The sequence below is a fragment of the Struthio camelus genome, chromosome Z (assembly GCF_040807025.1).
Source record: "Struthio camelus isolate bStrCam1 chromosome Z, bStrCam1.hap1, whole genome shotgun sequence".
NCBI classification, from domain to species: domain Eukaryota; kingdom Metazoa; phylum Chordata; class Aves; order Struthioniformes; family Struthionidae; genus Struthio; species Struthio camelus.
Genome location: NC_090982.1, coordinates 67,864,847 through 68,153,204, shown reverse-complemented (window position 1 = coordinate 68,153,204; position 288,358 = coordinate 67,864,847). Strand labels below are relative to the sequence as shown.

At 39.5% G+C, this 288,358-nt stretch overlaps 2 protein-coding genes across 2 annotated transcripts; one reads left to right on the top strand and one right to left on the bottom strand.

The window, feature by feature from the left end:
- Window positions 1–91,802: 91,802 nt before the first annotated feature.
- LOC138064705 (serine/threonine-protein kinase PLK2) lies at window positions 91,803–97,974 on the bottom strand. Its single transcript, XM_068928506.1, has 14 exons — window positions 97,688–97,974; window positions 97,117–97,224; window positions 96,849–96,965; window positions 96,526–96,655; window positions 96,152–96,239; window positions 95,647–95,742; window positions 95,205–95,403; window positions 94,963–95,110; window positions 94,434–94,531; window positions 93,685–93,808; window positions 93,164–93,404; window positions 92,934–93,063; window positions 92,728–92,838; window positions 91,803–92,582 (listed from the first exon to the last, which is right to left on the bottom strand). The coding sequence occupies exons 1-14, from the start codon at window positions 97,937–97,939 to the stop codon at window positions 92,391–92,393; spliced, it is 2,034 nt and encodes a 677-aa protein (XP_068784607.1). The 5' UTR covers window positions 97,940–97,974; the 3' UTR covers window positions 91,803–92,390.
- Window positions 97,975–149,407: 51,433 nt separating this feature from the next.
- On the top strand, window positions 149,408–286,697 carry LOC138064659 (ras-related protein Rab-3C). Its single transcript, XM_068928269.1, has 5 exons — window positions 149,408–149,517; window positions 158,494–158,721; window positions 214,589–214,707; window positions 265,375–265,499; window positions 278,257–286,697. The coding sequence occupies exons 1-5, from the start codon at window positions 149,494–149,496 to the stop codon at window positions 278,442–278,444; spliced, it is 684 nt and encodes a 227-aa protein (XP_068784370.1). The 5' UTR covers window positions 149,408–149,493; the 3' UTR covers window positions 278,445–286,697.
- Window positions 286,698–288,358: the final 1,661 nt, after the last annotated feature.

The window sequence follows — 288,358 nt, the reverse complement described above, 5'->3', positions numbered from 1 at the left end:
ACTTTATATGAAAATTTTCTCTGTTTCTGATTGTTTCTGATTAACCAGTTCATCTCCAGATGCTTACAAGATAAATATCAAGTATCTGAGATAAACAGGTCACATTACCAAACTGCTTTCTTTCTTCCACAAGCAGACTGCTGAGTCATTTATACTCCTCTCAGAAAAAGAATAATGGAGCTGATAGAGCCTTCTGGATATTTATGTTTTTGCAGTGGCACTTTTTATTACATAGCTCATAGAGGAAAATTATTTTTTTCCCACATTTATTTGCCTACAACTGAAAAACATTACACGCATTTTAATTTAAGCTGTAGCAACTATCATGTTCATTAAAAGAATCCTGCTTAACTCAACTGTGCTGTGATTTTGTGTGTGCTTTTGTCCCAATTAATGACCCTTGTTGACATGAATTATAGGCATTTCATTGGATGGGACACAAACACATACCATTCATGATCTAGGGCTGTATCCATCCTTCTGCTCCGCATTTACATAGAACATATATCAACTTGGATGGCAGTCTGTGACCAAAGCAAAACTCTATTTATTATTGTAATAAAGGATAAGCACAGCTCAGCAGTCTAAGTGCCAGAAATGCAAGGGAAATTTCTCAGTATCTTTGAGTGTGAACCCAGCTTTTTTCACAACAATAAAAATAATTTAGGGAATAGTTTTTAACTGTTGGTCATTCAGGCATGCGTTTGAAATTGTGTGCCTGGTTACCCCAGTTATACAGGCAATAGGAGACAGAGCAGCACAGTGATAACATAACCATTTTAGGAAGCTAAGAATGCCTCATAACATTTGATGTTGCCAGACATCCTTCAGTGCTTGGTCAGGTTACAGATTATTAAACTGTCCTGAGAATTTCCCTGACCTGAGTTAACTATGGCTAAAGTTTATCTCTCATTTCCTGTTCTATTCTCTTCACAAACTCCAGCTCCTGGTTATACTGTCCAGAACTGAAGTCAAGCCTGAATGTGTTGCAGCTTCACAATTCTAGCACAGCCTTCCCCCGATCCTTCAGGCTGGCAGTTTCTTAATTCTTCCTCCTTCATGCCTTGCATGAATTGAGTGAATCTAAACCAAAGGCACACTTGGACATTTGTCATCAAATAGCATGAGCCTAGAGACAGCTTCGCTGCAGAAGACCAGGTCCCTTTTAGTGAGGCAAGAAACAGTAAAGGATTCCAAAACTACCCTAAGCGAACTATTTCAGTTGTGTTCTGTTTTCTTCACCAGAAAATGTGCCCATTACTTCATCTGCTCCTTATTTCTCTTTTGTGAAAGTATAGGTTAAAGTATTCATTAAGTTTTCTATTAACATCTATTGTCTGTCAACCGCCTCTGAGAATATATTACCCTTTTCAGCAGGGCTGCTTTAAGCTCTTTGGCACCCATTTTAAAGTGTCACCCCCGTACTGAACTGTGTTGCAATCAGCTAAGGGCAGGCTGTCAGTTCATAAACATTTCTGTTTCAAAGCAGCAAAATTTATATTCTTTTTACGAATCGAACTTGAACCCCTTAATCTGTGACTAAATTGGAACACATCACAGGGTGCACGCTCCGTCGGAAGGGAAGACAGCTGACTGTCAGCACAGAGAATTTAGCGCTGCCTCCCTCAGTCGGGCATAGTCTTTTCCCATAAACTCAGTTCTGCTGCTTTCTCACACTAAGTTTGGCATCCTTAGAAAGCAGAATCCAACTCAATAGGCTCCTTTGTTCCTAGATCATCTCCCAAGCAACTTTCAGTGAAAGGTGTTTAGTATGCACGCCAAGCCAACACATTTAGCACAGGTAGACTGCATCGTGTCCCACAACCCCATTGACTAAGTGCAGGCCCAACCACACGGGTTTCAGTATACAGAATCAAGGCCCCTGTGGAGACTACAGAGACAGGGGGTAGTGGAGGGCAGAAAAGGAGATGTAGATGGTAAAATAAAGAGGTTTCAGATTCATTAAATTAGATCTGTAAGTAGTTTAGGCTGGGATTTTACAAAGATGCTAAAGAGATCTAATTAAAATTCAATGCAACCAGAAATTCAACTCACATAGGCTATTTTAAAGATTCCAGTATACACAGGCTTGTTTGTATCAACAGTAGCTTCCTCCATATTATTTTTGACTGGTATTTGAATAATCACATTCTTAGATTCCTCTTCTTCTCTGGTGTAAGCAGGCTGCCCCATAACCTAAAATATAAGTTGGATTGCCTTATGCAGAGAAAGGAATTCTGTATTTGGCTTCATTACTACAGATCTTATCTGTCCAACATTACAGAAGAAGGGAGTTTTGCTGGGTGAAGGAGGAACCCAGAAGCTAAGTTAGAGACCATAATGAAACCTGGAGCTTTCACAGCAGTGGCACTGTCTTGATTATACCCATTCCAGTCTGCCTATATGACAGGTAGATCTTTAGATGCAAAGGCAAACTGTTCTCCTCTGCCAGGGAAAAAGAAATTCCCTTTCCCTGTTTTCAGTAGAAAAAAAAAAAACATAGAGAAAACAAACAAAATCAGTGGTCAGGGAACAACACACCAGCATCTCTCTCAGAGAACTCAAAGGAGGAGGAAGAAGATACACCAATTTGAACCTTATATTTTATCCTTTTTTAGCTTTCAGGATTTTGATGGGTTTAGGTACAGACTCATTTAGTTCCCCTTATTTCAGCCTCCCCAAGTTGTTTGTTAAAGGAGAAAAAACTAAAAGGTACTCGTTATTACCGCATAGTGTTTACACTTCCTAACTCTGAGAGTTTCCCTCTCATTTCCTAATCCTGGCTTCAGCCAGTCACAGAATATTCCTGCTTTTGGTTTATTCTCCTAGGTCTAAATTTAGACCAATGGTTTGAATCTGTCAGCTCCTGTTCTAATATCCTCTGTTTGGGTTACTTCACAAAAAGCATTTACTTTATGTCCAAAGCACTACATAAACATAGATTAATCCTCACAGCTTTCCTTTAAGCTAAGTGCTTTGTGCATCTATCTTGTGCAGTTTAGTAACCTGAGGCAGATCTACGGTAGAAACAGTTCATCTGGTATAGCCACCTTGATTAAACTATAACACACTATGCTCTACAGAAAGCAAAGCTTTATCCACCATTTCCTATATTTGGTTACTTTCTAATTTCTCAGTGAATTTATCAGAAAAGTGCCCCCAGCAAATTCTGCTCACTGCCTCTGCTGGTGTCTCTCCCAGGGCCCGTGTCATCCAGCTTAGCAGCACGCAACACAAACTGCCTTCCAGGTATTTCTCAAAGCCTTCCTCACTTGAAAGTTTTCCTTCACCTCTAGGCCACACAGGTCATGGCATATGCTTGTAAGAACTTCTGCGGCTTTTTTGCAGGCATCTGCTGATGTAGAAATCACTTATGTGTAAACACAACATGCAGCTAACTCCTTGTAGCCTGCTAATGTTTATATTGCTTCAAATATAATGGCCATTAAACTCATTTCCAGCTTCTTGTGTCACTGTTACTAAAGGTGTACTTGTTTCCAACCTGTTTTTTGCTCTTTGAATTACATCATCTTCATTCTCTAAATTATTGATCTCCTTTGTTTCTTCACATCTTTTTAGGCCAGGTTTTCTTAGGCTTCCCCTGCACCCACTCTCATCACATTCTCCTTTTCTGACCTTGGTAATATGTGGCCAAACCCAGGTATGATCAGCTTCATAGATTGCTAGCTTCATTCCAGACGTACTGGTGTCCCACTGCAATGCCAATGATTGCTTTTAGTCCTTGCTTTGTGTGACTACCTATCAGTAGGGCCAGAGAGGCCTCAGGCTTTTTGGCTGCTTTCTCACAGCACACGGCCTTAATGCCTTGTTTGACATCTCATCTGTGGTTCCTCCACTCAGCTCCAGCAATACTATCCCTCATAGCACGCACAAATTTCTGTTCCCTAATCCATCATTCCTTCTTTGTTCCCTTCTAACCTCTGTGTGAGTTTATCAAAGAATCTATTACCATAAGATAAGGAACCTTCCCTGTCACCTCTCCCTTGGCTATCCTTACTCAGCCTGCTCATTGCTTTGTTTCCGATCATGGTCTTATCTGGCACTGAGGCATTTGAATACTCCCCAAGCATAGCCCATTGTTCAAATGTAGCGGATATCCTGGCACATTGAGAGACCAGTCAATGCATCCTCGGTCACATCATGATAATGCTATGAAACCTATATAATCTCTGACCAGCATTCTTAAACACTTGTAGATGGGGAGATTCCCCAAGTATTCTATCTTGCATTGTCATTATCACACTTTTCCTAATATTTAAATCAAATCTTCCATCCAAGAGCATTATTTCTGAATACAAGTGTTTGAAAAACTGCTGAGAAGTAGGATGTATAGGCTTGAGCACAGTCCTATGCTAATACAGCTATTTAACCTCCAGACAAAATCTATGTGTTTCTGCTCCATCTGTAGAGTGTGGACATTAATTATCTTGTCTATTTAGCTGAGTTCTTCAGGGCAGTTTTTTTCTCCTCAGTATATTCACACAGTTCAGCCAAAAATGGAAACCTGGATAAGAAGTATATAAACTTTTCACTTCTGTATGTACCGACATCGAAAGATTAGTTGAAAATAGAGTTTATCAAATGAAAATTTCCAGTATGTTCTTGATCCTTTTTCTTCTCCTCTAACTATGGTTACTCTTTCATCACAACATTAGCATATCAGTAGCCAGAGAACAAGAGATCACCTTTTAAATCTCCTCCTAACTGCTCTATCCGACAGTAAAATCTGAACTTGCAAAATTATTCAGAGAAACTATTATTGTACTCTGAACGGTATTCTTAAATTGCTTAGCTGTAAGTGAAGTTCTGCTGCTATTTACAAAAGGTATCCCTATTTTCAGGTGTTATAAGCACATTAGACTGAAATTTGATACGCTCAATATTAATCTCAAGGACAGTTTTTAAATCAGAAGTGTGGGACTCCAAATACTTGCTTTACCAGTGCAACACTTGAAGTGAACTTTATGATGAAAGATATATATATTTGAATTTTATTGTTATAACTAGATTTTTCAGTGTAACTAGCAAACTTGGAAGTGTGCCTACTGACTTCCATCAGATTAGATTTTCACCATTTTAAAATATAAATCAAACCCATTAAGTTACTTTCATTATCAACAGGAAAGCTGCATAGCTGTAGAAAGCACCATATTATTTTGTTTGAGATGCAGATGATGGGATTAGAACATTTGCTGCTACTGCTTTTCAAGGGTAACCCTCCAGCTGGGTCCACCTCAAGCTCCTTATAGAGAGAGCACCATCTGTCTGGTTTGGCCAGACAAATCATGGCCCTGCCTACGGATTCTGTTTGCGCACCTCAAATACCTGAAGCAGCTCTCATCCAAGAGCCACAGTATAACAAGTACAACTTTATAGACCAGCTAGAAAACCAGACTGAAATATCACTTGACCGTAGCTACCTCTGGGACAGAGATATTAGCAAATGAATTTGGTTGCAACAGGGCTACGTGAGAAATAAGGATGTACAAAGATAAGGAGACTGTCTAAAAATTTCACCTTGGAGTTGATTAAAACTATTTTAAAATATGAGTTATTTTTCTTACAAAATTTTCCAGTTTGTTCACCTGTAAATAATAACTGGAAAAGCATTTAGGCTCATTTTCTCAGGAAGACATTCCTGCTCCTTTGCAATCCCAAGAGCATGGTAGCCTACTCAATTAATGCACAGCTTTAGAACTGTTTTTTTTGGTGGGGGATTTTAAAAACATTTGTCCCCAAATAGAGATATATTCAGAGTGATTCATCTGTGAGTATTTCCACAGTGAGTATTGAATTTATACGCAAATTTGGAGGCTTGTGTAAATAGTTAAGGAGCTTAGCATAGGGGGTAGATTGTATATTTGCGTTAGACTGAACACTGTGCATCTCAAATGTTGTCCTAACCACACAGTCAGTGGGAGCTGGGTCAGTAGTACTGATAACACGCATCTGTCTAAGCGTACAAACACCTTACTGCATCTCCACAATGTAGAACTTACATAACTATAATTACATAGCAGGCAAGATACGGTGCTTGTTCCAGCAATGTGTCTTTCATCCTGACTTTTAAAACAGGCTTGAAAACAACTTTCAGAATAGATAGTTTTGCATTCTATACTATATATTGCAATAATTTTAACTTGCACAGTATTTACTTTTAATGTATTTGTATAACATGTTTTGGTTGTAACTCTGCTGCTAAGCAATTAGTTGTATCCAAAAAAAAGCTAGTGATTTCCTTTCCAGGCACGCAGAAGAAAACTAGTTAGCTCTGACTATTCGCCTTGAACAGGACCAGGCTACAAAATACCTGGGCATGGGTGTGCAAATACCATATATTTTGGAGCCAGTCCTGGACATGGGACACATCAACACCGTGTGGGGAACTCCTATCACATGTTCTGTTTCTCATTGCTCAAAAAAGTGGTACCACAGCTTAGCCAAGACGAGGTGCTTAACACAGAGCACAGAAAAGGGCTTCCACCTCCCATTCTCCTGAGATAAACTTCCTATACCAGGAGCACACGTGTTCACTGAATAAAGGGGCCACCTTTATGTCGCAGGTCACACTTAGTGATACCCATGAATGCAAGATGTACATCTCACACTCACTGTATAGCCCTGGACAAATGGTATGCATTCTCTGGGCCTCTGAGAAGCAGTCTAGGCTGTAGATGAATTTAGCAGCCTTGAGGATCTCATTGGCGCACACTGAAAAAACTGAGTGGCCTTTACCTCCTGTCTCCTCAGCATGCTCACCCAGCTGTGTTCAATCCTCAGTAACAAAAGTGTAGGAGGTTAAAGAAGTGAAGTGAGAAAAGAAACAGCTAGAAGAACAAGCTGGTTTTGCAAGCTTCAGATATCATAGAGTTTGTTTGTGTGGGAAGGGATCGGTTAAGAAGCAACAAGTTGTTTTTACTTAATTTCTAGTTTTGATTTTTGTAGTGAATTAATTTGCTGAAGGAAAAGAAGAGGTAGCCTGAAGACACAACACAGCTAAAACCTGACAAACTTTAAAAAGACAGTTCAGTCTTCTGCTTCTCGATTCCAGAACTGGAGAAAATAGGCCTTGTTTTCTTGTGAGACTTGTGGTAAAGATATAGAAAAATTTAGGTAATGATGTGAGTCTTGTGGAGGGAAAAAAAAAAGAACAGGACTAAATGGTAAACAAGACCTCTTTACAGATAGCAAAGGCTAACATGGGATGCTAATATACTGAATATTAAATCAAAGCCAAACTATCTTCCTCCCATGCATATAGCTCTCCATTGCTCAGCTGCACCTGCCATCAGTTCCCTTTTGCCCTCTAGCCTTGTTACGAATGCAGGCTGCTGTTCAGATGGGTTAGAATCAGGAACTCAACTCTGCATCAACTGCTGCCACTTTTTGGGAAGATTCTGTAACAGAAATCATATTTCACTTGCACCTTTCTACAGCATTACATCTGCACACTGTTTTCAAACTGCTAAATCCATGGAGTTGGACAATCTAGTCATGAATACCATCACTGATAATTGTGTGCAAAATTGCAGACTGAGCCCACAGGAGATCTCATGTTAGTTTATGTTCAGGCCTTGCTTTGATTGCTAGCATTCCATGTCACAAGGAAGTAAGTCTGTGGACCAGACCTGAATATAACACAACTTTATAAACATAGAGCATATGACTCCTCCAGGTGAATCCTTGAACTGGAACCAGTTCCTCAGCTTTATCGTTACTGCCTGCATTCCTGACTGAAGAAAAAAAAAAAAAGGAAGAAGAGAAAAAACAGTAGAAAATTGAAAGAGGAAATAAAGAGTCTGTAATAGTTCAGTGAGTAAGAGAGAACACACTATCTCTTTAGGAGAGAACAAAACCGGATAAATAGGATTCCTCCGTCATATACGGGTGTAAGGATGTAAAGTATTGATGTGGTATATTGCTGACATGATCTCAGGGCAAGAATTGCAAGAAGATTTGATGGTCAGCAAATGCTGCCCCTATGATTTTTCAAGTGAAAGATTAAAGACCTTCCAGTCACTCTTTTCTCTGTGAAAGACAGTGCCACGCACCCTTTCAGGGATTCTTCTTGCAAAGAGATGAACTCAGGTGGAATAGTGAGTCCTGTGGGACTCTGCCTGCATAAGAGTTTCACAGGTATTTCATTTTCATGACTGGAACTACAGAGGCCTGCAATAATACCATTTCAATTACTGGGATGTTCTGTCTCCAAGGCACATGTCAGTTAAGGCACATGCCTACCCTCTCAGTTTTAAACAGTGCTCAGAATGGAATAACATAGCCTACAGTGAAATATGGCAACTGATATAATCCACTTGTCAGTGACTGCAGGACCTCTTCTGTGCTGGCAATGTCTCAAATCTGTGCTTGAAAAGCTGATTTACATCTTTAAGAATCATTCTTTTTTACTGCATAAGTTCCCAGTTTGGTCACCTGCGTGAGAAAAAGTGGTTTCCACAGCACAGAGTGGTACCTGCCAACTCCATTTCTGGCAGGTATAGCTTTAGCAGTCTAAGATGTTAGCAGATGTTAACTTCAGCAGCTTGATTCAGTCGTGCAGCAATCACAGAGCAGGCAGTGTATACAGGCCTCAGCTATCACGTGGTACAGTCTCACACACAACTTAGATGATCATTAACTTCATTTTACAGTAATATACCAGAATGAACTAAAACTGAGAAGATCAGTCATCAGTACATAGTTCCACGGTACTATGAAGACAATAACATCTGTAAGAAATGTAAGTTGGACAGCTGCACTGATTGCTTAAGTTTCCCCAGCATGCATCCCTAGACATCATAAATCTGATATTACCTAGGATGAAAAGGGAGAATGCCTTAACACAAAGATGATCAAAGGTTTAAAGCCAGGATGACTTTATGAAGGCATTTTGGAGTAATAGTCATACAACAGACAAAAATGATACACCTAAAACGTTAAAACTAGCTTCTGATTCAACAAGAACATGCATGTTTCTTGAGCAGAAGATTTTATCCACTTAATATTCTGAACAAGATCTTCATAAAATACTGATTAGGCATCGTTAACTTTCGCTTTGAGCATGTGAACAGCTTCAGTGATGTTTACAATTATTTGATTTCCCTTCATGAACTTAGAGCAGAAACTCATAATAAAATGTGTTTGTGTACCAAACAACTTGAACATATGTATTGTTATATTGTGAAAAACTTGCTTAATAAACAAAACAATCCAAAAAATCAAAAAGTGATATACAGGATGAATGAAGTGTTATGTTACTAAATCTTAGATGTGCATTCACATGTGTCGGTAAATACATAAGTAAAATTTGATTTGCCACAGGATCATCAGTGGAAGCAGTGCATGAGACTTTGCTCTGTGTTACAGTAAAGCAAGTTTTAAGTAGCCTCAGTGAAACAGATGCCAATCTTAACTATACACACCAATGCACATGAATCAATTTCAAAACATATAACTTGATACTCAGGGTCATTACGTAAGCAATCTGAAACTTAAGAATCCCCTACAGGATGGACCCTATACTCCTTTTTCAAAAGGTGATTTTTCTCTGATGTATTTGTTCACTAATAATGCAAAAAGTAAGACACAAACCTGGGATACAAAGCTTTGCACAAACACAGCAAGTAAGCTATCTGTACTAGCTCATATTAACCCACAATTTTACAGGAGTAATTTTTGTCCCTTCAGAACAAAATTGGAAAAAGCAAAAAAATTTGTAGTTTGTTTTGGCTTTAATATATTTTAACATTTGCCCTTGTGTTAGTAGGATACCATGCAACATCAATCCCATCTAGAACCACCACCCCCCCAAAAAAAACCCACAACAAATCATACAAATTCATAGTCATTTCTTATCCTAATAAACTTGCACCTTCTCTTTTGATAGCAAACTACTTTCGGTAACACTAAAGAAAGTGAGTCAACCATTACTGACTGACCTTCAGATAATTCAGATGCTTTTCACTCCGGTAAGATTGGCGTACTTTATTTTCATACCTCCACAGATAAACTTCACGAAGGAAGGGCTTTTAATCTATGGAGATTGCTGTATCAGGGAATTTTTATAATGACTTAAGTTTATCAATTAAATAAACACTTTGAAGTCCTGACTAACTTTCATTCACATGACTTCAAGAGCATGACAGCTAGAATTTTTTTAAGAAGTTTTATCTCTAATTCAACTGTGAGTCACTCTGACAATACGTTCTTCCTCAGGAATAAGAGAAATGGACCCTGGAGAATTTGTAAAGCACTGGGGTTTTTTTAGGAATAAAAGGTGAGAAGTAATACTGGGCATAATGGAAGGAGTTTTAAAGATGATCTGATTTAAAGATGAACTCTGGGAAAAACGATGTGGCAGCCTACCTACAATTTGGAATGAAGTGCACAGAATTGCAGGTAAAAAAATAGATTAAGGTGGTATGAGGAACTGAATCTGCACATGACTTGAATGCCAGCTACAACTTTAGAACTTCTTAATTAAAAGCAATTTACTTTTAAAAATTCATCATTCTCTGTGTTGAACCTGATAGATTATACATAGAACATAAAATCAAGGAAAATTAACTTGAAAGGAAAAGGAAGAAGACAATCTACAGCTACAATTTATGAAGAGAGAACATAGAAGCAAACAGAGAAATAAAGCTTGGTGAGAATCACACCTAAGGAGATCACACTGCATAAGGTCTTGTGTCACTTGGCTGGATTGACTTCTAGAAAGTTGGAGCTCTGAGTACAGCTCTGTCTGTGGTTTAGTTATTCAGAATAGCTTTCCATCAGGGGCATCCTCTGATATCTAGCAAAGGCTGAAGCCTCTCCCTTTCCAAAAAGTGGGTAGACAAGGGATGGAAGGGTCAGTGAAAGTGTATCCAGCTTCATCTCAACTGCCTATTAAGGCAGATTCTCTGCATTTTGTGTCTTTCATACCTTAACCTCTGGCTGAAATTTGTCAACATGTTTGAAAGTTAATAGATGTCTTTAATAGATGTGATGTAGAGAGGAGAGGATTTTAAGGCCTGCTTTCTCGTTCAATAAGCAAGGGCATGAAAATATTAATTATTAAATTTCCTTTCAATTTTCCCTCTCCTCCTGTCTGCATCTGATGCTGTGATTCCATTCATGAAGGTACTTCCTCTTTTCTATCTCTGGTTATTCTTTTGGTGCCAGGCCATCATGCTGTTATACTAAGGCAGTCAAAACATTTTTTTCTAATCTGAATGCTAATTCTCCCCTCTGGGTAGTTTAAAAACCCGGAAAAGATTAGATAAACATACAAGGAAAATCTAAACCATGAAACACTAACAACAGTGCATCATCACCAATCCAGTCAAATCCAGAGGTACTGCTCACCCATTTCTACTTGCACAGTTTCAATACTCAGCAATTCAAAAGCAAATACTAGAGGTAAACAAGCTGCAGTAGCCAGTCAAACACATTTTGTGCTCCCTTTGGCCAGTAGAAGCTTCCATTATGCATCTGCGACAGCACCACTGAGAAAATAATCTTCTTACTAGCTTTATTTAAAATTAAATCCCACTAGGCTAAATAGCCTGATGTGTCTTAGCAATACAGATCCGAAACTTTATTTTGCAATATATTTCCTGGTCATTCTCTATTTAATATAGGAAGAAACAATTCTGAGCTTGTATGGGCATTTCATCCCTGGAACTGCAGAATATTTCTTAAAAGTTTTAGAATCTTGCCTAAGATGAGACTTAATTTACTCATCTTTCTGAAGTTTCCTATTTATGTTTCATTACAGAAATGAAGCTTTCAAAACCCTAATATGCCTTAAGTCAATCTTTAGTAAGATATATTTTTCTCTCCTGATAACTTAGCTCTCTGAGACAAGACTACAGTAGTATGTATTGTATATGTTGGTATGACATATATGCACACATACAAAGACCTGAAACAATTATTTGCCAGAAGCTGGGAAACCACATCTTGTACAGTCAGCCTAGTTCTTAATGCTTTGCCTTTCATGCTTCTACAAGCTGGCTACAAAAGGTAACTATGCTCCACTCACTTTTTTTCTATATATGGGCCAATTTCATAGTTTTCTTTGTGTGAATTTATAGCTGTTTTTAAACAGTCTTGCTTATTTCAACACATTTCCAGATCAGGTGAAATCAACACAATCTAACTGTGAAAAAGAACACCCAGGCAGAAGTCTGCTTGAGCTTATCTGAATCTATTCTGAAACTACTCTTAGTTAAACAAGGACAAATAGTGTGTAGACCAGTCTTTACTCTGGTTGCTGCCTTTTTATTTATGTCACGTAGTCTATGACCTTCAGGAAAAAATAGTCTTAAAAACAGTTAGCAACTAGAATTTGAAACACCGTTTAGTATTTAACACAGTGTTACGCCCTCAAACATCACCTTAGTCTTAACATTTACTCTGTTACATGAAGGAACGCTTCCAATGCATGACAATAAAACCAGCAGTCTTTAGTGGATATTGTAGTTCTCATAGAGAACTTAAAAAATGAATCTATCCCCGATCAGCTGGGCAACACACTATGTGAGCTCAGGACAAAGCTAATCCTATAGTTGTTGCTAGACAGGGAAAATCAGTTTGAATTCATACTCTAAAACCATGACAAAAAGATTACATCCATGAACTATTTATATCTAAATAATGTTAAGCACATTCCTGTTCAGGAAATGATCCTAATACAAAGGAATAGTGGAAGACTTCCAGGTATAGCCTTTTTTTTTTCTAGAATCTTTGCAGGTTTTTTTCCCCTAATTGCATTTACATTTACAAATGCATGAATACACTTACACACCTCTGTCCCTTCAAGTCCCCTTTCAAGTCTCTGTGGACTTGAAATCACTCCTATTCACAATATTCCTGATTCTTAGCTCAATACTAACATTTTGCAGCGCTTTGCTATTCCGTACTTTAGGATTAGGCAGTTCTGTGAGGATTACTACTGTTGCAAAGGCAACAGGTCAACTGACACTGCTGGTCCTATTTGGTCCAAGCTGCTGAGGCTCTTGCACAAGGCCAAGCATTTCACAGGATTCGGAGCTCCAGCTAATGTTGCGAACGCTCTCTTTGCTTGGTTTCAGAACCTATCATATGACTGTTTTAGGGATATCTCAGATTCTTTGTTCAAAAGTTATATGTTAATGTCCTTGAGCTAAGTCTTCTTGGGTCTAAAACAAGAACTTTAGTTTCTAAACCAGAAGCCTTCTGTTGGGTTTTACACCTTCTCTATTATAAAGTGTTTGTACCTCTAAATGTCTGCAAAATGGTATATGAAGAACTCTTCTCTGATACCCCCAAACTTCTCAAGGTATATGTTGTCAGTAGGAGTCTTGGATCTCCATAAGCATTCTCAAAATTCTGAAATATTTTTTCATCCATTCCACTCATAGAGCATAAGAGCTTCATTTTAATTGCCAATAACTATGAAACCCACATTGCCTCAGACATCAAGCTAAAAATACCTTGCTGTGCGGGAGATTTAGGCCCACTCTATGAAGGCTTCACTGGCATTATCTGTGTATGTATTTGTTGCTGATGCTAGAATAGCAAATCAAATTTGAAAAAAACAATTCCCAACATAGGACTGAAGTCACACATGCACACACCTAATCAACATACAACATCACCACTAAGATTATCAAGACAAGCAGTGAAATTGGGAAATGCTAGAATTCACTATGTTTTACAGTTATATCAGAAATTAAGGTCTTACGAAGAATACTGTTAGGTAACCTTAACTACAAAGGCCTGGGCAGTTAGGCTTTTAATACAAGGCTAGGAAAAGACCACTTAAGTACTGAAAATAAAGTAATTTACTCAGTATTTTATGATATAAAAGAACATCTCCATGTTTTATTTAGAAATCCATATGTATATTGCTGTCTTTTTACTGTTTTCTGTGTTATGCACCTTGCATAAAATAAGGAGCAGGTGGAATAAATACATTCACCCCGGATTAGAACCAGCAGTTAAAGACTAGTAGTCTCTGAATAAAAGAAAGGTACAAAGAAAGGTACAAATCTGTCAATCTTCAGTAAGACCCATTTTCTGTAACTTTTCTGATGAGTGAGGGAAGATGCAGAGTGAGCTGTAGTTTGATAGAGCAGAATTTTCCTCAGAAACTATAGATCAGATGCTTGCATTGGAACGTAAACCCCACAAGAAGCAATGGACTTCAAGTGACATTGCAGAAATAGCAGGTGGTGAACAGCCACAAAGGAATACGACAGAAGAATGTTTTTAATGAAGGGACTAATCAAGGAAGGCAAAACCCAACTGAAGGAGGTAGAGGCTGAAGGTTCAGAGGGCATTCTGAATTCCTTAAAAGGTTTGGATATAACCCCTAAAACATTATTCAATGTAAGGAAGATATATTTAGGTGTTTTATTATTTACTTTAAAATAGAGTGAATAGATTTCAGAATGAGCAGAAAAATCTCAACTTGTTCCATTATGACAGGGGAGGTCACTGTGCTTATCTAGTGTGACTCGTCATGTGACACAAATGTCCCCTGAGCAGACTGTGTATCAGTCAGAGGGCATGCTGCAGAGAAATGCATTTCAAGCTGACTGAGAAGTTTCCAAAGGCTTCCCCACAGAGCTGGGGGAGCTGCTCCGTTCATTCCTCTTTAACTTTCATTTGCTACTGAGGCTGTGAAATCAGCCAGAGCAGCACTTCATAATGCTAGGCTTCTGCACAAAGGTATGCTTTGCAAGCATGGTGCCCCCAGCCCAGGGGGCTGGCAGCTAGATCACGTTGCTGAATTGTCACATATTATTCACGTCGCATACGTCTATCATGCAGGACCCAAACAGGTAGCCTAATGGCAGTAACATTACCTATCCAGAGCCAAACCCTATGCTCTTTGGTCAGACATCCCATTGTCAGAAACAGCTGTAATGGGAAGTAGATACTCAGCAGCTGCGGGCTTTTCCTTTAAAAAATTATGATGAGATTAACTAGCATATTACAGATCCACATTTGATCTAGTGTTTTAGATAAATCAGAGAAAGGAGAAGAAAGATTTTGTTAGGAACCTCTAGTTAGTTTCATTCTGAGTGTTTCAAAGACTCTGACATTAGATGCAATGTTAAAACTAAAGTAAAAAAATTCCTCTTCTCCTGAGCTCTCAGGATGAGCTGTTGTCGACATGGATAAAGCAGGATTTATCAGAGCACCCACTCCTTTAGAAGGAAGAATATCCCCTTACCTCTTTCTCTGCTTTCACAGAGGAATTTGAACAAGGAATGCCCAGAGCCATAGCTCTGCTCCTACTCTGGTACGTAAAGCACATATCTTAAATTTAACAGTCGGCTTTTTTGAGACCTCCTGTTTTGAGATCAGGCTGCTTCTCAGTGGTAGCACAGCACATACACATCAGATATACAAATGGATGCAAACAATCTTGCACACAAGGCTTGTATAACATTTTAAATTTGTTATGAAGTGTTTGGGAGGTAGGCGGGTTGAGACTAGTCAGCAATTCAAGTGTGAAGTTCATCTTTCTGGACAAAGTGTCTATTTCATGGTTAACTGCAATTCCAGGAATACACTTCCAGGCCTATGCCTTATGGCCAAAGAGCCAACTGCGGCATTATCATAACCACTCATGTTTTGTGGTCCGTAGGGCTGCCTGGGAAGTAGACAAGGGCAGAATTTTATTGGAATCACCAAATGGATGTTCACCTTATCATAATACTAGTAAAATGTTTTATTGCTACTATCTTACTCTAACATCAATCTACTTTGCAGGGTAGATCAGGCAGTGGTAATAAGATAAAGGAGAAACATTAATTTCAAAGACTCAGGCTCAGGAGAACCAGTCTTTGCTACTCTGAGTTTACTGATATGAGATACCTATATAAATAACTTCACAAATCCTGTGAGATTTCAGTATGCGGATAAATGAAATGCTCTGATGTCAAACAGTCATTATTCCTGATTATCAAGACTTGTGTACTCCCTAAAATAAACAGAAAACCAGCTTATTATAATGCCATAAAATGGGATAGATTACACTACACTTTCATTTGGAAAACTTCAGTAAGCCAAACCCTAAGGCAGTTCAAGTACTTAAATGCTACACATTCTATTTGCTAGAGGAAGGAAAAAGAATGAATCATCCAAGCAGTTCCTATTTTCCACCATAGACAAGTTTATACTTCAGTGTTAGCAGGTCTCTAAATGAAAGTGGTCTAAGAAAACATTTTCTGTTATAATCTAATGTTAAATTATAACTACAGCTAATCCACCTAATGTATCCTAGGCAAAAATGAGATGTTCGAAGCAAAGCATTTTTCTATGTTTAGGCTGATACGTTGCATCATACTTCACGAAAGTAGAACTCAGTACAGAAATTTACATTTAATTAGTAGTACTAATAGAGCTTACATGAAAAGGTTTTATAGAGTTAAGCCATAAACTGGTAACTGTTAAATGAAAGCAGATTAGAAAGTACAAAACAGAGGAACCTAACTGTCTGTAAATACAGTAGTAAGTCATATTAGATGCGTAGCAGTCAAGGAAGCTATTTATCCCTTATTATTTAGCTCACACCTGCTAGGATGCAGTAGGCCCTGTCTACATTAGAAGGTGTGACATTGCACATTTATGAGTGCAGCTGAACTAGTTTTGAATATAAATGTAAAAGTAGATAGGATCAAAGTGTTTACCACGAGTTCACAGATACTGTGCTGTTCTGTGTGTACATCTCCACTATAATTTCTGAACAATGATTGCAAAGCGGAGCATCAGTTGACTCTGTCTACACTTGCATTAAAAACATTTAACTATTCTTCTGTTTCACCTGTTGATAATAACCAGGAGGAAACCAAGTAGATATTTTATTTTAAAAAGTCCACATGTATCAATTCTACAAATCACACTTTCATTATCAGACTCCATAACCCAAGATAGCCAACAGGTTTGCTTTGAATTATTTGTCCCCTGTTCATCTCTTTCCCCTGTGTAATAAGAAGGCAGGGTATCCCTGTTCTCCTCGAAATACTGCATGCTTCTCAGACATTCTATTTGGGAACAGAAATCTTGAAACTAAGTACAAAATAAGATGGACACTTCTTCCCCACATAATTTCCCTGTGGTTGGAGTTCTTAGTTCCTCCCTCACCTCTGAGAGAGGTAATACAAGCAAAGAGGAACCATGGGTACCAGGAAAGCAAATTTATCTTGTATAAACAAGCATTCATCTTATCATCTCCATGTGTAGTATATCTTGCTTTACTAGTTTTCAGTCACATGTAATGTTAATACCTACTTTTTTTTTTTTCTTCATTCCTTTAAGGGCATGTAGAGAAGAAAGACAGGCTGGTTTCAGTATTTATTTCTGTGCTGACGGGACAGTCAGCTAGACTCTGCTTATTTGTGCCTAGTCACTTGGGAAGTTACAAGATAGAAACATGAATCTTCTACTTTATTGTACTTGGGGTTTAATGCAGTCCTGATCACCAGCAGTAAAAAGGCACAAAGACCTGAGCTGGACTGCTGGGATTGCAGAAGCCTCAACTGGTACAATCTAATCAGATTATTTTTATTATGAGATGAGTCTAATTCTCCATGATCCAGTTAACAACTTCCTTCCAAATGTAAACTTCTGGAAACTACTGAGAGTCTTTTTGCCCCAAATATTTTTTGTTAAGATCACCCTGCCCTCAGATTGATCAGGGTTGCTGCTGTTATTCTTACTGCCACTTCCCTTGAGCTCTCTCTCACACCTGGGGGGAGAACGGCAAATAATGGGCTTGGGTGGATGCGTAAATGTCTATGCAAGTATTTTTCATGTGTTTTTTTCTTCCAGGGTAGTGCACATTACTAAATAACTTTATTGTAATGTCAGATCTCAGGTACATGCATAGATGTAACAAGCACACATTATTGTCTAAGTTGCTAGAAATAAGCAAAAACTAAAAGTATTTAGCTAAAAGTAGCTGATGATAAATAATAAGAACCAAAATACAAGAGCAACAGAGGACATGTCAATGATAAAGACAATGCCAGGCAAAGCACAATCATTGGGCAATTTATTTTTTACTACGTTACACTCATATTAGCTTAACAAGTGTAGATTTTAAAAGGTTGGTATATCTAATACACGTGGAGAAAATGTTAGCTATTCCAAACCAAGCCTGCCAATGCGTTGTCAGGTTACAATGGTCAGACATATGGCTTGCAAACACTGATTAAGAGAAAATTGTCAGGTAATTAATATTTTTCATTCTTTTAGTTTTCCCTAGGGACACACTACCTACTCAAGAAGCATTTTTCCTTGCCAAGTTGAATTTAGTTGAAATTAATATAAGATCTAGTTCAGCAACAGCTTCCACTTGTATCTGTATAATGATATTTAATGAGAGGTTTCTGCTCTCATGTAAAAATGTCAGTACACACAGTCTGATATTAGAAAGTTCCTAATCCAGGACAGTGTCAACTATCCACTTCATTCAGCTCTTAAAGGTAGAAACCTAATATGCTGTCTTCCAAAAAAAGTAATTTTCACTGGAGAAAAGAGGAATGACTGAAGCAATCCACATGGGTTAAAAGCAACCCTAGGGATCTTGCTGTTATCTCAGATATTTCCCCCAATGCGTTAAGCATTTGAGATCTTCCAATCTTCTACAGTAATGCTTTGATTTTAACATATCATTGCCATCTGTAATACTGCAACATAATAACTTTGATTTTCATTAAACCACAAGTAATCATTCTAACTGACGTTTCCATGCAGGAGAGGTTTTTTTTGGCTGCTATCCCACAGTAATCCCTGAACACAGCAATACTGGGAAAAGAAACGCAACGTCCAGGCACATTTCCTGCGCAAACAGCCAAAGAGGAAGACTGCATACTCCTCTGACTAAACGGCCACATACGCTGCTTAACAGATTATACTCAAGATGGGCAGATTTAAAATCCAAGTCTTACTACTCATCCTACCACTAAAACAATAGTGTTTTACTAAACAAACAAAGGGCGCATTCTTTTTTCCTGTTAAGTATAGTGAAACCAATACTTTATTCTATATGGAATAAAGTAAGGCAGCTCTTCACTTCTGGTGACAACAAGCGCGCGGTCTCTTGAAACAAGAGCGTCGAGTTCAGCTTGCGACCCTGGGGCTGGTCCCTCGGCCTCCCTCCGCACGGGCACAGGGAAATCCCGGGACTGAGGTTTCACTTCCCTTCGCTCCTAGTAGAGGAACAAACTCAAACCAAAACTGCTGTGCTCTGTGAGCTGCCCCTGCTCACCGCCGAGGGCTGCACCTCGCCTGGGCAGCACGGGGGCGAGACCGTCTTCCCCTCTGCTCAAGCAGCGGCCAGCGCCTCGCGAAGCCTGGGGGCAGCTGCTCTGCCCCCTCAGCGCCCTGCAGCCCGCGACGGGGGCCGCGGCGAGGGCTCTGCGGGCGCAGAGACGCCCCGGGCAGGCCACGAGTGCCTCCGCGCACACAGCTTGTTGGGCCCAATTCCTTCAGGGTCCCAGGCAAGGTCGCTGCCTCGCAGCCAGGCCCAAAGCCAGTAAATAGGTGCAGAGTCTTTTTCTTACCACTTCCTTCCCCAAGCAGCACTGGTATCAGCAAGGTCACTTGGAAAGCCGGCCTGGTGAATCAAACAGCAGCAGCAGCAGCATGGCCCCCAAACCTCATTCCCCCCCCGCCCCCAAGGCAGGCACTAACGGAGGGCCCAGGGCACCTCCCCCTCCCCCCGGGTGCACAGAGGGAGCTAATTGGGCCCCTGCGCTCGCTAACGACCCTGCTGCGGGGCCTGCGGCCGGCCTGCAGCCTGGGCAGCACCGGGGGCCGCAACAGGCCCACCGCCCGCGGCAACAAACCCCATGGCTAAATTTCCTGAGGGGTGTGATGAGGGCCCGGCATCTCCCAAGGGGAATGGTTCGGCTGCCTCCTGCGCCTTCCTGCACCATGACTTCCCGTTCAGCTTGCTGCCCCTCGTTATTCCGCTGTGCTTTTCAGGATTACTGATTTTCAGGCTCTTCTATCCTCTTAAACAGCTCTGGGCTACATTAATCGCCCAAATGTAGTTCCCACCACCTTTCCACAAGATCAATCTTGGGCTTCACCTTTATTTCTTATCTCTTTTATCTCTTTTATACATACATACATACATACATACATACATATATATATATGTGTGTGTGTGTGTGTGTGTGTGTGTGTGTATATTTTATAGTATATATAAAGGTGTTCTGTGTTGTTTCTTGCTTGTTTATAGGTACAGTCCTGCCCACCTTCGTGCAATCTGGAAATGGATAATATTGACTTCAATTTCTGCATTACTAATTAAAATATCAGTTGAAGCCCCAAACACAAAACATTTACAGACATGTTTCATTTTGACTTCAGAGAGACTCCTCTTGAGTCAAATATTTAAGCTTATGCAAAATAAAGAGATGGAGGGAGCTACTCTACCATCAGGTAATCCTTTGGCAGATCAGAAATTTGTTTTCCAAGCTGCTGAGTGCGGCAGACACAGGAAACATCCCAGAGCGTATCCCACCCAGCAGACTATTCAGTATCACAGAAAAGCCATCTTAATCTGTTGGCATTGCTGCACTTCAGATAATAATTAAGTATTCATTGGGCCAGAAAGAAGGACAAGGACTTTCGGGCTCAGTGGTTAGGGCACTGAGGTGGGAACAAGAGATTCCAGTCTCTGCTCCACTGAATATTTAATTATTTATAAAATAGAACAGCTCCAAAGATAAGGTTGAGAAAAGCCCTCTCAAGAACAGAACAAACCCTGCATATTAGTGCGTACAGAAACCTAGATTCAAGCCCCCATTTCTTATCGGACAGGGTACAGATTTAAATCTCAGCCTTTTATATCCATTAGAGTACTGCAGTCACTGGGCTGCCGAGTAAAAGAAACATGAAAGCATGCATGCCCCCAAAATTTCAGTTTTCTTACGCTTGCCTGGCTCATGTGAAAGCCCCGTGCTCTGGGAGTGCTGAGCTGGCTGGACTCAAAGCTACACAAGATAGTGACAGCCTTAGCATTTCACTGGAGCTTTGGTATGGGCTAGTAGCCCCAGCTAGCAAACTGATATGAGCTCTGGGGAGTTATATATCTGCTTTTCAGCAGGAACTTATGTGTTAAACAATTAGTATGCAGAACCAAGGGTGGACAGCCCTGCCCAGACTTCACCCCTGCTGAGTTAGTGAGGTGCAGAGCATAATGCCGCAAGAAGAAAATGCATTTTAATATCGTTATTATTTTTGTTATCGGGTATCATTGCAAGTAAATAAGAGGATTTATTTAATTTTTTACATAAAGAAAAGGCTTGCGTAAGCCGTTAATCTTACATAACTTCATTTGCAGGTTGGTTTGATAAATATTTAAGGGGGTTTACTTTGTTATTATTACTTAACATAAATATTTTTAATTATTTAAAGTGGCTGTTTTTACCTAGCTACTTTTTCTTCTTATTCCTCCCTACAAGAAATATGAAAAAAGGAAAGCATTTAATTTTTTTTAATGAAGAATATCCCTAGGTTTAGAAAGTTTTAAAGCAGCTATATTACATTTGAATCAGCTAGTCGTCGGGGGCCCACAAAAGGTGAAATGATAATTAGCAATTTCATGCAAGGGAGTTGAAAGCACTAATAGAATATATCTGTCTGTCTTTCTTCCTCCTTCTCTTATAAAAGACAAATTTTACCCATTTTCTTCAAAAAGCACCACAGATAGATCAAAACAAGACTCTCATCCTGTCATTAGAAACAAAATGAATATTATTTCCTCTGAAGCCAATTCCAGTGACATGGCTAAGGCAAGAACTGGCTTAGCAATCCAAACTTTCTTTTCAATCCTTGCTCTGTTGGATATAGACACTGAAAGGGCCCAGGGGTTCCTTACTCGCACTGGGCGCACACTGCACTGATGAGTGCTAGAAAGGAGGATTATGGCTGCAGCCCTGGGAGTTAGAGGTTCTGGGTTTCTGGCAAGGCCACAGATTTCCTGCCTGTGCTTGACTAAATCATCAGGACTCAGTGAACCAATTATTTTTTTTTTTAAGTATTTCGGCACTTCATCCTGTAGATTGGCACCTTATACCTTCAAATAACTCACACATGTTCCTTCATTTCCTGTACTGCTAAGTGGGGATAATGCTGTCTTCTCCCAAAGGACTGGTGTGAGGCTCAAGTCATTAACATATGTAAAATACTCTCACAATATCATGTTGAAACCTGTGGAGACCAATAAAATACTAATATTCTTGTTTACCATTTCCTCGGGCACAATAGTCTTTCTGGAATATAAATATTTGAAGAAAGACTAAGTTCTATTCCAAATGTTTGACCAAAACTAACTATAAGAAATGTCCCTTCATGCTATATGTCACACTAGCACAGTACCTTAAAAAGGCATCTAGTTTCTCTATCCCATATAAAGGAAATATGCATATTGATTCACTAAGGAAAAAGAAAGTCTGCTCAAGCCATGCTGAAAGAAACAGAAAAAGTTATCTACTGCTACTGAGGTAAAAAGCAATACACATTTTTCAGAATATATATATTTATATGCAGTAAAAATCTACACAATATTTTCAAATATTTGGTTATTCTATGAAACAATGAGACTTTCATGGCCTATCGTGAAAATAGATTTATGTTCACCCTCATTTTGCCTATTTTTCCTATTTTGCCTATACCAAACTAATGTAAATGTAATTTCAGAAGGGGGGGGGGGGGTGATACCGGTCTTAGATAGTCAGTATATTTCAGTTTATAGCATCTCATATGTTAAATACTTTCATTATTATAATAAGGACACTATGAATTAAAAAATGTTACTATTTTTGGCTAGAAGAAAATGATCTTATTTTGTGTATCGTTAACTGACTGAATAAATGAATAGGTTTAGAGTATTGTTAACATTGTTCCTTGTCAACTTTACCTTAAGTTTATCTCTAGTGATGTATTGATTTTCAGTGTAATATAGCATTCTTTAAAAGATATGTTGCCTGGAACTCTGTGAACCTAACACAGAATCTAATTCCTGAACTGTAACAAGAATTAAATGCATCATCTCTGTGTTATGGTTTCAATATTTAAGGGCTTTAAATAGTTAATTTATTAATTGTTGTTAAAAGAAAGTTAAGGATATTAGTATTCTATTGCATATTCACAGTCACACTAAAGCCTTTAGAGGTGGTCAAAAAGCACGACTCTAAATAAACTCATGTCTGCTGACTCCACACCCATCTAATTTATTAAAGCATATAATCAAATACTAACCTTCTATAAACATAGTTTTAATCACACTCATGGAATTTTTCACTTGCATCTTAAGGACATCATATGATCAGTCTTTTTCTTTTATCTGGACATGCAGCATACGGATGTACATCTCTAACTGTGTGGTAGATTCACCCAAGTTTAAAAATATACCTGCTATGAACCTCCAACCCAGGAAGGTCCTTTGAGTAGAGGCCATTTCTAGGCAGAAATCTGAGCCCAGGCTGGATCCCCTGGCATTTCTTCAAGATGCAGATCCAGAGAAATTCACCCTCTGAGCTCTACCTCTCAAATCCGTGCTCTGCCAGTGGTGATCTCTTCACAGGAAGCTCTTGCTGCTTGTTTGCTTTGCTCAGGTCCCTCCTTCCAGGCGCAGTACCTGGAATAGGTGCCTCTGCCTGGGTCATAGACAGTCTGTCTTTACAGATATTTCAGCCCTCTGTGTTTATACATTTTGTTCTCTTTTATTATTGTTAAAATATACTAAAATAGTTAGCATCACCTGGTCATCTGCCATATACTTTTTCCTCTGCGGTACATGCACTTCTGACCTGTACCGACTGTCTTAATATCACTGTCCTTTGGAGGAAACAGAAGTCAACACAATAGTATGTTCGCATGTATCAGCTGGAGAAGGGAATCAACATGAAGAAGATTTATGATGGATTCCTGAAGCTATAAGACTTTGGGAAAGCATTTTAAACTTTGTGACCCTGCATGAAAATTGAAAGCCCAATAAGCCAATTTTATGCAGAAGTTTAGAGGATCTCATTAGAATATTTTTCTATTTCTGTCTCATTTTTCTCCTACAACCGAAACGCATGGGAAGACAGATTTGGGAAGTCATATTCTGGTATTCATTTACATTGACCTCAAGAGACCTCAGGAGAAAACCAGTTGCTTCTCAGCAGAGGAGTCCAGATACTGTCCATCCCAATCAGTGAGTAATGATGCACTTCCTACCCAAGTCCTTTTCTCACTGGACTCAAGAACTATTTGCTGACCCTTGCATGTAGCAAAGAGCAGCAAACCACAACAATGAGGGTGGTTGAATCAGATATCCCTAAAGCTGGGAGCTACAGCCATGATTTTCCCCAAAAGGGGAAACAAAGGGTGGAGCAGCTTGGAGGTTCCCTGGTGAGGGATAAAGAAACCTTCCTGCTGTTTGGCCTGCCATTCAGGGAAATATTTTGCCTCTTAGAGCCAAAATCTGAGAGAGCAAGAAGCATTTCCCAAAGTCCATCCATCTCTCTAAGTACTACCTATGCTTTCTGTGTGAGCCCTAACCATATGCCAGAGGTGAAGTAATAAAGGTAGAAATACACAGGAAAGGCCAGGAAGAGTAAAGGCAAGTTCTAGGGAAAAGAGAAAGCAGTAATAAAGCCATATGGGAGATAGGAGTAAGAATAATGCAATCACCATTTGATATCTCTTCAGATGTCAGGAGTATAGGAAATAAAGAGAAACAGTGAGAAACTTGGGATACAGCCAAAGCCATGACAGAATTGGCATCAAGGAAGTGAGGAAGAGCAAACTGTGGGATGAGTATTGGTATAAAAGAGTACAAATTATTCACAAAAAGTAGAAGGGGAAATTCAAGAATATGCTCTTTCAGTACATAAACTTATTCGGAACAGGTGAAAGGGTAAAGATAAAAGGGTGAAGAAAGAAGAGCAATGTCATGGTAGGGATCTAACTCTAGTTAACTCTGGAAGAGATGTAGTAAGTCTAAGACTACCTCATTCTGAGTTGCAATCGTTTACGTACCCTTTTACACAACCTACCAAGAGGGAGTTTCATAAAACAAAGCAAAAGTATCAAATATACTGTTGCAGAAAATCAGGGACATTCTTCAAGCTAGAAACACTTATAATTTACCCGAAAGAGAGACTGGAAAAATAAAACAGCATAAAAATAGATTAACGCTTAATACATTAACAGAAAGTAGGCAAAAAGTCTGTTAAGAATTCTGTTTCCCTTTCCTAGTCGAACTCTTTGGTACTTTCCTGTCAATTAGCTACAGAAAACAGATAGGTGGCCACCTATGTCACAAGTCAGTGTTGTTCCGTTGGAATGAAAACTACTTTAGCTTTTCAATTCACTGGAAGGCTTTTGCAGCATGCACACAGATTTGAAGGGTTATAAGGACAAGTTTTGCATACATGTCCCTCTATAATTAATTTACTTGCAAGAACTTTTCTTTGGGCAGTATTATATACAAGTAAATTGGATTCACCCTTAGCTATTTTTACCACCAATGGAATCTAGCCTCCCCCATGCCTCCTCTAAGTAAACTGGACGTTCAGGAGTTTTAGGCTTCTCACCTGTCAAAGCTTGATTTTCCAGATCTCAAGATGTTAATTTCAATAAAGTCAATACTTAAAAAAGAATTAATCTTACTAGTAGACTTATAGATACTTTTGGACATTCCTCTAGAGAACCATCAACAACTCAAAGCAAAACAAAATCTTATCCATGACAAAGAAGTAGATGAGGCTCTTTGAGTGTAACTATTTTTGAGAGTAAAAAAAACTCCAAAGGACAAAATTTGTTTGTAAATGGGAGAACTCTTCACATATGTAGAAGGAAAACAATATAACAAGATGCAGAAAGGCTATCAAATTCTTGGCATGTACTGAGAACTTTTTGTTTCAGCAGCTGAGGAAGCTATTCAGGGAACTGGTGCTCAGGATTTGGTTCTGACTAATAGGGAAGAATTGAGTAAGCATCTAAAGGTGGAAGGTAATTTACACAAGTGTGATGAGAAATTATGCACTATTCTAAGAAATGGAAACATGAAAACTAAGATAATGTCCTACAGAAAAGCAGAGCTCAGCAAACTCTGGAAACTGATAGGTAGTATTTATTGAAAGATAGCCTGAGGATTAAGGGAGCACCAGCTATAGTTTAAGAAATGGTGTTCAAAGCAGGCCCATAGCTGAAGGTGGCCATCACAGCCCAAGCATATCATGTAAAAATAAAAAATACTACAGGAATCTAAATTTCAACTGGAAGGAGATCAAAAAATAACAAGAAGTAGTTCCACCAAGTTGACAGAAATGAAAGCATGCAATGGGAATTAGAAGAGACTGAAACATATAATTACAAATGGAATATTTTCTGCTCTAGTCGTCATACATGAGGTTGCTCTAGGTGCATTTATTATGTCAAATAAAAGGTGGATAGGTGATCTCTGGCTTCACAGTGGAATGGTACAAACTGGCTCATGTCTTCATTGCTCACGCTTGCCTCCTCTAGAGTAGGTTGGATTTACCCACCCTGTGGAGCACTGGGCCATCAGCCTGTTCTGGGATCTAGGTGGTGCCTCTGTGGCCCTAATATGTAGTTATCATTTTTGTGGTTTTTTCAGTTGGAAATGTCTGACATAGGATGTTCACAGACCGCTGAAGTGGTATTCTTCTGGTAGAAAACAGAAGACATGTTTTGCATGCTCTAGTGTCACATGGGATCATATTGCAGTGTTTGAGATAGCAAGGCTACCTGGGATAGTGTTGGTGCAAGGTGGAACAGAAGATGTCGGTGAGATAGATCTTTTGATTTTATCAAGGCCTGCTACAATTCATCCTACTTTGCTTAAGGAACCAGCCAGTGTGATTTCTGAATCATTATCTTTGAGAATTCATGAAGATTAGGGAATATTTCAGAGGACAAAATCTCCCTTTAAAAATGGCAAAAAAGGATCGAAGACACGCTAAGCTAACTTAATAAAAATTGTTAAACAGTCTATAAGCACAATCTATAAGCACTTAGTATATAACATGACAGAAAAAAACACAACATAAATTTATCACGAACAAATGCTGACAAATCACTTATATTTCTACTTTAGGTAACCTCTGTGTGGCTAAGGGAAAATTCAAAATGGCTAACCAGTTGGTGGAAAAATGATACTCAAAGATGACCAAAGACCCTTGGTCAAACTAAGACCCCAAACTGTGAGCTAGGCCCGTAAGGACTGCACTAGGCTCAGGTCTATTCAACATTTCCATTACTAACTAGGGCAATGGAAACAGGCAGTGCACTCGTAACATGTGCCAGGGACACCAAGCCCCAGGAGGGAGAAAGGAAAAGCAGTCAGTAGTTATATTCTTTCCACGTTCAGACTTGCCAGTTGCTTTTCAAGGAATACAGGAATTATTCCTGAAGGCCAGACTGAGAAGTATAAAATTTGTTTAACCAATGTTTCAGAGATTTACAAACAGATAAATACATTATACATACAAATATATATGTATGTGTGTGTGCATGTTTATACACATATATAGTGGGCCATTTTTAGCAGAATGTTCTGGGAAGAGAATATAAACAGAGAGTGCTTGCTTGACTGGCAGGGAGCTATAATCACAAAAAGACAGCTGATATTAGTGAAAATCTCCTTGGAAGTATTGTATTTATGAACAAACATTTTCTATTATGAAATTACAAAAATTGTAATAAGCCTCATATAAAAGATTTTGAACGGTATTCCTTATTGTATATGGCCCCTAGTACGTTAAAGCTAGATGTCCAAACATGAGATCCAGAAAAGTAACACTAACCTTTCAGTACACATTGATTTTCCTCCTTTCTCTCAAACCGTAATTTTTCCTATGGTTTTCACTGGTTTTAAAACAGATATAGTCACAGAACCACAGAATCACAGACTCGTTTAGGTTGGAAGGGACCTCTGGAGATCATCTAGTCCAACCTCCCTGCTCAAGCAGGGACCTCTAGAGCATATTTCCCAGGATCACATCCAGACAGGTTTTGAATATCTCCAGGGGAAGGAGACTCCACTACCTCTCTGGGCAACCTGTTCCAATGCTCAGTCACCCTCACAGTGAAGAAGTTTTTTCTCAGGTTCAGGTGGAACTTCCTGTGGTTAAGTTTCTGCCCGTTGCCTCTTGTCCTGTTGCTGGGCACCACGGAGAAGAGGCTGGCCTCATCTTCTTGACACCCCCCCCTTCAGATACAACCCCCTTCAGATACACCCCCCTCTATAAAAACATTAAATATGCCTCTTTATTACTAGCTAACACTGTAGATGCTCATTAGGACCAGGAAAACTGCCTTTACCAACATCATCAGTACCATAAAACTTGTGTTACAATGCTTCTGTTTGGATTCAGCAAGAGAATATGGATGGGATTCGGGAAGACTTCTGACATTTTGCAGGAAAGGACCACAACTAAAAATTATTAGAATGCTTTACAACAAATTGCAAAGATAACCTGAAAACACTGAAATAACAGCAGTGTCATATTTGAAGCACATTTGTTTAATGTATTTTTCTGTAATATAATACATGGTTTTCTAGAAATGTGCATTCCCTTCCTGACAGAACTCCTCAGGGAAAGAACAGTAAAGGACAGACGTGTCAAAAGAAACAAATTAGTTCCCCTAAAAACATATGAAGTCATTTGGTATTCATTGTATTGATAACCATCAGGATGGATTGGTTGAAAATACATCTACTAAACTGAAAAAATATTCATTATTTACATGTGTTCGACTTAATCCGTTGTTTTCAATATCACGCTCCCTCACTCCGTGCTCCACTCATGCTCCTACACAGTAACAGCCAGCTGTTCTGAAGAGTACCCTTTGCTAATCTCTGATTAGGACATTTCTCATTTGTTTAATATCCTTCCAGTATTAACAGACTGAGTTACTACCATGGCAAACACAAAGGATGAGTCTGACCCTCTGACTTCTCTTTGGCATTAAAAATTGTAATCTACTCTACATTAACTAGCAGGAGACAAAGTCGTTTTAATAGAAATGAAGCGAGGATTTGATTGGGGGGTGCTCTACTGATTGGAGAAAGCTGTTCTTTTTTTTATTTTCTTTTTTTTTTTTTTAGGTGATGGATCCCTACAGACTACTATTATGTTGAAAAGCAATCACCTACCTAAGAATTATGTTCATATGTCATCAGCCTCCAACCTAAAGTGGGTTGGGAATTGGTTGATATATAAATATATATTTTTTTGTCCAAAGATGTCTATTCATCATTCTGATTCACTATGTGTCAGGAAAGCTTCTCATGGTCAATGAATTTCCTGAAAAAAATGAATCTCTAGGAGAGAAAGAAAAGAAGAGAGAAAGAAATTGAATGACACTGGAATAGGAAATAGCTAACTCATGATAGGAAAGTCTGTTGTTGGTTTTCTGTAAAAATGTTCATGATACAATTCTTTTCCCATTCCACATCAGGATAAAACCAAGATATCTGAAAATGATACGAAAGATGCATATGCAGATATTTAATGAAAAAAATTAATAAGAGATACAGAGTAATTCAGAGCAGCCTAATGATTAGGGATCTGATTTGGGATGCAAAAGACCCAGTTTTCAGCCCTTGATATGCATTATTTAGAGGAAGGACTCTCTGGTCCCTTATTTCCCCAGTGACTGCTCTAACTTCTAAGCTGATCTGACAGGTTCTGACTGAAGTTATCTTGTGAAGTTCTTCTGATTATATAAATAATGGAGTAGTTTGGGAGCAGAGATTTGAACTTCTTTCTTCCCAAATGAATACTCTAACTGCTAGGTGGTATAGTTCTTCCTCTCACTATTTTTCTCTGGTCCAATGAGTATTTAATATTTTATATAAAGTGGAACTGCTCCAAGAAGAGCAATTGAAGAGGAGAACAAACTGTATTTTCTTTTAGCTTAGCTTTTTACAGTGACTGTTGCTATGCTTTCATGTTTTTCTGTTAAAAACATATCTCGCTTAGCACCACGCAGTCTGTCAAATTCCCTTCAGCCTCTTTAAGAACAGTATTTTGAAGGACCTTGTCTTCCTGTTGATCCTGTTGTTGCATCCCATCATATTATTCAGTCAATAATGCAACACCCCTAATTTCTGCAAAGTGTAATGAACACAAAGCCTAGTACCTTCCTCTTTTGGTATTATGTAGCATAGCATAACTGTTAGAAAGATGCTGAAAATAATATTCAAAATAGCAGGTTGAAATGTATCCTTACTTATTATTTAAAAAGCCAAAAGTTATGAAAGGTAATATTAAGAAGAGATTTTAAAGGAAAAATAGTTCTTCTAGAAGAAGAAAACCACAAAGAAAGCTCTAAACTTTCTGATTTTATAATAGAGGGTCATTCTGAGGTGAAAGTAAATTCATCAAGACAGCAGTGAAATAGAGACAATACTCGAGAAATGGAAGGGAAATTGTCATTATGTCCTATGGCTAAAGCATTTTTCATACTGATTTATAATTCTCTTATGCTCTTCCTTAACTGAAGTCCCTAAAGGAAAACTCTAACTGAATGTTGCCTTTGACATTATGAAATGTATAGAGAAGAGACTGATTAGACGGCCTTTTTGCTTCTCTGTATAACCATCTAGAAAATATCTCAATTGCAGTTAAAACTCAGAAAACTCTGAGTTATCATCTTTGGGATGAAACAACATACACTTTTCCAGTTCACAAATAAAACAAGGGTCGTGTTATTTTTATGTTTACTTCAGATGATTCCCAGCTGCTATAGAACGTGTTGGAGAAACCTTGTGCACTCGAGCAATTCATTTCAGTCCAACAGTCAGTCCATCTCTGTTGACAGTTGTGTGAAACATGCAAAACCTTCCAAATTTCAGTGTATGGACACATCATACTATGTAAACTCTGGCAGTCAGTATTTCTCAGAGCTGGATATGCTGTCCCACTGAGATTTCAAAAAAGACATATTTTGAGGCATTTCTTTCAACCTATTGTAGCTGCAGCCTTTGCACCCATAGTTTTCAGGTTTTCCCAATTTATTTCGTCAGTCTATAGTGTTTTGAACTGCCTAGGCTTATTAACCCCAGCAGTAGGAACCCAGACCATTATTTCCTCAATGTTCCCATATTCCAATGCAACTCTGAGTCAATCTCCTACAGTACACAGTTGGAATAAGTACTAGATGGGATAAAATGCTAATTTCCATGCTGCTAAATGACTTCAGTCTTTCATATTCAGCACGTTATAAACCCAAGACATATGGTATTTGAGCAGTGTTTTCTAAATGACTAGCCCTCTGGAAGGAGAGCTCACCAGCAGTTATTCTCCAGTGCAGGTGAAAGGAGCAAATTGTGGAGTCTATACTGTTTTCTTGAAATGGTCATAGAATAAGGTGCACCTGGAAATAACAAGGCAATAAGACAGTCTTTTCTAAATCCTAGCTACTCCCAACTGGCACATTCTTCTTTTCTGGTTTTCTTACTATGTTGTTTCCCAATGTACTCAGCACAGAAACCCAGCAGATGTAGACAGAGACAGTTGTGTCTTTGGTCAGTGAGTTGGCCCAGCCTGTCACAGTCCTCTCCTTCACTGCTTTCTGGGATAGTGACTTCCAGAAAATTAAAGTTCTAAATTTGGTCTTAAGACTGGAAGGCAAGCTGAAAGGCACCACAAAATATTATCACAGGCTCTTGTTGACTATTTTCTTATGTCTGAAGTGAAGTCTTAATTATGATATCACAGGGCATCCTGCCAAGAATCCCATTTTGTCTGAGCAATCCCATTATCCAACTTCTGCCATTTGTGATTCAGCTAGATTGTATTTTCTGAATTGAATTTCCATTTCCACTTTCAGCACTGATGTAATTCTACTTGTACTCTTTCCCATTGCTATTTCTTGGTAAATGGATTAGTCGAATATTGTTTTGTGTTTATTTTCCAGAGTTAGCGAAAGAAATGTTCTAGTAGATGAAGCCTTTTTAAGTAAAACCCACTTTCCTTTGAAATGTTATACACCAATTCATAAAGAGCTTGCACTAATTTTTCAGCTACTTGGGAGGCTATAATGAACCTAGAATGGATATTCAAGATGTGGAGGTGCAAGGAATAATTAGAAGTCTCTTACCCTAAGCAACCTGTGCCTAAACTCTGTCTAGCAGTTAGTAGAATTTGTTATTATCGTGCAACTTTTTGGTGCCATTTGTATAGTTTAAAGCTGAATTATACCGTTTTGCTGGAGATCCAGGGCTAAAGCATACAGACCTGAAAGGCAGAAAAACAAGTGCAGAACTATATAATGCTGAGAAACACTAAGTGTCTGTCAGTTTAGTTACTGAGATTGACAAGCCTATAGATGTATATCATATATTCACTTCATCTGATTATATGGCTTCCTCTCCTCTCCTTCAACTGTTTAACTGTACCTCTGGAGGAAGAGCTAGAATAAAACAGCTCTCCCTTTAGGGGTAGCATAGATACAGCATAAAACATACCCAGACAAACCTCTCTGATTTGCCCTTCTAGGGCAGGTCTCCCTTACATAAATGAGGCCTTCTCAGAAGGTAGGAGGAGGAGCTGATCCTCTGCCACAGCTGGCCAGTTTGAGGGAGTGAGAACAGCCTCATGGATACAGCAAAGTGCACATACCTCTACTGAGAACTGGACTATCGTTGCAGTGATCCCGTCAATAGGTACAGAAAGAGAACTCCTTTTGGTATCTATTGACTTCTACGAAAAATGTTTATAACTATAGCAATATTCTCACTTAAAATTTCAAAGTAAAAATTATTTCATTTGGGGTTATTTTTCTAATAGGATGAAAAAGTTCATTTTTCCTGAAGCTATTTTATTTATTTTTCATCTCACTTTACCTATAAAAAACTACACAGCATGTGCTGGCTTATCCTCTATTTCAGTGCAAACAGAGATCAGAAAGATTCTAATCTCCTTTTTACTATTTGATGTGTTTCATCTTTTTCTTTACTTAAAGTAGTAGGGGCTATACCAAAAAAGATTCTTCCTGTAAATAAATATATATACACACACACATATATATATTTATATGTATATGTGCATATATATATGTGTATATTTCCAGATAGCAAAGGCTGAGATGTGGCATGGCATTTTTGAATGACATGTAACATGGCAGGGATGCAGACTATCTGTAATTGCTATGATATCACAGACAAACTATTTGGTTAGTGCAAATGCTACTTCCTTTCTCAATTAAGTCTGCTGCTGCTTAACACCACAGGCTACATTCTGAGGACAGGAACTGTTAAGCTTTCAGGAGGAGACAATAATTTATTCCTCTAAACTGTTAATTAAAACACAAACACAATGGCTTTTGAATCACATTTAGCCTGCATTATTGGTTCTGGGTTTTGAAATGGAGATTGTTGTTGGCAGCTGCAGGCTGCACACAAAAAGTTAAGACATAAAAGACTAGCTTCTATCTTATCACATGGAAGTGCAAATTATCCCTTTCTTTATGATGAGCCAAACTGACTGCTCAAGCTCTAGAATATAACTGCAGAGTTAAGCTAACCCACTGGGATAATTTCAGTGCTGGAGGATCAGCAGTAAATTTGGCTTTCCAGTAAGGGCAAAGCAATGAATAAAAATATAAGAAAAGCTAGTAATATGTGAGGCTTTTCTCCCAAAATATTCAAAGGTTAGGGCTTAGACAGCTTTATATTTTTTCTTATACCTGGGTTACTCCAGCAAACAGTTGTGGATTTTTTTTCATAGAAGGATCAGGCTGTTTCCCTCTTGCTATTGGGATTACCCTTATGGCATTTAAAGACCTGACTTTTCCTTACTTTACCAGCATTCTGAGAACAATACTTTTAAGCAAATATGTCATGGCCCCGTTATTTGTATAGCTTGTTGAGGAGACGAGTAAATAGCACAAGCAAGAAAAAAACAGAAAACCCTGCAAATATTCATCACAGCAATTGAATGAAATCACTGGCATTCCTTTTGCATCCCTGTTGCACTTACTTTTCAATAGTCATGGAGGAAATGAGTTTCCTGTCATGAATATTCACTAGAAGAGTAATTTAAGTGAGAATATATTCACAAAAATCACATTTCAAATTAGTATTTACCATACACAATGAAGATAAAGTTGTAGAATCAGTCACAACAGCCTGAATTTGGAATATAAAACATTCAAAAACAACTTTGAAATAAGTTTTATACCTTTAACGGAGCAAAATTTCAAACAAGCTCATGGTCATGGCCAGTACACAAACAAACTAGGCTAAATTATTTATCTCCAAACCAAATAAAAAAGAATTTCTACAATTTTTAAGTTACTATCTGCTATGGAATTCTAAGCAATCTTCTTTACAAGTAAATCTGTCATCTTTTTCTTTATTCTAATAAGCGCAGATGTTAGAAAAGAAAAAGTCCTGCGTGATCATCTGTCCCACTACTATAAAGCCATTATTGCCTTCTGCTGAATCTCTAGGGCTGCATCACATGTGTATAAGTGAGCATAGCACATTTTAGATGCCCTATGGTACGCTGCCTAGCCTTCATTTGCTACTCAGGGAGATCACTAGTCTCCCAATAGCCCTGTGTCATATCTGCCAGCCCTGTGCAGATGTTTAAGGTACCCTTAGACATCAAAGATGTCTCTAGACTCCTATGTGTAGACTGCCACAGTAGAAGTCTGAATAATCTAATGTTAAAAAATTCCAGAGCTAGGGCTTATACCACTACTTTAACAAAGTCTTCCACAGTGAGCAAGGCCAAGTTTTAAAAGCATTCCCTTACATGTTCTCTCAACAACGTTTTTCCTAACAAGAATATCTTTACCACACAAGGCCCGGTGCTGGAGATGCTTCTTGTACATTAGCACCAACAGTATTTACTGCACTGAAGAATTCTTGCAACACAGTACAAGAATTCTGCAGAGCTAAGACCTTACAAGGACTATACAATATAGCACAGTGAAGTCCCTTTGTGGAGTGAGTGTTTTACAAAGCTGGCACAGACTAAACATTTCCATTTTTTGTCTGAACTTGCCTTAGAAGGAATAATTTCCAAGTCACGCAGCAATTAGTTAAGGCATGTGGGTGCAGATGCGTTTCTGCAACTCTGAATGCTGCATGTTGTTGCGAGCTTTTCTGTATTTCCGTTCACTATCACCCTAACCTGAACTTTTTCTGTTCAGTTGTAAGAAGGCTGAAAAGAATTATTTTCTTAAGCAGCATTTAAAGGTCACTATAACAGAACATCTTAATTGTACATTTTAATATGGAAATCTAAAGGCTGAAGACAACAAGGAATTTGGCCTTTAGTTCTTTAAGTAGTTCTTTAGAGTAGTTTGTTTAAAAATTAACTTATTAAAATAAATCTGTGCATATAAAGTCTCTTTTGCTATTGAAGGAAATCTAATGCACAGGGGCATCTGTAATATCCTATTGAAGTAAGGAAAAGAAAAAAAAAGGCAAAAAAAAAAGGCAAGAGAAGAAAGCATGCATTAAGGTTCAGCCATCAATCGGACATGGAGTATAGATAATTCCTGGCTATTTAACAAAGGGCCATACATGGCAGCCTTTCTTCTGAGAGTCCTACTCACAACATTAAGTGTATTTCTTGAACTAGCACAGGTCTGTACACATCAGCCTCAACCAGAGTGACAAGCTAATGACATAAGGTAAAGACTGTGTAAGCAGAAAGGCATGGATCCTGTAAGCAACATAAACTATGCTGGTTTGCAAGTGGTATGTTGCTGCCACGGGCTGCTTTCCTCTCTTACAAATTTGCACATGAAATGGTTCAGCTAACCATGGTTGAACTAACCAGAAAGACAGAGGAAAGGGGAAGAGAAAACAGATGTAACTGGGCAAGAGTAGAACATAACTGGTAAGCAAAGTGAGGTCAACCAGCGAGGTGAATGTCAGTGAGGCTGAAGCTGAGGGGAGTGGAGCAAGCAGCCAAGCAGCAAAGAGAAGCAAATGCCTAGGGACAGAACTTTATAAGAAACACTGATAACTTCTACTCCAGGAGAAGAAACCTACTGCTAAATCTAGTCCTTCCTGGCATGAGGAAGAAGATACTACTTCAATGCAACCATAGAAGTCAAAAATTCAAGGAAAAAATTTAGGCTGGCGGGGGCCTCTGGAGATCAGCTACTCCTAACTCCCACTCCAAATAGAACTAATTTCAGGGTCCGTCCAGGTTGCTCAGGGCTTTGCCCACTCAAGAGTTCAGCATCTCTAAGGCTAGAGCCCCCATCAGCCTCGCCGGGCAGCCTGTTCCAGTGCTTTACCACCCTCACAGGGAAGAATTTTTTCCCTTATGTCCAAGAAGAAATGCCCTGGTTGTAAGTTGTGAGTGTTGCCTCTTGTCCTTTTGCTGTGCAACTCTGACAAGAGCCTGACATTGCCTTCCTTCTAACCTCCCTTGAGGTTGTGGAAGGCTGCTGTTAGAGGCCTCTTCTCTTCTCCAGGCTAAACAACTCTCATGCCTTCAGGCTCCTCCTGAATCCTCCTGCTGCAGCCTCCTAACCATCGTGCTGGCTGGCCCTCTGATGGACTCCCTTCAGTTTGTTTGAGTGTGCTCTGTTGGGGAGGCCTAGTATTCCAGATACAGACTTACGAGCACTGAGTTGCAACCCACTGGCTGCTCTCTTCCTCATGCAACCAAGTACATGGTTAGCTTTCTCTGCTGATCAACGTTCAGCTTGTGCACCAGGGACCCCAGGTCTCCTCCACAGAGCTGCTACCCAGCCAGGTAGTCCCTGGCTGGTACTGTTGCATACAGTTATTCCACCCAGATGCAAGACTTTGCATTTGTTTCTGTTGAACTTTCTGAGGTTCCTGTCAGCCCATTGCTACAGCTTGTCTATGTCCCTCTAAATAGCAGCCCTGCCTTCCCATATATCAATTGCTCCCCCCACTTTCGTGTCACCTATGAACTTGTGGAGGGTTCATTCTGTCCCATTATCCAGCTCACTGGTGAAGATATTAATTGGTATCGGCCCCAGTATCACCTCCTGAGGAACAGCACTTGTAATTGGTTTGCAATTAGAAGGAAGAGAGTGGGGAAAAACCTTTTATAATCACAATACTGGAATCTTATCCTGTCTGAATTTTATCTTTTTCCATCACTTTCCAAAGACTTGATATTTGCTATGCATCTTTCTTCAGTATTCCTGCTTCTTCAGGGCTTTGTTTTAGTTTCCACATTCTATTGGATATCTAAAAGACCTTCTTCACCTGACAAGAGGAGCTCCCATTCATTGACTTTAGTGGTAGCTGTCAGAGGGACTCGCACTCTGTTACCCAACACAGGAGGAATGAATTGCAGTAATATTACCTGGCTATTCTAAATTAAAGGCATTACATTGGAAACCAGCCTAGAGCTAAAACAATGCTTTCTACAGTACTGATGAGGTAGGAAAGTTTTCATATAAGAAAGCATTGATGTTAGAAGCTCTAATTTTCTTCCAAAAATGGAAAAAAAGGTATTCTTCAGCATTATGCCCACTGAGATAAGTTTGCTTCAAGGGAGTTATGTACAGGGGGACCACAAATAGCAGGGAAATATGTGGTTACAAGTTTTGATTCAGCTGACAACTTCCTGCATCTATTGCAATAATTGTGGTTAAAAACAACACAAGGTGAGGTAATGTACTGATGGGACAGGAACTTTCAGAATTTCCAAGTTTAGCGTGCCATAGAAAGAGGGATGGTGTTGGGAGGAGAAGGAAGTTGTTATTCCATTCCCTAAACCAAATTAGCTGCCATAAAATGAAATTCATTCTTAACTGCCTTTTCCTGAGACCTGATCCTTTTTGTTCTTTCACATTTTAGGTTTTCACTGTGAGCATATCCAGAGAAGAGAGTTAAAGACCTGCCACAAAAGCATAATACTAATCCTCTCTTTAAGTTTCATGCCAGAGGCAAGAAATATATATTAAAAGCAAATTTGAAGGCAGCGGAAAGTCAAGGAAACCTGGATCTCTAAGAAATCTCATGAACATATACTGACAAAGAACTCTTGGAAAGCGCATGTTTGTCAGTGCAAAAAACCGATATCCTGGAAATGTTCTCCTAACAAAGATTACTGGAAGTCTCAGCCCAGATGTAAGAAATCTTCCTAATATAAGTAGCCAATTCCACGTACATATGTTACAAAGAGAAAATGGAACATAAGGAACAGTACAGAGATTAAAAAGATGCATCTCCAAAGGAGTAACTGTAAATTATTTTAGTTGCAATTGTAATAACATAGTACCGTTACATATCTCCACTGGAGGCACAGATAGAAACAGCACAGGTCTCACCCTCCATAATTTATCACAAGCAATGTGCAGTAAATAAAGACAAGCATTCCTCAAGAAGTCTGGTCCAAAATTCAATGAAATAGACCCTAGCCTATATTCAAACACTTTGCTGAGGGATGCGAATGGTATTTTGGAGCAAACTTGAATCAGGAATTTATCTTTGTCAAAACCTGAATTGAAAACTTAGTTCTCCTCCACTAAACCAAACCTTGTTGATTTTAAATTTCATTGTTTTCCACAGCTTATGAAAATGAAAATGAAGCCACTACTAAAATGAGACAGAAGAAAAATATGGAGAAAAATAAAAACAACTCTAACATCTAGCTAGACCAGAACACCAAGTAACATTTTCTCCCAGCAATAATTACCTCTGAAACTAAGGTTAAAACCCTTACAACAATCCAATCACTTTATTAAAATATTTTAGGAAACCTCTTTTGGCAGGCAAGAACCAAAATGATGCAGGGGCCTCAATTCTCCATGAAGCAGAGAAAGCAGATCTAGCAGGAATGATAAACTGAGTAGTTTTATGGCCAAAGCAAATGACTGTGATTCTCTCCTGTGGCTCATTTAAGTTTTGATTACATTGCCACCAGTCCCATATGTTGTTGCCATTAGTGACTCAGCAAAAAGGACTGTCTTCATGACCCATGAACAGGCCAGACTCTGTCTGCCTCTTACGTGAGTATATCTGGAGCATCCTTCGTGCATTACAAAACTGTCCTGAGCGCTAGGCACAAAAATAGCCCTCATATTCTAGAGCAAGAAAGCAGACAAGGGAGAAGATGGGAAGGAAGAGACAAGGCCATGATTTACATCCCATCAACCTGACCAGCTGTGCCTGAGGAAGAATAAGCTGCAACCCATAAAATGTAGCAGGCAGCACTAAAATAAATCACAGAATCACAGAATGGCCAAGGTTGGAAAGGACTTCTGGAGATCTTCTAGTCCAACCAACCTCCCTCCTCAAGCAGGGTCCTCTAGAGCGTATTTCCCAGGATCACGTCCAGACGGGTATTGAATATTTCCAGTGAAGGAGACTCCAGAACCTTTCTGGGCAACCTGTTCCAGTGCTTAGTCACCCTCACAGTCAAGAAGTTTTTTCTCAGGTTCAGATGGAACTGCCTGTGTTTCAACGTGTGCCCATTGCCTCTTGTCCTGTCACTGGGCACCACGGAGAAGAGTCTGGCCCCATCCTCTTGACACCCTCCCTTCAGATACTTGTACACATTGATCAGATTGCCTCGTCTTCTCTTCTCCAGGCTAAACAGGCCTAGCTCTCTTAGCCTTTCTTCAGAGGAGAGATGCTCCAGTTCCTTAATCATCTTTGTAGCCCTCCGCTGGACTCTCTCCAGTAGCGCCATGTCTCTCTTGTACTGGGAACCCAGAACTGGACACGCTACTCCAAACATGGCCTCACCAGGGTGGAGCAGAGGGGGAGGATCACCTCCCTCGATGATACCATTGGCCCTCCTGGCCACAGGGGCACATTGCTGGCTCATGGTTAACTTGTTGTCCACCAGGACTCCCAGGTCCTTCTATCCACACCTGTAGCCTAAACCCATTAGGCAGTTAGGAATAGGAAACACAGTTCACTCTCCTTGCCCCAACAATGAAAGTCAAAACTTTTAGAGGATATTTCAGCTGTAGAACTCATCTCCTTAAAAACTGCATATCACAAGCTGTATTTTACAGATGGTAACTGAGTTACCAAAAACTGCAGAAACTTTCAAAGGCTGGCCACTCAGTTGACAAATGAAAATTTCAAACAAGAAAGTATTAAAGTTGAGGTACAAGGTACAAGGTAGCAAGTGCATGTAAAATGTGGATATGATTCTTTTTAGGCTTAACAGATACTCGTAAGATCTACCACAAGCACAGAGTCCGTGATGAAAGAAAGTAAGTCCAGCAGAGTTCAGAGATGTAAAATATTTCTGAAATAATTCTATTAATTAACAAATTACATTTTTAGTTTTGTAAGCCAGCTATGACATAACAAATCTGCAGTATTACGTGAGCTCTGTATGTACTGCAGTACATAACCAAGAAGAGAAATCTTTTCCAGCAACAGCCTTAAGATCACTATGGTAATGAGCTATCTCCATAGAGCTTAATAAATATTTATTCCCCTTGAGAATGGAGAGAACTCAAAAAATGTTGAATTATCTATAGCATGAAAGAAAATTAGCAACATTGGCATATAAGCCTAAAGTGTTACACAAGATCAGTCAAATTATGCAGACCAGGGATAGGAGATACAGCTACCAAAAAAAAAGCTAGTCTTCAGAACTGGAAAGCATGACATACAGCTCAAGCTCCAGTCCCAATACTAGTTCACCTGCTCAAGGAGCTTGAAGAGGATGCAGTTAAGCCCAGGAAGGAAGAAAGAGAGAAGGAGGGAGGGAGAGAAGGAATTAGTTTAGTGGATGCTACATTTTCTTGAACTGGAGAAGATATACTGTGGGAGGTCTGAGGTGTGGGGCTGGGGGCCCAGGACGCAGCCTCCCACCCTGATGTGGGGAGGCACTGCCTGATGTGCTCTCCAGATTATGTAACAGGGGAGAGGCAGCAGTACCTTGAACTACCACCTTCCCCCAAACACAAACCTTCCCATTTTAGCACTGTGCTGCTTCCAAGTCTTTGAATTATGCCAAATAGTAAATCTCTACAGAGAGGCATACCATCAGTTCAGGGGGTTATATGATGTAGATATTAACCAGCTTCTTCTGTGTATGCTTGGGAGTTTTCATTTCCAACTGAAGTTCTGTAGGAGTTAGACAGGAACTGTGATTATTCAACAAGGGTGCCAACGGCTTCAGAAGTGAAAGATGATGTTAAGTGTTGAAGAGCAGTGCCATTTCTCTTTCTTGATGTTACTGGTGAAGAAAGGGAAAACATCCTTATTAAAAAATCCTTTAAACATTTCTTCATGTCTGCCCTCTCGTTAAACAGCCTTCTTCTTAGCCACTTGTATATGTTTGTATTTAGGGGTCCCCTAGAACCTGCTGCAAAGTCTGACGCCTTCTCTGAGCTGCATGCAGTATCTTATGGACAGTGAGGAAGAGAGAGCCACCAGACACATTCTCAGTACCTGCTCTCTGCCTGCCGCTGAAGTTTTAGCAGTAAAAAGCAGTTTTGGCTGCTCTAGACATAACCTTTTACATAAAGGATGTTCCTGAAGACGATTTTATTTATTTTAATACTCACAGAGCAGAGCAGAAAAGCCATTTCACAGTCCTCTTCTCACACATCAGTGTGCGAAAGCCAGCTCTTTACCTAACCATTCCATCTAACACATGAGGATACACACCCCTATATAATATACATATATAATGTTAATGAACTGTTTAATTTAAAATACATTGAGTCTTGTCCTTGTTTAGCCCCCAGGACTAACATATGACAAACCTGGCCTGACCTTTTTTCCAGACCTGGTTTCTTGTTTGCTAAGCCAAGAGGAAAAGGTTTATGTTACTCTGGAAGAACTACATAATTACATGAAGAACAGCTCAGACAGCATCCTGTCCCTTATTTGGTCACCCCTTTTTGGCTACCCCTTTTAGAAACGTGTAGCAGGAATAATTTCCCCAACTATAAATGCCTACAGTGTAACCACCTACATCAGAGCTAGTCATCTGGACTGCCTGCACAGTGGGTGGAAAGAAAGAGGCACTTGCAAAATGCAATAAATCTTGCTTGTTTTAGACATCTCCCTTCATATGAGATGAATCACTCTCAGCATGCATGTATTTTTCTTCATTTGCTAGAAAAGCTTAGAGATCTCAAAGACATCTATGCTGTAGACTTCTGAAGATGAGCTGCATACCACCTATCCGTTATTATGACATGGTCCTTTCTAAATAGAATGTTTGCTGTCATCATTTTTATTCATTACTGGTGTCAAGTTTACTAGTGCTTCTGAAGTTTATTAATTTGTGAATGTCTTTTGACAAGGAGTTTAAACATGGATAGCATACTGAAATCTTGTGCAAACTGTGTGAGGATACCATTGTACTCTTGTCTACTTACAAGAGTTGTACTCCTTCAGCTAGGCAAGTATGGCTAAAGCAATATAACCTGTTCAGTATATATGCACTGTCTCAAAATAAACAATTCATTTCTTTTATTCCAGACCAAGAAGGGAAACAACAATCATATATTGAAATAAGGCATTTTTATACTAGGGAAACTGCAGTTATCCTATGGACCTTACTAGTATAGCTATGTATATTAAAAACACCAAATACTGATGTTTTTAAATGTTTGCGTATCTCTGGCTTTAGGAGAAACACATTTTCACAGTGCCCTCTGAGCTTGTCTTACGCATGCTGCCTTACTGCTAAATCTGCAGGCAAGGGCAGTGCAGTCACCTCCCCTAACTTTTGGTGTCTACAATGCAGATGCCTATCTCCAAACTAGCATACTTCCTTTATAGTCCATGGAGTGGAATGCCTTCTGGTGTTTCAAGGGTACAATTCATCTGACCTGTTTTAGACACCTACTTGAAGAGCTGAATGATGCAGTAGAAGTGTCTATTTCTCTCCACAGACTGCAGTCTCCCAAAGACTAGCACAAATGTAGCTTTCTCTCTCATAGACGTCTGCTTTTGAGCAAAGGAATCCCACCTCACTGTTTCGCTAAGTTTTTATCTCTTTGGCTGTGTCACCATTGGTGAAACAAGGCCAGGACAAAGGTGGAAGTACTGACATATGAGAACATATTATGTTATGTCAGCTGCACAGTTCCTGGCATGATTTTGGCTCACACCAAACAGCAGTCTCCCAAAGAATGTCAAGGCATGATTCAGGGGTTACCATGGACCAAGGGCTATTCTTGAAAGGAAGTTTAAATGCAGCAACCTTATTTTGCAGCATAAAAGACTTTAGACATATGGATGTGAGCCATGTTGTGCCCTGCAGCCTTGAGATGTGAGAACTCACCCTTTGGGTACTTGCACAACATCATTACTACAGTATCCCATCACAGATTAGAGAGCTGATTCTAATCAAGTGCAATAGCTAATCTCTACCCCAGCAAAGATGAAAGTTAGTATATGCCAGTGTGCTCACTGTGCTCTGGAACTTTTACAGTGTGGAGAGCATATCTTGTGACAGGCTTTTAGTTTATGGCATTCATAAGTGCCTTTTATGAAGCATGAAGGAATCCATTATCAGATTTTAAGTGAGCGTGTTTCAAAAATGTCATTATGTCTGCAATTAACCAAAAACCTATGATGAGTCCTTTTATTGCAGACATTTCTAAAGGAAAATGGAAATGTCCTGTGTAGTAACCACTTAGGTGGCTCTGTAATTGTGGTTTGAGAAGACCTGTGCAAACATGTATTGGTTGTCATCCATTCTTACAAGGCATAAAAGCTCAGTCAATCTTCTGGTCCCGTTTGTCACATGTAGGGTTGTAGAGGGCTCAACACTGAGAAAACCTTGCCCCACACCTGAAGACTGCGTGTCTTGACATCCAGTCCCCCACCTACAGACTTCCTGACAAATAGCATCAATGTATCTGTCTATCTTTGCTGGTGCAGATGCTGGGATCTCCAGTTGACAGCTGATTTTTCAAATGTGAGGATTCAGATCTTAAATATAAATATAAATTACATGTGTTGAGGTGAAATCTCAAATATTAGAAAATAGGTGATTGTCCACTTATTCGGGAAGCCAGAACAAAGTAGATCTGTCTACAGTCTCTAGTTTTGATACAGAAACTTTATTTTGGGATTGATAACTCCTCCACCCTTAGTGGTCAGCACAGGCATTTGACAGTTTTGGCAAAAGTGAGAACACATTACGGAAAACAAGTTAGCAGGACAAAGTCTGCTCACTCAATATTGGTGTAATTCCTGAGTATATCTGCCTTGGTATTAACTTTGAATGGAAGTTAAAAATGAAATATAGCTTAGTGCCACAGAATTTGCTCTTTAATTTGACTCTTTTTCCCATAGCTGTTAGTGACATTACTGTAAACTCTCCACACAGACATTAAGTTTCTGGGATAGAAAGCTCTTTTACTATGTAGGATGCCTACCTCAATGGGACTCAGGCCTCCATCCTTAAGGCCATAACAATATACAGGAATTTGAAAAAAAAAAAGTCTAAAGCTGTCAAAAAGCACACAAAAGTCATTTAATTTACTTATTGATCCTATCTATGCTCCAAATTCTGTAACAGCTCCAGAGACACTACTTTTATCTCCCTGATTAATAACATTTTTTTTCCTTATTCCTGTTGGGAAGCAGAACCCATTTTCTGAGTTCACACTTTAGAGCAATTCTCCATTAGAAGTTGCAGGGTAAGAACCTTAAACAATTTCAAGATTAAGATCCATTGTTAGGTGAAAATAAAGAAAAGGACTCAATATCCAATACGTGCCTTTTGGTCAAATGTTCTCTTATACCTAGATGTCCTCGTTTTGAGAAGGTTAAATTAGACCCACGCACCCAGCTCTGAAGTGCTGTTATTTTGATAGCAGTTATCATATATTATGTCATGATAAAAGGAAGCTACACTTAACAGCTTAGTCTGAATCAGTCACAGCAAGATCCTGGTAGGCTGTTTTGTGGCTTAACCATCAGCTTGTGATACATGAACAAAGTGAAAATGGACAGGGAAGTTCAGAGACAAATACTCTTCTGTCACTGTGCCAGGTCTACTATATCACTCAGTGGATTATGTCAGAGAGGGGGGAAAGTGCTGTGCCTCACTGAAATCAAAAGCAATGCTTTCAATTAATACAATAAAAGCAGGAGCAACATTTTCATGAGATTTCTCAGTATTAGGTTAGGTTTTCTTAGGTTTTATTATTTGCTTTGTTGCTTTTTCCATCTAGGTATTTTAAGGCAGAACTGAAAACTCAGATCTCAGTTAAGGTGAAATATATATGCTCAAGTCTCTATTTAAAAATATTTTTTGTTAAGAAGCAATGTGATTCAGTGCATTAGCACACTGACCTAAAGATCAAAGGAGACAAGTTTTACTACTTGTTCTGCCACTGAATTGCCTTGAGGTCCAAAGGCCATTGTACCCTGTTTTTTGTACCCTGAAGGCCATTGTCCCCTCTGTTTTAACAGGCTGTAGCCTCCAATCTCAATGCACTCAAGTGATACTAATAGATAAGCTTTAAAGAGCAACCTACAAACAAGTAGGTTTAAGAAACATCCACTTTCTGAGAGTCCTTCTTCTCTTCACTGGCTGTACTTTTCATACAGGAAATGAAAGCAAATTGACATTACAGGTCTTTTGGGCCTGGCTGTAAAACATAAAAACTTTCTTATAGATTTAAGACCACAAGACAGGACACACGGAATGTGTCCTAGGCTGACTGTACTAACTGAACACACCTTGTCCCTACCTCCTCAGCTATACAAATTGCAAAATACAAAGTGATCTTGGGAAATAAGGGAGATTTTCAAATCTATCTTTGCAAAGCAATCTAAGGGTTTTTTTTCATTTTAGAAAGTTAAAATGGATCATATATGCATCTTTAAACAGAGATTTTTCACAAGAGCATCAGAAAATGTTGACAGCAAAAAGCTGAACCTGTCTAATATTTTTACAGGGAAAAGGCTGTCAACTTACATTAAGAAATTGGAGGGGAAACAAAGCACATCTGACTTTAGAAACTGCTTTAACGTGCGATGCAGCTTTAGGTGTGAGGTATTATAAACATCTGCTACTGAAATGAACCTCTCTTCTTTCCTATGCAAAGTTGCCCCCATCATGCAGTTGTTCTAGTGATCTCTCCTGGTCTACACAAGTCTACTGGCAGAAGAATCCACTCCGTGGTAGAAATTACTCTATTTTCTTGAATGAAAAGCTTTGATGGCAAAAGGACATTGTCTTTAACGATTATACATGTGCCTGTATGAGGGTTTCTGCTGTGTCAGTTGGAGTATCAGATTTAAATGCAGGCCAGGCCAAAGATTGTGCCAGCTTTTCCATTAAAAAAATTATCTCCAATTACACATTGCTTCCTGAAATTATTTGGCTATAATTGTCCTGAGCCATATTTTGCCCAGAGCTGTCATTCTGCTTCAGGATTTCAGCAAAGAGACTCTCTCTAAATGCCCTTTGAATCAGAGGTAGCTGAAGAAGAAAACAACTTTACATATGAGAATACTTTTCCTGTGCTTCTCAAGGAACTTTGAGTAAGAGCTATATTCTGGCAAAGAAATAGGAAAAATGCCTTGAAAAATGTTTTTGGAAAAACTGATGGTGATGTTACAGAGTTACGTAGAGTTCAAAATTATATTTTGGGAATTATTCTGATTTCATCATTCTCTACCAACTTTCCTATCCAAGTCGGACTGTGTTTGCACGTGCAGTTAAATTAGCTGATGGGAACATCTCCAAGGAATGCATTAAATGGAATCGTAATTAGGAAGAAAGAAGTCAGTGTTGCTGCCCATATTCTTTGCTCTTAAAAAGTGTTCAGGGTAGAAATTGCATTAACTTGTATTCTGAAGGTTGTTAATTAGTAGAGAGTGAAATTATGGTGTAATTCTCATGAACATATCTTAACAGCATTTCTTTTTTGCCGGATGCTGTACTGCACATGTATTATTACAAGGTAGCTCTTAACATACATTAATAAGACATATCACTGTTGAGGCTCTCATTCAACACACCTGCATCTTTGATGAATTCATGAGCTTTCTATTTGAAAGTATATCAGATGTCTGTCACCAAAAAGACCTAGTATAGTTGGAGGGAGGGCAAACGTTTAAGTCGGAGAATCTAAGTCAGAATTGCATGACCTGTATACAATGTCTTGCTGTAAATGTTTCTTCAGTTCCCCTCTGCAAATGTCACTGACTCAGCTGTTCCTCAGAGATCAGAGCTTCACATAAGCTTTAAAGGAAACAATGAATGGGATGAGACACTTAACCACTCCAAAATTAAATCTGGAACAGAAGAATAAGCCTCCACAGGCAGGAATGTTATCTTGAAGCTATAATAACAGTGCAAATCCTATTGCCCTCAAAGGAATAAAGTCAGAAAACAAGATCCTACAGGTTCAACATGCATAAACCTGCCTACAGCCCTGCATACATTTATGTTCTATGGGAAAATCTTTCCTAGGGTGGACAGGTGACTGTGTGTCCTGGAATACCAGACACAGGCCTGGAAGTTTAATTTCTAATCCAACATCCTCCCCTCCCCACTCCCTCAATTAGAAATGATTGTTCCACATGCCTTTTTTTCTGGAGCTCAGCATGTTCTCTGCCCCATGTCATAACCCAAAATCCTGGAAACATTCCCATTTTCAGAGCCCCAGGAGAAAATAGAAGATGGAGGCTCTCTGTATGGATACATCATAGTCATTTAACCCAAAATAGGGAATGTGATCTGGATACATGACTTTGGCACCTTGCAGTGTGGGTGTGTCCTCATCTCATATGGAGGTTATTGCCTTGCTTTCAATTCTGTTTTTTGATTTCGTCACTCCTCATTAATTCTTGAACTAGGGGTTACTGTCCCTTTCAAAAGGGATCACAGGGTCTAACAGAAATGCAATCACAGAGCATTTGACTTGCAGATGGAATCAGACCTGTGAAATTCAGGGTGCAGCCTGAAAGAGTCAGCAGAAAATATGTGGGAACTGCTGCCTGAGATAGTGATGGTCCAAAAGAATAAGCTGACATTTTACAGACTTGCTTAGTAATGAAGACAGTTGCTTATCTTTGTTGATGAGAAAAGCAGGGCAGTCACTTGCACATCTAAATTATTGGCAAAATGTTTAGTGATTTCCCATCAGGCAAGCCTTTATGGGCAAAACTGACTGCTGGGAGAACTCTCTCGTTTTGTCTTTCTCTCCTTCTCCTTCTTCCAGCACACTAAATAATATTGACTACCACATCATGTTGCACCATCTTTGTAATAGTATGCTACTTCGTATCAGTAAAGCCTGTTTTATAGCGCTCTCAAGATTTTCTTTGTATTTGATGTAAAGGTCTGAGTGAACAGGGAAAGAAGAAATAGTCAGTGAAGAGTGAATGGCAGCCATCAGCCTCCAATGCTAAGAGGTGTCCTTTCTCTAGCAGTTAGTGATTTACATGTTCACGTTTTAATAAATCTGGAGCTTTTATCAAGGTTGCGAACTGCTAATTCCTTATTTCTTACTCTCTTTGATTTTAATTTAATTCAGTCTCTCCAAGTTAGGAAATTGAGAGCTGAGCAGTTAGGTACACTGTCCAGCACTTTTCACACGTTTTACTTCATAAATAGGTGCTCTCTGGCCTTAGAACATGAGCTGATCAGGAGGGTACCCTGCCTCCATGCCAGGCTGCTCCCTTTCCCCATTGATGGGCACTATCCCAAATAAAAAAGTGCCGGGAACTACCCGGCACTATTCAGTATGCCAGTTTCAATCTTCAGGCTTCACAAACAGAGGAACATCACAGAATAACTAACTGTCCAGGCTGTGAATATTTTTCAGATTTCAGTGTTTAGAGATTCTTGGTGCAGGAAGATCCATTTTTAAAGTTACCTCACCCTAGTTCCAGTCACTGCTGTTTTAACTGTGGAGTACACTGAGCTAGCTTTTAAGATATTTATGGATTCCTACATAAAACCAGTGCCACAAGTTTGCTAAAGAAATTTTTCATTTCTTTGCTTTTAATACACCCAATATGTTAGAAGCAGCTAGTCCAGCTACCGTTTGGGATCACTTCAAATAGACATGCAGAAATTCTATGCTATGAATCTCCATGTAAATGAAGGTATTTTAGCATTAATTGAAAAATGTTAGGCTTGTCCCATAGAATCTAAACTATAAAGAGAATTTGGGCAGATTAATCCTTTGTCTCATAACACACCCAGAGTATACACAGATGCCTCAGGCTTGCACACTCTGGCCTGGTTTATTGCTGTAATTAAGCAATAGATCTGTCTAGATTTTTTTTTTTTTAAAACTGTAGTGGTTAAACAACAAGCACTATCATACTTTGCTTTGCAGTCTTAGCCTTCCCTAGTCTCAAATGCAATACCACAATGCCATCCATGCAGGTGAGGGTAAAAGAAAAGCTCAGGCAGTTTCCTGAGGCTTTTTCAGAATTGAAAAGACAGAGAGTATGAAATAAAGTTAAGTGTCCATGTACATAACTGACCTAATCACTATTTTTCTGTCTGGAAAACAGCTGCAGTAGAATTTACAAATGGAAATAAAGATAATTAAATTCCCTAGGCACTCTAAGGCAGATCTAACTGATTTCTCAGGGATTATTCCTGACTCTATCAAAATGTATGGAACAGCTACAAATGCAACGCAATAGTTTTCTAAATGAATTGTGTGCCCACATAAGCTTACAATAATAAGCTTACAGTCAAACTCCTACCAATTATTATTTAGAAATACTTAGTATTGAATGGATAGATCAAAAATTGTTTTTCTTTAGAGCTGAGGCCACAGCTGGGGCCCAGTGTTGATGAAAAGGAACAGCTGAATTGTAATATTTGGGTGGCAATCCAGGTTCCCAACCATGTATTTGTATGATAGGAACATCATTATTCTGGATTTTTTCCCTCTTGTGCTGGCTTGTTTACTACACCTGCTCTCTCTGATCATAGCCTAAGCTCCCCTGCTGCCCTAGGCAGGCAGCCGCTGAGGGAGGCTGAAACAGGAGAGCTCTCCCACCCACCAAGGCCACTGGCAGCTCAGCACACCCTGGCCAAGCGACACAGGAGAGGAGTACGTCCTCCTGTGAAGTCTACAGAAGAGGGAAAACTGAACTCCGCAGGGCGTGGAGCATTGCTATATGGACACATACCTCATAACTCCAGGGAGACACTGCTTGGCAGGGGGTCTGTATGCATGACTGCAAAGTACAAAAAGGCCTTACATAAGGATATACATTTGAACTGAGCATTCAATATTCAGGATGATACAGATGACTTTAATTAAGTCTGTAACATAAGAACAGCTGTGCTGGGTGAGACAAATGTCTATCTAGACAAGTATTTTGTTTCCTGCAGTGACCCAGAGTGGATGCCTTACAAAAACAGTAAGGACATGGCAAACATACTGTGATGCTTCACGTAGTATATCCTCCAGTCCCAAGTTAGGGACCAGGTGATTCAGAGGTGTTTGTCTTTGCAGTTTATAGCTCCTGATGAACTTTTTTTCTGTTTTGTCTAATTGGCTTCTGAAAGCATGCCATTCTTTACCATTCATGGCATCTTGCAGCAAGGAGTTCCACAGATTAAATGTATTATGTGGACAAGTATCTGCCTTTTTTATTTTGAAAACATCATCTGACAATGTCTTGTGATGCCTCCTAATTCTTAAGACTCTTTCCTGTTTGCCTTCTCCATGTCCATCATGATTTTATAACCATCCGTAGATCTTCCCTTAAATGTCCTCTTCCTAGGTAGAACTGTGCTAAATAATATATGTGTATAACTCATTACTTACTCTTCTTGCTATTCTCTACATTCTTTTTAATTCTATCTTTTCCTTTGTGTGTGGAGGGGGGGTAAGTGGAAATACATGCAGTATTCAAGGTATGAGTATATTACGGATTTTTACAGGACATAATGATATTTTTTGTGTTGCTCATTATTCCTTTTACAATAATTAAAATATCATATTTAGGTTTTTTTGTTTGTTTTTGATTGCCACCTACACAGAGTGGAAGTTCTCAGAGAACTGTCCACAGTGGCCTCAAAGTCATTTTTCCAAGTGATATTAATTAACTCAGAGACTATTGTTATATGGAGACAGTTAAGACAATTTTCCTCTGTGCATTACATTCCATTTCTCAGCATTTAATTTCACCTGCCATTTTATAGTGCAGTCATTCCTTTTGGGACCTTCCTGCAACTCTCTGGATCACTAAACACTGTCATGTTCACCCTGCTCTCGAATTATTCATGACTATGTTAAACAGCAGAGGGTTCACCATAGATTTTTGTGGATTCTACTGAGAAGCTTCTTCCATTCTGAAAACTCGTAGTTTATTTCTACCTTTTAATTCCTGACCTGAATCTGTCATAGGCCCACAAAAAGATACCATTCCATAACAGTGTAGTTTCCTTAAAAACTTTTGGAGAGGAACTTTGCTAAAAGCATTTTGGAAATCCAAATAAGTGTTACCATTTTTGTCAGCTAATCCACATCATTAATGATTTTTTCAAGGACCTCTGACAGAACTGTGTAAAAAACGAGTGTTATTTTTTCACTGTCGTATGTTAACTGATTTCATTCTTCATGATTTCTATAAGTTTAGCCAGTATAGTCTGCAGTTTCTTGGATTACACCTGAAATCATTTTAAAATTGGTGACATGTTAGCCATCTTCCAATCCTCTGGTGCCATGGCATTCAGTGTAGAGGTTATATTTCACAGTATGTAGTTCAGCAACTTCGTATTTGAGTTCTTTTAGAACTCCAAAGAGAATACCATCTGCTTTTAGCAATTACTCAGTGTTTATTATATTGATTTATTTTAGAACCTCTTCTACAGCCACTTTAATTTGAGACAGTTCCTCAGTGTGATCTGGAATGCTAATCAGCTGATTCATTAAAATATATTTTAATACAGCTGAAAGTAAAATCCCTCACAGCTCTTAAGAACAATAAATGCACACCACATGCACAGAATGAGTGACTGTATCTTGGAAAGTTATTCATGAAGAAGACGTAGGGATACCAGAAAAGCAGTTCAATCTGAGCTTGAAGGGCAATGTAACGGCAAATGAGCTACTACATTCACTCCTTTGACATAAAAAAGGAAGAAAGTAGGAACCAAGTTGAAGGAAATTATTTTGCATTTGTGTAGAGCACTGGAAAAACACTCCTAGAGCACTGTGTCAGCATGGTTGGCTGTATTTTATAAAACTGAAATATTAGAAAAGATATAGAAAATATTCAGAAAAAAAATCATTTGGAGACAGGAAAAGACACCATGTTCTTACAAAACAAGCAATTAGTTATCGGAATATAGGTCCAAGGAGAGACAGGTATTCACTTCTGTTTCAAGTCTTCAGAACAAGTTTGAATGTTTTTTTGGTGTGTATGCTTTGTCAAACTTGCCAAAGTAACTAATCCCTCCCTCCTCAAATTTCTATCTGTAAGTGGCCAAATCTTTGATATGGGACTTCTGAATGTAGTTGCTTCGGCATGTCTGAAAATGATACCTTTTCTCTCAGGCCCCCAGCCTGAAAACAAATGGAAGCAATATGGATGCATCTGGATGTCAGAAATACTGCAAGTCTGTAAATAAATACCTAAATAAATAACTCAGCTGATAGTGTGAGGAAAACAACTCAACAAAACCAACCCTGAACTGCTACCGATAACATGACAATATTAGATTGCATCCCTTTCTTTGGTAGAGATGCAATTCTTTTAAGATCGTTTGTCTTTCATGTACTATTGAACACAAGATGCGTCTCAGTGATTGACTGAATGATTTGAAACAAAAACAGAAAAAACAGCCATTAAACTTTTAAGCCCTTTTTATGGGTCATCTTTGAGGAAGCAATCCTGAGTAGGCCAGGCTGCCATTGAAGGTAAAAAATCTGTCATCATGTATCAGTTGAGTCAAAGTCTTATTTTGACTGTTTGAATTATTTAACTGAAAAACAGTTTTTTTTTTCCTCAGAAAGACCAGAAGGAACCAAAATCAATTAAATAGATAGGGGTCTTCAGGTTTGATTGTACAGGTATAGAAGCCATTCACTCCACAATAAGAAAAGAAAGCTCACTCAGCATGTACTGTGCAAGAAGTCCTGTGGACAACTCTTGTGTAGGTCATAACTCTTGCCTCAGCAAAAAAAGCTATTTTTTGCTTGCACAAAGTCTTACGAAGAGAATTAATTACTTAGAATTTTACAGAAAAATGCAGTACTCATAAACTGTTGTGACCTACATCTCACCCAACATTAGCAGAAAATCATAAGAGTATAATGGCTAATCTGTGTGAATTTTCCAAATTGTAGCTGTAAACTGCAAGCTGACCAAAAACAAAAGAGAGGTTCAGTCCCAGTCATGTGGATTTGAAAGCTAAAATTTCCCGAAGGTTAGGGCATCCGGATACAAACATAAAAGGCAGGTCTGTGATGAAGGTTTGCTCTCAAATTGTTAAGTGGAAACCAGAATCTATTCAGTCCTAGTCATTTTGCTAAATCAGAACCTGCCCTCACTTGTGCAACTTTAGATGCTGTGTTCCCCAGCCCATTCTTTGTCGAAGTTCACAGTGATCTCTTCCCCCAAACAACAAGACTGTGTGACAGCAATTGATCTGCTGGCAAGATACCAGTGCAACACATCACTAATCCATCTTTCTACTTCATTCATTGATGAAACACAGCAGGGAGTTGAACATCAGCCAGCAAAACAGTCCCAGCTGTACTCCCTGCCTCCCACATGATTGACACAGAGAGACTTCAGTGATGAATGGGCAGACAGCAGAGGGACAGGTTAACAGGTTGAGGACATGCTCTCCTACAGCACTGCTGGGATAGACAGCAAGTTAACAAAGCAGAGAAGTGCCACACAGATTGGGAGAGAAAACTCCACCAAAGCCAAAGCCTCACTTAAACCTTTGACTAAATTCACTTGGAAAATGGACAAAGTCCACTCACCTTTCACACAGACCATCAAACAATATCAGACAGTCCTAAGGGCCTGCAGCCTGCAACTAACTTCATTAGCAGAGAGACACCATTGACAGGCATGGATTCTACAAGCGTCCTCAACGAAGTATGATGCCTTGTGCAGTGAACTGCTGCAAGCAGCTCTCTGTCCATTCACATCTAGGCTGCGTACAAACCCCGGCACGGAGATGCTACAAAGGGAGAGGATAGGCGACCCAAACCTGTTTTAGATCCCAGAACCAATATAATCCCTGGACCTGCCTCCCTCCCTATGCCTTTTTGATTCATCCCACGTGTGATCAGCCAACCCTTTCACCATTCCTCTGTTAGAAGTTTCCCTCGGCCTCCGTGGTTAGAGTTTTACTAATTTGTTAACAAGGCCCCTGAGTCTTACTATTCTTAAACAGCAGCAGAACCTGCCACTCCACATTGTACTTACGGCATTACTTGTACGTGCCATGCTATGGCCACCTTCTTACCGTATTTTTGAATTCTATGATATCTGAGAAATTGTATGTCACCAACATTAGTGCTTCCAGTCAGCTCTGTCAAAGTAACGTGCTCCGACAGGACAGGACCTGTGAGATGTACCTGCGTCAGAGCATGATCAGTGCCAGATTCATGCATGCAGAGTTTCATTTGTGCTTCTTGCAAACTAGGTTAAGCACTGTAAGTTTAAACTCAGATATTTACAAGTTTATGAGAGAAAAACTTTCCAGAAGACACTTCACCATTTAAAACACAGCAGCAAGATAGTTTAGCTGTCAGTTTTGATATGTCCTACATATTGAATTTTTGTCATAGAGGATTTTGGGTCTCGGGTTTTTTTCCTCAGTAGAATTAATTGAATCTGGCATGAAACTCTCTTATTAAAACTCAGTAAACCAGTAGCACTGGGCACAAATGGGAGACCCACAAACTGAACAAAAGGCCAACTGCCACAAAAATGTGGGGTGGGAAGAAACTCTCCAAATCAGTATTTATGCTAGTGGAAACAGAGCTTCACTTTAGAGTGAAATAAGGGAGACATACATTAGAGAAATCTAGTGACTTTGTGAAACTCACTTTTGGAAGTTAAGGGCCTTATAATTTCCCTGGGGTTGTTCGTAAGGTCACAGCAGCTCACAGTGCCGTTATAGCTCACTGATCACTTTGTCTCGCAGAACTCCCAGGAAGTCTGGGGTTTCCAGGTCCCCTGGAACTGAAGAGTCTGTCCGAGTTTGAGACATGTCCGCACTCTTCAAACAGCTTTTCAACAACAGCTTATTCCTATATAATTACTCATGTTAACCACAAGCATACATAGACTTCTATTCATAATACTTAGAGGAATCTTAAAAATCTGAATGATCAGCTGATACAAAATCTGTTTCCTCAAAAATACCCTAATTTTTTTGTGGTGGAAAACTAAGTTTGAGGCACATGATAAACATATTTATTTTTTACAACAATCACTTTGATCTAGTGATCTCATTTTTATACAGTTGTTTGTATGACATTTTATAGTTAGTTAGGATACTGCGGTACTCAGTAAGATTATTAACTAACCCAAACATTTATCAGCAAAGGACACCTACAGCTATCATATGCCAGCAGCGCCAAACAATAAGCCAGTGGGAGAACCATAACCTCCAACAAGCATGCCAGTCAAATGTTCAGTTCCTCAAGAAAGTCATTAAAATAAAAAGAAAAAAAATTGTAACGATCTGATAAAATGGTTTCTTCACATAAGCATGTTTTAAGGGTGTCAGTTTACATTATTTCAGAAAACTGGTAAATTTCTTATCTAACAGAAAACAAACACAATTAAACAGGCTTGCATTTCAGATATAATCAATAAGTTTTGGAGCGTTTTAGTACTGCTTAGACACATACACTGTACAGAATGATGTTGGAGGTGGGATGATTCCAAGATCAAATTAAGAAATATTTTAGATCCCAGGGTATCTTAGGGTACTAAGTTTCCATTTAAACTTTTCATCGAAAAACAGGGTTTGAGTTGCCTTTTCCTTCCCTCCTGGGTTTCTCAAGGGTAATCTCAAGGGTAATGGCTTAAAATTATGGTTATTTTACCTCTACTTTCAGGAAGGCCCAAAAGACTTTGCAGAATCAGGTTGATTGTTCCTTAACCAGGAATAAAGATTAAATTCGCAAGTATAGAAGAGGCTCTTAGCACAGCAAGTACTGTTTCTTACATGTAAATATTTAACTGATACGTACATTGCTGTATTAGCATACTGCTTCTTCTAGTATGATAGGGGAACTAGACGGAACATTCATTTTCAAAGCCAAAGAAATGAAACCTTGGTTATTAAGCCTTGTAGCAATGAAGGCTAACCATGTACTTGGTTGCATGAGGAAGAGCGCAGCCAGCAGAACAAGGGAAGTGATTATTTCCCCTTATTCTTAAATTCCAAGATTGTATTTTGAGTGTTGCGCCCAGCTTTGGACCCCCCCAGTACAGCAGACAGACAAACTGAAGGGAGCCCATCAGAGGGCCAGCCAGCACGATGGTTAGGAGGCTGCAGCTTACAAGCCTGAAGGCACAGGGATTGTTTAGCCTGGAGAAGAGAAGAGGCCTCTAACAGCAGCCTTCCACAACCTCAAGGGAGGTTAGAAGGAAGGCAATGTCAGGCTCTTGTCAGAGTTGCACAGCAAAAGGACAAAAGGCAACACTCACAACTTACAACCAGGGCATTTCTTCTTGGACATAAGGGAAAAAATTCTTCCCTGTGAGGGTGGTAAAGCACTGGAACAGGCTGCCCGGCGAGGCTGATGGGGGCTCTAGCCTTAGAGATGCTGAACTCTTGAGTGGGCAAAGCCCTGAGCAACCTGGACGGACCCTGAAATTAGTTCTATTTGGAGTGGGAGTTAGGAGTAGCTGATCTCCAGAGGCCCCCGCCAGCCTAAATTTTTTCACTGATTCTATGATTATATGTGTCACTGCATCCACCTACCAAAATTCTATCAGCTTTTTCACATGGAAAATTGTGTGCATTATATTTAAGTGGGAAAACACACACTTGATATGACTCCTCACCTTCCCATATCCTAGCTCCCACAATTCCCTCAGAAATCTTGCTATGCACTCTATAGTAAGGCAATTATTTCCTTGTCAGTCTTTTTGCAACCTGGCAATGACTGACAGTTTGAGAAGAGCTATAAGATGTGAGACTTTCATTGAAGTAAACATGGAAATGATTAACAAAATCAGAGCAGTGATTTCTTTTTTTACTTCTTCTTACTGATCCTAGATTTTTCACTCAGCTGTGCATGCCATCTGATGTTGGATAGTGCCAGAGTCTATGCCATGCAGCATATCATACTGAGTACAAACTGACATCAAGAAGGATAGAAGTCTTAGATGGGGGGACAAGGTCACTGCCTAAGCATTTACACAATGAGCAGCTCTTCCTAAGTTCACTGCTATAAATATATGCAATGTATTTTGAGAATAAATAGATCTCACTCCAACAAACTTTTAGCTATTCTGGGAGAAAAGGGTACTCCCCACTCTGGTCAAAATTCTGACTCTGCACAAAGATTAAAGATTCATTTGGAGAGAGAAAGAGCCAATTCCCTCATGCAGGAGGAGGCTGTAGCTCTCCCTGGCAGAGGTGAGCTGTGTCTTCCTTGTGTTCCAAAGAACATCAAAGAACTGCATTATACCCAGTGACTGTTTAACATAAAATACACAGTGTCCTTAGGACAGGCCTGGGACCCATGACTTTCGCTCTCTGCCCTACCTACACACTGGAACATGGCACCGCATTTTTGAAACAATAGACTTAGATGAACCTTGCTCCAGCTTATTAGGTTCTGAAACCTTGGTGGGTGGAGAAATGCCAAATAGCACTGACTGAAGTCGAAAAGTCTCGGTGATGCATGGGCTTTAAGGCACACTTTTGTTCACTGTTTCACACTGGAGTAATGCAAGGGCATTGTACAGTGCTGCCCTAAGCAGAATTTCATCCTAAGGAATTTAGCCTTCCACGTTCACTGTATTGAGAATACAGGAAAGGATCTTGATTCCTCTGTGGGGTCCGGCATGAAAAGTTAAATGTTGCAATACTGAAAGCTGCAGTAGCTTCAGTCTCTGTTAATCAAGGCCTCTGTCCTCACCATAGAGCAGTAGGTTCATATAGAGATGATGGTGCCTTGATGGACAAAAATACCTCTAGAACAGTGAAGGTGTAACTGTGCTTATCTTTACTTCCATGAGCTATAGAAAATTTGTGAAAGGCTTGAATTCTGATATCCAGATCTGCAAAATGGTAGGTTCTTCTGGAAATAACACAGCAGAATATCATGGATTTAGTTTAGTTAAAAGCAGGAGAAATCTAAAGTTGTCACCACTAGGAAGAAATGAGACAGAAAAACTTTGCAGCTGCAATGCTTCAGTGAACTTCTGACACAGTATTAGCTACTACACCTTTCTAACCCAGGGAACAGTTTGGAATAAGAGTGCTTTTGCTAAGAGAAAACAAGAGTCTCAGGGCAACAGGACCTCTTCTTGTTTGGTTCTTTATCCATTTGGTAGACAGTCAGCTCTATATAGGTCAATCAATGCCTGTTAAGCATTGGAATATTTATGCTCTGAAAAGGAATATTCATATTAGAAAGGGAAACTGCTTTATTTAAATAAGGTCGGAAATACTTATGTGAAGTCAGTGATAAAGAAAGAATAAAGTTCAGAGCAGGAAATCATGACAATGATAGGTTATGCTTGCACAGTGAAAGCTTTGACACAAAGCTTGTGTCACACTGAGCTCAATGGAAGGTTAGTCACTGTGTATTAGTAACCACTTGACTATATGATTTCCTAACAGAAGGTGCAGGACATGTCTGAACACTTTTTAAAATAGCGAGAATTCCTTTTTCACATTGCAGAGCCCTGGCTCTTCCTGGAGGCGGGAGGGAACATGCAGTGCAAAGCTTTTCTGGTACTTTACAGAAATATGTATCAAAAAGGATATATTTGAAATCTGTAACCACTCTCTAGTTCTGCTTTCATTAACAGTCTGTCAAGCTTCTCCAATAAATCTCTATTTTCACTGCTCAGTCATAAAAATTCACCGCAGTCTAACATTTAGCAGAAAGTTTCAGCCTCAGCACAGCTGTCACCTTCATACTTAAACCAAAAATTAAAACAACACTTTAAAAAGGAGAACTCGAAGACCACAAATATATTAAAGTGCTGCACAGAATTCAGAAAGGGAAACCCAGGATCATTAAGAACCCAGGATTCACAAGGGGCTAATTTAGGTATCGAATGCCACATCTAGCACTCCGGTATTGAAATAATTTCCTACAGAGAAGCATCTTCCTGTATAAACAGTGTCTCATTGTGTACACATACATCACGGCTGAAACAGGCACAGGGGTTGGGTTCTGCTTCTCCATTTGCACCTGTGAAAGTCTCGCTGATCTTTGCAGTTCAGTTTCCTTACCAGTTAAAGCAGTTAACCTGTTAAATGTAGGTAGATGCCAAACTGCTCATTTTACTAGACCTAGCAGTAAACTAGATCTGGTAGCAGATCATTGTAATAAATAGATCTACTCTCAAGTTCACTGATATGTTATAGTTTTTCCCAGACCTGGGAAAGTATAGGGGAGAAATGGCTGTAACAGGCATTTCTCCATTAATATTGCCTCAGAATACTCTGTCATGAAGTGGCATTTCCATGTACTTCTCTGGTCCATCCTTGAGGTGGAATCTGTAGGGAAAGGAAGAGGTGGTGGCTGTGCCAGCACAGCATCCATGGACTCCACCACCCACACCTTCCCAACTGGATAGGATCTGTTTCTTTTGCAGTGTCTGGCTGGTAGGAGGGGATGGGACAAGACAGACTTCCTTCATCTTCTTGTTTATTCTAATTTATATTGCAAACACACACTCCAGGGTGCCTTCATGCTACAGGTGGGAAGAGCACTCTGGCAGTCCTGAGGGTAGTTATGTCTAAGTGGCAATCTCATCTTCAGTTTCCTCTCATCTCTAAAGCAATCCCTCACCTCAGCATCCTTACGAATCTCCTAATGACACATCACTGATTAAACAGGGACATCATGGCAAAAGCCCATGAACAAATGACAACATGACAACCAGGCTGGTCATACTGTCATTGTGAGAGGACGGAGAGGAAAAATAAAGGGCTGAGAGTAGAGGTTTTGGGGATTAGTAATTTACTGCCATATGCAACCCTGTAGGCCTTGCACCTCAGCTTTCCTGAAGGACGTGTTTACAATATATTTCACTCCATCCTATCAATGACTTTTCAAATAAGGCCTCCGTACTTGTGCACTGTTACCCATGGGGTGGAACTGAGCCTACAGAGAGACTAAAACTACAACTGGTACTCAAATGAATGTCTGGGAGGAGGCAGGGAGGATTTGTTACTTAATTTACACAATGGCTTACATTATATGTTTTTAAATAAAGTAAATCTTTCATATAGAGCTCATTAATTGTAATTAAAATTTTCCTAGTGAAGTGAGTTTTTTTAAAAAATGTCCCTAGAGCTATCCAAGCAATCTTTCATATTACAACCAAAGATTTGTACATGTACCTCAAGCAAAATGAGATGATACTGACACTCAATAATTTCTTGGAGGAACTGCTACTTTTCCTGCAAATAGGGAGTGATTATATAACAAAATTTTACATTTAAATAGATAATACACGTGCAACTGCACCAGCAGTGCATCAGGGGTGATAGCAGTTAGCCACTATTATCATTTTTCTTTAGTGTGATTATCTTCAATATCAGTCCATGAAGCATAACAAGGGGCATCAGAAGTCTTTCTCCATCATCAGTGTATTATAAGGAATGAAAGCATAACTGTTATTTTCATTGGCTGAAATTATCATCAAGTCATCCAAATGAGGAAATGACAGTTGCTTTCAGAGAATGTATCACTGCTTACTCATGCGAAAGAGCTACCTGGAATAATTAAATCTCAGTAACCATTTAAGAATAGGCTTTCCTTGTGATGTGCAAATGCAACACAGATGTGCATTAGTGAGTATTATTCTTGTGGTATGAAAAAAAAAACCTGCCAAAGAAACTACCCCACTATATTGTTGTGTAATAATAAATAAAACATTTAAAGGGAGCCTGCTACCCTAAGAAAATCATTGGATATGACTTATTTGTACAATTTGAAAAAATTGCTTCCCTTTCTTTTTTCAGGCTTTATTAACACAGAAAATACATCTGCCTGCTTATGTCCTATTTTTGCTTGTAACTCAAATTTCTGCCATGTTCAGGTACTTTTATCAGTATGTCGCTGTGGCTGAATGGTACAGATGCATACTTTTTCCTGTATGACTTAGGAGACACAGGACAGAAAGTTTAGCACAAGATGGCTTGAGAAAAAAACTAGGGTGAAGCATCTGTACCCACCTGCTCATCATTAGGGCATTATAACTGCTAACTGCATCTCATGGGTGACTTCCTAGAGATCTTACAGGCTGCTTTTCAATGAAAATATGACCTCAGTCTAAAACGTTTCAGCCATATCACTCTAATTGTGGGTGCTATGAGGAGGGACAACATAAAAGGCTTATGTCAAGTCTAGACTCTAGCTTACACAAGAAATCCCTGAGGCTTCATTAGATTCTCTGCATGCCACCATGGAGGTAGAGAGAGCCACGGTGGATGGAAAAGTAATTTTTCTCAAAAGCTTTTTGTTTTAAAGGCAAGTCACAACAGACATCCCAGGTCCTACATCCAAATTACAAGTAGCGTATCCTAGGTAAGCTAACCACAGTGGAATTTCTGCGGTGGCAATTGCATTCATAGCACATAACCAAGATGTGAGATTGATACTGCAAAAAGTTCTGCTGAACCTGACTGTTGATTGTCTTTATTTGCTAAGCATATTTTATATTTTTATTCTCCTCTGTGCTCCCTCTGCAACTAGAGGATGAAATGCCTCTAGAAGGATGCAAAAAATGTTGCTCTTGCCTTATTTCTGATTCAGATTTAACTCACACAAAAAAGTCTTCAGATTCTGTTCCAAAGAACTAGATCCAGTTATAAGTTACTGTGTTTTCAGGAAGTTCTCAGGAACCTGAACACTTGAGAGCCTGGCACTTATCTGAAGCCCATCCATTATGAGTGTTTTCACCATTTGGAGTGAAAGTCAGGCAAGCAGAGGTGCCTTCATGCAAAGCCCACTGAGAATGCCACAACTGAGAATGGAGGTGACTGAAGGAGTATCCAAAGAGGTTAAATTTATCTTTGACCCTGAACACAGAAAAATGTTGCTGAGCTAAAACACATCTGGTAGTATTTCTATGGAATATGAATTCTATCTCCCTGTAGTGCCTCATCCGATAGAGAATTATTCCAGGTTTAGGCTTTTGTTGTGGAAAGAGGAAAGGGGGTGGGGAAAGGAGAATTTATATCAGCCTTCATAATTAATTGTTCATAACAAGTGTTACATTTCTAACTCTACATCAGTGTCAAGTGATGGGATTTAAAGATGTCAAATCAAATAAGTCTAAAAGTGGTATTGAAAATGAAGCTTTATTCCAAAAGGCATGAAGTAGAGGGAAAAAAAAAAAAAAGAAAAGAAAAGTAGTTTGGCAATTGCTTGAAAAAAATTCCACATTTCTTTCCCGCCACATTATGTTCTGTCTGGCAACATAATGTAGCATACTTACCAACGTGCAGGCGATGCAATGGCAGGCCACAAAGTACCATTCAGTTATGTGTATTTACTTAAATATATATACGTATAAAGAGAGAGATAAATATTTTAAAAGAGTCATTTGTTTAGCATTTCCCCTTCAAATGAAAGCAGGATAAACAACGCTCTTCTCACCCATTAGAGATGATTTGCAATCTAACAGCTGCCACAGAGAAGGGTCCAGTACCAGCTTTCTTACTAAAACCTACTAATGAGGCAGGTGCTGACTGGGTTGCTGACACTGCATGACAATTGGCGAGTAAGAGTATCTCCCTTTGTTTCGCTACCTTTGTTTTATTTTGCTTTATACCACTATCCCATAATCGCTACTTCTAATCTTCAAAACTGACAAATGTCACTCAAGAATTTATTCAACAGACAAGTCTGTGACACTCCTGTGCCAGGCAGCTGTTCCTGTGTCTGGGGTTTAGTGTTGTGGCCACACAACAGTTTTAAAGTGCTGGCAGAGCACCAGTTTCACATTTCAGCCTTTGCTGTTACGTGCTTAGGTATATGCGGTGTAGGAGAGAAAGATGTGTTGAAAAAAGCATAAGAGAGAACATCTTTGTCAATGTTACATCCAAGGAGAGAGAACTTCTGCTTCAGGCCTTTCTCCTCCCACTCAAAATGGGTCATTTTATGTGGTTGCTTTTCTAGATTTTAATCTCTCAGGCTGCAACCCTGCAAACACTCAGGCATGTGATTAACTCTGACTACCCACATGCATGAAGTGCTTGCATGATGGGGGCTTTAATTTGTTGTGACAATGTCATGGAGAAGGGAGCTAAGTGGTAATATGTGAGGAAAGTTGTATAACTGATGCCATCAAGAGCAGGCTGTGTTAACCTTTCACTGGGCAAAACTTTGCTAACAATTGTCCCAGCTGCTCGGACAAGTAGTTCATGTTATCATCTGATTTGTTTTTGAGATGCCAGAATCACTAACAAGTAGCTCAAAGTAACAAGGATGCCCATCATTATGCAAACATTTGTTTTAAAGAACTTTCTTCCCAATGCTTGATGTTACCAGCTAGCTTGTGAATTACCCTTGGGAGTGTAACGGCTTCCCTTACGTGTCCAGGATAGCACAATGGAGACACACCAAGTGTCTTGCATTACTGAGAATTGTCATGCACGTAGCTATAAGGGTACCTCCTGCATTTGTGCAGCACAGTGCCATGGCCTCTTTCTCCCTCTATGATCCCCTGTGCCAGACACAGCTGGTCAGCAAATATTGGTGATTCCCTGATTGCTTGCTTCTAGGACAAGGAGCAGGAGAGAAGCCACAGTGCCAGGTTGTGTCCAGTGCTCAGAGGAGTGCTGCTTTGGGGCATCTGCCTAGCTGCAGTTCAGTGCCAAAACATCATTTAACTGGCCACAGGACTTGCCCCTACCATGTGACAAAAGGTACCACATATAAAAAGCAGCAGGTATACACAAAGCCTTAGAGGGGAAAGGTGGCCATGCCATCTCATGTGCTGGAAAAGATGAGACCTGGTAATTGGCTACCTTGTTCATTGACCCCTTCCTTTCCTGAGGTTCTACAGACCTTTTCTTTTTTTTTTTTCTATGAGATCACGTTATTACTGTTTGGTAAAGGTTATGCTTATTGGACTCCCACACTGCTGTCCATCCCTTTTGTCTCAAGCTACAGTTACGAATTGCTCTCATTATTTTAATCAGTGCAGGACAGAATAATTTTTCATTTTAATCACATTGTAGTAAACCTTGGCAGACACAAGGATAAGGAGAACCTCTACGGAAAAATTGAAATGTCAATAGGAAAGAGAGAGGGGGTGAGCCACAAACATTTCTTCCCAGTTTGCACTAACACAAGTGACTGTAATAAGATCTGTAATTTAATCAGAGCAATTTAATAAGAGCAAAGAATATAACTTTTAGAAAAATGAGTAAGGCTAATTTAACTAATAGAAATCGGACAACATACGCAAACACTTATCTTAGAATTTTAGCAAGTGGCTGGGTGTCTCTCTTATATAACTCTCTGCTTCACTAGACTGTGAATGCCTCAGGATGTTCTGTCATCATAATGCGTTATCAAGCACTTTATCTTCAGTCTTCAGTTCTGTGAACAGTACTTCAACAGCCAGAAATCAAAACTTCCTATGAAATGATTGTTTCACTCCAGAGACATTGATCACAAAGCTATAAGTAAAGTCATAAGGGATTGCTAAGTGTCATAATATAAACACTTGATTATCAGGTGATTACATTTTTGCATTCATAACTCTGTACCTAAGATATACAGTTTTATAAAGGAAGTTCTGTAAGCAGTGGCATGGATGAAAAGCGTTTTCCCATGACTTCCTGCTATGTAGTTAGATCTTCCCAAGTAAATGCAACCTCTAACTGATGCTTCTCCTGCATTCAAAATGTCTATCTGCCATGTAGATGCTCTTACGTCTAAAATGGCATATGATTACACTGCAGCACTTCTGCCAGTGGGAGCACAGAAGCATCTCTCACCAAATACTTGAGCCTCCATTTCATGACAGAAGGGGGAAACAAGCCCTCAATCCCACTGTAACACACCAATCAAATTGGCCAAGACAATCAAACGGTAGGAGCACACAGAGTCTGGTTACATAAACTCCATTTCTTTAGGAATTCAGGCTAGAAAACTACACACCATTAAAAGCTTTGTCATTTTTCTCCGTGGCCAGCCAAGTTGAACCTACCTCCTTTGACCAGAAATCAAATTTGAGGAAGAAGAAAAACTTTCCAAGAAATATTTAAAAATCAAAATAATTGGTGACTTCATCTGTCAACGATGCTGCAAGAACCACCAAAGACCTAAAACCCTGCAATCTAAACTGCCGTACAAGGCCATTTGTACATAAAATTATGCCTACGTATGGGACTCCCCAGTGTGCCAGCGCATATTTTGATAAAAAATCAATAATATAGTTTGGCTTAGAGGGCGTCCCAGCACATCTTATTGTGAAGAATAGAGAATGTTAACCTCCATCTAGAGTTTTCCTGTCTTAAATGATTAAAAGTGTTTAAAATAGCCACAGTCCTTTGAAAGCTTTTTTTTTTTTTTTTCTCACTGCCATTAGACATGCAAAAGCTGCCATCATCCAGCTAGGTTAGTGAGGATTTCCTTAATCTCTGCTTTGGTCTATTGGAGAAGGGTCTGTTTATTCACAATAAACAAAAGAGGCTTTCTTCTGAGCACATTCAGTGCAATTTGACCAGATGAAGAACTGTTGCTCTATTGCAGATTGGGAGTGAATAAAATGAGGCAATGTCTGTACTGGAAACATACTTTGGCATACTCATACACAAATGTAGAGTCTGTGATGCAAACATATTTTGTGAATACATTTTGGGTTATTTTGACTTACAAAAAAGAAAAAGACCAAAATACTGTTCTGTTTCCATTGCAAAAGATTTCTGCCTCTAAAGTCTTCTACATTTTCTTTGGAAAACTTTGCAAAACTAGGCTACTTTTCCAAAGATAGGGAGATTCCTACAGACATAGCACATCTTGCAGTCTAGGACCAGGTTACAAGTTTTAAAAAAGATGGACTGTCTACCTGATCTGACACAGCTCCGTTACCATGTGGCCCAGAAAAAGCAGAGCTTCAGTAGTATGGCGCTACCTGAGCTAATTTGCCTAACTCCTCCGTGTCAACTAATTAGGGTGTAGCACTGTGCTGATATAGCAATTCTGCATCCAGTTCTGGAGTTAGCTCAGATATCTCTGTTTGTCCCTGAACTGCAGGTTATACACCCTGTAAAATTATTTCTGGAGAATTTGATAGTGTTCTGCATTATGCTACTCTTACAGTCTAATCCAGCAAAGTCGTTAGCACATGCTTAAATTCTGATAGGAGTCGATCTCACCCTCTCCTCATTTAGGGTTTTTTTTTAAGGGTTTTTTGTCCCTCAAGTATACTGCTGTGGAAAAGACATAGGTAGATGGAATAAACTATCACAAACCAGATTCATACCCTCCCTCATGGTGTTGGCACAAGTGGCTTGGATATCCAACAATCCTCTTCTAATATGAGGGTAAAAGAAGGTGAAAGAAAGCTGTCATTCACTTCTTCTTGGAGTTTACAGGGTATTTCTGTGGCCTTTTCACACAGCGTCCTTCCAAAAGGAAGCCCAGTGAATGTTTACACCATCTCTAATCAGTTCACTGCCAGTCTCCCAAAGGGCAACATTGCTACCGTGCAAAATAAAAAGCCAAGAAAATAAGCCCTGTTTACCTGCCACATTTAATTCCTGGAATAGCTCTTGATTCCTAGTATTAGCTTGGAGGTTTCCTCAAGACGTTGTTACCTATTTCTTAATTCTGTCGCACAACTGAATATATTTTTCTTTTTGTTTAGAATGGGATTCATCTAACAGGAAAAACAGCTTGTAGTTTGCTGGGGGGAGGGGGGGCATCCTGTTAAATACAGCCTATCTCATTTTGAAATAAGTACATTTAGTTTGCTGACTTTACACAGTTACAATTGCTGAGACTTGCAGTCCTCCTTTTTCGCATTCCTTCATTCTGAGAGGACCATTTGTTCTAGGCACCTTGAAGGGCAGTCCAGTGGCTCAGAGAGTAAAACCCTTTACAGGAGGTTGGGACATGTAGCCTGAGAGAAAGCGTGCTATGAGTACTTTTAAAAGAGAAGGAAAACTAGTATTATTTATTAAAATGAAGAATATGGCATTATTGAGATTGGAACATTTCTCTCTAAACTACAGAACTAAAGCTGTTTGATGCAGATGTCCATCATGAGGGCAGACATATAAATGTGAGTTTTACATGGACGTTCAATAGAAGTGACAAAATCTTTAGCAGACTTCATGGAAACACTGGTATGCATCCACAGTTTTCTTGGGTTAGTTTTCCGGTGGATTTTGTGAAACAGAGGTTTGCATCCCGAGTGTCACAAATGAAGACTTCTTCCTGAAGACAGTCAGAATCTAAAGTTGACCACTTCCTTATGGAATACGTCTTCATAATCTTGTCTCCAAGACTTTTTTTTTCTTCAGACCTCTCTCAGCATAGTCAGTTTAGCTCATAAGTTTATCTCCCCTGCAGCTGCAGCAATGATTGCAGCATAACACAGGTACGTAGACTCAAGTCAGCATTAAACATGCTAACCCATGAGCAAATAAGGTTGCCTCTATACTATACAGCTCTATACACTTGAGGTCGTTGCTAAAGCTAAGACACTGGCAGAAATTAGCTCATTTGTAGACTCTTAGACTCCCCTGCTGACCCAAACAGGATGATCATATCCCAACTGACTCTTGGGAATGCTCCTCAAACCTTGCTAATTCCCTTGCCATGTCCAGGAATTGTCCGACCCAGAGGTAGCTGGCTCAGGTTAAAGGTGTGCCCGAGTTTAATGATCCAATAATATAAACAAATGAGTTTCAGTGCCCAGGAATGCTCTCTAGCACTTTTCAGTTTAACTGTGTAATGCAGTCCAGCAATTTACCAGTGAGAACACAGATCTCTGGACAGGTATATTTACCCTGATGTCTAACAGCGTTGAGCAGTCTGAATTGAGCTCTGTGATTCAGCCACGAAACTGCTAATCAAACTGCTCTTTAAAAGCATCATGAATTTCTGCTGTGGAGGTACCCCTGTGCCTGGTCTCAAACACTGTGCGCTATTTGAAAGGGAACTGCAAAAACACTGTGGAATGACTGGGCCCATGACATACTGCACATCATTTCTCTACCCACAGCCTTCTCTAAATGTGGAGTACCAACTGCTATGCTCTATTTTTCCTAACAGGAGAGAGAGAAAAGGTCCTTTTGTAGTAGTTTACGTTAAGTGTCTTGGATTCCAGATGAGAGCAGACTCTCTGCAGAGGCTTGCCCATTTATGTGTTCTGCAACCATACTGGAGTGGCATAGTGACACAGCAGTCTTGTGGAGACTGTTAAACCTTTCTGATAGCTGTACTTTATTACCCAGCAGGATGCAGTTAACAGCATGGGCATCTAGCTGAACTATCCAGGAGGCTTTTTGCCAGAGTGTCATCCAACAATGTTTGTATAAATACTTCACAGATCATCCCAGAACTCTTACTGGCCTAAATGCTTGTAGAAAAGTTGAACTGAGTTATGTGCTTGTGTGCCCCATCTTTGACAATGGCCAACACTAGATGTTGCAGGAAAGAGGTACAAGAAACACTGCTAAAGACAACAGAAGAATAACTTCTCCTACGAGAAGTTTCACTCTACTCTCAGGCAATTATTGATGGACTTGCATTCTAAAGCAACAATCTTTGTATCTCCTCTGAAAAACTTACCATCTTTTATGTTATTGTGGGTGATTTTGTTTGTACAAGTAGTGGCTTTTGAACCCCTTTCAAGTCTTGGCCTCACTGGCAAATAAGTTTCCCAGGCTGAGCTCCTTTTCCCTTTTTAATTTATGCTGCAATTTCAATATCACTGGATTCTTTTCTCATACTATGTTATTTGATTAGGAAATAGGACCACACAGTTTACTTTCACTCAGCTATTCCTCTCTCTACCATCTCCTCCTCATTATTTTCTTGCTTAAGTGTTGCTATCTTTTTACAAACTCCACAAGGAAACAATTTCAGTAACACAGACTTGACAGGATATGTCACATACTCCCTGCGGCTCTGCATCAAGAAGGTTTGAAAATAATCACCATCTGTGTGGATGTCTCTATATTTGAAATAATTTACAAAATGCTCAGAATGTATGTCAAGAGGTTTGGGGGTTTTTTTTAATACCCTGGGAAATTTGGAGTTAAAAGAGATCTCTCTTTGAGAAGAATCATGTTCATATCGTCTGCTAACAATAACTGGAAGAAATAATAATAATAATAATAATGAACAGTCAACTATAATTAAAAGAGAAACTAGCAAAGATCACTCATGAGACAACAGAATATGTTACCTCTGTCTACATGACTACTTAACGCAGTGACTATCTTCATGCTCTGTATCTCAATGTGAAGTGGAAAGGAAACAGAATCTTTTTCAAACAAATTACAATGATATGTTTTGCTTCAGAACAAAAACAACCCAGGATGCTAGTCCTAATTATTTTCCTTTTCTTTATAGGCTTGGTTACAAGAAGAGAGAGGGTTGCAAACCCTGCTTGGATATTATAGGGTTTGCTGACACAGATGTAATCTCAAACAGCTCCTCCACACAAGAGCTATTTTGTGCTGTTCTGTTCTTACTTTATAATAAAAGTGCCTCTTTGAATAGCTGTTTCAGACTATCTCTCCAGGTAGAGAAGCTCCTAAATGCCAGTTTATTTCTTTTCATCTTCTACTCACCTTAAGAGTATAACAGCATGACAATCTGCAAAATGCAGTCACAAATATCTGCTGTCCAGAGAGTACTCAAGCAGGGAATTTAGCATAATATGCTAAGTTTTATCTTATGGACCTAAGGCTGGTCCCTGAGGAATCAGCTTTAGATTCCTTTCATTGCATAGTACAGCACCTTTCTTTACAATGAAGTATCAAGTGACTATTTCTTGGAATAAGGCATTTGTGAGCATGAAAAGGAGGATCAGAATCTAGTCTTCAGTGAATAATGTTTACAAACAGCTAGGAAAATCTAGGGTCCTAAGACAGCGAGCAATAACAAAAGAGAGGAGGCCTCAGGCAGACACAGACTCTCAAGAACATCTTGTGGCGGTATCACTCCTATTTAGGCCCTGTGACTGTGAGCAAGAATCTACACCTTTGTAGCTGTCTGAAGAGGCAGACCTTACAGTGAAAAAAGTATGCCTCAAATATATGCTAGGAGACAATCCCACTTATTCAGCACAAAATAGGAGCAGTAATGACATGATAAAGATTAAAGAACTGCCCTAATGTTGCTGACGAGGGGGAGCAAACATCCCTTTAAATTCTAACAAAATGAGGCTTGTGCAAAAGCTCACATCAGCATCAGTGAACATAGCCATTTAGAGCACTTGAAGATTTAATATACAAAACAGCTTATATTCTGCCACAAGAAACAAATTCACATTTAAAGGATCTAGAGCACTCCTTACCAGGGGTCTCGTCATCTTTTTGTTTCAGAGACATATATTTACAGATTTCAAACTTTCCACAGTTAAGAAAATTTTCTGTCATGTTTTGTTTGTCTTTTTGTAGGCAGGAGGTACAGAAAACTCCAAACCACCACTGAAAGTTTAATGGTGACAAGTACATCAAAATGGAAGGGATAAGATGATTTCACAGGAGAAAATTGCAATTTTCTATATTTAAAAGGGTTTGGGTGTTTTTTATTGTTTAAGCTGAGATGAGCTGTTGATTTGAAATGTAAAGTAGTGGGAGGTTTAATGATACAGAGATGAAGAATGTTTGGAGATTATATGATTCATCACACCAGCCTGGTTGTTTTAAAATAGATATTCATGCATCTAGATTGATGGCTACAGTTTTTCATCTGTTTCACCTATTTCCCCATGCAATGGTTTGGCATAGAGGATATGCATGGTTATGAGGCCAATTAAAATCAACATACTACATATGCACAGGGACCAGTGTGCTTTCATTCCAGTTTACTTCATATATCATGCAATTTCTCCGGGCTTCATAGTAATACAAAAGTCACAATGCCCTTTGTCCTCCTCCATGTTGTTCATTAGGTCATTATAAGCACAAAGCTAGTGTTATCTTCCTTACAGGCTTCACACACATGCTCCTCCGGAAAAGGCATAGAACTCATTAACTTAAGTCCTTAACTCCAGGAGTTAAGAGATTCATGAGGGTCTTATTTCATCCTTTATAGATAAGTACTTTAAACAGATCTCATTAGACATGCATTCTAGGGTGAAACTGAGGGATATTCTGGATATTCTTAGGCTACAAGCACTGCTATGACTGCTGCTGTAATAGGCACCCTTATCCTGATTAGGTACTGCCAGCAGTAAGGAGCTCCAGCTGACTAATCACTGAAGAATTTACCTAACACTCAACTGGGTTTTGCAGCACATGCTGGGCTTTGTGTTACTGATATCCAAGCCAGACAGTGTACATTAGTTTGGGTACATCTGCAAGAGAGGCTACAACAGTAACAGCCGTACAGACTAATTCCTGAATTGCTGTTATTATCAATGATCACAATTTTAAGTAGGCTATTAGGTACCATTATTATCAAAATTCATGTGGAGAATAGAAGTCCTGTGAGACACAGCCATCACTGATGGAAACACAGTCTTTGACTTTATTGACATTATGGGTGGATGGGAGGGGTAGAGGGATTGCACAGATGTGGTAACCTGCATGCTGCACCAAGAAGCGCTGTTGATGGAGCTATGACCTTGTCAGCCAAAGGGTAAACTTGCATCTGGATCATTGAAAACAAATTGACCGTGGTAGTAACTTGCAGTATTCCTATAAAAATGACTACGTTCATGTTTCCTTTCAATCATGTTTCCCCGTCTTTGTCAAAAATTTATTTTAGATAGCTATGCAGGGAAGTGTTTATCAAATAGGTAGCTAACTGTAAAGGGTAAAATATACAAATAGAAGCATCTCTGGCCTACAGATATCACTACCAATTAGTGATAGTTTCTGGGTTATCGGTGTATTGGCCGTTAATCCTAGCAAGAGGGAAAAATGGGTCATCCTTTTCACATTGTTCTGCAGAAAATAAAATTCGGTGAAATAACATGAGCTTGTTAGTTTCAGTTGACAATTTATGCCCTTTTCACAAACTGTCAAATCAGCTGGCTGAGAAATATGGTGCTAAGAGTATAGGAGAATAATGTAACAGGGGAAAAAATACTGAAGGATATTTTTAGACAGTTCAATACAATGAAAAAAAAAAGTCATGGAGTACTGTTGAACAGAAGTTAAAGAAAATACGTCCATTCTCATATTGTGCTTGAAACATGTAGCTGAGAAACCATGTGTGTATTACGAGTAAATCACACAGGGATTTAAGTGTTTCTTACAAAAGGATTTTTTAAGAGCTAATTGTCAAGTGTCAGTTTAAAAATATATACAACTTAATTGACCAGTTCCTCATGTAGTGCAGCAATTTATACTTCAGGCATATGAGACAAAGAAATGTATTTATAGGACTGCAGATTTGTTGCACTGTTTTAACAACAGAGAAAAAATCTGAAAAATAGACTAGGCACTGCTAATCCTGAGAAAAGGATTTAGTAACCAGGTGAAAGGATCTTTCAGTCTTGGTAATAGACAAGGCACTTGGACTTCCCTTCCTCTTTAGAACCATTCATACCATTCTGAAATTATCCAAAAGTAGAGGCCTCTGCTATTCCAGAACTGAAGGAAAAAAAAAAACCAGAAAACTGAGAGATCAACTCATGAAAATGCTTTGGTGCTTCCTGTATTCTGGGAACTGATTTAAAGCTTGGTTGATTGGCAGTGTCATGCAGAGCAGCTCCAAGGCTGCTTTTTGTGGTCTTTTCCCACAGCAGCCCACAAACTGGGAGTAGCAGTGCACAAATGGAGCGTAGCAGCCCCCAGCCTAGACTAGAGCCTGTTTTGGCTACCTGCAGGATGCTTTCTCTACTAGCAGCTGGTAGATGAGCTGGTTTAGAGTTGTCCCAGCTGTTCTATGGCTTTAACACAGTAATCTCATTGGAGTTATTTCACAGAGGCTTTGCCTCCCGTTTTATGCTACAAAGGGACTGCCATCACAGTGTAGCCAGCCAGGAACTGTGCCCAACGTAGGACTAGGAAGATCAAGGATCTGACGGGTGCCAGGCCTGGTTTCATTCCAAATAGGCTGTGTCCAGGCTGTGGTGTTTAAATAAAAGAGTGCATGAAATCCTACATTAGATATTCACATTGTGTTAGTCTGGAGCACAGCAATAAGATGTTCAATTACTTTTGGAGAGAACAAAAAGTGTATTAGCATATTTATCATTATACTTTAAAATAAGATTGAATACTCATTAACCACGAATGAAAGAACGTACAGGAAATGAAATCCTCACAGGCAATTTTCAAACACAGGACCTTGCCACTTCAACCAAAACCTTTTTTTCATGGTGCTCTGTTGAAATTAAATGTACATGTAAATTAGTGTTTTCTCAGTGCCTCTCCAGAAAAGTAATTACATTTTCAAAGTAGTTAGTATTTACTTCTCCTTTGCCCCCGCTACCAACAATGCCCAACAAATGAGAAGATGCAAGTAGGCTACATTCCATTTCTAGTCCAGTTATGTGTTGCCTTTGCTAATAGCTCCCTTCCAATACCAATTCCTGAAAATATTAGATATTCACTACAATCAATGGCCTTTTTTCCTCAGCCATTTATAATCTATTCACAATAGCACAGTTTTACTTAAAAAATCATATTGCTCTGTGTGTACATGTGTGTGTATTTGTGTATGAGTTCCTACATTAAGGGAAACAAAGCAATTACGCTATTTAAAATTATTTTTGGAAGCAAAATCTGTCCTGAGACTGACATCATGTATCTGCAAAGTGAAACAGAATGTTAGTCTTACTTTTCAAATCTCTATTGTTATACAATTGAGATTACACTTTTATGTGTATGGCATCACTGATAAATAGGATGCTTTAAAACAAAATATGGATGAATTTGGTTTTCTCTTGATCTCAGCCGTCACAACAGTCTCAAAATCTCAGGTAACAATTTAAAGAAAATTAGATTGCACCAGGCACAGATTCAACTTCCAGCCTTCTCAAAAGAAGGAATCTTTCTTACTAAATCTCCTTTACTATGTCAAATTCACATTGAAACTCTGACCATTAGTTAGTAAATGCAATATACTCTTTGTAGTTGCAGTGTACTTCACTAGGAGTTTGGATGAAGAAAGATTGGCTGAAAACAGAGAAAGATTTCACAATTTTTTACTAGTGTCACTAGAGAATACTTGTAGGCCATGCCTATTAGATGCAGCAATTTAATATTAAAGTAATCCTCACCTTTCCATTGCCCATTCTTTAAATGTTTTCCCCTTTTCTATGGCTTGAGCATTGAAATCATTGCAATATCAAGTATGACAGATAGAAATGGATGTTCCTTTCACTGTACTTGCAGCATTTATGTCAGAACTAGGGTGGTTCAGCCTCTATAAAGTAGGAAATCATAAATGGCTTTCCATTTGATGACATATAGCATTAATTTAGATTGCAATTATGGCTATAGAAAGATGCAGGAGAAAACAGTGGTAAATGGGTCAGGGAAGGTGGAAAAGTACAGTGTTGGTTTTGCTGCTGGAGAGGATTACTTTAGTGTGACACTCTTCATTATTCATGCTGGTGTCACTTTGGCACAGGGGAACTGTCAAACATATAATCTGCTCTAAAAACCTGAGGTAAAACAGGAGATGGCTTACATCTTCCTAATGAATAGCTGTATTTCAGTATAAACACAAAAAAATAAGTTTTTAGAAAGAAAACAATCAAAGTGTTCACAGCATTACAGTTTGAGAATGTTAATTTACACAGCATGATAATTCCAAAAGATCCAAGCTGTTAAATAGCAGATGTATTTACTGGACAGGACTTCAAAAGCAACTGTATTTTCACATAAAATGTTACAGTTAATTTGACCATGGAAATAAAGCAACATCCTTGGTTTGTATATACAGTGATTTTTATAAAACTCACAACAATGCTTACTAAAAGGCACTGAAATTCCTAATTTTATTATTCCTAACTACCCCCTAAAATAAAAATAAAGTCTTTCTCTAGCAAGAGGTTTAAAAGTCAGTAGCCATGAGACAGATGAAGTTAATATTATGATCACAGAACAAATGGGACTGTTTATCTCAAGCTTGTCCCACTAAAACTGCAAAAATGAAATGCAATATTTCAAACGCATGAAAAAAGTCCAATCAGCAAAAAACATCCAGAGGAGAAGTCTGAAAGTGAGAACTATGGAACAAATTTAAGTGTTAAAATACTGAGCACTGAGGTGTTTAACTCTTAGTTGTCTGCCACAAATGGAATCCACAGTCCTGGGGTGAGCGTGAACACAACGCATCTACAAAGGGCACTGCCAAAGCCAGCAGGGGAGGTCACTATACTCCTTAACAAGAAAGGGAGGAGGACAAGTGTTAAACTTTGCACTTCTGAAGGACTTGGACAACTTAGAGCAATCTGTAAAGAAGTAGTGCCATTTTTTTAAAGGTTAAGTGGTCTGAACCGTCACTTGAAGGTAGGTGCCTGCAGCAGCTCTTCTCCCGAAACGCTGCCAGCAACTTCCCTCCCCCACGCCAGTCACTCAAGGACCCAAGAAAGACTAGTCTCTGTGTTAAACACCAGATACGTAACAAACAATCTATCTGAAGTTTCTCTTCTGACTATGTCAGCTAATTCTGTACCCACTAAAGGGAGCTTTCCTTCTCCTAAGAGTTATTTTATTCTTCGCTGGCAGAAAGGACTGTCACTAATAGTGTGGGTGGCATAAGCTGTTATGCCTATAAACTAGCTAAATGACTTCATAATCATACTGTAGCTCTGAGGAGTGGGGTCCACCAGCAGGGCCTATGTATAATCATCCACATCCAAGAATCAAGGCAGGATCTTTGAGCAGTCTGTAGCTAGGCAAGGCCAAGGAGGCATGCCAGAGAATGAGGATTTTATTTTCTGTCCGTTAGAGGAAGAGCATGCGTGCTGGATTACTTGGCTGGCAGAAAGGGGAGAAAAACATGCCTGCCAATGACCAGAAACCCCTTTGTAGGTCTCTCAGTAGATGCCTTTACAATGCAGTGTGGGATAATGACCTTTTTTAACGTACTGGGAATAGCCAGCATGGATTTACCAAGAACAAATCACACTTGACCAACCTGACTGAAGAAATGACTGGCCCTGTGAATGAGGAGAGAGCAGTGGATGTTGCTTACCTTGATTTGGGAAGGCTTCTGATGTGATCTTCCACAGCATACTTGCAGTGAAACTGAGGAAATGAGTTTTGGATAAGTGGACCGCAAGGCGGGTGAAGAACTGCCTGGACAGCATGGTTGAAGATCAGCAATTTACCATTGAAAGTTTAACTGACAGTCAGTTACAAGTGGCATTCCTCAGGGTTTGACACTGGGGCCAATACTGTTTAATATCTGCATCAAGGACTGGAACAATGGGATGAACCGCATCCTCAGCAAGTTCATGGATGACACCAGGTCGGGGGAGAGCCCAGAACACAGGAGGAAAGGGCTGCTGACCTCAATATGCTGGCCAACAGAAAGCTCGTGAAGTTCAACAAAGATAAATGCAAATACAGATGCACCTGGAATAGAATAATCCCAGGCGCCGGAACAGGCTGGATACTGACTGGCTGCGGAGCAGCCCTGCAGAAAAGGTCTTGGGCAGTCCCGGTGGACAAGCTGAATATTAGTTAGCAGGGCTCCCTTGCAGTGATGAAGGCTAATTGACCTGCAATTAGCAAGGGCATGCTAGCCAGTCAAAGGAAGTGATTATTCCCATCTATGTGGCACTCGTGGCCACATCTGGAGTGCTGTGTCACAGTTTTGACCTTGCAGCAAAAAAGAAAAAGAGATTAACAAATGGGACAGAGTCCACAGGAGGGTCCATAAGATGGTTTAGGGGCTGGAGCATAAGATACACGAGGAGAGGCTAAGAGAGCATGGTTTGTGCAGCCTGGAGCTAAAAACAGCTAAAGTGGAATTTAACCGCAGTCTTCTACTCCTTGAAGTGGTTATAGAGAAGACAGAGCCAGATCCTTCTTAGACGTGCACAGCAAAATGACAAGGGGCAACAATCACAAGCTGCAACAAGTGAAATCCTAGTTGTATGTAAGCAAAAAAATTCTCCACAATGAGGGTGATTACACACTGGAAGAGGTTGCTCAGAGAAGCTGTTGTATCTCCAGCCTTAAAGAGTTTGGAAATTGGAGTGAACAAGCTGCTAAGCAAACTGGTCTGCCTGTTAAGTTAGCCCTGCTTGGAGCAGGAGGTTGGACTAGGTAGTCTCCAGAGGTCTCGTCACCCTAAATTTTTCTATGAGTCTATTCGTTTATGCTTCAGACCTATGTGAATGACAAGGGCTTGTGGGCAAGCACACCTGAAGCTTTTTGCTGAACTAGGATGATATTTCCCAGAATAAAATTCACTTATTACAAGCTTACTTTACAAAAAAGAAGAAAAAGGAATTTTCACTTTGCAAACTGCAGGTAGCTCTCAAAGAATCTGTGACCCTTCTACAATAAAAAAGACTAATCTCAGACAGAACGAGAATCCAAATACTTGAATTCACATAGATAGAAAAATATTCGTTTGTGGGTGGTTAACAGGAGAGAGATATCTCGAGATTAGCCGCATAAACGTAAATTTTATCTATGAAAATAAATACATAAAAATTACATTATTCTCACACCTAGTCTTCACTGAAGTATTTATACAGACTAGAATAGCACCTGGTAGTTCATGACATTGTTTTGATAGTGGAATCTGGTAAGGTGCGAAAAGTTTTACTTTTCCACCCATGAATAAAAGACAGATTTGCACTTACACAGCAAAAAGATAGCACTAATTTATGTTCTTAGTGTGAAAGTACTTCAAGAAGCCCTGCAAAAGCTCATTTTAAGGAGCTTGTTCACCAATGTGTCTTAAAGAAAGGCCATTTGATAGTGTCATGTGAACCAACTTGTAATAGTAGGCCAGTGTCCTACAAGGACATTGCAGAGCAGTCAATAATTGTAACGCGTCTAATATGGCCAATGTGTTTGTGTGTGAATTTAAAGGATACTGCTGAAGACCTTTAATGTGAAAAAGTGTCAGATAAAGAACAGCTTATGGGTGATCTAAAGGTAAAGTCCCATAAGACTGTTGAGATGTGAACTGGTGATGTTTACTGAATACCTGCTGAAATTCCCTTAGTATTTTTAAACCAGTAGGAGAATAAATTTTGCATTAGAACTTTCTTTTCCAGATAAAGACACTTAATCAAACTTCAAGCCTAACAACGTTTCTTTACACTGCTAATATCATATGTTTGCCTATGCTGGGAAAGAATTTGGAGTGCTCCTATAATTACTTTCCTATCTGAACAACAACAACAAAAATACCCTATCGTTGCTTTTATGCCCAATGAGAATATTTAAGAATCTATTCCCAGTGGGATAAGCCCTCTCCAGTTAGTCAAGTGTGAGTTAATAAAATGTACCTACAAATGTTCAGCAGCAAATTCTTCCCATGTCCTCAGAGCACCTGCACAGCAGGGCAAAGATCTCAAAGAATTACCACAAAGATACTGGGAAGCAAAGCTGTAAGACACGGCTGTGCAAGGAAACACCCTCAAGGTTTACCTCCCTAGCTTCACAGGAGGAATCTGTAAATGCTATGTTCCTTTAAAGCCTATTCCTGAAATCTACTCAATATGTTCCACAGTCTTATTAATTACCTTTAAAATGCCCTACCAGTCATCTTCATCATTAGACTACTACGGTTTTGTACCTCATGCAAAGTGGCTCCATTGCTGAGGAGGAGACTCTACACTTCAACTTACACTTTGTGTGCATAGAAGGCTTTTGCTGATCTACAAAGTGCTCACCCAGGTTTTCTTTGGAAGATGCTATATTAAAATAAACCGTTTGAAAAAAAGGGAGGGCATTGTATTCCCACAGGAGACTGTTCTGTTCAAGGTAATTAATTTATTCTGGAGGAGATCTTCCAGCTATTCCTCTAAATGAGGTCCTCAGAATTACCTGTAAGGAGTACAAAATGGTCGCAGAAACCATTCCAACCTCCATCATACAGGAACTGGCCATGCATTCCTAATCAAAATTGACCTACTTCAAGCAGAGAAAGATGGCAGAATTTAATGCTTCAGTTTTACTAGGCCATAGAGTATCAGGGAATTATTTGTTGTTTTTCAGATATAATCTGTTTTTGTAGATTCACACAAATAGAAGAGGGATAGAACGTTTAAGATTTTCTGTGTAGCATTAATTCTTCTTGCACTTTCATGGGGTAAATAAAAAAATAAATTACCCTACATTTTGTGAGACAGAATAAAAACGGAGATAGAGAAATTGGTTAAGTGGATTTTAGCATAGTCAATTTCAATGCAAAATTAATTTAGAAAATAGAGTAGAAGTGTAAACCACAAAAAGCAAATGGGAAATATTTAACGTCTAAAAGCTAATGAGTCTTCTAGCTGAGTAGCTGCAGATAAGCTGAACAACATGTGGTAAGAAGTGTTAAATTATCTCATAGCATAATAACAACAGGCTTAGATTTTCAGAAGAGAATAATGAATTTGGGTGTCTCAATTTTGTTTGTTTAATGAGGTTTGTAAAGGGAACCAGAGCTGTGTATCCACTCTCCGGAAAACCTGTATTCCTTTTAACCTGGATAAAACATGAACTTCTTTCTTTCAAAAGCACTAAAATTCAGCTCTGGTTTGAGTGGGATCACTTTTTCCTGTAATAAATGAGATTCTAGATGTCTTATTATAACTTTGTATTTTGCCACACATAGTGGCATATAAACAACACTGTGTAACTTGTAATCTGCATCAGCACTGATACAGTTCCACTTATCATACCAGCAAACCAGAAAATAATAAGACTGTGTGGTAGGCAAACAAACCCAGTGTTTTCTAAGGAGCTCCAGCAAGGTCAGACGAAGAGGAAACCAAAGGCATCAGAACTACTGCATGCAACTTTTTTTGTTAGCAAATTACAAAGACGAAAGAATAAACCACCAAAGCAAAAGTCAGTTCAGATGGCAAGAAAAACAGAGCTGACAAAGAAGCACAGAAAGGTGGGATGCCAGTCATGCTGGCAAGGTTGTCCTGTACAGTTACAGGATGTCTTCCATTACATGATTAGGTCCCACTTCATATATTAAAAAAAACCCATGAGAGAGCACTTTTATCACATTTTTGTAGTAACTAGCTACTTTTTCCAGTGTTTGGTATCCCACATTTCCCTGAAAAATGTAGAGCAGGATGATGCAGAGTAACTATATTTCCCATGCAATGACTCCAAAGAATCAGACTTGCTCTGTGTGTACAATGTAGTATGTTGTGTTTATACTGACTCACACCTCAACACTTTTAAATGTTCAGCTCTCTGATACACACACACACAAAAGTTAACCTACCAATCTCTTTAAATCAGGTTTCTCAGCTTCCCTAAATAAGATAGTGTTCCTTCCTCGGAAAAAGGAAATGGAGCCGTGTTCAGATAGACTAACTTCCATCTAATTTGTGCCTTGACATTGGAAAGAGCAAAATATCCCAGAAGGCTTTGAAGAGAGAGCCAGAAGATCTAGCACAGGAACCAGCACAGACTGGCCTTAAGGAGATGAGGACTTGGGCAGGTTTGAACCTTCTCAGTATGAACTTGCATTACCAGACGAAACTTCTTACTAGACATTTTGAGCAAGTGTGGTCTATGTGAGTTTGAAAGTCCTCCATATCAGCTTTTCATTCTGAAAAAAAAGAGTTAAATATTAGGAGATTAGTAAAAGCCAGGAATATTCATGAGAAGCATCAGATACAAGCAGCTGCCAGTACTTTCTGTAGTTCAGGAAAAGGCAAGTCTCAGGCTCCACAGGAGATGGTAGGTTTTGCAGCAGTTCTCCTGAGAGACACAATTCCAACCACAAGCAACATGTTCAAAAACTAGCATTTCTCATGCAAGCCTGGAGCTCATCCACTGCATATTCAAGCCATGCTCAGCGGGGAAATTCTTTGACGCGTGCTCCCAGGTGGAATGTGTGATGGAAATCCACACTTAAGAGGATATATTTAGAATTATCTGCAATTTGCTGCAAACTTAAACACTGCCTGAAAATACTCTAGATCTAGAACTGAAGATTTCAGAATTAGAGATACATTCAGGGTATGTTTATGCAGATAGGCATCATAAATGTGATCACTTCTGCCCATTCCAAGAAGCCTGGATGTAAGCCTGCAAGTCATGTAGCTATTTCATACCCAAGCTGTCCTTTTCTAGCCATATCAGGGATAATAAGACCAGAGCTAGGGACAGTGAGCTCTGCTCAGGCCACTCTGCTTCTGCTGGTGCAGACATTTTCTCACAAATCATGTCTCTGGGCTTGATCATGCTTTTATTTAAGCTAATGGCTCACTGATCTTAGTGATGCTAGATCAAGCCATATGTCCATTTTGCTGTTTTCTGTCACCTAGGTGTGTGACCCAACAGTCTGTGTCTCCCGTTCTGCCAGTGCCAGCAATATCTGTATCCTGGTCTAAGAACAATCTCTGTGTTTTCTCTATATCATGCGCTCTGCACAGAATGCCTGGCCTGGACTGTTCTGCAGGTTCATTGTCCCGAATTCCCCTTGGTCCATCCCTCCATCCCCCAGATACACTGCTTTCACAATACCTTAATAACATTAGCCAAATACAACATCTACTCTAATTAGAATAAAAAACCAAACAACTCCCCTTAACTGCATTGTACCATGCACCATCCCTTGCTGAGTGACCACATAATCTTGTTGTTGTTTCTTCTGTCATTTCTCACTGTCCTATTACGTAACAATTATTCTATGTCTATAATTAGTCCCCAGAGCTGCAACAGGAGATATTAACTCAGTCCCCTGGGCCTGTTTGAAGATTTCTTGAAATCAGAAGGGTTTTGCAGAGGACAGCAGCTAGCAGCGGCAACTGCAATGTACAGAGGGAGTTGGCAACCCCTCAGAAGAGAGGATTTTGTGTTCTTTCTTTTCAGAAAGACACTTAGCCACCCCCAGGAATCATTAGCACTAATCACATTTCAAAAGATCTGTTATCGCAGGCCCTTACCTAATGAAAGCACTAGGGACAAATACAGTCCTCCCTTTCTCATTTCAGACGTTCCCCTGATATCAGTGGAATTGCTAGTGTGAGCAAGGTGAGCATGATTTATCTATAAGTATTTAAGGCTATGAGGATTGTCTATTCCATCTAAATTATGTAGTGACTTCACATGCCTTCATTTCTCAGAAGCATTCATCACAGGCAAGGAAAGAGATTCCTTCTTAAAATGGGGCCAGTAAGTCAAATTCAGCCAAAATTAAAAACAATTTTTTTTCCACCCTTAAGAAAAGAATAAGAAATCAAATCTGTGCTGCAATTTGGTGTGTAGTACCTGAACGATTACAAAGGTTTATTCTAAAATTGACTCATATCCAAGCTCTGGATTTACTAACAGCTAGAAAATATTAGGTAGATTTATCCTGCTTGTTCACTGTGCCCACTATAATCTTCCTTTATAAGCATTCTTGAAACCATGAGATTTAAAGGACTTTAGTGTTTTTTACATCTGTTCAGTACTAGAAAACATTGAATAACTGATCCCCTCTCTCTAACAAGCTCACAAAGTTTTTGTAAGTGCTCTTGACATTATAAATATGAAAATGCTCTTTTTTAGGTTTTCAAAGAGAGGATGAATTTACTGAAATTTCTAAAAGTCTTTTAAATGGCAGACAAGACACTGGTTACATTTTCCTCCATTTTCTAGTTTAGCAGAGTCCAAACTGGTTAAAGAACAGCATGCATAAACTCTGCTACTGAACATAATTTCGTTTGCAATGCCAAATACTCAAACCTTGGGAAATGTCAGAACATAAGTTACTTGTACAACATTAATTGGTCACTTAACTATGGGATCACCATTTGATTTTCCTGGACCCTGGTTTCAATAAGTTCACAGCATAAATCCATTGTTTGAGGAATGAATCAGAGCTCTGAACATCTGAAGAATCCTGGAGAGAGGGCTCTCAAATTGATCACTGGATCCCCCCCCCACACACACACACACTTTTGTAAAATGGGTGTACTAACACTCCTTATCTGATAGCATTGTTTTATATAGCAGTGCATTAGCATTCAGGAAAAAGTTATGGAGAACCCTGTAGAAGAGCCACCAAATATTAAACACAATTCCAAGGGCACCTTCAGTACTCCAGGTATGAGGAGGGTACAGATAATGCTTGGGGAGCCGAACCAGGCTGTGAGTCTCTGAGGCAATGATGCTACAAACTCACACTTTGGGCAATGCTACTGTTTCATGCTGCTGAGCTGTTGCACTTGTTAGGTAACTGTATTTCCAGGTTTGAATAGAGTCCACATACATCCCCACAATCTGCTTGCCTCAGATAACGTCCTTCTGCTTGTCCATTCCAAAAGTTGCAGGTTATCTGAGCTCCGTATGGCAAATACGGTATCTAGACACACAGGAAACAAGGTTCCTGCTGCACACTGCATTTGCTGTTGCTATTACTTGGTTTAGCTAATATCTTTTTTGCCCTATTTGTCCAGTCACAGGGATGTTGCATGATGCAAAGTCAGCCAGTGACTAGAAAAAGCAGAGGACAGGAGGTTTACTATTTTCTTCCTCTACACCTCCTACTTTCCTCATAAAACCATGGGGCATTACAATGATTTTCTATCACTCTTCTACACCAAAAAAGGGGCAACGTGAGAGAGAAGAAGTAGCAATCTATTAAGATACTAATTTCACTTATTATAGGTCAGTTAGAAAATAGAAGTCATTCACTTTGTCATTTGTGCAAATGATACACCTTCAAATGAAAGCAACAAAGAAAAAAAAGTCAGAAAACAAAATATTTGGAGATTGGTAGCTCTTTCCACAGTATGCATCAGTACTGAACAGGCACAACACACAAAACTACAAGGCCCCCATTACCCTGAAAGCTGAAGCCCAGAAAATCAACGGTCAGTCCTAAAAAGGCCACCCATGTCTGACACGTCTCAGACAACAACTGAGACACCCCACATAGAGTCTGACCAGTCAGGGGCTGAGCTTCGTGGTAACAGGGTATTTTAGTTGCTATGCCTGTTGTTTAGTCATTAGTCTTCCCTCTGAAGATTTCCAGCAAGGATACCAATTAGTGCACAGGGCCTGTAATTAGCAGTGATGATTTTTGTAACGTGTATACCTGGTCAGTGTGAACAGGAATGAGCCACCAGCTCATTTCACATAGTCCATAGGCAGCCAGCAGGAGGTAAAGTCTTGGAGTTAATAAAGGCCCATGCAAGGATGAAACCAGTGACTCAGAGGGGTAATTCATTGTCTTGCAACACTGGTCCCCAAAGCCAGCACCTTTAATCTAACTGGATCATTGTTAATTCTCGTGTTTTACTGAAAATGTAAGAGTTTTCTAAGCACTCACTTTAATTCCCTCAGAGATGCATATTGCATGCAACAAATGCTCCGGGGCTCTGACATGGCACCCTCGCTCCTGTGTAGGTGGGAGTTCACCCTCAGCGTGTGCCCTCCTGGTTTCCCGCCGTCTCCTGCTCTCCTCTGCCAGCAGATTGCCTGCATCTACCGTCTTCGTTTTCCCACTGCTAATCCTCTGTTTGACCTACTTTAGTACTGCGCTGTAAGCTCTCCTGGCACCAGATGTGTAAAGGCTACTAATAAGTAAGTTGAAGTGGCTTCCCTCTGTTCCCACCTCCATTTAATGTGTTTAGGCTCTAACTTTTCTGGGATTTTGAGCTTCGGCACTTGGCTCATTCCCTTCTTGTTTTCTTGACCCTTTCACTGTCTTTTCTTCCATCACTTCACTTTCTTCCCTCAGTATTTCACCCCTGGTTTGTGCCTGCTTTTATCAGCAACACAGTGCTCCTGCTGCCTTTTCTATCATCTCCTCGCCACCATGAGGGTCCCCCTGGGGCTGCCGCGAGGGTCCCTCCAGGCCTGCCACGAGGGCTGCCCCAGCCACCTGGCCGAGCACCTCCTCCCTTCCCCGCACTGGCCGCCTCCTTCCTCCCAGCCTCCTCAGCTCTCTGCTTCCTCCACAACATGTTTACCCTGGCAGAGGGTTCCCCATGCGTGCCTGTGCCCCGCAGGCTCGCCTGGCTGCCCTCCCGCCTGTGCTGCGGCTGCTCGCCCCAGCCCTTCCTCTGCTCCCTCCCTGGCTCACGGCTCTTCAGCACCTTCCCTTGTTCCCCAGAGTTTCCAGCTCTTGCACCTCTTCCAGGACCCCTCTGAAAACCAGCATGTTCCCTCATACCCTCTTCTGCCATGACGCGCTCTCCCACGCTAACCTTCTAATTATTTATAATTAATAATAACAAGAAGGGACTGGCACGACATGGAGATGATCAGATGTGAGGATGAGAAGCTCACTGTAAATGCTTAGAGAGACAGACACAGCATCATACACTACCGAATAATCCTATAATCACTTTGTGTACATTCCCCTTTCCATAACCTCTGCATGACACGCCCTATATCCTATTAGGAGATATCTAACCTAGATTGTAAGCAGGGACCATTTGCTTCGTTTTCATAGGTGCTTAGCACTTATAGGGGTCACTCTTCATGAAAATCAGGCTAGCTTTTTTCTTTTCCTATGTAAAACATCACACACAACTGTTGCAGCCTTTGCCAATATATGATAAAAGGCATTTAAATTAGTGTGAGCTTGTCTCAACTGTCTCAGCTTCCCTGTACTAAAAAGTCCAGCCTTTCCAGTTCTATCCATGTATTGCACCTCTCATGCCGTCTTCACTGTGGCTGTGCACGCATAGCCTTCGTGTGACGGCAGCTATGAGAAGCTGGCCTTGAAGATGGTAAGAATTTTTTTTTCCTTAAAAGATGAAACTTGCTTTGATAGCATAACCTTGCTTCCTTTCTTCTGTTCTCATTGACTATCCTCCTTTGCCACAGACATACTTTATCAAGCACTATATTTCCCCCTTTCCCTCCCCTCAGAAAGAGTAGTCTGCATCCATTAGAGCCAGAAGGGCTTATGTCTAGCTCCACACATTGCATTTTTGCTTCTGTTACAGTTCTAACCATATGTTATGTACACTGCAATAAAAGGTGACCTATAAAGGAGCAGGGCAGGAGGGGGGAGCATGCACATGCATATACACACACACATATATATTTGTGTGTGTATTTTGTGTCTAGTTTTTCTTCTTTATCATATGTCAAGATAGAAATGCCTGAGAGAATTCGGGGGTTTGAAAGGTTTATTTTCTACTTCAGTTTTTATCTTTGGAATAGCAGCAATGTCAAGTCTCAGCAACTCTGGTTCTGCAGGTACTTTCCTGAGAGACAAGGACTAGTGATTTTCTTACTCCCCAGTTAAAGGCCACTGTGTTTACGTGTGTAGGGGGGTGCGTGAGGAGGAATTTGCAGAAACTACTTTTCTTCCCAAGATCTGTTGACAGTTTGCACTGCAGAAGTGTCAACAGAAGGAAAAGAGAAAAATGCACAGTTTAAGTGGTCTTTCTCAAATCTATTCCTCTTTAAGTAGTCAGCTCTCAATGATGTCATAATTACACAAATCTTCTACTTTTCCAGAGATAGGAAAAAGAAGTTCCAGACCTGCCAATACCACTATACAAGCCCTGCCTCCTTCTCTGCTACGTAAATGCCAATCCAAACCCATAAACCTCTTTATTTGTAATAAATAAGAAAAAAGGACCATTTATGACCATAAGTCATAAATTAAAGAGGCTGCTTTTAAGACCAGAAAAATCCATATGTGCAGAATTTTACTGTATTGTCAATGTTTAAAATAGTCAGAGTTTACCTGTGAATTTGATTCTAATGCTTGGACTGTAAAATAAGTGTTTGCAACATGGGTTATAGCAGGTACAGTAAAACTGAAAAAGTAACCTCAAAGTTCCTTTTATTCATCTTGTTAACAGTGTTGACCTTGAGTTGGTCATTTGGACTGAAATGCTGTGATCTGAGTCCTTCAAAAGAATGGTCCACAGGAACAATGTCTAAAATATCCGGGCTCTAAATAGGGTTATTTGAATTACTGTATGACTTTGTAATCTATAGCACCCAACTGTGCTATAGGTTATCAGCCCCAAAGTTCCTAAATCTAGGTAAATAATTAAATGACCCTAATGTTTATTCTCCAGGGTGAGAAAAGAGAACAAAAAATCAGAGAGATGTTAGAAATGAGATATACAGGAAGGGAAAAAGGATTAGCTGAGATCTCTAGCAATAATAGGAGTGAGGCACAAAGTATGCTGTGAGCAAGGCTATAACTTTTTATTTTTAAAACAAAAGTGGATGAATTAAAAATCATTTGAATCTGGACAATCCATTCAACAACCATAGTTAGAATACAAGTATTTCTCTGAACCACATCTATTGGTTCAGGAGAATCATGGAGATTGTTCTCTGGTGGGAGGACTACAGAGGTTGTCCTGAAGTCATTGAGAAGTGAGGAGAAGGGCAGCACCTTGCATGTTTGGGGCTGTGGATCAGGAGGGATTGGGCTACCGGCACCATCCACTCTCTTTTGTCCACCTCTGCCTAAGATCCTCATTGTGTGGAGAGACACACACCCACACACAGAGCACAGTTGTTCCACCCTCTCCTTTATTTGGCTTTTGAAAGTATGGATGGAAAACAAACAGTCACTTTCATGAATCATTCTAGATAAGCAAGGGAGGCAAAGCATGGAGAAATCATCATTTCTGGCCTACCTCAAGAGAAGTTAGCCCTAAATTCTGGCAAAGTGCTGGGGAGTTCATTCAATTCCTCCAGCCAAAAGTCTTTGAGGAGGTAACTTTAAGTTCTTCTTTGCTTTTTAAACCTGAAGAAATAGCTTTTAGTAACTCTTGACCTGGGCTAGTTTTGAACCAATAATGTCTTTGTGCAAAGTATTGTGGATTTTTTATAAAAAAATTATGTCCTCTTCATACAAATTTAAGATGTTTTCTTTAAATGAAAAGCAGGAAAGAGCAAGTAGTCAATCAAGATAATACCTTACTTGTGTCCAGATCACCTCCACATGATATAATGTAAAATGGTTTTTTCCCATGATTTCATGGCAGAGAAGAATACCTGCAGCAGTTCCAAACCTGGCCTAATACTGTGTCAATACGCCAGAATCTTTCAAAACACTTTTGTTTCCATCCTGAAGCTAAATTACAAGGATCTCTATATTCTGTTATACTAAATGCCAAACACTGATGAACCATGATATTAGTTTCCAATACTGTATATTTAAATGGATTTTAGCCTCTTAGTTTGAATGTATTGGTCTAATTAAATTGTGGCAGTTCAAAGTCTGCCCATTACTGAAGTTAAGAAAGCATAAAGAGTCTGAAAACAGACAAAAAAATCTCTGGCTTATACCATGCATGGTTCTGGTTGATTCCTTAGGTATATTTAGTTTGGGGTTCACAATTACCTATAAGAACCAATACCTTTTTTTTTTTTTTTTTTGCAAATTCACATTTGCATTTAGAATACAACTAATCAGAAAATTCTTAGTTATGGATGGGCACTTGAAAGATCATTCTTTGAACCCACTATTTTCAGAACTCATGAACTACTTTAAAATCTTTTTCTAGTTTCCATTTCTAAGTACCCTGGGCAATGAAGGGAATTTGTTTAACGTTGCAGAATAGCACGTAACCCAAGCTCTCCAATTCTTTTTCTCATATACTGTATTTGAAGTGACTTCATGAAATAGAATAATTTCAGACCACCTTAAGTGAATTACAGAGTACCCCAGAACACTCAGTGACTAGTGGCATCACTGGATAATGTATTACAGTAACACTAAAGGATGACCTATTTGAATTGTTTCCTTGACTTATTGCTACTGGCAGATTAGTGAACTGGGCTATGCATGTACATATGTACATTTACCGGAATATTTAAAGATTTGATAAGAGGTGTTTTGATCTGTGCAACAGTGTTTATTTTTTCTTGACAATGTCATTTCAGGGGTCCGCCACTCATACCTGAGAAACCTTATGTACCAACTTTCACCTTGCCCTTTAATCCCCATATTTTCATTCAAGAACAGATGCTCCCAAACTACTTGCTTATGCTGTATTTGCTCTCCTGTGTTCAGTAGAAAAAAGCAGAATCCCTGCCTGACAAGCAGGCAGGTTATATGTACTGGATTTTATTTTCTAAGAGAAAGTAAGATGTTCGCTATATAGGAGAGTATTTGAGTATTTTCCTGATCTAATCTTCCTATGTGCAGAATTGCATCGGGGTGATATGTAATTAGTAAAGCAGGTCAATTAGTGTGCTATATAGGGTCTTATTTATGCCAGGATCCACCATGGGAAAGAATTTGAGAACCTTTGTTCTAGATACAAGTTCTTATATTACAAGTTCTAAAGCAGCTTTCCCTCCTTGTGCTGAGAGGCCAGGGCTAAGGTAGCTTACTTTGAAACGAGTATTTCTCCTTACCTCTCTCGAACAGCCTCTCATATTTGCAATAAAAAATAAAGAGTGAGGTGAGCATACAGTGCACTAACCAGGAAGATACAGAAGGTTTTAGAAATCAAGCATCTGGGTACCACACATGCACATTGCATACAGATAAACTTGAATCACTTAATGGTGTTTGACTGAGGTGTGTTACAACCATCCACAACCGATTAGCATCCTGCAGTAGGATTTAGGGCCTAACATCCACTTCTAAATGTCTTCAGCTTGAAGTCAGACAGGGTACTGGCTTACACCAGCCTGAATTTCATCCATAGAAAGATGATTTGATACTCGAAAAAACTGTAGCAGCTGAAGTAAAGGTTCATACTTTATCTAGCACATAGACATTCAAATAAAGAACTGTTTGTCTTTGAAGAGACAATATAGAGTGCTATAGCTCAAATAATGTTTGTGTTTCAAATACACAGAAACTGTGTGCTTACTGGTGTCGTTAAGAAAAAGTGAAATCTTACTTTCTAAGAGAAAACGGCTCAACAATGACTGTGTATGTGCAGCAGAAAGGCAAGTCATTGCCTCCCAGGAATAACATCAACCATTTTCCCTTGAAGAAAGTAAACAGCTGGGAAGCTGAATTCTGCTCACTATAGCAAGCATATATTTAACTTCACTGGACTGCCTAGAGTTACATTAATGAATCTATCTGAAGAACTCAATTAGGTCTTCCTGTCTAGACTTGAGAAGTAAATAAATATTACCTAATGTATGGTATTCAATAAAAGGAAAACAATCACATTTATACATGCTTGCTGCAAGATGAAGCAAGTCAGTGATACCTCCCTGCTCACTATTTTGGCTTGACATCTGCACTTTGTTTAGTCTGAGCTTTATTATATTGACTGCCTGCTCCTCGTGTTCAGCTGCTTTGATTGAAACACTGATGGCAATGGAGTATTGTCTTTCAGCACAGACCTGGCTCAGTTATGTGACAATTAATCCAAATAAGCAAGGGAACTACTGTTTGCTACAGTATTAGCAAGCAAGAAGTTGTTGCTTGAAGACTGCCATGCGTCTGCCATGGCACACACAGGTCCAAGTGCTATGCAACATGTAGGCACCAAAGAGAGCAAATAAGCCCGGGCTACAAGTAGACGTTCCTCTCCTGTACTGAGTGGTAAATTCTCAGTAATTCCCTCTACTTGCATCACTTAGACAAATAGCATTGCTTTCAGCTTAGGAGTTATAGTTGCTATAATATATGTACTCTTACTAGCAATGGGATTGCACTGAGAGGCAAACCAACTGTCAGCTGCTCTAAGTTACTGAACCGAGAACTTCCAACAAAATTTTATGGAACAGGACTTAAAGGGTAGTTGTCTAATGTTATCAACTTGGTAAAGTAACCCAAAAAGTTGATACTAAGTCAGCCTTCAATCTTCTTACTCCTTTTGTTTTACTTTGCCTGCTCTTGGTTAAATAGTAACCCCAGCAGACGCATACAAGAAAACACAATGGAAGAGCAGTGTGCCTAATAACGTGGTGGACAGTTCATTCTAGTGTAGAGTTGTTAGGATAGCGTGATTACTTTGTGAATAAGAGCAATGCTTCTATAGTGAACAACTGGAAGTTTATACAGCTCCAGTTATCACAATTACTTTCCACTACCTATCATGCAGAAATAAGGAATGGCTTTCAGTAACTGTAAGACATCATTATCAATTCTGGAATGAAGTAGCTTGAAGAGATCTGTACTAACTTTTGGTTTATGTTTCCAGTCACTAGTATAATAACTAGCATAAAGTGTCAAGGCTACAGAAGAAGTATTCTGTGAGCTTCATCAGGAGTTGATTCAGATTTACTGCTATAGTTAGAAACAGCATACTGATGCTTATTACTGCTGCTGTGCATAAACTTAGCCAGACTGCTCAGGTTTAGAGCCTCAGTCATCTACATCCTGACCTGCAGCAGGCCAGCACTATTGTTTTCTTAGATGTCATAAGGAAAGGAGACCTTGGAAGTTTTTTAGCAATGCAAAGCAGGGCATGTTAAGCTGTATTGTAAAGACAGTGGAGACTGGCGCTTCGGATTTTCCATTTTCTTTATTGCCAACAGATTTATATTTAAAATATCAAGGTCCCAAAAAAAAGTAATAAATACTTCACTTTAGGCTGTAATAAATAAAAAAAATTATTAACAAGGAATGCACTTTTCCAGCCACAAGTGTGGGTATTTTTTGAAAAATAATGAGGAAAAAAAAAAAAAGTATGGCCATAGTTCACAGTTAAGCAGCCAGCAGCTGCCTATTACAGCTATTCCACAGCAATGGAGCTCTCCCTTCCCTCCCTTTCCAGATGCATATTCACAGTTTAACTCCATCAGAAATGCTCCTTTATAGAGCAAGCAGTCACACTCTGCCGAGTTTGAGTCAAAAATATCTTTAACACACACATGAAGCAAAAAAAGCTATGGTCTGAAGAACTCCTTGTCACACCATTTTAGTCCAACAGTAGGTTTAGGCTTCTGTCCATTAGAAGTGTGCCCAGCACACTATGACAGTCAAGTTTTCGTACCACCACACATCCATCATCAACATACTAGTTGCTCCACCATCTCCACTGTAGATTTCACAGTGAACAATAGGGTCCTTTTGGTTTAACAGAGTCAATCTCTTCAGTTGCATCTCTGCAGCAGCATGTTCAGAGCATATTCCATTCTGTGTTTTAGTTCCAATGAGCACCCCGAAACCAGAAGAGTTGTCAAACGAAACGTTGTGGATATCCTGTCTTCATTGATGTAGGTAAGGAGGTACTCCTCACTCTGATTGCAAATGATGATTTTCGTATGATCGTGATAGAAGTTTACCTGCAAAGAGAAAAGAGTTCCTGTTTGTATACTTTTTTCCTCAGTTTCTGGTGCTTATGTTTAAGAGTCGTAAAGAAAAGTCACAATCTCATTCTGCTCAACATTATTTCAGAAGCACTTTCTCAGAGATAGGCTACAAGCTTACCTGAAATGTGCCATCATTGAAGAGCATCATTAATGCTTTATCAGATTTAAGCCACTGTAAGAGGTAAAGCCTGGGCCTACGAACATCCGTTAGGCTGGGCAGATCTCCTCCCTAGGAAGGGGAACAGATGCTATGTTTAGCATTCAGCTCACATTTAGTTCAAGTTCCGTTTCTACACCTCAAAATGCAGAAGGTGCTGTACTTACATCCATAAGGTTTTCTTCCATGTAGTGAGAGAAATACTTCAGAACAGTTACTTGGCTAATAAACTGTTCAGGAGCATCTGTGGCTGAGAAGACAGAGCACTGGCCTAGCTCAGCATAGTAATGAACTGTTCTGTAAGAGAAGAAAAAAAGATAAGGATGTTAGATTCAAGCATTTCAAATTTAAACTGCCTTAGGGAATTGTCAGTTTTGTAACTGTCTGGAGTACCTACTTTTTGTCTGGCAGAAGGCTCATGTGCGCCCCGTTGTTGAAGAGGACACCGACGGTGTGGTCTGACAGCTGGTACCCAAAGCCATACTTGTTAGAATAGTCCACCCATTTTGTAACCCACTGGAAGGATGCTGTCAGCTGTTCCTTAGGAATGCTGTCTGCTTCTGGCATGTTCTCTAGACATCCTCGCAATACCCTTGCGACTGTATCAGCCACGCTTCCCATAGTACTGTCTTCCAGGCCTGAAAGAGAAGGACTGTTAGATGGACAAGAACATACAGAGAGCAGGATCTCATTCCAAACCTTTATCTAAGCTCCCTTTTAAGAAATCTAGCCTTGATGGCTTTCCAGTTTTTGTTCTTCCAGAGTACTGGTTATAAAACTTAAATTTAAGAGTATTAAAGATGGGAGGAAAAAGCAGCTGCTTGTTTCAGACTCCTAAATCTGAGACATGAAGACGGCAAGAGCAGGGTTTAGAAGAGCAGGGTTTAGAATTAGAGATGTTATGGTACATTCACTTACATTCACTGCTACTGCTGCAGCTTCCCAAAGTTCCTCTGACTATCATCCGAATAGCATCTCCAACCTGCTTTGTATCTGATAATGTTTCCGGCTTGGCTACCATTGTGTTAGGAGGCTGGTTCTCCTAGAAGGGACATGAGACATGTAAGCATCAAATAAAACACAAGCCAAGGCTTATACACAAGTTTTGCATGCCTCTCCTGGCCATCAACAAGTGATAAATTCTAGAAAAACTGGTATTAATTTTCCCAGCAAGTACAAAGAGCTGCTATTAGACTGAGCTTAGAAAGAAGCATGCCAGGTCTTCCCATTCTTTAGATCTTCAATTTGCATCTTTCATGCTATTATCTGTCTTTACTCTCCTGCCCTAGAAAAGGAACAGCTGGGTGCAGGCCTGAACACCACACAGTAAGAGTTAGACCTCAGCAATTTATTCATGAGGAAGTTCTATTTGATCCTGAACTGAAGCCCTGTGTTTAGGGTATAAGGAAACAGCACTCAACAAACAAGTTTCCACATAGGTGACAATGGCTTCTATAATTACTCAAAAGACAAAATTGATAGTCTCCCTACAAAGGCTACCATACCTTGCTGAAGCTCAGTTAAGCCCTCTTAAAGCAACTCTGCTAATCATTTAAGCTTGATTATGCTGTGTACAATCCCAGCTGGGATATCCAAGTCAAATAATTTAATTATAGCTACTCCACCCCACTGTTATTGGATTTGAATTGAACTGCAGTTGCATTTACCTCATCTGCTCTGTGTTTGTGGGGCTGCTGGGTTATTGATGTCTTCTTCAAATCATGCCTGAGCTTGTAAATTTCTTCATCTTCTTTCGCTAGTCTATCTGTAACAAAAGAAGTCCACAAAACTTAATGCTGCATCTGGAAGCACTGTAAGATCCTGCATTACAGTAAATGTAGCAAGCTGGCTGTAAAGTGTATTATCTCCTCCAAACTATCTTCTTTTAAACCTGTCATAGTCTCCCAGGAGAGAAATACAGAGATCAGCCTACACAATATACTGAAAAAAAAAAAAAAAAAACACCACCCACAAAATAGACTATCAGAAGGCCACTATAGCTTGTCTGTAGGCCATCAGAACTATTTCCTCATGCAAGTTAATGCGGGTTGCAGGCCACCATCTACTCTTATCGATAAAGAAGTCAAACTAACCCAAGACAGCTCTGAGATGTAAATACAACTGCTCTGTTGCTACCTCACAGCTGTGACGATTATGGCATAAGGATAAGTTTAAGTGTAGTTATAGTCCACTTACTGTGAGTGTCAAAGTATCTCGCTTTATCCTTTTTACCACCAAAGAGAGCAGCAGCTGCTTTTTTGAAAAAATTTTTAGCAGGACTTGACAAATGGAAATCAGGAACAGTGTGACAACAACTAGCAGAAAGTCTGTCAGGTGTAAAGCCCTGTGGAAATGAGATTCAGAGACCAGTTTTTAGACCACAGGGTGCATTTTTAGAGCAGATATTTTTTCCAGACAGAATAAAAGCCAGTACAAACCTGTAAGAAAAAGTCATGTCGAATTATATCATCTAGACTGGGCCTGTCTTCAGGATTTTTTGACAACATGCTAGCTATCAAGTGTTTCGCAGGTGCAAGGAGAGATGAAGGCAGACTGTATCTTGCTTCTCTTATACATCTGTAGGTTTCTTTAAGATTTGTCGTCTCAAACGGGGGTCTCCCCAACAGCATTGTATACCTGTTTAAAAGGGGAGGAAACAAGTGTTTGTTTGCTTGTTTTTTAAAGTACACACCCAAAACACTTAACTACAACTAGGAAAAAGGTTTTTTTTTGTCCATCTCCTAGCAAGGAGGATTTCTGCAATTGGGTTAGACATATCTAAAGGGCTGCAAACTCATGCAGTGCTGCATCCCCTTTGATTACTTTAAGGTCTAAGCCAGTGATAGCAATATTTCATTTCAAAGGTAGCAAAGTACTTACATTACACAGCCTAAGGCCCAAATATCAGATTCACAGCCATGCCCTTGTTTGTTGAGGACTTCTGGGGAGAGGTAATTTGGTGTGCCACATATTGTTCTGCAAATCAAAGAGGCCAGAGTCAGTCGGTTAGCATCTCAGATAGAAAGAGGAGAGAACCTGTTTTTCATAGGACAAATTTTACTTTTGATTTTGTACTTAGTACCTTTTCTACTTAGAGACTACTAAAAAAGTAGTTCTATGAATGTTAAAAGTGCAACGATGTTTCATGATACAAGAACAGCAGATTCACATCTGCTCTATTAGTCAGTCAGATACTCTGCCTCTGGCATTTGCTATTATCCAAATGCTCAGGGGAAAGCAAAAGTCAAAGCACATAGCACCCCGTCTTCCAGCAGGGGAAATTCTGATCCCAGAAGTAATTTTCTTTTGCTATGGAACAGGATCTCTCTCTGAATGAATTTAGTTTCATTTACTACTAGCCTATGCAGGTTTTTGATGCTCCTACCTCCTCCTGTGTTCCAGTGGTTCCAGTCTAGCTGCCAAGCCAAAGTCACCTAGTTTCAGTTCCATGTTCTCATTAATGAAGAAGTTACCTAGTAGAAAGAAATTCCAGTTAGTCCTTTTCTTGCAAGGTAGGAATGCATTTGCCACAGGTGCTGAGTCATACTTTGTTCAAAGCCAGAAGCCAGCCAGAATTTTTTTTTTTTTTTTTTTTAAAACAGGAATACTTAATGTCATCCCTTAAGCACCCCAGTTTTCCACTGTAAGAGAGACTGAGCTGATTCTATCAATTAAGCTATTGCCAGACAAGTATAAAGCGGTACAAAGCCGACAGGGCTAGAGGATTATGTTTTGAAGACAGCGAGGAGTAGAACTTACCTAGTTTAAGGTCCCTGTGCAAGATTTCCTGTTCATGAAGATACTTGAGCCCTGACACAATCTGCCTGAGGTAGTATCGCACTTCTGGTTCTGTCAATACCTTCCTTGCTTTTAAGATGTGAGCCATTGACTGCAGGGGGAAAACAAAGGCACAAATATCAGTGACCATTCGGAAACGATTCACCTTAAGCAGGAGTAAATCAATGCATGGAGAAATGATAACTAAAGAAACCATAAAAAAAATACCTTTTACACATTACATATTTAAATTAGTTCCAGATTCCAGGTAAGTATATACTGGATTTCTCCCAGTTGATGCTCACCCTTCTACTGCAGTACTCCAGAAGAATGTAAATATTCTCTCTGTCTTCAAAGTAGTGATAAAACTGCACGACATGTCTATGATTAAGCATTCTGTGCAGCTCAATCTCTTTATCAATCTGAAGACAGACAAGGGGAGGGAGAGAAAGCGTTGTTAGCCTTGTGTCCGCAAGGCTGAGCAGACAGCGATCTCAGGGAAAGGGCTGGGCAACCCAGCATACAAAGAGAGTGGGGGGAGGGAATAAATAAAAGTCATCCATGCACACACACCTTTTCCCTTTGATGAGGTTTTGCTACTCGGCTGTGAGGAATGATTTTTGCAGCATAAACTTTATTTGTTGTCAAATCTGTCATCTCATAACACTTAGCGAATCCACCCTAAAGAGAACACACACAAAAAAGGCAATTATACCAGGTATGAAAGAAGTCCCACACTTAGTCATTCACCAGCTCATATATTAGTCAAGTAACTTCCTCTCCACAGGACAGTTTGGCAAAAGATGGGTCTTAGGTCCATTACCTAGAGGAAAGGTGCTACTTCCCCGCTCCCCCAATGAAAGTCATTTTTGCGGGTCTGCCCGAGCTAAAAGGCACGATTCCGTTTGCATTCAGGGGCAGAGACGAAGAAGGGGCAGGAAGGGCCACTGACCACACTACGTGTGGGACACGGCACCTCTGCAACAAAAGGGGAAGCGGGCTCCCTCCGAGGCTAGCAAGGCGCCAGCGTGATGCGCTCGAGCATCCGAGGGTCCGCGGCCGCCGAGGGGGCCCGCAGCGCCGAGCACGCGGCGAAGAGCCGGCGGGGCCGCCAGCCCCGACCCGCCGCCGCTCCGGCCATTACCTTTCCGAGCACCTTGCCGCGGCAGTAGCGCTTCCCCGTCGTGGGGTCGGTTATAATCCGAGAGACCTCAGCGGCGGGGTGGGAGTGCGGGTGCGGCGGCTCCTCCGCTTTCTTCCTGCGGGACTCGCCGCCCGCGGCCCTGCCCAGCGCCGCCTCGCAGCCCTTGGTGGTGCTCGTGGTGGTGGTGGTGGTGCTGCTGCCGCCGCCGCCGCCGCCCCCCGGCGGGTACGCAATGGTCCGCAGCAGCTCCATGCCTGCCTGCCTTCCCACCCGCCCGCTCCGACGCTCCCAACGCCGAGCAGCGCCGCGGCTCGCCGCTATATAGCGAGCGGGCGGGAGGGCGGGCGGCCCGCGGGGACGCGCCCGCCCTGCGCCCGCCCGCCGACGGGGCGGGCGGAGCCGAGCGGGGCGGGGCGGGGCGGGAGAGCGAGCGCTGCCTGGTGCCGCCGCCGGGCCGTCAGCGCTGTCGGGCCTAGCGGAGGGACGGTCGCTTCTGACTGCTCTTTTATTTTCATGGGCAGGAGCGGGTTTTTCCCTAAATAGCCCAAGTGCACGTAAATAAGCGAACTGACATTTTGAAGGCCTCTAGAGGCCCCTTCAGCCGCGCAGGGCAGTCATTGACTGCTGCGTTAGGTTGCGTTATTAAACACCGAGCACGTCCAGTTCTGACTGAGCGTGCGGGCTGCCGTCAGCGTGGGTCTCGCCCTATTTGCTTTTTTCGCCCAGGACACTTGGGGCAGCAGATGCTGCAACCCTCCCCCCACCCCACTCCCCCCTTCCCAGCAGCCCGAGCCCGGCCCCCCCCCCCCCGGCACCTCGTCCCAGCCCGGGGCAGCGCTGCACCGGGGCAGCACCTCCTGCTGCGGCGGGCTCTCCCATCCCCGGGCTGCTGTTTTGCAAGCTGAAATTAAAATTACTGTTTGCTCCGTAAGCCCTCTTGAACACTGAAGGATCTAGAGACCACAGTTCAGGACCTGTAGGACCGCTGACCTAGCTGCTTGAACATAGGTGATGGTCAAAGAAGCGTATTTTAAATTTTTTTTAAATCTGAAAGTGTTTTGCATTTCTTCTGTCATTCTAAACATGCAAAAATGCAGACATTCATTACTTCCTCAATTTATTACACTTTCCTGAAATATTGTTTGCATATTGGTAAGCACTGGGAGTACATTTGCACACTTTCATTGCTGGTAAAAAACCATCTAGCTGATTTAATATACAAGGAATCTAAGAACATGTAACTATATAAATGATTCTAATGTCACTCCCTGAACATTCCCCAGTTCACATATTAAAATAACAGTAAAATACACTCATGTGTGAACACTAGCATATCCATTTTTCAATAACAGAAGTGCAGAAATTAACAAAAATATTTACATTTCCCTTAAATCTAAGCATTGTATTAGGAAGACAGCAGTGCTTTAGTATCAAATGCATTTGATTCTGTATGCTTTGCTTTTATCCATCTCCAGTTGTTTACTGGACAGGCACCCCTACATGCAAGTCTCTAACTTCCTACCTCTCTCTCTGCACAGTTTCATCAACTCATATTAGTATTATTAGCATAAGGAGGAGAGTAAGAGCAGGAAGAGGGAAAATGAGGAAACACAGACTACTCTCAGCCCTGTACCAACTCTCACCCCTTGCAGGAATCAGATTCCTTACAGGAATTGGCAGGCTGATATTGTTTCCATCACACTAATTAACTTTCTCCAAATTAGTATCAGTTACTGCAAAATAAGTTACTTAATGTAAAAGTGATTTCTTGATGCTTTGTTTTGTAACACATGTTTAAGTCGCTTTTGTGCCCTGTGCTGAAAGGCACCACCGAAAGGGAAAATAGCCAGGAGAGATGTACACGATTTCCCTCCACTGGAAAGAAGTGGAAGTGCACATGGCAGACAGCAAATTTGACAATAATAGGCTTTGTCTGCTAAAAGTTAAGAGGAGATTGTTAAGATTGACCTTAAGAGGACACAAGCGCATGCTTAAAGCTGAATACACATGAAGTATTTTGCTGAACAAGGTTAAGACTATTTATTCTTACCTACTTTCCTGAAGCAAAGGTCTTTAAGCTCCCTTCCTGACAAATTACAGAAGGCCATAAGGCTGCCGGGCTGCCTGTGTGTAGTCTATTCAGTTACTTTGGTATTACTTCTACCACTTTGGTACAGGTGGCATTTAGTTAACACTTATTTCAAGTGGCCATGTTTACCATACCATTACCATACCATGAGAGGTTTTACAAAGAAAAAGATGTTTCAAGAGTAAGAATTTACTCTAAAGAAGTCCCAATGTTTGAAAGCATTCCTGACCTTATTGATGAATTATGTTTCTGCCCTTTCTTCTTTGTACTTCCTGCTGCATCTTTCCTGTTCCTTAGTCTTTCCACTATCTCAGAAGTTCTGCCTTGCATTCTTGGGCCAGAGATGCACAGAGCATTTTGTGACTTCAGCCATAGGCACTAAGTTCAATCCTGAAAAGCTGCAAAGGTCTGGAAAAGCCTAAGGGCTGGCACCTGCATACTGTTCTTACATGTCTTAAATCCTGTGGAAAGCGAATGGATATTTTGCAATTAATACATTTTGTTCTTTCCTTCTGAAGCTGTTCTCCTGGATAAAATAAACAACATTAAAACAAGGACTTGAAGCTATAAGATGAAAGTCATCCTAGAGTCTCTCGTGTCTTCTTCTTAGTTACGTCAACATAGTGCTGGAGTCTACCTGCAGCCTCCAAGTGAAGCCCATTTCAAATCTACCTAAGATACCAAAAGCTTTCTAGCCGGATCAGGATGCAGCACTGCAGTTTCCCTGCCAAGAAACAGGGCCAACTTAGCTCAAAATCAGGCTTCAAAAATCCCTCCTATCTCTAGCTCCCTCTAAAAGTAATCCTTTATGCCAACAGCTTCATCTTGAAAGTTATGTACAGCTTTTCCATATCAGCCTGATTACCAAGGTCTGGGAAGCCTGGGCATGAGTCACTAGGTCAGGTCAGGAAACCTGGTAATTTGATAGAGGGATGAGTGGCCTGACCACTGGCCTGGGGCTGGTTACAGTGGGTGCCACACTCCAGGAAGAAGTTCCTGGCAGGAACAGCAAGTTCTGACACAGGTATTGAGAAAAGAGGTGTTAAGATTCAAATTTCCAGTAAGCAGTACGGCAAATCCTGAGTGTCTAACTGCTTGTGTATTACAAAGGAGCCTTAGCACTGTGTCTATCAGGGCAATGAATTCCCTGGGGCACCAAAGTCCTTAGGTGAAATCAGGTGGCCACACTACCTAGGTGACCTCCAGACTAACAGCTGAACTGCCTTCCTATGATGCCACAAATATGCTTTTCCTTCAGCAATATGCCAGTGCCAACCTGATGGGCCCACAGACAGGTAACTCAATGGCTACTCAGTTCGAACGACGCTTGGCATTTGGCCCTCCCTTGTTGGAGACCACTTTCTCTGCTCTCAACTCTGCCTTCAGAGGTCTGCAAGGTGTTGTTCTGCAGCTGTGAGGGGGTTAAAGGAAGTTAACAACTTTCATTACCAAAAGAAAAAAAAAAGAGAGATTTCTATCTGAGCTTTCAAAAAGTTTTTTGTATTCCATTTATTTCAGTTTGGGGCTTAAGATTGGCCTATTTTTATTTCATTTGAATCAATTCGCTATGCTCCTATAGTTCCATACATCAGTAGCCCCAATCCATGTGGCAAACCATGCTGGTATTTTTATCAGCCTTCTCCCTCAGGCAGAGCTTGCCTTTTACCTATCTGGAGTTAATGCTTTATTTTTGTTGTAAAAACGACTATTTTCCTCCTTCAGGTCAACTTTTATCAGGACTTCTCCCACCCTTGCTTAGCCTATCATGGAGTGCCCTCAGCTGGTAAAATGAATTTATGACAGTTTGTTCAGAAAAGTGTATTCTACATCAAGGTGGGCCAAATTGTAAAGAGCCCCCAGGTAGCATTTTCACTGGAATACATACCAACAAATACAGATGATAAAAGACACACTTTATTTCTAAAACAGTCTTTAGAAATTATGTTATTAAAATCATAATTTTTTTACACAAAGAGCTTCAGGATCCTTTGTGACATATCAGAGGATGTAGTAATTACGTTTGAAGGAACTATTGCTAGCCTTACTGTATTTTACTGGCTGACAGTCTCATTTTGCCTCTTGCCTTCTGCTTCCCTAACCTGTCCCCTTCATTTCATCCCTCCAGTTTAACTTAATATTTTCTAGCCAACCGGCTTCACACCAGCCTTCTTCTACCACCCTGTATGGGTCTTACAGACTCTGCTTTTATGTTCCACTCCTTCCCCATTCTCTTGCTGCTTTGCTTGCGGTAGTCATTTCAGTCTGTAGGGTGCCTAGCAGAGGCAGCCCCATCAGATAAAGTATAAAAAGCATTGGACTTAAACAAAAATGCAGAACAAAACATTTGATCTGATACTGCCATGCAACTTTTCAGCCATTCTCGTTGCAGGGTTTTACTGTCACCAGGTTATCCTTACATGCAGACACGATACCATTTATAATGCCTTATCTTCTCTAACTCACTGCAGAGCTGGTGCAAAGGACTTGTTTCTGCTGTGATTCACTTATTTTCATTTCCTTTGTTTGAAGCTTGGCAAAGTTCCGAAAGACTAGAGTTCTTTCACAGTTTCATTTAAAGTAATTGACAAATTAAAAAGCAGGCAGACTACCAAGAGCTTAAGACGATCATATGGTTTCCCAGAAAAATCTCCAGAGAAAATGATTTCTAGCCCAATGGTCACATAGGCTATGCTAGTTCTTCCATCTCTTTCTGGGGCAGTAGCAAGGTCTGCTCCCACGCTGCAGGCTTTGCGTGGGTTTGCGGGGCCAGCAGGAAGCCAGGGCTGTGGTTGCAGTGGCTATAGGCTTCCATATTAGATCTCCAAAGACACAAAATTCTTCCTATTTCCTGGATTTTGATGAATCCACAAGGTCAGGATGCATGGCCGACTCTGCAGAGACTGAGTGTTAGATAACTGGAAATAATATAGCTGCAGTCAAGTGTTAGTGCCAAGTCAAGACAGTATCAATGCAAGACGCAGCTTTCTCTTACCCCTCACTACTCTCACATTCCTTCCTTGTGCTATTTAGGGTGAGTGGTGTCTCACAGCATGACTTCAGGCACTAGTCCTCACACTCATGAAAGCTCAGTAATGCCTTCCTATACTCCACTTCTAAGAGAGAAGTCAGACCACACGTTTGCACATTATGTTATTTTACTCATTTTGTTTCTTAACAGGCTGTTTTTCTCGCCCATCTCAGACAAACACAAAGATTATACTAGCCTCAAAATTATATCAGTACTGTAAAGGCTGAGGCTCTGAAGCACCAAGGTTCATCAAATTTATTTTTTTAATTTTGCAGAGTTCAGAGTTGAGGATATGTTTGCACAGACAACTCTGCAAGGTACCCAGCTGCCTTCAGTGAAATTTTCTGCTGCCTCCATTTGCCTCCCTTGTGATGCACTGGATAGAATCAGGAGCGCTGTTTTACCATCCATAACAAATGGTTTAATCTAATGACCACAAACACGATAGAACACCTCATGCAGAGCCCTGTACGACTCATGCCCACTCTGCCTTTTTCTACAGCGTGAAGGCTCCTAAGTGCCTCCTTAGCCAAAGGATATCTGACCTCAAGGTATTTAACGAGGCATCCTGGTACCCTGGCCACCCATTCAGTCAGCATGCTGCTACTGCACTTGCTAAACCACTGTTGATTTTCAGGATGTTGCTGGAGGCGCTTGAGACTTCATGAGACCAGGATTTAAGATACCACATGCCAGCGATATAACCATTATACCCAGAATTAACCTGCCTCCCATATAAAAGACTGCTAGGCCCATTATGCAACTGCATCAATTGTGCAAAATGCAAAAGGAACAAAGATCTGTGTGATGGTAAAGCATCATGCCCAGTATTACAGACACTTGGCTTCAGATCTGAAGAACAATCAGAGTAGTGTTTTGTACCCTAGAAGAACTGTCTAGATTCTTTTGCTTTTTTTGCAGCCCTTCTCAATGCTCAAATATCTTTAAACATAAAACCTCCTTGTTAAGGGAAATAATGCCAAAGGGCAGTCAAAATCCTCTAAACAGAACAAAGAGTTCACTGCATCAGTTAGTTTGTTTCCCTTCCTGTTCCCCTCTTTCCTTTCCAATTTCAGTCTTGAGCTACCATAGGACACAGGACAGGAGACAGTTTTGTAGGGATTAAGCTTTGCACTTTTCTTTCTATGGATAGGAAAGCAGTTTCCTGAATCTGCAGGACAAAAGTCACTGTTACTGGTACTAAGCTAACACAAAACAACACAAAAATAGGGTTATGAGGTGCATAGGGTGAAGAACCTGTGCTGCAGGCTATGTGTCTCCATGACATTTCTTTCTGCCAACAGCCATATAACTGTTTTTCCATGTACATATTACCAGCAGTGAGACATGCATAGATCACTCCCTAGATACTATAAATGTGAAGCACAGAAGAGAGGAACAAGTATTTAGGAGGATGAAGGCATCTGTTGCCTTATTTTCTGCAGTTAGGTATGCTTGTGAAACAATACAGCTACAAATACCTGAACGCTCTCACAGATAGAAGCACAAGTAATTACTCCTAACTCTCAACAATTGCATATAATGTTGTAATTCAGCCAGACGGTTATGAATGTCTTATGTGTGCCTGGGTCTACAGAAACTGTGGATAGTTAGAGTTGCAGGCAGAAGAGCTTAGTGGACTACAGAAAAAGGAGTTCCTGGCTAATCAGATACAAGCCAGGGCTTCCTTTCAGTGTCCGAGGTGCTACAACAGTGCTCTGATACCCGAGAGAGAAGTGTGAGAAGCAATCCCGAGCAGAGCAGGAGGGAAGGACTGCACAGAGTGGGGGAGTGGGCTGAAAGCTGCCACTGTCAGAGCCAAGGGTCTGATGACATCATCTGCTGGGAAGGGTATCCTGCACTCTTTTGCACACTGGGATTAGTTTGAACCTGGTTAACATTTCTTGCCCTTCCTAGATTTATTCTACCCATCACTCTAATATTAAAGCCCCAAGCTTAAGCAAAAAGTGTAGAAGGGAGAGTTAACACTACAGACATTACTATCAAAGCAGTTGTTCATCAGGTGTGACCTGATGCAGGCGCATGTTCAGAAACTCTGAGGAAAGCTTCTGAGAATCATCCTTTTCAATGAGGCTTTTCTCTCTTGCATACATTAGACACTTTCTAAATATTTCTTACTTCCACCAGCTCAAAGATTAAGCTGTAACAACTGCTCTTCACAACACAAGTTGCTTTAATCTAGTTTAACATTGATCATACAACCCTGGTTGTATTGTTAGAACCAAACCTTGCCTTCCATTTACTGACAAAGAAAGTTCCAGCAAGCAGCCCAAATATTTAAATTTAAGAGAATGCCTATTTTCTTTTATACATAGATCATTACGGCTTTTCCAGGTAATAAGGTACTTTCTCTGTATATGTAAATATTTAAAAGTGACTGGCACTACATTAGTTTATTGCAGTTACACTTACCCTGATCACTAGCCTGAAAGAGTCTCATTAGTAAACTCATTGTAAAACAAAACTAAAAAAAAACACAAAACAAAAAATTATCCTTTGATGGACGGTATCTAGGAAACAGAGACATATAAAAGTAGGTCTGCTAGGCTCATTAAGAACAGAAATGATAGCAGGTAGTGGTTAACGCAGGACAGATAAAAGAAATGAACAAAAAGCACGCCCTAAATAGCTAGGTGTGAAAGTGAAAATCCACACTAGATTTTTCCAGTAACTCACTTTGATCTTTTCACTTGAGTATCCTTTTTTGACCGAAGCTATTATCAGAATTAGTAAGCCAGGCAAGGTAATTAGGCCAGTGAGGTGCTGCCCTCCTTCCGAGCTTAGCTGTGCACCAGGGGCCAGAGATCTCGGGCATTAACTGGTCATCTGTGAAACCAATGCCCTCACCAGTACAAAGAAAAACCTCCAGAAAGGTATTTGGCAAGTACAAAAAAAAAAGCCATAACTGAGCAAAAACTTGCTGGCCAAATAACAAAATCCATGAGCTAGAAGGATAAATATTGCTCTCTGAACACAAAGAAACTCTTTGAACATGAAAAATCTCTTTTGAGTGCAATCACTGACCCCAAAGACTGACCACATGCCGAGCATACATTCATATGCTTCCTATCACCATAACAGACACTTTTGTGCACTTTCATGCATGCCTGCATTAAGAGGAGAAGCTCAGGAGAACCAAAAGGGAAACTGGGGATGCAGTCCCGCAGCTACAAAGTGAGCTAGGCATTTCAGCTGAGGCAGGGTATGTTTTCGCAGACTTTCGTTCTATGTTATTTCTATATCATTGTTAGTTCTACATCCAATTTACATTTTAAGCAGATTTGGGTTGTGGATTCTCAGTCTGCTTTTAATGGCCTTTCTGTATTATTTAAAGCAGGCTAGTTGGTTTTTAGCTTAGATAACAATCACTGTTAGCCTAGACCACAGCAAATTTGCTATTTAACAAGGGCATCACAGTTTGGTGTCTACCTGCATAGTCTCAGCCCACAGCAAGTGCAAGATTGTACAAAAAGAAGTTTAAGCTCAACCGAACTTATTATGAGGTAAGGACATGAGCACAGATATTTACTGTGACTCTGATGCCTAGAAAACTATGAATCTGTGGTACCTGAAAAAGAGCAAATCCTAAGAAAGGAAGTAAAATATTGCAAATAAGAGGTAGGAGCAGGATATGATGCTTAGTCCACAAAACAGATTACTGAACTTTTGAGATGTGGCTGAGCTAATTTTAGCTCTCATTTCAGGTAACACAGGACACTTCCTTCAGTGAAAGAGTAGAGGTGACCTACACAGGGAACTGTGAGGTTTTTCCTGTTGGTGTCTGCATTTAGCTTTAAACGTTCCTGCTTCTATTTTAGATTTCCAGGAAGGACGGTGTGGTGAAAAGCCTGTCTTTTTTCCAGCTACATCAACCTGAATAAATCAAAGATATTACCTTTCCCTGTAAACCTTGTCTGGCTTACATCTTTAGATCCTAATGGCAAAGATACGTCAAGCTTGCTTGCCAGTTCTGACTTAGTTAAGTAGCTCATTGCTGTGAGTCTCAAATGACAAATTTGAGAAACATGAAATCAGCAAATTTCTGACTATGACAGACATCAAAAACTTTCAGTTATCTGTCAGGTGATGGCAGGAACTTGCTCTCAGGATTCCAGCTAAAACTCATTTGGTAAATGAAATGTATGAAGGAAATCCTGCAATATTCACTTTCATAAAACATACTTTAAAAAAAAAACCATAAATTTGACCTTGGTGATATTTCTGATTAGACATACAGTGCTTAAGAAAACACTGCTGCTTCTAGAAGAGTAATACTGATTTGGAAGGGCAGAGAGTGAGCTGCTCAATAAAGCCCACAGTGATGAAACTCTAGTTTCCTGCCCTTTCTGCAGTTAAAGCAGTGCTGTTCACACTTATACATGCTTTGCTAAAAGCAGGAAAAGGTCACATAAGTGGAAACCAATGTGGTGAGTGTTATTTTGCAGCTGCCTTAGTGTGCTTTAAAAATATGTACCACAACATTAAATATACATGGCCACTGAAAAATGAAACATTTTCCAGCACACTTCAGTCCTATGCAAAGTACTGCATCAAACTCACTTAGTGCTATCATGAGTTCAGTTAGACTGGTCTCAGAGTGCATGTCTTTGTATAAAAAGAAACAGAGCTGATAAACTGCATAACAAGGTCGCTGCTCAGTAAGTGCGAATGCTGAAGTTGACATGCGTTAAGGACTATAGACTCCATTGGACTTTGTTAGGCCCATGCTCACCAATTTATTACTTTTGCTGTCCAGTACACACATGGAAGTGTTTGCCACATGAATCTGCCTGCAGGATTCCTTGTCCTACACAGACCTTCCCATGCCCTGCAATATTTACTAAGCACACAGCTGTGCAAGCACTGGTCTCGTTCAGATTCAGGGAAACTGTATTCTCATACGTCCCTCCTCCCAAACAGTTTTCCCCAGACTACTGAAACTTTTCATTGTGATGAAGCTGATGCACAGCCATGTTCACTGATAGAAATAAAGAACCGATCAAAGGGAAAAATAAAACAAACACTATTATATCCCTCTGTGAAGAAACTGCAGGAAAAGCATTTGGGATTTGCATTAGGCTGATATACATTCTTTTCTGTTCCTTAAGGACAGGGAGACACAGAGAAATGCTCAGCTATTAGAGCTCTGCTGTTAGAACTGATGGGAAGTAACTTAGGAGGAAAACAATTATTATTCCCAAACTTTTCCTGCTCCCTGTCTGCAACTGTTCTTTCTTTTACTCCTGCTTTTAACCTATATCCCTTTCTCTTTATCATTGTGTCCCTTTTTTCTTTTCTGTCTGATGATATTTTCTGATGTTTCACTCGTTTAAGGTAAACCTTCCACAAACCAGAAGCTTCCACAAAGCAGAAGAGAAGCACTTAGGTGTCTCAGATGGCTCTCAGAAACCCTTCTGTGCAGGCCAAACACCTTCCATTCACCGGCTGGGATTCTCTCCAACTTGCATTAATCCAACCTGTTCACTTTACTCCACAACAAAGTTAGAGAAGCATCTTCAATTTGAGAAAGTCATACTCAGCTGCAATCTTGGAAGAAAAAGCTCGAAAACAACCTTGGAAACATCAAGAGATAGAATATGCGAAAGTGTACAGAAAATTAAACTTATGGAAAGAGAAAGGGAGAATAACCAAGTTATTGTGAAAATTTCTTATTGGAAAGAACAAAAGAATATAAGTACAAAGGAGAGATTATATAAAAGCTTATTGCTTACTAAAAAGCTGATGTCCAAACACTGAGCTAAATGGGCATACTTTAAGGTTAACACAGTTTGGAATAAAATAAATAGGTTCATGGAAATGGATGGTCTTGCCTGAAGTAATCTCCAAATGCTTTCTCCCTCTCTGCTCTCTGAGAAGGAGGGAATGGTGTATTCAGCAGCCTTCCTGAGATACTACATCAAGTAGCATCTACCAAATTACAAGAGGTCTGGAAAGAGAAAGAAGAATGTCCATTATGGAGAGCACATCAGTGGACAGCAGTGTGCTCAGAAACTAAAAAAACCCCGATTCCTAGAACATTAATTTTACAGTTGCTCATTACACCCATGTGCATCATCCTGCACCTGACATAACAGCCATTTGTTGCATCAAAGCAACAAAGCAGTCTGCGGAGGACTTAAGAGACTCTTCAGATAGCAATTATGAAGATACTTATCCATCAGCATATTATCTCAACAGATTTGATTTGTTAACATCCAAGGTAGTTGCAGGGGAAAGAGAATAATAAAATCTGGCCCCTGCTTCACAATCTTGTGAGAAATGATGAGCAACTGCTTTTCCAGGGACTGCAAAGGACAGACAGATGAGTTTGGGAATGAAAGTTGTAAGGTGTTCATCTACAGTTACATTTTGTAGTTCGCATGCCTTGTGGCCAAAAACCAGAGGGCTTCCTTCCAAAACTGAAAGGAAGCTTTGCACCAGCAAGGATCTGCTGGCAGCCAGAGGAGCTCTTCTCAAGGATGGCAGAGTTATGTTGCAGCAGGGCCAGAGTGAGCGAGTGCAACCTGTGACATGTGGAAACATGCTCAACTGGGGCACACTTCCAAGCCAGGGAGGGTGCAAGGCAATAAATCCCACTGCCCATGAATACCGTCTGACTGTTTGGAGTTAACATTGGCCTCTTGGGTTCATTTACCAGGCAGCAGAGGGGAGAGGAGGGAATTTGTTTCTAGGCCCCAAATGCCATTCGTGAACATTATACAGGACCCAATTTAAAAGGTACAAGAGAGGAATGCCTAAAGATATATGTTCTTTCCAGCAACTGTGTTGCATTTCCAGACCAGCTACACCTCTGATATTTTCCTCAGATCTTGCCTCCTCAAGATGCATGACTGGAAGCCTTCACCACGCTGTAGTGCAAGTGCTGTACTTGTCCCAGTAGGACCAGTTCCCAACTGCTCCATCCCCCTGTGCACCTAGTGGCAGGGTTCAATAGGCTGCAGCGAGCATCTCCCAGGAACCTTCTTAAAGCATGGTGAAAATGCTTTAACAGAAGAAACAGCATGATGTAAAAGGCAAGGGGAGACCAAAAAAAAAAAAACAACAACAACTTACAAGACTAAGAGTCTTCCTGTGTCTTATCTAAAGATAAGAATGGGCCTAATTTATACCCCCACCCCTTCAGGGTATGACAATCACACTGCTTCCCAATTTCTCTGCGGATCCGTTCTTAACAGCAATCTCCTTGGCAGATGTAGTGGCTTTAAAGCCATGTCCTTTAAGTATTTCCCAAGAGGAATGTATGATTTATCCCCAGCTCGAGGTGTATGACGCTTGGCAACGTTGCTTCTGAACATGTTCGGTAGATGCATACAGCTGCAACTGCAAAAAAGGTCTCCATCTTTTACAGACTCCCCCACAAAACCCCATGTTTGAATAACTGCACACAAGCACAGGAAGTTCAGCTGTGCTCAGTTCTAGAGAATGTACGTATTTTCATGAACGCCAAAATTGCAAACATGTTAGAAACTTACTAAATCATCCAAAGCTCATCCATGGGAAAAGCACGTTTTCTTCTTTTCCTGGCTAGTAATTTTTCTAAAAATCATCTTGTCATAAGTTATTCCAAAGAGCTGTAGAGCACACCTGTGTCAACCCACCCTTCCCTTTTCCAGCTTACCAGAAAGTACAGGCACTTCCAGGGAGACAACTCCAAGTTTCTCTTTTGATACTTTCCTTTAGGCAAGAAAGTCAGAGTCCATTCTCCCTCTCTAGTTGCTGGAAATAAGAAAGGAAGGAAGGCAGCTTAAAGGATTGAGTGAGTATTTTCAGCTGCTTGTTTCTGATTCTGAAATAAACCCCTTGCTGTTCCTTCCTGTGAAACACAAGCAAACGAAAGACTTATCAGTCAAGGAATGGAAGCAGGGAGTTCTGGCTTCCTGGGAATGCAGGAACCTACTACGGTGGCAGTTGGGCTGTCCATTTTCTATTATCTGAATTCAAATTCATTTCAAGGCATGAATAAATGTCTTGAGTCCACCATTTTTTGACTGTGCCTCTCTACATTCAAATAGAAACGTAGATTCAAAAGCAGAACATTGCATGTCTGTATAATAAACACCTTGCTTCTTTTAGCTGAGAGATCTGTGGGAAGAAGATATATTTATATCCTCAACAAATGGCTTGTGTTTATGTTGTTAATTAATAGCTCCAGTGCCCACAGGTCTGATATTTCTTTATTTTAATGCCTCCAAACAACCTGACTAATGTTATTCATTGTCATTACATGAATTATGTGGATTGTGACGCTCATGGAAACCAGAGTGCTATATCATGATTTGCTGTCTTTTCTTAGCCAGTAATGTTTTTGTCGAGCCCGAAGAAACGTTAAAGCAAGTTTTTACGATCAGTATTAATAAAATTTGTGGCTTTGTTACAGGCTTCGTTTTAGCGCTCTTAGTTAACCATACTTACCTTTTTTTCCAAAATACAAGCAAGTTCAGTGCAGATATTTTGAATATTTGTCTGGCTGAATACATTCAGTGCTCAAATAGTTCTCAAATGGCTTGAGCTACACTGTGGAAATAAGACATGAAAGATTTGAAGGTCCTCAGACAATATTTGCATAAAGTACTGCATTGGTAACAAAAAGACACTGCACATATGGAGGTTCATGTAGCTTAGAAAGGGGAAGAGAAGACAACTGGGGGTTAAAAACAAGGTAGCGACACCTCCTAAATAAAACTTACACATTCCACCTTGCACAAACGTTAGAGGATAACTTTTATGAGAAGGAGTAAATTAGTTTTCCTGAAGGGCTTAGCTCATGAGATAGTGTTTATGAAAAAGGGACAAAGAAATGTTCCCCTAAGCCTGACTAATGAGATACACTCATGACACTCAAAATAGGCCCATATTTGCTGGAAGAGGTCTAAGCAATAATACCCCATTAAGGAAAATGATTTTGTGTCAGAACCCGCTGCCCTGGGTCAGTGATCATTTATTTACAAACAGCTTTACCAAGGAATGTGGCTACAGTCTGCTTCCTGTAGCAGATACATTGGGCTTTTCCAGCTCTTACAAATAAAGAGTATTTGGAGACATATGAGTTTTCAAGGGTCATCAGCTTTAATCTAAAAAGTTCCTATAACTGAGAATCTTTAAGTGAGAAAGTCTTTGAGGATAAAGTAATTACTCTGCAATTCCTAACTTCGTATGTAGTGATCTCCTTAATGGATGTAATTTCCATCCCCCCACCCTTTTTTTTTTATTTTTTTGTTTTTAGAGAGAGTCTCCTGCAGGTGGGAAAGAGTCCAATCCTCTTCCCTGATAATTCATGACTCGCCCCCCAAAAATATAACCCTTCTTGCATCCAGAAGAAAACACAGAAAAAAGCAAGGCACTACAAAGGACGGTCTTAGAACAGTTAGTTTTTTCCCAGTCTCCTTTTCTTAGGGCAGTGTCTTCCACATCTTCATACTCATCACTCCATTTTATAAAGGCAAATATAGCTGCAATAGGTAACAGCATCTAAGTTTTAAGAGGTTAACCTTTATTAAAATATTACTAGAAATTGGTATTAACTTTGAATTTTAAAAAACGTATCATATATCATCCTAGTATTTTCCAAATATTAACCAAAGGGGAAGAAAACAGAGCAGCTGTCTAACTGGCAGTAATCGATTATTCCTTTCCAGTTCTGATAAGGAAGCAGTAAATCTTTGTATCCTTATGCAAACTTACTTTTCTTAAAGGTTTGATTAAACTCCCATATTGTATCTAACTTGCAGCATCATTAAACATCATTGTGGATGATAATGTATTTTTCATACTTTTGGAAAAGGAACTTAGTGAAAAAACAAATATTTACATTCAAATCATTCACATAGATCCCAGAAGTGAGATGGAAAAGACTAGTAACTGTATTAGAACATGGCTGGTTGCATAGTTTAAAATGCATGTACTGGCTTTACAAAATATAGTTATTACATTCATATATTAAACAGTAGCTCCAAACTGCATACATTACACCAGTTTCTGATTTCAACTCACCCACTCATTCAAGATGTACAGAGGTGATTTTGCCCAGGAGTAAGCAACTATACAGCTTTCTTTAAATATAAGTGCATTTATTTACTTCTTTTCCTTCTTCAGTATTTCCAGATCACAAAGAAAGTAGTTAAGTTCTTTTAAGATGAGTGCTGTTTTTGATGAATAAAAGGTGCTCGCTAAAAGCAGAAACCAACATATTTATATTTCACTGACACGGCAAGACAACCTACCTGCTAACATCAGGCCTCTGTTTCCTTACATTGCCTACAATTCAAAGCAGCACGTTAAGGACTGTCAACGCTGGCTCCAGTGTTTTAAGACAACCCTGAAATCCACTGGACTACAACAGAAGAGTGAAGATTTTTTGGAAACACGCAGCACTGCTGAACTGAGCTGACAGCAGACTACTGCTGTGGGAAAAGCAGCCAGCTTTGAGGAGAAGGGGAGAGAGCGAGCGCAGGGCTGAGCCGTGGCTCGCGGCCCACGTGCTGGCTGTCGCCCCCCGGGCGAGCAGCGATGCCGAGATGGCTTCCCGCCGGGAACCCTGCTCGCCGGGAAGCCGAGCCCGCCAGGCCCCCTGCTAGGGGCTCTGGGGCAGCCACCGCTTCCCTCCCACCGCACACCCTCCCTAGGCCGCGCAGAGCCCTTTTAGAAGGTACACCTGCAAGGGAAATATTGTTCGCCAAGTCGGTGGCAAAAGAGGAAAAGGAGAAGTAGAGAAAACGTCCTTCGTGCTGTAAGAAAGCTAAGGCATAAGAATCATTTGGGTGCTGACACCAACGTAAGAGCCTCTCGTTGCAAGATATGCAAAAATATGAATAGTGTAGTTTGTTCCTTATTGGGCCTCACATTATTTAATATCTGCATTTAAAAATAACATTCTCCAGCTTGTTTACTCAGCAATTTCCCTCACAGTTTTATCTGCTATTAGTCACAATAGGAAGTGATAAAAGCACAATAGCAAAACAAGCACTTTGCAGCAGCCAGCCATCTTCCCATTAAAAGCAGTCACTCTGCGTCGCACAGCTTCTTATGATGTCCAACATTTTTCTTTTCCATAGAAATGAAGAACAAAACATGCTAAAGCAGAATCAGCATCCTGTCAACCAAGATTACAGCTTGTCTTGCTAATAAAGAAAAAAAAAATCATTTCTAGTGTAATTTGCAGCAAGAAAAGGCAAGTTAGATTAAGTTACAGAACTACAATGCGTACAACAGAGCTAATCCAGGTTCTCTCTGTACAGCAGCCAATCCTCTTCCAACTTCAGCAGCCTTAATCAATCCTTTAGAATAAAAGGAAACATTTTACGTGAGCACTAAGGTTAAAGATACCAAGGGCAAGCATACCTGTTCAGTTACTACAGAACAATAGTTTTATGATGCTCCTCTAGAAGGTGCTGTCTCAGCTCTCCCACATTTTTCACCAGTTACCAATAGAAACAGACAGGCTCGTCATTTGAAACTATACCTTTGAGTTTTAAGAAAATGATGAATTTGTTCTTTAAGAAATATATAGGCTCATTTAACTACAGAGCAGACTAAAACATGCTTAGCAACAACATAAGCTTACCTACCACAGCACCTCAAACATAGCAGCTCTATATTAGACTGTTAAGGCATCTATTTATGTGTTTGCCAATTAGCACCTTTGTTACACCTGCATGCAAAGTGGGCCTATGTCCCAGAAGAGCTGCTTAACAGCTCAGTTAGAGGATGGTGGTCAAGGTTTTACTGGGTTCCTACGGAAGTGTGATTGTAACAGCAGCTAAGTTTTTGGTAACATCCTTAAAGTGTATTGATGTATGTAGTCTCAGGTAACAGATCATACATTGAGCTATACTTGAACTGAAAACTTAGATGAAAAAAGGATTGTATCACCTGCCTAAGGCAAGTGAAGTTATAAAGAAGTCTTGTAGGTAGGATGTTATCCAGCTTCTTGCCTGATAATCTCTTTAAGCGCTGTGTCTCTCATAGCGTATGTGACTGACGACACATTTTTTTTTCCTCTTTTGAAACACAGGTGACTCATAGCCCCTAGAGAGGGATGATGTTTACATGCATGCTGCAGGAGAACAAACAAGGTAAAATAAGCCTTTTATGTCTTCCTTGTATAGATGAGGCATAACGAGGAAAGCGTAGGGAGAAAGATGTACTTGGTACGTTGTTCCAAAGTAGTTTGACTAATTTGATGATAGTATTTAAAAGAACTTCAAAGATACAATGAGATTTTAATAAACTAACACATTTCACAGAGACTTCAGGGATAAGACTTTGTTAGCATCTAAACCTGAACAAGACTATAGAGGGAAAGAAGTAGACTTTTTAATTACCAGCAGCACCTGGTAGGAGGGTTATATGTCCCAAGACCAGATTATCCACAACTATCTCCCAAAAAACGCGCCAGGAGCCATACCCAGCAGCCTGGGAAACAATGTGTTACTTGCAACAAGCCACATGCTCTGCTCTTGCAGGGAGGGAAATAAAAACATGAATTTATACTGTTGGTTTTATTCTGTAAATCATCGGTATTAGGTAGTTGTCTGTAGGCTATGGTGGCAATAGCACTGAGAGTTTCCCCAGTATGGCTAACTGCAATGGAGGTTGTACCTCTTCTGCATTGTGCGATGCCATGGTTCCTTACCCAAGGCTGATGATAGCTAAGCTGCGGCCAGGACAATCTTTTTTCTGCTAAAGGTGTGCTGCGGTAGGGAGAGCAATACCAGCTCTGATCTTGTTTAGGAAAGCTTTCACTCAAGTAAGCAGTGAGCAAAATAAGACTGCTTCGGAAGGTATATATTCCCCAATTCACTGACTTTACATCAGCTCAGTTTTTCAGGCAGGAAGCAGTAGTATATTGAGATTTGTTTTAACTGGAGTGTTTCCCTTCCTGCCTCTTGCCTCGTCCAGGGCTTTTTCACGCTGTTGCTCCAGACTGTGATGAGAGCCCCTTAATGCAACTTTCTTGTTAACCGTTATGAAGTGGGGAAGATGTTTTTATTTCTTGTATTTGAAGTTTGGTTGTTGGGGAAATTTTGTTAAATAATGTTGTTATTCAATATCCCGAATGGTTTTTTAATCCCTTTGAAAAGATCATCTGCTCAAAACTTTGTACATATGTCTATATATATACAGACATATTTAATAATACTTCTTATATTTTTTATAAGTAAGTATACATACACACACTTTATATACTTACATATTTTCATACACACACACATATTTTATATATATTGTATATACATTTTTATATATATATATATATATAAAATTTATGAAAATAACTGAATAGGCCAGACCTCAGTTGTATTCTGCTTGATAGAAGCTGTCAACAGAAGATGGTCTCCTGTTTTGAGATCTGCATCCACTTGCCTGGACTTCTCAGTTAGGCTTGAACTATTCTTTTTCCTACCTACTAACAGGCATCATCAAAATGAGTTCCCTTCTCTTCTAAGCAACTAGACTTAAAAACATAGGATCCAACTCATATTGCCCTTCAGCTGAAAATCAAAGCTGACTATAAAAAGATATCAGGTAGAAAATTATCTTCTCTAAAATGACTTTTCTTCCCATGGAACCCAGTTTAGCCCCAGGGGTCTTAATCATAAAACCATTCAAAGTGGCACTGAATTATATCTCATCCTATATTCAGAGACAGGAGATTCAGATTAAGCAGTCCATATAAGAAATACTGCTTCCTATCAGAAGTTTAGATTTTGCTTGATTTTTAACAGAATACTCAGCTGAAAGATTTTTATTTTAGACCTCTTAGCAGGATACCTAAATATATAGATTATTCAATTACTTTCTTTGTTTGCTTGTGACCAGCTGTTTGCAATCACTCAAACTTGTTGCAGAGACAGGAAGGGAGAGGGAAAGGTAAGAAAAGATGAATGGGACCAGTCAAAGCTAAAACCTTAAACTGCAGTTTGGACTTCCCAGAGAAAAAGTGTTAATGCACCTCATTGGTTGGTCTGTAATGGAAATAAATGCCTTTCCTTTTTGAAGTAAAGAGGGAGGACCTTCCCAGTAATTTCTAGAAAATTATATTTAATTCCCAAGGCTGACAGCAGGATACAAATATGTAACCTGGTAGCTTGACTGTCCTTCAAAAGGACATTTCGTACTGCAGGAGAAACTGCATAAGAACATGCATTTTTCTCATCTCCATTGCAAGAAAAGAAGGTTGGGCTACAGAAGCATTTCTATAAAATGTTAGCTAGGGTATGAATTTGTAATGCTCTCATCATATCGTAATAGAGAGGGAGCTCACATTTCTGTTGCGTAGACCATCAGTTAAACCATGAATATCAACACTTCTAGGTTCAAACATCGTAAATTCATGTTTCAACTTGTATATGCAGCAATGCCCTGAGCAATTCATGCCTCATAGTGTACTTTAAAATAAAAAACCCCAAAATACTAAAGTTCCATTTATTCTTTTTTTTTTCCATTTCCAAAACCACCCTGAGTATGACTTACCTAAGTATAGAAATATACTTATATAGGGAGGAATACAGGGACGTTGTCAGAGCGTGCAGGGATGCGACAAGGAAGGCTAAGGCCCAGTTGGAATTAAATCTGGCAAGGGATGTCAAGGACAACAAGAAGGCCTTCTTCAAATACATCAATAGCAAAAGGAAGACTAGGGAAAACGTGGGCCCGCTGCTGAATGGGGCGGGTGCCCTGGTGACAAAGGATACAGAGAAGGCAGAGTTATTGAATGCTGCCTTTGCTTCCGTCTTCACCGCTAAGGCCAGTCCTGAGGAATTCCAGACCTTGGAGACAAGAGAGGAAGGCTGGGGAAAGGAAGACTCTCCCTTGGTGGAGGAGGATCAGGTTAGAGATCTTTTGTCCAAACTTGACATCCATAAATCCATGGGCCCCGATGGGATGCACCCACGAGTGCTGAGGGAGCTGGCGGATGTTATCGCTAGGCCACTCTCCATCATCTTGGAAAGGTCCTGGAGATCAGGAGAGGTGCCTGAGGACTGGAAGAAAGCCAATGTCACGCCAGTCTTCAAAAAGGGTAAGAAGGAGGAGCCAGGGAACTACAGGCCTGTCAGCCTCACCTCCATCCCTGGAAAGGTGATGGAACAGCTCCTCCTGAAGGTCATCACTAAGCATCTGGAGGACAAGAAGGTGATCAGGAGTAGTCAGCATGGATTCACCAAAGGGAAATCATGCTTGACCAATCTGGTAGCCTTCTATGACGGAATGACTGGCTGGGTAGATGAGGGCAGAGCAGTGGATGTTGTCTCCCTGGACGTCAGCAAGGCTTTGGACACTGTCTCCCATCACATCCTCCTAGGTAAGCTCAGGAAGTGTGGGCTAGACGAGTGGGCGGTGAGGTGGCTTGAGAACTGGCTGGATGGCCGAGCTCAGAGGGTTGTGGTGAATGGCGCAGAGTCAAGTTGGAGGCCTGTGGCTAGTGGTGTCCCCCAGGGGTCAGTCCTGGGTCCAGTCTTGTTCAATATGTTCATCGATGACCTGGAGGAAGGCACAGAGTGCACCCTCATCAAGTTGGCTGATGATACTAAACTGGGGGGAGAGGCTAACACACCAGAAGACTGTGCTGCCATTCAGAGGGACCTGGACAGGCTGGAGAGGTGGGCGGAGAGGAACCTCATGAAGTTCAACAAAGGCAAGTGCAGGGTCCTGCACCTAGGCAGGAATAATCCCCTGCACCAGTACAGGCTGGGGGTTGACCTGCTGGAGAGCAGCTCTGCAGAGAAGGACCTGGGAGTGCTGGTGGACAACAAGTTAAACATGAGCCAGCAGTGTGCCCTTGTGGCCAAGAAGGCCAATGGTCTCCTGGGGTGCATTAGGCAGAGTGTTGCCAGCAGGTCGAGGGAGGTGATCCTGCCCCTCTACTCAGCCCTGGTGAGGCCTCACCTGGAGTCCTGTGTCCGGTTCTGGGCTCCCCAGTACAAGAGAGACGTGGCACTCCTGGAGAGAGTCCAGCGGAGGGCTACCAAGATGATTAGAGGGCTGGAGCACCTCTCCTCTGAAGAAAGACTGCAAGAGCTGGGCCTGTTCAGCCTGGAGAAGAGAAGATTGAGAGGGGATCTCATCAACGTGTACAAGTATCTGAAGGGGGAGTGTCAAGAGGATGAGGCCAGCCTCTTCTCCGTGGTGCCCAGCGACAGGACAAGAGGCAATGGGCAGAAACTGAACCACAGGAAGTTCCATCTGAACCTGAGAAAAACTTCTTCACTGTGAGGGTGACAGAGCATTGGAACAGGTTGCCCAGAGAGGTTGTGGAGTCTCCTTCCCTGGAGATATTCAAAACCCGTCTGGATGTGATCCTGGGCAATATGCTCTAGGTGACCCTGCTTGAGCAGGGAGGTTGGACTAGATGATCTCCAGAGGTCCCTTCCAACCTAAACGATTCTGTGATTCTGTGAAAGGAAGCATGCGGCAAAGCGCTTGCATCCATATCTCCCAGGTGCCAGGTTAGTACTTTATATTGTTCTTCGTCAGCATTACACAACTTGCACTTTAACTCATTAATTCCATTCATTTAAAGTATATTTGAAGTTAGACAAGAGAGAGATATGGATACATTCCAAATCTCTCCCTGACCTTTCTGCTACAAAGACCCCCTCAGGAAGTCTCTTTTACTGCAAGCAGACTTCCTAAAACCAGTCTCCAAATCAAGCTATGCCTCCTACCAATTCATGTTGAATACTGTACAGCTCAAATGTTAATCATTGTTATTGTTGAAATCTACAATCATGATGTCTGTGTTGTTTTTAGAAGAGTTCAGAAACAGCAGGTGACCTATGGCTTTTTCAACAATGCCTAAGATGACTTAGGCATTTTGATTATAAGTTGGGAGAGCAGCCATTGAATGTGCCCTTGAAGTATCTTCATTAGTTGGAAATCTTGGGCAGAACTGCTCCAAATTCTCTGCTTTGTAGGGCTAAGCAGCTGCAGCATGGAGGACGAAATCAGGTAGGGTTTAGCACCAGTTTTGTGTTCTGTGTGGCACAGGGGAGAGCAGAGTGACTCTCTCTGCTGATCTGTTCTAGGAGATTTCTAATTTTAGTATACATGCTACCAGATGAAAGAGGCAGGGATCAGAGAGGAGCAGTTATGTTTCAGGCGAGCTGCTGAAGAAGGCAGACATCCGAGGCAACTGTTAGCAGGAGAACATAAGAAAAAGAGTGATTCTGAAGCTGCACATAAATAAGAAGATATATAACAAAAGAAGGTCAGAGTGCCTAACAAAAAATGGTATTTTAAAGCAGCTGCATGCTTTTTTTGTTGTCAGATAGGATGCATGCTCCAAACAGGATTATACAGCCCATGAACGTTCAAGGTCCTATAGGTGGGAATTTACAGTCCCTCAGTATTACGGGGTGATGCTTCATGTTAATGCTTTTTTGTTTTGTTTTGTTTTCAGCACTATTTCACAAAAGGGACAATTGTATTGCCAAGTTCTTCTAGGACCGCTTTGGTGGGGCCTAAAGGTGAGGGACAAGTTTGTAGGTTTCTAATGGATATTATCCAAGAAGACCTATTGGACAGGTGCAAAGACCTATTGGACAGGTGCAAAGACCACCCAACTTAGAGGCAGTGAGTGGTGGAAGTGCCAGCCCTTTACACGCTGTTCCTTGGGGCCCCTTCAGGCCCAGCAGTGCCAGGACTCTGTGCTACTGGCCTTATGTCTGCATTTTACAACTCTTCTGCAAGAATGAGTTGTGAGAGAGGTCTTGGTGCCATTTCTGGAGTAGCTTTGTCTTCAGTGCAACAATGGCTGGGGTAGCACCTTGCATATCTGGCAGTGTTTCAGTCTGGCATCCTACTTCCAGTCCTCCTTCTAAAAAGCCAGATACAAACAAATCCCCAGCTTTAGACTCTATCAAGACTTGGTGTTTTGGACCTTTCCGTGTAGGTGAGAGTCATGAAAATGCAAGCTTTAAATCTTACTTGAGCATTACTTCAGGATTTTTGGGGTCAACCTGTCTCAGACAGACCAATGTTTACCTCAAAGGCATGGCATGCTAAGTCTGGAGGGAAGAAAAAGGGGCTTTCTCAACTAAATTTGTACAGAGCAAAGCATGCTGTCTGCGTACAATAAACAAATCAGGGGAGAGAAGGAGGAACCAAAAAGCAAAACAGGAAACTTAGCTTTCATTATTCTATTTACTATTATTCTGTTGAAGTTGGTTCAGTCTGGTTATGCTAGACTTCCAGAGCACATTAATTTAGGTTAAGACCAAGAAGTGTCAAAGGGCTGTGACCATAATGCCTTCCCTGTATAAATATAAAAGACCCTCCTTAAACGGAAAGAGCTTTGAGATTGGAATAGTTAAAAGACCACGGAGGTAGGTGGACTTTCACTGTGGTTAGGTGACAAAGGCTTCAGAACACGAGATGCAGTGTACTTCTGTGGCTCATCATGTTCCGCTTGACAGAGTTACTCGGATGTCCTTGCTTAAACCTTGATTATGCAATTAAAAGCAAATAAAATCATCAGGGAAAGATATTGATAGGAAGTTTCGAAGACTAATCTATTTCAAAAGATAGAGGGGTTAGGTAAGGGAGTTAAGTGGAAAGTTAGAGGCTAGAATATGTGTGCTATAACACTTCCAAATATCTTATCTGTGACTCTCCCCACTGCTCTGTCTTTGGACTCACAATACTTGAGATTTCTCCTTAGGCCTTTCAATAGCAAACCTGCTCCCAAGAGCACCATAACTTTCCTGTGCTTCACCCCACTCCCAACTTTTATTTCTAACATTCCTCAACATCCTAGTCTTGCCAAATACCAGCCTTTCACAGGCATTTTCACACACCAAAGAGCTTTCACAAATGCCAATCAGCTTATAAAGGAAAGCTAAATCTTCTTTTGCAGTGCCTGGTGATTCAGTTACCTCCTGGGTGCTCTCATGAGTGGCCTGTCTTATTTAGTCCCTTTTCTTACAGTGGGAATTCATCGTCATATCAGTCCCTGGCCTTCCTGCTAAAATGCCCAGGGTACAAAACCCAGACCTCCATTCTAACATTATATCCCTAGACGACACTGCCTTAGCAGGCTAACCTGTAGTTCTTATAAAGAAAGATTTTTCTTAAATAATATTGCTTACTGTTGTAAATATCAGTGTCTGAGCTTTGTTTGCAAGGGCAAACTCTGTACAGGGAAAACTCGGAGCCCTGAAGGATCGGTGGCTTTGCAGTTACAAGGTAGACTTCTGTTGCAGAGCTCTGTAGCTTGCAGTGGCTCAGTTTTTTTATTCAGAAGCAGCTTCTAAGTCTCAAATTACTTTGAAGTCATTGGCAACTATGATGAAGTACAATTACAGAATATGAAACGTTCAGTTTTGTTATTTCCTTTGGGATTTTCCTCTGAGCCCAGCGGTGACCCAGATTCCTCATCAGATTTAGGTATGCCTGTGTTGCCTGGGAACTGGAATAACAATTGCAGCTGTCAGGTGCAGATCATGAGCCCTCTGCCCTGACCCTGGATGTCTAGATAAATTTTGACACCTTACAGGTGCAGGTTTGCTGATGGTGAGCAGGGTAAGTATGCCAGATACGTTGTTCGGTTTTATTCAGTATAGAGGCAAGAGGCAGTGATATTAAAATAGGCTCCCAGATAATTCACCCTGAATTGAGGTTTGCATATTCCCCAGGCATCTCTGCATTTGCATCCCCAATAGTACATGTTCGTTGTGCTGTGGAAAGATATAAATAAGATTTTTATCTCCTCATCTTATGGAAATATAAGACAAAGAAATATTAGACAAAGGGCTTTTATATGCTTCTGCTGGGCATAGAATGCTTGAAGACTGCCTTGATTGTGTTTTGTTTTGCTCAATTTTTAATAAAGTGACATAGTGGCTCTGAGTCAAAATGATGACAAGGAGAGATCTGCTCATATTCTATATCAAATTATAGTATATGATTTGACCTCACTTCATCTTGGAGCATATATTTCAGCTATGCTGCTCCAGTTGCTCCTTTTGTGTGCATTCCTTCAGGTTAAGGGAAAAAAGGAGTGAATTTCTTCAAGCTGCGAAGACCTTAACAGTAATAAAAACTCACCTTAATAAGCAGAGTTTTCCAAGCAGCTTAGCTCTAAGATCTTAAACAAACAGCACTGAGGATAACCTCTTATTTCAGCAAGAGATTATAATGATAAAGAATAAAGCAGCAGGGGGAAAAGGGTGGGGGAAATAAATTGACTGTTACTACTCAAAGCAAGCATGAAATCATATTGTTCTTCTGCCTCATATCCCAAGATAAGACCAATCAAATAAACATCCTTAGTTTCATTTTCCTATTCCCAACAAACATATCTGTTGCATGAGAATCACTGAAATGGGCATTTTAGACTGAAGACCAGGGACTGAAAGGATGGCCAATGACCTCTCATCTTTCACAGTACCCTTGTTGCAGTGGTGACACTGCGCTTAAGCTGTTCTCCTCCCTTCCAGCCTCAGCCGATGACCCATCAGCCTGAGGAACAGAGAAATCTTTTCCCTGGCTTAAGTTATCGTGAGCTGTAAAGAGCTCCTGAAGGTCAAACTGAGGTTGAAGGAGGCAAATAGTGTGATATGTGTGTATGCATTCATAGTACCATCTATGGGTATTTCAAATTTGTGCTTTATGGCAGAGCTGAACCAGTTGCAATTACAAAGTGAATCAGTTATGCTAAGAATATTCGTTGCAGGTTAATGTCCAATCTATTCACAAACTCATGAGACAGATATTGCTAGTGCTTAACCATCCTTTCTTCTTAGAAAATTTTCCCTGTGATCTAAACTGAGTCATCTTTGCTGCAGTATTAAGCCTATCACTTCTGACCTCATTTCTTTTGAATACAGAGAACAATTCCTTACTTCCTCCTTTTTTCAGATATTTGAAGACTGTCGTATTGCCTTCTAGTCTTCTCCAGGTAAAACAAATCCAATTTTTTCTCTCTTTCCTCACACAGTTTCTAGGCCTCTGCCCGTATTTGTTGTCTGGATTCCTATGGATACTTTCCATTTTATCCGTATCTTTCCTAAAGCGTGGTCACCTCCTTGAGACTCCGGCCTAAGCTTCACAAGCGCAGCACAAAATGAGAGGACTGTGCTGTATGTCTCACTAGCCATGATCTGGATGTCGTGTTTTAGCTGATTCCTTTTTTCAAAGCATTACTTTTTTGTATGGTGATATTAATCATATGAGGCCTTTCGTGCTCTAGACACTATTTTGTTAAAGTGCTGCATAGCCAGTTGTTGCATTTTGCATACATGTGCTTTTTAGAGTGTGGAGCTTAACACTTTTTCTTCATTCATCCTATCTTATTTTTCAGTCCACTCAGTTCTTTGTATTCATTTATTTATTTATTTTGGCAGGAGGAACACCTTGCATAATTTTCAGAGTTGATATTTTCAATAGTTTAATTCAGAGCTCCCAAAAAATCTTCTTTCCAAACTTTTTATTCTCACATTAATACTATAAACAGCAAATGCTAAGGAAGTCGCTATTTAAAATAATCCTGGGCCATATCTAGTGCAAGGAAGAGGCACTAAGTTGGCTGTGTCTGTGGTGATGTTCCACAGATGAAGCTGGAGATCACATCTCGTTTTTGGATGGGATTTGTGTGTTTGTGCCTGTATCGGTCCATGCACAGAATTAAAACAACTATCTAGTCACCTCCCAAGGCCTCTGACAACTATTCCTGTTTTTTTGATCTTAATGTCTTTGAACAGTAATTCGAAGTGGTAATAGACCACAGCCCTGGGAGCCAGCAGCTTAACATGGCTCATTTTCATGCTGCTGAACTCCCATCCCACCAGTGAAACAGCATGACCTACTGCATAGCATGTTTTGTGCAGGGTGCCTGGCCTGCAACCCAGCTGTGCCTGGGTGCTGCTGAGGGTGCTGGGGGCTGTGCTGCAGCACATGCCAGGGGTGTGCTAGCAGGTACGTGCTGGCGCTGGTGTGCCCTGGCCCTCTTTAGCCTGTAGCAAAGCTGTAGCCGTAGATCCCTTCAGCATGTGCTAGCTTCCCTGCCCTTACACCAGCACCTTACCAGCCACCAGCTCCAGTTCAAGATCACCGTTAATCACCACGAAGAACTGAACAGCTATAACCTGAATCTTGGTTTTGGAAGGGTAAAACTCAATTTTCTTCCACAGGGCAACTTCTCGTAGGTAAGGACACGTTTAGGCTGGTTTATAAAGGTACCTTGCTACCTTCTGCTAGCCAGGACCAACAGTGACCTACGGCATGATAGCAGGAGACAGCTGTCCACTTTGTTCTTAAATCGATTTGAAGGTTCAGTGTCAATTCCCCTGCAAGCAGACTATTCTGGGACACACTTTTCCCTGCGTTTGCAGGTGATTAAAATAGCCCAGAGTGACTTGCTGTAACAGTGCACTTAGCAGCCATCAGCCATTTAAAATCCCAGAAATAGGTAGAGGGTTATTATATCCCCCATCCTCTGCCTATAACTGTCATTCTCACTAAGATCCATGATAGTAATTTAATTTCCAGAAAGGGCACTGATAATTCAGCAAAGACATGCACAGAACGGTATATAAAATCTAAGCTGAAATGACAAAAGTGTCAGGAGAAAGAGGGCTTTCAAGGTGGAAAACAGGCATTTATTACAAAAAAATTGTCCTGCATGTCTGTACTCTGAACTTTGTGAGCACAGACTGAAAAGTGAGTCCTAAATGTCTATGCTCGTAGGTTTAGACTTATCAAATAAATACATTTTGGAACATTTTGATTGTAGTGTTTGAAACAGAATTGTATTTGTGAATAATAGAATTGTACTGAAATATTTAGGATTTCCCATCTTAACTACCATAATATATCATTCATCTATTAAGTATATGCTGTTTTTTTATTAACAATTACTGTATTCAACAGTACTTTTTTCTTTTTAAAAACAAAAGATCAAGCCTGAACCAGGCTGAGCAAAACACTTGATCAGGAACAGGAAATAATGTTTAAAATTAGCTTGACCTTTTAACTAAAAAACCTCTTGCAATTAGGGGAACAATTAGAACAAGGTTAGCCTGAAAGAGACTGGTAGATCAGAGATTGTTACTCTTTTCTTTTTGGATGTGGTTATTGTGCATGCTCTTTTCGGATACCTTGTCCAAATGCTGCCCCACAGCGTTGCCATTTAAGAATCATCATGTGTTAGAGTCTGCACTTGTTTCCTATAATATTGATAAACATAATTATTAGGGATGAGCTCTAATTCTAGTGTTTAACTTGCAAGATATTTACATCAGACGTGTTGACTTTTTTAATATTGGGATGATGAATCCTACTGACTATCTTGAAATGAAGTGAATGCTGTTGTCCCTTCAGTGATGTTAAGCATACAGGAAGACTGTGTTGGCCAGCGTGGGGGTCAGGGGGAACCCATGATTATAAAATCATTCAGGGCCCTGAAATGTTGTAGTTCAGTCTCCCATCTTCCATATCACAGCATCACATGTAGAATAATATAAGCATCCTACATCTTATTATCCTTCTGCCAAAGGTTTCATAAGACTGTCTGAGAAGGGACAGAGTGAAAGTGTCACCTTATAATGTCCAGTACTAATATTTTGAATGCCTGAGGAGATGGGAGTTATTTTTTAATATAATGACACCATCAGCCACTAGAGGCCCTTCAAGTCTAGGAGACTGACTGAGCCAAGAGACTGTAGAGCATTGCTCTGATTTGATTTAGTGCACCCAAAGGGGAAATATTGAAATGATAAACCACCTACCTGAGAAGCAACTTTCACACTGTCTGTGTCGGGCGCCTCTGACAGGATTTGATCTCTTCTCAGGTGCTATGTTATTAAAAAAAAAAAATTATTGATGTAAAACCTCTTCTATCAGGCATATTTTTCTTTTCATTGCCTCCTCCCCAGATTTTTCTTAATACTTCCTCAGTTGTTTAAATTGAAATACAGAATCTGATATGCTTTATATGATTTCTGCTGTTAATGCTCAAGGCATTTTTTTTTGGGAGAGCACGGGGGACCAGGGATTCATGTGCAGAGAAGCAGCAGCAGGGCACATACACGTGTCCTTCCCCAGTTTGAATAAAGTAAATTTGGTTGGATCTGCCTCATAATGGGGACCCAGATCTCCAAACACTTACTGTGAGTGCTTAGCTGGAAGCGTAAGAGTCATTTGATGACTTGCCAGAGAAGACGGCAGGTTTTCAACAACTAATATTCTCTTAGGAAAGGGGATTTGCTTTGAATTACTATTCTTTATGTTACTACTGTGCAAAAGCTTCAATATAAATTAGGATTTTGTTGTGCTGGGTGCTTTCAGTCACGTATTGTGAGTGTAAGATGCTGGTCCAGCTCTCAACTCTAGAGGGCAGGGGCTGGAGTATACTGATGTACTGAGAAAAGTAGCTGCCAGAAAAAAATGATCCCTTTGCCTTGTAAAAAGACTAGAACATTCTGCAAATCCAGTTATTGAACACAAGGAGTGAGACCTGGCTGCCTGTGCAGTCACAGCCCACTGTGTCTTTCAGGAGAACACAAAGAAAACTTACAGATGAGGAAAATGTGTTGCGTGTTTCCCAGGGGCCTTTCATTTGTTTATTTGTTTTTTATTGTACATTATCTTTATGGCAATTAATTATCACTGTTATGGTCATTCAGGTTGTTATAATATTCATACGGCAATTAAAAAAGGTTCCACACTGGAGACTATATGACCTTTCAAGCATTGTTATTGTAGTGAGAGAGGAGTTCTTTCAAATGACTCACACCTTATGCAGGATCAAAATAACCCTTTGAAATGGCTCAGCAAAACTTTGAAAGGCTGCTAACGTTAGAAGAGAGTCCTTGAGCTAATCACACCAACCATAAGGAAGTGGCATGGTTATGTGTAATTAGGAATATCGTAACATATCAGACAGATATGACAGACGGCACAAAGCATGTGGGCACTTGATGCAGGGTGCAAGGGCACATGGACTTTAATGACCGGACAAGATGTGACCTGCATGCAAAATGCTGAGCGAGGTGAGAAATGCTGGCCTCTGGGCAGGAGCCAGCGGGATCCCAGGGAGGACCTGGAGTTAGTACTGCAACGAAGGCAAAGCCAGCTCTGGCCTTTATTCTTTGCTTTGTCTAGCTGTGACCTTCCTAGGGGAGTTTTTCTGGAAAATCGAATCAATGTGGCCTGATGAAAATTCAGAGCCCAAGGGGATGGATTTGACTATTTCATTCTTCCTGTGTCATGACAAAACTTGTCTGTGCCTTGTCTCTGCCAGCATTTTCCACTACAGGCAGATCCTGAGTGGCAATTATTATGTTGTGAAAGCATGCAGAAGTAACCTGAGATAACTTTTTCTTTGAACTGAATGCTCTTTGATTTAGGCTTTTGAGGCCCAATCCTGAGCACATCTGCATGAATCAAGGCCAGCGAAGAATGAAAGCAACTTAAAGGTGTTTGAAGTCTCTTGTCAAACCTCCTTTTCCTTTCAGACACTGCTTTTCAACCCAAGGTGAGGTATGGACGGAAGTAGTGCAGGTAGATCAAACGCAGAATACTCAGAATTGTGGTCTTTCACAGACAGCACCTAAGAGGCACGCCGGTATTGGGCAGAAGAACTGGAAAACCATAGGCTTTGCTCTAATGAGACTTCCTAGAATAGAGGTGACCAGTACCTCAGGTAGTGCTTGAGCCCAAAACATTCATTACGTGACCACATCATGTCCAATAGGACAGGGCTAAGATCCATTCTCTAGAATAATAAACCAGTATGGAAATCTAGTATTTTCATAGACTTTGTAATTCTCCTGGTTTAGTTTGTACAAAACAAGTAATAGTAGGAACATTAGAACATTAAGAATCGTGATTAAGGCCGATTCCACTTTTTATTTGAGTAGAATTAGTAAAAGAGCTAATGAACTCCTTAGAAATATGTATGTAAGAGGAATATTTCCCTGGAAACACATATGCATTTGACAACATAATATGTTAAGAGGAGACAGGTTGTCCGTTACAGTGATATTGGGTATAACACAGTAGTTAGCCTCAAATGCCAAAATTAAGTTTGTCTCTACAATGTAATTAAATCTCTTTGTGCAGGTGCATTTATGATAATCTTCTTAATTTCTGTTTGAATGTATTTTTCCACTCTCTTTGTATAGGACAGGCAGCACTCAGTTAATGAGCATCTGTTTAATATTTACTGCCCACAGTTCAGAGCGTGCTCTGAATACAGCTTTAGTAGTTTTCTCCTTGATTTTCAATAGTTCTCATCGATATAATATGTGCACCTGACAACTTTCTTTTTCTTTCAAAAAGAAAACAGCTGATAGGGTTTTATCATTCCCATTTACAGTTGGTAACAGAAAAATTTAGATAGATAGAGTATTTACTGATTTTTTTTTTTGATGCCAATCTCAGATCTCTTGGGTTTAATTTGAAGAAAAGTAGCAATGTTCATTCTTGGAGACCAGGTCTTGTAACTTCAGTTTTGACTAGGTTGACTGCTGCTGCTAAGTGGATCATAGATGCACTAAGTTAATGGATAATCCTGTTATCTAATCACGTTCAATTTTGACAAAATCTAAATATATTTTTAATAGGAAAGCGTCACATTATTTGAGGTCTTTTCTGCCCACAGAGATGGAAAAGTTTAGCACAACTTAACAAAAATTATAAGCTGCTGACAACAGTCTTACAATGACAGGTGTCTGACAATATTGGGGGTAAGCTATCAGTCTCGTTTATTATAAATGCAGAACTTCCTGTGAAGCAGAGTGAGGAAAGCTTCTTTACTTCTCTCATTCGTCTTTTGCCCTTAAAAAAAAAGGCAAAGAAAAAGAGAAATTTCAAGAGTCTGCTCTTAACAAATTGATCTTCTTTTATCTTACGCTGCCAGACACTTTTCTGGTTAACTGCTTTAACCTCATGCTTGAGACTTGATGCTGTCTGAGAAATCCATGACTGCTCTGGAAGGAAGGAATGGAAAGGGTTTTATTTATAAGCGTCTAGTCTTGATCTCTTGAAATTGCTGCAGCTGCTAAAATTGAACTTTGGTAACTCATGTCACCCTTTTCAACTTAAGACTGTCTGATCTTGAAGACTTTTCTTTTAAAAGAAATTTTCGTTACTTTAATATGCTTTTCCCTAGCGCTCAAATGTATACAAGTTATAAATTACTGAGAATGGCTTGAGACACAACTTTATTCCTGCATTCAGTCATAATAACATTACACCTAATCTTTGTCAGTAAAATTATCATTTGAAATGTACAATCTCTTAAGAAATATTGTTAATGAGCAGTGGAAAAGAAAGTAGGACAAAGTCCCTGATGATCAACAATACCTGTTAAGTAAATGAAGTAGTTTGCTGTTGCCAGGATGCAAGCTGGAAAAAAATCCTACTAGTGCTTTGAAAATATATATGAAAGGGGTTGTTTTTAACTTGTTTTAGCTCAAATGAATGTCAGCGTATTTGGAGCCCATATTTAAATTGTCTAAGTCTTTCAGCTTGCCAGAATTATACATTCTGGAGTGTCTATGTTTTTGCTTTCTGAGGAAATTCCTTGTCTTAAATGAAATATTTCTGTATCAGTATAAGGAAAAATGGTATTATGCACATGGAGGAGAGCTGATCATCCTTACCTTTCAACATTTTTTATGTTTGCAGACTTTTTCAACATTGTTTTTGGACTGTCTCAAAGGAAGTTTGAACCTGCTGTTAATTAGGCTTTTAAAAATATATCTTCAAATGAATTGGTTGAGATACCTCTCAGGTAGAAAATCATGGAAGAGGTCTTTTCCCACTACATATATCTTGAGTCAGAACATGATTTATGCCCTGTCAGATAATGGCTTTAAATAACCATTTTTGCTGAGTATTTCTAAGAAAATGCTATGTGTAAAATTAATTTACTGTATAAGTTTGTCATAATTACATTCAACTAGAGAAATTAAGAGGTATTTGGAGTAGCCAGCCAGGTGCTGGATCTCTTCAAAATCTGTGTACCTGGCTGCGCTTGTGCAAACTGACTGCAATGGGTTACACTTCCAAGTACTGGTGTAAATGAGTACTAGCAGTGCAAAGCAGCAGGGAAATGGCAGCCTTTACTGCTAAATGAAAAATTGGTGGTGACAGAAGCATAAGAACAGGTTTCTAGTTTATTTGGAGCCTTGATTTGGACTTCTGGCTGATCTGCTTGAGAGATCTCAGAGATTAAGGCTCAATAACAGGATTTTTAGGATAAGCACATATGTCTAGACTGCCATTTTCCATAGCTTTGAAACCTAAGTGCAGCCCTCAAAATAAGTTGTCATAAGGAGGAAAAGCTATTCTAAAGTAAGAGAGTGTTAACTGTGAATGTTTTCAAGTAAATAAATGGCACATGAATGACGAAGGGGAGTACTGTGCTACCTTTCCAAGTGGTACGGTGAGCTAGAAGTAAACCTTTCTTCAGAAGATGTGAGACCTTCTCCCACCTGAGAGGTTCCCAGGGACACTCAGGGTAACTAATATACCCATGTGTGTATGCTAGTATTTGATCTGTTGGGATAATTTGTACAAATGAGTCAAACCATTTTGCCCTTCTTTCTGTCATGGGTTTGCTGGACTTTGTTGTTGTCAGAAATGATGCAGAAGTTTCTTTCTGCATTTCACACCTTTGGATACAGTGGTGAATTCATCCACAGGCCAAGAAACCTGTGAGGGTGATGAGGAGGACAGGGAGGAGGGGGCAGAATCACACTCAAACACTGAAATATGACGAGCTCAGCAAGGAAGGAGGTGAACTGACATTGGGATCTGTTGTCAGAGGAAGGTTGGTGGAAGAAAGCAATAAGAATGGAGGGCAGCAATATTGAGAAGTGATCAAACTGCAAGGACAAGAATCAGTGTTTTAATTAAGAAAATAACAGATAATCAAGGGCTGAAAAAAAAGATAGTATGGACTAAGCGGGATGGCAGAATGAGCATTTTTAAAGCTACTTAATCAACTAGTAAGGGGAAAGATAAAGACTGAGATTAAAAGAATTTAATAAAAGGTATATTCAAGCTTCATTCTAAAGTTATTTCATATTCAGAAAACATTTATTACCTCTCTGGAAGGTCATGCACACATGATAGTGGGGAGATTAGATTTGCCAAAGTTAACAGAACTAAAAATAATAAACAGTATCAGTATGTAAAGGAGAGATGCTGGATGAATGTGATCAGTCCTAAGAAATGGAAGGAATGACTGTGGTCAGTGCAATCTGGACTTTAATAGTTACTTGATTCAGTGCCTTACAAAAACTGAGCAGAAAACTTAATTAAAAACAACTCCAAAAAGAGTCATGTTAACTGAAGTGAATCTGGCTGTATGTCTGTTAAACACATGTTGATGATGGGAGCACTGCCTGGATGAGGGTGTGTGTGCTCACATGGATGCGGGTAAGGCACCCACCTCCAAGAGCCTGTGTCTTGCCAAGCTGAATTTCAGTTCTTTTTTCATGATTGATTCAGAAGATGGGGTAAGTTTTTAGCAGTTACTGTACCGGTAATACTCTGCACCCATATTTAACTTCCAATAAGAAACAAATAAACCTGGAAAACATTTGCTAATAGATTTGTGAAAATCAGTCTCCTAACTAGGGATTCAATAGAACAATGATTACTCAGAAAGCAGAAATTAGGAACCAGACTGGCTGCAAGAGAAGAGAGAGGAGAAAACAACTTAGCTATGAGGGTGCTGCAAAAAAAGGTGTTTAAAAGCAAATGAAGAAAAGGGAAAATCCAGCCAGTATAGCATTGACTAACATGCAAAAATATTTGTCCAGTTTGTAATTTAATATGATGATAAGTAGAGTGGGTCATTTTTCACACAGATGAAATTTTTGTACTCTTGAGATTCTTTTCTCAGACCTCCATGGACTTTGGAGCTATTCAAGCCTGTATCGCTGTCTGTGACTCCTGCGTTCGCTCCAGTGGGTCCTGTGAGCAGGTCAGAGCCATACTGCGAAATAGCCAGCACTAGAATTTCTGGTCCCTTTTAGCTTCAGCAAGGTCTTGATCAGAAAAGGTAGCTAAGAAGTAGTACTGATTTGGTCACAGGACATTGAAATACACACAAAGCTAAGAACTAGCTTTACTCTTAAATTTGCAAAGGATCTGAGGGTCAAATTTAATGATTCGATGAAAGACAATTATGTGAAACATCTAGGAATAAGAACCTCAGGTGGAACATTAATATCACAGAATCACAGAATCACAGAATCGTTTAGGTTGGAAGGGACCTCTGGAGATCATCTAGTCCAACCTCCCTGCTCAAGCAGGGTCACCTAGAGCATATTGCCCAGGATCACATCCAGACGGGTTTTGAATATCTCCAGGGAAGGAGACTCCACTACCTCTCTGGGCAACCTGTGCCAGTGCTCTGTCACCCTCACAGTGAAGAAGTTTTTTCTCAGGTTCAGATGGAACTTCCTGTGGTTCAGTTTCTGCCCGTTGCCTCTTGTCCTGTCGCTGGGCACCACGGAGAAAATTAACAAAACACAGTTCTGAAATGAAACTAGAAATTCTGAAGAGAGCGAATAAGGCATTGAAACAAGACAAAATCCATCTCAAACACAGATCCCCATAGGCCAGATACATAACCATTGAGAAAATCAGCAGAGACTTCCCGTCAGGCCTCATCCTCTTGACCCGCCCCCTTCAGATACTTGTACACGTTGGTGAGATCCCCTCTCAATCTTCTCTTCTCCAGGCTGAACAGGCCCAGCTCTTGCAGTCTTTCTTCAGAGGAGAGGTGCTCCAGCCCTCTAATCATCTTGGTAGCCCTCCGCTGGACTCTCTCCAGGAGTGCCACGTCTCTCTTGTACTGGGGAGCCCAGAACCGGACACAGGACTCCAGGTGAGGCCTCACCAGGGCTGAGTAGAGGGGCAGGATCACCTCCCTCGACCTGCTGGCAACACTCTGCCTAATGCACCCCAGGAGACCATTGGCCTTCTTGGCCACAAGGGCACACTGCTGGCTCATGTTTAACTTGTTGTCCACCAGCACTCCCAGGTCCTTCTCTGCAGAGCTGCTCTCCAGCAGGTCAACCCCCAGCCTGTACTGGTGCAGGGGATTATTCCTGCCTAGGTGCAGGACCCTGCACTTGCCTTTGTTGAACTTCAGGAGGTTCCTCTCCGCCCACCTCTCCAGCCTCTCCAGGTCCCTCTGAAGGGCAGCACAGTCTTCTGGTGTGTCAGCCTCTCCCCCCAGTTTAGTATCATCAGCCAACTTGCTGAGGGTGCACTCTGTGCCTTCCTCCAGGTCATTGATGAATATATTGAACAAGACTGGACCCAGGACTGACCCCTGGGGGACACCACTAGCCACAGGCCTCCAACTTGACTCTGCGCCATTCACCACAACCCTCTGAGCTCGGCCATCCAGCCAGTTCTCAAGCCACCTCACCGTCCACTCGTCTAGCCCACACTTCCTGAGCTTACCTAGGAGGATGTGATGGGAGACAGTGTCCAAAGCCTTGCTGACGTCCAGGGAGACAACATCCACTGCTCTGCCCTCATCTACCCAGCCAGTCATTCCGTCATAGAAGGCTATCAGATTGGTCAAGCATGATTTCCCTTTGGTGAATCCATGCTGACTACTCCTGATCACCTTCTTGTCCTCCAGATGCTTAGTGATGACCTTCAGGAGGAGCTGTTCCATCACCTTTCCAGGGATGGAGGTGAGGCTGACAGGCCTGTAGTTCCCTGGCTCCTCCTTCTTACCCTTTTTGAAGACTGGCGTGACATTGGCTTTCTTCCAGTCCTCAGGCACCTCTCCTGATCTCCAGGACCTTTCCAAGATGATGGAGAGTGGCCTAGCGATAACATCCGCCAGCTCCCTCAGCACTCGTGGGTGCATCCCATCGGGGCCCATGGATTTATGGATGTCAAGTTTGGACAAAAGATCTCTAACCTGATCCTCCTCCACCAAGGGAGAGTCTTCCTTTCTCCAGACTTCCTCTCTTGTCTCCAAGGTCTGGAATTCCTCAGGACTGGCCTTAGCGGTGAAGACGGAAGCAAAGGCAGCATTCAATAACTCTGCCTTCTCTGTATCCTTTGTCACCAGGGCACCCGCCCCATTCAGCAGCGGGCCCACGTTTTCCCTAGTCTTCCTTTTGCTATTGATGTATTTGAAGAAGGCCTTCTTGTTGTCCTTGACATCCCTTGCCAGATTTAATTCCAACTGGGCCTTAGCCTTCCTTGTCGCATCCCTGCACGCTCTGACAACGTCCCTGTATTCCTCCCAAGTGACCTGTCCCCTTTTCCACATTCTGTACACTTCCTTCTTCTGCTGGAGTTTGGCCAGGAGTTCCTTGCTCATCCATGCAGGTCTCCTGCCCGCTTTGCTCGACTTCTTCCTCAGAGGGATGCACTGATCTTGAGCCTGGAGGAAGTGATGCTTGAGCACTGATCTTGAGCCTGGAGGAAGTGATGCTTGAATATGCCGAACTGCTCAGAGGATGCATGTAACCTAGATGTAGGCCACTAATTTCTACCTAATTATATAGCCTGCACCAGAACGGGCAGATTCTGCTTAGAAGCTTCCATCGTTGGAGGTGGGACCATCTGTTGTAAAAGGAAAAGTTAAAAAGCTACCTGAATGCTTGTTTAAAATGTAATGTGGTACCACAGTACTATTATTAATTTTTTTGTTATCTGTGGTCATGATGAATAGGACTGAATCTAGACACTATCAGAGAATATTCTGAAGGAACAATTACTTGAGAAGAAATATACAACAAGAAAGGGGGAAAAAAGCAAAAGGTAAAAAAACTGTTGATGATCTCACTGTCATGAGAACTCAGGACTTTGAGGATATACTTGCAAGCTAAAATCACATTGAACAGCAGCAAATACATTAAAAATTGTTTGGGAGATATTAGGCTTTGGTTTAATAGGTGCTTAATTTGAAACAACGTAAACAAGTTGGATAATGAGATTGAGCGAAATAATCGTAGCCTATGGGGAGCGTTTACTCTCCTTTCTGTGCATTCAGGGATTTGCATGCAGTAGTTAACTCCTGTGAAGCCACAAAAGGAGTTAGACGTGAGAATGAATCCCTCACAAAACAGATTCCTGTGGCTTCAAAGGGCAAACAGCATAACAGCAAAGAGAGCAGTTAATTCCGTAAAATCCTTTTGCAGTGCTGCTTAGAAGTAAACAAAAACAAATTGCAAGTGTATTTCTAGAAACACTCTTCAGCAGCAGAGAAATGCTGACCTCATAGAAACTGATGAGATATTGACTTCAACGGACCTGGAAGTCACCGCCGGTCCCCAACACTTCAGCTGTGTTATCTGAAGTAGCTCTCCCTCCAGTTGAAGCACTGGCTTGAAAGCTGCAGAATTCCTTATGCTCATTAATACACCTTTTTAAGGGAATGATCTTTGTGCAATACAATAAGCATATCAAGGGAACTGAAGCCTGTGGCAAATGAAAAGTCAAGGGATCAATTACAGGAAAGGCATCCTCACAGGCAACCGACATCCCTGGTTAAGATCCTAACAAATCTCAGCCAAAAGCTGTTTCTAAGCTGCATACCTGGAGGAGCAGCTGCCAACTAAAGAGTGAACAAATGGAGTGTGAAGATAGGGCAAATTATTTTTAAAAGCCCAGTTAGCTTAATCTAAGAAGGAGAAAGTGATTGATCCATCTAAGTAACGGGGACAAAGTCTTGCACAGAAAGATTCAGGGATGGTAATATTAATCTGCTTCCTCATTTTCTTCTGGGTGAGAGCATTTAAAGAGAGGCTGCAAAAGTGATCCAGACCACTTCCAATTTCTTTTGTTGGTGAGGAGCTCTATGCTGCTGCTATAGTTTTTCCAGAGAAAGTCTTTGAGAAGGGGTTTCCTAGCTTTTCCAGTACCCATTTGAAAGTAAATAAACTCAAATGTTTTCTGAAAGGAAATACAGAAAGAGATGGTAGAGGAGATGGAGGAAAGAGATTCTCAGGCTGTAGCATAGTGGCTTTCAAGAGGTATATCATGACATTAGTCAGCCCAGATGTGACGTCAGCTCTTAGCAAGGTTCTTAGAAAAGACTGACAGGGAGGGAATGCTGTGGATAAAGCGTGTTTTAAAGTATCCTAAAGAAATTAAATCTTCTGGTTCCACCAGAAGGTTTAAATCATCTTCAATCTCCCTTTTTCAAAACATACATATATAAAAATATAATTTTGATAGTATTTGTGTATTTGTCATAGTGCAATGACTTGACTCTGACCTAAAAAAACACCCCTTTCATTTATGATCTAAAATTATGTTATTATTATTATGCATTTTATTATCATTATTATAATCTTAGCCAAAATAATTCTGTAAAGGAAACAAATTATTTTATGAACCTTGCAATTAAACGCTGCCCTGCCTTAAATTCATATCCATGTAAATTACAAAAATACAGTTAATGATATTATCAACGAAACATCTTTCTTCAGTTTATGAAAAATGCCAGCTAGTAAATAGGAAATACCCTATGACACCTATGTATTTATTTTGAAAGATATTGCTGACTTGATGTTAACAGCTATCAATATTTTACCAAACCAGTGTAACCATTCGTGTAAGTTGTTGTCCTGAAACAGACTTTTATTGATGCTTGCCTTCTCTGTGTGCAAGATAAGATTTTTGATACTCTTAATAGGTTGATTTTCTTCCCTTCAAGTTGTTGAGATTCTTACAGATGCATAAGATAAATATATTATTAGCATACGGAAAAATTAACCATGAATAGCTAAATGTTATGAGTTGCTATTTTTAAATTTGATTTTATTATGGATGCTGCAAACCACTGCCGAACAAATACAGCACAGCTACTAGCCTTGTGCAATAGAGAGCTGTCAACTTTGACCTCTCTTATTTAAACTAATATCTGCAATACACAGATATGCAATGTGAATGCAAAAGAAAGCCTCCACTGTGTCCGTTCAAAATAACGTATGTGTAGTCTATGTACAATTCTGGTTAGCACAGAAAAAAATCTCCCACCCTGAAGATGCCAACAGAACATAATTCTGTCTATTCTCTGTGCTTTCACTAAGAACCAGCTGAAGTGGTTATTTGAGAGAGAGCCCAAGAGAAAATCTTGAGGAAAAACTTAGAGAGCGTGGCTGGAGTTTAACAATATATCAATCAAAGTAGCTGGAGAGACGTACTCATGCATTCTCCCCATTGCCAAGTATGCTGCACCAGGAAGTGTCCTCTGTTACTGGGTGCACTCAACAAGACTACCTACAGTTCCTGAAATACTGTCATAGACTATACTTTCAAACCCTGGACTGCAGGGCTGGGGACTTGTGAAAAGCAGGCCACTTCAGATGGCTAAAACCTGCAGGAGCAAAAATAGTACATAGTAGGTAACCAGATTTGTTCTATTGTGGAAAAGTATTGTGAGATAGACACTTGGGGACACTTGAGGACACTTGTGTAGATATTTGAGTTTAAACTTGGCATGCTTTTTCTTGTGATGTGTGGCACTCACAGATTGTGTTTATTCTCAGCATCAGCTAGTCTTGTTTTCCAGAAAGCATGACAAACCCTTCTAAAGGAGAATACTAGGGCCATGAAAAGTCTGTAAGCTTTCTTCCCTCCAGCAGCTCTGGCTGTAAGTGCAAAGGGCTCACCAGCTCCCGGGCAGTATTTTTTTTTTTTTTTTTTGCTTCTCCCTCACCATGACACACAAAGGTAAATACATTTGACTGCTGCATAAAGTGTTTAGAGAAAATCAGTCTCCTTGAGTGTCCACAACTATCTGCCTTTCCAGTGCCTTGTTTGCTCACGTTATTGAAACGTGTTTGTTGTTTCTCATTCTCCTCTTCATTCAGAGCCTGGACACAGCACAAGCACGTTTTCCTGAGTTGTGAGGGCATCTTAGGCAAGCTTCTTGGTATTATTTCCTATGACAGGCCTTTGTCTGCGCAAATACTGTTGCTGCAAATCAAACAGAATATGCAGCAAGTTTCTATTGAAGAAGAAGAGCAAGTGCCATCCTCACGACGAGCCTTAATGGTGAGGCCAGGCAAGCTGTCCCCCCCCCGGTGTCATCCTGGCATGACAGGCTCGGGGGCTGTTACATACACAGAGTACTGATCAGCACATCTGCTATTCCTCTGTACAATCAAAGCTCCTGCTGGCTATTTTCTTCACTTCCTGATGCATTGCTTTTAGAAAGCAACATTATATTTGTGTTACCCATGTAAAGCTGATTGTTCATGCAGTAAAGCTATTCCCATTTGAGGGGGACATGCTGTAAAACCCATGAAGCACCCATGAGCACATGAGCGCAGATCTCAGGCAGAAATAGGTTCTGCCTTCTCTTTATTCCCAAAAGAAATTAGATCAAAAAGTTCCCAAAAGACAAGGAGAATAACTTTTCCGCTTAGCAACACTCCAGGCTTTCTGACACTATACCCTTCAAATAAAACAGAAAATATATGGCCATGTCCTCGTGTTCCTGTAGCCAAAAAAAGGCCAGCCACCTGGGTCTAACAGACGACTTCAGCTCAGTTCAAAGAAGCTCTTTGCCCTCGTTTCCTGCAAGCCATTAGAGCTCAGCAGCCTTAAGTGAAAAGATCCAAGCATGAAAGATACAGTACATATTTCTCCTCTAACTGCATTTTCTCCCTCTTTACTGATGCCTGATACTGCAGCTGCAGCCATCCTGTCTTTGAACGAGAGAGCCCTTGATGCTGTGCTCTGCCTACATGTTCTTAACCAGCGTTCATTGCCAGTGTTTAGCCGACTGATCTTGTATCATATATTTTAGTAGCTGTCACGGGGCTGGAATGATCTGGGACACTGGATGAATACAAAGAGGTTGACATTACCCCAGTACATATGTTTTTACTTTACAAGGCTGACGGGTGAGTAATTATGAAGGAAATCATAGTGACAAATGAGATTAGCAACTACAAATCTACATTTCATATTTTTGAAACTAGAGCCATATGACCTTGCTTTGTGTTTCTAACCAGATGAGAATAATAATGTACTATAATCTGAGGAAACAGATATGGCTTAAAGTAAATCCTTTCTTATGAATGTACTTATTCCAAGAACATAAAGAATGATTCATAAACTAGAAGAAATTTTAAACACAAACCATCAGGCAGTGCTGATTCAAGTGAAAACAAACCAGAATACATCAGTGGGTAATTTTGACTGTGGAAACCTTTGTTTTACTTCTGCTATGCAAAAGCTAGTAGCAATACTTTGAGAAATATTAAAGAACATAATATAACAACATTTTCTGGAATCTTATGTTTTCATGAAGGAACATTTTGACTTGAAGCTACTGACTTAAACTGGTAAAATGCTGTCTGTGTATGTTACCTGCAAAACTATTCCACAGAATGTTAGGAAATCCAAAGACTAAAATTTATTGTCAGTGCAACAATTAATTCTTGTTCCTGTGCTTTTTGATTTGATAGTTTTAAAAATATAATTGAGGAATAAGCTTCCCATAGTACAGAATTATAATTATAGCATTGATTCCTCTTGGCTCACAAACGATATAGATGGATGCCGCTTCATGAATGAATTGACTGGTTATTATTTTCATCCTTATTTGATAAGTATCTCTCTTAGTGGAGCATATTAATCACCATTTTCAAAGAAAATAGTCTTATTAATTTTCTCAAGATCTTTTTTGTCGTTTTTTCCTCATTATAATAAGGCTCCACAAACCTGCATCAATTAAGCTGTAAGATAAAAGAGTGGAAATGGAGACAAAGAGACATCCTTGAAGTCCCCAATGAAATCAGCGGTAAAGGCAGAACCAAAACCTACTTTCAAACAGATTTGCAGACCACATTTGTTCTTCCAGAACATGCAGCTTGGCATTTTGATTGCCCTTGTGAGAACTAAATGTTTATGCAAATAAGACACCATTGGCTCCATGAAAATGAGGAACATGGAAGCTGACTGTGCTCAGAGTTTCACTGCAGAATTGGCTGTGGCAGTTTCAGAGCTCCTTGCCTGCAGATCGCACTAGTATTGCTGCTCCAGGCTAGTGGGTGGGACTGCTGACAGGGAGCCAATGGAGTGATTTGTGAGAGTGCCCATTACCAGCTTCATCAGGGAACTGGCCAGCTCTGAGCAATGTCTTACAATAGCACGCCTGGTTTTGTAGTGAATATCTAACTGTGGACGTTGTGGCCGACTGCCAATATTTTGTTCAGCACTTTACTCAAAAGTTACGGTGGTAGAACGGGGTTCTCCCACAAATATTCATCTACCTTATCCCATGTTTCACTACTTATGTTTACGGCCTTGTTTTCTATATATTTTTTAGCTTCCAGAGCACCTGGGACAGAGATGTACAAACAGGCTGATTTACTTCCCGATTAATTCCTCTGCAGCCTCCTTCCTGCGTGCCAGATGATACTGCCCTTGGGATTCCCAGTCAAAGTGTGCTAAATCATGTTGCTATGGCTGAACCCGCCCTTAGGTCCAGATGTTTATTCTGGCAAGATATACAGTTTTACAACGAACACAAACCACAGAGGAAAATAGACATCCAAAATATGGACATACTTGAATGGGACATGGCCCCCAATGCTTTTTTCCTCACAAATTTAAGAGACAGTTGCAAATCATAAAGATGCAAAATGATGATTTCTCTGAAATGGCTAGAAGGCTTTTTTTGGATGGAAAATAATGGTGACTAACATTAGGGGCATATTTGGAAATACAGAGTAAAATGGAGACAATGATACGTCATTAATCGTATTTGGAAACTGCCAACCACTCAGCATCTCTATTGTTGTGAATAAAATTATTATTGGCTCTTTTCAGAGATTCCAAATTATGTTTATGAAGCTGATGTGCCATATAAGGCCAAGCCGGAGCTCCTTCCCTGAGTTTGAATTTCAGCCTAAGATCTCAGACCTGCGAGAAGGACAGATGGACACCTCTCCCTGAAAGCTAACCAGATCTGTGGGGGATCAGCATCTCTCAGAATTACATCACTGCATTTGAGCTCCAGAGGTTTATTCTTGGTCCCCCTGATGAAACAGGACTGATGTTGGCCTGGTGATTGGTGTGGTAAGTACCTAGGCAGAATAGAAAATCAAGTAATGATTCTTTTTCTTCCTGAGTCATGCATAGCTAAGGGACCCCAAAATAGCTATTAGGCTGTTTCCTGCCACAACAGCCTCTTCTGACACAGCTGCACAGCATTCATGGGAAGTACTTGATAAAATCACCATGATATCATTAGCAGCAACTGTGTTTTTATCTTGAAATGCTTATTAGATGAGAAAAAGCAAGAACAATTAAATTATATTCAAGCTGGATATGAATACCTTTATATCCTCATACATTTCTACATTTTTAGCTGAAAAATCTGCAATCTGACTAGATGCACTTCTTTTAAATGAATGTTTCTTCTTTTCTCTGTCCCTTCTTACTTCGGTCTAGTTGCTCTAGCAGGATCATGGGAAATAAAAAAATCTAGTGAACTGCAGAAAAACTAGTGAACTCCAGGAATATTGGTCACAGTAACTGCCACTCATTATCGGAAGCTTTATGCTAACATCATATTAAGGGAAGATAGACTTAAGTCAGAGGCAAAATCTGAATGAATGCAACGCCTGTGTGAGTCTGTTGGCTGTGTGTGTATCTGATAAAATCTATAAGATTCTTTAATCAACCAGCCCTACACCAAGAAAAGAAAAAGAATCACCTTGCTTGATCTGAAAGCCTTAGACCTATTGTTTACTGCTGCTGCTTCCCTTGGCTGTCCTGCAGAAATTAATATAGCTTAATTCATTATACGGCTTTTGCTGTGATGTTGCTTTAATACCAATTTTGGTGACGCACAAATGATCTGACAGGAGGAACTGTGTGAAAATTCGTACCAGAGCAGTAGCCTGAGCACCCCTTTCCCTCGGCCATCTGAGTGATCTGAGTGAGCTTTTGTCATTAGAGACCCATCAATGTCATCTAATGGCTTTCCAGAATTGTAACATGGTGTATCATGGATCTGGTTGAACAAAACTGCATTTCATTTGCTATGTTTTAGAACTTCCGTGCCTGACAGGTACAAACACATACTCTTTTCTCCTGTTGGAGCTTCCTCTTCCCTAGGACGGATTGTGGGATGAATGGTATGGGGATGCACGGATAGTAAAAGAACCCATTCTTCTGATACATAGAAAGCTTAGGATGCTGTCATTTCGCCACTAACAGAAAGCTTATTTCGAAAGTGTTACATAAGCAATACACTTAATCTGCAATTTAAGTGAACTTTTTAGTTTGATGATGCATGTACTGCTACTAAGCATCCTTAAAGAAATATGCACAATTCCAAGCATGGGATTTAAGTCCATAATTTCTATAACCCTAATAACCTGCCCATCATGGTAAAATACACTGCTTTGATCCTGCTCTTGAATGGTATGCAGACTCAGAGCCTGAAGCCTTGTTCAGGAAACAGCTAAGCAGATGTTTAGCTATAAGGGTATCAGTATTCCCCTTTTCAGTTAATTGCATTTTTGAAGTTACACTTTGATCCAAACACTATGCTGAAAGACTTAAAGCATCCCCCCGTGCAGCTCCATGTGGCACGCTGTTTTCCAGTGCCCTTGCCTGCGGACGTCAATGGACGTGCGGACACGTGGGGGAGAGCACGCAGATCTGGTTGTGGCTAGAGTCAGCTGCAGGAGGCCAGTCTCTGCCACCTCCATCAAAGGGATGAGGCATCGAAGGGAGAGGCTGCTCCCTGTATGAAACACCTGTTTGAGCTTCGCGAATCGGGGTGAGGTTGCTGGATACAAGCAAGTGTGCTATGCAGCACAGAATGAAAAACACATCGCAAGTTTTCCCTTTTCTAGTCTCTAAACCATCGCATGCGGCATGTGAGGATGCAGGAGATGTGACTGAGTATGTAGTGCTGTGACCCAGTAGCCATGGCAACGCCAGCGCAAAGACAGAGTACCCCAGTGCTTGCTGCCATCAACGGCAGAACTGTGGTTATTTATGCTGGTCCCTCATCCACAGAATGAAAAGCACTGTTCTGTGTTACAGGGTGCAGTGGCTGCAAAATTTATCAGGGAACAGACATACTGAGAAATAGGAGAGAAAAAAATTACAGTGACAGGAACGCTGTACTTGTCTTTCACTGTAACGCAGACCTGTCAAGCCTCATGTGCTGAGCATCCGACTGGTGCTTCCAGCCGCTGCTTCTCATTCCCCACTGTGGCACCTCCAGTCCACGCATCAGCAGCCTGCTGTTATGTGGCCTGACGGGTGAGTCCCGTCTCCCGGGATTTTAGGAACGTGCAGAATCTGCTGCGGTCACAAAGCCACAGCGGCGGTTTATACGGCAGTGAAGCATCTTCACCTGTTGCAAATACAACAGCTTCCATCTTTCACCCCATGACAAGATTCTGTTTAGTTTGTCTGTCTTCTGGCCTGACGGGAAGTCTCTGCTGATTTTCTCAATGGTTATGTATCTGGCCTATGGGGATCTGTGTTTGAGATGGATTTTGTCTTGTTTCAATGCCTTATTCGCTCTCTTCAGAATTTCTAGTTTCATTTCAGAACTGTGTTTTGTTAATTTTCTCCGTGGTGCCCAGCGACAGGACAAGAGGCAACGGGCAGAAACTGAACCACAGGAAGTTCCATCTGAACCTGAGAAAAAACTTCTTCACTGTGAGGGTGACAGAGCACTGGCAGAGGTTGCCCAGAGAGGTAGTGGAGTCTCCTTCCCTGGAGATATTCAAAACCCGTCTGGATGTGATCTTGGGCAATATGCTCTAGGTGACCCTGCTTGAGCAGGGAGGTTGGACTAGATGATCTCCAGAGGTCCCTTCCAACCTCAACCATTCTGTGATTCTGTGATTCTGTAATTTTTGCTTGCCTTCCTGTTGAAATAATATCAAAACAGTCATCAGAAAGAAATATTCCTGAGATCTTCAACTACTATTTTCTTGTTCTCTAAATTTCCTGTTTACCTAGTCAAATGTACAGATCCTACACTTCTAAAAAAAAAAAAAAAAAAGCATTTACATTTGACAAGCATAAGCTAGACTTCCAAACATGAAAGACTGAGTCAAGGTGAAGAACCTTTATTGCTTAGTGAAAGACTCTTTTTTTTTTTTTTTTGGTCTTTTCTCTCACATCCAAAGTCCGATCCCAGGATGAGTCAAATAGCAAGCAGGAGTAAAAGAAATATAGTGTTCTAAAAGGTCAAGGAAAAAAAAAAAGCTATTTGACATTAAGGAAAAGAACATGAGCGAAAACATTGCCAAGATATACAGATTCTTCAAAATGGCTGGCATTTTATCCCTAACAGGAACTTTTATTTTCTTAAATCACAGACTGAATGGATATGTATTTTGATCTGTAAATTACAGAGAGGAATAGCAATCATTAGTTGACTTTCTTTGCCTTCTTTCTCTCTCTTTTAACCTAGGCTGCTTCTACTTCTGAATCTTGGTTATTTGTTAACTTTATAGCATAGCCTTTACTTTGAAAGTTCTAAAAGTACAGGAAATGCTTACTCCCAATACATGTATTGAACTTGTGAAATAAAAGTAACACTGCATTTATTTTTTTTAATCTATTTAAGCCTCCAGCATGAAATTGAGAACCAGCTTTGTCTAACAATGTGTCCATCATTCCAAAATTCACTCATCCAAAACAACTCGGTGGCACACAAACTGGCTCATGATGCCATTGCTAATACAAGACTTCTTACATGTACTATGTAGCCCTGAAAGTTATTGTTTCATATTACACATATTGTAAAAGTAGTGTTCTGGCCAAGAGAACCCAATCTGTGATACATTTTGTCCAAAGATCAGGCTATTCTATGTCTGGGTAAGCCAGATTTATTGTACTAGCTATCTCTCAGGCAGCGTGCTAATTCTAAGTTAGCTTTTGTGATGACATATGTTCTTTAGCAGGTAGGTTATGTACCTCTTGTTCCCCAATACATGGGAATAGTGCCAAGACAATAAGGCTGAGGTAGATGAATAGGAGGTTTACAGTCTTAACTTACAAGGTACTTGTTTTCAGCTCCTCCCTTCTTCCACCAGTTCAGTTGACTATTCACCATCACTCAAGGAACATGAAAATTTCTGCTTTTTTCTGTTGTCCAGGTCACCAAACAATAACTTCCCCTGTAGGTTCCATGACTCAGCATTTGGTGTGAACAAAAATTCACTCTTGTGAGTGTTAGCAAATTAAAAGAAGGTAGTATAATTAAAGGAAACAGTCACTGCAAACCTGAACTGATATTCCTGGCTGCTTCTGTCGTATTTTCTTTATTGAGCTACTCCTGGTTAAAGGATTTAGATGTTTTACTAAATTGGGTGCCTTATACAGTAGCATCTTGTGAAAACAGCCAATTCATGGAAAATGATGTACAAAAGGGAGCTTCAAGCACACTATGTTCCAAAAATGTTAACATATTGTAAACCAGTGATTAATAATCAACAGAAATTCTAGCTCCAAGATGATAGTACTCTGGGGACAAGAGTATTCAGGAGTATTGTCAACAGTATATCACTGGATCAGGATGTCTGAGGCACAAGGCAACATATTAGCTGTGTCTAGCATTAGATTATTTAATTCTGATACTATTTTTTTCCCATGCCATCTCCAAAAGTCCCTGAAGAAGAAGACAGAAAGAAAAAGACTAGAAGATAAACAATAAAGAAAATCTGATGAACTAAAAAAAATCTGTTAACAACAAAAAAAGCAAAATCTCAGCATTATTTATTGAATTTTTATACCTTTTCAAAAATTAATTAAACGAGGAAACAGAAGAATATTGTTTGTGCAGAGATACTGTATACCTTAACATTTTTAGATTCAGAAAAAAAAAAAAAAGACCTAACACTGTAAAGAAGGATCTACAACAATCTACAAAACAATCTTGCTTTATGTTCTATTGATAGTTCCCTATATGGAAGTTTTAGGTAAGAGATTGCTTGGAGGCTTCAATGGTAAGATAAATGCCATATAATAAAAAAGATGTACAAGATCTTTTTGCTGGAATAAATTAGGAAACCCAGCATCATTTTAGTCTTGTAATTTTCCAATACAGGGTCTGCAGTAAGTCTATTAAAAAAGTTTAATGGAACAATGAATTCATAAATTCTATAATGAAAAACATCTCTTACTATTCTAATCTAGTGTATCAGATATCCGTTCAACTAAGATTTAAAATATCATTGCAAAATGAGAGCTATTTTATGGAAAGCTAAAGTTAGTTTAATATGTTTACGGCATTTTCTTAAAAATAAAGCTGCAAAACACCATTTTTGTAGGAGGATTTTTCCTAATTGCAGTTGAGAATACGTATAATGTGCCCTGTTTTCAGAGGGAAATGGGTTGTTATTCATGATTTGTTGGTTTGTATTCACTGAAAATCAATAGAGAGAGAAAATAAATCACAGGTATAAAAAAAACTAACTCTTAACATGCTCATGTATGCACACAGACATAGAGAAGGTTTAAAATGTAAGTACTGAACAAATGCATGCTATCTGCATGCTCACAGTAACAGAAAGACTAATGTTAAGCATTTCGTGCAGGAAGGATCAGCTACAAAAATACATGATGGTATATCTCATGTCATTGAAAAAAACCACTTAATTCATATTTTCATCTCATTAAATGAAATTAAAGAATGCTCCAGTCTTAAAATTAAATTTCTTCTGACATATACTTTACCATATTCGTGACTCCTTTATACAAATAATTTGCATAGCGTGATAGCTCCTATTAAGTGACCTATTTTACACAACATAACACCACATGCGTAGAAGTGGATAGTCCACGTGATAAGCTGCTGCTTTCATGCAGCCTTGGCCACTGCACCTGCGCTCTTCTGGCCCTTCCCTCTCTGCTGAGACAACTTCCAGCTCTCAAAACTCAGGTAGATGCTCCAAGAGTTAGTTATCTGTGCTGGTCACATCCATTTGGTCCTGACCTTTTCAGTAGAGGAGGACATATCAGGTCTTAAATCCAAATACAGAATTGCTGTCTGTAGTACATTCGTAACCTTCTAAAACTAATTATGCTTTTTCTGCCCATTGAGGACCTAGACAATTAAGGACTTAGCATTAGAGGCATGGGGATATGAGGAAAAAAGTGCCAATAAAGATGTTTAAAACTCGTTCTCGAATAATAAAAATAGCTTGGGGGCCCCTGCAGAACGTGCGCTGCTTTTTTGCTATTTTATTGGCATTCATTTATGATGACCTAGATAACTTGGTCAAAAATGAGTGTCACCACTCATAAGCAATGGAACCATTTCAAAATGGGGCTGTTACAACAGCATGTCGTATCCTGTATCCCTCTCAGTAAGTGTGTGCGCCCGTGTGTTTTGCCATTTTTAAATGGTCTTAGAAAATCAAAGCAAGGAAAGAGAACGAAGGAACAGACACTAAAACATGATGAAAGGAGGAGAAACAATGGAGAATCTGAGGAGCGTTAGTCTATAATAATGACTACTCTTATTTGCAGCAGGTTCACTAAAGCACGCTCGGGCCCCAGCAGCCTCAGCCCTGCTGCGAGAACCTTAGAGACGAGCCGGCAGGTAGGAAAGGGCCCGAAACGCAGAGAAGGGGAGTGAGCTTTGCCGGGGGGCTGTATTCCGATGCAGCCGCTAGCGATACCGCAGCCGCGGCAAAGCCCTCCCTCGGGCCGGGGCCGGGTGCACCCGCCGCCCGCTCCCTCCCGGCTGGGCAGGGGGCGAGGCCGGCGCGGGGCCCGCGCTGCCGAGGGGGGCAGCCACTCGTTCACGAAATTAAAAAAATTAAAATAAAATAAGAAAATAAACAAAATTAAAAGAGATCATAAAAAAATAAAAATAAAATAAATAAAATAAAACAAATAAAAATAAAACAATAAAATAAAATAAAATAAAATAAACCTCCCCGCCGACCCCCGCGGCTCGGGCCACCGCAGGGCGGTGCAGGGCCAGCCGGGGTGGAGGCGGGTGGGAGCTGGCTGCGCGCCCGCCCGCCGGACGCCCCGTCTGGCTGCGGTGGTTTCCGGCAGTCCGCGCCGGCGGAGGGAGCCCTTGCCCACCCTGCCCGCGGCTCGGCGGCGGCCGGGGCCGGAGCGGACCTCCGCCGCTGCCCTTGCCGGCCCGCCCCGGCTGCCCGCTGCTCCGGGGGCTGCCGGCGCCTGGGCGGCTCGGCTGAGCCGGCAGCACCGCGGGGCTGCGCTCCGGTGCCTGCTTCCCGCCTGGCCCCGGGCGCGGCGCGGCGCGGCAGCACAGGCCACGCCGCCGCCCCAGCCCGTGAGGCGCCGTGCGACGCCGCGGCCCGGCCAGCGGTGCCCAACCCGCCGCCCCGCTCCGCGCCGCCGCGTGCCAACCGGGCGCCGACGGGCTGCGAGGGCTCCGCCCGCCCGCGCCGCGCTCGCCGGCGGGCGGTGCGGCCGCCCGGCGCTGAGCATCTCGGGAGCTGTAGTCCTCGGCCGCCGCCCCGGCCGCGGAGCGCGGGGGCGAGCGGGGCGGCGAGGACTACAGCTCCCAGGGGCGCGGGCGGGGGGCGGTGCCTGGGGGCGGGGCGCGGGACAGCTCCGGTGCTGATCGCCAGGCGGGCCGGCCGGCAGAGCCCGGGCGGGCGGCGGCGGCGGCGGCGGTGGCGGTCGTCTTGCGCGAGCGGCACCTGAGCGAGCGGCGGGCCGCGCCTGGCCATGAGGCACGAGGCGCCGGTGCAGGTCGGTATCCGCCGGTGGGAGCGAGGGGGCGGCGGTGCAGCGGCAGGCGGCGGAGCGCGGCCGTCGTGTGCGGGAGCGGGGGGCGGCAGGGCGGCAGGGCGGGGGTCGGGCTCCCGCGGCGGCGCCGGTCTCCGCGCTCTGGCCGCGGACGCGCCGGCGCGCAGAGCCCGCCGAGCCCGCCAGCGCCGCGCGCGGCGGCGGCCCGGGGGTGCGTGTGCGAGTGAGTGTGAGTGCGAGTGAGTGAGGGTGCGTGCGTGTGAGGGTGCGTGCGTGAGCGCGAGTGCGTGGGAGTGTGTGTGTGTGTGTGCATGTGAGAGTGTGAGTGTGTAAGGGGGACCAGGGTGCGTGCGCGTGTGTGAGGGGGCCCCGGTGCGCGGGTGGAGGGAGGCGGTGTGCGTGAGCGGGGCAGGTGTGTGTGGGTTGGGGGTGGTTCGTGAGGGGGCGCCCCGGCCCCGGCAGCGCTCTCTCCCGGTCAGCAGGAGCAAGCGCAGCCCGGGGGGCCGGGGCGGTGGGATCGGCCGGACCCTCGCACTGCGCAGCCCCGCCGGTGAGGGGCCCCACGGTGCCCGCCACCCCGCTGCGGCGCTGCCCTGCGCGTTTGGGGTCACACAGCGGGGAGCCGAACGGTCTGTCAGAGATATCGTGAATGCCCTCTGAGAGTGCTCTGCTGCTCCAGAGTTTTTAGGGGGTGATATGCAATGAGTTCCCATCGGGATCCGCAGGAAGTTGGCAAGAGGTCTCCACCTGTTTATTCAAGGAGCGGTTATCCACCTGCACCAGGGAGAGATGGCTCCTTGCTACAACCTGGGGTAGCAAAGAGCAAACAGTTTTTCAACTGTTTCTTTATATGGAAAAATATAACGATCCTTAGCGCTGGAGAAACTAAATGATATCCAGATACAATTAACATATCATTATACAAGCTTTTTAGCAGTTGCTAGGTAGTTGTTTCAAAACAATTTACACTGAATGGCTAACCCTACAGCAGTTATTTATTAGGACCTGTTTTATAATCTCTTCCTGGAGCTCTCGGGGCCCCAGACTGTACACTTAAACAATGACTTTTTACTAAAAGATCGAGCACATTACCAGGGGATTGGAAACAATCAACTCTGTTCATTTTATATAGTGCAAAGAGCAGTTTTGCAGTCCACTTAAGTTATGAGTTTCAGCTCTGTTGGCTAGTTTTTTTTCATGCTGTATCTCTGCTCCGGCAGTAATAGAGTCTCAGCTTAGAGGGAAGATCTGCATCCTCTTTAATATGCATGCACAAAAAGAAATCTGAAATCTTAAGTTACATTGCTGTGGAGTTGGGGTGGTTTGACTTTGGACGGAGAATGATAGTCTCATAAACCTTTTGCAGACCAATTGCATGGATGTCACATGCTGAAAGCTTTCAGCTAAAGAGGTGTACAAGAAATAAGCCAGTCTGAAGTAAACATATGTTTCAATTTTCTGATTGGAGAACAGCATTAATTAGGATGCTGTTTAAAATGCTTTGAAGAGCATTTCAGTAAAAAATAGATCTTGCTTGTAAAGGATGGAAAATACAGATTGGTTACTTTTGGATTAGTGACATATGAGAGGTGTTGAATTCATTGAGGTTGTTAAATAGCTGTAGAAAGAAAACAATTGTACAACATTGAAATAAAATTAAAAAAAAAGAAATTCCAGATCTGAAGAGGTATGTGCTTGATGTGTGTCAAATAACTGCTTCTTGTTTTTTATACATTGCTAGGAGAATTGGAATTATTGTAAAACATAATTGATTAAAAATCAGCAGGAAGCAGAGCCTTAGTATAAAAAGAGACAGCACAGAAGCTTTAAAAAAAACAATAAATTCCAGTTTTTCAAGGATGGCAAAATGGTTAAACAATATCTATTCTTAAGCATAACTCATCCAAAATTATAATTATGAACAACTGAATTTTTCCAATATGTGAAAACGCTATCAGGCAGATTAGTTGTGATTTTCATGTGCAATGTCCGAGTGTTTTTTTCTTTCTTTACCTTACACCACTCCCAGTGCACTTAAATATCATTCTTACTAAAGTTTCAAGTAAAACAATATTCTGTTGTGGGTTTTTCTTCTTAGTAGTTTTGCTTTTTCCAATATTAGGCTAGTACAGCTGGTCCTTGTTCAAATGTGGTTTAGACTGGCTGAACTAATTGCTTGATTTTTCTCTTTTAGTTATCTGATTTCCTACATGAAACAAATGTAGCTGCTTCTATGTACACAACAGCTTTATGGAACAGTCTGTTACAGAGCTAACATTTCTCTGAATTGTAGAGAAATAGGAAGAGTGATCAAGTACAAGTCTTTGTATCATGACCAAAACAAGGATATTTTTCCATATCCATCAAGCAATACTAAAAAAAAACTATAAAGTTAAAATGTGGTAGAAGGATGAGAATAAGGGCATATCCAGGGGCACTGTATTTCTGTATTTGTGAATTCTTTATTTGAATCTCAAGCTTATGCTATTTCTCTGTAGACAGAAAGGGTCAAAAATTACTGAAAAGGGAGCCCAAATAGTCCTTTCAGAGAGGGACTATGTGATGTAAAAGTTTGCCATTGTCATCTGCTGGATTTAATTGTAAGAATTTGTGACTTTTGTAGTCATGTTTTCAAAGAAAAGGTATAAAGCTTAGTAGTGCTTATAGGCAGGAAGAGGGCTTTGGTTTAGAAATCAAAAGCAATTAACTCTTTTTTTTTGCTGAGAAATGTAGAAGTGTCCATGGTTTCTGCATGTTCTTTTAAGAGCTTTTCTGAATTAGTTAAAATAGCCTGAGTATCTCTTAATAGTTTCCTCCAGGGCTTTGGTGGTACCCTCAAAATTAAAAAATCAGTGGGAAATTTCTCAGTGGTACACTCAATGATTCGGTCACTTGAGGGTTCATTCTTTATCTGATTGTGGCATGCAAATTTTCTGTGTTCCTGCACTTGCCAAAATCAAAAAGATAAGGTGTAGTTTGGGTAACTGAGTCTTAATGTTTATCAGAACATAGGGGCGTTAATGGAGGGAGTCTGTAGAAAATACCAGGTCTCTACAGATCCTGCCTTTCATTTACCAAGGCATCAGATCATTTCAAAGGTGAGCAAGCCAGAAAGGTGAGAGACAAATAGGAAATGGGAAAGCTGAGCTTTCCATTTTCTGTTGGAAAGTTCTGAGCTTTCCATATTCTGCTGTCACTGTGATAGTTATGCCCAGACTAAATAGATTTATAACAGACACATCCAAACGAAATGGAGAAGAGCAGCAGCAACAGAGAACAGAAAAAGGCTGCTTCCAGATTTTTTGAGAGTTTATTATAAAACCGTAAAGAAGCAAAGCCAAATCAGAGCTAGTAGACACAGGAGTTAGCATGACAATGTCTGTCCTATCACTCAGCAAAATTGTTCGATACCTCATTCATGGTTCACCTTAGAGTGAAGGAGTAGAAGAGCATGCTAAGCCAGTGAGTTCATAAAGCAAGTTATATAATCAAGCTGTATTTGTAGTCAGTAGTCCTCTTTCTGTCACTACCCCTACTTGAGGGGGGTAGCGTACTGTGGAAGCTCACTCCTTTGCTGGTTAGATACAGTCTGATCTCCAGGTCAAAGGCACTCAGGACCGGTTTTTACTCATTTCTTCTTAAGGTCCAACGTTCACTCCAGTATATGTCAGTTTAAATAGTTCTCATTCCCTAATGCTACTCCAGATTATTATCTAGAGTAGCCGGTTTGTTTTACTGAGCTTTTCTAGATTTCTCTCATGAGATAAGCTCTTCATTCTTGTGGTCTTCCTAACAATCCTTCTCTGTATTTTCCAGTCTGAACTCAGCTTTCATGAACGTGGTTGATCAGAATTATTGCCAATGGCATCTCACCAGTGCCTTAGACAGTGGCAGTAGTACTTCACTTTTTCTTTCAGCCTGATGCAGCTGCTCTGTCAGTGGAGAAGCTGGGACTTTATTGGGACTCTGGGAAGCTGGGACTCTGTTGTTGTTGCTGTTTGGAGGAGAGTTTGAATTAATACCTAGAGTGGGAACTGGAAATATATTTCTTAAACTGCCCTTTCTGTGCAGCAGGTAAACTTAGGTTAAGAAAAGATGGCTGGGGGGGCAATGCCTTAGCGCACCACAAGTAGATTCACCAGAATTCATCTGCTAGACTATGTCAGAACCATTCCCTACTGCACCTTGAATTCCTCGCTCCTGGGCAGCGGGATCTGCCAGTCCTGTGGTCACATTCATGCTACTTCTGCTGATATGAAGCAAGCAGAGCTTTTAAAAAATATTTTAGATTCTCACCTTTCTGTATCTCCTCGATATTCCACAGCTTGGCATTTCAATATGCTGCTTATATAATAAAACTTTGCATTTCTGACTACACCTTTTGGACTGGGTTATGATATACTTCCCGATATTCATGAATAAAATCTCATTATACCTTGAATTAGATAAACTTCTCCTGATACTGCCAAGTACATTGGTTCACAAGCTGTGCTCTGCAGATGGCTGGTGATCCATAAATCCCAAATAAGTGATTGGTTCATTGTCCACAGAATTCTGTTAAGTCTTACTAATTGGTCAGTTAAAAATAGATTATAAAGGTGATCCACAAGGATTTGTGAGAAGTGGCTGTGGTCTGCAAGGGAAGAACTGAAGAATCCTCTGAGGCAGAACTCAGAGTACGAAAGGTTAAGCATCTTGTCCAAGAAATAGGGAAAAGGAGAAGGAAAGTCATAGCATACCTCTGAAAATGTCAGGAATAAAATCCAGTCTCTACATTATCGGTCTAGTGCTTTACCTCTAAAATTATTATTTTCTTCATAATTGGGCCATATTGTCATAGAGTAAGTAGAGTGTTGATATATTTCAGGATCTTGGTAACATTTTGGCTACTCTGATGATGACATTAGATCTGCACATCAGAGGCACTCATCTCAGTTGTGATGTATCCTCCATACAGGCCCAGGAGTTACAGACATTGAATTTTCCCATTATTTTCCCTTATCAAACTATATTACTCTGAATATGTTTGACTAATAGACATTGACAAAAAGCAGAAGGATCATCTCACAAAAAGCTACCTGTGCAGAAAACTGTCTTTTTATCAGAACGATGAGCAAAGTCAGTTTCTTCTTAGAAAGCAACGTAAATATATGCATTTCTACACTATATATAAAAAGGGAGTGCTGCTCTTTGAAACAACTGTAAATTACTGTAGCTGAAGAAGCCAGTAAGTGTCTATCCTTACTGCAGATACAAACAGGACATTTTTTCTGGGCTTACTATTCATCTTCTCCTTTACAACATAATTGTTGTTTTATCTTTGAAAGAAAATGAACTGTGAAAGATACAAAGGAATGAGACTCGGTATTTTTGATCCCATCATTTCTCACCTTCTACACCCTCTTTTCCAGGGGAAATTCATTCTGTATAGACATTCAGAGTGGGGTGCATATGTAAGTGCAAACTGAAGTGATGTGCAGTCAAGGAGGTCATGGCACTCTGCCCTGCTTAAGTGAGAAAGCTGTTCAAATTAATTCCGTCAAAGAACCAGGTCCTCTAAGGCCAAAGAGAGTAACATAGCCAAGTGTTTCATTACAATCATGAGGGTGGCCTATAAGCACATGCTTTTTCAGACATTTGTTTTCGGCTCATGCCCTGTTTTTCCCCATTCTCTTGGGAGCAAGGGAGCAGCTGAACATGAGACTTGAGAACTACTTGGACTTAATATAGTGAACTCTGCTTAGTGATTAAACTTGCCTATGCTGATAAAGAATCTTCATTTAAGGACTTTAAATATGTCCTGAGGGTAGGGAAGCATACAAAGCCATCTTTTTTTATTCCTGGACCATATTCAAGGTGCGGGCCTACCTTTTCCCCATTATTAGGATAAGGAGCAGGAGTCTGATAGCGCCTGACAATAAATGTTCTGATTGTTGTCTCGAGCTTAGGTTTCCCTGTGGGCTCTCAGGTCTGTCGTGTGTCCTCTAGGAAGTGGCCTTAGACTGCCCTTGGTGCTAAAATCCTAATAGGTAAAGGATCTGAGTAGGGACTCCTGCAAAAAAGCAGGTGTACAACATGCTAATGGAAATAGACTTGTGCATTTTCTCTTTAATTTTAGTAAATAACTAAGGAGAGAGTTATCCTGAAGGAAAAACACAGTTTATTTTGCTAGCAGTGGTAAGTGTTTAATATACCCAATTAATCATTTGAGCACAAAGAGAAGAACTTTGTCAAAATAAAAATAAGGTTTTTGCATTCTTGGAAGCAGAACATCATAACATTAGGGAGGCTGAAATGTTTATTTGGTTTTCTAACAATGCATTTAGCATTTAATAATAGATACCGAAATGGCAATCCTTGTAATTTTTTCCACTACTGTTTTCAAAGGGCCAACATAGCCTCAGCAGCAGCTTCTTCACATTTCTTTGCCAAATGCCTCCACAGTAGAGACAACTCCTGTGCAGAGTGAACTGACATATGAATACATCTGAAAGTGTGCTACAGTGCGCTCTATACTCACTTGAAGTCTACAGCTTGCATTTAAGAAAGAGAAGCACTGTGGGCATATTCACAAAGCCCAAGAGCACTAAGCATCTACATTTCCTCTACAGTCAGCAGAAAACCAGAGACCCGTCTAGAGTATCATTTAGAGCAGGAGTCTAATGTAGGTGATGTGAACTGCACTCTGAAGAATCTGTCTCTGTGCCGACTATAAAATGAATTTTAGGATGTAAAGTCAAAGCATTAGCACCAGTTCTGAGTGTGATGTTTCTTCAGACTCTACAGACACTAGTACTTTTCTAAAATTCACCTGGATTTTGGACACAAGAAAGATTCACTATCACTAGTCTAGGGATACTGGGTCTCTAGGCAAAAGTTAGCCTATCCCAGCACTTTGAATCATTAGCAATACCTCACTTCCTATAGTTCCACAGTGGAGAGGTAGGGAAATTAGCTCTTTCCTGTGCCTTTTGCATCCTGCAACAGGTTGTACTCCAGCCCGAGAAATAAAAATTGGCTGCAATTCTGTGTTCAGCTTGCCCGTAATTCTGCCTATGGTACTGTAAGTAATGAATCCATAAGTTCAAGGCATAGTGAAGATTTTGCCTTTTATTAATTTTTTTTTTTTAAGGAACTTTTAAGGAAACTAAGGCATGGGCAATTAACCTAATTTAATTTAGAGAAGCACTGAAATTTCTTAGTGGGAAAAGTCTATGTTCAAAAGCTTCAACAGGAAACAGGTCCTTACCTCAAGAAGGCTACAAAAGGTACAAGTTTTAGTGAGACTGTTCTTCAAATCCAGGTCTCCAGATTCCTCTATTCACTCAATCGTACTGTTTTTGAAGTAGTAGGCATTAATGTATATAGGGATGAAATGTAACAAAGATAGGACTGGGGTCAGCAAATGAAATGAAAGCTAAAACTCCTCTTTCTAATCCATAGGCAAGTTGAGGAACTTACGTGGAAGGATTTCTAGGAAATAAAATGAAAAAAGAAGACGATTCTTCTTCTTCCTACTGAAAACAAGGACTGCTGATTTCAGCTGTTCCATTACAGAAAGAAGCCAGAAGGAAAGTAGAAAAGGCTGCTGGCGAAAACATGCAGGCTGTGCACTGGCAACCCCCAGCCACTGCACAGTTTTTTACCTGCTCTGTTTTATTGTTTTGTTCTTGCAATTAGACTGGTATAAACAGCACTAGACTGATAATAAACAACATTGGAGAGTCAGGAAGCTGGGTGGGATTTCCTTGTGTCTTTTGCTAAAGAAATCAGAAAGATGAAAGGTTAGTGATGTGTACACTTGGTAATAGTTATTTTTTAATTCTAAAACTTCCTTATAGTATGTCTGTGAAAGAAGTGGATAAATATTAAGGCCTAAGTGTAAACATTCAGGATGCAAGCACTTACAGTATCTAAGACCACATTTAGTCAGGAACTTTAGTTATTACCAAATTAAAGAGTAACTGTATGCACAGAAATTCTGAAATCAAGCACTCCCTACTGCATGGTTAATAAAATACAAATTTTACATCGGATTTCCTGACCAAGGCTTGCTGCTTCTATTGTAACCTTCAAGACATTTTATCCCCACTTCCATATGCCCCTTCAATATCCAGAGAAGCTAGCATACTGTTCTTTGTACTATGAGACAGTAGAATTCGCTGAGAAAATTTATGCAGTAATTGAAATCCTGCTGAGAAGGTGGGTTAGTATACAGCCCTCACCCTTATGCAGGGTCCGGCTCCAGTTGTCCTCTCAGACAGTCGAAATGCACTCTGAGATGTCTAACTTAGCTTTGACCTGGGCTACTTTTCCATAAATCTTTATGTTAGGATATGCTGTCTGTTTTTGGTCTGAAATCAGTGTGCAGATGTATTGCCAAACTCCAAGAATTAAAAAGTCCTGCCAGGCTCCCGAGATACTTGAGATTTTTCTTAAAACGCGTATGAGGTGAAACACTAGCTAATTCTAAGTTCTTTATTTTTACCATCTGCTTTTTGAGCCCAGGTAAAATTTTGGCCAGGTTTTCAAGTTACTCTCTGCAACCCTGAAAGCTAAACACATGTCACAGCCCAGCATTAGTCTCTTATTTCCCCCTTGTAGACATGAAGAGAAGGGTTTCCATCTGTTTTTTCAAGGCATGAGTCTATCTCATGCACCACACTTTCTGAAAGCCGATTTTTTAATGTTATGCTCAAGAATTGTCATGGAGGTTTAGATGTTTTTTGGTACCAGTCACCAATGACATTTAGCTTTGATACACTTTGATACATCTTTCATTATGGATGTAGTTTTTGCCATTCTCTTTTGCAACAGGAAATATTAGCATGGATGTAAGAATCATGAAGAGACTTAAACCCTCTGTGAACTTCTTGAATTCATTCATATCTGTTACCAAAATTCCAATAAAATAAAAACGTTTCTAGTTTTATATAGTACAAGAGACAATAAATTATTCCTTTTTATTTTTTATTACAGATGGCATCTGCTCAAGATTCCAGATATGGCCAGAAAGATACATCTGACCAGAACTTTGATTACATGTTCAAACTGCTCATCATTGGCAACAGCAGTGTTGGAAAAACATCCTTTTTGTTCCGTTATGCTGATGATTCCTTTACATCTGCATTTGTAAGCACAGTTGGGATCGATTTCAAAGTAAAAACAGTTTTCAAAAATGAAAAAAGAATTAAGCTACAGATCTGGGTAAGCCAAAAATAATAATTTTGTGAACTAAGCAAGCTATAGCAGTTTGATATATCTAGCAGTTTGATGTATACAGCAGTTTGATACAGTAGCTTTTAAGCTACTCTAGGTATGTATTCTTTATCATAATCTGTATGGCATAGGTAGTGAAAAAGCAGTTAAGTTCTTTCCTGCATCATTCTTTTATCTTGAATAATAGAGTGTAGACGGTATTTTTAAAATATTGAGGTTCAGCAGAGTATATATTCTGAATTAAATTCCGTTAAGAAGTACCTCAGGATGACATATATTGATAGCTGTTCACCTCGGTATAAGGAACTGTACTATTTACAGTCTGTTGAAAAGGTTACACGTTATTAAGGACTGTCTTGAAATACCAGGTAGGATCTGATTTCTTCCCACAAAAAAATACAAATTATTTTAGGAACTATGGGAGTGGATGCATAACAGAAGGTATAATTTTTTGCTCTTTCAGTTATGTTTGTCATCCTGATCAGTTGAAGCCGCTTCCTTCCACTGCTGACAAAGCAAACAAGTGGAAAGAGAGAGTGTAATAGCTGTGTTGCCAGAGTATACAAAAACCCTTACCTACACCTCAGAGATGGAAGGAAGATGTCAAACGTAGAAAAGCCTGATGCCAGGGAGAAGGTGTGCTTTTGTGCAAACTTTCCTCAGAAAGCAAGGATAAACAAAAACTTGGTCACAGCTCCTAATTCTTTGTGATACTCAGTTAAAGAATGGGTGATGAAAGAAACTTTAACAATGTGGGACCTGGAGTTAAAGTTTTAGGTCTTTGCCGAGGTGCTTGAAGATTTTAAGCCACGTTTCCTTTGTGGGATATTTGTAACAGCCACACTGCTCTGAGAGAAATTTTGAATCTCTAGCCTGGAAAGATGCTTCGTTAGAATGGATGTAAATTAACAAGTAACCAACATTTTCCTTTTATGTGCATAAACACAAGTCGTTTAAAGATGTGTTTAATGATGAACAGCCATTAAATCTGGGGAAACCTTGGATTAAACCTGACCAGACCGTCTGACATGTTTAGAACAGCAGATAAAGTGAATATGTTTTTCGTATGGCACATTTTCCCAGCAAGCCCATTTCTTACAAGACTGTGATCAGGGAGGTAAATCCAAAGGTGGATTAGCTCAGATCGGGCTATATCTCCTTCCCGCCTGTTTAGGTAGGATGCAGCCCCCTGATATCTGAAATTCGAAATTTAGTCTTACTACTTATCATATAGTTATATCAGTATAACATATAGTGCTACATTTTAAGTATATGTGTGTCATGCATGCTTTCACAGCATTAGCATGGTAGTTTCACTGTAACACAGTAATGTTGGGGATGACAAGGTAGTTCACACTGACATTGCCTCATTATCTCTTGATAATGGAGCAATAAAATTGTGTTCACATTACAGACTTTACACAGTTTTTCTTCTTTTAATGACCAAGTGGCTTCTACAATGTGTTTAATTCATCACGTCTCTCCTAGAAAAAGCAGCAGCATTAGTTTACTACATTATATTAATGTGATTAGTTTGATACCAACATATTTCTCATAATGCTTCTCCATGGCAAACTACGAATATGTGCCTGACTCAAAGCAGTCCATTAATCTAAATGTGCCTGGAGTTATCTGTGGCACAGAGAGAATATTGTGTTAGCTGTATTCTTGCTAGCTGGAGTAAACTTCCAGTTCTATCCAAACCAGACACTGTCTTGTTCTTTGCACAGCAGTAACGTGAAACAGACTCTGCTTTGAGAATGAGCTACCTTTGTTTTGCAGGGATAGCACAGGAGAATCCCTGCTTGGAAAAACTTGCAACAGACGTGAGTGAAAAAAACACAAGGTTTCCACATCCCACATCAGGTTATGACAGGAACCTTCCTAAAGTCACCTACCGGGACATAGAGAGGGTTGGGAACAGGACTTCAGATCTTCTTACTTTTAGGTTAAAGCTTTTTGCACCAGCCAGCACTGCCTTTCCTTATTTGTTTCCGTTAAAATTTTAATGTAAGTTCTTAAAAAGCTTTATCATTGCCAAATGAACTCAAACTGCAACAGCTCACTATTACTGTTTGCGCTTTTAGATGGAGTATTCTGCATTGGAAAGTTGTGTTGCAGTTATGCTTGCTAGAGTAAATCTGTTGAATGTTGCACCCCTGAGACCTTAAAAAAAAATCAGTTAGGTATCCCAGAAAGCTATTCCAGTGAGTGAAATTTGAAACAAATATAGAGCACTATTACCCCATCACATAAGCTGTATCGACAGCTGTATTATTCCTAATATGCGGTATCTGTATATGTAACACCTCTCTATATTATACTTTATTACTTTTCTTTGATTATGCAAACATCTTTAAAATAAACCATACTCCCGCAATATCCATTTCAAACTGCATTTATGAAAGATAGTTTAGATTACCTAAAATATAAAACTGAATGAATCAGAGTGAGTTTGATTTGCTGTTAATTCTGTCTAGAAACATCTGTGAGCCTGTAACACTCTTTGAAATCTGTGACAAAGTACTTGGTGACATCATGTAATAAGTGATGTTCAGCATATATGAAATAAGGCATTCTGAAAAATCTCATAGGTTTGAATAATCAGAAGAAACTGGAAATTGAATACAGTTTTAAAATGTGTTCTGAGTGATGAGAGCAAAATACTAAAATACTTTACCATGTACTGCAGTGAAGAAATACACACAATGCCACAGTTCTGCTATGCTTGCATGACAGTAAGATACACAAACGTGTAAATAGTAAGGCCGTTAGAGTCATCAGATTCCCTAGTTGGAGACACAATGTGTTTTCAGTTACAATGCTTTCTTTTTGGATGGACATATAAACTTCCTATTTAACATCCGTTTCGCATGAAACTTAGTGCTCAGCTTGAAGTATGTTGGAGCTTTGACCAGTGATTTTTCTTTGAATATGATTCTAATATGCTTACCAGTGAATGGTATAACATTGTTCGAAAGTCCACATGAGCATTCAAGGAAGCAGAGTCATTATGTCTTAAAAAAAATCACTATGTGTTTATTACAGATGAATTAGCAAGGGTTATTAGGTCGCAGTAGGTGCTGTCTTACTGGGATGCCCTGAAGTTTTTTGTTTGTTTGAGGGCTTTTTTTTTGCTGTAAGGTGATGGTGCCTCATTCTTACATTCAAAAGACCCGAACTGAACTATCCTCTTTTATTGTTAAAGTCTGGTAGGATATGCCTTTCTCTAGTGCTTATCATTATTGCTTTTTCATAGGGTTAGAAAGAACCTGCTGGGAGCAGTGTAAGGTTTATTTTATTCCTTCTAAATCGAAAAATTTCCTTGCACAATATTTTTTTCTGGAACTGAGAGAGGTTCAGAGTTCAAGCGCTGTATGAACTAGCAGTAGCACATTACCTTGTCACAGGACCGCTAGCTTGTTTCAAGGCAAGTTATAAATGTGGCAACCATAGTACAGACAGTGTAAAGACAGAATATTAATAGGGGTTTTATTCCTTTTTAAGGATAGAAATCCTTAAAAAATATATATTTCTACCAAAAAAATATTGATTTCTCAACAGAAACTATGAGAAATTTTGGCAAGAAATTCTGTCTGTATCCAGCACATAACTGCATAGGGTAAAGTCTATGAAAGGACTTTTGAATGTTCTACAGTGTCCAATAATAAACAGCAGTAAATTTTCCCGCCATTTAGTTTGAGCTAATAATATTAAAGAGATGGGACTGGAAGCCTATCAGAGTCTTTCAGTTTCCAACATTTAGCTTTAAATTATGTAACATGGAAAAATAAGTAGCCGGTGAGTACCAATGCTGATAAAAATACACTCTAACGGAAAAGATTAAAAGTGCAATGAGCTACAAACCAGAAAAGAAAATTAAATTTAACCTTATAAATCTACCACTGTATTCACTGTGCAAAGCAGTACAATCACCATATAATGCAGCTGTGAAACCATAAAAGTTTGCCATATTTTTGTAAGCACTATAGAATCTTTAATGAAAATAAAAGAAAGCAAGAGCTTATAGAGAAAATACAGGCAAAGCTGAACAGTAAAATTTGACAGATATGATTTGTCAAAATAAATCATTACAGTCAGAAAAAGTAAAATAAGTGAAGATATCGATTCCTGTAAAACAGAAGCAAATTTACAAAAAGAGGTCAAAGATTTTATTTAATTGACAGTGTTTCCATGTCACATCTTTAACTCCAGTTTAAAATTAACTTGATCAGAACTCTCAATGATTTCCAAATGATTTCAGTATATATTTTGTTTAAGGAATCAAGCATCAAGTTTTCCCACTCTGATCTGTCTGCCCTACAAAAATGTTCTAATCACACTATACAGCAATATCTGCATAGTTTCTACCTGACTGCAGTATTTGAGTGCAAGTATCAAATAAGAACACTGCATTACCTTTTGCTGCTTAGATGGCTTTTGCCTGAGACTAGACATAGACTTTATGGATTAGATGCAATGATCCTTCTTTCCCAGAAGGAAACTGTTGTGTATGAGAGTTTCATTCTGATACCAAAAATGTTGCTGTCTTCATATCATGTGCTTTCCATAAGCTATCATACACTCTGGCTTAGGGATCAGGTGAGGACTAGGTTTTATAAGCTGAATGAGGAAATCCAATTTCATCATTCAATAATTAAAACTGTAGTACTTGTTCAAAAAAATCAATAAACATTAGGCACCTGGTTCTTTACTTGACAAGGCCCCTAACACTGCATTAGCAGTAAAAAAAAGAGTTAAAATGAGAATAAATTTCTCAGAATGAGAACAAATTTTTTGTCTCAGAGGGGTCTACGGGAGCAATTGTGTGAATGAAAATTGCCTTGATATTGACGTCTTTAAGGGGAATCCTACAGTAAGTCTTGAGTGTGGAGGAAGTGCAATATTCCAGAAATATCCTGTAACAGTGACTATCAGTACCATAATGACTGCATATGCTGGTTAAGAAGAAAGGCGGTGAAATCTGAAGCAACAAAAAAATCTGTTACAGAGTTGAGAGCAGAGTGAAGGAGAAGGTGGTAATGTATAATATATTGGAAATGTTTCATCGTTTTAGGGACTCATTTTGTGTCATCTGACTCACCTGAGTATTTTTAACTGATATGATAGCCTCATCAAAGTTTATTATTTTATGATTTCTTTCCCAGGTGCTAGTGAAAGTGTATATGTTGCTGCTTAGTATAGGCAGGCTTTTTAGATGAGAATAGTAAATCTAATATTGAAAATTTAATTTCCTCATCTCAGCATGAAAATCAAATGCGTATCCAGAAATATACCAGGCAGCAAGTGATTTGAAGATAGCAGTAGAGAAGGCTGAAAACTGCAGGGAATTAAGATTTCTCTGGATCCATCTGTACTAGTAAATTAAAGATACCCAGATTGTCTGTTGCCACTGACTTCAGCTGGCATAGAATAGCTTGTGTCCATGCATCTAAACTCTTTCAGTCTCTGAAACAGGATGGCGAGACTTTGTATTGGGTATGGTCTCTGTCTGGCCTGTGCTGACTTCTGAACCTTGCCCGGGAGTTGTCTGGCAGAGTGCTAGTAAGTTCGGGTCAAAACCATGCCAGAAATCATGCTGATAGCTTCAAGGTATAGAAACTTCCATAGCCCAGAAATGCCCCCTGGCACAATTTATTCTGCTGTTACAGGTGTAGCCTGAAAGGGCAGCATCTCAAGTCAGCTGACCTGTCTGGTGATAAGTGCTGCAAAGTGTTAACAATTGACTTTCTGTCAGAAAGCTTCAAATGAACCATTCCTGAGCAAAGGTAGGTAATGAGGAGAGTGGGTGTGATGGTCAGAAGACAAACTCTTTCTGGACCTCCCCTGTTAGCTGAAAAAAGATGTAATTCTGGGCAGCTTTTGTCACAGTTTAAGCTGCCCTTCAGCAGGGGCACGCTATCTGAGCTGTGATCTGTCACATTGTTAGCCTAAAATATTCCCCCACCCCTCCTTAGTTTATTATTTCTCTCCTAAAGCACTCTACATATTCTTGAAGACCCATGAAAAATATTTACCTAGAACTTTTGGGATCGAATCCTTTTTTCATGCAGTGCTTCTTAAATCTTTATCTAGAGCTATTTCATTTATGCATAAGTCATATTTGGTATGCTTTATTTCTCAGAAATATTGGTATTCATTAATCATTATTTTTCTATTACTATTTTTTGTCCTTTGTTTGTAACTTACTTAAAGCATCTAATGCTAAGGATTTGCATAGTGAAGGAAAGCCCCTTACAGTACGGCTAGAACTATTGCGTTCAGATCTCAGTCAGAGAACTGCCAAGGAGTTCTTCGTCCTTAATGTAGCTTGGGTACCTCAGTTACCTCCAAAAATCTTGTGTTTACATTAATTCAATGATTCTTAGTGTTTGATTTTCTGTGCTCTGCTTATTCTGTATTTTGTTTCTTGTCCCTGTGCTTCTATTTATGTTAGAGTTGCACCTATGGATCCAAGTCAGCTCAGGTTTTAATTGTTTTAGGTAAATAGCCAAAAAGTGGCCAAATAGCTCACTGTCAGCCAGTCTAGTGGGAACAAACAGGTGGGACAGGAAAATGGCTGAGGAAGATATTTATAAGAAAAAGAACAATCACTTACCTGAAAAACAAGCAAGACAGCTTGCGATTTCTCTAGAACTCTAGCAGATCCTGCTAGTTTATAAGCATCACAGCAGAAGCGGATAAAAGCAGACATTGAAAAGATAATGTGTGCTGCTGTTTGAAGTTTGACTGGAATTGTTTATACCCTGACGTATGTGAGAGAAAGCACCTAAGTGTCTGAGTGAGAATGGGACCAAGAATTTGTGAGAGCGCGCACTCTTAACCAAATAAAAATTCAGAAACAGTTAAAGATACTAAATGTGGTGCCTTATCTTGGTTCCTTGCAAATCACGCTGGACAAGGGGTTACAGATGTGACTTTGAAGTCCTTTACTGGGAAAGACAAAACTGAACTGTGTAGAACTTTCTGCAAGAAGTGCTTCCTTGGGACCTATTCTGGGTGTAAAATATAGATGTATCACTTGTAAAAAAAAAAAAAAATCCACTCCTTGTGACGAATTTCTTATATAGAGCCAGGGCCTAGTCTGCAGTGCCAAGGAAGACCTCAGCAAAGTAAAAGCCTGTTCAGTTCTCATGGACTTCAGTGAAAACAGCACATGCTGTGAGCTTTGTGAGAGGCTGGCTAGGTTGGCCGGAGATGGTACTTCTAAAGGACATACAGGTGATATGTTTGAATTTAAAAAGTACCACTGGTTATTCAAATATCTATGTGACATAACATTTTGGTATTATAATAAAAAGCACCTACTGAGGGTCTCAAACATCTGCGTAAACCCAACTCAAAAAAAGATGTCCTAGCACATCAGTCATACTGGCTTTCACTGTTGAAAGTGCCGTTTCACTGAGATTTTTAAATTTCCTTAATGTTTTTGCTATCACAGCCTCAGCTTCTACTGAAGGATTAAAAAACATAGTCTTATCTTCTGACAGAACTGATAGGGTATGTAACATGTCAAGACATATAAAGCCGCTTAATTGCCTGAATGCTGCAAGAAGACATAATGTTAGTGTTTATGCTTAGCTGTAAACAGTATGGCTATTTTCATGTTTCTTTTCAGCTTCTTCTCCTCCTGCTACTTCTATTTCTAGTCTGTGAATCCTACTTAGGTAAATGCATACTGGGACTTCTGATTGTCTTTGAGCTGGACCATCTGTTTTTCTGTTTTGCAATTAAAATTGGGCTGCTGAGGAGTTATATGGTTCTGGAAATGGTAACCATACACAGAGTCTCTCAGCTCCAGGCTTACAATTTAAATCCACGTCAGGATTGATCAATAGCAGTTTTTGTCTGATGGATGTTTCGTTGATCTATGTGAAATGAGTTCAGCAGTCTTAGACTGGTTTCTAATTAACCTATATCCACCTTGCTTCTCCTAACTACTGCATTTAACTGAAATCCTCATATTGCAAACACTTCTGCACAATCTTAACATATTTTATCCCACTGATTCTTTTAGTTTTAAAATTGTTTTTTGAGCTACGTGCTTAATATTATCTATGTCAAAATCCTTGAGCCACAAGTGTTGGGAGAACGTCTGGAACAGAAAATATGCTAGCCTTATTCTTATATTCCTTCCTAGGCAATGGCTTTCGGCCACTGTCGTGATGTTGGCACTGTGATCTGATCCAGTACAATTCTGTGCTTTAGCAAAACCCTCCCATTGTCTACTTTTTGCTGTATAACAATTTTTGCTGTATAACTCTGCTTGCTGCCTATAATTCAGGCTCCCATAACCAGCTTAGTGTTTTTTATGTATACATATATTTATTTATTTATATGTATATATCGCAGCTGGACCTTAACTATTCTCTGACAAAGGCTCCTGTTATTGGTAACAGGATACATCTGTATTCAAAGGCAAAGATTAATTGGAAAGAAAAGGTGGCATTTAGCATAATTAGAATCCTAAATAAGGCTCATTGTGCTGTTTAAGTTGAAATGTCCACAGGGATTCTTCAAGGGAAACTCAGCTAGTTTAAGACACTGCCTAGAACACTTTGCTATAGCGTATCTTAGGCAGATTCCTTCATAGGACTCCTGGGAAACTCATCCAGCCTTCACATAGGCCAACAAATCATCAGTCTACCACTATGCAGGCCTGAAGTGACTGCAGCTCTCCCTAACCTGTGACCAGGCAGTTCTGGTCCAATATTTTTTCAGCTGCCTTTGCCATCCCTCTCACAATCTGCAAGTCCACAGCTTTTCCTGTCTAGGGAGCCTTATACCAGTGGAAGGACTGTCCTGAACCAGCACTTACATGTGGGCAAGTATAATATAGATGCTATACAGGCTCCTTAAAAACTGATAATGAGGAAGGGAAGATGCAAAAGCCTATCATTAATGCATATTTATGTGAGTAGAAAGATCTTTGATTTTTCTTGAAGTGGAGACAGGATTGGAAGGAAAAAGAGAATGGAAAGACTTGACTGAAGCAAGAGCAATAACCTTGGGCTAGCATTGAAAAACAAAGAAGCTATTTTAATTGTTCAGGCTGAATAAAATGCTGAGATATCCGATAGTATATTCTAAATTGTGAGATGTAAGTTAGACTTATTAAGGCTATCATTTTAAGAAGGAAGACTAAGTCTATTTCTAAAATGAGATTTATGTTGAAGCATTCCTTAAAGTGAGGTCAGCTGTGCTGCCAGCTTCTGTGAACTATTTTAATGCCACATTTAAGACATTTGTACAGCTACAGTGAATCTGCAGAGAAAAGGCAAGACCATACAGGCAATTCACTGCATATTAATAAGATTTGGGTTGTAGATTATAGCAAAATGTTGCACTCTTACTGTGCAGTTATTGTTTTGAAATCAGAGGACCAGAGCCTGGAATGGGAGCCATAATGTAAATACCACAGAGAAAGGAGAGTAGAAACAGTATTTAAAGCTCACTTTTACCTCCTCCTGCTGCTCAGTGCAAGCTGTTTCCCTATGCTGTTAGAACAGCTTGCAGTCATTCTGAAATTATGCTGGGTTGAGAGGGACACAAGTGACTGAGGGAAGGATGGGGGTCTCATAAAAGCACCCCATTTTTATTTGACACTGTCTTAATTTGCATTACTGTTCTGGAAGTAAGCTTAAGTGCATGTCATAAGAAGCCAGAGCCATAAGGGGCTCTGTGCCATTTCAGCATGATGCTTGTAGTAGTTAACGCATTATGGACAATGCACCCAGCTTTTACATGTGAAATGATGAAATCAAGCAAAGCACCATCCCTGGAGGACATGGATCTGCATTACGTTGTTCTTTCCCCCAATGGTCAGATAAGAAAAATCAAATAGGATGTTGATTGCATTTGTTTTTAGTAGAGAAACTGCTTTTTCTGCTTTTATTTCTTTTCAGTGTAGTTGAGGGCTAGTCTTCTTCAGTGTATTCTGAATAAATATGTTGTTCTTCTGTAACCATCTAGCTGTTTTCTGGCTTAACATAAGACTGGTTTATTACTCAGTGCCTGTAAACAAATTCTTTCTACAGTTTAACTGTTATGGATTTATTTATTCATTAATCACACTTTGAGGAATACAGACAATTCTATCTCGGTGAACTCAGTCAGCAACTCAGATAGGAATCGCTGAGGGTTTAATTTAATAAACTAGTTTACTCTAAAATGAGGACAGTATCTAGGTGTGAGGAGTTATTACTTTCATGCCCATCAGTTTATTATTTAGGTATATCTATAAAAAAGAAAATTTAGGTCTGTCATAGGAAATCAGTTGCTCTTTTCTGAGAGTGAAAATAAGATTTGGTAGACATTTTTGGCCCTTATAGATTGGATACTATTGACTCTGGTTTATTTTATTTGGAAATGAAGCTAATCTTGCAGAAAGGAATATGAAGTAACATCTTGCAGAAGTTTCAGGTTTTCCTTCCCTAGATGGCTTGGTCTGTCACACTGGCTCACAAAGCCTACATTTTTTCAGCTTAATGAGTCATTCTAGGATGAGCTGAGCTAGATAACCCTGGAAGTGTCATGTTTTATAATTCTATATTCATCTGTAATTACAGCTCATATTTCCTGCAGATTTGTGAAGAGCCTTCTGGGACTACTTATTTCTGGCCTCTCTAAAGGATGTTCATGTTCTAGTCATTATAAGAGATGTTTTAACAGCAATAAGTGCAATTTATTTGAACTGTAGTTTCTTCAGAGCAATCTCTGCATGTCTTCCTTATACAATGACTTGTGGCATGAATGCCGCTCCTGCTATGAGATTAAAGTTCCTAGATTTTAGTGGATATGATCACACATTAAGTGTGCAGATGTCTGAGATGGCTTCACCTGCACTAACTGTGAAGTACCGGCGAGTGAAATGCGGAAGCATCACAGTCGGCTGAATGCAAATGAAAGGTTCTTTAACTGTATCCACAAAAGGAAACAAAGAAATTTCCTGGAAAAGATGGAATTTAGTAATGAAAATGAAGTTCGATAAGGAACTGGCTGGTCTCCACTGGTTGTGGAGAGGTTTTAGGACTCAAGCCATCAGTGATTTTAATAGTCAGTAGGCACATGCTAATAACATTTGTTAATGAGAGGAAGTTGGGAAATATTACCAGTAGGAACAGAAAGGAACAGAATATCATGCATAAAAAAAAATAATGACTTTCAATAGTGGCATAATAAAAATGGCATTTAATTTAACAATTCCAAATTGTGCACTTTGGGAACAATAATAATAAATTAATTCATAAGATAGAAGTTATTCAGTTAGCAACCACTGAAGAAAGGCACAATCTGGGTGCACAAAGAAGAGGAAGGATGACTGTGAACGATCCTTCTGATGCCCAATGAAAAATAGTTGATATGGTCCTTGCATGTGCCTGGCAAAGTACTTCCAGAGGAAACAGAACTATACCGTTATCCAGTGCACTGGAGATACTTCATATGGCAAGAGGAACTCAAATAGAAATACGTGCAGAAAAGCACTACTGTAGTTAGTAGGGGAACAGAAGGAAGTAGAATGGAATTAAAAGCATGGCTTTTTTACTCTAAAAAACAAAGGTAGAGAGTAGTCCTTTGTCAAAAAACTAAGTAATTTTTTTCAAAAAAATACTTCATTTTGTCAAAAAACTAATTCTCCACTGTGAAAGTGTGGACAGAAAAAAAGTGTAGGCAAGCCTATTATTTACATGACATCAATGTGCTGTAGGAAGAAGTCTGTAACAAATGAGCAGTGTATGCATTGATGGGCTGTATAAAAGACAGAGGCTTTTAGAGAAGTGGACACTGAACATGGATTGCCTTAGAAAACAAGGAGATGAGCTGACAAACGGCACATGCACTGTTCCAGATGCTTCCAGTTGCTCCCTCTCCAAACATACAGTGGAAACTAATGCTTGCATGATATTTTAAATATGGCAGTGGTCTTACTTATGGTATGTGAGATTCAAGTATTTGTCTTACTTCACATTTGTGAGCCATCTGCACTTCTTTAGGCCAGGTTCCTTTTGTGAAGTCCGTCCATGCAGGTGCTAAGAATGCTTTATTCGCAGCACTCTTCTTCAGGCAGTTTAATGAAATAGAGGGGTGTAATGGCGTAATTAGCTGGCTGCCTCCCATAAGAGAGAGCTGGTGGCAAGTTCAGAGAGTGGTAAGAGAAGTGTGACTCCAGGCCTATCAACAGGAAATCAATTTGGTCATTGGATATGATCAGTCTGGCAGACAAAGAAACTCGCTGGACAGCAGCTGAGTGTAAACACGTCTGCCATGTTACAGGGAGTATAACTTCTAAAACGGGAGACAGACATTAAAAGGCTAGCATAATGGGAAAGGGGGTTGTAGTTGCTTTAAATGGAAAGGCTGGGGAAAACAGCATTGTGCTAATTAGAGTGGAAAAGAGAAGAGTGATGTGATTGAAGTATATATGAGGAATCCTGTGAAAATTAATGTCAGACCTGAAGCAAGAGAGTAATTAACAGCCTCAAGGATAAAAAGACATTACAGAAAAGTCAGACAGTCCGGGAGAAATGCCTTCACGCTGAAGATAATGAATGCCATTATGATCACACAGAAACAGGAGTCTTAAAAGTTAATGGAGGAAACAATGATAGAAGATGACATTTGTATGTAACACCCTTAATTGGACATCAGCTCTGGAGATTAAACCCATTATATTTAGAGCTAAAATCATGAACTCTTCTTGCCTTATTTGAAAGGCTAAGTCCGCTTAGTCAGGAGCAGGAATAAGTTTCCTGATGCGTTGTAAGGGCTAGTCTATATAAACATGGAATTTCTTAAAAGATTCTATCAATTCTATACATGTAGTTAAGCTGTGGAACTCCTTGCCAAAGGACACTGCGCGTGCCAGAAGTTTACAGGAGTTAAGAGAAGTCTGGGCAAATTAATGAAAGAGATATTCATACTTAAAGGCATAGAAACTCCATCCAACTCATGAAATTACTGAGCTGAGGATAGTTGGAAGTCAGGAGTACATTAAAAAGAACTATCACATATGTCCACCTTTCTGTTATAGTTTTCCCTCAGCAGTTGCTCATCAACACTATCACAGAGGATACTGGCTAGATGTACTTTTGGTCTAACCTGGCAGGACTGGCCTTATATAACTTTTTATTTACATTTAAAACAGATCAGTTCCTTGCTTTCTCTGAGGAAAATCTTCCCTGCTTTTTCTGGAACTCTGTTTCCCAGTTAGAAAAGTGCAAGAAGATTCAGTCACTATCATTTAAATACTCAGGCCTCTGTTAAGTACAGGTGAAAAATACTTTGAAACACTTATACTTTAATAGTCAGTACTTTGAAAATAACAGGATCCAGGAAAATAGGAATTTCACCTTGCTATCCTTCACAACAGGGTTTTATAAGAGTTGTCATATAGTAATAAACACATAATCCCAGAAGAGGTTGGAGTTGATGCATGACAGAACTACAGTCTTCCTGTTTCATCATGGTGAAGGATGCAGGGATGGGAACTGGGAGGATTCCAGGAAACCTTATGTTAATAACCTTGTTTGATTCTCATTCTTGAAGGAAGACTAACCTAAGAAGCTGAAGCTGGTCTAATTATCTTGTAGTTCTTGATAGGCTATTTGTTAGCTTTCTTTTGCTAAGTTGTAAAATTTCTGTACTTCTTTTTAAGCCTCTGAAATCACAGTCTATTCCCTTATGAGTTCCTTTAGAAATGCCAGGCCTCTTCCCAATGCAGTGATTCTTAAATTTCAGTGTTTAGGCCTGTGGTGTTCTGTAGGACAGCCAGAAGTGGTCTGCAAAATGACTGCAAATTGACAAATAGAATATATTCTCACACATGCAAATAGAGCAGGGGAATAAAAGTAGTAGTTTACATTAGTTGGTTAGACATGAAACCTGTGTATGGCTAGAAATAAAAACTCTGGTGAGGTGTCTCAGAAAAAGACACGGAATAACTCTGATTTAGAAATCCCTATTTTCCATCTGCAAACGTAAGAATGATGCTATCTCCTGCTTGGCTTGTAATAGACGTTTTCGCCTAAGCTCTTATCTTTTTCTTCTTGCTTTGCGAATGCTATGAAATAGTCACTCTGACCACAGCATAGCCCTTAGGATTTAATTCTTCAGTGTTTTCCATTTTGCATGGCCAGCTAGGAAGTGAAATAGAATTATATGGCTTTCCTTATGCTTGCATATAAAAGAATGAGTAAATATGGACTCCTTCTTTATTGGAGCGGGAACAGATTTTCAAGGAAGACTGGTCTGGGTTTGGGTAAAGAAATTGATGTATCTAGCCCTTATTCTGGAAAGATGCTAGAGACTCTCTCTACTGACACTGATGGACATATTCTCATCTAATACATCTTTTGTCTTAGCCCGAACGCTGTGGAAAGCAGTTTCCAGCACACAGTGTAACCACACAAAGAGTTTCAAACACAAAGCAATGACATAGGAGCACCTTTCACATAGTAGAAAGAGAGTCAATATTGTTCTAAAGCCTTTTGAGTTTGTTTTTTTCTTTTTTTACCTGATTTGCTTTCATATAGTGGAGTGAGAACATAGAGTACTCAGCAGGTTTGCCTCATTTACAGCCATGCTCCAGATAAGCACCGGTTTGTGCAAGGACAATCTGATTTTTCTCCTGTGTACTGAAGTTCTTAGGAATGGAAATAGCACAGTTCTGCAGGGCAGGAGAATTCACTTCCTACAGCTGTTTCTCTCTGATTGTGCAAAAGGGTGCCTGTGTTAATGTTCTACCAAAGCGTGAGTTTCAGCAGACCAGAATGAGTATCTGGCTTTTCTGAGAGCTTGAGTTTTCAAGATTAGCATTGATCTCTTACTAGGCCTGTTTATTTTGGTAGCATATAGTTAAATCCACAGGTATAATCCATCTACACAAAGATATCTTGTTTAGCGTATTTATAAACATGGCCTATGTAGAAGAAAATATAAATACTGGAAGTCTCTTTTGTCCTAGCAATTAAAAAAAAATGGGTAGGACCACTTACATAAAATGTCCATTAGGTATAACTTCCATTGATTTGTCTCATTAGATATAGCTCCAAACCTAGCTAATACAGGATTTTTTTTTTTTTCTGGCATCCTTGTGGATTTGGTCAGTGGTATCTGAACAAGGATTTTAAATGTAGTTGACTATTTCATAGTTTTCTTTTTTTTAATCACAGATCACTTTTCAGAACAGAACAGATCCTCCTATATGGCAAACCTCTTCCAAGTCTGAAAGAGCTGATGCTGAATTGCTATGATTCATCCTCTTGGTAACCCAAATTATATCTCCAGCGCTGCCAGACTTTTAGCATTTTGTAGATTAATAGGTTCTGTTCTCTGTTTCTGGAAGGGATTTTGGAGTCTGGCTTTGCATAGGCTAAGGAGGTAATAAATAATTTTAACATTTAACAAATTTAGTCGTTCAAGGTCTTCATTCCTCTCATTAGCAGCCCTTCATCCAGAATTGAATCACCTGTGAATCTGACTTAGCAATTATACCATCATTTGCATCTCTCATACAAAAACGTAGCAGAACTTCCTAAAAATAAGTAAGGAATTAGGAAAGATTTTAGATTTATCACTGCAATGAAACACATGAGTTTCACAACGCTATATTAAAATCTCTGTTTTATCAATTGCTGTGACTGTCAGCAGGTATATTGTTGTAGGAAAGTCAAACTTTGACTATTACACCAGAAGATATTTTCTTCTCTCTTGTGTAACTAAATGGAGTGATGTTTTCTGAGCAGGTCCTAATGAGATTTCCACTCTGATTACTAAATTCAATAAGCTTGCATACAGAACTTCCAAGTCTGCTGATATTTGCTCCCCAGTAGTCAAACCAGAAAGTCTTCAGGAGAGTATACAATAGCAACTTCTGTTTTTACCTCTACTGGAATTTTGAGTAACTTTTGTACTTACAGGCACATTGTCAGTTGATATATATCAGCTTCGTCCCACTAAAGTCAAAGAGCTAAGCTAAGAGTAAGATGGAGAACCAGTCTTTATATTGAAAAGTGACAGAGGGAGATGTAAGTGAATCAGGAACTTAAACAGGGCTTCATCTAGTTTAACTTTTAGTCAGCTAAGAGCTAGGTATCTGCTCTAAGCTAGTAGTTTCTGATGGCTCTATAACTAGTGATCAGAGACAGATATCTTCAGGACCATGTAGCATTGTGTGCTAAAATACATGTCTAAAATAAAAATTCCCCCTGAAAATATCCCTTTTGGATAGTAGTCTGTTCTCCTAAACTGACTATGTAGTGAGCCTGAGTTACAGCAAACTAGATGCTTATATTTTAGAAGGCTGAATCCTACCCTTAGCAACTGCAAAACAAAGAGAAACCTTTGACAGTAAGAGGAGTCAGTGGACGAGAGATTGCTCTTGTTTTTGTCATAATTTTTCATAATGTTTGCAAAAAAATGTAAATTAATGACCATCAGACCAGTTTGGGCAGGTTGTGAATGGTTTAAATGATATTAAGGAGGCAGACACTAGCTGATGAAAAAGTATTATGCATGCAGAAGCCTTTTTTAGTTGGATGCCAACTTTGAGATGATGCCAGTTGTTAATAATGTTAAGGCATTTTTTTTGTTAGAATCGGGTGCGTATGTTCTCATTCTGAATTTCACTCTGATGAAGAAAAGGATTTTGCAGAAGGGGACTAGAGATCAGTACTAATACTTGCTAGCTGGGAAAGTTTGGAGACCAAAGACATAATTATACCAGCTTTGCTAAATTTTTGAGGAAGAGGGAAAAAGAGTGGCCATAAAGGCAGTATTTTTAAGCAAAGCAATAAAACATTTCCTCATCCCACAGTATATATGGATAGAGGCTGTTATCTATTTTATGGGAAAAAGTTACCTTTCTGTTTTGGTCTAAGGCCTTGAGAGAGACCCAGTGATTGACTGAATTTTATTGTAACAGTGGATCAAGCTTCAAAAATCTTTGTGGCAGGGTCCATAAAGTTCTAGAAAGTCTCTTTATTTATAGTATAGAATATTTTGTTGATGGTATATTTTTCCAAAAAGGCAGAGAATTGAGAAAGGGACTTGTAAAATTCATTTTGGATTGAGATCATGTTTTCCACAGTCCTTAAAGGGTCGCTCGTAATACCTGTTGCAAGCAGACAAATTTGAGATGATTAGTACACTGCTAATCATCTCCATTGGTGTTGTCTGTGATGGATGCTTCCCATCAACTATGTCAATAAATATTAATGAGGAAAGAGGCTGCATTTCCTTAGTTTGCTATTTTATCAAGCATTTCTGAGCAAATCTTTCATAAGCAAAAACTACTTTTCTTACCTTCAGTGGTATAGTGCCTCATAAAAAACTTGCTAAGGAGGTTATATGATTTCTTGAGCCTTTTTTTCTTAATGACACTTTTTAAAACAGCTTCTAAAATATGTCTTTTTCTGCCAGCCTCTTCTGCAAATGGGTATGTTATGATGTTTGGAAAAGGATCACACAGAGTTTTCCAATGGTACATAGGCCACGCAGCCTAAGGAATCGTGAAGCAATAGCAGATCAACTTTAAAGAGAACTGGCAAGAGTTTCCTAGTCTTCTACTATTATCTGTATAAGTGAGCAGAGATCTGTCCTCCATAACCATAGCTTACAAAAAATATATGTAATTAATTCTCACAGCGGTAAGTTCTGCTCACCAATCCATTTTCTTTCTGATTTGTTTATATTTGTCAGAGAACAGTGTGCAATGCCTGCTGCCATTCTTTTCACTGTTAATTATCTGGGCTGTAATTCAATTGTCCCTTATATTCTTCTGCATTAGAAATCTTAAATAGAATTTTTCCCTAAAAGCCAGGCATTTCTCTTGAATGCAAGCCAGGATTTTGCAGCATATGTCTGAAGTAAATGAGCTGCATGTGATACCAATCATTTAGAGTTTCTCTTTTCCAGTCTTTAATAGGCCTTGGCACAAATCTATGCTTTGCTGTGTCTTTTCAAAATAATTTCAGGGACTTTTCAAAGGGGAAAGTTGTAACTCATTTTTGTGTTTTGGCCTCCATGCCAATAACCTGCTTGCTTGCATGAAAGTAGCATACTTGCCTCTACCATCTATGAGTATCTGTTCAAGAGAAACTGTGTTCTTTGTCTTTTTATTTCCTCCTGCTTCCTTCCTTGCTCCTACAGGAACTTCCAGCACATGTAACAGAAAATCCTAATTTTTAGTCTTAGGTCTCAGTTCTGTAGCCTTTATGTGAGTGATCCCCAGTCACATGAATTAGACTATTGCAAATGAAGAGGTTACTCGGGCAAATACAGACTGGAAGACCAGTTCCACGTTACATATTCCTTAGAGTTCTGTATCTGCAATCCTTCAGCTTCAAATTTTGCCATCAGCTTATCTCATTTGAGTCATGGCTAAATGCATTTCTACCTAGTAATAATTCCTCGTGACAGCTGCCTGTTTTCAAATCACATTCTGTACCCATGTGCCTGCACACATGTAGTTAATTATGGGAGAGGACCTGGAAATATTATTACAGTACAACCACTTAGAGACTTTCATTAATTACATAGAGGGCTACCTGTAATCAGCTATGGTTCCTACTTAGCATGTTCTACACAGAATTGAGTTTGCATGGAGAAAAATTATGAGGAATGATTAACCTTGCGAAAACTTTCTACACTATGAAGGCAAAAAATACAAAAGGAACTTCAGAAGTGGGGAAAGCTCTTTTATATTAAGATCCCATCTACTGATGATCTCTGAAATCTCAGTGTTATGTTTTAGCTGAATTTATATGTTCGTTTCTTCTTATTACTTATCCTAAAAATTTTCTGTATGCTTTGTGAGGTATGTTAATGCTCTTTGGGTTCCCTACTGAGTGTTTGAGAAAGGAAGTAGGATAAATAACATAGCTGAGGGGTGCACTTACAGACCAGACAAACATCACTGAACCTCTTAGAATAGCCTTGTAGTTGCTGGGAACAGGTTTGTGGCAATAAGCTAAGTAGTGGCATCTTCCATTTGTTCAGTGACTAAGGCACAAAAGATTATTACAATTTGTCTAGGATTGCAGAGTAAAACTGTCATTCCTCAGCTTTCCTTTTGCTCTTTGACATTGTTTCCTCCTATTTCCATTAATTCCTCAATTAATTTATGAAGTAGAAGACAACAATATGCAGTGGACAGACACACAAGTCCAAGCTCAGCACTGTTATAACCAGATGCAGTTCTATTGGTTTTCTACACACTTATCTATGAGCTGAATTTGGCCTTTAATCTCATAAATATTTTTTAAAAATGTATTCTTTACTACTCGTTACAGATTGATTAGAGAAATGAAACATACCCAAGATTTCTGATCTAAAATAAAAATGGATGGGAGGTGCTACTTCTCACAGACCCTGTCAGCTTTTAATGTTCCTAGGTTATATGTCTCTGATGGTAGAGCTCCGACACATTAGGAACCTGTGACCCATAATCGTATCAAAAAGTTGATAGCCAGAAAGTGGCAACCACAGGAGGTCCAATAACTGCTTGAATCCAAAAAGAAATTTGAGCTAGTGTAACAAGGAGTGTGACAGAGAGAGTGCATCTAAAGCAGAGATGGGGATGGGGGATACACGCGAAAGCTGGTTGTCAGTTTCTCCAAGCTGCCAACTGCCCAAGAGCTTGCACTGTGAAGCAGATATACTGGAACAAGGAAGAAAGTTGTTATTGTTAGGTGTAGATTAGAACTACTTTCCATGCTTTCTTATTTTTTAAGGTACCTGGAGGCTGTTACGGATTGCCAGATCCAGCAGTCTCACAGAGGTGAGACTGTTAGAGCTCCACGTCCCCAGGTCCAGCCAGTAGCTAGGCTGAGCATGTATTTCCAATAGGCACAAATGCACACTTACAAATAATACACGGAAACATTATATATATATATATATATATATATATATATATATATATAAACAGATTAATAGATCAACACAGAGAGAAAACACAGTACTCATGCAAACACAAATAGCACCAGTAGCCTTCTCCAGTTCCCCTTTCTGGTTGATCAGGATGAAAACACATTAGTAGAATATATGTACATGTACCTACATATGTACAATATGGATCCCTCCAACAGCTGGACTTAGACACTTAATCTATGTGGTAGCTGGCCTCTGGATCCCCAGATCTCCCCTGTTGCTGATGTGTGGACATATCCACATATGCTCGCAGCCTCCCTCTAGCTGCTGGAACTTAGACCTATGAGCATGTGTGCGTGCATGCACAGATACATGTGCAAATGGGTGTCTCCAGTAGCCGGTCCAGATTGCGACTTTACCAGTAGCCAAGCCTCAGACCCCACAGTCTTTTCTATAGCTGGTGTGGACCCCCTGGCCTCTCCAGTAGCCAGCTGTCAGATCCTCCAGTCTGTCCAGTATTCAGCCTAGACTTATGGCTGGTTCAATATTTCGCTCCCAAGCCTCTTATCCTTCTTACCAGCTGGTCCATCTTGATGTTTGCTAGCAATTACATGCTGACATACTTTCCCATATACTATGCATGCAGTCTGGTATCTCCTGTTGCTGGCACCACAGACAAGCAGTCCTCTAACACTTGTGGTCCCTAGTCCAATGGCTGGCACTTACACCTCAATACACCCACATACAGGCAGAGCAGAGAGCTCCCCACACAGGCAAAGAGTTTGTAATGATAAGATAGGACAGACAGTGGTGATCAGGCACAGGGCACGGCCTGAAAAGGATACTGATCAGCAACCTGTTTACAGATGATTGGCCACTGTTTATCCTCTTATTCCTCTGTTTTCCCCATGCTTGTTCCTCCCCAAACCCCGTTGATCCCTTTCCCTGCTTTTAGTCCTTCCCCCAAACATCCGATAATAAGTCTTGTACCATCACCAAATGCTCCTCCTTGCCTCACTTAATGGGTCTTGTATATTCCCACTGTCCACTTAGACTACCCCATAATAAGCCTTACTTAATTCCCAAATCCTCTTCCTCTGTATCCCATAAGTCTCACATGCCTGTAAGCAATCTCCCTCTTTGTTTGCAAGGCAACCTGGTGAGACTTTCCCTGTTTCTTTCTAGGACACTGCACTAATCGTTAGGTGTTCCTCTGGGTGGACTCTGGAAGTAGCTGATTTCATCCATTTTCACTAATTAGCTTCTTAGGCCTCTATGCTTAGGGTGATTAGCCTTTAAATGGATAATCTAACAGACAAAAGCTTACAACTGTTAATTCTGAAAGCTTGATCTACAACTTTTAAAGCACATCTTCTGTTTTGTTGTAAAACATGTTTATTATTGGGAAATGGAGTGATGGTTCACATGAACTGTGAATGATACAGGTGCATTTTTGTGTGTGTTGTCTTCAAAGAGGCAGCTAATTGGAGAAAGCATAGCGTGCAGGTGCTTCAGTGGAACATGTGCCTCAGGACATCTTTATGGGGTTTGTGAGCTTGGGATAGCAATATCAGAGATCAGTGTGGAGTTGCTGACAGCTAAGGAAGAGATTTCCACCACCAGAAATAAACAAATGTCCCTTCTTTATGGAGTGGATAAGACACACATGCTAAGAGTCCCTATGGTATCACAGATACCTTATAAACTTTCAAGACAGTGCCGCATGAGTATCACTCCTTCTTCTGTCAAATGAATTTAAGCTCGTTGTATCAGACAAATATTGTAAGTTCCTTGCAAATAATATGGTATTATTGATATTCCTGCCAAAATTAATCAGTCTGGACAAGTGAATTCATTATCTGCACAGAGCTGTAAACAGTTTGGGGGTCTTACCCAATCATTGTGAAAGCTCTAAAGCCTTGCTCTTTCTAGGTTCATTTAGGGCCTAGATTTTAGCTAATGCTTCTTTTCACAAATCTTATCTTAGTGTTTACAAATTCTTTCATCAGCTGTCCAAGTGTGAGGCAGAGCTGGAGAGCTTTCTTATTTTATTCAACACAGTTTTACCGTAGTAGGTTAGATGGCCAGCTGAGGTAAGTCTTATTCCTGTGGCTTTTCTGGAGCTACCCTGACCTCTATGAGCATAGGAGCTGGTCCAGTGCCCATTAACAAGTTAGCTAATGAGTTTGAACATGATCTTCTTTCTTCCTTGTTGCCTCTGAGTATTCCCAGAAACTGTGAATGTTAAAGTTGGTAATTCTTTGTTACAGAGTAGTGTGTATTATTTACATAAATAGCAGCTTTAAATGTAGATAGACTTTCTGAAGGGCCAATTTATTCTATAAATAATTATTAGACTTCAGAAAAAGGCATAAAATTGTCATTGCTCATGAACTGCTCAGTAGTTCAAATTAGATTAAGAAAACAAGGATATAGTAAATTTATCATGTTAATAAGATCTCACTTCTTACATATATTTAAAGCACTGGGCTTCATGGGCCGTTTAGCATTTATTTCTGCCTTCATTGGTCAGGTTAAGTGCAAATGAAAACACTGTAGTGCCAGATTTTAAGTGCCTGCAACCTTGAAATCACAGGCTGAAGGTCCTAAACAGGATTACTGATATGACCATTGTGGTAATCAGGCATGTACTGCCATGGGCAACAGGTTGCTTTGTGCTCTAACGCAAGTGGTGCCTCAAGAGTAGGTTAATACTGGAAGGAAGGAATGGCATTGCCTTGCCCATGTCCTGACACTGCTCGTAGAATCTGGCTAATTAAAATTTGCTTCTGTTAAACAGCTATAGACAAACCTCAGCAGCTTTTCTCTGGAATCTGTCATTTTCCAGTACCTTAGTGACCCATTCAAAGCTGCACTATGTTTCCATGTTGAATGTGTAGGGAAATAGTCAGACTTCAGTTTTCCCCGTTGATAAAGGAATGCAACTCTTCTGATATCAGTGAGAGGTGTACTCATGCAACTCAGGGCAACTGTTCACATGTTAAAAATAGCAAATTGCTAAGGACTGTTGATATGTTTCTTCTTGCTTCCGTTCTTGGCTTCTTTCTTAAATGTTTCAGTGCTTCGTAAAACCACATTAATTTATCATAACAAAATATTGTATTATTGTTTTAAAGTCAGGAACATAATGTGTTTTTCCAATTTATCTTTGAAATATAGCTGGTCTGAACAGAGTAAGACAACATCATTTCAGCTTTAGTAATCAGGACACGTCTCCCTGTTCTTTTTCTATTCTACTTAGAAGCACTCTCAACTTATGAAATCCAGGAAAACCTTGGTTTTCTGCCTCAAAACTTGAGATTACACAGATATACTAGCTGCAAGTGATAGAGATTCAGGAAAAGAAGTAGCTATCGAAGAGCATTTGCTAGGAATTCTGTTGACAATACATTTCCTTCCGTTAAAAAGTGTTGTTTTGTTCAAACTGAACATTACTGATACAATTTCTGCTGAGGAGAGTTTCTGATGTTCTACCTAGAATTTCTGCCTAAAATGAAGGAGAGGTAGAGCCCAAAGCATGCAGTAGGTAGCTGGGTCTGTGACATCTCAAATGAGTGTTCTTGCTACCACTGATATAATGACTATTCTGAGGTGAGTCTGTTTCTCCCTCCTGCTATTTTTTGACGAAAAACTTTGAAAGGTTTTGGTTTTATCTTGATGTGATCAGGGAACTTTTAAAGATATTTCTCTTTGATGAAATGGAAAAAAATAATTTCAAATCTAGCCCCAGGGTTTAGTATATGCAAGAGACCAGGATTATGGGAAGAGAGCAGAAAACTGTTTTTTTCATGCTTTTTAAATTTACTAATTTGCTGGCAAACTTTTGCCTCTCGTACAAGGAACAAAATTTGAGTTGAAATGGAAATGCTCTGCTTACAACTGGGCTAATCTGATTGTTTTGGTTTGTGCTTGTGTTGGCTAATTTCATTGAGTCTATCTGGGCTTCAACAAGACCTTTAAAGGATATATGTTATTTGCATATGTTTTCATGTATTGCATTGTGACGTTAGAGGTTACTTTGGCACCGTGCATTACAGGTACAGTTCGAAGCAATTAGTAGCTAGAAGGCATTTTATTTTTCTAGATTCTTTTATATTATATAAATGTATTGGGAGTTGAATCAAGACTGATTTGCCACAAGTTATACATCTAAATAATAGTGAACCTACCTTTCCTAGCATGATTCTCCATTAAGAGCAAACTAACCACTATTTATTTCCTAAGCACTATCTATCAAACTAACAACTTAAGTTTCTTCCATTGTGTTTTTATTAAAAAATATTTAAATCAGTAATTGTCAGCAGCATGGGCAAGTAACTCAGATCTACTGGAGTTGTGCTTTTCCAGGTGCTTTCAGTGAGGTCTTTCAGACCTCGACATGATATCTGAATTAATTTACAAACTTGGGAAAAAAGAATGTACATAAAAAATATGAATGTTATAGTCCCGTTGACGGAAATAAGCCTTAATATATGCAGTAATTAAAAAAATATTTAAAATCTATACTGAAAATGTAGAGGATTTTTTCTGATCTGTGGCTAATGCGATTCTAGTGGAATTTAAAATTTGAAATACATTCTTTACACTCAGAGCAATGTTCCAACAGAAATTAGTTTACCTTTTTTGTCTGGTAATGAAGCATTGCCAAAGTTCATAAGTTGTTGTACACATCTGATGCCTTTTCAGACCCAGCATCTTCAGTACATCTTGGGAACAGAAATTATGATCTTGAAAATTCTTCTGGGAATAGCCTCCTTTCAAAGAAACATGGAGCAAAGAGATTTCTTACATTCCCAAGTAAAAGTGTTAGGTTTCTTGCCTAAGAAGGACAAGAATAAATGGGATGAATTGAGGCACCTCAGACTTCTAATTAGAAGGCAGCCTGGCCAGCAAGACCAAGTAGAAATGAGTGCAAGAAAAATCAGTGGGGACGTGAGCAGAAAAGTCAAATTGATCTATCAGCTAGAGAGGAAGACAGCTGGGGGTATTTCTGTCAGTCTCATAAGGGCCATATAGAGTGAAGAGAGAAAAATCAAGGAATGGTATTACTGAATGTGATTCTGGATTAGCCTCATCCAGTGTGGGTTGCCTTTCAGTGGTCAAGAAAGCCTTTGAGGGGTCAAGTGGAACTGGTTCCTTAATTGCCTTCAAGTTATTTTATCTTTTAACAGCTAATATTGTTTTACTTTCTGGCTAACCCAAATTAATCTGTATACCTTGTGCATGTATACATTCACACACTCACACTGTATGCTCCTAAACAACATATATGCATAGAGAGAGATTGACAAACTTACCAACAAGACTTTTGGTGCTGTTGGCAAACTTATAAAAAAAATTCTGTAGGTCAGAGGAACCTAAACAAGGCTGGAGGAACAGACCAACACAACCATGTACAATTAAACAAGGACAGATGTTTTGGGTTTTTTAAGACCCAACGAGATAAAGCTCCAAGCACCTGGTCTGATCTCATAGCTGACCAGAAGATTGGAGCAGGAGGTTGAACTGCATGACCTCCCAAGGTCCATTCCAACCTGAAATAGTCTTTGATCCTATGATTAATCACAAAAGAAAACTACTTAACTGATAATTGTGCAGTCATGATTTATTGCAAAATAGTTGCCACAGTGGGATTTGAATTCCTATGGAGCTTAGACTTTTGGAATAAACTGATGTGAAACTGGAAATACACATTGTATTTCTGGTGGCTGAAGATGGAAATAATTATCACCATGCTCTCAGCTAACATCAATATCCCAGCAGTACCCTTATTTTGGTTACAGTTATGCTGCATGGAAAGTGCTTTTGTCAAGTTAGTCTAAATCCCTTGGATAAAAAATGAATGTATGCCAGCTGATAAGCCTCTTGGGTTGTTATGTGCAAAGTCCACTTAAAGGAGCTCTGCACTAGTATTTTGCTGCCATAGGGTACTAATGTTGCTGTAGCGTAGTGGGGAAAAGTGACTGAGGGCAAGAAAAGCAACAAAATAAGTCCCAGATAGTCCAAAAGCCTGTGATGTAGCAGCAATGTCCGTTTTATAAGCGTGCAGGCAGTAACAAGTAAATGTTAAGCCCTCTGCCCAATGTTTCTGATTGCTGAATGCCTACTTCTTTGCTAAAACCTGTTTTCCTTTTCCATTTTCATCCTCATTCTGCATAGGTTATCTGAGGACTTTTAAAGACATTCATGTTGTCTGCTGTACTGCTTTGTGTACATGAAAATACGGTTATTTAAGCTTTACAACTAAAAATGTTCTTATGTATAAAATGTTTGCTAAGCCAATCCCAAAGTGTCAGAAGGTTGTTCTGCAGCACTATGTGCAGAGCAAGCAGTAAACAGTGCAATCAGACAAAATTATATTCTAAATCTCTGATTGCCCAAGTGTCCCAAAAATGAAGGGCATTTTAATTCTTGAAAAAATAATCATTAGGCCTGTTTTGTTTTGCTGCTACCTGGAAGCTTTTCAGTTGATTTAAAAGCAACTAACGCTGGGTTTTCTCTTGCTTTTTTTCCACTGTACAAGAGATTCTTTGAATTAGACTTATTACTATTATTATTGTTATTTCAGTTGATATTTTTCATTTTTCATGAAACTTTTAAAATGTTTCCCTCTTGCTAATATAAGCACAAAGTGATTTTAAAGAGGGCTTTAGCAGCATTGTTCGTCATGGTTCATCTATACTGGTAAATGTCGATTCAGAGGCCTTTCTTGCTGGTAACTGCTGTAAAAAGAGATTATTTTGGGGGCAGAAGACCAATCCCCAGTGTCGTTCCATTGTTCCAGGAACACTAACAATGCAGACTGGTGGTATCCTTTAGAAGGCCTATTTTTTATCTGGTTTTCTGGCCCAGAAAAATACTCTGCACAGGACCCATTTGTAAATAAGTGGGAAGCATTCTAGACATACAGTAAAATTGATGTTCTTATTTCAGTATGAGTGGAAACATGCTGTAGGCTCCACTAAATCTCATTTCTTGACTAACGCTGTCTGCTTTTCAAACACCTCAGGTGTACTCTTGGTGACCTCTGTTCTCTGGCAAACATCATCCCTTGAGGCATCGCTGCTGAAAAATTGACTGTTACAGGTCTATAACAGCAAAATGGATTTGCGTTCTTAAATAACTGTCCGTGTGGTTCTGGCCCCTGCTCATGCTTGAGACTAGTAGATCTTTGTGCATCTCATCTATTTTTTTTTTTTTTTTCTAACAGGCAGCGATAGGTAATGTCCTACCTTTCCTAAGTGGTTGTTTTGTACTGAGGCCCCTCATGCCTCAGGACACAAAGCTCGCTGAGCAAGCATTGCCATAGTTCTATATAAGTATGCTTACCTCACACATATTCATGTGTTACTGCAGCATTATTAATAATTGATATCATATTAATGATATTTCTTTCCAAAGAAGAAAAGTTTGAGGACATTTGTGAAAGTGGCAGCAAAAGGAGTACAGATGCAATTACATTCCAGTATGATTCAGTTTAACTTCTTTGTGAATAACCGTTCACAGTGTTGTTCCAGATCTCCTCCTGAGTAATTAATGGCTAAGGAAGGTTCCAGTTTTTTAATTAATAGATGTATATATTCCAGAGTCAAATACTGGCTGTGCATGTGAAGATGGACATCTCCAGAGTGTTTCAATGGAAAAAATACAGAATAACTCTTCAGGAATATAAATGTCTCTGTGGACAATGCGCTTCCTAAAAATAGTTGCCTGTTCTGTTGCACAGGAAGGTAAAACAAATCATACATGTCTTGTAAGTGAGCGAGAGGAATGGGAAATAGCAGATCCTGAAACTGCTTCTGATACTGAGAATGAAGGTCTTGGAGATCAACTCACTTTTTCATTAGCCTTAGTTTGTAAAGCAGCAAAACTTACCAGGTTTGGGTTTGGATTTCCTAGCACTGATTGGATATGTATACCCTGACATTTCCCATCCTCTTGCCTCGATTACTTTCTGCTTGTCACTCTCCCTTATCATGTGATGGGAAAGCAGTGCTCTGCGAAGTATATGAAGGAAAGAACTCCTCAAGGGGAAGAGCTGGAAGTCCTACTTCCACTCAAGTGAGGAGCAGTTTGGGCTCTGCTATAGTCAGAGCTGAGATCTCTTTCCTGGGCAGTGGAGGGAAGGAAATGTTCTCTCTCACAGTAACAGCTTCCTGCAGGGTCCAGTAAGAAAACAAATAAGAGAAAAGTTATGAGTCAGCTGAGTTCAGCTAGGAGATTAAGGAGAGAAATGTCTTGGGGGGGAAAAAAACCTCACTTTTCTACAGAGATTGCAAACCTGATTCAAACCATACAGGAACTGCTGGGTTTAACAAGTCATTGACACCTGTCCACATATTCCTATGAGAATTTCTATATTCTGTCTTGGACTCTCCTATGTTCCTGTGAGACCTATGAGATGGTAAAGGATATACTTTGCCTTACTAAAGAACCTTCCTATAGAGGTTCTTTCATCCTATGTCTATGTTGATCTCTCTTTTTTTTTTTTTATACAGCATATAAAAGGATTTGACTTAGACCATCTAAAAAACCATTACACTTCAGCATTGCAGCATTAATTAGAAGAAAATGTTTGGGGTCATCCATTCATTTTTGTAGGAACAGCTGCCTCATTTCTTCAGCATGTGAAGTGAGCAGATATTTTTCTAAAGAATGATCTTTAAATTGTATTTCAAGAGTTTTAACTGCAGGTCTTCTGGAACCTAGTTAATTGATCAAACTGACGATAAATTACATTAATTACATGGCTGCGACACTTGACCAGAGCCTGTATCACTACAATTTTCATCTTCATACAGTCCTACAGGACAGGAACAATGAGAATACCTAGCTCTCATGAAACATGTTTCATCTCTGTACTTCTATCATTTGAGAATTTTAGTGTTTCAGCTCTTAAGTGGCACAGGAAACAATAGGATCATAAATGACAAGTGCTTAATTCTTGCAATCAGCTACCTTTAATAGCTGATGTTTGAGTGCAGGAAACACGCTTTTCTAGCTGGGAGGAATCACATACGAGCAGTAGCAGTTTCTCCTTGCTTTCCTTAATGAACTCATCAATAACCTGGCTGTTTTCCCTGTTGTGGACTATATTATTTCTGTGCTTGTGCTAAAGCCTGATAATCACGGCTTTTAATTTACTGCATATCTGTCATATCTGCACTGCTACTTGAATGTCAGGAAGGTCTAGCATGGCTCTGTGGAGCGAAGTTGTTCACATCATTGCATATTTACACAATATACAGAAAAGTAGTTCATACTCCTGCAATTATTTAGAGCCCAATGCAGTTCATATATGTATCAGCAGCAGGACAGATGCACACAGTTATCATTTGATCCAACAGGAGGAGCTAATGCTATCTATTTTCTGCCCACCCACTTTACAATAACATCATGACATGCGCAACTTCTTCCCTGAGACTGAGTGAACGTTTATAACCAAGGTATATACCTACCCTTTCAGTGAGAAATTTTGCCCTTCAGTTTTAGGGAGCCAGCATTTCTCAGCAGAGAATTCCTGCTGCCAGTTGTCCCAAGGAAGCAAGAACTTCCTTTCCTCTTTTACATGTTGCAGTCCAGTGCTGCTTTTGAATGAGTAGTTAATGTGGGGCATCCTTTTTCCCATAAGGAAGCCCATATATGGGACTTAAGATGATACAGCATCATTCTTTGAAGTGAATTTAATAAAGGGATGTGATGTTCTTTTAAATCATCCTTGTTTTATTACAGTAATAAAAAGGAAGCTCTCAGAAGAGTAACTCTGCAACACTTTGTGGAATATGAAAGCTATGTGCTGTATTTTTTCTTCCATTTAAACAGCATCCCTGTCAGGTCCTGCCTGAGCTAGCCAGCCTTGCAGTTAGATGCAGTTAGTGTCCTCGGTAGCTAACACCTTACCAAGTCCTTACCAGCTGAGAACTGGCCTATGCACCTGACTTTTTCTCCCTGCTAACGTATAAAGGAGTATCAGTACTTTCCCATTGCTGTTCAGCTGATTTCTGAATTACATTATCTTCAGGCTTTTATTTTATTGCCCCTGTTCTTAGCTTCTGTCTGTTCTAGTCCTGATCTCTAATTTGGCTTCTGCACCATGTCCCCCAAACCCACTTCATCCTTGCTTCTGATCTTGTTTTCTGTCATGCTGACCCTGATACTTCTTCCTGACTACCTTTCTTAGCCTTTCACTGCTCATGGTTGCTTCTTGTCATGGACCTTGCATTGCTGTTTGGTTGGTATGCGTGAATGTTTTGCCTGCCTTCAGACTGTGTTCTGGCCTTGCATCACATGTACAGCTCTGCTTGTGCGCCTTAGCTCGACCTCATATCACTGACATGCTAAGTTTCCGCTCCCCAAGTGCTGGTTTAATTTGTGTTGTCATTTAGGCTGCACGTCCCAACTTCAATGGAAAATGAGGACTGAACTCAGAGTGCATCAGCATTTAAAATATAAAACATGGAGGCAGTGGAGCAAATTTGGTTTGAGAAGAAATTTTCTATGCACATATGTATGAATTGTTCAGATATTCTCCAGATCTTCTTCAGACCTTTTCTGTGTTCATAACAGCAAGCCTGTAAAAGTTCTCAATATTTCTTCTATAATCTCATTTTTCAGGCCCAACAGTGCCTGAAAACAAGGAAGCCTTTTAGTTTGGATGAGCTCTCAGGCACACTCTGTCCACTTAGTGTTGGTCTAAAACAAGCACTGAAGTGCAAAGTCTAATTCTGCTGAAGTGGGGAAGTGCTCTAGGCTAAGAGATGATAAAACTACCAAATTCCACTCTTTTCTCAGAATAGACTGTGGATTGATGAGGAAATAAAGCTGGTTATATTGAAGCACAGTAGCCACCACAGCATTGCATACACAAAGCACTAATCTAGTATAAACTCTTCTACTTGTTTGTTGAATAAATGTCTGAGTTCACTTTGTATGCGGCAGCTTTATATCATATTTACCTGAGACACTCTAACCTTAGGCTGGAATAGATAATGTCTGTTATTATGCAGATGACATACAAGCATAATGTCAAAATAAATTCTATAGGATGTTCTCTGGTTAATTCAATAAAAATGTGCCCAGCTGCCTGTTTCAGATCTGTATCAAATTTATAGTGTGATATATTGCAGTATACATCTATACAACATCAATACTTGTGGAGGCATAAACATCTTTAGCAAATAACACAGAAGTTAACTGTAAACTGTGGCAGAGATGTCCAAAAATTGTGGCAGAAGCCTTGGTAAAACAGACTTTACATAAACATCACGATACAATATTCCAAAAATAGCCTTAGCAGGCTTAACATCAGAGAGGAAAGCAATGGAAATGTATTCGTTTATAACTATCCTTGGGACTTGGACAGATGCAGGAAAGATGGATGCTTTCCATTTTGAACTATAATGCAAATAGCTTATGACCTTCAGGGATTTTCTCCAAAAAAACAAGCTGCAGATGTATGTTTGTATCTTATTATTCCTTCGATGTAGGTTTCATGCAAATACAGAAATACAGAACCTTAGCTTCAGTGGAGTAGCGTTAATATCTAAACTGAGAATTATGTTGATGTATTTTTTAGGAAATGGAAACAGCTTTTAGATTTTTACATAAGAGCTTTTTAGAGGTGCTGAATTGTAATAAATCACGTATGTTTAATGGAGACTGTCTAACCTGTTTTGCCTCCTATAATAGGAAGCTATGGGTAGATATATTGCAGCATCATGAAATCAATCCTTTACCCTCCTAACCCTGAAAAATTTTTGGAACAAAGCCACGAGTACTTTTATCTTAAAAAAAATGATTGCATTAACCTAAACTGCCTAATATTAATAAAATTTTGCAATAAAGATTGTGCCATTTCTGAATGAGTTGCAGAATACAGAAAAATGCATCTTTTCTTGAAAAGATGCTTTCTTTTTTTTTCCTGCTAGATGTGTTTATCAAGATACATAATGCAGGGATATTGGTACAAATATCTTTAATTTCTCTGACATCTGGCCTACCATAGCTAGTCTAGAGGACGTGAAAAGCTATTTCTTTAAATGGCTGATGTCAAGATGATTTGTATAGTGATTCACACAACAGGCAGTAAATAAAGGTTGCTATTGTTAAATTAAAATAGGTATTTGAACCTTAGTAATACAATCGCTGTCCTGTAGTTCCCCTTTTAAAAAATTTCATTAGGAAAGTAAACCAATTAAAATAAGAGTGTGTCCTTATGCTAGAATTTGCATTCATTTGATCTGTTCTTTAAGGAACTGAAAGGACAAATTCTTAAAAGAAAAATGAAATAATACAAAGGAGTTGGTGTTAATTAAATCTATTGTAACTAACATTAGTCTACAGGCTCTGTGAGCCTAATTCTACAGCCCTCACAGATTGAGCAGGCTTGAAGAGAGTCTTTTTAGAAATCGGCATAAATATAAGGCATTGCAGTATCTCATCAGAAAAAGTAAATAAAAGATATAGTGAGGAATGAACATTAAATGAGATAGATACTCATCATCATTTAGTACTGTTAATAGATGTAGCAGATCTGGTCTGCATCCATCTTTTTTAGGCAAATGTTAGTTGTATAGTTTACTCATGATATTTCCACATTTTGACTCAATGGAAATAAATCCATTGAGTAAATGTTAGGAGAGGTTTTTTTGGATAGCTCTGTCATATGTAGAGCTCACGTCAGAAGAAGCTCACATCATCAGCAAAACCTCTTCTCGGTTGAATTGCAGCCTGTTGGTTGAGAAATCCCTTTGAAAACTAGAATATATGTGCTAGCCTCTTTCATAACTGCGCAGGAAAGTAATAAAATATCTTTGTATGAATAGTGAAAATCTTCATACTTAGAATATAGAAAAGCATTCTGGAGAGTCATGAACAAAAGCGAGAAACAAGCTTACATAGATGCTTAGTTCAGTTCAGAAACATTTACTAATTCTGTGGGTGAGATGTATAGTTATTTCTTACTACAAATTGGGAGAAACAAATATATGATAAATAAAATAGGTCACTATATTTGCTTTTCAGACAATTCTCTTCCTAAATATACAGTTTGGAAAAATATGTATTTGTTGTGATTTAGAAAGGAAGATGTAAATGAAATAAGTCATAATAGTTGTCTTAAGATGTTTTTTATATATAAAGGAAAAAGAAACCTAAGTAGTTTTAGCTGATTTACTGGGCTCTGCAAAGTAACACCTTCAAGACCTCTTTAGCCCAGGCTGAACTCGCATTACAATACTTGATGTGTTAGTGAAACAAATATCAGCTATAGCTAAGAAAACTGTATAGGTTCTTTAAGTCTAAAAGTCTACTTTATGTACAAATTGCTTTGGATGAACATGCTAGGTAGAAAATTTTGGGATCGGCAACCAATTTTGAAATTTTGAATTTTGAGAATTTTGAAAATGCTGTTTTATAAAATCACAGACTTTGAAGTTCTGAGGGAAGAACATTAAATGAGACAGATTAGCCAATAGGGATTGTGATTACAAAATCAATCAAATCCAAAAAATATAACTCAGAATAGAAAGGCCTACACAAGGGCAAAAAAATACATCATGAGTTATACTATACAACTAACAGATCCAGGTTTACCTTAAGAAACACTTACTGACCAAGTCTGCTACATCAGGTAACAATATTAAAAAAAAACACTTAGCCCTGTCCCTTAAGTTCAATGTCCTTTTTTTTTTGTCCAGTGTCCTAGTAAAATTGCAAATACAAATTACTCATGGGGACTGTTGTGGGTTTTGCATAATAACGTTACATTTTCAAGCTCCCTGATTATTTTAGTCAGTATATATGAAGCTAAGTCATTCACATAGATCTGTATTCTGGTCTTTGCACTTCATTCTGTTCCTATTTCTTAATACTAAATCATGTTAAGACAGTGAATTGCACTAAAGGAGAAGCTCCTACTACCGTGTACAAAGCTCGTTTTCCAATAACAAGAGAGGCATGCTCTCTGAATGTCCATCAGTCTGAAAAATTCTGTTTCTGCAGCATGATATTTAATTTGTTTGCACCCAATAATACAAAGCTAATACCTGAAGGAGGCTGGGAGGGATGATTTAGCAACTAATGGCCCTGAGAGCCAGGATTTTCTGACCTCAGAGCAGCAGCATAAGTTACAGATCTGCCAAAGGCATTTGAAAAAGAATGGGAGGTTGAAATGGATGTCAGCTAAGAGTACTGTGCAAATCCTCTCCTAGTAATAGCAGCTGCATTCCGTGTAACTGTGACTATATTTTTCATGTCAAAATAATGTGTGTGTTTCTTCTATCACTAAATCTCTCCTTCATTTTCTTCTTTGTTTCCTGATATTTAAAGTTCCTTGGAAACAATATTTTCTGAAAAGTTTTTTTCCTTTTTCTCTAAGGAATTAAAGGCATAACTTGTGGGAAAGTTTTAGCAGCAGGGATGCTCAGATTGGCTGCAGTCACTATTGATCACCTTTTTGACACTGCTTTCTTGTATTTGTTATGCCTCTCAGAAGTCATACCTGCCTCTGTCATCTAGTAGAATTATACTTGGGCAGCCTCTCGCAGAGGAGTGAGAAAAAGCTTCTACTGGCAATACAAAACAAATGGATATTTTATGAGCTATGCGTATTTCCCTAATTTGCAGTGAGGGTCAGCTCTGAAATCAGTCTATTTGGAAAAAGAACTATGGGTTTCAATGCTTGCCCAGAGCTGGCAGTTCTAATGTCTGGTTAAAAAATGGAAGGGGCCTGCCAATTCATGTCTTCATAAACAGTTAAATTCTTGATCTCTTTTTAAATCCTTTTTTTTCTCTCTCTCTCTCTTTCTCTCTGTCAGCTTCACTGTTAAAATTCAAGCTCTAGTCTGTTCTTTTCCTGATTGTAGATTTAAATTAGGGATTGTCTCATTCTACTTTTATTCTAAATTTAAATAACCATGATACAGCAGCACAAGTTAGATGTGGGAAATATTTTGTTGCCAATTGTATATGGTAGTTATGAAAGAAGTCTGCCCATAGCTCAGTGACTATCCTCCAGTGTATAGATTACATCACAGGCTATTGGCTATTGAGATCTACAGCAGAGAGGTTTATCATAACTTTGTTTACTGTTTGTGCTCATATGAATATATTTCACCTTTATTTCTTCTTATATTTCCTTATAAAACAGATCAGCAGCCTTTGTAATTTTGAGGTTTTATTCTCTGTCTTTTTCCTAATTATTAAGGCACAAGTGCATAAAGGAATTTAGGTGTAACAAGACCTTTTCTAGATGCCTAGTTCTCAGAGCAGAAATCCCATACCTAGATTAGGCGGCTGCATTTCCGAGTGCAAAAGAAGAGCTGGACATTTAGGACAAGAACTTAAAACAGTCAGATGGTGCCTGGAGTGAAGGATTGGGGTTTGCAAGACAGGAGTAGGAAACATGGAAAATGGAGATAGGTCTGAAATTTTGTAATGCTGAATTAGGTATACTCATGGTAGAGAAATTCAAACCTGCAGGCTGAGCAGAAGTCATCTTCTATGTCTCTTTGAAGCTGTGATGCTTCACTGAAGAAGCAATACAAATTCCTGAGACCACAGATAAGAGAGGGCATTCACTAGGTGAGGGTAATCAAGTGGTAAGAAATGGGAAATAGTCTTCAAACCTTAGGCTGAACAGGGTGTTGAGCCTGGCTTTTTCTCCTTCCTGGATTAGAGCTATAACTGTGAGGTGACTATAAGAAAATGACCCGTGACACCATAACCAATACTAAAAATGTGGTGTTCAATCGCAAAGAACAGTGGCAGCAGCTGTGGTGTTTTGTGGTGAGTTCAACACTGTTAGCATGCGGTGAAGACTGCTTCAAGAGAAATGTCTTGAGGCTTTAGGTAGCTGGCTCTCTAGTTTGTGATTTCCAAGTGTACTTAGACATAACAGGAGGGACCCTTGACCTTGTCAGGATGGGAGAAGTTTTACATGTGAACAGTAACAGCGTTATCAGGAAGGTTACAACTCATGAGGTTAGCACGTGCAGCCTAAACCAGGGAGGGAAGCTGTGGATTGTATTCTTGGCACCTAAATTCTTCATCAGACACTAAAAGTTCACTAAGGGTTAAGGATGCAGTTCAGTCTTTCTCATTTAAATGCTTGATTCCTAGGCCAAAGTTTGATTCCTTGGTCAAAGTTTTTAGATTTATTATTTCAGGCCCTGAGGGGTTCTAATCTCAGGTATTCAAAAATTGAGCCACTTAAACGTTTTTCTGACATCTGTGGTATATATTTGGCGAAAGTTTGTTACTGATCTTCATCGGGCTTTGGAATCAGTCCTGCAGTCCAGAAGAACTATTAGCGCTAATTCGATAAAAGGAAATGAGTTCATAACACTCTTTTCTGTCACTTTTTCGATTGTCAAATGATTCCTAAATATTGACACAAGCATGTCATTTCCAAGAGTCAGAACTCCACGTGGATGAGACGACTCCAACCTTACCAGCGTAATTCATGGTTTTAGGCACTACTTAATGGCATTAGGACTTTTTTTTTACCTTCTGACTAATTTCTAACACAGGATTCTACAAATACTGCATGTAAGATCGAGTGTTTTGCTGGATCAAGTGTTCAGCACCACGTGGGATTGGCAGAATTCAGTAGATCACTTAGCAATTCCTGGGTTTTTAAGAGAGACGTTGCAGTCACATATAGGTGTGATGCTTCTGCAAAAACTGGATAATATCGAATACGATAGTCATGATAAGTATTAAAAAGTACATTTCTATGAATCACAGAAAAGTGTGTTTGGATTTCCAAATAGGTGTTAGCTATTTTCACAGCTCATATTAAATATGGAGAATGGAAAATTTGGCCTAAACTGAATTATCTTCTTCAAATAAGGTCATCTCTTCTGTGTTTAACTACGTATTGGATGTGTAGTTCAAATGACCTTACTTATGTTAATGTAATTTATAGATTGCCTTCTGAGAGCAACTCTGCATAAAAGACATCTGCATCACAGTAATATTGCTATTTATTTGCAGCAGTGCCCACACTGCGTTTCCTGTTTTCCAGACACTCACCCAGTACCTGCTCCGAGGAGCTCAGAATTCAATACTGAGCAGAGGAGTAACAGTGGACAATTGGCAATAGTTGATAGTAGAGATCACTGTAAGCAGTATAGCAGAAGAACCCTATAGCAGGGGAGCTTAAGTGGAATAGGGCTAAAGTTCTTAAACATAAGCTAAAGGAGCTGCCCCATGCACAGGGTAAGCAGATACAGGAGTGAATCAGATAAGAATATGGTAGCATGGATGAACAAATGGATGATGGCAAGCAGAAGCCGATCATGCTCCAGCGTTGTGCAGTCTGCAACCTTTTTCTCTGCAGTGAGTGCAGTGGCATTTGGCATATTTTCAGAACTGCAGTGTCGACCCAGCAGTACCCAGACTGCAAATGCTGGTTTATCATGCATGAGCAGTGGCTGCCAGCTTGGATGAGAGATACTCAGACTGAAGGGGGGAGTTTCCTCCAGAGCTGAAAGCCTGAGATGCTGCTCTGGAACTTAGATGTGAAGCGTCAGCTCAAGTGGCAGAACAGATTCCTCTGCTGCTGATAGCAGTAGGGTGCACCTTGCAACACATCCTAATTACTGCAGTAACTGATGTATCGTCTGAAGATGAAGATCCTCATTTTGAGCTTTGCCATCTTCTACAACTTTGGCAGATGATTTTTTTGAATCATCATTTAAATTCTCAGTAGTGAATCAGCAGAAAAAAAGTGCAGCAGTTTTAATCCCTGTCCCTGCTTAAGAAAAATGCATATTGGTGTAATGGATTTTTCCCAAAGCAAGGACAGCATGATTAATTCTTGCATACTCATTGAAAACCAACAGTTATCTCATCTGATCTAAGTATTTTTTAGTTAAGAGGTTGGATTAATATAGTATATATTTTTATATACTAAATAACATCTTATATTATCTGTATATATAATGTGTTGCTTCCTAATGACATAGATTTAATGATATGACTAATTTATAATATTATTCAGTATGGTTAGCGACATATAAAATGCAGAGGAATACAAGATACCTACTGGAAAAAGTTATATGTGTTTTTGAAAAAGTAAATATTTTATAACTGTATCTTTCTTAAAATTCATTCCTTAACCCTCATGTTTTTTAATTTTAATTATCACTATAAAATTCCATCATATAATCCAATATACCCATTACACACCTCTAAGTGTATGTGTAAATAATATCATAGTGGAAGACATCTTTGTTCTGCACTCAGGCATTGTGTTGCAGTTGCCTTTTCTTTATTACAGGGAAGATATTTCTTGATAATATATGCCAGATTTTTCAGATTTAGAAGCAAAAGAACTCTGTGCTAAGGATTCAGTCGCTCTGTTCTCAGCAAGAACTCCAGTTACTTTTCTCTTACTGAGGTAGAGTTGGAAGGGAAGGGGAAATTTAGCCTGCTTAAAACAGGTTTGAGTTTTAATATTCTGTGCCACATGTTTCACCTGTGCCTAGGTTTCACTTAGGAGGTATCCTGCTAACCTATTTCATCACATTGTAGTGAAAATAGGTTATTAATACACAAAGGTGCTTCAAGAATAGTAAGAAGACAGACAAGACAATGTATCATGTTTAAACTGACAAGTGGAGCTGTCATGTTGAGCATCGAGAAAGAAAGAAAGCATGCCCGCAAAGATTTCTCTCACTTTCGTTTTCAGCATTCTAACTTCTCTACTACTTTCTCATTTTTAAAAAAAAAAGAAAATAAACTTCCTAAGTTAAGAGGGGTTTTTGCTGAGCCACTGTCATGGAATATGAATGATCTTAGGTCATCGACCAGGACCCATGTTTTATCTCTTATCACTGATGCCTCATGATCCATGTCCTTGCCCATGCCTTGTGTCACATGTGTCACTCATATCAGTTCAGACTTCTGTAGCCCTAATCATACTACATGGATCCTGGGGAGATGGCTGGAGAAGACAGATACTTGTTTGGACCTCATGGGTTGAAAGTATACCACCTATCTAAGACATTATATTCTTCTCCCGTCCCTTTTTTTGGGTAGGGTGTAGCCTAAACTATCCTTTGTAAAAAGGGATTGACAATTTGAACTTGTATACTTCTTTTTTCTTTCTTTTTTTTTTATAATTCAGAATTTATAATTCTGAACGAATAAAAATATGATGTTGTAAAAATTAATTGGTTGCTATGCACTTTTCTGCTAAGCATTACTGGAATAGATAACAAGCTATTCTCAGCAATCTTTTCAAATACTCTTTAATTCACAGCATGCTCTAAAAAATTACTGGGTCACTCTGACATTCCAGTTTTTCAATTTTAGATAAGCATACAATAAATCTAATACAAGATTTGAGCAGAGAGAATCATTTCTGTGCTTAGTGATTTTGCTCTAACTTCAGTTTAATTCTGCTGTGAGAATAAGATCATGCTTAGGTGTATGAAGTGACTGAGTGTAGTGTAATTGCCATAAATTTGTGACATGAAAGTCATAATTATTCATTGATTCTACTATTTCACAATATTACTCTGTTGAAGATATGTAATATTAGGAAACATCTGTGCTGGAACCACTTGAACTTTTAGTACAGCTAAAGTATCTGGTGATGAGTTAGCATTTGCTTGTGTAATCTTCCCATAAGTGCTTGATATATTTTTCCTTCTGTCACATCTTTGGGAAAAGTCTAACACTGAAATAGCCACTTGAAAGTACCATAATCTTTCTTCAGGAAGTACAATGAAGATAATATAATTAAAACATAGAAACACATGAATACAACAGTGTATTAAATAAAAGGGTAACTGTGTAACTGTTATGTTGCAAGCAATGCCAGTAGAAATACACAGAATTTTAATTCTTTCATTTAGGAAGTTAGATCTTCACTTTGGTTTGCACCAACCTGGATTTCATTGAACTAGATGTGCCTATTTAATTATGTTGTGTAACTAAGGACAGAAATTGGCCCCCTTCTCTTTAAATTTCAGATCCTAGTAGTCATTATTATTTGCTTAGTGTGAATTACATCCTCAGCCTTCATGAACTCTTAAACGTGAAGACAATTATTGTCCTATATGTCTGTCTTTATTGCCAGTTTTCACATCTAGGTACGTGAGGTACTTATGGATTTCTGTGTCCTGTATAGAAACAGAAGACAAGTTTAGATTTCATAAGTTTGGAGAATCCGTAACTTCCGTCAAAGTTACTGGACACTGCAGGTACTCAGCATCAAAGAAACAGTAGTACAGAATCACAGAATCACAGAATGGTTGAAGTTGGAAGGGACCTCTGGAGATCATCTAGTCCAACCCCCTTGCTCAGGCAGGGTCATCTAGAGCACATTGCTCAGGATCACATCCAGACGGGTTTTGAATATCTCCAGGGAAGGAGATTCCACTACCTCTCTGGGCAACCTGTTCCAGTGCTCTGTCACCCTCACAGGAAAGAATTTTTTCCTCAGGTTCAGACAGAACTGCCTGTGTTTCAGTGTGTGCCCGTTGCCTCTTGTCCTGTCGCTGGGCACCACGGAGAAGAGGCTGGTCCCATCCTCTTGACACCCCCCTTCAGGTACTTATACACACTGCTGAGATCACCTCTCAGTCTTCTCTTCTCCAGGCTAAACAGGCCCGCAGCCTTTCTTCAGAGGAGATGTTCCAGTTCCCTCATCATCTTTGTAGCCCTCCACTGGACTCTCTCCAGGAGTGCCATGTCTCTCTTGTAGTGGAGAGCCCAGAATTGGACACAGTACTCCAGATGTGGCCTCACCAGGGCTGAGGAGAGGGGCAGGATCACCTCCCTCGACCTGCTGGCAACACTGTGCCTAATGCACCCCAGGAGACCATTGGCCTTCTTGGCCACAAAGGCACACTGCTGGCTCATGTTTAACTTGTTGTCCACCAGCACTCCCAGGTCCTTCTCTGCAGAGCTACTTTCCACTCTCCAGCAGGTCAACCCCCAGCCTGTCCTGGTGCCTGGGGTTATTCCTCCCCAGGCTCAGGACCCTGCACTTCCCTTTGTTACACTTTGTGAGGTTTCCCTCTGCCTATCTCTCTAGCCTGTCCAGGTCCCTCTGAATGGCAGCACAGCCTTCTGGTGTGTCAGCCACTCCTCCCAGTCTAGGATCATCAGCAAACTTGCTGAAGGTGCACTCTGCCCCTTCATCCAGGTCATTCATGAATACGTTGAACAAGACTGGACCCAGGACTGACCCCTGGGGGACACCGCTAGCTACAGGCCTCCAACTTGACTCTGCGCCACTGACCACAACCCTCTGAGCTCGGCCATCCAGCCAGTTCTCAATCCACCTCACTGTCTGGTCATCCAACCCACACAACCAAACAAAGCATCCTCCTGCAGCCATCTTAGCCAAAGCTGAGTGTCATTACAGTTCATATTTTCCTTATTCTGAAGATTAAAAGGGAAAAAATGGGAGAAAAATCAGATCTTCCACGCTTTTATTTGTTGCCAATGACTGCTGTCATCAGTAAAGAGCACTTTGAAAACCAAAATATATTTCAATGCTTCTAGGACTGAATATAATTTCCGGGTTTAAGTTGTGAGTTCTGTCATCTAAAATGGCTGTTTGTTTTGGCAGATGTTTGGAAAGGACTATTCCCCTCCCAATTAGCAGCTTGTAGATTTAGTGAAATCAACAACTTCTGTTTGCACTATGTGCTGTGGGCTGAAACATGAACCCCTAGGAATAAACTAATAAACGAATAAACATCCTCCTCTTACTTCTCTGGAGCAGCAGTCTTTGAGCTTGCTTACCTGTGAAATTGCCAGAACTCAGATTTTTTTCTTCTTTCTCTGGCATTGTTGAAAGTATATTAGAAAAAGACTCCTTTCTGTGGCATTATCCTGATTTTGATCTTTCTTTATTCAAGTCTCCTCTTTCATTCTCGGTCTTTCTTGTCAGTCACAACAGCATTTTATCAGCTGATGGCTGATGATTTGGTTATGTCTGCAAAACAGGAGAACATGTCCCACAGCTTAATCAAATCAGAGTAGAAATAATCCTTATTTTTTATCTAGAATCAAAGGGAAAATATGGTTGAGTGTCAGATAATGCAATTTCCAGTTAATATGTTGATCAATGTTATATTCAATGAAAAGATTACTGGGGGTCCTATTCAGGGCACAACAACCAAAGCAAGAGACAGAATGCAGTGAAAATACACATCCACCAAAAAAGATATCTTTTGCAGTGAATGAGGCCTGGAGAGGCACAGTTAAGGAACTTGAATTATGTTAACTCTGCTGTACTTAGTAGCTGCTCTATCAAGGGATTTCTTAACCTGGCCTTAAAAATTAATTTAATCTAATCTGTAATTGCAAAAGATTCATTTGCATGGATTTCTTTTAAATTTAACTTTGATTTTCTTTGGTAAATACTATATGTACCTGAAATAATTATAATATTCCAGTACAGTTGTGTTTTTGATTCATACTCCTGAGTTTAACTGTTCTGTAAGGTATTTTTCCTCTTTTTTTGTACTTAAAATGTAAATGTATATGAAAAGATCAGGGAACAGATAAATTTTCTTCTCTTCATACTCTGATGAAGTCAGTAAGAATTCAGGGACTGTAAGCAAGGATTTGCAATGCGAGGAATTTGCTTTCTTTACCCCTGGTATAAAGACATAGTATTGGCAAGTTAAAAAAAATTGTTTCGTCATAATAGGACTATATAGGATTTATATGTTTTATTTATGCTCATAATAAATACATATATATATTTACATATTTGTATATGCACACCAAAACATGCAGCTATGTGAATATATTGCGTGCAAATTAATGAACACTCCTCCTACTATAAAAACACTGTTATGTGGAACTTAGAAGCCTTGGGAAGAAAGAGGATAGCACTGTAGTAGAACAGGAATCTATATCTTAGTTTTACCAAATATTTAAATTAAAGAAGAAACAGAACAGTATATAAAATAAAACAATATTATTGTCATCAGACACCTACTACTTCAGTGAAGACAATGCTGCATTATAGGCAGAGGATCCATTTGAAAGTTACTTACACTCAATTTGTTTTTAAACTGTTCTTTGACTGTATATTTGCCCAATGTCTGGTTTTGTAGTAGCTAGTGCTTTAATCTAGCTCTGATTATAATTATGCTTGCTACAGATTTCACAGCTGGTCATTTTTCTGCTTCCATTAGACTGTAATTTCCTATTCCTTTATGATGCATTAAGACAAAATAACTCTGATTACTGGAAAAATACTTGTAGTTTGAAAATCACAGCCAAAGAATAGCACTAATAATTGTAGTGTATCATGCATGACCTAAATCCTACCTTTAGAAATTATTTTTAATCAGAAGGCTTTATTTTATTGGAATATTTGTGTTCAAAACTCTTTTAAAATAAGCTATGGCAATCCTTCTGACTAGTAATATATATAAGAATTACAGAGTGTTCTTAGAAAGAAAAGTATTTTTAAGTCAGGCCTTTTACCTGGTCAAATTCTTTTCATACTGCATTTCTGTATTTCTTTAGTACTTGATTTGGCCTCTTGTCATGACATTGTAGTTTCAGGTCTGTTAGAATCCTGCCCCTTTTCTTGATCAGCGTACATGATTTTGGTTCCTCCTAAAAGATTAATGAGTATATTAATTATATGATGTAGGATTTTTACCTTTGAAAACATACATTTTGGTATTCAAAAGAAAAACAAGGCTGAATATAATGTAACTGTTAGAGCTACAGAAGCATGAACTCTTTCTCCTCTAATTGTTTTCTGCTTGAAAATTCCATGTAATTGGAGCCCATAATCCACCAGTTCACCTGCTGATTTACAAAACAAAACCAAACAAAAGAAAATCAATACTATAAAATTAGAAAGCTTGCTAGGAAGAAAGCAAAATGGAAAAATCTATCTGCTTGGACTCTGAAAGGATCTGGTGTATTTAGGTGAGGTAATAAAAGGAAATCTTCAAAGTAATTGAATAAAATCTCAAATATATAGTGATGGGGCACCTCTTATCCTTCTGTGTATACTGTGCTCTACAGATTTGTAAACTTGAACTAGAAGAGAACTTTAGCCCTTTGGAGTCAAATCCACCAGATCCACCAGTCCCTTCCAAACAGAATTTTTATATTTCTGTTATTCCATGGATTTCCACAGCCTCTGGTGGGAGTTATTTTATAATTTTGGCCTGAAATTCCTTCATGGATTTGATTTGATTCAAGTACCTGCTGCAATGAAAAGTTTCACAGAAACATAAACTTCACCAAAAGTTCATTTTGGATAAATCAGCATTTTCCAATGCAATACATATTGCATCAAAAATGCAAACTGGAATTACTATTTCTTCAGTTATTTTAACACAAAAATCATAAGTATTTTTAGTGAATAAAACTTTTGTTTTGCTCTGAATCATGTGGTCATATTACTTAATAGCTGTAAGTAGTCAGCTAGCTGTTATTGAAACATAACAGTTAAAAAAGCAAATGCTCCAAAATTTAAGGTCTAAGTATGCACATATTTAGGCATTTAAAAATATAATGCATTGAATGAATTCTCTTTCTAAATATTTAGTAGCTTTGTATGATTGTACTTTGATAAAATCAGGATCCAACATAGTGAACACTCTTCTAGAAGACTTTTGTCACAGGTGTTTATACCTAGGGCCAAATCCTTGTGTAGTAAAAGCTTATATAGCTTTTTTGATATCAGTGTGATGTTATGTTACTTTAAAAAGTAAAAAAATTGGCCTAACTCATAAAATAGCTTTACACTGATAATGAAAATAGGTAAGTCTCAATTTCTTCTCATGCTGGATCTTGAACTGTCTCTGCTTATGAATTACCAGTGAAGGTGTTCAGGGTTCAGCTTATGATGATACTGGCTACTTTATCTGGAAACTTACCCGTTAAATAAAACTTCTTAATTATTTCAGGATTTTCTTGGAGAAAAACCTATGGGAACAAAATGTGACCATTTCTTAGAAAGTAATGAGATAAAGTGCTTTTAATTCTCCTGCGTATATGAACAACAATAACCATAATGCTGATGCTGAGGTTACTGCGGCAAAATCAGACCAGGACTCTGAAACAGCTGGCATATGCAGAAAGATTCAATTTCTCGTTAGTTAAAGAAAACAAGAAGTATTAATAGGTCTGGCAATTATGCTTTATGGCGAGACTGCAATCTTCTCGAAAGTTTGTATTAAAAATTATAAAGAGTTTATTAGAATTGCTAAATATAATTTTACATATGCTAAGTATGTAGCTCTCAACCAGTCTGAGCTAAAAAAAAAAAAAAAGAGATCAGGAGCCAAATTATGTAGCAATTTAGCTGAAATCTGGTTTATTTATGCTAGACCTGAATTCAGATCAACATCTCCCCAGGAAGAGAATGCAAGGATAAAGACACTGTACTTGAAATAATGAGAGATTCATATATTAATCATCACACCTGATATATTTGTAGCTTCTTTTTACAATTCTCTCTTGAATAATTTACAATGTTAAATTGGAACAACATGAAGTTTATGCCTGGCTGATGTATGTTAAACTATGTCAGCTGCTGAATTGTTTTGGGAGTAAATAAATCTTTCCTTGTAAGAGTCACCTATGGTCTCTTAAATTACATTTGTCTCATTAAAAACCAGGGCAGAGAGAAGTGTTCTAGGCATAACCGTTTGATGTTACCGGCTGTAGCGCAGAGTTCTTTGCTGGCTTAGACAAGCAAGAGAACACAGAGGTAATTAATGTAAATAATACAGTTTCCTACCAAAAAAAAAAAAAATTATGTAGTCTTGTTTATATTTAGCATCCCTAACTTTTTTCTTTGCAAAGAGATTATAGCAGTGCTTATGCCTTACCTAAAAATTATATCTTATTTTGATGAGACCTTTTTTCTTGATGACTTCAATACAAGTTAAAGATTCCCAAAATGAATAGACAAATCCTACCTAGATGTAGATAGTACTACCAGCTTATCAATGAGAAAGGGATTTTTTTGTTAAAGAGGATGTGTTCTCTTAATTTTTCCACAAATGAACAGAAATAATTAAAGGTCAGACAAAATAAGACAAAATAAGAGTTTTTCTGAAGTCCTGTAAAAGCTGTTAATTAAAGGAGAGCTTTGACAGTACTAAAGAAGTTACTCAAAGTCTAAAAGTAATGGAGCCAGATTCTTGGTCTTTCACGAATCACCTTCATATCACAAGCTGTCTGGATGCAACTGTGGAGTCCACTGCTGCAAAAAATCTTCGGGTACCAGATAGCTGATGTAATCTGTCCTATGCCGCCTATCCTTTCTCCATCTTTCCCTTTAACACAGAAGTATTTTGAACAGGTTCAGCTCAACATGTGGGAGACAGCAGAGGAATTGACATGGAGCATGATGTTCTTCAGTGGGTCTGGCCAGCCACCCGTGCTGTGTAATATATGTCCTTGCAAAACTGAATTACTGATCACTACTGTCAGACCCAAGAAAAAGTTAAGATAATGGGAATTCAAATGGGTCCGAGTACTTTAGCTGGGGCTCCTACCCACAGCAGCATATTAAGGGAGTGTTTGGTGATGCCAGACTGTTGGAAGGTAAAGGAGTTAAAAGTGGAAGACCGAAGAGTCTAATGGAGCCTGTCCTGTGAACACCCCAGTTGCTAGTTCTGTATCACAGGAGGGAAACAGTTCCATGAAAGGCGAAAGAGGCTCTGTTGCCAGTGGAGAAGAAAGACTGTGGTGGTCTGCTCATTTGATACATCATTACTTAAGCTCTCCAGACAGCACAGCTGCTTTTTCAGCGAAGCCTTAAAACCTTAAAAATGAAACCTTAAAACCATGAAACCTTAAAACCTTCCTAAAACCTTAAAACCTTCCTAAAATATGATATACAAAGTGTTACCAGAATTTCTTTAGGTATCTAATATCTGCCCCAGAAGGCAATGATTCTTTGGAAGCTGCTGATGCTCTTTTTATGTCTCAGTATCCTATCACAGCCATAGAAAGAGAGAGGATACAGAAGTTACCTACAGTTACCACACAAAAGTTACCAGTTACTACTGTTAAGGAATCTTCCAGCTAGCACAAAAACAATATTATACTGGCAAAGTGGTAGGAAACTCTTTTAGCACAGACCACACTGTAGTCCAGTACTTTTATAATGAGATTTTTTTAAGCACCAAGCTGTGGCCTATATTTGCCCTCATTAAAGTTTTGAATGGGATTGAATTTGAGCCATGGCTGAACTATTGCAGAAATATTGCATGCATAGCTTCTTGCTTAAAAAAGGTAAAATGTGGCTTGTTTTGTGTTCCAGGATGTCTCTTTTCCTTTTTATAGGTCATCTAGATTTTAAAGTATTTTTATGCAAACAGCACGAGTTGGTAGTAATGCTAATGAGCTTTTAAACGTATTTTGTAAACTGGATATTCTGAACAAGAACACTTTCTCATACTCTTGGGAAGTTTTGGAAGGTTATTACTGTTTAATAGGAATATTCCTATACTTTATTCCAAATGAGAGAAACTTCACTGTAGACTTAAACATACAGATTTATCACAAGGAAAAGCAGAGGTGAGGAGGTGTAGGTTCAAGCTAGGCTGTTTGGTTTATGGCATGAGAGGTCTTTCGCACCAGCAATTCATACTTTCCCCTTAGAGTTGGAGATACACAAAAAAAAAAAAACTCCTAAAAAGAACCTCCAAAAAAACCCAAAACCCAAAAATCCCAAAAAGGTGTCAAGTTTGCTTTGGTCATGAGGAAAGAGTTATGCTCATAGCTCTCAGTAGCTGAGAGATACTGTTAGCTAATCAGTAGGCAAGGATTTGCATAATATTTTAATATAATAACACAGTATTATGCAAATTTGTGCAGTGCGGTGAGCTATTAACATAGAACTATTATCAAAACAGCTGGTCAGACTTTTCTCCATCCAAGGAGCCCACCTCATTCTGAATAATAAAGGCAGGTTAAATATGAATAATGAATATTAACAGAGAAAGCTGTCCTCAAAATGCAGAAGAGGTCAAAATGCCAAGGTAAAGAGAAAGCTGAAAGCTTGGTACTCAAATTTTATGAATAACAAGTTCTAGAGGGAAGTACTTCATCCAAAAAATGTGTAGTGTGTAATCAAAGTACAGAACTGTGAAGAGAGAGAAGATACAGTGGTATTCTGATATACCTGGAGGATAATCTCTGTTTGTGTGATAATAGCCAGCTTGACTCTAAGTCTCTGAATTTATGTTTTATCCCAGTGTTTTTCTCCATCTCTGCTAAATGCCTTTAAAAATGGTGGAAGATCAGACAACGATGTAAAAGCTTGAACAGAGCTATGAAGAGAATATATATCTACCATAGAACAAGAAACTTCCACTTTTAGGCTACCAAGTGCTTTGTGGATGTAAGAACCAGTTTTGAAACTTTGACAGGTTGCAAATACCTTTAGCAGTCAGCAAAGCCAAGTGAGACAAGAACTGTTTAGTGGAACAGCTCTGCTTCTTATTTTTCTAATGGACTTAAATCTCATGTCATTAGGATTGGCTCTGTGGCAACCTATCTGTATCCCACTGTTTGACTACCACTGTTTGTTCTGTTTCAGAGTTACCAAGTACACTCTGGAGGATAGGGAGATTTTCTGTTAAGTTTGAAGGTTGTTCATACTGGGTTTGCCTGTCAAGTTTCCAAGATTACAGCTCCTTGAAATATTATTATAGATTTAACATTTTTCTGTGTCCCTTTCACTCAGACGTAGGTTGTTCTGATCCTTTCAGACTTTGCCAGAATTCTATGCCAGATGTGACTATTCTGAAATCTAAAGTCAAACTTTATTCCAAGATTATTTTATTTTTAGTGTAAGTTCCATTCTTAATAAAGCAGTTGGGGTTCATGTTAGATGCCTTTTGTTTTTTCCATTATGCACTAGACAAAAATTTATTCTCTAACCATAAGGACTAAAAAAAAAAAAGTTGATATGATAGTCTTGTACACTTACAGGACTCTGGGAGCCAGAGCTTTAAAAATAAAAAATGACAAGACTTAACATAAGATCCCATGGTTTTTCAGTGCTGCTTCCCATATGCTAATATCTGCCTGTTGAATATGGATCCTTAAAATAGCTTTTCTGGTTTCTTTTGCATATAGCAGTTTTTTTCCAAATGACTCTCTGTTGCCTCATTTTTTTGGAAAAATATGAGGAAATCTGTACAGTCTGTTTGAGTTACAAGTAGTTAAAAATAACAATACAAACAGAAAACTGTTAAACTGATTTTTCCCTAGCTGCAGTTACAAGGTGGGCTCCAATATTAATTTGCCTTTAAATTTTACTCAGAAAAAAGTTCTTGGCATTATTTCACAAAGTGCAAATTGAGATACTTCATAAATTCATGATTTCCACTATATATTTTTGGAGCTATACTTAATAGTTGATTCTGCAACATTTCTCGTTAAACAAAAGAAAAAAAATCTCATGAAAGTAAAATCTGAACCTTTTCAGAAAGAGGAATCCTTCTTGAGACCTAACATGAACCTTGTTTAAATTATCCAGTGGTACTTTAATCAAATTAATCAATTTTACTTTTGAGGAGAATGACAGGTTCCACTGATCTGACAAATATTTTATAAAGTGCGTCCAAAGAAAAGGGACCAGAAGAATTTGTCGTAACCTCCCCTAGAACAGGACAGGCCAAAACCAAAGTGAAGACAGGATGGAGAGAAAGCTACTGTGTCTGGCAGGGGAAGAGAGAGACATGCCAGGAAAGTGTCAGATGGGCTCAGAACTTGGATCTAGAACCAATGGCACTTGAGGTCAAGCTGGAAAATAGGCAGGGGTGCCATGACTCTCCTAAGCTTTGTGTCTTAGGAAGAAGTGGTAGTTTACAGAGAATGAAAGCTTCATGTGGGTCTTAAAAATAAAGAAGAGATCCTCAAGCAAAGGAAAGGAAATATATGGAAAATTTTAAAGGAAATGAACTTCAGGCAGAATCAACAGCTGCATGAATGAAGTGAGAAGAAGCAAATCTGGCAGTGAAATACTTTTACAACTCCACTTTTGACTTTCTCAGAGCCAGACTGCCCCTGTAGGATAAGCTTGGCCCACTTTCTACCTGCCAGGACAGTCTTCCTAGGACTATTTTGCTAGCTGCATTTGGAGTAATGCCTCCCCCTTCAGCTCCTGCTCCAACTATTTCCGGCTGGCCCTGCAATATGATGAATGAACTGTCAGTTGTTATTTCGAGGTGAGTTCTAAGGATTGGTATGCAGTTCTAGCAGATGTGTACTGTCAAGCTGAGTAACTGGCTTTTTAAGTTCCAAATGTTGTTTTAGCATATATATAAATAAATATATACACATATGCGTACACATACATGCATACACACAAACACACACACACACACACGTACATATACATATATATGCACAGAACAGAATTCCAAGGAAACTAAAGCTATCAGAAGTCTGGAAAGAGCTGCTAGTAGGAGATGAGTGGGCAATATACTTTGCTATATCTTTTTTGCCTACATTTATTTAAGAAACTGTTTGAACTGTTTTTTCCATTGCTTGCTATCAATGTTCACAAATCTGTGTTTCTACATGCCTAACACCCCGTGCTGGGAGTAGCCCTATCGCTCAATGGTGCTGGTTGTTGAGAAATGGTGTTCCCCGGGTACTCTGCGCCTGGCACCTCTCCTCCCTTTCCTCTTTCTTTGTGTTCTGCTCAGTTGCTCCTACTTTTAAACCTGCAGATATGCTCTTCCTGACCGTCCAGCAGAGGCTTCAGACGTGTTTGCCCCTGTCTGCCTCCCTGCCTCAAAGGAGTTTCTGCAGTGGTTGTCCCTGGCCCTGCCCTGAACAGTTCACGTACTGTTTTTTGTTTGTCATACTTTTCTTTTAATCCTTTCTTCCCTTGGATCCTGGACGTCCCCAAGGAACTATCAGAGCTGTGTCTTTCATGCTGCTCTGAAAAAAGCCAGTTTCGATTTTCATTCATTTGCTGCCTCAAGTTCTTTTATAAATCAGTAGGAGAAATTAAAGAAATATACTGTCTCGTTGATGGAGTATATAAATAACCTTTGAGCAGCAACAATGGGAAAGAAATATGAAACTCATAAAGAAGCTGGAGTTCCTGAATGCTATGCCAATTCTGTTTAAGATAACAGAAAATTTTGACCTATAAATTCACCCAATTCACATTTCTAGTTTTATCTTTCTGTTTGCCTCTCTTCAAATGTTGTGGATGTGTAGCAGAGATAGAGATGGCATCCAAGAAATCCTCCTCCACTGCTGCCAATTTTCTGGCATAAAACACAAGCTGTGTTGTGATATGAGTAAAACTTATCATGTGGGAAATGAGCCTAAAATGACATTTTTATGTTTAGCTTGCAGAAGAGAAATGCAGAGGCACAGAGTCACTCAAGTGAGCTACAAAATCAGTTTGTGTTTTGCAGACTGAATTCCTTAATGACAGTCTCATTAAAAGTTCTTGCTGCCAAATGCTGTTTGCTTTCACCTTCAAAACTGTCTGCATTAATAATGAGCAACTCCACTTGGAAGTTATTTACATAAAGTATTGTTCGTGTCCGTGGTGCAGTGCTAGGCAAGGGTGGGAGGGAGAGCACACACACTCAGCTAATGAATTCAAGAAGGGCCTGATGTAATGCATTACTCAAAAACAGTGGTATAGTCTAAGAATATGAGCTAGTAAAGCACATTCTAGATGAAGTCTAGTTGAGTAGGACTTGGCAGCAAGGGGGATTTATCTCTGCTTAGTTAACTCAGCTAAATATACATTGAAAGTTTAAATAGTGATGTTTTGAAGATCACAATCAGTACTTTGGTTTCTCTGTTTTGTATTTAAGGATTTTCCAGCTCCATAAACTCCAAACTTCATGTGGAATACAGGTTCTTCTAGGAGTCAGCTAGCCTGCTATTCCTAAGTGTTTCTACTTGCCTAGATGGCTTTTACTTTATAATAACTTTATATCTCTGGGAGCATTATTGTCAGAAACAGGTATGTTCCCCATACACTGAGGCTTTCAATGATATGACGGTTATATGGTATGATGAGAATCTGTAGAAATTTCCCATAACACTATTCAAGTGTGGTTTCAAGGTAGAGGCACATGATGAAAACTTGGTTAATTTGGTTACTGTAGAAATGACTAATGTAAGTTTTATTGTAAAAAATTGTCAGATTCACTGTTTTCACAGTAACTCAGATGAACAGGCCAGGCAATCTAGAATTATCTAGCTTCTAACCCTAACCTAGTATGTGTACGAGGAAGGAATGTTGGCCAAGTATGTACCAGATTGTGATCTTCACACTGTTGCAGAAACAAATATTTTGCACTCAATCTATGTCTCTACCATCCTTCTGCTACCTACACATATGCATGCTCTATTCAAGATCTTTAGTGATGGGAATGCTTCAGTGGTTCTTTTGGCTATCAAATTTCTGGCAAAAAACAGTTTTATAATATGCAATGATACATATCAGGATCTGGAGCATGAGAATGACTGCATATACATTATTTCTATTGTTTTGTTTAAGAGATCTAAAATGCTGCTTTTTGTCTTTTCTACAATGAACTTTTCATAAAGCATTCCCTCACTGTCATTCATTCCCTGCTGCTTTTCCAGTCCACTTCTTCAGTGAACAGTCAGTTGTCGTTATCAGACATTATGTATGTGAATTAATAGGCCCCCTAGACAAGCTATGCATCTTGTTTTCTGCTCATCAGAGATGGAAACAAACTGCCATAGTAACATTGCCATTGAATAACAGGTCAAATTTGTCCTTCCTCAGACTTATTTTATTTAATTTTCCTTAAAAATAGACACCAGTGTAAAATACAGACGTCATATTTCATATCTTAAACCTAAAAAGGTTATCATCAGATCAATTCCATGGTCTTACAAAAAGGGCTATGATAAAATAGCAGCAGCCAGTACCCATAGCTGAATTGGAAAAGGTTTTATTCAAGTACATGTCCAAACCAGTACCTGAGGATAAAAATTTACAGATAGAAATATGACAAAATATGGAAATTAGTTCTTTTCTGCTCAGTTCTTCCATGAGAATAAAACCTAATAAACAAAGAAAAAGGTCATTTGCATTACTGGATTACTGGTTCAAATAAATAAAATCACAGTAATCAAATATTGTATTTAATATTAAACATTCAATGTTTCTAATATGCTAATTCTCCTGACCAATGAAGATATGTGAGTTCCTTAAAAGTGCTACAAAAGAAGCCCTCTTGGAGGTGTTTATGAGTATAGTTACAGGCAGTATACAAAGGAAATGTTTATCAATGCATAGAACATAAAAATTTTGACAAAATTCATTACTGATATTTGGGCTTGTTTCTTACTCTACTGTATAACTTGTACATTACGCCTGTTAAAATTTTTGGTTTTTCCTTACTGCAAATAAATTGGCAATAACCTCAATAGGAATATGATTACAGACATCTGAAACTAAAAAATTCCACTTTATTTGTGGTCATCCATCTATGCTATGTGCTTTAGAAAATCTTTTTTTTAACATGGCATTAACATAACATTAGATACAGGCACATACTATAGGCCTTCATTAAGAACAACCCCAAATACCTAGTTCCTTCTTTGACTAACCCAAACTAAATACTGAGGTCCAGAAGAGCATCTCATATCTCCACAATCTGTCCATATTTGGACCCTCATCTGCAGCTGGTTTTCCCGTTGTGTAAAATTATTTAAGAACTTCTATCTTGAATCTTCTTCCTTTACATTCATTTTTTTCTCTGTAATCAAGAATACCTAAGCACACACTAGCTCCCTTAGCACTACACAGAAAGTTATTGGTGTCTTAGACAGGAAGCTTCACTGGCTTGCAGCTAGGGCTTTTCACTCTCATATGCAGATAGGCTTCAGTAGAAATCACTCTGCTTGAGAAATGGGCAGATAATGATAAAATATGTTTGAGAATCATGTGTGTTTTGTACCATAAGGCTCTGTGCTTGCTATAGGCCGTATTTTCCTTCTCTCCCTTCCAGCTCTTTTTCCTAATAGCAAATGAAAGAGATTAAGCCATCAAAACATGTAAGAGTAATGCTTACTGCATAAAAGAAATACAAAGTCATTTTAAATAATGGCGGATTATATTCTTTCTGATAATAAATAGTTTTACTTGATTTTCCATTATTCTTTCCACTTACTTACAGAGTATGACCTACTCAGAAAGAACTGACCTCTGAGCATTAGAACATGCCCAGGCTTAGCACAAGAGAGTCTTAATGCCGCCAGGAAACTTGGAGACAGTTGCACAAGATGCAGACCAATCAGAAAGAGTTCAAAGGGGAGCACTGTAAGCAACCTGGAGGATGAGAATACATAATCTACGAGGAAAGACTGAAATAACTTGGCTCATTTGATCTCAACCAAAAGAAGGAGACAGGCTTGTAGAAAATAGGAACGGGCATCTGAGCTGGTTAACTCAGTCATGAAGTTTTGTTAAGGCAGCTATCCAGTCTCCAGATCACAGCTGAACCCAGCTCAAAGTATAGACAGAAGGAGGCCTGTCTGGCCTTTCCCACACAGTCATATCCTAGCATCCTGTGAGATCTGTTAGGCTCTAACTTCTATATTAGCTTTCTGTCTTAGATCTCTGAAACTACATCAAGGCAAGAGCAGCTGTAATCCAGAATGAACTGAATCTATATGTTTTACACAAGAACCTATTTGGTTTTGGTAACTGGCTTGGTTATGTTTCTTATTCTATAAATACTTTGTGATATATGTAGAATCTCCTTTTTTAATTAGCTTATAAGATGAACATGTGAAAAGAAGGCTCATTTAATCTGTTTTTCTCTTATACACAAGACATTATTAGTAGGATAGGTGCCATTTGAGAAAACCATCCAAATAATATGTTATCTATTAGTGGTTATTTTTTCTCTCTCTAGGAAGAAAAATTAAATAAATTTGTCCGTATTGTAAAGTAAGCTATTTCTTATTCTCTCAAAAAAATCTGAAAAAATGAAAGTAACTTTCAGAGTCTGATAAAATCAAATTTGCATGGATGGTCTGTTAGGCAACTGCCTAACAGTTTCACTGTGATGTTATGTTTCATCTATTAATATGTTTATGCCTTAAAATGTTAAATAAGTAAGTTGAAACTGAAAATAGTTACGTATTTCCTATTTTTTAGATATTGCTGGTGTCTGGCAAACAGTAGAGACAGTTGCCGTTTATGCTAGACATTGTATATAAATGTAGCAACAGAGTAGCCCTGAAGATTTTATCATGGAAATAAATAAAGCAAGCAGTAGGAGAAAGTCTTACATTTCTCAGCTAAAGGCAGCAGGCTGAGCTACAGAGAATGAGAAGAAGAAAACTGATTTGAGGTAAGGGACTGCTAGCAAACTCCTTTGGTGTCAGGTATCATCCTTATTTTAAAGGCCACTGCAGCCCAAATCCTGCTTTTATTTTGTCATTCCAAATCTCTATCGTCACCAAAGTTGGCACAAGCACCAATGGTTTAAACTTACAAGAACAGGACAATGTAGGAGTTTGCTCGTGAGCTCATGACTTTGTGAGCTGTCCTGATCTTACAGTGAAGGTCTTAGGATGCTATTTTGTCCCAGCTTTTTACTTAGAACATGGGATTTTACCTGTCCTTACTTTCAAACTGGGAAGGTCCAAGGCAGGAACAGGAGGTAAGATATTCAGATCACCGTGTTGCATGACTCAAAGCATGTTGCCCATCGTATGATCTAACACGGGGCCATGCCTTTCTGCTTCTCTCCACTCCCACCTCATAACAGTGGACATGTCCCTCATATGATAGCCAGAGCAGAATTCTCCCTTTTCCTATTATTCTTTTCAGTTTTCTCCCGCTCTAGAACTGCAATGACCATTGTCAGAGTTTTATTCCAATTTTTAAGAAAAATTCTTTGTTTATTTATTTGTAAAATGTAAAAAAAAATGTTTCTTATCGTTTCAGGACACAGCAGGTCAAGAGAGATACAGAACAATTACCACAGCTTATTACCGGGGTGCAATGGGCTTCATTTTAATGTATGACATCACAAATGAAGAATCCTTCAATGCTGTGCAGGACTGGTAAGTTAAATTTGGAATTCATTTTAGAGAGAATATTTGATATCACTCACCTGCTATGATAGTGCAAATTGTTTTGGAAAACTTCTTTGCAAATAGAGTGCCTAAGGATTCCTGTGCCCAAATGCTAGTTTTTTGGGGGATTTTTTCCTGAGAAAAGACAATAAATACTTTAAAATGTGTTGCATATAATTCATTATGACCAGTATGCTTTCCATGATTTTAATCAATAAGGGTTATTTATACCACACATCCAGGAATCTCCTAATATGAAGAGCAACTACAAAGATAACAGAAGGGTTTCCATGGTTTGAAGGTTCGTGGGATACCCTTTGTAGGGGATGCCTTTTGATTTAATTTTTTATCATGTTGTTTTTAATTTTAGCTGGCTAGGAGTTATTGTCTCAGTATTGTGCCTCAAGTGTAAAGAGGATGAATCTGACTTCATCAGAGTACAGAACCTAAAATTGCTGGTAGTTATGCTACATTTTGTGACTGTCAAGATATCTGCATAAATGTGAAACTTAAATCAGACATGGACTCATTAGGACCCAAACAGCTCAAGGCTTTTTTAAATAAAGCTGACTCAAAAGGAAAACTAGCATTAATCTCAGTGGTCTCATCTTACCTTTTATGAGTTTTGAGTTATTTTAATATCTGATAGTTTCCTAGCAGTGCACTGAACGATGTGAATAGCATTTGTCTTGTATGCTCCATATGCTCTCTTAAATTCTGCTCCCTCCAGAGAATTGCGTTTGAAAGAGGATTGTGTTTGAAGGTTCGTATTTTGAGGAGCTTTTTTTGTTTTAAGTTATACACTGGTGTGTGCTTTTTTCAGGGCAGGCAAGGTCAGAACCATGTTTTACACTTGAAGTAAAAGGCAGTGATGTTGTGATAGCTCTTTTTTTCTAAAGGGAATTGTGGCCCGAACTCAGACTCCCCAAGAAAAAGCTCTCTCTCTCACACACTTCTACTTATTGTTACGGTAGGCATTCCACTGAACCCATGGAGCAGCTTCCTTCTTTTCATCTGGAGGGTTTTTTTTGAGTTAGATACGCTGAGCCTGGGTCATTCAGCATTCCTGAAAATAAGAACTGAGAACCTGAATTTGATTCTGCTGTAGAAGAAATGGGATGGAACTTGGATTGCCTAGCATTGCCTGCCAAAACAGTAGGGATATGCTCATTCACGCTCCACCAATGGAAGGGGACAACTCCAGAGTGACTCCCCCACACCCATCTGAGATACCTGTGTGACTCTGTACTGAATTGCTCTTATAAAGCATTCATCCTTTTCCATTTACTAGAAAATCAATAAGCTTAAATGAATAGTGTAGACCAAACATCTCTAGCTTTTGGACAACTGAATTTATCTGAGAGGAGTCTCTGCTTAGTACCCAAAGTGGAAGACAAGTTTGCTTACTGTAACTTGTTATATCAAGGAGATATTCTGCCCATTTTACACAAGTGGGAGGTAACATGCTGAGGGACTGCTGTTTTACGGTTGAGAGCACAGCTCTGTTCAACAGCATTGGACAGAATCTCCTACCTAGCAGGATACAGTGGAAAATGTTATTCATGGATGCTGCTGTGTGGAAGTTTAGCATAACCAGGGAATCGAGGAGCACATCCAGCCTCCCAGCTGATGCAGCAACAGTGTCTGCAGCACTGCTGCTTCCAGGGTCTGCCAGCTGAAGCTCTGTCTTGCTTTGGCTCTGGTGACTTTTGTTCATGGGCTGGTTCCATTCAAGCACTGGGTTAACTGGGCAATAATGGCTGTTTGGGGCCAGTCATAACCTCTTTGCCTTACTCCTGGACAAACTATACAGCATACCATGAATTATCCAGCTTCCCCGATACAAAAGTTTCTTTATAGCAAGTGTAAATATGAGTGCTTATTATTAATTTCCCCACTTGTTTGCTTTCCAGCTTCCTGCATCTGATGTGGTTGGCCCTCTTTCTCTCCGGTGAAAAATAACTAGGTTTCATACTAACAACAGAAAAAAAACCACTATAAAATTAAACAAAAAATATTTAAAAGCTGTGGAGTTTTTAAATAGATTTGTGAAATATGTTTTTTCCATCATTTTTCACTAGTAGCTGTACAAATAGTTGGCAGCTACTGTACATATTTGGTGGGCATGGGGGATTGCGTGATTATGTGCCTAGAGCTACTGAGCAGTGATGTGTATAATGAAAGGGATGACAGACAGGCAGCGTGCCTCACTTGCCAAGATGAGACAGGAATTTGCTTTCATTTTTATTTTTGTTTTCATGAGCCCAGTTGCTGCCCTGCTGTTCTTCATCTCTGTTTTATTCCTCCCATCTCACAGCTGATAATTGATTTTGATTAGCCCATGCTCCAGTTTTGGTAGTAATCAGAAAAACTACAGCTTGCTTCTGAATGTGGGAGAAGTTAAAGAAAACTCCCAATTACCAATGCTGCCGAAGACTCTGTGTGTGTGTGTGCGTGTTTGTGTGTGTGTGTGTGTGTGTGCGTGTTTGTGTGTGTGTGCATGTCTGTTTGTGTGTTTGCGAAAGATATGTAGGAGAGGGAGTGGGAGGAGAGAGAGCTTTTCTGCCTTTCTAGCTTGAAATGCTTTTCCTTCTAATAAATGTGCCTCTGAAGGCAACAGTGCCATTTCTTTCATGTGCACAAAAGGGCCAAATCCATGCTCCGATCTCATCAGCCTCAAAGCTTGATTTAGAAATGGCACTACAGTCAGGATAATGAATCTACAAATGCCTTTTAGATTTGGATAAGGGACATCAGTTTAAAATGTGTGTTGGGATGATTCTTTAAAAGGAATTTGTTCAAAGCTGTTGTACTCATGTTGAAAGGCATCTTTTCATTTGAAGGCTGGCTGAAATTTCTTCTTTGTAACAACAGTTAGATAGTCTTATTTCCAAATATGCAGTGCCTAGGTCAACATGAATCTATTCAGCTGTGAGAGATGCTATATCTAATGTGACTATTAACATTTTACATACAAAAAATCAATATTTGTATTTTTATTTAAAGCTATTACTACCAGTATATGCAACAGTATAGTAGCCAAGCATCTGTTCACCACCCTATAAGACTAGGAAAGTGTTTGGTCTGAGTTTGGCTAAATGACTTGGAGGCGCAATAAATTTCAGTTAGACAGCAGGCACTTCAAGAAACATTCATATGTTATCTTCTTCCCTAAGTAAAACCAAAGAGAGGTACTTGAAGACTGTAAACAACAGTAACAACAAAAGTTGTAACCTAAGTAGAGATCTTTTTGAGATTCAAAAACGTTTTGTATAAGAGATCTTGAGTTACTACCATCTCATAAATCTTATATAGTATGTACACCCACTGATTTATTGCCTTCGATCTCTTCCAGAAGATCAAGCAAAGAGTACACTGTCAGTTCTTGTGTACTATAATCGCTCGCCCATGTCAGAATTGCTTCCTTCTAGGGTACGGTCCCTTACCTTACCTATGTTCTCCGTGGAGCTATGTGCTGTCTAAAACAGATGTTGGTTAAATGAGCCTAGTTTGCTAGCCAGTTAAGATTGTCCCGTATAATTGACGAGTCCTTAATAATTTTTGCCATTTGGACTTTTTTTGCATCATATATAGACTTTATCAGCCATTGTTCTAAATCTTCATTAGAAACATTGATAAAATGTTTGAAGTCTATTTTTCCAAGAACATGGAGGCCAGTTTGTTTCTGTATGTTAATTTTAGGGAATGTTACTAATCTTCTAACTAGTTCTTCTGAAGAAGAGTCAACCACCCACTTGTATCACTGCTAGTATACTGCTAGTATTCTTCTCTAATCTAACTGTAATTTTAAGTACATGTTTTCAGTTCTTTGAGAGTGCTAAAATGAAATGAAAACAATAAAGTAACTGAGGCAAAAATATTTTCCTGCTCTATATTTCAGAAGCATTTTGAATCTGAATTATGGAGCTAGCAGTTTTTTTGTTACTTTATTTCTTTGCAAAATATTTGGAGTATTTCATGTCCCAAGGTGGAAGAAACACTCGGTTCCTGCATAGCCCTTTTCTATGATGGAAAAGAGTTGGAGTGTATTATTTGCAGTATTGAGATAGCAAACTAATATTATAGGCTTCACAAAATGGGGAAAGAGAACTTATCTTTCTCAGATATCACTCAGTCAGAGGGAGAAGTTATTTTCTTTCATCGGGCTTTGACTTGTGCCCCAGCAGCTGGTTAGGTGTGCAGCCTATCTTCATGTCTGTTTTTGCAGACAGCCTTGAAGAAGCCAGTACTGCTGGCTAGGAAGCAGTGCTAAGTCACTCTCAGAATGTGTTTCCTTTAAAGAAAATGACAGGGGCAGTAGTCACAGCACTGAACAGTGCTGTATAGATACAGATTTTCAGAAATTCCCAGGGACCAACAGTTTCTGTTTTTATTCAGGAAGAGTGGGAGTGTGCTAAAAATTGGCTTCCAGCGGAAACAGCAAAGCAAACATGCTTTGACTCAGCAGAGCCGATGGAGCTCTGCCCAGATTTTGAAGCTGCCTTTTCCAGGAGATTATTCCCTTCAGAAGTGTAGCTAACCATGCAAGTGCAAGGTGTCAAGGTTGCAGGGCTTTGGGGCATAGTGGTCATGCCTCCCTAAAAAGACGCAGATTTTTAGGAATGGATTTACTTCCTATGAATAAGAACCTGCAGGTGGGCATCTAGTCCTGGTTGGCTCAGGACTAGAGCCTGAAATAGAAACAGGGAATAACCAAATCATGCAATTTAGCTGAATTATTTAGATAGTATCCACAAGTTTCACGTAATTAGTCCAGTGGAATTTGATTTCCTTTACCACATTCCTTCTTGCTAAATTTGAATCAGAAATCAGTAAATGTTGAGAGTGGTTCCATGCCACTTCAATGCAAATTTGTTTTACGAGTTCAGCTATAATGTCACTGTGGTTACATTCATTCCTTTTTATATGCTGCCACCTATAGCATGTATGTTTTTTAGACTTTTTTCATTATTATGTTTCAGTAGGGGCTTTTATGCCCCCCTTCCTTATAACAGTTCAGGCCACATAAAGTGTTAGCTTTATGGCAGTGGATCCTAAAGACGGAGAGGAGAAGGTGGAGGTTTTATGCTATCTTTGCAAATGCTATCAGATCGGTATACTGACTTCTATAGAAGTGCCAGGAAAATAACTGTCCGTGAGTTGAAGTTAAAACTGTTTTTATAAATGCAAATTTTCTAGATTTCTAATAATTGCTTTGGCGGGGTGGGGGGGGGGAGTTTTTGGTACTTATAATATTTTTAATGTAGTGTTCCAAGCTGGGTCAGAAATAGCAGGAAAGAAAACCATGATCTAAAAGGCTCAAGTTTTATGCTCTAGGTTGAAATCTAGCTGGCTTGACTTAAAACTTTGCAATGTTCAAAAGCTAGACAGGGACAAAGGGCACCCTGCGTATAGTGTTTGGCACTCACTTGTAAGTTGCTCCTCTGTACCCGAAAATATTGTCCTAACTTCAAGTGCTTGTCTGGCAATATCTTTATAATAATATAGTGAACGGGTAACTTTTGAAAACACTATTGTGGAGGGCTTCCTGGATTGTGCAGGAATTCAAAATTGAAGAATTCCACATTGCTGAAGTCAGAGATTCAGGGATGCCTCCTCAGGAGACACATGAGGTTGAAGGAGCCTGAGAGGCTCTGAATGGTTGAAGTTTTCAGAAGGTCTCTGCTCTTGTGAGTCTGTCAAGGTGTACAGAACTGGTTCGTCCTGCTTTCTGTTGAAGGTCTAAGGAAGAGGTGAGCACAGCATCCTGGGAAAATTCTGATCCCTATACCCTTTAAAAAATAAAGGATTTTTTTTGATGAGAGATGATGAGATGGATAATTTTAATGCCTCTATTGCATTAAACGACTATGGCTACATCTCTTCTTAAAGCAAGAAGTTCAGAGGGTCTTCTATGGAAAATTTTTCCCTTTTTTCCCTCTCACTTTTTTTTTCTCTGACATCATTTAAACGGCTCCTCGTCTTCAGGCTACTCATGCTCAACAGTTTTGGGAAGGGGTCATCTGGCAGAAGATACATCAGATTCCAATTTAAAGAAGGAAACAGAAGCTTAGAACAGAGCAGGTGATTTCTGGTGTTAGAGCTCTCCCATATTGTGTCTGCTTGTGTATTTTCGTAGGAACTTGGTGCAGAATTTAGTACTAAACAATATTCCTGGAAGAATATGAAAGTTACCTGAATTTCAAATTAATGCCAATAGAATTAAGATATAGTTATGTATTTTTCATCTGTGCCCATAATAAATGGGAAATGGCTATTGGGACTTAGGTCTTGGTAAAGACAATAGAAATGAGAACGTAGTCGTCATGCAAGACCAGAGCAAATTTTGAGCTGTGCAATGTTATGAGTTCAGCTACTAAAACAATTGCCAGAAATTTACTTTTTCTGTAGTATACATGGATTGAATTAAACTCTTTAAGGCATCATTGGAGAAAGTTTTAAAACAGACCCTTAAATGAGTGACTATGCTATTATCAATACAAGATAATATTTTGAATGAAGACTCAAAAAATATGAACATTCACTGCATGATGGCATTTGGCAGCTGGATTTACTGAGTGTGCCAGTACCAGTAGTCGTTCTGGACAGCATTCTGGAAAAAAAATACTCAATTTCTTTAAATAATTAGCTTTTTCTTTCCCATTTAGTACCTCAAGTGAACTAGAAAGTAAGAGGCTAAGGCTACTGTGCTCTAGTTTTTTGTGTCCTGCCCTATCTCTGCTGTAATAGGAGATATGATGGCATTTTTTGAATTGTCATTAAGAGAAAAAATAAAATTAGAAAATACATTAGCATGTTAATGGAGGAATGTAAAAAGTCCTCAAAGCCAATTAAGCCCGTTAAGTTAATGTCAGTACTGTTACGTGCACTTCTAAAGGGCATATGTTCTAAAGGGTACGTTTTTTTTCACTTCTGACTCTCAGTTTTTAGTCCAATATTTCTGATTGGTGCATCCTTGATCTACTGACGGGCTATTTTTTCTTTTACCTCTGAATATTGAACTTAGCTCTATCAGTTAGGAAAAATCCATTATTTGTTGTATATCAGCGAACGAATCTGGAAAGCGCTTCTAGGCAAATTTAACCTCCATCCCTCTTCACCGAAACATATGACCTAACACGCAGCACAATATGTGCAGTCCTGCTGCTGAGAGCGCTGACACAAGCCATACATCCCATTCCCCGTCCTTGCCCTGTCAGGTTCTGTCCTGCGGGGCTCTGACCAGACACGAGCTGCATCGTGTCCACCAGCAATCCACATGCAAACTGTGAGTCTGACCTGTGGCCGACAGCAACCTCCCCACAGCAGTGCAGCTGTAGAGCCATTTGAAAGAATGTTCTGATGGAGCACTCTAATATCGAGAGTATTAACTTGGGCTTGATACAGACAAAAAGATTTAAGCAGACATAATGGTTATTTGACATAGTTACATTTTTCAGCCAAGCAGGTGCTAATAAATTGCACATTGGTAGATAGTTTCATGTCTTTCTCCTATTCAAAACAAAAGAATGAAACACTAATAGTGCATAAGTCATATATTGCAAAAAGAAGAGGGTGAAATGTAAAGATGAATATTTCAAAGGAATCACAGTTTGGTATATTTTTTCATTTGTGTCTAAGTCTTTCTTTTGCACAGTAGATATTGAACGTAAGGGGACAGGTATTATGTTAAGATTTGTGTTTTATAATTTAAAATAGTATTAGTGGCTGGAATTACATGAAACTTCTAGTTTTGGCTTGTAATGTTCACTGTTGAAAAGTTATTGTGCATAACTTTTGTTATGCACAAAATGACAGTAACATTTTTTGTTTCTTCATAAGCTGTGAATACTTGCTTTATTTTACTTTTGTCTTTCGCTTCTTATTTCTGTAAGAAGGATTAAGTCCAGTGGCAAATTAGATATGCCTCAAAACCAAAATATTTTCTCTCACTACAAATAGTATCAAGACATTTATACAAAATAATTCTTGATAGAACAAATATGCTTTAAAATATTAAAGCAAAATTCTGTCTTCCAAGTCAGTTTGCTTAGCAGCTTTTCACCCATTGTTTGGGATGGAATACCTCATGTCATAAACTGAATATGGATAACTTATGTAGTTCTATGGAGTGATGTATTTTCTTTTCCTTCAAAAGTCTGTCTTCAATGTTTGTTTGGCTCACAAGCGGTAAACTGATAGCAGCTCAAACCACTTCCATGCTTGCTAGTTTCACAGACTCACTCCAAAGGCTGCCACAATATTTCTTATATGATATCCAAAAAAGGAGTATGCCCCAGTTTGAGTCAAGTGTGCAGAATATCCCCAGAGATTTAAGGAGCTGCATATACTGCAGCTGACTCTCCTTGAACGAAAAGTTAAGTTGAAAGGAAAATGTCACAAGTAAGATTGTTTTCCGTTCTTGATGGCAAGTTTCTATAATTTTCAACAGATTATTCTTAACACTTATGATGAACAAGCAAACAGCATGCTATATAAACTATGATGTTTGTTGCTTGAAACTTTTGATGTGCCAGAAAGTAAGGTAATGCCCTCTGTTACCACTGACATTGCCAAATACAGGGCTTCAGGTTTGCCTGGAAAACAACTCTTAGTGATGAAAAGGAACATATGCCTGCAGTATTTTTAAAGGCTCTTCCTGATAACATATCTGATATTAGGCTTAAGCAGCAATGCAGCCTGGAAATTGTTGCTGTGATGGAGATAATTTTCTTATCTTTTTCTTTCTGCTAAGTTCTGAATTTAAATATGCATATTACAGATGGGAATTTATGCAAATCCTTATCCAACTGTTTTTTATCTTGAAAATACTAAACCTTTGATTTTAAAGCTCGAACATCATCGTGTAAGTTTTCAATAGGTTTACACTCAAAAAAATGATTCAAGCATTGTAGCAATTAATTAGGAAAGACAGCTGTTAATTTGTCATGTCAGTTTCATACTGTGGAATTAAGTGCTTCTGCAGAAGGTCCAACATCCAGCTGTATCTCCTTCACTACAGGTGTGCCATCTTCTTCTGTGGCACCAAGGTGTCGTACTACCGCGTACCAGTATGGTCGGTCATTCAGCTGTGCCATGCTGCATCACGCTGTATTAATGATGTCAGTGAGGAGTCTAAGGAGGGGGAACAAATACTGCCTAGACTAAATTCTCCCAGGCATCTCCATGTCTTCCTTTTCCCTCAAATCTGAGATAGGGCAGCGCAGTCATGAAGGTGTTGGTAGCAGTTGTTCACCCAGATCCTGCTCAGTCACTGGTGACTGAGTGGAGCTCCACAGTAGAGATAATCTCAGTGATATGCTTTAAGAATTCACCAGAAAACGTAAGTCAGTCTTGAGTGCCACTGGACTTAACTGGCCCTGTGAGTGCCTTAAATGAGTGGCTAGTGAGTTTTTCAGTTTTAGCTAACAGAGTAGATCATTAGGGCTGTTAGTGGCCATAGCTAGACATGATTCACTGGAGGGCTAGCAAGACAGATGACAGAATAATGGGCTGTAGCCTTTGTGGATCAGTAACCCTATCATGAGTGTGGCTGCACCTCCTCTGCAACCCCCATCCCTTCAGATAAGGACTGCAGTTTTGAGATGAATTTGTTCTCTTCTTGTTAAACGTGGGTCGTGGTAAGAAAGGCTGCATTGCTCCTTTCCAAGGCCCTTTTTCCTCACTCAGAAAAGATTGGCAGTCCTATCTGATATGAAACCACTAAAATCTTTTATTTGGGAGAACATGGCAAAATAGCAAATCGTGTCTGGACACTATCTAACAAGAATAGAGGTCTAGCTTGAGATATAACTATCCCTGTACTTGAGTTTTAATTCCCAAGAGCATATGCAGCAGAATTTTCCTCTAGTTCACGCGTTTCTGCCCATTGCTCTTTATGGTCATGCAGCAAGAAGCACAACATACCTATTTTGTAGCCTGCTACCTCTCAGCTGGTAAGTGAACTGAGCATCAATAATTAATAACAATACTGCAGATGTGACAGTCTGAAAATAAACTTTCTTTGTTGGACTAGAATTTTCGCAGTGTATTTTCATTGCATTGCTGATGAGGCAATATGGACACTCAATTAGCTGGAGAACTCTTGTTAAGTAAAGATGAAGGGTCTTCTAGTCTTTATCACATCCTTTCCTTCTTCAGGTGTAGTCACTGAAAGTTACGTTAGGGTAGATGAAAGCAAACCAGAGGATTGGAGTAACATCTAAATGCTGCCCTGCTAAATTGATATTCAGTAATTAAACTGTGCTATGATACTCTTAATAAGATTTGCAGTTGTGCCTGTTTTTTTCTAGACTAGATGATATGGGTTTTTTTCCCCAAAAGGTTTAGGCGGAAATTGCCTCTCAGAGGCTAATGGTGAGCTGCCTGAGTTTATTAGGAGGGTAAACAAAATTAAGCAAGGTGATACAGTCATATGCTAAATAAAGTATATGAAATATTGATTCAAATATTTAGCCTAGTCTGCCTCTTTCTTTTATAGACAGTCACAGCCAGTGGCAAAAGAAACAAACACTGGCGTTTTATCATCCAGTCACAATTTTTATTTTTGTTAGTAATAAATGTCATAATGTTTTGTGGCAATGATGATAGTTTTTATTGGCTGAACAGTAACTAATATACTCTTTTATCACCCTGTAACTGTGCATGTTGACAAAGTAACTCTGTTGCTCAGCACTCCCAAATGAAAACTCTGCCTCCAGCAAACAACATATGAGTCTTATCAGTAACTCAGTAATGTCCCTAAGCAGTTCCCACTGCCAGCTCAAGTTGCAGAAAATTTACTTTTTTCCATACTCTAACTCTATTATTCTTAACTTTAGAGGAATATTGTGGCCTCGTATGGCTTATCAAGAGTACCAAACCAAAACCTTGGGATTTGCTGAAGGAGCCTTTCCTATTGGGCATTTCAGATTTGCAGGTAGCCTCTTTGGACTGGGATATGTATCAATAGCAGCAAATGCTGCGCTTTCATTCATGTAACCTGGGGGTTATGTCTTTAAAAACCCAGCAAAGTCAAGAAAGTTTGAGCCAGCAGCAAAGCAGTGCATAGCCATATGGGCAGTATGAGGGAAATTTAACAGAGTACCCTCTCCTCCATTAGCTTTCTCACCTCTGATCCCCTTCACGTTGCTTCCTTTCTCCTGCTAGCTTCTCTGCTTTTGATTCCTACTTTCCTCTGCTTCTAGTTTCAACATAGATTGTTTAAAGTGTCAAGTACTGGCAGTTTTGAAAGGATGCAAGTTATGTGAGATACAGGCAGTATATGGGTAAGTACAAGTTTTGTTGAATTCAGTCTTCTAACCAAGAAGGGCGAGTGCCATCACTGCAGCCAAATTCAGACCCAAACTGGAAGGTAACGTAGCAATGCAACCCAATAGTTGTGGTTATTTTTGAAGTACAACTTAGTGTTATTTAGGTCTGGCCTGCAAATGAAGCAACCTGCAGAGTGGCTCTCATTACAACATTGCAAGACTCTGACAGTCAAACTAAGATATTTGTAGAGAATGTTTAATAATGAATGTTTTTAATTGTAAAAAGTATCTAGTGTTGTCAGAGTCTGCACTACTGCCAAATCCGCACAAAGAACGTCATGGCCTGAACAGTAACATGTTGTCACAATTGTGACTTTTAAAAATTTCAGCTTCAAGGGAATCATGAACAATGACTTAGAACAAGTCTTAAAACTGTTATGGTGATAGATTCCAGCTGCCTTCCAGAGCAGATTACACGATACTTGAAGAACTGTATATTTCAGCTTCTTCAGCTCAGGACGCAGGTATTTTCTGGATAGGTTATGATTTGTACAAATCTAGCAGACCTGTCGAAGCATCACTGCGTAGCTCTGATGGTGATAAAAAATCCAAAGCTACAGCCTCAAGAAGGAGTTTCCATTAGGAAATCTATTTTTATCATAAGCATGTTAAAGACAAATAAAGGTCTCTGAATTTCTAAGTTCATAAATATAAAGTCATTATAAAATAAGGAAAAAGAGGGGAAAATACCTTGCTAATCTGAATTACAGAGGTTATACTTCTATCCACAGCTCGCTCCTCTTTCGCAGAAAATGAGTGACGTTAAAGCCCTTCTCTTTCTGGAGGGTGGGCAGGACACAAAAGCCTATCTTCTATTTTTGGCCAAGGTTTGTTATGCTTATAAACTGGACTTTACACAAAAGCATTCTTCAATAGCGTCTAATTTCTCCAAGCATCATGACCCACCTTTGCAGAACTGGCAGTGAAAACAGCCTTGGAGCTCACAAGCTTCTTGGACTCTCTTGTAAAACTCTCTAGAGGGACTGGAGGGGGGACTGTGTCCTCCTGCTTGTGTCCTCCCCTGTGCTGGCCACTCAACAACTGAGGGCTGGCTTAGTGGCTGAAAACGTTGCGGTTGCCTTTTGTGTATAAGGTAGTACTGCACAGAAATATGCGGAGCTAGCGGAGATGCCCCTGCAGGACTCTGGACTAACACTATTTCCAATGCCTAAGCTAATATGCTCCAGCCTAGTTTTGATATCACTGTGCAATGCTTAGTTCGTGAGGTACTGACTTTAAATGTCTATTCTTTCTGCAAAGTTGTAGTAGACCTCCCTGTGGACAGGGTGACAAAATGCAGCATACATAACATTTAGGTATGTTCAGTATAAGTAATGGACAGATGGGGTTGAGCAATGACAGCTCAGTGATAGCAAGTGATAAAATTGAAGCATTTCATCATCTATACATTAGTCCTTCAGCAGCAGCTTGTAAACTATTATTTCAGTGCAGATGTGGAGAGGAAATTAAAAGGCCTTGGGTCTATTTTCCATAACTCCTGGAAACACCCGGGAAAATCTACAGAAACAGTCACTGCTGCATTTCAGCTCTGACTCTACCTCGGATATAGGGACCTCACTCCATCCTTCCCTCTTCCTGCTTTCTCTGAGATTTTCAAAACTGCAACTAAGACAAAATTCAGATATGAAATCAAAAGATCTGTAACTGCCCAGTGTTCACAGCAGGGAAGGCTTTCATACCCTTTCCTTCCCTCAGATTGCAAGCAGCCATTCCCTGTGAGGAGTTCACATCATAGGAGCAAGATACTCCAAGAGGGAAAATAAATCAACGTGTGTTATCTTGAATTGCCGACTGTTACATGCGCTATAAATCTCTATTTATAGTGCTTTGTTCACAGCAAGTGAAGAGAAGGTGTTATATCAATTAAAAGACAATTGATACAGAATGATTCCCTTGGAAAACCATAGCACTGAAAAAACTGATTTCAGATCCAGTTTGATGAAGAGACAGCCTGCATGTTATCTCAATTTTTGCCATATCTACATGTTAAACTGTGCCTTTTGAATGTACACTAAACAACACAACTAGCATCTGTCATGCGAGGTTGTTGTTTTCCTCTTGCTCCTGGAGGGCAAAACTCCGTAGGAAATCCATATTAATTAAACACATGAAATTCACACTTCGCTATATGTATGTATTAGCAGAGGCAGTGTGCTAAAGGAAACAAAAATAAAGAAAAAAATAATTCTTAGACTGAACTGTTTCAAAACACATCTGAAAAAAGAATAGGGCTCTACAGCAGTTTCAGCTGCTATTCATAGAGAGGAATGCGCATTTTACAGTTCCCTTGTTAAAAACAACTAGATAATGGAAATTGAGTGTTACAGCCTTTGGGAGAAAAGGAAAGGATAAGATATGAACCAGACAGAAAGGATGGGGATGCGAACGTTCCTTTGATGTAATATTTAATATCAGTCCCTTCACTTTTGGCTGTTCGGAGAGAATTGGGAAACAGATCATTAAGACCCACTGACAACTCACCCACAAAAAACCCTGTTTCTGCAATTAAATAAAAATCAGACACAGATTAAAACTGCGTATATATTGCTGTGTGTATTTAAGCTGCGTACAACTGCTGTGTATATTTAAGCTGCAGAAAAGTTGAGAGACAATGAATATCTCCTGTCTAGTATATTTTTAGATGCACAAATCGAAATTAGCCATCTTAGACCCTCTCCTTATTTAGTACAGCTTTTATAATCTATATTTTTTTCTGAGCATTTAAACCATAAATGTTCAACAGTTTACACAGCGGTTAGATTTAAAGACATTTCCTTCGTAGATCAGGGAAAATCAATATTAGTAGCTGCTCTTAACTACAAATGCTTATTCATTTTGTATAACCTTCACAGAGTTTTATTGTCAATATGTATACACCTTTTTGTGTATTTATTTGTGCAGATTAAAGAAAATGTAAAAGTACTCCAAAATGATAAGGAAATGTTACTTCTAGTTCAAAGAACATACAATATCAGTTAAGAGAGATCTATATTCTGAAAAAGTCATGGGTGTTTAAAATGACTTCTCAGTCTCCATGGAGACTCTTCACTAGGTTAGTTACTGCAGTCAAAGCTTAGATATATAAATAAAAGCACAGATACTACTGCTAGGGGGGAAGTCTGGTTTATTTAAGGTTTTCAAAGGGCTTTTCTTACTGTCTAGTGTAGTAAAACAGTTAGTCATCTGGATCTTCTGGATCCAACATATTACTAAGAAAACAAAAACTAATCTTTTCCTTACATTTAAATGAAGATATTCAAAACTGAATAGTGATTTAGGTCTCTTCATTTTTGCATTTCACAGGAGAGACCTTCCAGGGCTCATATTTTCAAGAAATGTGAGCTGTTCCAGGTTCTTTTGTCAGTATCTCAAAATTGCAAGTTGTACGTGTTAACTTGTTTTAATTCCAGTTCTAAGCCAAAATGTTTCTCTCTCCTGATAAAGTCATGCTGGAGCAATCCAGTCAGAATTTATTGCGCTTACAAGCGCTGTCCCTCAGCAGCATTTAAAATGCCTCCGAAGCGGGATGGGAACTGTGACAATAGTGCAGCTCTCTTAAAAGAAACTGAAAGTACTATCCCATGTAGCAAGCAGGGAGTGCAGACAGAGACAGAAAATGATTTGATGCCCCATTTCTTTTTTAAGGAGGATGGCAATATCCTGAATGGACAGAAGGGAGACTTTTCAGTGAGGAAGCTGAAAAAGGGAATCTGTTCTGCAAGTGAGAGTCAGACAAGGAGAAGCAAAGGTGTTTGTCAGGACTGAGAGTTATGCTGGAAAGTGGATACATTTCTAGTAGAGGAAGGCTAGAAGAAGGTGAGCAGGCCTCCTTCAGAGCTTTCCTCAAGTCAGCTTCTGCAGCACCGACTGGCGGCAGCTCTCCCTGTGGAGCACAGAGCTCGCGGCGGGAGGCTCAGGGCTGAGGGGAGTTTTGCTGGGAGCCACTGGAATCAGCAAATGCCACTAATAGGAGGGATGTGAGTGAGGCCTGGGGGAACAAGGCAGCAAGGATCATCCCCCACACTCTGAGTGTCCTCAGACTGAGTGCGATACAGCAGGAGGGCTCACACATTAAAAACACTGGGGAAGTGCTGCTGGAAATTTGTCTTCGTTTAGTATTTCTGTCATTGATCTTTGTAGATCCCCTCATGCTGATTTCTCTCCCCACTCGCCACTGCAGCTCTTAAAAGTCATTTCGACTCTGTACGACTGAGCTTTCTTCCATACCCTCCAGCATATTGACATCTTCATTTTCCCTGGTGTTCTTCAGCACCAACATCTTCTTGAGACTCCTCTTCCAAAAATGGGGTTATCCACTCTACGTTTATCCAGCCAAAGGCTTCATGGGAAGGGATTAAAGACTAAGAGAGCAAAGACCTTTGCTACGGGGAAGGGGAAAGCCACAGACTGAGAACACCACACACAGCAGTAGGAGTTTTTTAAAGAAATGTGAATAAGTCTTGTAATGGTTGTTTTCATGTAGGGACTGTCAGTCTGCTGGTTGCCACATAGTGATAGAAAGTCTCTGAAACAGCCCGCCTCCATTTCAGTCTTATTTATTTCATACAAAAAACAGCTGAGGCTGACTTTTATGACAGCAAAGGTTATCTTGAGAACGGTGCAGCAAAAGACCAAAGCAGGATGTTTTACTATTGATCTGGTATGTTCAGAGCACAAAGCTGAAGCTGATAGTGGTAGCCCTTTCTCTGCAAAATCATTTCCTGAGCACTAAGGTCTAGAATGTGCTTTCAAAGCAGAGTCAGCTTACAAGACGGCAGTGAGTTGCACTGTCCAGGAAGAAACCCTGGGAAACACAGGCTCACTTTAAATTACCGGGTAGGTTAGGGCAGTTCACATTTCCATGAGGTGTGCTAAGGGAGGGGAGCTGTACATTGTCTCTGTGCTCCTCTACCCTATTACTATGCACAGAAGAAATGCTTACATTTGCTTTTATGGCTTCCAGACTAAAGCTGTCTCATAGCCAGCCAGCTTATCCACCAGCCGTGGGCAGACCTTGCTAGCTTCTGTCTGTGCCTCACCTGTCAGATAGAACTGAAGTAGAGTTTCAAAGTGTAAAGTTGCCTTGTATGAGCGTGTTGGATTAAAATATTATCGTAGAATCCTACAGATTGCGTGGGTCTTTTTCACAAATTTATTATATGTAAATAAATTAGGGATATGCAACCATCTTACCAAAACATAGTACATTGAAAGCAGTTTTTAGCTTTCATTTTCATTGATAATGCTGTTGAAAAATAAGTATACAAATGACGGTTTATAAGCTGCAAAACCTACTGAGGGAAATAATGATACAGGTTCAGTCTTATTTAATAGAAGAGCTGAGTTATTAACTGTGTTATTGCATGAGGTATGTACAAATCCAATTAATTTCTATATTTCTGTATTTATTTTTTAACCTTGTTAATAGTATCATCCTGTAAAGGACTCAACACTAATCTCTATTAAACTTGGACTGACTTGAAATCAAGATCCTGATTTGGACCTTGAAAAAAGGATCTTCTAGTAGCAGAAGCCACATGGAAATAAATAACATCATAAAGTAACTATTTCTATATTTGAATATATTTCAGTTGTTGTTATTAGACATCACTGATACAAGTATTAATTGAAAACTCCAGGTAATATAGCACTCCCTTCTTATATGCTAAGCTTTGAATACAAAAAAAGCTCAATACAGTCTACATGAGAATCGTAGGGGGAAAAATGCTCATAAACACAAGTGTTTGGATTCACTTTTAAGCATTATTAGGTCAATCAGTCAATACAGATTTCGTTATCTTGATTTTTACTGTATTACTTCTTGGTCTTTTTTCCTGAAGGCACTGTGGTACTTTCCTTGGTATACTTAATTTAAAATTATTGATTCATTACATTGGTTGCGCTCCTTTTTGATATTTTCCTTTTTTACAGCCATAGCCAACATCCTGCACATGTAAGAACCTGCTACAGTCAGAGAGAGGTGAAGTCCTCAACACTACTAAATATAAAGTTTTAAATATCGTCTCCTTTCTTGTTTTCAGGCATAGTTAAGGTCATCAAGGATGAAATCGATAAGTCCTTCCTAATTAAGTGCCTGAGAAATATGAATGCTTGGAATATTGTTTATTGAATATTCAACAATTAATTAGCATTTATAATATTCCTTGCCATTTCTTTGTGATTATTTATAAGAAATCATTTACATTCAGCATTCGTAAACAAAAATAGGAAAATAAGGGAAAGGAGAGAAAAATTTTCTGGAAAGAATTTGCAACAATGCACAAGTGCAGCTGTATTGCACATGGTCTCCTTCTAAATCTTAGCAATGTAGACTGCTGGAAATGTCTTTCAGTTTTGCTTAGGCTTTGGATAGGGAGGAAAGAGGCAAAAGATATAAAAAATGAGATGGAAACTTTTGTTTGTTCTCTGGGCATTTAAAGATGTAAATTAGGGTGTTGGGGGTTATCAGTTATTTCTTTGAGGTTTGTTTTGGGGAAATGACTATATAATATTGTAGAAAATAGTGTGACTGCAAACTGAAAGGCCCAGGTTCAATGACTATAAGAAAGGAGATTAAGAATATGAAAAGTGAGATACCATGAAGGTATAGGAAAGAATGGTAGGAGTCTGATTTTTCATTTTTTTGAGGAAAGAGAAGTGAGAAAAGAAGTGGTTCTGAGAGGACTTCATCAGATCAGCAGCATTCACTCATTCAAGACATTTTCTGATTTGGAAAGTTCTCCATTTCTGTATGAACTGCTGACAGGCTATGCACACCTTGTGCAAGCTCACAGTAATGCAAAAAAGGAGTGTTGCTTAGCCTCCAGAGCAGGAGTATTTTAAAGCAAGAGCATGTTGTTGCATTTAGAAGACCCGGGAACAGGTCTGCTCAGCCTGGTCATGCACCAGGACTGAACAGGCTTCCTAGAGCACTTACTTCCTTGACATTTTCAGCAGAGCTTTAGACCGTGGTGGGATGGGGTTCAAGAAAATAACCCTGTCAAATTTTAAACAAATTTGAGACATATTTTAAGCCAAAATGTCATATTCACAGTAAAAGGATGTAAAAATATATGCTTCCTGACATATACCAAAATAGGCAGATGAAAATGAAATTCAAATACACTGGAGCTAAGCTTGTTTCCTGCTCCAGACATCCATTGCTTTGTTAGGTGAATAAATCCATTTCAGCAGCTAATTCATACTATCCATTTATTTAAATAAAATGCTGTGTAATCATTTATCTTTGACTTAGGAGGCAGCAAATATAGTATAAACTAGAAACATAGTAAACACTGGAGTGTCTGTAGAACATAGCACATCCAATGTTCAGTGTCTTACGTACGTTAAAGAAGACAGAGACATTTGGTGTCAGCTAGCATATTGCTTCTGATGGTGATTAAAAGAACATTGCCACTGTATTCCTTGATGAAGTTAAAACTCAAAGTAAGTCATATATAGATCAGCATTATTAATATGTAAATATTTTGGCAACACCTCATATAAATGGTTTATTCAGAGTGCTTTACTATCATTTTCAAATGAGTATCACTGTTAAAGGAGTGCTTGCAATATCTACCAGTACCATAGCGCTTTTCAAAGATTCAGTAATAAAGAAATAGTTGGGTTTCAACCTTTTTTTGAACAACAAGCAACTATGTTGTAGATGTGCAGCCTTCCAGTATCAATTTTCTTGTGTGTATTTCAACCTAGTATTTCATGTTGCTGATTAGTGTAGAGCTCTAAGAAAAAAACATTGTAGAGAAGAAAGGAGTCACAAACATGAGAGTATTAATTTATAAAATGTTTTTGCTTTAGGAAAAATGCAATCTGTGATGACGCACAGTTAACAGATGTCCTGGGAAGGAAGGTGTTAATCTTCAACTAGGCAGAGTTAAATGGAGTAACGAAAAGAGATGAGAGTGAGGTCTGTAGAATATATTAGTAATACTCCTACATCAATATAAGTTATAACAGGAAAAGCAGACAATTGGACTTCAGGGGCATTATGAACTGCAAAGAGATTATAGCCTAATTGTTGACGCTTTGTCAATATGAATGATTTTTGTGATGGATTTTTAAACTGTTTTTTAAGAGTGTCTGTAATTATCTGATCTGAACACTATGCACTGAAGAAGGAACTAGAAATAAATGCCCTGATAATCATTTTCAGCTATGCTCATGCCTGGCATTTTAAAGCCAAGAAATAGGTCCCTGTATACAGATAAGGAGCATATCCTATCTGGCTTGTAGGTAGCTGCATCACTGAACTGTGCAAATAATAGGTACTTATTTCTATGACCAAGCCAAAAATATTTCAGTCAGTCTGAGAATCTTCTCTTTTATCTCTAAGAGAAAATTTTTACCCTAGTAAGAATTAGGGAAAAAAATTCAGGGTGAAGAGGAAGTTTTGTTCTCTCTTGAAACTGCTTAGAGCAGAACTGCATTGACTTTGTGGTGAAAGTGGCTGTGTGGCCTGCAAAGCTCTCCATTTTATGTTTTGCCTCCACTTGTAAATTTGCAATGTAAAGCTGGAATTAGGCACTTTTTCCAAAGTGACAATTTCAATTGCAGGGATTCTCTTTTTTTTACCATAGAGGCCAGTGTTTAGAGCACGTCATGTAGGGAACTGGATTTAATTCCCATCTTCTACGTGAGGGTTTTTGAGCCTGCATTGCTATTCTCAGTGGTGTATCCTAATTGCCATCCTCTAAGCTGTTCTGAAGGTCATTTTTATATGCTCTGTAGAAGCTGATATCTTTTTTTCATAAAGTGCATTCAAGATATATTTCTGGGTTATGAGAATTGAACAATGAGAATAAAACCTTATATCCTGGTGGCCTTGTAGCTCCAAATGTTCACCTGAGAAAAGGGGTGAGTCTTCTTTCTTGTTGGCTTGTGACTTCAATCTGAAAAAATATATTTATAATTAAAGTCATTCAACAAACCTGACTTAAACTACTCAACATTTCAGGTTTATTTTAGGCAAACAAATGAATAAACTTCTCCTGCTCAGTATGAGAAGGATGAGCATAGACAGTTCCCATAGGATTCTAAATGCCACAAACAAACAGGACCATGGTTATACATTTTTCCTGAAAAGAGTTCAATGTTTTCTAATTCCAGAATAGTAGTAGTATTGGAGTAGCAGTTTACTACCTGCTAAGATGGAAGAGAATCACCTTCCAAATTGTTAGGACCCCTTCCCCCATCCAAAGAAAGATCTTCCAGTCATAATCTAAAACCTAAGTAGTCCCCCAGATTCCAGTTCTTTTCAGTGCTAAGAATGGACAGAACTACCACATGTGAAGATAAGCCTCTTATCCACAAGATAGTTAATATTATATCTAATACACTGAGATTATGAGGTACCTTTACATCTGACATTATGTAAAACAAGGTATAGAAAATAACTATTGAGGAGCATCATATAACTTAGAGAATGATACCTCAGTTTGGTTTAGGATTTAAAGAAGCATAAAATTTGAGTTCCTTTTATTAGGTTTTTTTTGGTGTTTTAAATGTTTTCTGACATTTATCCACAACCATGAGGGGCAATAATATCCCCTTTTTGGTTTTAAATAAAGATTAAATGTAATCACACAATCCCAAGAGCTGAAATTTCAAAGAAAATGCCGGATTTTATGAGCAGAGAAACACAATCTTGGCATTGGGAATGCTATAAGCATATATCTTTTTAATATATTTCCTTGCAAGAAACATACCTTGGGTAGAAACAAATCCATCTGTTCTACCTGGAAATCATTAAGAAGTTGTAAAGCTTCAGTAAAGGGGCAATGCCCAACAGCCTGAAGAGTGGCTCTAAGAATCGCTTTATCACTTGGATCGTGTTAGGAGTGCAATCCAAGCCTATTTGCACAGTATTGCTTTATACGATTCTCAATTATTTTTTTCCCTTCATCAAGTTCAGCTGAATTCTAGTTTTGATGACTTTTTTGCTTTCCTTTCTTTCTGTTCATTCTCCAACTTGGGCTTTCCATGATGCCAAGGAATAGCGAGTAAAGGTCCCCAAAATATTTTGGACCAGATGATAACAACTGGCAAATGCCCCATGCTACACTCACCACTTCAGAGATCTGATGTCATGGCTCTGTGTGATGCTGCACTCCACTGTACAATTTAGCCAGACTTCCCAGGAGGATCTCTAAATTAGTAATATGTGCTATATACATGCCTTCTGTATGTATGTTTGCAAATATGATCCCTACATTAATGATTCTTTCTATTTTTATTTTTCTGTGCCCTGACATTTAATAGGATAGAATGAGAAATGTAAATTGATTTATATAATTACCTTCTATTGTTAATACATTGCATTAAAGGCCTTATCAGAACTGATTGCTAGCTGTAGTAGGCTTCATGCAAAAAAGCCATGTGAAGTATCAATTCTCATGAATTCTTGTCAAGGATAATATCATATTCTTCTACATTTTAGTTTTACTGTTTTCAAATATCTTCTTCACTTTAAAGGATTAGAAGTGTAAAGGTCGTGCATTTAAGCAATACACAAATGTTCAAGGTAGATATGAAGAATTTTATATATAAACTTTGCAAAAAGTTCCACCTTAAATCCATACACGGTGGTTGGAAATAGGTCAACACTGAGCATCTTGTTGTTTGATGAAAGAATTCAAACCTGTTTCCAAGGTAACCAATCTCATCCTTTATAAGTTTCTGCCATGCTTCCACCTGTTTTGAGAAGCTGAATGCTTTTTTCATTTCCTGAGATATAATCTGAACTTTAACACACACATGTGCACACACAGCACATGCTGCTTTCTATCCGTCGTCACAAAGGAGACAACAAAAGTAAATAGGAGATGGTTAATATTTAAACTGTTAATGCAGGTGTCTCAGTAGCACATTTTTAGAGGTATTGTAAGTGGTGCCAAACAGCACTCAAACAAATTGCTCTTACAGGAAAGGCAGATTAATTTTGGATGGATTCCTGGGTATCTGTTCTTCAGGTCACTGTAGTTTCCTTTGTTCTCTGCTTTCTATACAGGCTAAGAAGGCCATCGTATTTTAGCAAGAGTAATGAGGATCTGTCAATAGAGGCAAATGGTGTTCAATAATACCATTTAATGCATAAATTGCCATCTTCTCTGATGCATTAGGCAGTTGCTCCACACATCTGATAATAGCACATAAAGGCAGAACACTTATTTTAGATAGTTCTATTTGCACATTCCACACACTTCTATACACATTTGAATATTTCCTGTAAAAGGTTTGACAGATCATTCATTTTGTTTCTTAAAATGCTTTTTCCCTTGAGTCAGTAATCCTTTGGGACGGCAGGAACACAAAATGTGTAACAGGAGAGTATAGAAGAGTACAGAATGGAGGAAGACAATGAAAAGTCTTGCAAAAATATTTTCTTTTATCTGGAAAAAAGTATGGACATGATACCTCATTAAAGACATGTTGAATGTTACCAGTATTTTATAGAAACTTTATTTCATTTATAATTTATTTTACTTTTGTTTTATTTATATATTGACAATATAGATGATTTAGAATTTCCTAAATGGCTCTCAGATTAAAATAAAACAAAGCAATTGTTGCAACATACCTGCAACTGCAAACAGCAAACTGCACCTGGTGTGAGGAGATAGCATATGCATCAGATCTATAGCTCACTTTAATAGAGGACTCACTTAATAATGGTGTAACATGTGATAATCCATACAATAATCCAGTAGAAATGCTCTAAATCTAGTAACCTAGTAATCATATAATTTACTGCTATTAACCAAAGAACACCGAACTGCCTTGCTTAAGTAATTCCTAATATAATTCCCTACAGGCTGATTAACACTTTCTGTTTAGTTTTTGAAAATTTAATTTGTTATCTGAAAAGAGAACAGTTAAATCATTTAGATAAATCAGCTTAATAAAAGATGCTACCTTCAACAGACACTGTCTCAAATTAAAAGAATAACAAGTAACATTCTGTCAAGGTCTCTTGAACTGTATACGAGTGAATACAATGTTGTTCAAATGTCCACGCCTTCAATTTAGTTCTTAAGACCAGGGATCATCCTAAACTTCAATTTGAGATGGCACTGTAATTAGTCTTCTGTCATCATAGAATTAGAAGAAAAAAAGCTACTGTCATGAGTACATTTCAATGCTTGTGATTGCTCTGGATGATGCTAAAGAAGGTGAATTTCAGATGAATTTCTGTCTGTACTGGAAGTCCTGCAGAGACTCAGCCGGATGGTGTGCAGTTCAAGGAGAAGCAGTGAAATGGAGTCGTGTTTCTTTTGTGAAAGTTATGAGTGAGTGTTTCTCTAACTGCCTCTTCTGGAAAATGTCTTATAACAATCAGGATAAAACACATCATATATGGGTCATTTCTGCATAAAACACCAGGAAAGCAAGATGTATCCTTTTTACAAGGGTACATTTGTTTTAAAAGGTACAATATTCCCTGATTAAAGGTGTTGATATATCACTGTTCGGTTTAGGACTCGTTTAAAAACTTTCAACATTTTTGGTCACAAGAGAAGAATTTATTGTGTTATTTTGAAAACTTCTTATTACTTAGGTTATGCAGAAATTGTAGAACATGTACTTCATGTTCAGTAAATTCCTACTTTGGGGCAGCTTGGTAGCTTTATGTCTAGTATCTTCAACCTTTTAATGTAAAGTTCCAAAGTCTGTTTACTTTCTACATGTATTGCATATCAATCAGTGGTCATTTGTCTTACCTAGACCTTTCAGACCTGTGTAAAGATAGATGACTAAACTATGCACTCAGTTATAACAGAATTAATTTCACCTAACTGTAAACTACATGGTAGTCTAATCTAGTCATCCAGGCTCTCTTTAGAGTCAGAGAGGAGAAATAAGAACCTCTGAGGGGAAACTCATCTACTAAACTTTCACAAGTTTGACTACAGTCATCATGCAGTGGAATGAACTGCCCTATGTCAGGTCCTGAGAGTGGATACGCAGGCTTTCAGAGGCTGAAGTTAAAAGCACTGAATCCAGTGTTCTGCCTTTGCTGTGTTCTGCTGTGGACGTATGAGTGCTCACTGTTCCATGAAGAAATGATACAAAAAGTATTGTGGACAGTCAGGATCAAAATGCCACGACACAGTGTTTAACCAGCTAGCAAACATGTTTTCATTTAATATTTGTTCATGGACAAAGACACTGTGGGTGAAATTGGAGGCAGAGGGCCATTTCATCCATTTTGGCACATCATTCCGTAGTTGGAGCATGGATGCTCAACTCATGTCAAATATCTTGTCTTTATTCTTTGTTAGAATTATATAATAAAGGGCCTTGGACAGTATGGGAGATTCCCAGACTTGTCCTGTTTTCAAATGGGGTACTGTAGTGCACGTACAAGAATTTTCTCTAGAAGAGAATAAAAAATGCACATAGCACATCTGCAAAGCACAAAGAGAAATGCTGAGGTATGCCTGGGTGACTCTAATAAGAAGTGCAGTAAACTGATTTGCCATAGAAGAGGATATTCAGAGCCATCTAATGAGAGTAAGTAAAGCTTGTCAGCTACATCACTGAGAAAGAAGTGGCATGAAATCAAAACTTTCCACCAATTAGGCCTATGGGAATCTCAGAAGAGTGTATAGTTCATCGCCCTGTACTAGACATTCCCAATGGACCAGTGGGCTACTGTCAGTGCTCAAAATTTCTCCTGGCCTATGCAACTTATATCATCCAACTTTTAAGCATGCTGAAGTATTTATTTTTGCAAGCTAGTAGTGAACCATGTGCCATAGTTACCTAGAGTTATATAATTTACTGCTGTAGCCCCAAACTGGAGTTTAAGAGCCACCGGCCTAGCTTCTTCCTGAAAAATGTTCACCTATCCTGTTCTTAAAAGTCAGTAGAGAAGAGACCCCATGACACTGTCTTTCAGTGTTTATCCACCCTTACTGCTTGAAACCTTATTCTGATAGCCAAAAGCTCCTTCATTGCAGATTAGGCAAATTGCTTCTTGACCTGTCTCCAGTTAAGGTTAATCATTTCTTTTTTTTTAATCTTATTTGTATGCATTAGAAGACTGTTATCATGCTGCTTCTTCTCCCACCTTTTATTTGTCTAAATTAGACTTGTAACCCCTCAATATTTGTTCACAAATCATATTTTCTAAACCTCTGATCTATCTTGTTTCTCTCCTCTACCATCTTTCTGATTTGTCTGTGAATTTCTTAAAGTGTAGCACCCAAAAGAGGTCAAGGTTGTGGCAACTGCTGAGTAGAATGAGTAATCCCAATTCCATGTAACACCTCTTAACACTGCCAAGAGAGAGATTTGTCTTGTCACTCTGTTACTCATATTGAGTTTTTGGACGCATGTAGCCCCAGAATCCTTTTCTTTAGAAACACTATCTAGTCAGTTATTTCAGAGTTCATATTTATGCATTTGCTCTTTTTTTTTCCAGAAGGCAGCACTTTACACTTGTCTCTATTGAATTTTATCTTGTTGATTTCAGATTGCTTCATCAGTTTTTCAAGACCTTTAGGATTCTGATCCTGCTCTCTGAAGTGCTTCCAAATGTTTCCTCCTAGCTTGGTGTCTTGGGATTTGATCAGTGTGCTCCTTATTTTGTCATCCAAGTCATTAATACAGCAGTAAATAGAAATGCATTGAGAGACCCCATTGAGTGCCCGTCTAGCTTGAGAGTGAATCATTCCCTACTAATCTGAGTAGAGATTTTAATTTAGTTCTGTTCCTCTTCCACATATTTCCCTTGTTAGTGTATAGAAAATTCCTGTTACATGTTATCCTTGCTAAAATCAAGAGGAATCACATTCATTTTCTCCCTTGTATCTGCCAGGTTAGATAGCCTGTCAACGAAGGCAATTAGATTGGTTTCATGTTGTTACTGACATAGTAATGTCCGTAACAAATCTGTGGTGACTATTTTTTATGAACTTGTTATACCTAAGGAGCCAGTAAACTTTTCTATTTTGAAATATTTCCAGTCATTAAGTGGGCATACTGGTCTGTAATTCCTCAGCTTTGTTTCTTCTTTTTAAAAAATGTGTTCTGTTCTCAAAGATAATCACTAATTGTTTAGAGATTACTTAGTGCTTTAGGGTGAATTTCGTCAGGCCTCACTGACTTAAATGTCTAAATTGCCTAAAAATTCTTTAACATCTTCTTTTGCTATTTTAGCATGCACTCCTCTCCAGTTATTAAACTTGCATTATACACAAAAAAACATTTTTCTCAACTGAGTAAAGTATCAAGTACAGGATACTTAACACTTGGGCTTTGTCAAGCCATCATAACTCTTCCCCACTCAGCAGATCTATATTTCCACCCTTTTCCCACTTACTTCTAATGCACATATAGAACTTTCTATTTGAGTTTTGTTATTTTTTTATCTCCTAATAATTGCATGTGATGTAACTCTTATTCCTTGTAAGAACCAGATTCCTCCAGAAGGGAAGGACTCAGGTAGGCACTTGTAGCTTTGTGCCATGCGAGAGCACCTCTGTGCTTATCACCGATCACTTGAAGGCATTTCCCCAAAAGCAGTTTCTGTGTGGATGTATTCTATTACTTTTTGGGAACTTTGGAAAATATGTTTGGGAGCTAAGAACTCATTGAGCTGCACCAAGAACCCAGTTTTTAAATTCCTCTCCCTCTCAGATGAGGAATATCTTGTCAGGCAGATACTTTCAAATCAGTCCTTACTCAGTTCAGGTTACAGTTAAATGCAAATAAAATCTGCTTCTATTGGACAAAGAAATACAGCTGGAATAAACAGTAACGCTTTTAGGCTTTTGCTTGAAGACTTAAAGAAGTATATCTGTGGCTGAAAGCTTTTCTGTTTTCCCAGCTCTATAACTTGGCCTAATAAAAGATATTACCTCTTTGGATAGTCTTTCTGTCTGCAGCTGACGTTCTATAGATGTTTTCCTGATACACCTGGTCAGGAATTTTTTCATCTTATGCATTCTCCGTCTTAGATTTAATTCCTCAGAGACGATAGTTTTCTGGTGGAGCATGCTAGCTTTTCAGCTAAGCTTCTTAGGGACCTTCCAAAGATGCAGACAGATTTAATTTTTCTTTCAAAAACATGTTACTGCTAACTTATTCAAAAGATAGATAGTCTTAATGCTTCACTACCTAAATTAAGGACAAGCTCATGTTTTCAGATACAAAGATGCCAGTTGGACAGGCCAAGGACCCTCTGCTATACTTGGTTGGTCAATCAACAACTGTGCTTGAAGGATGGAAGGTACCTGTTCTGTTGTTTTGTGAACAACTATACATGCTTTATTGTAAAATGTCCCTATCCACCGAACTTTTAATTTTATCTTAGCAAACATACTTCATAGAAAAATATGAATGGGTTAGATGCACATAACTACTGTTTTTTGTCTGAGATTAGACACACTGGTAAGCCTTTGTACGCAAATTCTTGTCACAATGGTAAACCTTTGAAGTGACTGACTCCAAAGCCTATTGCCAAGGGATATCATATAATATTGATCTAGATACAATGGGTGTGGGGAGGGCAGCAATGCACTGACAGATGTACTTTGCTCACACTTCTGAGCAGTCATCTGTAAATCTGCATAGCTGTCCATCCATTTCTGGTTTAATACAGATAATTCAGCCAAAATGCCTGAAGATTTTTGCATGCCTTTTATCACAGAGTTGAAGCTGATGACATATCTCTCTTTATCCTGCTTAACCATTGCACCTCCTCCAATATCTCTGTGTAGGAATGCCATAACCTAAACAGAAATAAATTTGGAAAAAGACTACGTATGTTACAGCAAAATACCGGTTTTAAATTATCTTAGTCCTCCCACAGAAGATCTGTTTTATTTATACATATGTCTGCTCACTACTTCTTTGCATAACTAGTAGAATCACTAGCAGTGTCAAAACGGAAAAACAAGGAGATGTGAGCACACTTCACTTTTATATGCCAATCACAAACCAAACTTTCCAGCACTTACATGGGGTGGTGCAAGTGGTGCTGTAACTGTGATGGTCTAATGACATCAGTAGGGAGAAACCAATATGTAGAGGTATTAACCTTTTACTAGGCCAGTTACTATATTTGAAAATTGCAGATAAGGCTTTGGATTGCCATGAATCATTCTGGATTCAAGCCAGTGTGAGGTAGGATGCAAAGAGATGTGCCTAAAATGGGCAACATTGTAACAAATATTTATGAAGGAAATAGGTAGAGAAATGAAAAAAAATCATACCTTGTCTACTTACATAAATATCACATCGGAAGGACTCTGTCTTGCTATCCAATTTATTTCCTCTAAACTTTCCTAAAAGTATGTTGTCACTGAAAAAGTCCCTGCTGGTTTTATTTTAGGTTGTGTTTCTCTGACTCTCATAGCTATCTTACCATAAGGCAAGGCACCTGAAAAAGGCACTGACCAACTTCCTGCCTTCTAGCTCTTTTATCACGACAGGTTGTCGAGGCTCTCATTTCTAACATCTCAGAGAATGTCAGGTTTCTGCTAGGTATGAATGCAAAGATTTTTAAAAAGCCTTGTCCACTGATTCACAATTATTTGTAGACTTGCACCTTCAGTGTTTTTTTTTTTTTTTAATAAGAACTACTTAGCTGAGTGAGGGTTAAAAGCATCTGTATTATCTATACTTACCAGAAGGCCTTGATTTACTTAGTCCTGTACCGGAGCAGACAGCTCCACTTTGTGTATAGCAATCGTTATTAGATTTTAAAAAAAATTAGATGTTGAGCATGAAGAATAGGATTAATTTTATGAAAAAGGCTGAGGTCTGGAAAGACTATTTTTAAATACTCCTTTTCTAAGGCTAAAATTTGTAAGTTGTATATGCTTTTCTCAGAAAAAAATATTATTGTTTGGCTTCCATCCACTGCATATAAAATAAAGATTCCTTTTTATTATTTCCATCCATCAGTTACAATGAATTGAATGAAGACTTTCAGCTTCTTGTGTTCGTGTGGCCTAAACTGGCTTGCTCCTATGGCTGCTGAAACTCCAGGATGGGCTTTCTGAGTACTACTCAGCTGTAGTTTACTTAGATGTTCAGTCCACTGTAAAGAGGACAGCATACTTTTTAGTACTTTTTTCAGAAAGTTCAAAAATCATAAAATAGTTCTGCAGAATGAATAAAACATACTTCTGTCCATGCAACTAAGTGCATTCATTTATCTGAACTGAAAATAAACATAAATGAAGCCATCACATAGGACACTGACTATTCACAGGAGATAAAAATTCTGATTGCCATACCATACAGTCTGGTTTTTCTCATGTCTTGTTTATACCCCAGGGCTGTTTTTATTTACACATTCTTGTGCCAGGGTGGCTAGAACCCAGCAGTATGTTCCAAGCAAGGTTTTGGAAACAATTTATATATTGGAGTATTAGTTTTGTTACTATGCTATTGATGATGACCACATGTCATTAAGAATAAATGGAATAACCAGCAAAACTCCTGTTGTGAAATAGGTGAAATGTTGATTTTTACTCCTAAAATATGTTACACACAGTACCTTCCAAAAAACTAAGCTGTGGTAGAGCTTGGGTCATGATTTGCTGATGAACAATAAGGTCAGCATTTGTCTGACAAGATGTCAGCATCTGCCATGTGCTAGTTACTCTAGGCTCACTTTATAGCCTGAGCAGCGAAGCAGGCACTTCTAGCACATAATTCATCTTGTCCAAAGACAGACATCTAAAATGGGTCATGTGTCTCATATCATAAAAGTGCCTTTCTCTCTTCAGTGAGGGAGTCAACACTGAGTAAATCAGTCATAGACATGTGTCTAAGGCAGAAGACAGAAAAGCAGTCAAAATACAAACAGAAAAAAATATGAAATGTGCTCCTCAGAAAAGGTGCAAGGCATTCTTTGGGCAATATGCTGGTATGATGAGATTTGGAGATTATGAACAAAATAACTAATTCATATTTAATTTCTACTGTGACCTCAGCTTTGTGCACATTTTTATATGTAAGAGAACTGCATCAAAGATGTAAGTGGCACCATCCTTTACTAAGAAACAAGACAAAACAAAAAGCCCCGCCTGCAAAATCCTAAAATTTGGCCAACTACTTTGAGCAGAAAAGAATAACATTATTTCAGTATTCTATTCTGCCATGTTATGCATGCAGCCAACACTTTTAGTTGATTATTTAACTGTTGCTGCACGTGGAGCACCAGTTTTCATTAAGCAGCTTGCAATGACACTTGAGATTTTTTCCTAAGTGATTGTAGTTAATTTAGACTTCATTAGAGAAGATGAGTCATTCAGACTATCCCTTTTAATGTGCATGTCTTAAATTTATCAACACTAAATTTTACCAGCCATCGTTCTGTCCATTCACTTAGATTCCTTAACTCAGATGAACTTTTTCAGTCATCCTTCATCTTGAATATCCTAAGTTATGTGTCCATGTTTCATTTTACCCTGCCATTGTACCCTATTTTACCCTGTCATTTTACCCTGTCTTTCAGAATGTTATTATTTTTGCTGTTTTACAAAAATTGGAGGCAATGCTGCTCGTTTTTTGACTGAGTTAAATACTGATTTTTTTCCCCTCTTTTTGTTGTCTCTTAGCCAGTTTCTAAACTATGATGGTATGTAAGGGTTCATCGTATACTTTAGTTTTCTACTTGTGTTTACTAGATGAACAGCTGCACTGGCTTGAGATGTTACTTCCCTGCCTCACCTATCTGACTGCTCTTCCTCTGTACATCACTGCCAGTATATGCAACTCAGCAGAACAAAAGATTTACCTTTATCTCAGCCAGCTCACAGTTCAGAGCCATAGGTCATCTCCATCATCAGTTTAAGCTAAATCACTGCTGTGGAAGTAAATATATGAGGGGCACCATGCTTAGCCTGCTATGCTGAAATCCTAGCAGAGACAGAGTAAGGGAACAGTCAACAACCACAGCTAGTTTCACCACTGTTCAGGTGTCAAAATTGTCATTTTTTCAGCGCTTCTTAAAAAAGAGTTTCAAATACTTTTAAACAGTCCAAATAAATTATGTCAATAGATTGGTTCACAAGCATGGGAAAACTGATTCTTGAGCTTTACAGAAAACATTTCTTCAAAGAGTACTTGACCTGAGTACAATTTTTCCTTTATAATTTATTGCAGAAGAAATTTCATTCTCTTTGACTTTGTAGAAGTACACATAATCTCTTTTAAAGTACAGGAAACATCAAGAATTTATATTCTATTTTATTTTAATACCAAAGCCTCAGAATGCTATGAAGTGGGGGGTATTTCATGATGCCTGTAAGGTGCCCAACATCATTTTGTCATTATAGAAATAATTAGGAGTAACTTTATGTATTGCTCTTTTAATATTGTTGCTGTGGTTCCCTTAGCCCACGCAGTTAGCTGATATTCATCCTTTAGCACAGATATTTCTATGAGACAGAGAAACAGATTACATTATTCAGGTATAACATAATCTTTTTCATTTACAAATGGGTATGCGGTGTCCTGTTTCCCAGTACAGGAGAAGCAAACAGTAGCCAGAGGTCTTTGTGTGTGCTCAGTACATAGAGTTCTCAAGTCTGTTTCTGGTTTCCTTTCCTGGCTATATTCTGACCCCAAAAGCAAGATAGCTACAAACCAATAGTATATGGTAATCCCATGTTACTTGCTGTAGCCTGCAGTCTGGCCTAGTCCTTGGACTTTTCCTTAGAGTTTGCAGCGCTTTTTGTTATTGTCTTGAATCTGAGGGAGTATGTGGACATACCATTGGACAAATCACTGTATATGAATATAAAAAAATCCTTGATTTAAAAAAAAGTATAAGTAAAACATGAGCAGAAGTATACGAAATAGAGGTATAAGGTAACACAAAGAAGCACAAGATATCAGTGAAACAGTGAGAATTAGTGTAATAACTATATTCACAGCACTCCAGCCGGCTACTCATTACACAGAACCATCACTGCACAGGTTGTTGTTCAGGAGAGGTTTACAGGAGGCTAACATCATGCTGTTTTTACAAAGGACAGCTTGGAAGAATGTGTGGATGTTCAAAAAACGTGACAGATGAGCCTTCTAGCTTGCAGTTATCACTGAGGCAAAGGAGAGGTTTGGTAGCATGATGAAGTATGAGAAACATGAGGTATTTTGCAAAGAAGCCTTCCAGTAAGAAGCAGTAATCTAGGATTTCAGAGAAAAAAGCAACAGCTTTCTTCCATTTGTTTTGTTTGATAGTGAAAGAATCAGCCAGATCATGTCAAGGTCACCTCTTGACATCATCCAAATACCACCCACTATGCTGGAGACCTCTAGAAAGCACTGAAAATGAGAGGCTTACAGTTCTTAGAGCTTGTGGGTGAGTGCAGAAAGAAGGAGAGTTTAATGTTTATATCTATTTCATGCATCTGTGAAAGGTCAAGCAGAGCATAGCCCTAGCCATTCCAGGACTGTTGTGAATTGCCCATCTAAAAATAGACTCCTAAATCCATATTAAGGGACTTCAACAATCATCCTAATTTAGTAGAACTCAGCATCTAGATTCAGCGCTCAGGACAGTGTGACTCCAAGTTTTAGATGTCCTTTCTCCGAAAATCCTGTCATCAGTTTTAAAGGGCTATAGCACAAAATAGGCTTAAAAAAAAAAGAAAAAGAAAAAAGAAAGAAAAACCCAAGGACTGGCTAGCATGCTCCAGCTAGAATCTGTCACTGATTCATCTAGCAGCGTTTCAGAGTACAAGTCAAAATATTTCTCTTCCTCTTGTCCTCATTCTCAGTCTGAGATTTAAGACTCAAGTTCTGGAGTGTTTGCTTCTCCTTTGGCCCCTCTAATGGGAAGGAGAGCTCCTGTTTTGCGCAGTGAGCCCTCAGGGCTGCCACCTCCACCCTGCTGGAGATTTGCAGTTAGCGGTAAGACTCTGTTATCATCCGGATTAGATCCCAGGTGTCCTGCTGCTTAGAAACATACACTTAACAGAGCAAGCAACACTGCTTTACTACATGTTCCTTAGCTCAGATCTGCATACAAGCAATGAGCTTGCTGCAAAGGTGTCATTTTGGGGAGTCCTGTTTGCTTCCTCTTCCAGTGTTCAGGATAGAGGCGATTGTCCTCAGCTTCTTACTACAGCTATACAGTCAAGGGTCTCCCCGTTTACCCTCTTCCCCAGCCTTTAGCAGTTATACCTGAATTAAAAGTATTGTGTATTCCTTTTCAAGCCCAGAACAAAGGTGAAGGACAGAGACATATAAAGAGATCAATTTTGCATTAGGTACTGTTTCTCTGCATGAGGCTTTTATAACTAAGTCTTTTTTTTGATTGCTAGGTATGCTTAAAGTGGTTGGCCAGAAAGCTTTGAACTTAACTGAAGTACAAAAAGCAAGCTGCTCATTTAAGCAGCACATTTAATTCATCCTGCTTTGCATGCTGCTCCACACTGTCTTCTTTCCATATAAGGATTCTGTGGTATCTTCCTGCGGCACCCCTGCCTCTCTTCTGAAAACAGCCAAAGATGGCTTTGTGCATATTGCTTATATATGCTATAGGCCCAACTCCTTTTCGGTGTGTAATGTAGCAGCTACCTTCCTCTCATATCTCTCTTCTCTTCAGGTGAGTTGTTTATATTCAAGTTCTTTTCACATCTACTGAGAGCATGTTCTTAATTTATCTTGATTTTTAATATTTATTTTTGATCTGCATGAATAAGTGGGAAGTACATCAGCAATCCAAGTTCTGGTTATATTGAGGTTTTATATCATTGGTAGGTGTCTTCTGCCTTTAGATATTCCTTTTTGGTTAAATACTGGTTATTCATCAGATTTCTGTTTAAGCAGCCATTTTTTAGATTCCGATGAGGGTTTTCTAATGTTATTCAAAAATTTTAAGGAAACCTGCAAGGCAGAATTGAGAAGAGGGAGGAGAGGTTTTGTAATTTCTCAATTATATTATATTTAAAAATACAGCATATTTGTTGTGGGCTTTAGTAAGATTAAGGATGTTTGTTTGTTTGTTTGTTTTCTGCACACAGACCTGCTCATTCACTCATGCATGATATATAGATATGCAACATGCATTTTACAACTGATTAATAGGACCTTTTGTGTCACTTTCTGTGATCTCTGTGTTTCATCTCATTTATCTTCCTACTCTAAACTGATTAAGGATAGTGTGGCACTTCAGCATTCAGAGATTATCTGCCAAAATTTTAGAAGAGGTACTGGATTACCCTTCAGCATCTGTTCATACACACCTCACTTTACGTTACTGGACTGGTTTCAGATAAGTCATTATTTCTTTCTCAGCCTCTAAGTCCTTCCCCTGCCAGCTGCCCAGAGGGTAGAAGTTACAATTTATTTACCAAATGATTGATGTATTTAGCACTGCTTTGAAGAATCAGAAATAACAATATAGATTTAAACACCCAAATTCTCTTCTCTACTTCTGCACAGAAGACTGGAGCTCGCCCAGAGGCCATGGGATTGCAATGGAAAGCAATGTCCCTGTCCTGTGGAACAGGACAGCCCCCTTTCCTCTGGAGCCTTTCTGCATGCTCTGGAGGGACTCTGTTGCCCTGGAGAGAAGAGGGCAGTAGTTAGTTTAGTTACATTCCAGTTCATTCTGCATTTCCCCCCAGACCTCCCACATCTGTGCTACAAGTTGGCCTGGGATTGCATACATTCCTATTTATGGACTACTCTTGTTTTGGGTCTTCCCAGCAGTATCCAGCTCCTGTGTTCTATGCAGAGATAGATGGGAGGTCCCACAGCAGAATGGTTTGTGTGGAATCATATTGCCATGGATCTAAGGTCTTAAAAATATGCATAAATAAATAGTTTTGTGAGCAGTAAAACTAAAAAAGACTAGTTTCTTCCAGAGCTGTGGCTTATACCCTCATTTCATCTCTCTCCTGTCCTTTACTCCTTCCTCCCAGTTTCTGTACTTACATGCAGCCCTGCCTACACCTTATGGTCCCTCCCCTCCTCCCTATGGGTCCATATTTGACCAACTGGTTGGGCGAGAGACAACACTTTCTGAAGCTAGTTCACACATATATTGGTTTACAGTATGTGCACTGGATGTTGGCAGGAAAGCCACAGAGTGTCTCAGCTGCAGCAGGCAAACAGATGACATCAAGGACTTTGTGCGGCCTGTTGTAAAAACGTAATGTATTTGAGCTTGGCAGATGAACTGAAAAGTTCTCAGGTGTGGGCAGGCAGGGAGATGGACAGCGTGGTTATGTAGCCGAGATTTTTTTTATATAACCACAGCGTGGTTATATAGCTGAGATTTTTCATGACTAAATATGGCCTTCCGTGGCTCATAAAGGTAGTCAGTTCTAAGCTTTGCTCATGGTTCAGGCTCTACTCAACAGTCTGTTTAGATTCTTTTCGGATTTATTCAGACTTTTAGACATTAATAGATGGATAATTTTTCAGAGGTGATTCTTTTCCCTTTCTTTTCTAGAGGAAATTGGACAAGAAGGTTTTCTCAGGTATATTATGTACAGATATATTATAAATAGTCTGCTGAGCACTGACATTATGAAATGTAAGATCACAGAAATACACCTTGAATTTAGAGTGAGTAGTAAAGATATTTGTAGCTTCTATAGATCTTCCATTGACTCATTCACTGGTTAATGAAAGATATATGGAAAACACTAGTCCCCAGCACAGATGAGATCCACTTTTGCTGTTGACCCATGCTTCCTAAACTTCTCTCTCAGATCAAAAGTTCTTGTATAGGTCCCATTCTGTGCTTGAAGATACATCATGTGGCAGGGAGAGGTGACTGTGTATCTTTGAAGACAAGCCGTGGTGAGAACAAAACATAGCCTTTCAATTTCTTCTTCTTTTCTGTTAATAAGAGTTCCACTGACCTTCTCTGTACCACTTAATGGGTCCCACTGGCAGTTGCCCAATCTGCAAGTCCATAATCCACAGTTTTAGATGACAATCTGGATGTGATCTTTTACCTGTCTTGGGCAAATATTGAGGAGAAGGATCAACATTCAGGCTATAATAAAATTTGCAGGAATTTGGAACTAGCTACCGAAATATCTTTTGGGACTGTCCCTCAGCCTCTATATCTGTAGGATTAAATGAGCTCAGAGTAGCACACATTGCTAGGAAGATAGTCAGTGCTAGCTGAAGTTTCTGAGATTAAAGGTTTTATGCTCAGAGAGATTTCTTGCGCTAGTCCCACCAGGTGCTTACAAAGGCATATATAAATGAAGCTAGGTTTGCTATAACCTTTTATTCAGCTGTGAACAGAGACGTCACTTTCAAATGTTGCTATATAAGAATGCAGTTTCAGTGAAATCCGGTCACTTTCCTAAACCATGACAGCCATGGCATCCCTTTCTTGTGGGATGGTATTACACCGATTTCAAATTCATCACTCCTCTGTTCTAGCCTTTCTTAGCTCTGTTGATCAGAGTAGGAAAACATATGGGTTTTCCCCAAATACCATCTTGTGATGTCATACACATCCAGTGTGATGCCAGTTACAGAAGAATGGATAGAAGAAAAATTCTCCTTTCTGTCACGGATTCTGATAGACTTTTCTGAGTTACATTTTGCAGAGCTGAGTAAGGCTGATATTAGCACTTGGGCTTATGGCTCCCTGAGTACGCATTGCATTTGCTTTCTATTGTCAGGAGTGTTAACAACTGAAATTGTTGACGTTTTACCTTTTTAAGAAAATAATGAATGCTGAGATTCTGCAAAACAAATGGAAGAGTCAGAAACAGAATAGAGCCCCTACATCTTGAGTATTGGTCATTTGACTCTCTTGATACAGCCAAACTAAACACAAGGGAAAAAATAAGAGGTTTTTTTAACCTTTAAATCAGTATGTTCTGTTTCTTTTTTTTTCTTTTATTTTTTTTCCACTGGTCTGTTCTGTGGCAGTTGGGTTAGTTCTTGGGTTTGCAAAATAGACAGAAAGCTTATCTTCTCTTTAAATACATGTGCTTACATTTCAGTGTGCTCAGTGCTTATGCAACAGCTTTTTCTGGGCATAAATAGTTAAATGATTCATACAAAGATAATTGCTGTATCAGGTAGGATCTTTACAAGTGAGTTATACTGCTTGTAAGTGATCCACCAAATCCCATTTTCCTTAGTTAAGTCAGAGTCCCTACCATCACCTGACCTGTGGGAAATATAGGTCCCTACATTCCCTGTCCTTGTGGCTCCAGACTGGGATTTCCACATAACTCTAACGGTGAGAAACAGGAAAAGCTGGGCCTGCACCTAGGACCAGCGTCAGGAGGATGTCCATAACATTTCCACCGGACAGAGGAGAGTCACATTGAAAATTTCTCTTCTCCCTTGCCTAAGAAACATGCCTGAAGCTTCTCAGAACTTTTCAGGTCCCCTCCAAACTCTGGTCCAGGGACATGATCGCAGGTCACCCTGCCCTGCTCTGCCCTGCTCTGTCACATAATAGGCAACAGGATGAAACGCATCACTTTTTTTCTCCACCTACCCTGCTTGGTTTAGACTGAGATCATATGGAGGAGTATGGGGAGAATAATGCTCTGTCCAAAGCAGAGAGGAAAGAGGATATGCCCTCTGCTCCTTGAAAAAGCAACCAGATGGTGGGGACTCTAAGGGGAATGTGGACATGGAGGCTGATGGCAGGAGATGGTGCCATCATTCAGATTTCCAGATTGGGAAAAAAATCCAAATTCCCAGATTCCAAGCTTTCCACAGTTCTGCAATACACACAGAGGTGTACTCAGCTGCTCTTGTAGACTGCCACAAGCAAAATCCTGTGTTTTTCCTTCTCCAGTTATAGGAAGTGAACATGCCTTAGGAGATCAGCCTTGGCTAGAAAAGCTTCATATCAACAAAGCTTGTATGAGCTGGCTAGCTTGACTATCTCCTGAGTGTTACTTGCTATGGAAATAGCTTCCTCTGATATGAGATAAGTCTGCTTAGTGTTTGTTAGCTTGTATTTGTAAACTAGTGGTGTATGGGGAACCTTCACCCGATCCTGTCACTCAGTAAACAAATCCTATAGTCTGTTAGTGAATTCTGTAACCTCGGAGACCTTGACAACATCCAGAGTTGTGGGCAAGACTCCTCAGAATAGATTTAGTTGTTACCTTACAGACACTACTTACAGATAGTTGTTATATCCAAACTAATCATGTGAGGATCCCTCTTTGTCAATGGCAAGAAACAGATGCTTTCAGCTCATTAGTCATTTCATTCTAAAGCAGTTATCTAGAATAGACCAGGTGAATTGCACCCAGAAAGACTTCTGTCAGGCCATCTAAGTCAGAGTTGTGAAGACCTGTGACTCTTGACCTATCTAGCTCTGCCAAGAGAAATCTCTAATATAGATGTGGTTATACTGGCAAAAGTTTTACGGCTTTACTTTGTTTAGCTATAGGATCATGGCTGGTAGTGCCTGATAGCTTATTACATTTCCAGGGCAAAGTACAGTTTTGTTGATATAGCTATGTCCACATTGGAAACACTTTGCTGGTAAAGTGCAGTCATTTCCTGTGCTCCATGCCTTATAAAGACCTACTGTCTGACTCATTCAGTCTTAATTGTTTGCAATTGTAGGCTTTTTTTTTTCTTTTTTTTCTGGAAGAGTGCAAGGAAAATGTTTTATCCTCTTATTTTCCAATACACTACGTCAGGAATTTTATATCTTCTTATCTTCTGGGGATACAGAACAATTTCACTGTTGAGTTTCTGATTTTGTCACACTAGCCCTTCTAAGCCATACGAAGATTCCTGTCTACCCAAAGACCTGTTTGATGCAGACACCTATGTCCCCTGAGAGGGTCTCTCTAACTCACTGAAGTCAAAGGTGGAGTATCAATAAGACAATGTCGAACATTTAGGTTTCACCAGAGAGAGGCTGTAACCTTGAAAACGTGTCAGCTAACATGGTTTAACCAGCATGCTTTAAAGCGCTCATGGAGGCAGGGTGAGATATACTTTAATTTATGGCGGTTTGCTATGAGTTCTAGGAGATGCTTAGGCTGCATTGTATTAAAATGCTACTTTGTTCAGTTTTCAAAAGTGTTAGAATCTTTTCAATTTAATCTCCAAATTCATAGCTAAAGAGTTGTATTTTTGCTGGTATATGTTGCAGACAGCTTCCACCATGTTCAGGATTTCCTTTTACTTCTGACTTCTGGAGTCAGGGGATCACACTATACTTTAGTTTTAAGAGTTGTAATGCCAACAAAACTGGAAAATATGAAAGCTAAGGATTGAAAAGACAGTCCAGAATGTATATGCGTATAAATGCGTCTATATATACACATACACACACAGTCTTGTGATTTGTAATACACGTAGCGCTACTACTTACATTTTGAATGATTACACAACTTTTGTTTGTTTTTATAATTTTTTCCTGTTTTATTTCAAATCATCAAAATAAAATATAGTGTCTAATGACTCCCATCAGCCTCCATGAGTCAGCAGAAATAAACCTGCAGTTTACTGCAGAATTCAAACTTGCTCAGAGGGTGAGTCAGCAGGACAATCCTGCCACCCTGTGACAGGCAGTAAGTAGACAATGAAAAATGTTTGATACTGTTGTTGCTGGCTCCTGGCAGCCCTCCCAAAATAAATTTTGTTCAGTAGTGTCTCAAAGAGAAAAGTGTGGCCAGAGTAGTTTATAAGTTACCTTCAGGATCTCAAAGGAAAAGAATATATATAATTATGTAACTCATATTTCTCTCATTAACCAATGTCATTTAACAGTGGGATTAAGGTAGTTGCCATCTTGCCAATCCAATTTTAAATATATGTGAAAACAGGCAGAAGCTCAAATGTTCAGGTGCAAATTAGGCTGCAAATGTTCTGACTCAAAATTTCAGACTTCAAATCTTTTGCACTTGCAAGTGTACAGGTAGTGGTGCAAGGACACAATGATGGAATCACATTTTTATGCCTTCAGGTTTTAAGTATAGTTTGGAATGATTCCTTTGTTCTGCCTCCAGGGGATAACAAACTATGCAACTTTAAAGACAAAATGCTGATAGAATTTATACCAGTTCTGGTGTAAAACGTACCATTGCAAAAGTCATATACCTTGATGTTTTAGTAAAACACTCAATAACATGTCTTTCTCATCAGCAAACAGTAAAATGGCTCATATGATGCACTGACACAGGGCTTGCAAGCTGGATGAATCCTTAACAAGGAAAGTATGTGATAATTTATCACAGGTGGCATTTATGACCTAGTAGGCTTTTTCAGTGATTGAGATTAGGTCTGATTTTTTAACTCCTTCATTGAGACATTGAAACATTGACACAGGCATTTCCAAATACGTTCTGTGCGCACATGACCCTGAGTTACGTATGAAAGAGGCTATGCAAAGTATCAAATGAGAGAAATAACCCAAAATGATCTAGTGAGATCAGACATAAGAGAAGCAATAGCAGAATTCATTTAAACTTGAAAAATGAAACCTAAAGTAATAGAGGAAATAAAATCCTAAGCAGTGTATTTGAGAAATGGGAGAAACTTGGAAGGCATTCTTGGCAGAACAGAGAGAAAAAGATTAATGACTACAATTTTTATAATGAGATACTGACAGTAAAAAGTCAGTGTCAATCCAGAATTCCAGAGAATTGTGTGATGAGAAGTTTCCTAAAATAGGGGCTTCTTGTTGTCAGGTACTTGACATAGAGGAAATATTCGGAGGAAGAGAGTATATTGGAAATACAAATCTGGATTTGATATTTAAAAGAGTGAAAGTATAAAGGAAAAATAAATCATCCTGTGTGACCCACCTACATGCACGCTTTAGTGCACTGTGCCTGTTATCACCAGAATACTGTTGCTGTGCTGGTGCTCTGTGGGGCTGAAGGAGGAAGGCTAAAAGACACCCCACAAGCACAAGACGGACTTTTCAGCAGAATAACACAGTCGAAGTTTAAGGGGACCATTGCTGGTACAGAGGAAGTTGGAAATATTGGATCCCAGTGTGTATGACCAAGAGGACCTGCTCAGCTTCAAAATTGCTCACTTAAATATCTCTTTTATTTTATTTTATATTAAAAGTATGTCACAGCAAGAAAGAAAAATAGCAAATTTGAGGACACATACATATGTGTCTGTATCTGTTTGCTGATACAAATGAATACAAAATGGTAGCCAAAAATACATTTTTAAATGACAGTATATTGCTCATTTATTTAAAAATGTAATATATTCAAACAGACATTGTAATTGCTTTAGTAAACGTATCCAGTATCCCTTTTCAGCATGATTTGCAGCTATGTTTTTCAAATATGAGAGAAGAGTTAGGATCAGCTGTATTGATTAGGGTCATTACTCAGACTTCCAGCGACAGTCTGTGCAATCAACATAAATTGGTGATTAACAGGATCATTTATTTGGAAGCATCTGGAACGTGAAACCATGGGGATAGTCAAAAGATCTGTGAGTAGAGACTGTGTTTTGCCTTTTATTGTTTCCATGAATATTATTTTCCTTGTAAATACTTTTTCTGTCTCCTTTCAAACCCTAATCTTTGATGATTGTGTGCACTGTGCATGTCTAGTAGGAGCTTTGAAGGATGATAATTTAATGGTGGGTTTCTCAGTGGGGAGAAAATTAAAATATACAGCCTTTTGTCTGTGTGGTGAGTAACTACATCACTTTCCACAGTATGACACAGCTTGAGGCATTATACATGACATAAAAACTCTTCATTAACGTGTCTCACTGTGAAAAATGTAATATATTAGTTGGTCTGCTTATAAGTAAACCTTGTTGTAGGAGAGGATTTTGTACTTCTGTGAATAAGATATAAATATTAAAGGGTATTTTATATAGTTTTATCATGACACAAAACAGGTGAAGTAAGTTGAAAGATCTCTCTGCCTTTAATGTCTATCACAGTCCTTATTGTGTCTTTACTTCAGTCTGTGTAAGCTTTTATCGAATAAAAGGCCTGGAAAGGAAATATATAATACACAGCAGAAAAGGAAGGAAGTACAATTGACTTTGACAGAGAATTTACAATCTATCATTAATTCTGCACACCTGCAGCCAAAGTCCATCTTGCCCAGGCCTAGGCCAGAAGCGTCCGTATGAATATTCTATCACCTGCCCTCGCGACAGGGAGGCTACAGAGTCTGCCGCTGTCGGGATGACATGCTGCATGTTGGGACCTTACTCTGTCTACAGCTGTTCCTTTACCTCACTGTTAGCTGCTTAAGTGCTAGCTGCAGACTGCTGTCCATGCACGGTACAGGAAAATACTGGACCCAGTGGACTCTTCTTCTGAAGAGATGGGCATTAGAGCTCAGGCACAGGCCCTACTGGAGAGGAGGGAGAGGCACGGCCTTTTTTCCTTTTCATGTAGTAAATGCATAATTAGGTTCCTGCTAGACTGGTATTGGAAAGTAGTTTCACAGTGTAGATGTCAGCTGGGAAGAAAGCAGGATGCAGAGATTGTGCCAAAGATGCAAAAATTAGGGACATCTGCAACCTGATTTATTTAATACAAATTAAGTATGCCCTGCAGGCTTCTGGTCCTTCATCCTAACTTAGGTATGTCTCTTTAGTCAAAGAATTACGGTTTGAACAGGAATGTCTTTTGCCAACACTATACTCATTTGTTACCATACACCAGCCATCCAGTAAACTTGCATTTTGGTGTCAAAAATGAATCTGCTTCTAATAACAACAGACAGTACTGTACAGACAAGGCACGGAAGTTGATTCGGGGGCTATTAAGAAAACTATTTGCATATTACACTAAAAATGAAATGTAACGCGGTATAGTACTCAGCAGAAGATTCTGGATGGGAAGACACTTCTTTGTGAAAGGTAAGAATAGACAGTAACGGTTGATTAGAAGGAAAGAAAATTCTGATTGATCTATCTGCCATCATAGGCAGCACACAAAATTAAATAGTTAACAATCAGTGACACGTCAGTTCCTATTGTGTTGTGTTAAATACAGAGCGAGGGCATTCCCAGTAGTGGGCATTACTTAGCAAGCATATACTTCTCCCATACAATGGTAAAGGATTGTCACTAAGATACCTAGGTAAGAATAAGTATCATAAAAACATAGAGAGTGTCAGGTCTTCAATACTTTCCTGTCCCCTTTTCGGGAGAGAGGTAACTACATTTTTTTGCAAAATGAGAAATCACATTTTTCTTGCATAAAAATCTAATACATAGATTAAGAGATTAGCTCAGTTTCACCCAACAAAAGAACTGGAAATACATTTTGACTCTCGTTATGACCTGTCACAGCTGAAACCACAGCATGTGGCTTTCTAAACAAAGTTATGGCCTCAGAAACTTATAGTGGAGTTTCTGTTAAGATTGCTTTTCTGTTTTATTCACTGGCAAAAATAAATTTATTCTCCTTAAAGTAGACACAGTTTCTACTAGAACATGGAAAACCCGTGATGTTTGGTGTAATGCTCATTTTGACTAGTCTACTGGCTGAAAATGAACCTGAACTTTTAGTGTCACTCGTCACATAGCTTCTGTTTCATTGATTTATCTTCCTCCAAGGGAAGGTTAAACATGCAGCCTTTCATTGCAAGGTGTGCACACTTAGATTCTGCATAGGGAAGATAAAGCCTCTCAGAAGGAAGTGATGAGTCATTGCTATTCTTCTGGTTTCTTAAATATTGGCTTATTTCACATTTGCAATTCATTTGCTCTTTAATCCAGAAAGAAACAATAATGATGTTTAAATAATGCCTGACAGACCAAACACTGTCAGTCCTGGCCACTATTCATGTGTCCAGGGTTGGTATATCCTATTTTTGCTATTACATCCACTTCTCCCTGGATCCTTTTCCCTTGCAGCAGTGTGGTGCTGAGGATAGAAGAAATGATATTTGTTCCCTTTTTTTTCTTTTTTTTCTTTTTTCCTTCTCTGATCCCCTCCATCCATGTCCAGTACTCTTATTTCACTGGGACATCTTGGCCTGTTCTCCATCATATGTCAATAAGCACAATTCAGTCAGCAGGTGCCTGGTACCATCACTGAAAATCAGTCACAAATTCAGTATGCAGTCATCTATTCTGAGTAAAAGTAGAAATGTACTAGCTTCAAATGCTCTATGAGAAGGGCATACTTCTGCCCAATTCCACGTTACTATCACAGATTCATTTACCTCAACTTTCTACTATGATAACTATTTCCTTTATTGATTGATTTTCGTAGTTTTCACAAATTGCTTCAATAACTTTAAAGGGGCTCATGAAGCCGGAGTGTCAAAGCATTTGTATTAGTCATAATCATTGAGCTTATTTGGCCCTTAGCTGGACCATGCCAGAATGATCAAACATTAGTGTTGCAATAGTTTGTGTTTAAAAGTCGCGGGTACCCAAACTTTTCTTGTCAGTGATTGAAGGAGGAAAGATTCTGAGCTGTTTCTCAAAACTAATTCTCTTTCTGCTGATAAGTTCAACTAAAATCTGGCAAATGTTACAGTCATCTTTTTATTATTACTAATTATTGCTAGTCTATTACTACTGTACTAATATGCAGGTCCATTAAAAGTCTAATAGACGAATAAGTACCCAAAAGCTTGCTGCTATCCCAGGACTCTTCTACCTTGTTTTGGCTCAGAATACTGCAAATTTTTAACATCTAGCAAGCACTGTTTTCAAAATCCCGACCAGTAAGCTGAGTTGGGGTTTTGGGTTGGTAGATTTATATATTTTGGATGGCTCATCTCCCACTAATAGTGGATTATTCTGGAGAACAGATGGGAGGCCTGAGGCCACCTCTCTCCCTGCCCTCTCTGCTGCAAGGTCTGAGTGCCAAGTGCAGAGCAGCTGGTACACAGCTAGCTTCCAAATGATACCAAGACTGAACACTGCAATGATTTAATGTCCTGTATAGGATAATCCTAGACAGGCCCCATCTCCATCACGTCCCCAAGTGGAGGGTGAGCAGGATAGAGAGAGAGAGAGGTGCAAGGGCCTAAGGAACATAACCTATCAGGCTCATTGGGAATAATAAGAGTTTAGGAGGGGGTAAAGGAGGGCATGGGGGAAGAAGTGGGGTGTGTGATATGCATTGATGTATAGAAGATCTCTGATAATAAAAGGGACACCTCCGACCCACCCCATGGAAATAACAGATTAATTGAGGAGAGTATCAGAGCCCCTCCCAGACAACAAGACTAGGAAAGCATTCCTGACATGATCCTATCCCCTGAAAAGGCAGGACTAGTAGAGCTTCCCCTTACCATCCCAGTCTGCGCTGGGGTGAGAGGGAACAGTGCCATACCTTTCCACATCGTAGGAAGGGGACTGGGAGAAGAGGGAAAGATACCTTCCATTGCCTTAATTACAGAAGGAAAATGATTTGTCCTGAAAATGCTGGAGGGTAGGCCTTCCTGCTCCAAGGTAGCCAGCCATTCTGCACTCTCAACTACAAATAAAGGAAGGAAGTTCAACTGCATACTTTTGGACAAACCTCCAAACTCATTGATGCTTATCTGAAACTCCCTTTCCGCAAAAACTCAGATAACTGGAAAAGTTTTAAAAAAAGATAAACTGGAATCTACCACAGCCCCTGACACTCCAGGAATGAGCTTTTGAAGCATCATACTGGAGACAGAGATGAGAGAATTTTTAAGGACAACCAGTGAGCTTAGCGCAACAGTAGCTTCAAGAAATAAAAAGATTTTGGTTTTGAGTTGGGAGGGGATTATTTGCTCTTTTTTTTTTTTTTTTTTCTCCTGGCCAGATGCTGCATTCCAGTTAATTGCCTACTCCTTGCTGAAACCAGCACATCGGAAGTACAACACGTTCTCTGAACTTGCTGGAATAAGCATTATTCATGGTCCCCTCTAGAGCACTTTCATTAGGGTGATTCTCTGCTATCAGCGCATATCTAAAAAGCCCATAGAAACTAACCATTGCAGAGATTGTAGCAATCCTTGGAGGGATCTGGGGCCAACTTTTAGTGCATAGATTACAACTGTTGCTAAAATTCATTTTCCTGAGAGATATGTACTGCACAGACTCATCTTTATCTAACAGAGCTAAATGTTTGTTTCTTTGTTTACTGTCTATGGATAAGAATGTGCTAGAGACTACTCCAGGTTAGAGTAGCTATATGTATTCTGGAAACTATTATATGAGTTATAACACATTCCACACTCTGGGAATGTGTTCCTAGTACACCTTAATGTATGCCACGCAATGGGTGCAACTTGAAATGTATAAAGTATAACAAGTGGCTTGTTTGCTCTCCATAGCAACTTCTGCATGCCACGGTGCCAGGTACATACTCGAGTTAAGCCTGAACAAGTTACCTTGGACAAAGCTAACCGCCACAGCAGCACTACGATATTGCTCTGTGCTAGCTAGCTTGCTTGGCTTTCAGCATCTCAGCTACCTCAGCCAGCTCGGGCTGGATGTTTTTGAACCACACTGCATCGTGCTGTGCAGATATTCCCTATAACCTGCCTACACAAACATCATAGTTATCTGGATAATTTTTTTAAATTGGTGCATGTGCAGAGGTTGGGGGCATACTGCTGCATGCCGGGTAGGTCTCCTGCTTTTTTTGAAGTGTTGGTTCTTTAATGATTGGTTTCAGTCTCCTTTCTAAAGCTAAGTGCTTTATTCAGCTGAATCTTTTATAGACCTCATGCAGAATCTTACCTGAAAAAAGACTTAGGCCTTTTAGGTCTTATCTGACCTTTTCCTGAAACACAATACACTGCATTATAGACCTTTTAATTGCTATTTCACCTCTTCCATGAAGGTACTTTTCACTATGCTTGGTTACAACTAGAATTGATGTTTAATTTTTCTTCGGCAGACTTGGAGGGGAAGCCTGTGCTAATGGTGTCTTTGGTCTTTATAATGATGTATTCACCGTATGCATTGTGATATTCACTTTGAAAGCTTTGTGCTCATAAAAGATGAGGTAACAGTGGCAAACTTTGCCTAGGCAACACTGGTATTATTCTCTCCTTCAGTAAATGTCAGTGTTAGAAGTAATAGCAATACAAAATCTTGTCATACTCTATTGGTGTAATAAGCAATATTTTCAGGAGAATATCTTGTAAACTAGCAAGTACTACAAAGCATTTCCTAGGAGTGGATCTAGGTAGAATGTGAGCAATGTGTGTACGGTCCTATGCCAGTGTGACCTGTTTATCGTCTTCATTCCTTTAGGTTTTATTTTTAAAAAAGTAGAATTACAAAACTGCCTTCTGAGCAGTTCTTCGCAGGTTATTTCATTCCATTAAACAGAGAAATAAGTCTCCATATTATGTTTGAGACTCTTGTGCTATAACAGCCCAAAACTCTTTGGTGATTCATTGATGTAGCTTTGTAGTACTTTGAACCGTTACTGCAGAATACAGTACTGGTTTTAGACGACAAAATAGCACTGCCTTAGCTGACGTTCAGCAAGTGTTCTTCTCTGGTAGGGAGCATGGTGGAATCGCAGGATGGGGAGAACAAGTCTTGCGTTGATCACTGAAAATAATGGATGACTGGACTGCTGCATTAATCTGCCTCTCTGGTGTCTATACGTTATAAAAATTCAAGCATGTTGCAGATTGCCCGCCTGCAATACAAATAGAGAGTGTAAGATTTACAGGGTAAATTCCTATTGACATGCACCAGATCAGTGAGATTGAACAAAAATTAGCATATTCAGCTTACTGCAAACATCAGCTTTGTCTTTTAATGTCTTCAGTCTTCCTTAGGCTAAAGTTCTTTATGAGGACAATGTTATGTGTTTTGGATTAGTCAGAAGCCTCAGTCACATATGCAAGAGTCAACAAAATCTGGCCTCTGTTTTGGCTTTTGTGGAGAAATGTGGAAAAAAAATCTATAGAAGCCATTAGTGTAAATGTTTGTCAAAAAGAAAACATAACAATAGTAAGCCTATTAAATTATTTGAATCAGATCTCCTACTGGTGTAGGATTGGGTGGGGATATATTTGACTGATTTCTCACAGTGATTCAGTTGTATTTTTTGCACTACAGAGTCATTTACAAACCACGAGCCTTTGGAATCATTATCAAGAACACGAACTCTTCCCTTGTTGCCTGGAAAAAAAAAATCCTTATACCTAGAAGATGAGACATAAGCAAACCAGATTAAAAATTCTAAGAATGAAATAACTAGCTCTGCTAATGAGAAGCATTTGAATTCACAGGTTCACAATTCATGGAATGAAAATTGCAGCTGGCTGCATTAAAATGAAGGATTTTGCATTCTTAAGCAAAGAAACTCAAGTAAGGTCTGTGGAGCACACAGCTGCAAAATAAGGCTGAATGAATCCTCTTTACAGTAGTGAGATGATACTTCTTCAGGTTATATTTCTTCAGGATTTAAGTTTTGCAGAAAATGCAGAAGTACAATTAATTCCTTCAGTGAAACCTAATATTTTTACTCTGTTTTGTTTCTGAAACATCTTCAGTTAACTGCTGGCATAAGCTGTACCAATTGTACCCCAGCTCATAACTGATCAAAACTGAGATCTTTTAGAGTCCCTCATAGAGCGTCATCCTATTATGTTTGACTTACTAGTACTTGCAAAGTTGCTATGGTAACGATTGTTGTTCTGATTAAAAAATTATAATAATCCTGTTTTGTTTAACCACAAATTTTGTAAGATCCCAGCATGGTTCCAAAAGTGCATTTCCGCCCAAAGGTATTCATGGTGCCCTATTTTCTGAGCAATTGTATCTTTAGTAAAATATAAGTGTAAAGGGAATTCTAACCTCTGCTTTGGTCAAAGTACCTTAAGATAGTCTATTCAAATTACTATAATTTTTAAAGATAGTTTTAGAATAGCAAAGTGTCCATTCCTGGAAGGAAAGATCAGAGCAGACCCAAGAGAAGAATCTAAAAAATGCTTGGGGCTTGCTTCAGCTTCTTTTTGGTCGTCCTGGTGAAGCAAAGCACCCCTAAAGTCAGTCTGACCATGTCCTTTAATGTTCTTCTGACCTGCACTGCAGATGCATCACATGCAGCTTTAAGGTGAGTTTCAGCACACTGCTTTGACTTATGCCAAGGGGGCCTGCGTCTGGCACTGGGGTACAAAGATTGCCTATAGAAGCTTTTACCCACAGACCCACACAGATCAGCTCCCAAAATACTTGGGCAATAGATTTTTGAAGCTTTTGGAGAAGATTTCGTCTTTTCTCACACAGATCTAGGGCCCAGATATACAGCAGAATTCTCTTCCAGTGCTTCCTCTCATAAATGTGTAGTTAATCTTGTCCAAGGAGGGGGAGAGCTGCTATTCACTGGCCTCCGGAAAAATCTTTCTCTCCTCCATTGTTTGTATAGGTTGTGAATTGATATTAACATCCTAAAAAGTACTTGCATCGGGAGCCCAAAGCCAGGCATAGTGCTAAAATTCTCTGCAAGACAAAGAGTATTTTAGATAATAGAGGTTATATTTACACTGGATTGCAGGTACTGCTCTCAGTTGGTAAGTAGTAGCCAGCAGCATCACTTCCCATAGGGCCTGGAGCCAGGATGTGGAGCCCTTCTTCCTAAAGATGGGTCCGAGTATCAATAGAGTGATGGCAGTCAGATGCTGAGAGGCGCTAAGAGCGTGCTCCTAAGTTGCCCGTGAGCTGCATCTCATTCAAACTGCAAAGAAAGCTTGGTGGGGTGAGCTGTTTCACCAGCAGCACTCGAGGTCCTCATAGTGTTTCAAGACCTGGGATACCCCTATTCAGCTGTAGTCAAGGATAGGGCTTGAATAATTTAAAGGAAAGGTAAATTTAAGTTCAAACTCAGCCCCAACCATGGCTTACTGTACAATGTAAATATTGCTGTCATCCTGCTAGATAAAAGAGCTATAGCGGAACGTGCTGGAGAGAAACAACAGAAGGAAGAAAGAATGGCTTTGAAGTTGTGCTGATAAATTTAGATCGTAATTTTAAAAGGTGAAAGATAAGATATGAATAAGCTGTTGATTTTTGTTTTAAAGCTCTGGTTTTGGATGATAAGGTTTACTTTAAAATGTGAAAATATTTTTTCTTTAATGTGTGGGAGAAAGTGTCAGAGCTTCTTTCTAAAAATATAGGAAGAAATGCTGATAGCAGGAGAAAACTTGGAAAGACTATCTTGCTTTAACAAGCAAAAGTAAAGCCTGTGGTGATATTATTCCTGTAATGATAACTCCTGACAGGTAATCCTTAGTTTATTTGAAATCCAGATTTAAACAGAATCGTATTAGCCTGGATGTCAAAATCAGTGTTGTCCTTGTTTGTCTTGTTACAATTCTGTTTGAAATTGATTTAAAGGAAATTTGCTTTGCTTTGACTTCTGTCTCTCTCTCTCTGTCTCTCTTTTAAGGTCAACTCAAATCAAAACATACTCTTGGGATAATGCCCAGGTTATTTTGGTCGGTAACAAATGTGACATGGAGGATGAGCGGGTAATCTTCACTGAGAGAGGCAAACATTTAGCAGAGCAACTTGGTAAGAAAAGACATGACAAAAGCCTTATGATTGCTTGCAACAATGCACAACATAACTTCACTAACTGCTACAATATTTGTAATGAAATGTTCATGACAGTCCTTGGAAAGAAATATACAGTCATACAACACCTCTATTTTGTTTCTGCAAGCTGAGGTCTAAACTGCCCATGTTGGTTTCACTTAAACTATAATGTCATTAGAATGGACATGTGTCCAGTGATGACCTTATGCAGAACTGTGACATGCCATCTGAAAGTGCCCGCAAGACCAGTGTTAGCTCAGAAGCTGGCTTAGACTAAGAATATATCTCATACAAGCTCCTTTATTCTGTTTCTTAGATAGGAAGTACTTTATGGACTTTGTGATAAGCAACAAAAGGTTGTGCATATGTCTGCAGATATAAATAATATGTTATGTAGGTATAGGCATATGTAGATATGTTCTAGCCAGGGAAAATTAAGAGGGAAGGGGGAAAAAAAAAAAAAACTAAGAGAAGGATGATTTACTGGAAAAGGTGAGGGACACTCTAAGATTTAGTTTGCCCGGAACTGGACAGCTAGGAGGAGTTCTTGCCTTCCTTCTAAGCTTTGGCTGTTTCTTCTTACTCAAAATCTGGGAGGAAGCTTTAGAAGTGAGAGAATAAAAATGCCAATATTAGAAATGGAGGCCTCAGTCCAGCTTGCCTTTTGGCACTGATATTTTGATTTTGAGGAGAAAAAATATTCTTCCATTGGCTTCCTTTAACTGGCACTTATCTGTGTTATAAATCAATCAAAAGCCAGATAACTCTAGCTACCTTGCCTGGGGCAAGGTGTTTTAGTTGTTATTTTTGCATCATGCAGTCAGAACCAAAATAGAATTATTCTTAATACAGTGAGATAATTCCTCTTAAGAGTCCCATTTGTGCTGCTTTGCAAAACATAAAAAAGAGGAAGAGAGGACAGGACAGGATAGGACAAGGCAGGTATATGACCGTAAATTAGTCCTTGAAAAGTGACAGAGAAGACCTGACAGCAGGTTATGTCCTGATAAATTGCCAACATTGGTGAAGAACTGAATTTTTAAAATTGTCTGTAATAAAAACAAAATGGTTGCTTTAGCATCTACTTTACCAGAGGATACTTTTCTTTGCAGAAATACATATGACATTATATAATACTATAATCTGTTCTTCTCTCTGTTAGCACTTCTAATATTTATTCATTTTAACAGGAGTTAGGAAAGCGTATTGAAGGGAAAAGGGATTTAAAAATTGTTGTAACTGTATATTCTAAGCCCAGATTTTAAAGATGCACTAAAATGTCTGGCACTTCATAAATCTGCAATGTACGTTTTGAAGAATTTTTTTTTTTTTAAGTAACATAACTAGTCTGAGTTTCTAATCCCCAAACTGTTTTCCTATAGAAAGGTTAATGCAGTGAGTTAACAAACAATTCCCAAGGTCATGAATTCAGCAAGATGAGAAGAAATTTCAGATGTTATACAGTCGAGAATCCTCAGTTGTATCAACCAGTGATAGCAAGAAAGGCTAATGAGATACGTATCAAAACTCATGTTTCAGGATTTAAAGTAAACTCTAACCCCTGGGATTTAGAATCCAGTCTCTATGGCAGCAGATTATCCTGTATTCCTATCTTTACCTACTCTGGGGGTTTTCTTTCTCTGATATATCTTCTGTGGCCATCTCAAGGAGAGAGTACTATATTGGATGTATTCTGGCTCTGATCCGGTAAGCCATTTACTGTATTCAGCATGCACACACACACACATATGTATAGCCAGAAAGACTTCTTAAATCTGTTCAGAGATCGTGGGAGACAATGGCAAGAAAAACAGAAGAATGAATTTCCCTGAATTTAGTAAGTGCCTTGACCATGTGGGTCAGTTTGAAGGACACTGAGTTGTGTCAAATATTTGGGATAGTCTTTCCTTTGTCTGCAAGTGAGTTGATTAAAATCTCTTGCAGCCATATTTTTAAAACAACAATAAAGATTTTTGTGTCCAGCAAGAGATTTTAAGGCAGTGTGGGTCCTTTGAATGGTACGGTCTGTAATGTTGATTACAGGCACAGTTATAAGCAAGCACAATACACGTGAGTGCTGTACGAAGAACAAATTGTGAAACATTGTGTTCTTAAATGGTATTGTATTTTGAGCCATGGTTTATTTGAAGTCACCTGGAAAATGAATATGTATAGTTTAGGCCAGGTTTTCAAAAGGTCAAAAAGAACACTGAGCATTTAGCCCTCTGGAAAACGTTGGTGTCTCGTTGAGAAACGAGCTCTCTGAAAATGTGGCTTCTTTTGCAGCTGCTGAGCTCTTTGAAAAATGTAGCCTTTAATTTTATTAAGCAGAAATATTGAAATTGTGTGTGGTGGTTTTGTTTGTTTGTTTTAATATTGGCATTGATCTATTCTCCAGGATAACCCCAAAACTGTGGTTTAGATCAATTGACAGTAGGTCTGGTTACCTGCTGAAGTTTGGCTAAATTAGTTAAGTTTTGCGTCTTGTCAGGAGTTCAGAAAAGGGATAAGGAGTTGTTAATAAAATTAGATTTCTAAAAATTGTTTGACAGAAATTTGCTGGTCAGATCCAACCTTGAGTGTACATCTACAGAATGTTTATGAAGATAGACTTTGTCTCATTTTCATTTTACATTTTTTTTTTTAAAGCTTGATGTTAGTGACATAGAGCATAGCATGACAATGTCCATGTCTAGGTGAGCTCACTACCTTACATAGAGTAAAGGCCGGAGGCAGGTGCCTTGGAAAGGGTGAAAAAGAGCAAACGTATAGTGATACTTTCCCAGACTGCAGCAAATTGTGTTCAGGGATCTCATGAGCCAAAGGTACCTTTGTATTCGATATCCCTTTCATGGTTTTTTTTTGTTTGTTTTTGTTTTCCTTCCCATGGATTTGTCCACGGATTTCTTTGAAACCATCCACAACAGACTTTAAATATGCACAACCTTTCTGAGTTGTCTGCCTCTGCTGTGAATCTACTACCTGCTAGTTTCATTTTATGTTTCTCAATCTGTATAATCTAAGAAATGCTGAACAACTGCTTCCTGTTACTTGCCCTGTACCACTGCGGATTTTTAAATACCTCTATTACACGCCTCCTTTTTCTTGAGGTTGAAAGTTCCCAGACTATTTAATTGTTTAAGAAACAAAAGCCGTATCTTAGACGTTCCTGGTCTCCCTATTCAGTAACTTTTGTAAATAGTACATTTTTTCTGAGAAATTAGTTCATGCTTGTTTAATATATTATCATCATAAAAAAGTTACGTCAGAAGGAGATGAAAACAGGGAGGATCAGACAAATATAGCTGAGTCACGTAACTTTACCTCATAGAGATAATATACCAAGAAAAAATAGAAATGTGACAAACCAGCCAGTGGAGGGAAACAATTAACGTCATGTTAATATTGATGTGGGGATCACAGCCATCATATTTCAACAAGTTTATTCACTAATCACTACAAAATGTGGTGTGAAACATAATTTATATGCCATTCTGTCACTTCATAAGTGTTTGCTCTGAGGTTTACATGCATCTGTTTCTTAGTGAAAAATAGTATAACTCCAACATAGTCAACGCTTACATGCTTTAAAGCATTTTAATAAAAAAGGTTTAGAATTTCTTGCAACTAAAGGTGCATGCATGCTTACTTCCTACGTTAGTCACAAAGTTGTCAGCTGAGCTCAAAGCTTTGTACATTCATAAAAGTTTGGTGTCACTTGTCAGAATAAATGTAAAATGAATGATTCACAGATGGCATGAATTTCTTGGTTCCTTTCATTTATGGTCTGTATGATATATTGCGATCTCTATTCTAGCAAAGGCTTAGCAGGCAGAGGTTTGGGCACAGACTTTGAATAGACACTGAATAACTGCACATGCACATGGACAGCTGCATATGTAATTTGATTCCCAGTTTCCCAATTTATTTATGTCATTGTGCTATTATTATGCCTGCAAATCAAGCACATAATTTTATTTGCGTTTTTGCCTTTTGTCCATATGTTTCATTACAACTCAGATTTTCTGTGCGTATGGTACAAGCAATCTAAATATGTATTAGTTTTTAGTTACAAGTTCTGTCATTACAAGGTACCTCATAACTTTAAGGTCCAGGCCCCTAAGGTAGCTGCAGAAGTACAGTCCTGCCACAGGTCCAAAGCATGCCTGTTGTGCTCATGATGCACCAGTTACTGGGAAGATACTGCAGGATCTGCCTCAAATGTCTGGTCATCTTTGCTGTGAGATCCTATTTGTCGTATCCTACCTTCTTGGTTGGGTTGGTCAAGGCTCCAGGAAGTAGAGCAGTTGTATCAGAAATGTTGGTTGCAAGGGATCGCTGGTGATCATCTAGTGTGACATACCACTAAAATCCATCTCTGACTCTTATCTCAGGGCAGCACTGTGCACCTCCCACTATATTTGTTGTGCCTCCACATTTCATGCACTCTGCAGCCCAAGATCGTCTCACGGCTGACCTGTCTTGTACTTCCAGTAGGAAATTTCTGGGGACACCCACTACTTTTTTGGAGCATGCCTTAGGTGGCACTCACCTGCTTTGTAAATATATCTTGACCCACTCTATCTCTCCTAGCAGCCACTAACTGATATCAGAAAGCAAAACAAAATGGGCCCTTTCTAGGAGAGCCCTGACACCCCCTTCTGCAAGGGGAGACAGAAGCCAGCCCTCACACTGGGTTCTGGGTGCCTAGGAGAGCTGGCAGCATTAGGTGCCTGGCCTCAGCAAAGCCCTGAGCTTCAGCGTGCCTCCACAGCTTGTCACTCACAAAGGTGGTCACTTCATCCCTCAGATTTTAACATACACATTATTTTGCATGGGTTTTGTTTTGCATGGGGGTTCTTCTCCTCTATCTTCTTTTTTCTCACTTCCTGTAGACTGTTTCTTACTTGGAGTCTTCATTTTCATCTTTATCTTTCTTTCCTTCTCTTGATTCCCAGTGCTTTGAAAATCAGCCCTGCCAAAAGCAGGAAGAAAATTTCTCACTTCAAACAAAAATCAGCCAGTCTTGCTTATTTTATTTTCATTTGATTATTGGCTCAGGCATACACATAATGGCAGTGCTGAGGACACACTAGAGAGAAACAAGATTCAGCGGTGATTAGATTTCTTCAAATCAAATCTGTTTAGAATCCCAGTAAGTCTGAAAGCAGAGCATTTTTCAGTGCCATATGTCTATACAGTGTGTAATTCAGCACCCATTCACCTATGTGTGATCTGACCAAGCCTGAAAGGTTAGGCCTGCTGGTAAAATTGACTGGTTTCTGAATCCTACCAGGGCTTGGGTACAAGACAGCAACCCTGCAATGTAGAAGAGGGGTGAACCTTCACTTGCCTATAGGTCCTTGGGATGTGAACACAGTAAACACTAGGGATATTAGGCATTTGCGAGTTTAGGCAGCAACCAAAAAGGCATTTTTTTAGGCCTATATATTTTGACATCTAAATCCAGAATCAAGTAGGACTTGGCACCTGAGCTCACAGCTTGCAGGAACACAGAGTTCTGCATTGCCTCTGTGCCTGGCTGAAGACCTTCGTGCGGAAGGCAGGGTCGCCAGCAGCTTCAAGAACACTGGCATATGGCTACATTCAACTTCGCATTAAAAATGAAAATAATTGGGTTGTGCAGGAACATGTCTTTTTCATATTTCCACTTTTTACCATTTTTTACCTCTTTTAAAAGGCAAATGTTACTGCCAGAGGAAGGGGCCAGACTGACAGTACTGGCAAATACCAAAATCTTTCCTTTAGTCATAACAGACACAGAGTATTGGCAGAGTGATTAAAGGCTCAAAAGCACCTCTCCACAGGATGTTTTTTTTATTTTTTAGGGAGGGGGAATTGCTAACCTGCCCATTACTTTCACGGAGTCTGAACTGCATTACAGAAAAGTTACTTAATGGCAAAGAGAAGCAAGTTGTTTGCTCACCAAATGTCTCCTGTAAACAAGCAAGAAAAAATTTATTTGCTGCAAATGTAATTTATTCCCCAAATGCACTCTTTCAGAAAGTACCTGGAAGCCACAATCAAAGTCAGTACAACTGGAATTTATATGGAAAACTTTTGTCTTGAAAGACTGGAAAAAAGATATTTGCTAGACTGTACCCAAAAATTGCCCCTTAAATCTGTGTGCTCTGTCATAACTGAGAGTCCCCCTTAGCTTTTTTTTTTTTTTTTCCAATTTGGCCACCCTAAAGGAAGGATAAATATCTTAGCATTTCTATTAGAAGTGATTATATTAGCTCTGTCTAGAACGGTGCTAAAGCGCTGCTCTCTGCTGAGACAACAGCAAAGTTCTGCCTTATTAGCGAGGTGGGGCATAATGTTGTCTTAATACTTTTCTCAACACTCTCCAGCCCTTGGCCTTTTCTGGACAGCATAGTTCCCACTCAACCAGCCTGAAAAGCAGAACACACTGTAACCAGATCTTCTAACATGGCTGCAGGTGCAGGAGGTCCTCTGAAGAACAGCAGTGGTCACTAGCTACTTTCAGTCTGGTTTCCTAGGAAAGAAGGCATTTGCAATCCTGCCACGCGTCCCTGTATCTGTCTCTCTCTTTGTGAGATGGCTAGAGGTGTCAAAGATATTACAAGTTCTGAGGAAGTGGGCAGCTGAGCAGAGGAGCTGTCCTTGCCTTCAGTGACAGAAAGCCTACAATGGGAACATAAACCTTATTAGATGTTAGAGAATTCACAGCAGGCAAGAAGGTAAGTTTCTGCCAGTGCCCGCTCCAGAACTGACCACAGGATGCAAATACAAGAAAATAGACATCGTTAGCCCCACTACTTTTTGTACTATTACATTGTTAAATGATTCTGTCCCACAGCTTCCTAACCTTTGCCTTTCATACACCACTGCATTACAAAGAGAATAGCTTCCTGCAGCTGCTGCTTGCTCTGATGTTACAGTCTCCTTCTGCTCCTCAAAACATCAGATTGAACTGGTCACTGGTAAGAGCAGTACTAACAATCACAGTTCAAGCTTATCTTCAAGGAAAGATAGGTATTGGGAGAACACAGCTTTGCAGACATCTGTTAAGCACAGCATAACAGTCAGGGGAGATAAATAAAATTGTCTTGGTTGTGGGCAAACACTCTGAAACCAGAAGGTGTTCCCAATCAGCTGGTGAAACATTAACATAGCTCTTGTCTGTATTGACTGTGGAATTGTGCTAAAAATGTGTTAGTTAGTGTGTCCTTTTGATGTCACATTTTCTTGGAAGACGAGAGGGTGCAGAACGTTCCTCTCTTTGCATATGGCTCTCCTTGCTGTTTTTTTTCTTCCTTATTTTTTGAAAGCAGGCATAAACAAGTAATAATGAGCATTGATGAAGGAAGATCTGCAGAGCCAGCGTAAGTGTAAGACAGAGAGGGAATGAAGTCAGTAATTCAGGCTGTTTACATGTTTCAGAGTGGCAATCTAAACTGCTTTTGCCTTGTGAGAGCAAGGAGCAAGCCATTCCTCACTGCTTCTTCTAAAGTTGCAGGGAAGCTAAAAGTGGTATTCAGATCAGTTCCATCAACCTAGACTATCTTGTGCTCTGGAGCCTTAATCTGTGTCTCCCACATGCTGAAAGGCCTTAGCTGTTTTCTCTCCCCACCATGCCGCACATTAAAGTGCTATGGGATAGAATGGGAGTTCCTGTCCCAGGGAAGGGGAAAAATAAGAATCATGTCCAGATCTGACTTGTTCTTGTGAAGAAAATTAAGTCTAACTGTGGCTGAAGTTCTTCTCTTAAACGGGAAGGAAAGAGGATGTGGAACATGGCCTTGGCAGGCGTATGGTACAGGAGAGAGAGGGGACCCTGTCCAAAGGCACCTAATGGGATTGTTGGCCATAGCTCACGACGCAAGCAGCACCACCCGGCTGGTGTGCTGGCAGGTCCCTGCTGTGATAGGGCTCTGCAGGGACTGGTGGGATTTGAATCAGCACTAGAAGGGAGAAGGTAGTTAAGGAAAGAGACACACAGGTAAAAGGACAGCAGAAGGAAAAGTGAAAGAAACACAAAAGGGAGATAAATGAGAACAGGCTGATGCATCTTCCACACACAATGTTCATGCTCAGGCAGCAGTCTGATATTTAGGGTTTTCTCAGTCTGATATTTGGGGTTTTCTCAGTTTCAGCTCTGTTCTGCCTTACCTACCCACCTACTTCTTGGGCTTTGTCATCTCTTTACAGTAACCTGCTCTGCCCTGTCTTATCCACATCTGCGGTACAGATTATGGTGGGAACGTGGTGTTCTTTGAGCTCTGCTGTCATTATAACTGCAAGGGAGTCACCTCACTTCAATCTCATACTCACATGGAAAATCTTCCTCTCAGTTAATAGCAAGCACTGGAAAAAAACCTGAAGAAAACATTAAAAGGCATAGATCTGAGGCCCTCATACACAGGCATTTTGGAAGCACAGGTTCTAAGCCCTATTAATAAAATATTTGCCAGATGAGTCAGGAGGAGGGGAGAGGTCACTGGCAAAAAGCTCTGCAAAACATCCATAACAAAGTGAAAAACAACCAGAATTCAGGAGTTTGTACCTCTTTCTACTTTTTTACAGAAATACTTATTCCAGACACACTCTTCTAGGAAATATGGCCCCTATCTCTTTGAAACTGTCACCCAGACATTCACAGACCAGAGTTTCTGTTAAAAAAAAAAAAAAGCAAAAAGCAAAAAACTAATTTATTAGGATCTTTTGCATAGGGTAATGCTAACGTGGGGAATCAAATCTCTTGGGCAGGATGGTCACTGACTGTCCAGGTGGCAACAGGAGCCTCCATTGCAACGGTCTTTGCAAAAATGTCTTCAGCTAGAGCAGATGAGACTCTCTGAATTGTTGTTCTACTGAATTCTCAGAAACCAGGTGGTCCTACGTGCCCAGCCCACTACATGTCGTGATCAGTTGGTATTGATTATTATAAGCTGTGCACAAAACACCTCTTAAATGTCTTAACTATGTACACAAGACTGTCTCATATGACCGTTTCTGCATCTGCAGGACCAGTTTCTACTGACCATTTACAAGTAACTTATCCGAGTACAGTTCAGTCCATCCTACAGCAGGAACTGTGTAGGGAGGCAGGAGGGAACACACTAGGGTGCCCAGGTTCTTCAGCCACAATGTCAATCAATGCATTTAAGCATAGAAATAGTGCCTATCAGCTGACCTGAACACAGCAGGGACTGCCTGGGGGAATCTTCAGGACTGTCAGAAAAATCCCACCTGGTGATCTCCTCTAAGAATTAGTCAAATGCTTTCCTGTGAAGGTAGCTAGGGTTTCAGACAATTATCTTCTCTTGGGTCAGTCCTTTGTCTCAAATCAGGGCATTGTCTCATCTGTACAAGGATTACCTGGGAGGGTTCCTGGGCCATCCAGGGAATTAATAACTAAGTAGATGTGGTGTGTACACAGGCACAACTTGAAACACAGCTACACCATTACTGTGACTACAATTTCCTTCTTATATCAAAATCATAACTCAAATTCCATAGATTTTGACACAGTTGTACTGTCTATTTTTATTTTATTTGAATAAAAATGGCTTTGTGCTTCACACTCTACAAGCCCCTGTTTTACTGGGAAAATGGGAGCTTCTTAGTTTTCACAATGGTCTTAGGCAGTACCTCCTCACTGTGGCAGAGGACCTATTTTCTTGCTCCTGCCTGTGTTAGATTCTTTCCTAACACCCATCTGCTCTCTTCTTTGTGACTCCTTTCCTTTCACTTTCTGCTTTTCTCTGTTCAGATATCTCACCTACCTGTCTTAAATACCATTTCATTGTGTAGATCCTGTGCCAGTTACTCTGTTTTACTGTCTGTAAAACCTGTTCCTGTCAGAGGCATCTTTTAGATTTCTTCTTCTTCCTTCCATTTTCTCCAAGCTTTGGTGTCCCAGTTCTGAGGAGTTTCCTCATTGGCCCTCAACCCTTCTGCCTTCCAGTCCTGCTTGTATCCTCCTCCTTCTCCTCACTCTGTTTACATTGCCCTAAGCAGTGAGGAAGTAGTGCTTATGCTGTTGCTTTTCCACACATCAGATCACTACTACTTGTACACTAAGATCTTTTTCTGCTTGAAAGGTAGAGAAGCTGGCAGGGAAGGCAATATTTATCAGAGAAACATCCTTGCTGTGTGTTAGGCAAATTGTAAGGCAGTGGGCATCCCTTTGATTTCATGCTCAGCTTTCATCTCTGTTTATGTACTTGAGAAGGAAAAGAGCACAAACATGGAATGGGAGCGAGGAAGTAGTGCTGTTTTGTTACTCATGGGCTCGTGGGCACTGACAGAACTGGATTATGGTCAGGCTAGAAAGCTGTTATCTACAGAGTAATAATGATATTCTGTCACAGTTCTGACTTGTTTGTACTGTAAATAGAGAGTGATGTTCCCAGCAGTCAAATGGGTGACTCCTGATTTTACCCTGTCTAACTGCAGTTATATCTACTCTGCAATCCAGATGTTCTGATTTCAGCTTACACAAGTGCAGACAGCTGCCCAGTACCTTCCCAGCTGGGTCAGGGCAACCTGACTGCCACAGCTCCAATTGCTTCCAAAGTCTAAATTAGATAATGACCTGCAGTCACCCTTTTGGATTGCAATGTAGACATAGCCTGAAACCAAATCTAACCAAATCAGCCTGTCTGGAGTGGCCACTTTCCTCCAGTTTCTGTTGAGCAGATACCAACGGCAGTGGAAAGCTCTGGCTGCACCACTGTGCTGCAGAGCTGCAGCTGAGTTCCAGCACAGAGCACTGAAAAGGCAGAGGCCCTTCTTTCTGCGAGGTGCTCCCCAAAACATCTGGACAGTCATCTCTGGCATGAAGCTCCTTGGGAGCCCTGCAAGCCACCCGCAAGTGAGGCTACACCTTCTTTCCACCTTCTGCTTTTATTTAAAAACGAAGAAGAGGATATATAAACCCCACTAAACTAAAACAAACACTTGATTTGAAATGCAGATTTGCACCACCTCCCAGTATATGATTTCTGTATACTGTGTCTTTTATAATGCATGTTTTTCCTGCCTTCCAGACAAATTTAGAAAGGAAAAATTTTCACACCAATATATGGAAGCTTAACCTCGCACCAACCTTAATGGAAGTTGCATGAATAAATCCCTTTACAACGTTTGTATCTCTAAGGGTTTGTTATCTAAACTACCTACAAACACCAACTTTTTGTAGTTTGCTCCTATGCATGTGAGCAATTTAGCAGTTTGTAACATTTCAGCACAAGGCATTTTATGTGACTCAAAAATATTAAGAATATTTGGAACAGAGAAGTAAGTTTTTGCACTGGTTATTAGTACATGCTGGGATATCATGCCAAGCTAAATTATAATTATCTAGTGTAAATCTACAGTAATATTCAAGCATGCAAAAGCTATTTGTTAAGCAGTTATTGGATTAAATATGCATATTATATCTTGTATAGAGGGCATATTGAATGCATAGCACTAATGTTGTCTAAGCAGTTGCATATAATTTTCAAGTGGCCTTTTGAAATAAAGGATTAGCCCATTCACTAGAAAACACAGACCATATGCAGAAAGAACCCTTTTTCCCTTTCTGCCAGGAGTTTAAAGTGACTGACATTTTCTGACTAGGATTTTCCTCATAACAAAACACTGTGGTAGTTGTACATTGTTATACAGAGTAATCAGAAAGAATCAAAATAGTTCTGAAAATGCTCAGCCACTTCTGTAAGATTACCATTGGGTTAGATGTTTGGTAAACCGTGTTAATATTGAACCCTTAGGCACTGGAAACACAGAATTACCAGAAAATCTTAAATTACCAAGGAACCCTCAGGTGAGCGATGCGGTGACTGTGGGATAAGATGGAGTGCAGGGGAAAAGGCTTAAAAAACAAACAAACGGAAAAAGACGAAGGAGGTGCAAAGGAAGCAAGAACAGGGGAAGCTCCAGCCCTGGCGGAAAGCTCAAGCTGCCTACCGGGCCCAGTGGCTGCAAGAGATGGGAGACACAAGGGACAAATCGGGGTAGAAGAGAGAGCTTAGGAAAGCTGGCTCTGCTACCTACAAGCTTCTAGTGTCTCTTCTGAGTAAAAGATAGACTCTAATTTTTGCCTTCGAGGTAGTTTGGATAGATTAAAAAGTCCTTCTATATAAATGAATTAAGGAGAAAAAAGTATTTATGTATTGTTTTGGCTTGGGAGTGTGCCTTTGTTCCAATAGATTTTCCTCTATTCTAAGCAGATATCAAGTTGCAGAAGTCTTTCCTTGCCTTGTTTGCTTTTCTTACCTGATAGTTTCCAAATGCAATTGTCTATTTTGGCACCAGGTTAATGACACAATGGAAATGGCTGTTTCCAGTAGAATAATGCTCAGTGGAACATAGTAGAGATGGAAAACAGTAAATTGTTCCTTCACAATAGCCAGACATATAGGGCATTTCTAACATAATAGTACTCTCAAACTGGTGTCGGTTTTAAGACAAAACCATTTTACAGTAGAATATGCTTAAGAGACTGTGCTTGGGCCAATCCTGATTTTAGCTGGCTTGGTATAAAGCAAATGACTCTAGTGTAGTTTCTCTGCTTGTTTTAAAAATCTGACTGCTCTCACAGTATCACTGCAATATCGTGTGTGCTCTTACATGTTTACTTTCTGAGTGTCTCTCCACTCTTCCTTCCCTGGGAGAGGTCTGTATATGTATTGGAGATACTGGAATATGTATCAAACCAACGTGTTGTTTATTTTATTAGGTTTTGAATTTTTTGAAACAAGTGCCAAGGACAACATTAACGTCAAGCAGACATTTGAGCGACTCGTGGATATCATCTGTGACAAAATGTCGGAAAGCTTGGAGACAGATCCCACCATTACTGCCGGCAAGCAGAACACACGGCTAAAGGACACCCCCCCTCCACAGCAACCCAACTGCGGCTGTTAATGCAGCCATCAACCAAGGCAGCTCCGGTCTGTTCTATTGCCAACAGAGTATTTATGAATGGTCTATATGCCTTTATTTATACTGTCTTATTAAATTATTTGGGAGAAGAGTCTTTTATTTTAGATCAACAGCTGGTTGAGTATGTGTATGGAGATGTTAGCATTAGTTTGTGAGGATGATCCTTTTTTAGCATCTGGCTTTTGCATGCAGGGTGGCTATTAGTTTCTCTTTTCCTTTTGTTGTTTTACATTACACTTACTTCAGCTGGTGCAATGTCCTCAGATCACATTTGCCTAGAATTGTTTCTTGCTTCTTCAGTTTCAAATGATATGCTTGAATCCTTAGGGTAGTGGCCAAGGTATTTCAGAATAAGCTTCCTGAAGCTACTTATATTTTTTTCGTGACTGAAAATCAATTTAGAAATATTACTCTAGTGAGCTAATTGCTCATTCTGTCCAGAACATTTGTACAAGGGAAACTTCCTGGAGCATAATGCCTTGGCAAATCTGAGCTCACTTATCTTACACACCATGCCTGCTTGGAAACGGCAGGAGTTAGAAAGGGCAAACCTCCAGCCTAGCCAGACCCAAAGCTCCCAGGTTTACAGCAAAGAAACCCCCTGGGAGTTTCCCGCTAAGTGTGGGTGTTCAGTCCAGATCATCAGAGATATTAGGCACTTCATCCTGTTTAGACAGCTAATATATTTACATTTCCATGGGAAGTGCATGCCTAATATCTTTCTGAAACTGAACTTAATTTGTGGTTGCATCATTAGAGAGAATCTGCCAAGATCTGCCCCAGTAGAGGAGGGCTGACTAACTCTTTTCAATTCTACCTGCGTTAGGTAATAAAGTTCTGCTTTTACCCCGACAAAGCCAAATCCATTATGCTCATATTTATAGCCAAAAACTGTCCTGTCATGTTGCTGTCAAATCTGCATATTTAAGCTTTCAGGAATTTCATCTTCCATTCAGTCACTGAGAAACATCACTACACTGACTACAAAGGCCAGACCCATCATAGAGATGCTGCTGATGTCAGTGAGTTGGAGTATGACTTCATTTTTACTTTGCTGAGGGTATTTTTTTTGACAGGACAATCAGAAATTCACAAGCTTTTTAAAAGCTTTAGGAGTAATAAATAATTATCAACATTTCTGGAGATAGACTGAATAAAATCATAAACTCAGCAAAAGGTTGTGAGACAGCAGAATACAGTCCACAAATTCTTTCTTTAATAAAGTGTTAAAATAGTCACATGCCACAATGCTAAAAAGTACTCACCATAGTAATTAGAAGGCAGTTTCTTACGTCTGTGCCCTGTGGTATACTGCTTTATTTGGGTCACAGTGACATTTTTTAACTAAATAGCGTAATTGAGAAAGCACTAACTGTTTTATTGTACCTATTAGACAGGCTTTAGGATGAGGCTGACATTTCTCAAACTGTCTGCAACAGGAAAAAAAAAAGGAAGAGAAATGAAAAATGAAGGCAACACTAGGTAATGTAAGTTGGCAGCAACTGCAAAGAAATCCCTTTTCACATATTACTTTTTTCAAAGGTAATTTATATAAACTCCTCAAATACAGTAAGGGAAAATGGACACTTTTTCATTGGTTAACTAATATGCATAAACTCTAACATGGTGAAAACCACTTCTAAGCAAGGCATGTAGACACATGTAAAATGGGTGTGCCATCAGGGCTTTACTTTGACTGTATAACTTAAATTATAAATGTATTCTCTTCATTCTAGGGTTTTAAACCGTGTCAGTGTCCTGTTAGCTAGTACCTTTGGCAACTATTTTCCTCTTAGACATGGAGGCTGAACATTCATTCATTTACTTCCATGAAGAGAAAGCACTGTGCTCTTTGGGGCAGATGAGCAATCAGGTAGAAGAGGCATGTGCTACCCCAGCCTTAACCCTGCGTCTCTCCAGGGACACTGTTCTTCTCTCCCCCATCTAAGATAGCACTTTGGTAACTGTGGTGTGAGACCTTCAGCAATATGCCTTCACCCACCAGGTGCCAACTGCTTTGGAGGAACTGAAAAGAAACTGAGGGAGTTTTGTGTGAGAGGGTGGTCAGCTTTCCACCGTATGCTTGCTATGTGTAGTAATGCCTGTTGGAGAAAAGGGAGCAAGGAAACCTTGAGACAGCACTCAGCTGCAGCCCTCGTTCTTTCAGAAAATGTGTAGATTGTATTATTAGTCCAAACCTTCCTCATGCAAGGAAGGCAAGGGAAAAGGAGGACACTGTCGCATCTTAAATCAGCCTGCACATGTCCTGGGACATGCAGCTCTGCTGCAGGTGCAAGTATTCTCCCAGCTTTGCTCTGGGATGATGGCTGCATGGCCATCACCTGTGCACATTGTAACAAGACCTTCTTTCAGCCCCTTGCAACAGCCGCATCTTGCTTGCGCTCAGTTGCAATGAATTCCAGACCTTCACTGCCTCCTTATAGCAATGTAGACTCTAGTCAGTGGTGGCAACTAGAAGAGTAATGTGTGTTTGTAGTATAGATCTTTTTTAAGAAGTTGAGTGATAGATTGATATTTCTTTACTGAAATATGAAGAACTAATTGCTTCTCATTTTGCATCAAGGGACTGGACAGAAGAGTAACAGGGAAATCAAAGAGGGGGAATCTTTCCTTCTGTTTTTTGAGATAACTAACCTCCCAGACTTCCCATCTGTCTAATCCTCTGCATGCAATGAGGAGGAAGGGGGAAGCTGCAACAACACTATTGTTCTTTACGCTGGCAGCCATGGGTTCGGACGAAAAGGCTCATCTGAGGTATAAAAGTAGTAGAACCCACTCGCTAGATAAGAACTCCTAAGACCTTTTTATTGACATTCAGGCACTACCATAGAGTTTAGAATTGATTAGATTAATTTTTAAAGTGTTCACATCAGTTCCTTGGAGGTTTTCAAGCCCAGACTGGATAAGGCCCTGAGCAACATGATCTGGCTTATTAGTTGACATTGTTTTGAGCAGGAAGTTGGACTAGATGACCTGTTGGAAGTCCCTTCCAACCTGATTTATGCTAGCATAAGAACAGGAAATTACTATGAAATTACAAATATCTGGATGCTCAGGCAGACCTTTTCTGAACAATCTCTGTTACCTAGTGTTAGAAAACTACACTTTGATTTTCCATCAGGTTGAGTAGGCTGGCTTTTGCAACCATGTGTTTCGCAGCAGTCCTGAGTTTTTTATTATAAATTTTGTTCAGATTTAGACAAGAAGCATCATGATCTCAGTACCCCTCCTTTCAGTTCTCAGCTGGAACTATTTTAGAGAAACCCCAAAACCACAGTCTTTTTCAAAGTAATTTACTGTTGCTTCCTCAAACATTCTAAAACTTTAGTGTGAGTTCTGGGGGAACTAGCAGTTCTACTTTAAATTATGTCTTGGCCTGTTTGATATGGTTGGATTTCCAAAAGCAGTTTGTGTCGGTCTAATTCTGTTACCACTGACTTCTGTGATAGAACAGCAATTTTCTTAAATGAAAAGCGACTAGTTAGCGACTACTGAGCACTTTCAGAAATCCCATCCCAACCTTATCAAGGTCAAGATTTAAACATGCAGTCACACATATCTAATAGCCACTGATTATGAGCTAGTCATTGGAGAAGACAGAAGCAGAATTTGGTAAGATCCCTGATCTAACCACAGCTGTAGCAGAGTTCTGTCAAGAGCAAGTTCCAGGCTAGCAAAAGATACATTTTAGTGATACAAGAGGGATGGATCATTAAATTGACTACCTGGAATAAGACAGCCCAAACTATTTTCGGCCTCGTCACAATTCCTGATGGAAAAGCACTCACATGGTAAAGCCCAGTACACTTTGCACCAATTTGTTGTCACTCTCAGCACAGAAATAGGACCAAATGTCATGGAAGCCAGCCACAGGTAACCTCTTCAGCTGAGGTTTGGTCAGATGCAGCAGTTGAGACACAGAGCGTGTCAAATTTCTGAGAGATTAGATGCCTCTCGGCAGAGGGTCCTGAGCTCCATAGTGCCAGCTGGACTAATACTGTACAACCCATTTTCTGAGTTATGATCTAGACTAATAAATACTATTAGTGGCAAGCTAATCCTGTGCATGGCTAGTACACCAGCCTTGTCATGCTCTGACAGTATCTTGCTTGTTGCATGATCCAACTAGCACAGGGAAAATTCCAGGGGAGCGCCGGGGAGCGCAGCCGCGCCAGCACCGGCAGCGCTCCCTGGCCTGCCACTGCCAGCTAGTAAGCCTTGCAGAGCTGAACCTGCACATGCATGTTGGCAATTCCGATAAGAGTTCATGTACACAAACATCCTGGTCCTTACAGAGCTATTAACATGTTACTCTATTAATTCTTTATGGTTGGTTTGATTTAGTTAGACCTATTTGTTTGGTGTTTGAAATACATACCAGCCAGCCTGATTTTCTGTCAAAAAATACTCTTTCTCTGAACTGCTGTGTACGTGACTGTTACCTGGAACTGTTTGTTCCATTGTGCTTATCCTTAATGTATGCATAGAGAAACTACCTGAGCAACAGTTATGTGGCCTTTCCAGAGCATCAGTCTGAAAAATAAGGTTTTCTCCCCAGTCTGCTCAGCTCTGTATATCCAGCTGTACTGCCTGCACCGTCTTTATTTTAGGAATGAAGTGCTATTTTATGGTGCACAAAGTCTGCTGGAGTTTGATCCTAACTTTGACAATGCTTTGAGTTCAATTCTCTTTTTTAGGAAACAAATGATGGTACAAATTCTTTATCTGATGATGACAGCTTTGCTTCTTCAATAGCAGACAAAAGGTGCTGTAGTTACATTTCAAAAGAGGCCCCAAAAAACTCAAAAAACCAATCTCCCCCTTAAACTACTCTTTACTGCATTCATTCGTGAGACACAAGTTTTGTTATTGGCATTTTTAAGGGCATCAACTAAATAACTGCTCTGCTGTTAGGACAGATCCCTCCTTGGCCTGTTTCATAGGTAGCCATGCAGTATACAAGCCAAGAGTCTCTTTAGCGTGACTTGTTCAGAATTTGTGGCATAAAGCCATGAGGTTGTAAATCCTCATAGGCATACCCTCAGGGGGTGTAAAGCAACATACCTTCACTTATGCCAACGGGAGGTATGAATTTTGTTGATTTACACCATTTAATCCATACACATAGTCTCTTCAGTACAGTTTGACTCCAGATCCTCCAAGGTTCTTAATTTGGTAAGGTCTCAATTTAAGAGGCAACTCAGTTTCAAAATTTTAATTTTTTTGTCAGTTTTCTTTACTAAATGAGTTGGGAAAATGTATTTCATCCTTGTGATTTAAGCTTTTTTCTGTTTTTCTTCTTTTTTTAATTTTGTTTATCCATGGATGTTCACTCAAGCAGAAATTGCAGCTACACACGTATAGTATGCATACACAGCAGTATGTCTTTGACACTCATTCAGTTCCCTTGTAGGAACTGAAGTAGCAGTTCAGTGCTACTTGTTCATGCTCAGTGCAGCTTTCCCTAAATACCATAGTGGAATTTAACCAGAAATTCCCATTAGCACTAGAAATCAGCTGGGTTAAATTTACAGACTGTAGGGTTACTATTATCCACAGTTCCAGCAGGCATCAATGGCATGTCATTTATAGAGTAAGGTATCTGGTATTTGATTTTGGGGGAAGCATACATTCTAATCTTCCCATAACTTCACGATCATGCGTAACATGCAGAAATAAAAGCTAGGGATTGCTTACTACTTTTAGTGATAAATTTCCTTGAGTAATCCTGACATGTACCTGCAACTGGTGTTAAATGAAATCTGTCTGTGTTGTAATTCTCATTTAATATGTTGTCAATAATGTCAAATGTGTCGTGGTTCAGTTGGACTATCAAAATATGTAATCTATATACTAGTGTTTGTGAAACTGAAATGTCTTAAATGTTGCATGAAAATATGTTATAAAAATAGATATGTTTTCTATTTTTTGAATACCTCAAACCTGAGGGAACATGGGCCAATAAGTGCAATATTTAATGACTTACTTAGTGTATATAAACTTGTGTGAAAGGGAGAAGTGTCACGTATGTGTGATAAGCTGTTGATGATGCCTGTGTGGCTTAAAAGTTTTCTAGTAGCTGTGTGTGTCTTGTAGTAAAATTTATATAGTAAATGCTTTACCAGTGTAGTGTAAGAATACTCTATTCTTAAGCCATTTAAACTATTTTTCATATGTGAGACAATGGTAAAAGATATCTATATGTTTACTGCAAGTGCATGTCAATTTTACTTTTAGAATTGTGAGTGTCCTTTTCGAAAATTATATAATGTTATATTGATAGTAGTGGGGCAACCCTTTCAGTCAGAAGATACTTGTAGCCATTTCTATCCTATCCGCATAGATTTTTAAAGCATGTTCTCCAGAAGCATTAAAGGAACCTTCCTAGAATTCAGCACTTACAGGGAGTTATTTACTCCTAAAAGAACTGGTTACATGCTCTGTCTGCCTGCAGTGCATAATATCATGTGGAAATGTTTTCTTTAATCTGATACAGTTAATACATAATACTTACCTGAAATATTAAATACGCGTATCCAGTACTCTTGCAGATGACTTGGTAAGCTTCAGTGGGTGCCTTCAGTTCACATTTTTGGAAACAGTTTGTGAGTCACAGTCAAAATGGTCCAGCACAGCGGATGGTGACCTTAATCAATCTTCTGTCCATTAAGTTTCTTAACTGCCTTTAGATCCTGAAGGTGGAAAATGCCTTCCTAAAATACTGACCCAGACTCTTCCCTCCACTGTTACCCAACTCTCAAGTGCTGAACAACCCTACTGTTAGCAGTAAAGTTGCAGTACATTATGGGAACAAAATGCAGCCCAGAACCCAACTGTGCAACGAAAAGGAGGCATCCAATCATTTCTTGTTCCTTTCCTGTTAGCCTTACGTATTTCTCATAATTCTTCAAGCATGAGAGTAAGCCTGTCTCTGTTCAGTAAAAATCTTAAGTACATTTGTGGCTTTAAACTCTGAATCCCTGGACTGCCAGGGGTTCCTAGCTGTGCCTAGAGACTCTTCAGAGAAGAAGCTGATTCTGTTAATTGTTGCTGCATCTCTGGTTTCAAAGGAACGAGACGTGCTCTGGGAATTTTCTAAATAGAGACAGGCCACTGAATCTCGGCCAAGGAGAGTAACCATTTTTGCTGAACAATTTTCCCAACAAATTGTTTTCATTAGTACCACACTAAAAGGTGCATAAGTAGATTTTGAGTTTGATCTGATATATTTTTGTGACAATGTAGAAGGTTGACTTAGGCTTTTTGTTTTTTTAATTAACCTGATCAGGAAAAGAACTAAACTCTAAGGCCTGCTGGAAACCAGTAGCGTGGTTTCCTTTACTATATCGTCAGATAATTTCTCTGAGCAAGCAAAGTAGCCAGATTGCATTAAGGAGCACACAAACAGTACTTGCTATGACCTGAGCAGCTCTTAAAAGGCTTCCTTATTTCTATATTTTATGCTATGAAACCATATGCAAAATTTAATAGACCAGAGTTTAATGAAAATGTGTTTTGAGAGAGATTTAAGATTGCTTAAAGAAAAAAAAAAAAGAAAAAAAGAAAATTCTGGATGTCTTTGCAGCTGAGCAGCAGACAAAGTAACTGTCATAATATGAGGTACAACTTAAATATAGATATACAGGCTGCCACAGGACTGAGGATGCATTACCTAGATTTTTTACTGCTAAGTGACCTGACTGTTCAAGGGCTGGCAGATAATTTTACCTGGTATTTTTATTATTCCTCAGAGACATGTGATTGCATAAACAAAAACAAATGCTTACCTTGAAAATATGTAGCTGTTCTGGCTTCCTCAAGCTGACTTACTTACTGACTATTTCTTGAAGAAAAGTTGAAGAACTTACTTGGAATACATTTGTGAGGGAGTGAGCCTCAATCCATCCCTCCTCCCCCAGCTATTACTGCAGTATAGTGACTGTGGTTCTAAAAAAAATATGTTAGTTTAAAATGCTGCCGGGTGACAAATGTTGTGAATCTTCTGCATACATCCATGGGAGCTCTTGTCTGAACGTGAAGTACAAGTTTTATCCATGTGCAGAGTTTTAATTCTATGTGGAAGTAGAGACTGTGTACTCCATTGGCTATTCTGTTTGTATGTGACTTCTGTATACCAAGTGGATTTTGTTTGTTTATTTTTTGTTGGAGTTTTTTTTTCCTTTTGCGATTACAATAAATATTCAAGAGACTATATTCATGAATTTCTCAGTTGTTGTGACATAGTCTTACCCTTCTCTTCCCTTTCTTTCTTTTCAGTAACAAAAAACTGTGAGAAAATTACTTCAGTTTTGACAAAATAATGGTCAACAATACCACATCAAGTTCGTTTCAGGACTATCCTTCAGCACCACTGATGGGTATTAGTTCTATCTTCATCCTGTAGAAATCGTTGGCAAATTTGCTCTAGCGTTGTGTAGGAGAAAGACTGCCCATTTGCCTACCAAAAGCGCAGTACACAGGCCACCATGGGACGTGGTGCTAACTTAGCAAATTCTTTTCACTACACTCAAACTGGTGAAAGGTTTTGTTGCTACGCGGCAGGGCTTTTAAAGTAAACTAAGAAGCCCTTATAAAACTTTCCTGGAGAAAGTAAAAAAGAGGCGTTTTGCCCCTGTGCCTGGGTACTTTTGCCTGAAAGCTACCTGCACTATCTGGACCTTCAGAGTACGTCACTGTGCTTGTCACAGCGCGAGGTCCCAGTCCACACAGTGCTCAGGCTGCAGAGTCCGTGCACAACAGCGCTGTGGCAGCCTACGTGCTGGCACTTGTGCATGAGATGAAGGCTTTTCTTTTTGATTTTCAGTGTGTAAGTTGTTAAGCAGCACCTGTGCCTTTTGGAAGCCTTTATTATTTGGCCAGATAACCTTAGGCTGCATGATCCATCTTAATCGTGGGGGTGGTATTCCACACACATTGTGGTATATCACTGCCCAGGAATTGCTTTTTTCTAGACGCACAGACATCCTTGTACTTGCTTGAGCCCTACTGTGACTTTTTTACCTTCCTTCCACATAAGTCCTAATCTTGCACCTTATCTGTTGAGCCAGTCACACTCACTGTCCCGTGTCCCACCAGCTCCTGCTGTCAAGCCCACCGCTTCCAGCAGTCCACTAGCAAACTGCTTTAGCTTATGTCCCCCCCTCACTATGGCACTATGTTTTGATCAAGTTCTCCAGACTTTCTAGCGTATTTACATCTCATCTGCAGAGTAAACATTGTTCAATGACTGCCCAGTTCTCCCTTAACATGAAGGGTTTACAAGCTCATTGTGCTGGACCCCGTATCTGTGAGTAGGTTTTGTTGAGGGGGTGAATCTGCATGGCTCACTGCTCTGACTCTTAGGCTTCTCTATCTGGCACTGGCTCATGTCATTGTATCACCTCTGCGAATGAAACTCCTGTCAGCTACCTGTTGAGGTTAGTTTCTTCATCCTCTTTCCTCCTGTCATTGCTCCTTGAGATTGGTCCTAATATAGCTGCTCTGCCTGCTACGGTGAGGGGCAACAAGAAAAAGAGGGATGAAAGGGGTAGGACAGGGAAAAGGAAGAGACTGAATTCTGATATGGTGATCTACTAGGAAAAAAACTGTTTCAGCAACAAGTGTTTCTTGCTGAAGAGAACTCATTTTATCTTATTTCCGGTCAGAAGCCTGGAGCCAGAGCTTGGAAAGTTGCCAACTGTCAAAGCAAAAGATGTCAGCAGAGTTGTTGGAAAGGGGAGATTATAAGTGTTACACAAAAGATTCATGATTGAGTAAGAAAGGGCAAACGGGTGTGATTTCATGGTGAAGAGGGGCTGGATCATTTAGCAAGGGCAGCCACCAAAATCAAGAAGGACAAACTGTGTGCTCACGTA

What these genes read in the sequence shown, in the direction of transcription:
- LOC138064659 (XM_068928269.1), top strand. Translation starts at nt 149,494, where the DNA reads ATGAGGCACGAGGCGCCGGTGCAG. An exon ending in GGCACGAGGCGCCGGTGCAG is followed by an intron (nt 149,518 to 158,493) that starts GTCGGTATCCGC and finishes TTTTTATTACAG; the next exon opens with ATGGCATCTGCTCAAGATTC. An exon ending in ACATTTAGCAGAGCAACTTG is followed by an intron (nt 265,500 to 278,256) that starts GTAAGAAAAGAC and finishes TTATTTTATTAG; the next exon opens with GTTTTGAATTTTTTGAAACA.
- LOC138064705 (XM_068928506.1), bottom strand. Translation starts at nt 97,939, where the DNA reads ATGGAGCTGCTGCGGACCATTGCGTACCCGCCGGGGGGCGGCGGCGGC. An exon ending in GCGGCAAGGTGCTCGGAAAG is followed by an intron (nt 97,225 to 97,687) that starts GTAATGGCCGGA and finishes TGTTCTCTTTAG; the next exon opens with GGTGGATTCGCTAAGTGTTA. An exon ending in ACAAACACAGAGCAGATGAG is followed by an intron (nt 93,809 to 94,433) that starts GTAAATGCAACT and finishes TGTCCCTTCTAG; the next exon opens with GAGAACCAGCCTCCTAACAC.